This window comes from Boleophthalmus pectinirostris, unplaced genomic scaffold, assembly GCF_026225935.1.
Source record: "Boleophthalmus pectinirostris isolate CB_2022bp ecotype Guang Dong unplaced genomic scaffold, ASM2622593v1 HiC_scaffold_7, whole genome shotgun sequence".
Lineage (NCBI taxonomy): Eukaryota > Metazoa > Chordata > Actinopteri > Gobiiformes > Gobiidae > Boleophthalmus > Boleophthalmus pectinirostris.
The window spans coordinates 2402001-2638787 of NW_026571473.1; the positions used below are offsets into that span (position 1 = coordinate 2402001).

Below are 236787 nucleotides of genomic sequence, written 5' to 3' on the forward strand. Positions count from 1 at the left end.
ATTTAATGCCATATTGTGGAACAGGAAATGCAATAACATGGAGACAAGCAAAAGTTACATAATTTACCTTTAACTTGGCATTGCATTTTTTTGCTGCTTATACTTTATGAAAATCTGTGATTTTCTCCACTTTGAGATCAACATAGTTTGATCATTTCTGATCTTTAAGGTGCACTGAGGAACTAGTGTAGAGTCCAGAGCCTTCTTGTCTCCATGGAGATGTTATTACTTTATCCAGAATGTTCCACAGTATGACAGTAAACACATCGATCAAAATGGAGACAAGCAGGTGATGACACCAAATCACAGATCAGACTTAACTCAGAAGGATCTGTGTTTTCGAGGTATTTTCTTAGCAAACAAACAAACAAACAAACAAACAAAATTACATGTGGACAAATAAGTGGTGGACCTCCCCTGTCAGAAAAGTTACACAGTGTGCCTTTATGTTACAGTTTTTAGATATATGACACAGCATATGTTATGATTAAATGTTTTTTTAATGACTGTTCCAGAAAAGTTTCTAAGTGCGGCAGACCTGACCCAAAAAGTGATCTACAATAACCCAAAAAAAACCAATGGACATCCGGCAAAAATTGAGTTTGAAACCCCATTGCCTAAAATATGTAAACTAACTACTGAATATAACTGTGAGGGTGAGTTATACGCACACACGCACGCACACACACACACACACACACACACACACACACACACACACACACACACACACACACACACACACACAAAGATTTAATTGTTGTTAAGAAACTGTTTTAGTTAAATGAGTATTCTAACCTGCCACATGTATTTTAAATCTGTCATCTGTAAATTATTTTTTTTCACCAGTAGATGGCATATGTGAGACCCTCACTTAGCCCCTCCCTTCACCTGGCCCCCTCCTTTCACCCGGCCCCTCCCCTCACTGGGCCCCTCACCTGACTCCTCCCCTCAACTGGACCCTCACCTGACTCCTCCCCTCATCTGGCCCCTCCCCTCACTTGGCATTCTCCTCACCTGACCCCTCCCCTCACCTGACCCCTCCCCTCAGCTGGCCCCTCCCCTCACCTGACCTTTGTTCAGACTCACCTGTGCTCTCAGGTCTTCTTCTGTCAGACCAAATTATGCACACTATCAGACAGCAGTAACACAGACAGCATCTAGTGGTGATGTAAACAAAACAACACTCTGAGTCTGTTTTTGAGGAGGGAACAACATTCTAACATGGCTTAAAGCTCACAAGACTCCATTTTGTATAATACAGGACCTTTAACTCTTTCTTATTTTCTCCAGATACAAAAAAAAATACCATGTTGTTATCTAAGCTGGAGCCGTTTAAAACATACACATGCATTGGGAATATAAAAAATGAAACAGCTGTGATTAATAAAACTGACCCAGTCAAAGTGAACACCTTCTGTGGTAAGGACTGCATTATATTCATCTTCCTGAATCTTGGAAAAGTGTGAATTAAGGTGATTGAAATATATATGACTTATTTTTCAACAGATATTACTTCATCAGTTAAACCCCAAACTTCAACTAACACCTCCATTACCCTCGAATGGGAAACAAAAACTGAGAACTGCAATCTAACTGTTCTCAAGCCTAAACTCGAATACACGTGCACATGTACTTCTCGTAAGTATGATTTTGATATGAATCATTTCACATTCTGGTGCTTAATTCTGTCTATGTTATTTTTTTTTTTTATTTTATTTTTTTAATTTATTTATTTATTATTACCACTGTCAACTGGATTGGTGCATAGTTTCAGTCATTGCTGATTATTTATTTTTATTTTTTTATAAAACTGATGACTAAATATGGCAAACTATTTTTTTGACAAACTGAATCCTGGACAGTGTGGAAAAGCAGTGTTGTTATTATGACACCTTTATATAATGAATAAAATAAAATCATATATAATAGAGTCATCAGTGAGTCATTTCTATCTGGCCGTTGGTGCAACATCACACTGACATAAGACATTTGATTGGCACATATTCTAGTTGTCCATAGATAAAACCAGGAATACAGAAAAGCCTTTTTAATTGTCCAACAGGTGCCTTTAGAATAAAGCTGTTTTTGTTTTTTATCAGCATTTGATCTGACTCCTGTGAATGTACACGCCTTTACAGAGCCTGAAGCTGCTTTGTGCTTTGTATAAATGTGCCATGTCTTCACAGGTTTCACAGACCGGTGGCCCAGAAAGTCTTTTAAAGAAACGTCTTCTGTAGAAACGTGCATTGTGAATGGACTGGAAGCATTTATCACTTATGACTGTAAGATCCAGACCCTCTATGAGGGCAATGAACTCAAGGAACATAAACAAACTGTCGAAACCAAACCTGGAAGTAAGTGTAACAACTGCAAACATGCAAACATATGTTCATTATTTTAAATTGGGTGTAGTTAGAATTTACTATTTAAAGTGTATGTAGCCTGCTGGTTTAAAAAAGGAAGAAAAGTCTCTACCCCACCAGGGCCTTGACCTGCAGATAGAGGAAACATACAGTTCAGTCCCTGAGCTGCAGAGGCTGCACTAGCACTGATCAATCATGGACGATAGTGTCCAAATAATTTCCCTTGTGGATCAATAAAGTTTGCTTAAGTCTAATGGTATTGGAGTCAGTGTATTATTATCAGTTACTTTGTATTTTTACAACTTTTTTCGGGGGTAGTACCAGTGGTAAATATTTCTAATAGTTTTATGTCAGTCAAGTGACAGTTTGTAAGTTAAAGAAATCAGAAAGTAGCAGTGATTTATTAAAAACAAGAAATCAGAGATAGCAACCTGGTCCCCCATGAGGCGTTATGTGAGTGCCAACTTGTGTGATGATTGGGTGAATATTTTAGGCCGCAGATGGTTCAGAAATTGAAGAAATTGCTGATCCTTTATAATGGCGTGACCTTTCAATTGACCCATGTGACCTCAAATGACCTCAGATCGTCACAAAACTTATTTTTTTGCAACACTGGGCACGGGGGCATGACACCACGTACCAAATTTGATGACAGTCGGTCCATAAATGGTGGAATTATCGAGGGTGGACAGACACACACAAACACACATATACACACACAGACACACACAGACACACACACACACAGACACACACACACACACACACACACACACAGACACACACACAAACACACAGACACACACACACACAGAAACACACAGACACACAGACACACACAAACACACAGGGTGAATACAAAACCTGGACAGCCCTTCAGGGACCAGGTAATAAAATTCAATACAACATGCAGGATGTGCAAGGAACACACACTCCGACTTTTGAAACATTTATTTAAGAAAGATTAAGATTTTTCATATATTTTTATTTGTCAGTAGTAGTTTAATCATGTTTAGTGTTGTTGCTTGGTAACGGTTATGAAATTACCTCTGTGTAAGTGACATCTGCTTCCTGCATCCAAGCAGGAAGTAAAATCAACTAAAATGTTCAAATAATGGAAAGTGAAATCTTGAATTCTGTTACGTGTGTTTTAGTAAAGTGTGTGTTCTGATCTGTGCACTGTAAATGTAAATGTAAATGTAAATGGTTTGGTCTTTTGTTGCAGTTCCCGGCTACCTCGGGAAGTTGATGGTGTATTTGACAGAGAACAATGGCTTCCATGTGAACTGCTCTGGGATAGATCATTTTAGGGGTCCAGAGGGAAAATATGAAGCCATTCTGAAACTTAAAGAAAAAATTATTAATAGATTAGAAAACAAAAAAAAGTGCCATTTTGAATTCAAAAATCTGGACTACTCCACCACCTACCTCGTGGAGGTAAGTACATCTGAGACTACAATTTCACTGTTCATGTTTGTATTCATATTATTACAACTACTACTGCTATTACTACTACTGCTATTACTATTACTACTGCTATTCCTACTACTACTGCTATTACTACTACTACTACTACTACTACTGCTATTACTACTACTACTGCTATTACTACTACTACTACTACTACTACTACTACTACTACTGCTATTACTACTACTACTGCTATTACTACTACTGCTATTACTATTACTACTGCTATTCCTACTACTACTGCTATTACTACTACTACTACTACTACTACTGCTATTACTACTACTACTGCTATTACTACTACTACTACTACTACTACTACTACTACTACTGCTATTACTACTACTACTGCTATTACTACTACTACTACTACTACTACTACTACTACTACTACTACTACTGCTATTACTACTACTACTGCTACTAATACTACTGCTATTACTACTACTACTACTGCTATTACTACTACTGCTACTGCTATTGCCGCTATTGCCACTATTGCTACTACTACTACTACTACTACTACTACTGCTACTAATACTGCAACTACTACTACAACCTCAACTACGTAATACTACTACTACTCCTACTACTCTTACTCCTACTACTGCTACTGTTGCTTCTACTACTACTACTTCTACTACTACTACAACTATTGCTACCTCTGCTAAAGCTATTACTACTACTACTACTTCTGCTACTGCTGCTACTACTACTCCTGCTGCTGCTACTACTGCTGCTGCTACTACTACTACTACTACTACTGCTACTAATACTGCTGCTGCTGCTACTACTTCTACTACTGCTACTACTAGTGCTGCTACTACTACTACTATTACTGCTACTGCTACTGCTAATACTACGGCTACTACTAATACTACGGCTACTACTACTGCTACAACTATTGCTACTTCTATTGCTACTACTAGTGCTGCTACTACTACTACTGCAACTACTGCTACTACTTCTGCTACTTCTGCTACTACTACTACTACTACTACTACTGCAACTACTGCTACTACTTCTGCTACTTCTGCTACTACTACTACTACTACTACTACTGCTACTATTACTGCTACTACTGCTACTACTGCTACTATTACTGCTACTATTACTGCTACTACTGCTATTGCTACTATTACTGCTACTACTGCTATTGCTACTATTATTGCTACTACTACTACTACTACTATTGCTGCTACTACTACTACTACTACTACTACTTCTGCTACTTCTGTCACTGCTGCTACTACTGCTACTACTTCCACTATTTCTTCTACTGCTATTAATACTACTACTGCTACTACTACTACTACTACTGCTACTACTACTTCTGCTATTGCTGCTGCTGCTACTCCTACTACTACCTACTACTACTTACTACTACTACTACTTCTGCTACTACTAGTGCTACTGCTACTATTACTACTACTACTACTACTACTACTACTACTACTACTGCTACTGCTGCTATTACTACTACTACTACTACCTACTACTACTACTACTACTAATAGTGCTGCTACTACTACTGCTACTCTTACTTCAGCTGCATATGCTGTGTATTCCTTAACTAGTTTTCTTTCTCTGAAAAAAAACAAACAAACACATAAAAATTGTAGCACTGTCACAAAAAAAATGACCATGAAATACCACTATGATACTGCACCACCAAATTTAGCATCACCATATAGCGATATTTAGATATTTTAGCAAATCCCTACTGACTTCTACTGTCTATGCTAGTACTACAACTACTAATATTATTGTTTTTGTCTTCAGGTCAAAGCTGTCAATATCAAACATGCCGGCCGCTCAAGTTCCAAAACAGTGCAGACCAGCTGTACGTATGATTCTTGTTTGGTTTGTGATTGGTGCTGGTCTATGAGACGTCTGACTGTTGTCTTTTCTGTCTTCAGTCAATGACAAGGCTCTGATTGGTTTCCTCGTCTTCCTCATTCTCCTCACATCTGTGGCTCTGATGGTGGTTCTGTACAAGATCTATATCCTGAAACAAAGGAACTCAAGGTGAGTACAACCACTGATGCACGTACTTCTACTTTAAAGGTCCTATATTACACTCTCCCCTTTAGTCCTCCAGACCCCTCTTCCCCCTCACTCTCCCCTTTAGTCCCCCAGACAACTCCTTCTCCCCTTACTCTCCCTTTAGTCCAACAGACCCCTCCTCCTCCTTCCCCCTCACTCCCTTTAGTCCTCCAGACCCCTCCTTCCCCTCACTCTGCCCTTTAGTCCCCCAGACCACTCCTCCTCCCCCCTCCCCTTTAGTCCTCCAGACCTCTCCTCTCCCCCCCACTCTCCCCTTTAGTCCAAAAGACCCCTCCTCCTTCTTCCCCCTCACTCTCCCCTTTAGTCCTCCAGACCCCACCCCTCCTCCCCCTCACTCTCCCCTTTAGTCCTTCAGACCCTTCCTTCTGCCTCACTCACCCCTTTAATCCTCCAGACTCCTCCTCTCCTGCCCTCCTCACTCTCCCCTTTAGTCTTTCAGACCTCCCCCCTCCTCCCCCCTCCCTCTTCCCTTTAGTCCTCCAGACCTCGCCCATCATTGTAGGTGTTTAATCCCACCTTAATCTGTTATTTTTATTTAGTTTTTAGTCCTGGTGGAACCAAACAACCAAATATCTTGTGGGAGCATTTGTACCTTTTAGACTGTCACTGGTGTAACCCTTTTTCTCCTTGTCTACACAGAAACAGAACAGATGATTACCCGCTCCTCATCAGTGAGTTCTCCACCTTCTGTCTTTTCAGTACTTTTGTCACGAACATTTCAAACTCGATTATCATACTAACAACACAAATGTAATTTATTGTCATATTCAAGACAATTCTAGTATTTATTTATTTTTATTAAACCATGTTGTCTTACACTAGTTCCGATAAAACTCAAGATGAAATTGCACCGATCCAATACTGGTATCAGATCTCAGTGCCACTACCGAAGAATTTGTTGGATCAGATCGGCCTTCAAATATCGGTTCAGACGATATCTTGTACCTGGGCGTTTAAAGGGCCCATCTCATGCAAAATCAACTTTTCAGAGCTTTCTACCTTCTAAAGGGCCGTTCACACCAAAGCGTCAAAAAACGCCTTGACGCCTCTATTTGGACGCCTTTGCATTTGAGTTTAGACGCCCCCGACGCGCGTATTTGACGCCGTGGACGAACAGGACAAAAATACTTGACGCGCGTCCGTTGCCCTGGAAACAAGAGCCAGGTCCCGGTCTTTTCCCGAAACAATGTCAGACCAGACTGATAGAGTGTTTTTATGACATAAAACATCAGCGGAGATCAGGTCGACAACTGGGGCGTATATATATTTATACTCCGCTAATGACACTGGATCAGTCCCGGTCTAGTCCTGGTCTAATACCGGTCTAGTCCTGGTCTAATCACGGTCTAGTCCCGGTCTAGTCGTGGTTTAATCTCTGTCTATTCAGGGTCTAGTCATTGTTTAGTCTCGGTCTAGTCTCGGTCTAGTCCTTGTTTCGTCCCGGTGTAGTCCTTGTTTAGTCCTGGTCTAGTCCTGGTTTAGTCCTGGTCCGGTCCTGGTTTAGTCCTGGTCCGGTCCTGGTTTAGTCCTGGTCCGGTCCTGGTTTAGTCCTGGTCCGGTCCTGGTTTAGTCCTGGTCCGGTCCTGGTTTAGTCCTGGTCCGGTCATGGTGTAGTTCTCGCGATCGGCTCGGTGATTGTGGTGTATATATTTAATCTCCGCTCATGTTTGTGGTTCTCGTTCTGGTTCTCAGGTCTTGCTTCCTGATAATAACGTCGCTGCGTCATTGGATACTCGTCCCTGATTGGTTGACGCGGCGCGTGTGACGCGAAAAGTTCAGCATTTTCAACTTCTTGACGCTGACGCCTTGGACGCGCGTCTAGACCGCTGACGCCAAAACGCTCAAGACGCGCCGCGTCGACGCCAGATTCGCGCTGCGCTGACGCCAAAAACGCACCGCAAAAACGCAGGACGCTCCAGTCGCGCGTCCACATAGACTTTACATTGAAACTGGACGCTTTGACGCCTTGGTGTGAACGGCCCTTAAGAGTGATGTGTGGGCCTTGTATATGTCACTCAAGTGGTTTTTTGATTGATTCAGCATTTTTTTGTTTTTTTGTAACAAATTGCACAGTATTTCTGCCACCCTCCCACGTGACAACAAACTAAAGCTACTACAACGATGATGCAGAAGCTACACCTATGACGCATTTGACATAGCAGAAGGCGATTTGCACCCGCCCCCTCCCCCGCTCCACCGTCTTCACCTCCACCCCACATCGACTGACAATTTCCACATGAACACCTAAACAAAAGTGACAGTATAAGCTCACTGTTCTGCACTGCATTGAACATGATATAATAAGTTTATCGACTAGTGTTTATTAATACTTTATCAATCAGTAATGTTCATCTGATGCGGTGCTTGAGCTTCGTGCTCCTCAAAGTCCTCGTCCGACTCTGGGTCCAACACATGTGGCTGAACGCGCTGTATCTCCATGATGAATAAAAGTTTATTCCTACCACTATCAGGGTGCACGTCTGTCTCCCCCTCCCTCCCTGAGATGGGCGGAGGAAGGGCGGCTCACTCGTCGCTTACATCACGTTTGGAGGGCGGAGTCTGTGCTTTCTCAGGACGGGCGGGGGGAGGAGCAATAGTCGGACTTTCATAGTTCCTGGTCTGTGACTGTCTCCAAGAAATCAGTAAGATTTCATAACTATTGTGTAATGGATGTTCCAAAAGCCAAATTGTGCTTGTTTATATCCAGAAGATACAATGTGAAAAGAGTGATTTTACATGAGATGGGCCCTTTAAAATGATGTTTAAAGACTATTTACTGGTTGAAGATGCCAACAAACTCTCATAATGTTTGAACTTTTATTTCTTCAAAGTTGTTCTGTGGTCACTTCAGAGATAAACGACATTACACTGTTGGATCAGTTTTGTCTTGTTTAGTTTTTTTTAAAGGTGCACTATGTCATTTTTTGGTTGGGGCTCCAACACCTGCTTGTTTCTATAGAGATGTCATTGTTCTGCCTGGAATGTTCCACAGTATAACATTAAACAACTCTACTTTACATTTACTCAATTACAGTTGGTTTTGTAGCTCAGAAATACCTAGCTTGGTCTGGTTTGGTCTCCATGGAGATAGAAAGGTTTAATTCCATACCGTGCAACATTCCAGACAAAGCAATAACATGGAGAAAAACATTTGACGGAGCTTCCACCAGGAAAGTTACACAATGCACCTTTAAACTGAAGAAGCTGTTTAGGAAAGGGCCATACTTTATCTGGTTATGTAATTTTGTTCAGGACTGATACTTGCTTAAATGAATATCAAGTTTCAATACTAGTTTTAGTTTCGATTAGTATCTTCAATATTTAAAAAAAAACAACTTTTCAAGTTGTTAGCGGGTGAATTTTTCTATTTCTTTCTGTGTTTTTATGTTTTATTTCTTTGTGTTTTCCTTGATTTGGTGCCCATGCAGATGAGGAGGAGCGACTGCAGAATGTGGAGCCCATCCAGGCGGAGGTGCTGTTGGACACGTACAAGAGGAAATTGGCTGATGAGGGACGGCTCTTCCTGGCCGAGTTTCAGGTACAACAAACGATTCTCAAACTGGGGTACAGGAAAAAGTGTGTACTGTAGATCAGGGGTGTTTGATGTTTTTCAGGCCAGGAACCCCCAAACTGATGGAGAGCTGCATACAAGTGTGTTTTATATTAAACTGGGCTTAGTGTCCTGTATAAAGGGCCCATGTCATGTAAAATCAACTTTTCAGAGCTCTCTACCTTCTAAGAGTGATGTGTGGGCCTTGTATTTGTCGCCAAAGTGTTTTTTAGATTGATTCTGCAGGTTTTTTTTTACAAATTGCAACGTATTTCTACCACCCTCCCACGTAACAATGAACAAAAGCTGCTACAACGATGATGCAGCAGCTACACCTATGACACGTTTGACGCAGCAGGAAGTGCTTCGCACCTGCCTCCCTCCCCCGCTCTGTTTCTGTGGGCATCGGCTGACAATTACCACATGAAAACCTAAACAAAAGCGACAGCATAAGCTCATTGTTCTGCAGTGTACACAATTTAATAAGTTGATCTACTAGTGTTTATTAATACTTTACCAATCAGTAATGTTCAGCTGATGTGGACGCGGTGCTTGAGCTTCGTGCTCCTCCAAGTCATCGTCCGATTCCGGGTCCAACACATGGGGCTGAACGTGCTGTATCTCCATGATGAATAAAAGTTTATTCCTGCCACTATCAGGGTCACGCCTGTCTCCCCCTCCCTCCCTGAGATGGGCGGAGGAAGGGCGGCTCACTCAGAGTCTATGTCACGTTTGGAGGGCGGAGCCTGTGCTTTCTCAGGACGGGCGGGGGGATGAGCAATAATCAGCCTTTCATAGTTCCTGGTCTGTGACTGTCTCCAAGAAATCAATAACATTTCAGAACTACTGTGTAATGGATGTTCCAAAAGCCAAATTGTGCTAAGTGTAAGTCATTTAACAAGTGCAGGTTTAGCCTGAAGTTCTGAGCTGAATCTAGCCAGAGCTCCCGTGAGCCCCTCCCCATGCCGGGGCTGGCCACGCCTCGGGTCCCCGCAAGGCGAGACCCGCTCCGTTCAACTACGACCTCAGATCAGACGAGACTACCCGCTGAATTTAAGCATATTACCAAGCGGAGAAAAAGAAACTAACCAGGATTCCCTCAGTTGTTCCATGACAGAAATAAGCCTGCGTCTGACCAAAGCTAATTCAGGCCTGAAGTTTAAACTGTGCTTTATGCGTTTGTGGTGACTCTGAGAAGACCAGAGCAATGGAGCAACGACCCATACAGTACCTCCATGACCCCCCTAGGAGTCGTGAGCCCCCTGCTGAAGACTTCTGCTGTAGATTTGTATGGTGCAGAAAATAATTTAGATAATTTTATTTCATACAATATGTGGAGTTTATATTACTTATTGCCTTTAATCTTTAAGTTTATTTACTTAATTTAGACTTTATTTGTAACTTTTTCTGGTGGAGGGTCTGCCAAATGCTTTTGTTCATGCAGATGTTATTGCTTTGTCTGGAATGTTTCACAGTATGGCATTAAACTTTTCTATCTTCACGGACACCAGACCAAGCGACCCTGCTCACAGTCAGAATGTTTGTTTTTCTAGGTATTTTTGGGCAGTAAAACCATCTGTAATTGAATAAATGTAAAGTAAATCTGTGAAGTGTCACACTGTGGAACATTCCAGGCAGAGCAATGACGTATCCACAGAAATAAGCAGGTGACGGACCCTTTATTTTTGTAATCATAAACTAAAGCAGTGGTGCTCAATTCTTCGATCCCGATCTACCAGTCGATCGCCAAGGTCGTGTGGGTAGATCGCCGTGTCTCGTCTCGGACTCGATCACGTTTGGACTCGGTCTTGTCTCTCACTCAAGGTCCGACACTCAGCAAGTGCGATCATATTTCATTACGGCCGCTGCTGTTGGCAATAAACTTGTACCAGAGTGCAGGAGCGTGTGCAGCCTGTGTGTGCAGCCTGTCTGCTCATTTGAAACCCGCAGAGACTCTACGGCGCATCACAAACACACACGCTCCCTATGCACGGCTCGTCTGCAACAGCGTGTGCCCTCGTGTACCAGCGTGCATCACAGGGCAGGTTCAACTTCCTCAACATCCTACCTGTCCATCTGCCTCACGTCAGCACGCCGCCCCTCGCCTTTTCACGCTCTCGCTCCTTCCTGCGTACAGCGAACACAAGCCCCTCCCACAGTGCGCTGATTAGAAGAGCAAGACCAAACGTGAAGCAAAAACCAGTCTAAATTTGTGTTACAGTTTTGTGTGCGTTTGGTTTGGTAAATGTGCAGAGGCTGGTAAATATCACTGCAAAACCAGAAAAGAATGCAACTCCAGTTTGGAACTTTAAAAAACGGGTTTAAAAATCTTACCTATTTTCATAGTTTTGTGTAAAGTGCCAGAGGAAGTTCTCTTAAAGAAGGGGTTCTCAAACTGTGGGTGAGGGTCCAAAAAAGGGGTACAGAGTGTTTCAGTGCAGTTTGCTTGGCTTTGTATTAGGTAGATCATTTTGATTTGGCCATTTTGTAAGCAGATCACATGCTGAAAAATTGTGAGCAACCCTGAACTAAAGGAACTGTATGCAGCCGGCGTTCTTGCTCTTGTAAAAAACTTAGATAGATAGATGCAGATAGAGCAGATAGACACACGTCCTGTATTTGTCTCATTCTCAAGTTATGTTCAGGTCTCATGTGAAGCTCAGAACCCCCAGAATTCCCTCCCTGAGCTGCAGAGGCTGCACTAGCACTGACTCAGAACTGGTGCAGGTGCTGGGGTTTAGGGAGTGACCATTCAGATCAGAGAGAGACATTTTAGGTTTAAACGCAACGCAAATGAGAGACTCATTTGAGGCTCATTCTGCTTTCTGATTGGAGAATTGTCTTGAACCCAAACACCAAATTATGACATAAAAAACTTTGGTTATCATGTTCAAAATCAGCATTGTGTTGTGTGTGCATTATCTGTGGCCACCCTTAGGTCATTATGGAGTTTAAAATCTAAATCTTAAATACAGTTTCTTTAAAATGTGCCTGTAAAATAACACACTCTCCTTTTTAGAGCGTCCCAAGAATCTTCTCAAAGTTCACGATAAAGGAAGCCAAGAAAAACTGCAACGCCATCAAGAACCGCTACGTGGACATCCTGCCCTGTGAGTCCAACTTTTATTTTTAGATAAAGAATCAAACATGTGTATTTAAGTGTTATAATTCATCTTACTTATAAATATCTTCGAGCGCAGACGACTATAACCGGGTGCAGCTGACCACAGGAAATGGAGAACAGGGCTGTGACTACATCAACGCCAGCTTCATCGATGTGAGTGATTCTGAATTAAATAATTAAAGATGCACTATGGAACTTTTCTGGTCTGCTTGTCTCTATGGCAATGCACGTAATGTTCCACTGTATGGCATTAAACCTGACGATCCTGCATTTATTGAATTGTAGGTTATTTATTATACCTTGAAAAACTTGCACTCTTACTGTGAGCGGGCTTGCCTCTCCACAGATCTGACCTTTAGTTTAGTTTGGCACTGCTTCCTGTTTGTCTCCATAGAGATATGTTTAATGTAGATGTGTTAAATGCCATATTGTGGAACATTCTACTGCAAGTAATAACATTTTCATGAGGCCGGCAGGCAAAGAATCATCCACCAGAAAGGTTCTGTAGTGCCTCTTTAAAACAATTACAATATACATTTTAATATATGTATTTATTTATTTTATCTAACATGTCAAACTTATGTCCTCACCACAGGGATACAAGGAAGCCAAGAAGTACATTGCAGCTCAAGGTGAGGCCATGATAAGAAACTATAACACAAAGAAATGAATCAAAAACATGTTATTTGTCTATTTAGATTAGAAATACTTTATTATCCCGAAAGAAAATTCATTCATTCATTAAGCAGTTTGAGCAATAAAATACAAAAATAATAGCAGTGAATTACAATATCAATCAATCAATCAAACTTTATTTATAGAGTGCTTTTCATACAAAAATGTAACACTTTACAAAGATTAAAAACAATTTCACATTTGAGCCAGCTGCACTCTTTTCACAACAGCTCTGATTTTCTCTTGGTTTTCAAGGTCTACACACCACCCTTTGTAAAGCTTTGTAAGTCTCAGAGATGTTCTCCATACTGCGCTCCAAGGCCAGTAATGACAGAAAAGCTCACACAAAAGTCTCAATGGTAGAGGCATCAGGTCCAGTGTGCAGGAAAAGTAACAGCCCGCAGGACAAAAGTGCTCCCCTTCTGTGTCCTGCAGTATCACAGCAGCCTCCAGGGGGAGTCACTACACTTGTTTCGTTCAGTGATGAGACGGGCCATTCCCTCTGCAACATTTTCTACCCTTTACTGTTGAAAGTCTGTTGCATTGTTTTTAAAAAGTCTGTAGCATTTCAGAGCTCGCTGGTTAGCATAGCTGGCTCCAAGCAGGGTTGCCATAGACACAGGAAAAACAAACTGCTCTGCGCTTCTAAGTTGGTCAAAATCCCCAATTATCAAGTTAAAAATGTAAGAACTGTAAGAAAATGTAAAAATTGCTCAGTGTGCCAGCCAGTCAGCCACAAAAGCAGCTAATCACAGCCCTGGCAACCACAGAAAAGTATTGTATAACTATATATCTAGTTTTTACCATAAAGTTCAAATAAAGTTGTATATAAGCCACATAATTTCACATTAGATAAACTCTTGTGTCGTAGGACCAAAGGAGGAGACCATCACTGATTTCTGGAGAATGGTTTGGGAGCAGAAGTCGTCCGTCATCGTCATGGTAACGCGCTGTGAGGAGGGAAACCGGGTAAGTAAAATTTTTTACTTTTAAAAATAGTATACTTCAATGTGTATGTAAATTATTTCATCTAATGTATTTGTTTTAAAATACTGGTAGAAAACATTTTCAGACAGTTCAGGATTCCTTAAACAGGAATTAATCAAGATAGAAGTTTGAGTAAGATAATAATGAAAGAACACAGTTTTAAGAAGTTATAAAAGTTGATTTTACATAATATGTCCCCTTAAATAAAAATGTTAAAATTCAAATTTGGTTGAATGTACTAAAAATGTTTTCTCAGTTGAAAAGTATATTTTGATAGAAACCTAATAACTGACATTTTGAAAGGAGATTGCACCACTTCATCTGTTCAATTCACTCTCAGTTATTTTAGTTTTAAAATATTTGAGGTTAAAGTACTTGATGAAAACTTGGTCTGAAAACATTATTAAACAAACTTAATTATTGTTATTATCTTTACTTCAATGTGTGCTGTTGTTTCTAGCCCAAGTGTGCGCAGTACTGGCCCAGTCTGGAGCGAGAAGCTGAGATCTTTGAGGAGTTTGTGGTGAAAGTGAACGCTGAAGACCAGTGCCCAGACTACACCATCCGCCACCTCAGCCTGACCAATGTGAGTCCTGCCGCTGACAGACCTGCAGCTTAAAACAGATGAGCCCTCAGCATAGTGCTTCTAATAGTGCTTCTGAGAGTTCTTCTTATAGTGCATAGTTATAACTGGACCTTTGACCCACCTGCGATCAGGTTTACCACAGCCAACCAGAGCAGCCAGCACCTGTTGCCTAGTGACACCTCTTAAACTGTAGAAGTAGCAGAAGAGTCTGACTTGTCATCACTTACCATCATGTCTACAGTGATGACAGGCCATAGTGTCTTGTCAAAGCCTGATCTCAGAAGCTAAACAGAACTGGGCCTGGTTAGAACTTGGATGGGACACCATTGAGACCAGGTGCTACAGGGGTCCACCGGTGGCAAAATCTGTTGTTGTGTCTTTAGGCAACATTCATATTCACATTGCCTGGTATGAAAGTGGTGTGTGCTTGAGTGATGGTGGTGATTGGAACAGATGGACAGCCTCGCGTCCGTCAGTCTGGCCCAGGGCAGCTGTGGCAATAGTACCTTATCACGTCTGAGTGTGGAGTGAATGAACAGTGCACTGTAAAGCACTCTGAGTGTCTTGAGAGGCACTACATAAATTAAATACTTAATGGATGAATTAACAGGCTCCATACCTCTAGATCAGACTGCAGAGTGAGTACAAGGCCCCTGTGGTCTTTACAAGCACGTTTAACCCACACGTGTTTGTTCTTTTTGTTCTTTTTGTGAATAAGAGTGCACGGAAAGAGCAGCTCTTTGACTCATGAGATCAACATATCAGAGACAGACTCTTTAACGTGGTCTTTTGTCTCTGTATTATGTGCAGAAGAGAGAGAAGAACAGTGAGCGGGAGGTGACTCATATCCAGTTCCTGAGTTGGCCTGACCACGGTGTTCCAGGAGAGCCCCACCTGCTGCTCAAACTGAGGCGGCGCGTCAACGCCTTTAAGAACCTGTTCAGTGGACCCATCGTTGTTCACTGCAGGTCTGTCCCTGTGTCCTGTCAACATACGGCTTTATAACACCCACCTGTGTTATACCCCCTGTGTTATACCCCCTGTGTTATACCCCTGTGTTATACTCCTGTGTTATACCCCCTGTGTTATACCCCCTGTGTTATACCCCTCTGTATACCCCCCTATGTTATACCCCCTGTGTTATACCCCTCTGTTATACCCCTATGTTATACCCCCTGTGTTATACCCCTGTGTTATACCCCCTCTGTTATACCCCTATGTTATACCCCCTATGTTATACCCCCTGTGTTATACCCCCTGTGTTATACTCCTGTGTTATACCCCTGTGTTATACCCCCTGTGTTATACCCCTGTGTTATACCCCTGTGTTTATACCCCTGTGTTATACCCCTGTGTTATACCCCTGTGTTTATACCCCTGTGTTATACCCCCTGTGTTATACCCCTGTGTATATACCCCTGTGTATACCCCCTGTGTTATACCCCTGTGTTTATACCCCCTGTGTTATACCCCCTGTGTTATACCCCCTGTGTTATACCCCTGTGTTATACCCCCTGTGTTATACCCCTGTGTTATACCCCTGTGTTATACCCCTGTGTTATACCCCCTGTGTTATACCCCTGTGTTATACCCCCTGTGTTATACCCCCTGTGTTATACCCCTGTGTTATACCCCCTGTGTTATACCCCTGTGTTATACCCCCTGTGTGTATACCCCCTGTGTTATACCCCCTGTGTTATACCCCCTGTGTCCCCTGTTATACCCCTGTTATACCCCTGTGTTATACCCCCTGTGTTATACCCCCTGTGTTATACCCCCTGTGTTATTTATACCCCTCCCCTGTGTTATACCCCTGTGTTATACCCCCTGTGTTATACCCCTATACCCCTGTGTTATACCCCCTCTGTTATACCCCCTATGTTATACCCCCTGTTATACCCCCTGTGTTATACCCCTGTGTTATACCCCTGTGTTATACCCCTGTTATACCCCCTGTGTTATACCCCCTGTGTTATACCCCCTGTGTTATACCCCTGTGTTATACCCCTATGTTATACCCCTGTGTTATACCCCCTGTGTTATACCCCTGTGTTATACCCCTGTGTTATACCCCTGTGTTATACCCCCTGTGTTATACCCCTGTGTTATACCCCCTGTGTTATACCCCTGTGTTATACCCCCTGTGTTATACCCCCTGTGCCACTGTGTATTTGACATGTTATTTAAAGGGCCAGTACTCTATTTGTCGTGAGTATTTACCCAAAATGTATTTCGTGTTGGAGTACAGATAATTGTATGAGCAGCTCTTGAGGTGAAACTATGTCCACTGTGTCCTGTCTGCTGGCTGTTGGCACTTGTACCTCTATTTGAGAAACTGCAAGAATTGGATCATAAACTTTCCATTTAACGGTGCATTGTGTAACTTTTCTGGTGGAGGATCCATCAGATGCTTTTCTTCATGGAGATGTTATTGCTTTGTCTGGAATGTTTCACAATATGGCATTAAACCTTTCTATGTTCATGGAAACCAAACCAGACCAAGTTACAGGTCAGATCTGTGGAGAGGCGACCCGCTCACAGTGAGAATGTCTGTTTTTCGAGCTATTTTTGAGTTATAAAACCACCTGTAACTGAATATAAACTAGTAAAGTTTAATGCTATATTGTGGAACATTGCAGGCGGAGCAATGACATTTCCATACACTGCAAAAAACTTGACCAAAATGTAAGATATAAACACTTAAATCAGAAAATGACTTAAAAGTAATGAAATGATCGCAGCAAAATCACTTCACTTGACAAGTTCTCTTAAAATAAACAACCTCTAGACTAGAATGAAGCATCTCAGAATGAGTAAGTAGATGACAAATCTGAAAACAAGATGAATAACCTGATATAACTTTTAAAACCTCAACCAAATCAGAGAAATTTGCAGTGTAGAAACAAGCGGGTGACGGACACCCAAAAAGTTACATACAGTTACATAAAGTTAAATTAGCACCTTTAACAAAACTATTCAGTACAGCTCCCTGTAGAAATCTGATCACATTTGGATAGTCTGGAGAGTCTGAGGTCTCCAGGGCAGACATTGTTAGTGTGCACTTGTGTCTAAAGCTGCCTCTGTTTTTGTTTCTCTGGCGTTCAGTGCTGGCGTGGGCAGGACGGGCACCTACATTGGCATAGATGCCATGATGGAGGGTCTGGAGGCCGAGGGCAGAGTGGATATCTATGGATACGTGGTCCAGCTGCGCAGACAGAGGTGCCTCATGGTGCAAGTGGAGGTAAGAAACTGAAATAATTTGGTTCTTTGGATTTCAGAATGATGAGAATTGAGCACATATTGAAGTAAAATTGAGTTTGAGCTTTTGACCAGGTTATAATTTATTTATTTATTGTTTATTTGCATCCAGACAGATACACAAACATAATAGGGATGTAAAAATATCCAAATATGTACAATAAATATTGTGAAATTTTCTGGGGGCTAACAAAACTACTTTTTCCTCTTAAAATGCCTTGATAAGTACTTTCCTCATGTCGTCTGCGCTGAAAAAGAGCAAAGGATCATGGTCTATGTAGTTCCCTCTGATGCTTCTGCACCAGACCAACATGTTTCTCAGTTGTAGGGAGTATTATCTTTTCCATAAGAGTGAGCTGTTGTACAGTTGTAGGGAGTATTATCTGCTGCATAAAAGAGAGTTGTTGTACAGTTGTAGGGAGTATTATCTGTTACATAAGGGCGAGTTGTTGTACAGTTGTAGGGAATATTATCTGCTACATAACGGTGAGTTGTACAGTTGTAGGGAGTATTATCTGGTACATAAGGGTGAGTTGTACAGTTGTAGGGAGTATTATCTGCTACATAAGTGTAAAAGTAAAGTAAAAATATGCTTTCAGGACACATGCTTCTTCTCTTTTCTGTGAAGTTCGCTGTTACTGGAAGGAAGCGCCACATCAACACGTTTGTTTCTCTATGTGTGATCGTCACCTTTAGTTTAACAGCTTTACAATACATAATTAGACAGGAATTGTTCATTTTCAATCAATAGCTGTTCCCATTTCCAGTAAAGCACATTATGATGTCGTCGCAAACCCAGCTCCTTTTAACCATGCCATAATGATTTCTTTTTACATTTAACATTTTAACTACATTTTAGTAATACTCTATCTTTAGGTTCTACTCTTGTAAAACTTTAATGATATTTTTGTTTGTTATAACAATGTCACATGTCAAACACCAACATGTGTATTATCTGTTCCATTTGGGTGAGTTGTGGACAGTTGTAGGGAGTATTATCTGTTACATAAGGGTGAATTGTTGTACAGTTGTAGGGAGTATTATCTGTTCCATAAGGATGAGTTGTTGTACAGTTGTAGGGAGTATTATCTGTTCGATAAGGATGAGTTGTTGTACAGTTGTAGGGAGTATTATCTGTTCCATAAGGATGAGTTGTTGTACAGTTGTAGGGAGTATTATCTGTTCCATAAGGATGAGTTGTTGTACAGTTGTAGGGAGTATTATCTGTTCCATAAGGATGAGTTGTTGTACAGTTGTAGGGAGTATTATCTGTTCCATAAGGGTGAGTTGTTGTACAGTTGTAGGGAGTATTATATTATCTGTTCCATAAGGTGTGAGTTGTTGTACAGTTGTAGGGAGTATTATCTGCTGCAAAAAGAGTTGTTTGTGCAGTTGTAGGGAGTATTATCTATTCCATAAGGGTGAGTTGTTGTACAGTTGTAGGGAGTATTATCTGTTCCATAAGGATGAGTTGTTGTACAGTTGTAGGGAGTATTATCTGTTCCATAAGGGTGAGTTATTGTACAGTTGTAGGGAGTATTATCTGCTGCAAAAGAATGAGTTGTTGTGCAGTTGTAGGGAGTATTATCTATTCCATAAGGGTGAGTTGTTGTACAGTTGTAGGGAGTATTATCTGTTCCATAAGGGTGAGTTGTTGTACAGTTGTAGGGAGTATTATCTGTTACATAAGGATGAGTTGTTGTACAGTTGTAGGGAGTATTATCTGTTACATAAGGATGAGTTGTTGTACAGTTGTAGGGAGTATTATTAACAATGCCCCCTTAACATTGGCCTCCTTAAAGGTGATTGTGGGTCCATCATCTGCTTGTTTCTATGGAGATGTTATTGCTCTGTCTGGAATGTTCCACAGTGTGACATTAAACATTTATTCAACAGGTGGTTGTAGAGCTCAAAAATACCTAGAAAAACAGACATTCTGACTGTGAGCAGGGTCACCTCTCCACAGATCTCACCTGTAACTTGGTCTGGTTGGGTCTACATGGAGATAGAAAGTAGATAGTTTAATGCCATACTGTGAAACATTCCAGATAAAGCAATAACATCTCCATGGAAAAAAAAACATTTAAAGGAGCCTCCACTAGAAATGTTACACAATGCACTTTTAATGTTGTATTTATTATTAATACTGTCCTGCATTTGAGTGCTCAAAAAATTCCCGTTTTTACCTACCCCCTATCCCTGCCCACTGGTCTGTACTTGTGATTATTTAAAAGATTCAGACTCTAACACATTGTTTGTTTGTTGTTTTTTTTGTCCAACAGTCAAACATGGAAATGAAAATGATCTATTAGATAATGGCACAGTGAGGGGGGCTTTCAGTTCTGCAGGAAGTGAGGAGACTCGTTTCTATTTTTATGTTGTTTTAGATCAGTATTGCAATTTACAGTGAACAAAATGACTATGACTGAAATTCTTATTCTTCTTATTATTATTATTTTTCATAACTTGATTTAATAACATTTTCCATATATCAGCATTGTCAGGATGAAATACTTCAATAAAAAGGAGTAAAACACACACATCAAACCAAAAACAACAACAGTAACAACAAAAAACACCTACTACCAACTACCAGGTCATCTAGTCACAAGAAACATGTTCCAGAGTTGAAAAGTGAAACTGAGTTAGAGATCAATCGATGACAAGAGTGAAAACATCATTGTGAAAGAGAGAGAAAATGAACTCAAAAAACTCAAGATTCAAGAGTCAAAAATAAAAAAAAAAGATCCTGTGTTTTCTTAAAAGTTTTCTTACTTTTTCCATGTGGAGCAGTGTGAATGGAGCAAGAGGCTTGCATTTAAGAAGAATAAGGCAAATTGAACAAATAATGATGAATGTAGGTGTTAGGTTTATCTAGACATTTAAAACAAGAAGAAAGACAAGAGATTAATTCAGTTTTACTCATGAGGAGAACGGGCAGAGAGTGGGCATCAAAACCAACAGTCTCCACACGTTCTGATGACTCAAGGCTGTTCTCCTCCTTTTATTTCATTAGGAGGCCCTAGTTACAGAATGATAATTCTCAAGGGGAAGGGGGAATCAGCAAAGACATAATAAGAAACTGATGCAGCTATGCATAGTACAAACACATAAAACATGATTAACAATCAGGAGGTGCCTTAGGTCAGACACCATCATAACTCTTGCATGTGTGACAGTGGGAGTTGGCTTCATGTGAGGAATCATCTCGAGGTTCACTACAGCGATAGGACACTGCACACAGTTGTCAAACACAAAGAGGTTATTCATATTCATACAAGTGATTGGTACATTATAAATCAAAGAATTGTAGTACATAAATGGTTAACTCATAGGCCTAGAATATCACACAAGCATTTAGCAAATATGGGATAATAGAATTATTCTGACAGTAGGTCGACTTACGTAATAGTTTTTTGTAAATAGTCCAAAAAAGCAAATGTCTGTACCTGTTTTTTACTGTCTTAAAAACTAGTTCATTTTAAACAGTTTGCAGTGGTCCAAAGTTCTTCTTCACTTTATGTGCATTCAGAGCATCCAAATTATTTACCGTAATAAGTTTATAAGAGACCAGTTCAAAGTTTTGCCATCACTATGAAGTCTACATCAGCTAGCATGCTCTCCGTGCACTTCCTGATTATGAAGAAATGAAATGCTTAAAATAAAATGTTTATATTAGACTTGTTTTGATCTCAAGAGAGGCTTATGCAGTGAAATTGGCTTCTAGTACCTTTAAAGTTGCACTGTGTAACTTTTCTGGTGTAGGGTCAGCTGTTTGCTTGTTTCTATGGAGATGTTCCACAATATCGCATTAAACAGCTCTACCTTGCATTTATTCATTCGTCATTTTATAGCTCAAAAATAGGTAGAAAAAAAGGCATTCTGACTGTGAGCGGGGTCGCCACTCCACAGATCTGACCTGTAACCAGTGTTGGGAAGGTGACTTTTAAAATGTATTCCCCTACAGATTACAGATTACATCCCCCAAAATGTAGTTTGTAACATAATCTATTAAATTACTTAAAGTGAGTAATGTAATCTAAATACTTTGGATTACTTGATATTGTCATGTTTTTTAAAACTACATGAATGTAACAACCACATCCTGAAAATTCATGTTTGCTCAGTCTTTACTTGACCAGATTAAAAAATATATATTGATTAGAAAAAGAGATTTTATAGATTTTATATGAAACAATATTTCCATCCTACTGTTAGTGTCATATTTTATTAGTTTAGGCCTAGTTTAGACCTGGTTTAGTCCTGGTTTAGTCCTGTTTTAGTCCTGGTTTTAGTCCTGGTTTCAGTCCTGGTTTAGTCCTTGTTTAGTCCTGGTTTAGTCCTGGTCTTAGTTCTGGTTTTATTTCTGGTTTTAGTCCTAGTTTAGCCCAAAATGTGAAAATACCACCATGTAATTCACTTATTTCAACTAAGTAACTGTAATCCAATTACCACTCACTGAAACAGTAACTGTAACTGAATACAGTTACTCATAATTTGTACTCTGATTACGTAACTCCGATACATGTAATCTGTTACTCCCCAACACTGCCTGCAACTCGGTTTGGTTTGGTCTCCATGAAGATAGAAAGTAGAGAGTTTAATGCCATACTATGAAACATTCCAGACAAAGTGATAACAACTCTATGGAGAAAAGCATTTGACCAGCCCTCCACCAAAAAAGTGACACAATGCACCTTTAAGTTTTAAAAAATACCAACTCTTTATGTTTGAAAAAGCAAAATTTAACACTGTGTACACCTCCAACGCAAACTCTCTTCACACTGCCTAATGTGTGAAATGTGAAAGTCGGTAAGATCTGGTGACACAAACAGGAACTCTTGAGTTTACTGGACTTACTCACATCTGTATTTGAAGTTCTCAGATGGCGTTTAGAGTGAAACTGGCCCTCCGTGTGGTTGCAGCGTTGCTCTGCGGTCTGTCAGGCACATCAGAGCACTTTTAGTCTCGACCCATCTATATATAAAAGCTGAACATGAATTATCTAGAACGTTTGAAATAGTTGTGTGGAATTACAGGAATAGCTTTAATCCTATGTAAAGAAATGACAACTGTGGTCACTGTAGGGTTTGTAGTTGCAATAAAATATTTAGTATGTAGTAGTAATTAAAGGTGCGTTGTGTAACTAAAGAGGCTGAAGAGCTTTTCTAAACTAGAACAGCAGACAAAAGACAGAAAATGTTCATTATTATGTGTGCGAAATGGTGCCACGAATGTTCTATATTAATCTAACGAGTTGCAGTCTTTTTCTATTATCTGTTACATAAGTTTGAGTTGTTGTACAGTTGTAGGGAGTATTATCTATTACATAAGTTTGAGTTGTTGTACAGTTGTAGGGAGTATTATCTGTTACATAAGGGTGAGTTGTTGTACAGTTGTAGGGAGTATTATCTGTTACATAAGGGTGAGTTGTTGTACAGTTGTAGGGAGTATTATCTGTTACATAAGGGTGAGTTGTTGTACAGTTGTAGGGAGTATTATCTATTACATAAGTTTGAGTTGTTGTACAGTTGTAGGGAGTATTATTTGTTACATAAGTTTGAGTTGTACAGTTGTAGGGAGTATTGTACTTTACATAAGGATGAGTTGTTGTACAGTTGTAGGGAGTATTATCTGTTACATAAAAGTGAGTTGTTGTACAGTTGTAGGGAGTATTATCTGTTACATAAAAGTGAGTTTTTGTACAGTTGTAGGGAGTATTATCTGTTACATAAAAGTGAGTTTTTGTACAGTTGTAGGGAGTATTATCTGTTACATAAAAGTGAGTTTTTGTACAGTTGTAGGGAGTATTATCTTTTTCACAAGGATGAGTTGTTGTGCAGTTGTAGGGAGTATTATCTGTTACATATTGTGAGTTGTTGCACAGTTGTAGGGAGTATTATATTTTACTTAAAGGTGAGTTGTTGTAAATGTTCTATTTTAATCTTACAGGTTACAGTTTTTTCTTCGGGTGAAACGAGATATAATTTCCACGATACAAATCAAGACACGAGATTCCCAATTTTAGCTTTACAGTTTTTCATGCACTTTATTGAATATTTCTGCTGTTGTTGTACTGTGTTTTCAGGGACCACAGATCTTCTCAATAAATGTAATTTGCCAGTATTTAACTCCATTTTTCTTCAATCCAAACATAAGAAAATCTCACAAGATCATTTTCAGAATATGCGCTCAATCTCGCGGCAGTTCTGTCTCGTGAGATCTTGTCCCATCCCTCGTCTTTTCACCTTGTAATGACACCTCTTTTTTTTCCTTCTTCTTTTTTTTTTTTTTTTTTTTTTGACCTTTTTTTTTCTTTCACAGTGGTGCTGTTGATGTCACTGCTTCCTGTCTTCTTGTATTTTTGCAGAGATAAATCAATAAATATTTAAAGCTCAGCCAGACTTTACAAATGAGGTGAACACTTTGACAAAGGAGACGTCTATGTTCAGAAAAGTAGATCTATTTTTTTCTTTTTTTTCCAAATGGCAATACTAATTTTGAGAGTATAAAAATTAAAGTAACACCACAAACAGAACTAATCTCCAAATAAAAACAACCAGATCGTCTGTACTTAAACTTAATTATTTTGTTTATTAGTTAGTACACAGAGCATATTACAGATATTACATATGAACCATAAATCAGGTCAATAAATCTGCAGTCTGACAGTTACATTATAACATTTTACACTCTAACATTATGACCTGTCTCCAGCTTTGTCTAAACTAAACTCTTCTACAAAGACCTCAACTCACCAGAGTGTGAAACTGAGAAAATGTCTTCAAAGTTTTGGTTTTGTCCAGACAAACGTATAATAGGCAGGGCTCTCAAAATCTGACAATTATTTGCTATAAACAAGAAATATTTGTGTGCGAAAAATATTGAGCGCAAAATTGTAAAGTATAAAATAAGATGTTGTACAAAGGCAAAAGGCAGTAACAGTGTCAGTTTCTGCTTTTTGTCTTTGCACGACTCCATATTTTTGGCTTATGATACAGTACAGGAACTGACAAATAGGGGTCAAAGGTCAAATCTGAGCTCAATATTTTTTATGATATTTATTCACATGGTAAAGGAGCTCTCAAATACAAACAAAATGACATGAACTCATTTTTGACCAAACATGATGTTACAATGTTCAGTATAGGGATTGTAGAAGTTGTGTTGCCATTTGCGCCCCGTCCACACTAGTTCGAGTCATTTTCATTGTGGGTGCAGTGTTCGTTCACACTAATCCAACTGAAAACGGCTCCAGAGACGGAACGTTCTGGTGCTGCGTGTGTGGCGTTGTGTGGATGCCTGAAAACGCTGATATGCTGATGTAGGTCTGTATGCCGCAAAGTAATTCAGTGCCAAAACACTAAGAGGCTAGAATATATGTCCATTCATATAAACGGTCTGTGTGTACGACCTGCAGACGTATAAGCTCTGAAAAGTTTCACATGAACCAATGAGGTAGAAGCACAGAACAGACTCACCATAAGCAGAATATCCCCTCTGTCACAGAAAGAACACTCATATTCCACTGAGTCGTGTCCTTTAGTCCGATAGAAGCTGAACCACATCAGCACACAATAGTGAACTTTTTTTTTTTTTTGAGCACTTAGTTTATGCAAATGAGCCATGCAGTTTTAAGTTTTGTTTCTGCAAAATGTAAACAAATCTGCTCAAAGCTGTGTGAATAGGGAAGGCTTGCAGACACAGAAAGGATGATACGCAGATTCATTTCAGTGTAAACATAGTCTTGAACACATCCTATGTTGTTTGTGTGGCCAGACCGGCTTGTCAAAGCCTGATCCCGTCAGATCTCAGAAGCTCAGCAAGGTCGGGCCTGGGTAGTACTTGGATGGGAGACCAGTGGGAAAATCAGGTGCCATTGCCTAGTATGAAAGTGATGTGTGCGTGAGTGATGGTGGTGGTCAGAGGGACCAATGGTGTCAATTGGCTTGGCAGCCGCGCTTCCATTGGTATGCCCCAGGGCAGCTGTGGCTACAATAGTAGCTTACCATCACCGGGTATGGAGAAAAAGAATAATAAATCTATAATTGCTCTGTAAAAGCGTCTTTGTGACATGTGTCTGTGAAAAGCGCATAAATAAAGACTTACTTACTATTTCAGTGATGAAAAATGTGCACTGTTGCCATAGCAATTAACAATTCAAAACAAACTATTATATATTGTTGAATGCTGAAAAGTCTTCACAATGTCTCTTAAATACAGGAGGTTGTAGTGTATAACTTCTCTGTATCTGAGTCTGCTCTGTCTGCTCCGTGTGCAGGCCCAGTACATCCTGATCCACCAGGCCCTGCTCGAGCATAACCAGTTTGGAGAGACAGAGGTCAGCCTGAGCGAGCTCCACAGCACCCTGAGCACCCTGAAGGAGCAGGGCCCCGGGGAGGAGGGCACCCTCCTGGCGGACGAGTTTGAGGTACCGACACTCACTGCCACTCACAACCACGGAAAACAAATATTCTTATAATATTTGGAGAATATATTTGCAAAATCAGGATTCAGTTTCCAGAGTAATTTTCAAATGTTATATTTACACCATAATAATATTTAGTTCTCTGCATTATTTTCCCTAAAACATCTGATTGATCTTTACAGCTGCAGTTGTGGTTTCACAATATACTATGGGGAAAAACTAATTGAATTTATTTACAAGAATAACCGTTGTAAAGTAGCAGAGGGGCTCACACTCACACCAGCAACAATATGTCTGAGTCTGGGCGACTTTCCTCCAGAGAGTCCAGACCAAACCAAGCTCTCTGCAGAAGAATGTGTCAAATGTAGAAACTTAAGTGAATAAATTATTATTATAAATAAAGCATACCTTGACTTGACCAGCTTTTATCCTTGTAGTTATAGTGAATTGAAGTCTATTTAGCTCTAAACTGAGGTCTGCTGTTTCAGAGAATGCCCGTGTATAAGAACTGGAGAACGTACAACGCAGGGATCACCGAGGAGAACAAGAAGAAGAACCGGGTGTCTGCTGTAGTCCCATGTGAGTGAAAGGACAAAAAACACACCAGGAGCAGTAAATAATGCTCTTTCAACTCCATGTACACAGGAACGCAAAAAGTAAATCCACTTTAAATCCAATCCACTTTATTTATGTGGCACATTTTATAAACGTATCCAAAGTGCTGCACAGACAAATTAAGAAGAGAGTAAATCATATATAAAAATGATAGAGATTAAAATATATGTATGAATTATATATAAAAAGTGTTAAACTACATAAAGCTAAAAACTATAAAAATGAATTATGCTTATACAGTAGCTTATCACATTTAAAATCACTGTCTAAATATTTTAGAGCATTGTTTCCCAAAGAGTTGTGATCCTCTGGTGGGTCACAAGAAATTTCTTTGGGTCGCCTTGTCACGATCTGCATGTAGATCTGTGACATATGGTTCTGACACATGTTGAAATGTTAAGACATGTTCTGTATAATTTCTAATAATTTTGTAATTATTTTATTGCCTATTTTGTTCCAGTGTTGCTGGTTTAATTGAATGTTGAAAAGAAAAAAAAAGTGCTACATTTAATGTCCAAACAGGCGACTTCTGGATCCTTTTATTTCTGCTTCACTGACTGTCATTGTTTAAAACTTGAGTAAATCTAATAGTTCAGAGACACGATCACTCAGTCAACAATAAAATATCTTTCATTAATGTTCAATAATGCAAATCCACCTTTATTTTGTGATTTATGAATAATGTTTAATGAATGTTATGTTTTATTATTGAAGGTTTGTGACTTTTAAAATATAGATCCCCAGAAAAATGGTTTGGGAAATACTGTTTTAGAGTGTTTGTCCACTGATCCGAAGGTTGGCGGTTTGAATCCCACTCTCGACATAAACATCAGTGTCTGTGTACTCTAGTGTGTGTGTGTGTGTGTGAGTGTGTGTGTGTGTGTGTGTGTGAGTGGGTGAGAGGTTCCTTGATGTAAAGAGTTTTGTGTTATGTGCCTTGAAGGTGGAAAACTAAAAAATGTGATATTTTGCCATGACCATCTTAAGCTCTAAAACTGTATGTATTAGCCTTGTCTGGCACTTCCTCCCAAACTACCTTCACTTGAGTCCTATTATTAGTTTTTGACAGAATGATCCAAACGGAAGACCACCTTCACACGTGTGCCCTGTTGTCTGTTTCTCATAGACGACTATAACCGTGTGCTGCTGCGTCTGGAGGAGGAGCTCAGTCGGGACAGTCAGCACGATGAAGACGAGGAGGACGAGTCTTCTGATGAGGAAGAGGAGTCATCCAAGTACATCAATGCCACCCATGTCGACGTGAGTGTCTCATTACCTTTTTTTAAATTTTTTTAAATTGTATTTTTGTAGTGATGAGCGAATGGAGCCTCGTGAATCATTGATACCTCAGTCTCATATGGTTGGACGTGTCTGAGGCTTTGGAGAAACACTGACCTCTAGTGGACAAATTTAACCATTGGCACGCAGGTGTCTCAGCATCGATGAAGTATTGTTAGTGTAAGACAATACTTGTGTGCAGAGCGACACCGTACCTAACAACAACAACAATAATAATGATGATTTAAAATAATATGTAAAGAGAAACATATATAGCAGCTGTAAATAAGAAAATAGGTGTTATCTTGTTAGGTGGAATTAGATCAAAGTGATCCCAAACCATGGATCGCTTTTTTCCACTTGTAGACGCCATCGAAAATGAAACAAATGCCAAAAGTCGCCAAAATCACCACCAACGTCACACAATACTCCTCACTACCCAACATGTTTAACAAATATTGGTGCATCTTTTATACTGTAGCAGTTTAGCTTTTGTCAAACCACGGAAGTGCACTGAACACTCTGAAGCACTCTGAACCAATCACAGAGCAGAACATTCGCTGAGCCAATGAAACGCTTCGATACACTGAAGCGATCGACACGCAGAGCGAAGCAGTCGGGGGAGGGGCCGACACTTCCACACTTTGGTCACGTGAGCAGCTGCTGAGAGACGAGCTCCGAGGCAGTGCTTCAGAGTGATTTGTTTCAGAAAGAACGAGACGTGCTCCAGAGCTCCAACTCATTTACTCATCACAATTTTTTTGTACAGCATCTTTGATTCTTCTTCTTATTATTATATGTCATGTTTTTGCCCTGTTTTACGCCTGGTTTAAAATATCATTGTGGTGACCTGGTTTGTGGTGAGCTCAGTCTGTCCCTCTGGCACTGGACCAATTATATAGACTTCTCTGCTGTATTTGACCACAGTCTGACCCTAATGAACTGATTTAGCTGTAAGTTCTGTCGGTAAACAAATCTCTCACACTTATGGTGACCAGATCTTCAAAATTCTAAACTGGGACATATCTGGGTTGGGATGGTTGATATAAATGAAACTGTGAAAAGAGCGTGTAAAGTTGTGCATGCTTGATTCACTGTATAATCTGAGAGAATTTTATTGCATTTTTTCAAGCACAGTTTTCTGTATTTTAGTTACACAAATGACAAGATTCTCTGATTTACATTTACTGGGTTTCAAATTGGTCAAAACAGGGACAACTGGGACATTTCATGCATAAAACCGAGACAAATAAATGTGGAGACAGAGCTCAAAACTGGGACTGTCCCGGGTAAATCTGTTCACCTCACACTTAAAATGATGGTCACAAACTACTTGCATTTGCTATTTAGTTGAAAATCAAAGTCGTAAACAGGACCACGAACGCTCGCACTGATCACAGGCTCCTGAAAATATGCTCTTTAAATTCATTTTTGTATTCAGTTTTCAGATAAACAAATATACGTTGACAGTGTTTACTAATGTGCACTCTGTGTCTCTGTGTTGGAAACTGCTGAACATTCCACCATAGAGATACATGTAGAACCCTCTCAGCGTGATATCAATGCACATTAATAGATGCAGAGAACCAATCAGACACATGCGCTACGTGACATTATTATTTTTATTTTTTTATTTATTTTGGTCACAGGTATATTTTGACATTAATTCATAAACAGTCATATTTAACATATTCAGACCGAAAAGGTGCAGGCTGAAGCTTAAGCTTATCATGCCTGCCCTTTATTCCTTTGTCAGAGCTTCATCTTGACATCAGTTCATCTTCAAAAATACAGCAGAAGGAAACAAACTAATCAGTAACAGAACAACAAAGTTCTACAGCACAAACTAAGTATCATATTGCATGTATCTGTCCAGAGTTAAACATTTAATCTTCTTTATGAAGTGAAAGAAAGTGACATCTTCATTTTCCTTAAAACAAGACAAAGTAGACAGTGTCCCTTTACTCTTGAAGTTGGCTTGTATTATTTTGTATGGGGCTGCCAATCAAAAAAGTTCTATACCAAAGGTGGGCAAACTAAGGCCCGGGGACCACCCTTTAATCTTTTTAGTCCGACGAACTTCAAGAATAATAATAATACAAATTTATAGTGTTGCTTTGTAATGTTTTGTAATGATTTTCAATTATGGGATATTTCAATAAGATGGGATGTGTTTTCTACATATCTCATTATTTTTTTTTCTCTTATGAGGTGGATTACCAAAAAAACTCCATCCATTTGCTCCTGGTCTGGCCCTTCGGTCAAATTTTAGAACCCCTTGCGGCTCACGAATCAAAACGTTTGCTCACTTCTGTACTATATGGAACACAAAGCCAGTGGTGGAGTTTGCGATTTGGGGGCCCTAGGTGAACTTAAGTTTGGGGCCTTTGTTATAATGCACCGTTTTTATGTTTTGTTTTTATTTTTTTATATATTTATTGTCTGTTTTCCCCATTCAATCCACCATAATTCTATTTATTTGAGTTATGGTGGATTGATTGATTGATTGTGTTATTAGTTCGGTAGCCTTCAAGATAACCAGAACTGAGTTTTGAACTAGTTTTATTTTTTTAAATAGTACAATTAAATTTTTGTTGATATTCTTTACATATGATTATTATTATTTTTGTGATGATTCTTGTTAAAAGTAAACCATTCTCATTTAATGTCATATTGAGAGAAAATCAAATTGCTCTGAGTCGGGGTGTAACGATATCCAAGTCTCACGATACGATATTGTCACGGTATGAACTTCACGGTACGATATTTATTGCGATATGGTGGAGAAGCTCACGATTAAGGATGTAACAATATTCAAATGTCTCAGTATGATATTTTCACAATCTACATTTCACAGTATGATATTTTGTGGAGGCTAAACAGCTAAAACTGTTAATATGTGACTTTTTCCTCTTAAAATGCCTTAAAATCCAAAGAATTAAGACTTAAAAGTGTTAGAACTGTTATTTCTTCATGTAGCCTGCACTGAAATGGAGCAAAGGATCATGGTCTATGTAGTTCTCTGTCGTTTTTTAGCTGTTACTGCACCATAACTCTTCATTTAAACAAAGACTCTTGTAATTTGATATATTGTGATGATCCACGATATTATTGTGAGAACTTTGACGATACGATATCATGATATTTCGGTTACTGTTACATCCCAAGCTCTGAGGCCTCAGCCATTAGTGACACTGAGGTTTGGGGGCCCTTGGCAGCTGCCTGCTTTGGCCTAATGATAGCACCGCCTCTGCACAAAGCTACAGTATTTTAAAGCTATTTAAAATATATATTTTTATTTTTATTTATTTATTTCATTCATAAAGTATAAAAAGACACTGACAGTGTCACAACATCAGACACAAAAGAAGCAGAAAGAAGAAAAAAATCTCATGTTCTCTGCCCCCCTTTGCTTTTTCAAGACAAAACATCAACACCAATGGTCAGTAAACATTCCAAATCAGTTCAGGCACAATTACTGATCAACTGCAAACAGAAATCCTCACTTTTATGCACAAGAACTTAGTTTTCTTTTTCATACATACACATTGTATTTGATTTTATGTGTTTTTAAATGTCATCATTGTACTTGATTCTTTGATTTCTTTGTCAAGTCTATTCCATAAGTGAACTTCTTTCACAGCGACGCTTTGCTCCATAATCTTGGTTCTGAATCTGTTCTTTTTAAACATGTAGGTTCCTTTTAAATTTTAGTGGCTTGTTCTAATCTCAAACACTCTTTGAATATTTGCAGGTATTGACTTGTTGGTCACATGAACAGTAACCATTTTACACAAATCAAGCTGCTTTCTGTCAGATTTTAGTGGCAAAACTTTCCTTAAAGAACTGAATAAGGTAAATAGAACATATAGGTAGTACATTTTCTCAGAAGTATGTCAAAAAAGAGAAGTCAGTCAGTGTGGTTCACCAAAACCATTACATTAGAAATGCACTTGCAAAATATGTTTCCTAAAATGGAGGAAGTTTCACCTCTGCTCATCAACACCACACTGAAATTCTTTATATGGAAAACACGAAAGTCTGACTAGGTTATTCAACACCAGGAACGCTCCAGTCTCCTCTCAATATTCTCGTATCATTACTTCAGATACAGTTTTAGTTTTTAGTGCTTCCAAGCTGTTTCTCACTTCTCTGCTTTATCTTTCCCAGTTTCCATAAGCCACCATCACGCCACGTCAGGCCTGTCAATCACTATCTGTGTGTGTTTCTGACTGGCCAGGAGGGTTAATTATTATAAAGCTGCTGTTTTCGACTAAAGCATTGCACTTTCTCCTCACAGGGTTACTGGGGCTCCCGCTGCTTCATCACCGCTCAGACTCCTGTGTCAGACACGACTGCCGACTTTTGGCTCATGGTTCATCAGAAGAAAGTGTCCTCCGTCATCATGCTGTCCGAGGAAGACAAGGTAACACAAACCAAACGCAAGATGAGAATTATACAGCGGCAGATATTTACATGTTTATGTTCATATTTAATTCATTTCACACCCTGAGCCACTGGAGAGAGTGGCAGCAGGGTACAACAGCTCCTGAGGTGTTCCCGAAGTCCATGTTTACTTAATTCATTATGTTTTTGTGTTGTTTAAGCCACATTTCATTTCGAACTCTTCAGAGATCTTGTCCGCAATAATCTTTTTTTTGTGTGTATCAAAGTGTATGACTTTTTGTTGTCTTGTTGTCAATGTAGAGTTCGTAGATTGTGCACTTACTGGTTTAAAAAAGTTTCTACAATCATAATTAAAAATGAGTTGCCAGAGCCTTCACCTGCAGATAGAGACACATGTGAAGCTCAGAACCTCCAGAATTCCCTCCCTGAGCTGCAGAGGCTGCACTACCACTGACTCATGACTGGTGCATGTGCTGGGGTTTAGGGAGAGACCGTTCCGATCAGAGAGAGACATTTTAGGTTTAAACACTCTGGATTTCAGCGGTGAAACTGGCAACGCAAATGAGAGACTCGTGTGAGCTGATTGTGCTTTGTGAATAGAAAATAGTCTCTTTAAATGTTTCTTTTCTTCTCAGGAGTGCGTATACTGGCCCAAAGAGAAAACCACGTACGTAGATGTGGAGGTGGAGGTGACGTCTACAGAAATTACTCCAGTTTTCGTGAGCCGCACCATCAACATCCGCCACGTGAAGGTGAGCGAAACAAACGCCCTCTTACTGTTGGACCCTCTGTCTGATCCAACACATGTTCTAACTCTGAAACATTTACCTGATTTTGACTTCATTTGATGGGTTATAACTGTTGTGAAAATAGTTTTACACCAATTAAGAAGCAATTTGTGAAGAAAAGTTTGACTTAGACTTAGACAAACTTTATTGATCCACAAGGGAAATGATTTGGACACAGTAGCTCACACATCACAATATAATATAATAATAAAGAGAAAAACATATAAATGGTAATAATACATTCTAAATAAGCAAAATAAAAATAAATAAATAAATAAAAAACAGCAAGAGGGACCTGCCTGTCAAATTAGTATTATAATCTATATGTACAATGCAAAATACAGTAGAAAAAAATAAGTAATAAAATATTAAATTCCAAGCTTAAGTTGAAAAATATGTTGAAAATTACAGGAAGTGGAGAGTCCACTGGGAAAATTCTGTCCAAAAGTTTGGCAGCACAGAAAACACAAGAAACATGTTTTTTCTGATACTTTAAACACAATTTAAACAAAATCAAGGTGTTTTCTTATGCTATGTGTCAGATAGTAACTTCTGTGTGCATTAAAGGAGTTTTTCTAGGTAACAGTACATTTGTGAAATTGCCTAGGGTGATGTCATGATTTCCAACCTTAAAGTACAATTTTAAACCTAAAAAATGCCAAATGGAAAAAAAGAATGTGAGTGTTTTTACAAAAATCTTTAATATAATGATTGTATCTGTGTTTTAGACAAATAAGTAGTGTTTTAGAAATAAGTAGAAGTTGTTTCATGTGGATAGACCGAGTAATTACAGAAATATTAAACATAAAGCAGATCAGCACATTTGCATTTTACAGCTTAAAGGCAAATTTTACTATACATTTTGAGTTAGTTTAGATGTTATGATGCCTTATGATGAACCAACCATCATAAATAGAAAGTTTCTGTTCAAAAAAATCACAATCCCTCTCAGCTGAAGTACCTGAAGTGACCACATGATGGCACTGTACACAACTGAAAATCAACAACAATACCAACACATTTACCTTTCAGTTTTCACTTTTCCTCATAATATGAATTATTTAAATGTATAGGGGGGTCCACCACCTGCTTGTCTCCACGGAGATGTTATTTCTTTGCCTGGAATGTTCCACAGTATGGCATTCTTGCATGTATTCCTCAGAGCAGATATTCTCAATGCATGTGAGCAAAGTTCTCCCACCAGATCTGCCTTGTAACTCTCACACTGGAGATATAACAACAACATCACAAACATCTCCATAGAGACAAGCAGCTGGCAGACCATAACCAGAAAAGTGACATAGTGTGCCTTTAACTGTGCCTTTAACTGTGCCTCCCTGGTCCACAGAGGAAAGAAGGCCGAGCGGTCAGACATTTCCAGTTCCTGAAGTGGGGAGAGGGAGAGTTACCGGAGAAGCCCCAGGACCTGATGGACATGCTGAAGGAGGTCAGGAGCAAATGTGGAGACAGCAAAACACTCCGAGTCTCTCCAGCTCTGGTTCACTGCAAGTAAGACATGATTCTGACCATTCTTAAAACGTACTTACTTTTTTTCATTTTGGTGGTGTTTATTGTGCAGAAAAACACAGAAAAACATCTCCATAAACCTGACTCTTATCTGACTCGCTTGGTTCAATGAAAATGTTGATCTTTTAAAGAAAATATTCCATAGTTTGGCATGAAACACATTTATCTCCATGTGAAAATGTTCCAAAGTATAGCTTTAACTTTTTATTTTCACATAATCAGAAATAAAAGTATTAGTAATTAGTAATTGGTAGATTAAACTAATTACTGTGAATTATTTTTTCAGTATAATATTTATTTGGTTTCCACAAACAAACAAACACTATGTGCCAGTGCACATATGTAAATAAATATATCTCGCTGGTCCAAGAGATTGTACCGAATTTTGATAATGATAATGATAAAAAGTTTATTTTGGATGTTTCCATAAATAATAAATTGCATAATCATACAGTAAATGATAAATTACATATGAAATAATCAACAGATACATAAAGACTATTATTTTACATTGCTCATCACAACTATAATATCCACAAATAGAAATAAAAAGAAAAAAAATCAATTGTTCCGAAAAAGGAGTGGGGAGAAGCAATGCTTATCTACCCCCACCCCCTTTTTCTTCAAAACACAAACAAGATATCCTGTCGTTTAACCATTCATGGAAACAGGCAGGTGTTGTGGTCTTCCATTCCCTCAGAACAGTGCTGTTTGTGATAATCATGTCAAACAGAATGGTTTGATCTGAATACAGAAGCACCACAATCAGAACATCAGGCAGGATCATTCTCTTGTATATGATACTGTATAAATGACTATTACTAGTATTTTTTTGAAACTACTCTTAGATAGGTACTAGGTTTTTATTTAAAGAGTATATAACTGAATAAAAGGGACTTATTTTGTGCTGTTTTGTTTTTCAGTGATGGCTCTAGCCGCTCTGGCCTGCTGGTGGCGCTGTGGAACCTGCTGGACAGCGCAAACACAGAGAAGCTGGTGGACGTTTTCCAAGTGGTGAAAACTCTGCGTAAAGAGAGAGGGAACATGATCTCCACTCTGGTGAGGACAGGCTCTGGGGCTGTGGAGGGAGAGGGGTTACTATGGCAAACTGTGGATAAAGGTGCACCGTGGAACTTTTTTTGTGAAGGGTTTGCCACCTGCTCGTTCTCAGAGATGTTACTGCTCTGGAATGTTCCACTGTATTGCTTTAAACTTATACATCTGGCATTTCTTCCTCTGATGGGTTCACCTGCTTGTTTAGTCCAAGCAGCTGGCAGAGCCCTCACCAGAAAAGTTACACAGTGCATCTTTATATGTCATCTATTATGTACATTTTTGTTGAACTTTAAGCCATTTTATAAAGGTTTTCTTCCCTTATAAAAATAAATGAATAAATATTGATTAGACTAGAGTGTAAATATTTAAATATGCTCTTATGTGGTAATAATGTGGCAATGTGGAAATACTGTAGTTTTTGAAATCCTTCACTGCAAAAACTATAAGATGACTTGAATTAAGAAAGTTTTTTTTTTAATTTTTTTAAATTTCACTTGGAACAAGAATTTTTGTACCTAAAATATGAAAATACATCTTTGCTTCACTTAAGATATGAAAAAAACAAAAACAAAAAACTCTTTGCACTTAATTCAAACAACAATAGTTCCTGTTTTTAAGAAAAATCCGTATTCCACTGTTAGATCTATTTTTCTTGAAGGTTAGTGGTTTGAATCCCACTAGGACCAGAGCATGTTGCCTGTCACTGTGTCCTTGAGCAAGACACTTCCCACACCCCTCCCACGTATACTGTATGTCAGGAGACTCCAACCTTTGTTCTGTGAGCTCCTTTACAAAACCAAAATGCCAGAGAGCTGCTAACTTCAGCAGTCGCAAAGAAACTGAGTAAATAAGAGCCACGTCAAAGCTGACACGAGGAACTGTTAGATGCTTATAAAAATATAAACCATTGTTCATTTATCTGTGTACAAAAATTTGACTTATTATCCACAACACATATGATACACAGAATACAGAAATCCTTTGGCGAGCCACTTGGAAGGAGGTGGAGAACTACTGGTAGCTACAGGTTGGAGACCCCTGCTGTACGTGGTGTGGATGTGATTAGTGGTGATTATTAAAAGGCTGATGATGCCGATTCCCAGATCTGGAAATGTCATTGCTCTGCCTGGAAAGTTCCACAGTGTGACATTAAACAGCTCTATGTTACATTTATTCAATTACATGTGGTTTTGTAGCTTGAAAAAACCTCAGAAAACAGACATTCTGACTGTGAGCGGGGTCGCCTCTCCACAGATCTGACCTGTAACTTGGTCTGGTTTGGTCTCCATGATGATAGAAAGGTTTAATACCACACCACACTTTATCATGATGCAACATAGGAAATGACACTTGATTTGTCAATAAATTACAGGAAATGATTCTCGATTTTTTTCAACAGAAAGAGTCAATGTCAATGTCAAAATAACCTTGACAGTAGTTTTACCATCTTTATTATCACAAGTTCATCAAAACAAAACAACTAATTAGGAAGCTTTTGCAGATAATGTTTCTCCACCAACCAGGCAGCATCTTCAGGGCTTTGTGATCTTCGTAAATTCAGTTGTTTTATGAACTTGGTGATAGTGTTTTAGCCCTGGACATCTCAAGATTTGCTTCAGTTAATTTACCATCTTTATTTTTCTGTTAACAGGAGCAGTATCAGTTCCTGTACGACATGCTGGAGGCCACTTTTCCTGTGCAGAACGGGGACCTGAAGGCACCACCGGCCTCTGCAGCCAACTCGGTGGAGATCATCGACGAAACTAAAACCGCGGAGCCCAAAGCCAGCGAGCAGGAGAGCGCCGCTACCGCCACCGACCAGGAGAAGGAGCCACTCACCGACAAACAGGAGCCCACAGAGGAGAAGCCCGGAGAGGACACTAGCACCTCCCCCTTAGTCACAGCAGAAGTGTGAAGGCCCAAAGAAGGAACCAAAAACGATGCTGTAACACTTAGATTAACTACTCTTTTTACAGTCTTAAACAAGTATGAACAAAGACTTAATTTGCAAAACTCAGTAACTACTTAATAACCTAACCCCTTAATTAAAGCTGTATTGTGTAACTTTCTGGTGGAGGGTCTGTCACCTGCCTGTTGTTCTACCTGGAATGTTCCACAGTGTGACATTAAACAGCTCTACTTTACGTTTATTCAATTCCAGGTGGGTAAAGCTCAAAAATACCTAGAAAAACAGACATTCTGACTGTGAGCGGGGTCGCCTTTCCACAGATCTGACCTGCAACTTGGTCTGGTTTGGTTTCCATGACGATAGATAATAGACCCCACCAGAAAAGTTACACAGTGCACCTTTAAGTAGTTAAGCCTGATTGATTGTGATGAGTCTTTGTTGGTGCTTTATTAAGGCTAGTGAAGATGTAATTATGATGAAGTGATACTTTTGCTTGCTTTTTTGATATTTTATTATTGTAAAGACAGTATGGATTATTTTGTTAAAGAGTTTTTCAAAGTGTCCTTAAAAGATATAGGTCATAATTTATACAAGTGTTGTGGTTGCTGTTGTCAAACTTTGTGGTTTGGGTCTCATCGCTTTTTTAAAATGCGCAATTTAACAATATGACAAGAATTCTGTATTTTTGAATCTAATTTCAGTAGTTTTGTACATTAGATTTGTCAAATAATTTAGGTATTAATGTCTAAATGTCAAAGCTGCTCAGATCTAGATAAAATGTAAAATAACATCTATATTCAACTTAAAGGGCATTCTGTAACTTTTCTTTCTGGTTTCCATGGAGACGTTAGGGCTTTGCCTAGAATGGATGACAGTATCTCAGTTGGTCGAGTGTTTGTCCAATGATCCAAACGTTGGCAGTTTGAATCCCTCTCCTCCCACAGATGAATAATGTTGTTGTGTCTTTGGGCAAGACACTTTACCCACCTCACACCTCACCGCTAGTGTGTGTGTGTGTGTGTGTGTGTGTGTGTGTGTGTGTGTGTGTGTGTGTGTGTGAGTGTTTCTTTGATAAGGGTTCCCACGGTCATAGAAATCCTGAAAAAGTCATGGAAATTGAAAATGTCATTTTCAAGGCCTGTAAAGTTATGGAATTTTATAAATTCAATGAAGTTTTGGAAAAGTCATGGAATTTTAGTATCTCTAAGTTTTCATTAGACTCTTCTGATTATTTCTGAACGTCTGCACCTTTTGTTTAAAAGAGGCGACATTAAATGCACTGACAGGATTTTGAATGTTCAAAAACTATAATCCCAAACCATAAAGTGAGTGGAAAGAGTAAATGTTTCATATTTAGATCTAAAAGTCTGATCAATTCTACACATGTAGGTGCTGTAAAGTCATGGAAAATTCACTTGAAAAAGTCATAGAAAAAATGAAATGTGTCAGTGAAAAAGAGTGGGAACCCTGTCTGATGTAAAAGACTTTGAGTGCTTGAAAGTGGAAAAGCGCTGCATAAAAATATGACCATTTACCAATGTTCCATAGTGTGGCATTAAACATATCCGTCTTGTATTTATTTCATTATTGCTAAACAAATACCCTGGACACATGCAGACGTGCTCGCCTCACCTAGAGCTGATCTGTCACCTGAGAAGGTCTCCATGGAGATGCCAGGTTAATGCCATGCTGTGAAACATTCTAGGCAAAGCAATATCATCTCCATGGAAATCAACAGGTGGCCAGTCCTTCACCAGAAAAATTACGCAGTGCATCTTTAATGTTGGTATTTCAGGCCACCTCTGAATTTACTTTTACATTTAAAATTTTGTATTTAAACATACTTTTAGCTATTTTTGAGTAGATTTATTCCTTTTATTTATTATTTTTTTAGCTCAGAATTGGAAATATTTCATTGTCACATGAGTTGGAAGATAAAAGTTGGAAGATATGTTGTTGTTTTTTTAGATGTTTGGAGGAACCTTTCATAAAACATGAACAGCAGGAGTATGATCTTATACCATTTCTCATATGCAGTTTCACTCAATTATTGCGTTGCCATAATTAAAGTTTGAAAAGATTCTATAGCCACTGGTGTAAATATTATTTTTCTGACCTGTCCAGAGCTGTACCATCTTCTTTTGAACCAGAAATAAATGTTTAAAGACGACGCTGGATGGAAATGTGTTTTTATTTGGTTTATTCCTGTTCTGCTCCTATGACACGTTTTAAAGGCAAAAACTGCTTAAGACACAGAACAAACAGACCAGGATGGAGAAGCTACACAGTACACACATCATTAAGTCAATTATGATAAATAAATAAGCAGTGTAATAAAAAAAATATATGTCAAATGTACTTATAGAAAAGTTCCAAATACATTTCAAATATTTATAATCTTTCATCGTGTTGAGACGCTACAGTTTGGGCTGGACAATATGATCATACTGTGACTTTGGATGAACTTAACTGTACACTGTGTAACTTTTTTGTTGAGGGTCCATCACCTGCTTGTTTCTATGGATACGTCAATGCTCTGTCTGGAATGTTCCACAGTGTGACATAAAACAGCTCTACTTTATTTCATTTATTCAGTTACAAATGGTTTTATATCTCAAAAATACCTCAAAAAACAGACATTCTGACTGTGAGCGGGGTCGCCTCTCCACAGATCTGACCTGTAACTTGGTCTGTACCTTGGTCTGGTGAAAATAGAAAGGTTAATGTCATACTGTGAACCATTCCAGACAAAGAAATAACATCTCCATGAAGTAAAGCTGTTGACAGACCCTCCAACAGAAAAGTTACATAATGCACCTTTATACCGGGCGTACACTGAGCAATTTTTGGTACTTTTTGAACCGATTTTTCACTTGTGTGACTGTTTTTGGGATCAGGCCGAGTTTTGTCTTAATAATATGTCGTGCTTCGTGTAGTAAACACAGTATAACGAGAACTGATGAATCCTGATCGAAAATGAGATGGCGAGACATCTCAAGAGGCTTATCCTCCAAATGAATACATTCAAAATGAATCCAGTCGCCTCTCGTGAGGGTTTCACTCCGTTGAATTAGTTTCATATTAGCCTGATTTATCAGCCGGTTTCACTTCGTAGAAACCGTCTGACCTTGCAGTGTTAGAATTTGTTTGCTCAACGGTAGGCGGGTACTTTTTATTTTAACCAGTCGCTGCTATTTTGGTCGTGACGTATGTAATGCGTCGCTAACAGAGCTAAATGACATATTAAGGTTTATCCAAATCCTGTAGGAAGAAGGACAATAACGTCTTTCCCCTTGATAAAATTCAGCAAACATTCTCTTTGTTCCGGTTTTAAATCCTCGATCTCGGGAACTTTTGACAACACAGAATATATGACTCTTCACTGATTGGCTGGTGCCCGAACTCACACTTCCTGTGTTTTTGCAAACCATCTAGTGTATTCTGATTCCTGACCTAGTCACTGGAGAGACATTAAATTGAGCGGAGGCACTAGGTGGCACCAGCCTGGCTAGTTTTGTACAGTGTGTGAACATGAATCCTGAGCTGTGAACTGGTTGTACAGTTTGAGTTGGGGCTCAGTGAAATAACTGATTTAAGTAGAGTCTAACCTGAGGTTAGACTACTCATTTGACTAAAACACACTTAAGATCATTATATTTAAGGTTTTACTAAAATAGAAAAAATATATTATGTCCAGCTTGGCCAGTTTTTAGGTTTTTAATTTTACTTCATGGTTGGAAATCACGTCATCACTCTTGAGTAACTACAGCCACACTGGCCGCGTCTCATTTCTCTTTCCTCGCTTCCTTCTCCAGGATTCCTCTCCTCGATCCTGCATTTCTCAGATGTCAGATGTCTCAAGCGTCATATTAACTGTGCTTTGAGCCTTGAAGGTGGAAAAGTGCTATATAAAAATGTGACCATTTACCATTTAAGTGTTTTCCCAAAGAAAACCACAGGATGAAGGAGTAAACCTGAGGGAAGCTTCAGGAGCACACATCAGAGAAAAGAATCAAACTTTATTGGTCTCAGTGAGGAGTTTAGATCCTCTCTCTCACTTCCTGCAGAATCAAGGAGAAGGAAGCGAGGAAAGAGAAATGAGACGCAGCCTTTGTGCACTGGGCCAAAACTCCTCTAATGTCCACCGAAAATAATATATCATTTATAAAAAAAATAATAAGAAAACACATTTATTTTGTTGAAATCATGTTTGAAGTATCAAAAAATATGTTTCTTGTGTAAATTGTGCTGAACTGCTTCTTGATTGATGTAAAACTATAATTTATATTTTACAATAATTATAATCTCACCAAATTAAGCAGAAATGAAAGAATCATCAAAACCAGATCAGACGCACTTAAAAACTCTGTTCAGATGAGACACATTTTGTAGTTTGAATTGATGTAATAAATTATATTTTGACTCCAGATTAGCTGTTATAGGACACACTGAATTATCTTTTTGGCCCCAAGAGAAATATGACACTCAAATATTTTACATAAGGAACAAGCTTCTATTTTCAACTATATAATCTAATTTCCCATAGAATTTACTGAGCAAATGAAACAATGTGTGTGTCAGTGTTTTATGATGGAATGAAAATACTGATATTTGATATAACAGATCAAATCATTCACTAAAGATGCACTGTCATGAGGTTGGAATTTTTTAAACAGCTCCTGCTGATCTGTTCAAAACCACAAACGTTTGGTTTGAAGCAGAAAATATTTGTTTACCAGAAAGAAAAACATAATAATAGTAATACAAAATAAATAAATAAATAAATAAATAAAAACAGCAGTTGCAAGAAACCAAGTGTTGTGTGTGTGTGATGCTACACATTCATTTAGTGCAAATCTGTAGATTGATTAATAAAGTTTCAGTTTCAGCTGTGATACTGAATGATTGATGAGTTCATATTTGTGGACATAAGACTTTTGGTTTCATATTTACTCACACATTAAACTTAACTTCCAGTATTGGTTTTGGTATCAATAAAAAATAGGTGTTTTATCACCACCAAAGTGTTGTGAGTGTTGAGTGTTTGTTTCTAACCTGAGGCGACACACCTGTGAAGGACTTTAAAATGCCTGAAACAGTTTGTATCTTTACTAATAAGTTTTGTGGAAAGTTGAGGCACTGATGGTTCATTCTTGGTGCAAACTTTCTTTAGTCTTCGCCAACAGGAAAAACAATGGCTGTTTCTCAATTCCCAGGATCCTTCCTCCAAAGACCACTCTGTAACACTCTGTAACACTCTGTAACACTCCTCCAGAGTCTTCTCCACTGAAGCAGAGCCAAGTGTCCTGCTCACAGCTCCTGGAGCGCACGTGGAACAAGCTCCAGAGGGAGCGACTGTGCCCTGTCACATGACCAGATCAAACACCATAAAACTTTGTTTTAATAAACGTCAATGCTTCTGCAAATATGAAATGTTTATAGAGGTGTTTGTATGTGTCACAGACATTAAAACATGTGAATAAAAGGCTGAGTGAATCATGTGTTATTGAGTTGTTTGGGCTGATTAGCCTAAAGAAATATATACACAGGTTGACATATTTTCAGGTGATAGTTTAACTGTGTTCTCAATCCTGTTCTTTAGAGATTTTGCTGCATTTATCCTGATTTGAATTCATTTGATCTGATAATACTGTGATATGCAGCAATTGTTTTTTTTTATTGCAGAATGAGCTTTGTTTTATTTTAAAATTTATATTAAAATGCATTTTACTGCTTAGATAAAGTTTGTACAAAATGAAGTTGCAGTGCATTGTGGGCAATTTCAAATGCTCTGATGTAGTCAAGGACATGAGGGCTTTGGGGAAATTGGAACAGCACTTGGCGTCTAATGACGAGGATCTGTCCGTGGTTCAGAAGCCGAGGATCCTGGCAACTGGGAAACACCCTATATCCATCCAACTTTTCCCCACAGTTTGGTTTGGCTCAAATCTCACCTGAGTCCTTATCAGTGTGTCTTTGGGCAAAACACTTCACCCACATGACCTCCTTCAGTCACAGTACAGGCTGGATGTCACCGGAAGGGCATCTGGCATAAAAATCTGCAGAATCACCATGCGGGCAGTGCGCTGTGGTAACTCCAGGAGCAGCAGATGAGAACCTGAAATGGAGTCTTTCCTTTCAGAAGTGCTATGAGTTGGTGTTGGAGGCGGGTCGTGCGGTGGAGGGACGGTCGTCTGGCACAGGTCTGGCAGAGTCGGGGGCCCTGGCGGTCTCGGGGCGGCCCTTGGTGGTGGATTTGGAGGGTTGAGGAGAGGCTGGCTCCCACAAGAGGAACTCATAGAGCAGAGTGTTCACTGTCTCCGGGCACTCCATCATCACCATGTGACTGCCGTCCTCCAGGACCTTCAGGAACGCCATGAGCAGGATCTGAACACAACAGCAGGACAGGCTCATGAGGACGCTTTGACTTCTGTGGGGTATTAATGTCTAACTCATGATATTTAGATCACCACGTCATTAACTTTTATTGTTGATGAAAACAAAATATGAACATGTTTTATAAGTTTCACTCCCTTTGCTCTCCAGGTCACTCCCCCTTCAGAGCACTATCACAACACAGTCAGCGTGCAACCCTCATGAAAATACTGCACTTTGCATCAGGTTTGTGAAGATGCTGTGTACATGTTTTTATATGTTTATAGAGAACTGTTATGTGGAAAGTGGGGCCCGGCCAATATGGATTTTTTGCAGCAGATAAAATGAGAGTTGGAGGTGCTGATATAAAAAACAATATATTTAGTGATGTAAAAATTCACTATAAATCTTCAACTGAATATAAAACTTAGGTCTGGCTCTACTGGACTGAAATTTAGTTTAGTTTGTTTAGGTGTCATTTATTGTTATTCTGTCTCTTTATGTCATATTTAAAGACAGCAGGTCGGTCTAATGGGATTTTTGCATCACATTCTAACCAGTAAAGAAAGTCAGTAAAAACGACCACTATCAGCCTTTAGTGTTAAATGTGTGTGGCACGGTAATTAATGACACATAAATGTGGATCATTCACACCTCTATTCACAGCTCATTTAAATATCAGTGCAGGTCCAGTCACATGTGCAGACACTATAGACACTTTACTCTAGGCCAGTGTAAGAAAACATGTTTATGTTATGTTTATGCTACAGCAGCTAAGAGCTAGACCAACAGTCGCTTCAAAACTGACACATTTGCGACACTCAGAGCTCACACAGGCTCCTCTCAGATCACAAGTCTGCGCTAATAAGTTTGATAAAAACAAAGAGTAGTTTTGTTTCTGTTCTAGACCACGTTGAAGTTCACTTTTACTTACGGTCAGTATTGTGGATCAGATACAAGAGCATTTAAAGCAGCGCCTCAGTAAATATTGATACGGCACCACATATAAGGACATTTATCTGTCTGTAAATTAGATTAAATAGACAGAATATAGAGAGTCTAAACTTTACTACGAGGTATAACATGCCCATGTGGACTATCGGCCCAGATCGGCAAAATTTAGGCCAATAGCCGATATGTCTCCAAGCGCACATAACGGTCGATAATATCGGTTAACTGATATATCGGTCAGGCCCTAGTGGAAAGCTCCACCTGGTGGAGGTAAATGCACTATAAAACACAAAGGACCTCTCTGGAGTATTTTTGCCCTTTGAGATTTCACCTTTTGGTTTTACATAAGTAAATGACACAAATACTACAGTATGTGTCTGATGGTTTTGTAAATATATGCTGTGTCCGAATGACCACCCTAGTCCCTAACCCTTCATTTACTACATAAACCTGCACTCTTTGACTGATCTCGTGACCACCGATGTCCGCTGCTTTTCAAGGTGCATTGTGGGAAATTTTGAATGCACAACTTTTTTACCAACTGGACATTTAGACACAACTAAAATGGTGTGACTCCTCTATAGTGGCATAAGTAGAGAATAGTGTGGACATCAGACACAGTCATAGTGTGTAATCATTGAGTGAAGTTGTCCATCAGTCTGCTGACCTCTGCCATGCGCTGGTCCTCCTCCACGGGCACAAACTTGTCGTGCATGCCGTGCACGAGCAGAGTGGGCGTGGTGATTTCTGCGTGGTACACCTCGTCTCCCTCAGGCCAGTACTGTCCGCTCATCATGGCCCTCAGCACCAGAGAGGAGATGTTAAAGGCGTTATTGTCACGCAACAGCTGCTTCTCCTTCGACCCCTGACGTGCAAACCCAGCCCTGAGAAGCACAAGTACAGGATTTTAGACAGAAAGAGTGGAACAATAGCTGTAAAAATATGATAGCTCAATAGTAAAACATGGAGCAATTTATTTTTTATTTTTTTCAAATAAAGATGCTAAACTGAGAAGCATCTGAGGATTAAAGAAAAGAGTGAGTGGGCGGGGTCTGGTGATAAGAAACCGTGCGATTGGTCTAACAGGTATCCACACTTTAAACTCCGCTCATGCAGCCAAGTGTTTGTATCAGAAATTCCTGGCTGTAATCAGGGCAGTTCTGTGTGACGTCACGGAGTACTTGGAATTGCAGTGGCCACTGGAGACAACACACTCAGTTTTTTTCTAACACAAAGTTGCAAAAGTTTACCTAATTTGTACAACAATTGCCAAAAAGAGACAAGAACCAGTGGAGAATGTGATTTAAACACTATATACAGATTTAAGAGGAGATTTGGTGATTAGTTCCAGAAGAGCCAGAACCTAGAACCAGAAGTGCCCACCAAAAGCTGAGCGTCAGTGTCACACTCTTATTAAAACCAGAGCGAGTGCTTTGTGGACCTTACTTGAGGAAGCTCCAGGAGAGCAGAGGAGACAGACAGTGCAGCACACAGGAGGGCAGGTTGAAGATGGAGCAGAGGCTGGGCTCCAGAGCTGTGGGACCTCCTCCATTTATCATCACCATTTTATGGATCTGGTCTGGATACTCATGGGCCAGGAACGTACAGAACGAGACTCTGGGGACCATAAATGTCAAATTATTCACAGATAAATACAATTTCTTTCTCTGTGTTTTATTGTTATGAGTCCCAACTGAGGTTATATTTTGAATATGATTGTAAATTATGAACATTTGTATGTGACTCTGAAGAAATGTATTATTTTTGGTCAGAATCTGCTCAAAAATAGCACCTGTAGTGTATTATATCTTCCTGACTTTGATTGATCTAGATTTTCTATTGCATTTTCCAAATGAAAATGGGCCAGAACTTGCCAAAAAATATAAAATGATTCACATTGTGTCATTGTTTGTTAAATCCCTGTGTTTCTGTGGTTTTACCCGTACGAGTGCCCTATGAGCACGTTCCTCTTCTTGGCGTATCTCTTGAAGATGATTCTGATGTCTTCGGCGAGGGCGTAGAACGTGTAGGCGGCGGGGACCTGGGGGGCGGAGCTGGCCCCGTGTCCCGCCAGGTCCGGGGCGATGACCTCGTAGCCCAGGCGTGAGAAGAAGTCCAGCTGAGACCCCCAAATATCCAGAGAGCCCCCCACCCCGTGCACGAAGAACAGAGCCACGTCAGGGTGAGTGCCTTTACACGCAGACACCCTCCGCTCACAGTCGATGATGATGGTGCGTTTAGGTTTCCTCCGGCGATGTTTGGGCTGCAGGCTCTGATCGTTTACCTGTGGAGGTGAAGGTTAAAAGGTTCATTGATAAATCCAGGTCACAGTGTTTAGTGTTTAATGTAATCATCAATACAATTCCTAATTTCCATCTGTATTCACTGGGAGGATGATGTTAAAAATAATAAAATAAAATATCCATTGAAAAGGGCAATGACCTCATTCACATCTAATATAATCATAAAAACTTAAAGATAATTGTTAGAATTTTAGAAGAAAAAAAGGTCATTTCAACTAGGGCTGTTTTTATTGAGTCCGATATTCAGTCATTTCTAATCATCAGTAAGAACTTTTATCACAAATACTGTATGTATGAGATACTGAACTAAAGCCAGTGCAGAGTAGATCATGAAAACACTTGATGTTTTGTCAGTTTATCACAAAGTACACAAAGTAGAGTTCATTCAAAATTAACTTCTAAAAACATTTTCTTTTTCATGTTTGTCTTTGTTAGTTTGCCCTTTTTACATCATTTTCTTGTCAAAACCTGTACAGTGAACTATCAGAGAGAAATCAGATCTCTCTGTTTACACAACACTTCAGTAATCTGATTACTCCAAAAATCAGATTACGATCTAATTTTTGGTAAGCACGTAAACACAGCCAGTGACCAAAAACCACACAGTTTGACAAAACGTCGCACAGACAAGTGGATCTGGTGCTGTGTCCTCAGCAGGGGTGACTTACAGGTGGATTAACCAGTCACAGAGACACTTGCTCCTTCAAAATTTAAAAATAATAATAATAAATAATAATAAAAATGAATAAATGAAAAACTAAACTGAGACTTTTTACAGAATCAACAATCGTAGCACCAAATTTTTATTTAACTGAGATAAAATAAGTTATATATTTAGTTCTGAATGTTACTAGACTTTTGAAGAGGAGATAACTTCTGCATTTGAGAGACACGTGATACAGATACAAGTCTGGACGGAGGATTTTCACGCTCTATGGTCCGGGTCGAACTGAATGTAGAAGAGACTGGCTGGTCAGGGAAGTTTAGTTTGTTCATCAATAATCATGTGTAGGTGTTAAATTGTGACGTTTCTTCTCACAACAGTGTAACATGTGACACCTCTGACAGTGTTACCTGTGCGTCTCCTCCCCCCTCTGCCCCCTCCTTGGCAGAGTCTGTGTGGGCATCGGGGAGGCTCAGAGTGGGGGCGGTTCTCTCGTCCGTCAGCTCCACCTCCACTGAGATGTTTGCTTCTGCGTCTCCGTTACGTTTGAGTTCGGCGCTCGCTCTTTCCCCTGAACACACACAGGACTGACAATGTGTACACGTTTTGAAGTAAAAATCAAGTGCAGCTCCTTTGTCAGTGCAGGAGATGAGGTGGAGTTTTGTGTGTTGGTGATGCCATTAAGATTTCCTCTGGATGTACGTTAACTAGAGGCTTGTCTGTGTTTGAGGCTGATGCATAAGTCTCTCTGTACATGCATAAAAGTACACGCATTAACAGTTTTGATTTAGTCACTTTCACCTTTTTGTTGAAAATCAAACTCCTGAAAAGGACAACAACATCAGTGGTGGAAGAAAAAAGTACAAAGTAAAAGTGCAATACTTGAGTGCAATTTTTAGGTATCTGTACATTTTACAGTGAATACTTTTATCTTTTACTTCACAACCATTTTCTTTATGGTTTGAGACCTGCTGAAATGGCTGAGACAATTTTTTAATTTGATTTATCGTCCCAATTTTGATCAAACCAAACACACAAAATCACACAAACAGCTACAAAAATTAACAAATCAATTGAATCCTTTTAAAATCTGTGAAAATCTTGATCAAAATCACTATATTTGATGCTTTAATTGTTGTAAAAATGTCTACAAAATACTTACTTTTTACTCTTATAGTACAGTTTTAAACAGGTACTTTAATACTTTTACTTATGTAGATGGTTTGATGTGATTCTTTTACTTTTACTTGAGTAATCTTTTGCCCGTGTATACTGTATGTACTTTCTTAAAATGTGCTGTTTAAATCCATTTTCTATTTTTTCTTAAGTTTTCAGACAATCTGTGTTTGCTAATGTGTGAATTGTGTCTCCATGGTAACTGCTGAACACACCACCATAGAGGTACATGTAGAACACCCCCAGTGTGATGTCACTGCAAAGTATCAATAGAAAGAAGCAGCAAGCCTATATAACAATTATGAAATGACCAGAAATGTTCTCTACTGCAACTAAGTATATGTAGAATCAAAAAAAGTGAATATTGAAATTGTTGTTTTGGTGATGTGTAAAAGTAAAATATTGAGTATATTGTCTATAATTAAAATAAGTAGCCAAAAAAATCTCCTCAGTTACAGTACTGTGAGTATTAGTATTTACTGTCCAGTCCTGCTCCCAGGTTCTCGATGAAGAGCTGTCCGTTGCGGTACACAGTGATTTTCCTCTTGCAGCTGACGAGGCCGCCCTGTGTACTCGGCTCCTCCACCAGGGGGCGCTCTGGAATGATATGGCGCACACGCAGCACTCGTCCCGGTTTCACCTCCACAAACTCATACCCGTCAGCAGAGGGCTCCAGCGACTCGACTGGAGCGACCACATTGGAGGAGCTCAGGCAGCAGAACAGGCTTTCTATAAAGCTGGTCAGCATCACTGGCACTCTGAGGAAGACGAGGAAAACACGTTTATAAAGACACTCATTCAAACCAGGGCGCGAGATATGACGGTAAAAACTTGAAAACTGTATTTTCTGTGTATAACAGCAGTATGTCGCCTCCTGGTGGCGGCACAGTGGCTGAGGGGTTGATGTTCTCGCCTCACAATATTATAATAATCATCATCTACTACTACTACTACTAATACTACTACTACTAATACTACTACTACTACTACTACTACTACTACTACTACTACTACTACTACTACTACTAATACTACTACTACTACTACTAATACTACTACTACTACTACTACTACTAATACTACTATACTACTACTACTACTACTACTACTACTACTACTACTACTACTACTAATACTACTACTACTACTACTACTACTACTACTACTGCTAATACTACTACTACTACTACTACTACTAATACTACTACTACTACTGCTAATACTAAATCAGTTTTATTTAGTGCTTTTCTTGCCGCTTCTTCACTATAAAACACTTTACAGTTCCTTCTTCATTCACTTCATACCCGGTGGTGGTAAACTACTATTGTAGCCACAGCTGCCCTGGGACAGACAGAAAGCAGAAGCGAGGCTGTCACTCTGTGCCATCAGCCCCTCCCACCACCACCAACACTCACACACACACCACTTTCATACTCAGTAATGTAGGTGAAGTGCCTTGCCTAAGGACACAATGACAGTTGTTGTGACTGGCGCCCCCCTGTGGCACCTGATTTTCCCAGTGGTCTCCTTTCCGAGTCCTGACCAGGCCCGACCCTGCTGAGCTTCTGAGATCTGACAGGATCAGGCTTTGACAAGCCGGTATGGCCACACATGAAGGTTGCAGGTTCGACTCCCAGGTCTTTCTGCGTGGAGTTTGCATGTTCTCTCTGTGTCTGAGTGGGTTTCCTCTTTGGACTTTTCTCCATCAACCCCAAACATGTCCAGCAGGTCAAATATTGTACCTGTAGTATAATGAACAGTCCTGACCAAGACTTGCTCAAGATCTGGAGATGGGTCCCACACATAGACGTGGACCAAGTGAGTGATGCCTTCACCCACAGCCTTCAGCTCCACTTAAATGAAGCTCACCGAGGCTAGCAGTTATAAGGGCGAATTAGGAGCAAAGTTCCCTATTTTGAATTCTGACTGTGAGTATCAGAGCAACCAAAGAAGCACTGTCCCTTACTGCACTCACCTCTAGTTTAGCAAGGAGTGGGCACTTAGCAAAGCTGTCAATCAACAGGCAGTAGGAGTGACTATGATGAAAGTGAGCAGCTCATCGTTATTAATGTTCATATTTTTTACACCAGAATCACAGAGTGGATTAACACGAACATTTTAAGACCAAAATGACGAGGCTCACAGCAGCAGTTACAGAGCGAGGAGCCACAGTTTTTCAATGTAAAGTCAACTGGAGCCAGAGTCGATGGAGCAGGAAGCACCCCCATGTTCATTTCCTGTTTAGAACGCGGGTGCAAGCAGGTTAGCCATGTCCATTTATATATACAGTGTCTATTAAATGCTCCTGACAGGTTGTCCCAGCGGCTTTGAAGGACGGGTCAAATGCAGAGGTTGAATTCCCTGCAGGGAGGATAAAGTGTACTTCAACTTTAAACCCAGCCACGCCTCCTGCTGGTCGCTCCCTGTAACGACTGAGTGACGGGTCGCCTTAATCACAGGACACGTGAACTCTCCGATACTATATATCCAAATAATACCTACAATCACGTTCATGTCATTGTGTTTTGGTGTCTCCAGTCTGTCGCGTAGTTTGCAGGTCTTAACACACAGGGGCCGCATTATCTCAGTGAGTTAAAGCTCTCAGTCATGTGACCAGTTGCAGGCTCAGCGCACACTTAAAACCTAAAGACTGATATTATTAAGATGCTTCTGAAACTTCTGAAAAATGAGCAGCCATTTCAACCGTTAAACATGATTTGAACTTGTCCTTAGATCACAAAACCTTTGGCACGACACTGCACTTCAACTGTAAGAATATTGTTTTTTGTAATAATATAATTTTGAACAAATCAATAGTAGTATCTTTAATATTAACTTGTGTTCAGTTAATAGTTCAAGACAACTGTAAAAACTATTCAGAAAAAGTTGAATTTTCTACTGTTTATGTAATTTTAAATATGAACACTTCTTGAAATAAGTATCTAATTTTAATCCTAATTTTAGTATTTAAAAGTTACCTGCTTGGGGATGTCACTGCTCTAGTTGGAATGTTCCATAGTATGACAATAAACAACTCTACCTTATATTTATTACATTACAGGTGGATTTATAGCTCAAAAATACCTACAAAAACCTACAAAACCTTCCTACAAAAACAGACACTGGCTGTGAGTCTGGTTTTGATTCCATGAAGACAGAAAGGTTTAATGGCATACCGTGAAATATTCCAGACAAAGCAATAACATCTCCATGGAGAAAATCATGAATTATTCCACCTGAAAAGTGACACAATGCACCTTTAATATTTGGTTATTATTATTATTATTTTATTATTATTATTATTATTTATTTACTTTTTTTACAACCCACCCTAAGTAAAAGTGAAGGTCCACTGTCAGTACGGGAGTGTGGTGTGGGTTATGTTGATCCATTGTTTTAATACATTCTATATGATTCCATTTCAGCTTGTTAGGCCTGAGGGATGCTGGGTAATCGGAGCCACAGCAGCCAATCAGGGCCAGGCGGGGTCACGGATGGGGTCATGTTCGGGGTTGTGGGCAGAGTCATGTACATGTTAGGGGCGGAGTTATGTTCTGGGTTGTGGGTGGAGTCATGGACATGTTAGGGGCGGAGTTATGTTCTGGGATGTGGGTGGAGTCATGGACCTGTTAGGGGCGGGGTCAGAGGTTGAGCTCTGAGCTGGAGGTATAATCTCCTTCAACAAAACGGGATTAAACTCTTAAATCCACAAGACAATCTGCTCCTCTCTCCTCACAGCTCTGACAGTGAGGCACGCTCTGAGACACACTCATTCATGGATATTAATTAATCAATTCATTAATTATCTAATTATTAATAAATTATTATCATTACATCCAGTCACATCTGGCCTAAATCATTTTAGTTCTGTAATAAAACCAGCTGACATCATTTTGAGAACTACAGTGTAATAAATATGAACTTATCTAGAAAATGCTCAGCAACACTTAACACCATATTCATGTCAATTATATTAATCATTGTACAATGTTTTATTGTAGTAGTAGTAGTAGTAGTAGTAGTAGTAGTAACAAACTTATTTGTAAAACTAAAACTTAAACGACTTCTAAAGCGCTTTTCATTCTAAAATGTAACACAAAGTGTAGTATTGTTCTTCTTTTGTTCTTCTACCATTGTAGGCTTTATCTTTTTTGTTTATTTTCTGTGAATAAATTCTGCACCATTCTAATAATCTCCAGTAAAGAAAAACATAGATGAGGAAAGGGGCTGTTGTGGGGCTCAAGGTTTTTCACTGTTAATTAATCCCAAAGCCCTTTACTCTTTTTAATCTCTTTCTTCCAATGATACAAATATGAGTGGAACACATGGCTGAAGTTATTCTCTAGTTTTGAAACTTTTTAAATTATGAAAAATTCTGACTGTTGCCACTGTGTATTCCATCATTTCACTGTTAAAATGTTGCCTATAGGAACCCTAAACTCTAAAGCCATGTGTTTAGACTGTCGCCTGACCTTATGGCTAACTGTTACATGTGGTTGGAGCAGAGTCCCTGTCGTCATGACACCAGACGAGGACGTGTTGTTTTGCGTTTGAATTTGGAACATGGCCCCATCCATTAACAACAGGCTCCTGACACCACAGAGGCCCAGAGAAAGAGCCAGAAAAGCACCGGGGGCATTACAGTGGACACGTGAAGTCCTGGTGTAACAGACTACAGTCTGCATGAATATGAGGACTAAAACAGGACTAAACTTGGACCAGAACTAAATTCAGAGCTGACCCTGGACTGAACCCAGACTTTACATTGTGTAACTTTCTGGAGGTGGCACTTTGCCTGCATCAGTCCATGTCTGGAACTTTCTCCATGGAGATAGACTTTTATAGATTCATATCTATAAACTCTATAGATACGTTTTATGTCATACTGTGAAATATTATAGTTAAAGGAACAGCATTTCCATGGAGACAAACAGGAGGGTCCCCTCCTCCAGGCTAAATAAGAGTCAGGTCTGTGGAGATGCAAGCCACAGTAAGGACGCAATTTCTCTACATTGGGATAAAAACTTTCTAATTTAAAACATGCATTTATTAGACTAGTACTTTATTTTTGGGCTAAAAAGTTACACAGTGGGGCTTTAAAGAGTAGGCCTGAAGACTGGGCCTAAACACCAGGACTTGAAGTGATTCTCCACATGGACTAAACAAAATCTTAACCAGGCCTTAGAGCAGGCTGATGTCAGGACCCTGGAATATAATCTACAAAATCTGATCTAAATCAGTCATCCACAAAGTCAGGACTAAACACTGTCCCCCAGCAATATAGGAATTTAATGGACCAGAGTACTTTTAATTTAAAGTCATTTAATGTAGACTATTATGTCATACAATAGGAAATTAACGGTAGAGAATGTCATATGGTCTCCAGGTCTAATAAAATGTTAGTTTTTTTGTTTAGTTTTTTTGGCCAAAGCCAAAGCACTTATATGTCTCCCTATTGCCACTATATAAAATAATGTACCTTTATAACGCCCAAACTCCGCGTGAAATTGCCCGTACTGAAGTGTGGCTCTTTCTTTCGTGGAAGTTAGAGGCTGCTGGGGTCAATCCAATAATCTGATTTAAAAAGTGAACATCGCGGTTTGGCGGTGCGGCCCTGTTTCCTCCACGGATCGATCATCTTTTATTATCCTGTGCGTAAATATTACGTCTGTATCCGCAAAGGTCCCGTGTCTTCATTTTTCTGACGGGAGTTAATCTGCAGCTCCGCGCGCACGTCCATCCTAATGCTGCTCTACGGAGGAGGGTGATGCTGCCCTCTAGTGGTTTGGCAAAGAAAACGAAACAACACTACAGCAAATAAATTTAATTATTATTATTATTATTATTATTATTATTATTATTATTATTATTATTATTATTATTATTACATAATACATCAAATAAATACATTCAGATTTGTTTTTAGTATGAGGCTATAGTCAATATACTGTAGGCGCAATATTAAATTAAAAGGTCCATTGTGTAACTTTTCTGCTGGAATGTCCGTCACCTACTTGTTTCTATGGACATGCCTGGAATGTTCCACAATGTGACATTAAAAGCTCTACCTTTCATTTATTCAATTACAGGTGGTTTTATAGCTCAAAAACACCTAGAAAAACAGAACATTCTGACTGTGAGCGGGGTCGCCTCTCCGCAGATCTGACCTGTCACTTGGTCTGTTTTGGTCTCCATGAGAGACAGAAAAGTTTAATGCCATACTGTGAAAATTTCCAAAAAAAAGTAGTAACATCTCCATAGAGAAAAGCAAAAAAGTTACAAAGTGCCACTGGTCGTGCAATTAGCAGTCCTTACGCACAGGTACTCAAGCTACATTTACTCAAGTACAGTTAGGCGTACGTTACGAGTAACTTTGAATACAGTTGTTCTTCAAAGTAGTTTTCAGACACCATATTTTTACTCCTACTTCAGTTATATATTTAACAGTGTAACAACAGTACTATTACTTCAGTGAAAGTTAGGTCACTCTCTCCATTGTGAGTAAGTCTATAGTCAGTGTTGGGGAGTAACAGATTAGATCAGAGTACAAATGATGAGTAACTGTATTCAGTTACAGTTACTGTTTCAATGAGTGATAATTGGGTTACAGTTATTTTGTTGAAATAAATGGATTACATGGTGGTATTACACGCCCCCCCAGGACTAAACCAGGACTAAAACCAGGTCTAAACTAGATCTAAACCAGGTCTAAACTAGATCTAAACCAGGTCTAAACCAGGTCTAAAAACAGATCTAAACCAGGACTAAACCAGTTCTAAACTAGATCTAAACCAGGTCTTAACCAGGTTTAAAACCAGGACAAAAACCAGGTCTAAACTAGATCTAAACCAGGTATAAAACCAGGTCTAAACCAGGACTAAATCAGGACTAAACCAATGCTAAAACAGGACTAAAACAGGTCTAAAAACAGATCTAAACCAGGACTAAATCATACTGCGTGGACGTGTCTCCTCGTCTTCTATCAATAATATTTTTTATATGGTTAAGTAAAGTCTGGGCTTTTGATTTTCTTTTAGCAGACAAAACATCTTTTGTTACAATATCCTCGTCTTTCAAGTCAATAATCAAGTAATCCAAAGTATTCAGATTACTCACTTTAAGTAATTTAATGGATTATGTTACAAACTACATTTTGGGGTATGTAATCTGTAATCTGTAGGGGAATACATTTTAAAAGTAACTTGCCCAACACCGTCTATAAGTGACAAAAGCTTTATGTTGACAATGTGAAATGATTTGTGTTATTCCCACCACGCTGCTCCTTCAAATATGGTTTATTTTTTTCTAATTAGTGTGTATATCTTTTGAAACTACGAGACGTTCTGTTGTTCTACATTTGCAGAAAAAAACTATTACACTCTTCATTTTTGGTTTGGTTTGCAGAACTTGAGTGCGGGGTGTAGCCTCGTTTGGACAAGAAATGCAGATAACTTTTTTTTTTTTTTTTTTTTTTTTTTTTTTTTAACAGTTAAATCAAAGTTATACTAATGTAACCTACTTTTACATCAGCAACATGTAATAATAAAAACCTTTTAATTCTGCTATTGTCAAGCGTCATAGCTCGATGCAGACTCCTCCTCCGTTGCCTTAGAAACCAGGTACAGTAGCCAATCAGAGTGCGCAGGGGCGGGTGCTTCCGTGTTATGATTGTCCACTTCCTACTTAGTGCGCGATCGATAAACTGCAAAGAGCGTGTTCATACCGGATTACAATGGGAAAAAGTAGGACATTTAACAGAAATACGACATGCTGTTTAGAATACTTGGGTTTTGTTGAGTTTTGGTGATTTAGAGAGAGTTTAAGCACAAATAAAAGTTAAGAAAAGGGAAAACTCCGAAGGTGAAAGCTGCTCACAAGACTCGGACATGTGATCTGGATTAGAGTTCACGGGACACACACACACACACACACACAGACACAGACACAGACACAGCCCTGATGCTACAGCTGCTCTGAAAGGTGAGGACAGACTTTTATTGACAATCACACCACGCCAAAGGGCAAGATCTCCTGTTATACTGCAGGTTTAGGTAGGAAAAATACTCAATAATACTCAAATACTCAATTTACCTGAGAGCTTTTTTGCAAACGCACGTCAAAGTCTAATTTTTGCACCGTATTTACTTTAAGGTTTGATTAAAATTTGAGTATTATCTTTTAACTGGACATTTAGTGCTATCTGAAGTGAATTGAAGTTGCAAATGTCAAAACCTTTGTTGAAAATGAGTTTCCCTGTACCATGACATTTATTGCACACTTTTTTGAAACAACCTGTTCTTTGTCAACAGATTTGCACAATATTTTATGTTTTTTCTGTTTTAATTATGCACATTCTATAATCATATCATGTATATTCATATCCAAGGTGACAGAGTTTATATTATAATTTGCATAATTTCTTACTATACCAACTATGACAACCTTTTTATGCAAATTCTGGGGATAGTCTGTTTACTATAGGCCTAAGTTAGTCAAAGATAGAGTTTGGTCAATTGACTAGATATTAAGGATTCAAATAGTATACCACATTATGGCAACAGTAGCTCAGTTGGTAGGGCATTTGTCCACTGATCTGAAGGTCGGTGGTTCTCAAAATAAAAAATAAAATAAAAAAAACATCATTGGTTGAACAGTTAGATCCACTGACCCACTGGTTGTGTGATACAAGTTCCCACAGATGATGCTGTCATTGTGTCATCAGGTAAGACAACCCACGTTACCCCCAGTGACACTGGTGTGGAGTGTGTGTGTGAATGGTGAGTGCTTCCTTGTTGTATAGAGCTTTGAGTGACTTGAAGATGGAGTGCTGTATAAAATGTGACCATTACCATTATAGTAAAAGCCTAGAAACACTTTTTTGGGAAAATATCTTATAATCCTTTTTTTGTGACCTCATCTACTTTCAGCTTACAAGAAAAAACAGATGAGCTCTTTAATATCCTAGCCTCTGAACAAATGACTAAGAACTGGACCACTTCAACTGTGTAAGCGACCCCCGTTAAGTGAAAGATGGTGCACGTCTACAACTGTCACCCCTTTTCCTCACAGCAGATTGTCCAGGTACGTGCACAATAACAAGAAGCATGAGATATAAGGCCTTCACTGTTATATTAACATATTTTCTTCATATTTTGTGGATTAGGTGGAGCAGGAGCCTGGACTGGTCTGCTGTGGAAGTGGGGCTCTGTTCGTTGTGGCGACTGGAGGATGCAAGGTGAAATATTTGTCATCTTTGTAACTTGACAACAGTTAATCTGGATTTAAGTAATGAAAATGCAAGACTTTAACCTGGTTGTAAAAATAATAACATTCTGAATTGAAATTGTCTGGTAAAAACACACATTACAAGAATTCTTCTAGTTATAACATGCATTTGGACAATATTTACTCACACTGTGCATGTTTGAAGTATATGTTTTAATATTACAGGTGGATGCGTATAATCTGGAGCTGGAGGGCTGTCCTCTCATCTGTCGTTTCGCTACAATGGGAACGGTGAAGAGCATCCGCCACAGCAGCACAGGTAACAGGGCGTCACTGCTTTTATATTTGTATGTACATGTATATATGCATGTACAATATGAACTTTACTTCTATCACAGGGGACTATCTGGTGACCATAGAAGAAAAGAACGCTGCCACCTACCTCAGAGCCTACACCAACTGGCGCTACCAGGTACTTTTAAAATGGATTAAATTTTTTTTTTTTTTTATATATAGTGAGGAAAATAAATATTTGAACTATTTATTTGTATGATACAGCTGCAAATAAGTATTTGAAGACCTGAGAAAATCAATGTTAATATTTGGTACAGTAGCCTTTGTTTGCAATTACAGAGGTCAAACGTTTCCTGTAGTTTTTTCACCAGGTTTGCACACACTGCTGGAGGGATTTTGGCCCACTCCACACAGATCTTCTCTAGATCAGTCAGGTTTCTAGGATGTCGCTGAGAAACACAGAGTTTGAGCTCCCTCCAAAGATTTTCTATTGGGTTTAGGTCTGGAGACCTGCTAGGCCACGCCAGAACCTTGATGTGCTTCTTACAGAGCCACTCCTTGGTTCTCCTGGCTGTGTCATGTTGGAAGACCCAGCCTCGACCCATCTTCAATGCTCTAACTGAGGGAAAGAGGTTGTTCCATCTCACAATACATGGCCCCGGTCATCCTCTCCTTAATCCAGTGCAGTTGACCTGTCCCATGTGCAGAAAAACACCCCAAAGCCTGATGATTACCACCCCCATGCTTCACAGTAGGGATGGTGTTCTTGGGATGGTCCTCATCATTCTTCTTCCTCCAAACACAGTTAGTGGAATTATGACCAAAAAGTTCTATTTTGGTCTCATATGACCACATGACTTTCTCCCATGACTCCTCTGGATCATCCAAATGGTCATTGGTAAACTTGAGTCGGGCCTTGACATGTGCTGGTTTAAGGAGAGGAACTTTCCATGCCGTGCATGATTTCAAACCATGACGTCTCAGTGTATTACCAACAGTAACCTTGGAAACTGTGGTCCCAGCTTTTTTCAGGTCATTAACCAGCTCCTCCCATGTAGTTCTGGGCTGATTCCTCACCTTTGTCAGTCACAATTCTATCTGTTCAAATACTTATTTGCAGCTGTATCATACAAATAAATAGTTAACAAATCATACATTGTGATTTCTGGATTGTTCTTTTTAGATTATGTCTCTCACAGTGGACATGCACCTACGATGGAAATTTCAGACCCCTCCATGATTTCTAAGTGGGAGAACTTGCAAAATAGCAGGGTGTTCAAATACTTATTTTCCTCACTGTATATATATGTGTTGTTTTTTTATAGTACACAGACAAAACAAAAAAATAATAAAAACTTTGGAGAGTACATTTAAAAAAGAATTAATATAGAAGCACTTACACATTTAGACATTTATGGTTAGGTTAGCATTAGGCTTGTCATGAAAACAACATTTGAAGTGCTTTATATCACTGAAGTAAATATAGACAATAAACAAGACTAAAACCAGGGGTTGGACTTGATTTTTTTAAAAATCTATTAACTAAACGCTTTGTAATTATTTAATCTAAATTAATTACATAACAATATGTGCCTCACTCATTTACTCATTTTCTTCCTGAAGCCCGTCATTTGTTCAAGTTTATACTCTCTTGTTTGTCATCTGACCTGAACTGCTCCCGTCCACAGCTGCAGCAGTTTGTCTTCTCTCTGTCACATGTTTTGCATTTAAATGGTCTCGTAGGGTTGAGGTGCTTCTGTGATTTGCAAACTCTATTCTGCACAATTTGCAATAAATGACACCTTTGTCAGTACTTGCATTGGGTTGGTTTTGAATTGAAATTGAGTCCAGCAGACTCAGAGGCTTTCCTGCTCCACTGTTGTAGTCAGAACTGTGTGTGTCAGTATAATATATAATTGGCGTACCACGACATGCATGACAAACGTCTCGTGTTATTTGGCATGTAAATTGTGATAAAATGCATTCATATTTTTCATGTCTTATTTTCTTTGTAATTAATTAATCATTATGTCCCACCCCATATTAAAATCAAACCAAAAAGCAGAATTATCCCCAAAAAGTATTGTAAATTTCCAATATTATTAAAAAAATATGAATCGATCAGTTAGAAAATGCAACACTTAAGTTAAGTTGTTTGTGTCTATAATGAGTCACAAGTTGATATTTAAACCCTCCACAGCTCAAATCTAATCGTAGTACAACAAAAATAAATTTTAAAAAATGTACAAGGAAAAAATCCCCATGATAAATATTGACTCCCCAAAATTATTGTCTCATCTAGCATGTGTTGAACGATAATTGGATATTGGATAGTTTTTATAATGAGAGGCCTAGTTATTAGCATTTATTGCTCCCAAACACAGAGAGAAACATGCAAACTCCACAGAAAGGCCCAGGCAGATTGGGAATCAAACACAAAATCTCCTTGCTAGACAGTTTGAGTTGGAGTCATGTACAAGCACGTGTCCCATTCATCCAAAAACTTTCATTTTGTCTTCTTATGTGCATTAACGCAGGAAGTACATGTCCCATTACTCAGTCACTGCTTTTACATTCACATTTGCCTTCCCCATCATTTTTTTCACACAACATATGTACACAATCTGTAAGCAAATTTCAGTGCCAATTGTGCCTTGTTCTGGATTCATATCTTTGTTGTTGTTGTTCTTCAGGCAGAGGAGAAGGCCAGAGTGGGCGTGCGTTTGCTTGGGCACCTGTTACGTGGCGCGTCCCAGAGGGGTGGAGTCCAGATGGAGATCATTGAGATCCCGATGTCCGAGCGGCCGGTGGGTGTGGCCTGTTGCTCGGTAACTGGGGACCTGCTCGTCGCCTGTGAGAACACCCTGGTCCTGTTTAATCTGAAAAGACAAAACCAACAAAATGTGGTAAGACTGGATTTATCTTTAATTATTAATTGTTTAGATTTGTCCAGAGTAGGGCTGATTCATTATTGTGATTTTTCTGCCACTGTTTAGATATGATTAGGATTAATAATATAACAGGTTAGGATTCTGTTCAGAGTTTACACAAGACAGAAATATGAACTTACAAACTAATAATAGAATCTCATATCAGAACATGTTTGTGCAGAGTTAGCAGTTTTTATGTGAAATAGAACAGGATTTTTAGTTGTTTGTGCTGGAATCTGCAGTTACCTAAAAAATTGCAGCCTTTGCATTTGCTAATTGTGTCCATTCAAATTGTGATTTTGATTTAATCACGATTAATCTCACACCCCCATACCAGAGGCTATAATGACTTTATAAATGTCGGGATTGTGTCGTCATATTTAACCAACCGCATCATATTTACATGCATGTAAACAGTAGGGCTGGGTATCATTAAGAAGTTGCCGATACGATACATACCTCGATACACAGGCCATGATACGATACACATCTCGATACAGTGAGCTTTTGATTCGATACGATATATTTCAAGTTGATTCGATACGGTTCAATAAAAAATAAAGGTTAAATCATGGCTGTGATACTAAAAGTTTTTGTTAAGCCACTTCTTGTGCAAAGTTCATACGAAACACAAACATTTTAATCATCAAAACAGTGAAAATATCAAATGTGTCACATAAATGAATTTCCTTTCTCTAAACAAGCAACAAAACTGTGGCACTGTAACAAAATAATTTGGTTAAATATACCAAAAAATACTCATGGTGATATATCGATACAGCAGCCCACGGGATCGATACTGTATCATCACATTAATCGATACAATATATCGATATTTCAATATTTTTGCACACCCCTAGTAAACAGCATGTAAAGGTAAATAGTAAAATAGTTTTACTCAAATCTATCTTGACACTACTTTCTGATGTATTTTTAATAAATTAATTAGATATATGACGTTAAATCACATCTCTATTGTTGTGTAGGGTCCAAATCCTCAGAACTCCCAGAGTACAGCTCCGAGCAACCAGCAAACCTCCAGCCAAGGCCAAGGTACGTCTGGGGAACTGTTTTTAATACTTAGTTGTTGAATAAGTTTTTAAAAAGTTTGCAATTTCAGGAAGTGTTGCTGCTCTGGACTTCGACCGCTCTGTGATCCTGCATCTTTCTGCAATCAAACCAAAAAAGGTGATTATGTGAGAATTCTGGAATTGTGACACATTAAATGTCCTATATTACACAAAATGGACTCTTGTGAGCTTTAAGCCATGCTAGAATGCTGTTACCTCCTCAAGAACATACCTGGAGATTAATTTAGTCTCATTCACACATGTCTGAGTAATCCTTTAGTCTGTCTGCATCTCCAAAGCTCAAAATGCTCTGTTCCTCCTTGATGTCATGACGCAGTTTTAGTTAGTTTCGAGTTAGTAGAGTACCTTTTGTTGAGTAAAGATTGGTAATTCCACAGCTGAAATTATCCATCTGATTCTAGTGAAGATGTATGGGGTTTAAAACACAGTGGTTTACTTCATTTATTACCACATGACATCACAAGGTGGAAGAGAGTGTTTTCAGTTTGAGGGAAGAACTAAATGACATGATTTGTGTGTTAAATGTGTGAATGAAACAAAACAGCACTCTGAGTATGTTTCTGGTGAGGAAATCAAATTATAACATAGATTATAAAATAGCGTAACATGGGCCCTTTAAATTGTTACACAAAAACAAAGTGTATGTAATTCATATGTAGTTCATAAATCTGCATATGATAGTCCACATAGCTCACTGTTAGTTTTTTCTTTGTCTTTTGTCCTGCAGGTGGCGCTGTGTGCTGGTTACATCGCTCTGCAGTCTGAGCTGGAGGTGCTGGTGCTTAAACTGGAAGCTTCTAATGAGCCCACACCATCAGAAGAAACTCCAGACCAACTCAGATATGGTACTGGGAAAATCCTCCTCAGAAAAAAACAAAAAACTGTCTTATGTCGATCCTCTGTATGGGATGTCACTGTGGGCACCCTAAGATTTGGTCTTATATTCTCCTAAATGATAAAACTTTTCAGTACAGTTTTGTTTGTGTTTTCCCAGATGACGCTGAGGAGCAGACGGATTTCTTTGTTTTGCCCAGACACCAGGAGCTACTGGGAGACCGAGCTCAGAACTGTGAGATCCCCGTCACTGTGGAGAAGACGGGGCTGGAGGACAGAGGACAGTACACTGTGTCTTATGTCCTCTTTAGGTTTGTACTTTTTATGTGTTTTCACTTATTAAGAGGGACGGGACCAGTCACAATTTCCACAACACGAGACGAGGTACGAGATTGGGTCTGCGAGAACGAGAAGATGGGATTTTAACATTATTCTTAATACAGAAATTTCCCAATTCAGTTTGCAATTTGGCCTCACAATTTTTTATTTACTTGATTTTTTATTTACTTGATATTTTTATTTCCATTCTGGTATTGCTTTTTGAAACTTTAAGAGATGCAACTCACTCGCATGTAACCCTTTTTTGTCCAATCCAAATGTAAATACTTGGGGAAAAAAAGTCATAAGATCATTTTTTCTCATGTGTGGATAATCTTGTGGCAGTTTTGTCCCCGAAATTTTGTTGCACAAGGCCTTACCATTCCTACTTATTAGTGTTTTTGTTGATATATTTTGCATATTGGCATTTGTTTCACTTCACTGACTTCCAGTTTCTTTTAGTAACTGTTTACAACACTTGTTTTTGTTTGTTAAGGCCATTAAAGCTGCACTATGTAACATTGGTTGTGGGGGTTCTGTGACCTACTTGTTTTTGTGGATATGTTATTTCTTTGTTTAGAATGTCCCAAAGTCTAGAATGTAGTAAAGTTACCGGTCATATCTGCGGAGAAGCAAATGCACTCATATTAAGAATGGAAGTTTTTATGTTATTTTTATACACATAATTTAAATCCTATAACATTTTATTTGAATGTTCTATTATTTCACTGTTGATTTGAATGTTTTGTCTTTTGTAAATTGTGTTGATTTTATTGGACAGCTCTTTGGTAACTCTGAGTGTTTGATAACTAAATATAGACTGATATATATTCTATATTTTCTTGTGCAGGCGTTTCACTCCAGAGTTCTTCCAGGGCTGTAATGTGGAGGAGACTCAGATCCACTCACTGCAGCTGCAGCCTCTGTTTATCAGTGAGTCCTGCGTCCTCAACAACAGCTGTCCACATGAAGAAATAACAGAATCATCCTGACAAATTCAACATACTATAGAACTATCATGACAGTTTTGTCTTTTTACTAATAATGGTGTGATTATTTTAGATCAGAATCAGAATTTGAATTGTTGATTGAGTTGATGTGTCAGTTACAGAAGAAAAAGTGGAATATACACACACAATACAACATGCACATTATATTAATTACATGTAGCTCAATTTATGAATTTAGAAAGTATGTTTTAATAAAGATAATGACAATAATAGCTATGACGTTATCCTAATAATAAATGACCCTAATGATATGAAGAGTTGACAAAAAGTATATATAATGTTTGTATTAAAATGTCTGCACTGGTGTTTGTTTAGGAAACCAGGCGTTCCCAGTGGAGAGCCGTCCTGTGTGTTCTGTTTCTTCTCTCTGCCTAATGCTGGATACCTGTACAGTCTGAAGGGAGGCGTGGAGCTGCTGTCGAACTATCAGTATCCAGAGAAGGTCCTGGAAGCCGTCCTCACCGACCACCTGCTACATGTGGTCACCAGGTCCTAAATGAAGTCATGGTTGTATTACATTTGAAATGCAACAACAAAATATTAAGTGTTTGTTTGTTTGTTTTATTGTATATTGTAGGAGCGCTTTGCAGTGTTTTACTGTCCGCTGTGCAGCCCTGGGAGCCCGGGTGGAGGACCCGTACATTGACACCACCATGAAGGTAAAACAGGCTTATGTTAAACACTCACAGCTCATGGTTCTAGACTGTAAAATGTCATGGTGTGATCACACTAGACTTATCGACCAGAGCATGAACCTGAGCTGTACTTTTGTTAATTAATGAATCATGCATTTATATAGCGCTTTTCAAGACACCTGAAAAGCTTTACAGAAAATTGTTCATTCACTTCAAACTCGCAGTTGGTAAACTACTATTGTAGCCACAGCTGCCCTGAGGCAGACTGGTGAAAGCAAGGCTGCCAATCTGTGCCATCAGTCCCTCCGCACACCACCATCACACAGGCACATCACTTTCATACCAGGCAATGTGGTAAACGTCTTGCCTAAGGACACAGTGAGAGGTTTTTGCACTGGCCCCTCACTGTGGTACCTGTTATTCCCCGTAGTCTCCCATTCAAGTCCTGACCAGGCCCGGCCCTGGTAAGCTTCTGAGATCAGGCTTTGACAGGCTGGTACAAGTGTTATAGCACCAGTAACACCAGTGATACTCAGGTGTGTCACATGTCACACTGTGGCACAGAGGAGGGAAGAGCTCGTGTAAACACATTAGTGTTACTCCATTGACCATGTCAGGAGTGTTGATATTCCTCAAGGAAAATGTTGAGTTTATTTGTTTATTTAAATTGGACAGTGTATGATACCAGATTTAACTCAAATCCACTGAATGAACTTGAAACACCACCCCTGATTTGCACTTCTCTTGACAAAGGACTGTGGACGATGACAGACGTTTTGCATTCTCTTCTCATGTTTCTCTCGCTGCTCACAGGCTGGTATTTAATCCTCACATGTACTTTCAACTAACTTCAGCTTTAGCACTTCAGTGTGACATGTAAACAAATGCTTCATGATGATGGCACCTAGTGTGACTGCATTATTAAACCTGTATTGGTTATATAATACCTACATACATAATAACAGTACAAATCACCCTTTTACTTCCTGGGTAATGCAGCTCAGTCTCGATGTAGTGTGTTTGTCCTGTTGTGTGTGCAGGCATGTCCCCCGTGCAGCCTGGAGGTGTGCTCTCAGGATGCAGTCTTTTATCGGCCTCAGATCTGTGTGTGCTTATGGCAGCCAGGTTGTCCTCCTCTCTAGAGCCGACCCGGAAACACAAGAGGAGCCTGAGCGCCCCCCACAGCGCAGAGGCCTGTAAGACTCTCTTTGTTCACTATTTTATAGTGTTTTTTTTTTGTTTTTGTTTTTTTTATAATCAGTTAGTTCAGTTAATCTAAAACTAATTCTTACCTTAACTTGAGAGGATCGTGACTGAAATGTAACTTTTTAAATATTTAACACATTTTCATTTTAAGCTCCATGAAGACAAAAAATATCAAGATTTGAAGACATTGCTGTACTGTAGATTTCTTATCTTGGGATATGGGTATTTCTTCTGACAAAATTCTGATATGTTGTGCAGCCTTTAAAGGGGTATAAGGGTACTGTGTAACTTTTCTGGAGGAGGGTACACCACTTGCTTGTCACCATGGAGATGTAACTGCTTTGACAATCTGGCATTTCGCTATATTTTTTGAGACAAGCAGGTGGCGCCACCAGACCAGTTTTATATATTTTTTATCTACAGAGATGCGTCCTACCCTGAGTAAGACTATCAGGAAATAAACACCATACTGTGATAAATGCTATACTGCCATACAGAACATTCTAGGCTAAGTAATCAGATCTCCATGGAGACAGGCAGGTGGACTAAAGGTTAAGCAGTGGAGCTTTAACATTCATTTGCATCCTTCACTTTGTTGTGGTTTTTAGCGAGTTGAAAGAGAACGCCACGCTGGCTGGTATTTTCATGGCAGTGGGAATTGACCCCACAACCTCCCCAGCTCTGGAGAGCCTCCTGTCACGCCCCCTTTTGTAAGACAGACCCTCGAAGCCCCTCACGCCCCCCACGTCCCCGGTGTCACCTACAAACCAAGCTGCAAACTCAAACCAACAGTTATCAATTCCTTTTACTGAATAAATCCTTTAAACCGCTAAAATTCTGTAATGGAGCCAACTGGAGGCAAAAAGAATTATATCACAAGACATATTCTGTTATATCAGATCTAAATGTTAATAATTTTAAGCTGTTAAAACAAAAAACTAACCAAAACCGCCTTGAATTTTCATACTTTATCATTTATCTGTGGCTCAACCAGTTTGCTCCATTGAAATCACATTATGTTCCACTTCACTTTTACCTCTATTCCAAAACTTTTAATGTTTTTGTTTACAAATTTTCAGAGTATATTCATTTTTGTGCAGCTCAGTTTTAACGGTGACAGCCTTTCCCCATTAGCTCCTAACCGTAGTTTCTCTAACTCATCTTACCGTGTGGTGTGCAGTGTTTTAACTCAGTAACTAACATTTAGACAAAAAACAAAATGGAACATAAACATTGGGCATAACTGTAATAAATTATAACATTTATGAATATTTAAAAACCCACAAAACTCCTGCCATAATATTTTACAGCATCTGTTGTAAGAAAAAAGCTGACAAAAATGTACATGTTTCTATTACAACATTTAATTATTTATTTATTTGAGCAGTGGAAGGGTAAGTCAGACCTGCTTTTACTCCGTTGTTGACAAAACCCAAGCTCCATGTTTGGGCGAAGCGTCATATACACTCTTTATGTTCTCGATATTGATATTTTTTCTCTTGTTCTTCTCTTATTGTTTGACCTTTGACCTCAGGAGCAGGAAGTGGACCTCATCCACACCCAAAGAGCCCAGTGCTGTCGGACATGGCTGGAACATCTATGTGGTCAAATCTGTGCCCCCGATCGCCCTGTACCAGGAGATGGTAACTCACTCACGAATACACACACAATGAAACTGTATTTGTTGCCACAGGTGTGTTTCTTTTCTCAAAACAAGTAATTTTCCATTGTTCTGTTTTCAACTTTTCTACTCATTGCTTCCAATTCAACCCAATCCAGTTTTATTTGTAGAGCACATTTGACCAACGCAAAGTCTCCAAAGAGCTGCACAGAGTAGGCACAATATAAATTAACATATTAAATCAAATAAAACATAAAATAAATAAATAAGCAAGTAAATAAAAAAACAGAAAAAACAGCAAATAAAATAATTAAAAGACAGTCAGAGGAGCACACATTTGTCACGCCGTGTTAAAAGCCGGTGAGTAAAAGTGTGTCTTTAAACGAGACATAAAAGAATCGACTGAAGATGCGCTCTTACTGTGAGGGGGAGAGCGTTCTAAAGTTTGCTGCCACAGAAAAGTCCCGGTCACCCTAGGGTCACCCCGAGTCTCGTTTTTGGCACGACAAGTTGACCCTCAGACCTCAGCGTGCAAAGGAGTGTAGGGAACAATGAGGTCTTGCTTGCCAAGTAAAGGTTAGGGATGGGCCAATCAACTATAATAACATTTATTGTGATAAAAAGAGTAGACAATAATAAACAAAATAGTTTGTGGGACAAAAAAGCTTAACCATACAATTCTCTGCTAGATCAGTGTTTTCAGTTATAACAAAGTACATTATTATACCAGTTGTTTAAATATGGAACTTATTTATTATGATATTAAAATCAGAATTATTCAAATCCATAAACATTTTGAACTTTCAGCAACTTGAATAATTGTTGTGATATTATTATTAATCGCAATTATTTAGATTAGATTAGATTATTTATTTATCGTCCCCTGTCTACTAGAGGTTGACCACATCAATTTAATACAAATCAGATCTTTCACTAAAGCAGTGGACTGCAAACTTTACAACAAAGTACCAGTACCAGAAATGTTTTGTCTTTTGTAGTCCAACTAAATCGAAACCCAGACTATATCAGGTTAAAAGTAAAGCTACCCTAAAATGAGACTAAACCAGGCCCCTGTTAAATAAAACAAAATGAGTAAAAAACCCAAAGGAGGACAAAAAACATGAATCTTTATATCAAATAAATACTCAAACTACTACATGTGCCACCAGTACCTCCACACTTTGAGAGACACTGCTCTGATGCATTCAGACTGAGGATAATGAGTCATGTCTCATGACTGCTCTCTACAAATGCTCTCAGGGTTTGCAACTGTGGAATGACACACAATGTGACACCTTTAATATGACACACCTTTAATATTTACTATCTACTACTACAGCCAAGTACTACTACAGGCTGTTTGACCTGCCAGAACAAAACAAAATGTATTTAAAGAATCAGAACATCAACAAAACATTAGTTCAGTATCATTGGTTTGTTTGAGGAACATGCAGGTTTCTCAGTAAGTTATAATGCAACAGTAACTTTGTGCTCTAAAGAGGAGGAAGCGTTACACTTATACACGCCTTCCCTCAATTCTAGTCTAGATGTAAACCGCTGTTATTAGATTTAGCTGCTTTTGTATGTTCAGCATCATCAAATACAGTAGAGTCTCAAATACTGAAATTAAAAAGAGTAATTTCTATTTCAGCTTGAACTAATTGATAATCATATGCAGGTAACATTAAACTTGTGAACTGAATTATTCAACAAACCATGATAGTGTTTTAGATGCTTTGTTATAAAGGGAGTATTATACAAAAAACACTTGTTGAAGCATTCTACCATGTTACAATGTTGTTCCTTCATTAAAACAGAGCTGAAGAGGTTTTAGATGCCATCCATGCATGTTATTATAATTTAGAGACATTTATAAGTACAGTCTTATCCAAGGCTCAGCCCACGATCCTACAACACGCTCATTCAAGCCAGTTTTCCATAAATATACAAAAACATGATACAAAACAACACACTACAACATCTCAAAGCTGATCATTTGGACAGTTTCACCCCTGGAATTGCCAGTCACTACTAAATAAAACTTTAAGCTTGTTTTGAGCTCTATAGATGTAGACAGACTAATAGATGCATCAAGAATTTTGGACTTCCGGTCATTGCGCAATGCATACTGGGAAGGATTGTCCGAAAAAGTGAGCATCATACCACCATGTTTGTTTTCCGAGTGGGATGCATCTATTGACAAAGCCAGTTTTTTCTAGTCCTTTGAACCATATCACTTTTGTTTCTGATTTTGATATTGTCATATTTTAGTTTTGGGATTCGGACGTTGTAATTGTGATGTTGGATACTAACAGCGGAAAACAGCTTGAGAAATTTGTTTGTGAACTCCATAAATGCAGAAGGGAATCAGATGTGTGTGACTCAAACCTCTGTTTCCCTTCCCAACGGAATTAAAAAATAGTGAACGGTGAAGGCGATGGGAAGGATTGATCCACGGGAAGGACGAAAAAGGAAACATTTGACTGCCTAAATCATCCCGAGTTTGCAGTGAACATTTTGTATGTGGAGCGCCATCAAAGCAAAATCCCATTTGTTAAGCGAGAAGTGCAGAAGACAGAGCTCGCTCTTTCTTGTTCCTGTGACTTTACAGCAACATCATGTCTTGGTCTCTTTGCAGTGGAAGGTGTTTCTTGGTGAACAGCTGGTGCCTTTCGCTTTGGCGTTGACTTTTTAAATTTGTAACCGAGGTTGAGCGAGGGATCAGGATTTTGCTTTGATGGAGCTCCACATACAAAAGAAGGGAAACAGTTTGAACAGAGGTTTGCAGTCACACAGATCTGATTTCCTTTTGCATTTATGGAGTTCGCAAACAAACTTCTCGAGCCGTTTTGCGCTGTTAGAACATCCAACAACCACACAATTACGATGTCCGAATCCCAAAACTAAAATGACAATATCAGAACCAGAAACAAAAGTGATATGGTTCAAAAGACTAGAAAAAACTGGTTATGTCAATAGATACATCCCACTGGGAAAACAAACATGGCGGTTTGAGGCTCACTTTTTTTGAAAATCCTTCCCAGTACGAATTGTGCAATGACCAGAAGTCCGAAATTCTTGATGCATCTATAATAAAGAGTTACTCAAACATGTGTGAATGAAACAAAACACAACTGCAGGTCTGTTTTTGATGTGATACCAACATTATAACAGGACTTAAAGCTCACAAGAGTCAATTTTGGTCAATATAGGAACTTTAAGGTATACTGTATTTATTCATGTTTTGTGAGGGAAATAAATGTGTATTTTCTGCGTGTACCAGGTTGAATACAGCCAAAGCTACTCCGCAGCCAACCCTCAGGCCCAGAGCCTCAGACACCTGCTGAGCGAGGCCCACCTGCTGCTGAGGGCGTCTCTGCTCACCTGCCCTCACCTAGACACGGAGGGGCCAGAGGGAGGGGAGAGGGCGGAGCTAGAGGCCGCACTCCGAGAGAACTGTGCTCATCTGGGAGACTGTTTTAGCAGGTAACAATTACACTCAACAACATGAAACTACATGAAAAACTAGCGAAGGGAAAACATCTCACATCACAAGATCTCTAAAGATGCATGAGAAAAATTATTGTGAGAATTTTTCCTCATATTTTTACATTTGCCTTGGATAAAGAAAGGTTAACTTTGCTCAGTAACTCCTCTTAAGAAGCTGTAATTCTAAAAAGCAGTGCTACAAAGACAACAAAACTATAAAATGAAAGAAAACACAAAATTGTGAAGCCAAATTATGAACTCAATGGTACAATTTATTTATTAAAAATGATATCGATGTTCTCATGGACTGAATCTCATGACCTGTCTTGTCTCTATGAAAAATAGAACTCATTGATTTTTAACAGTTTGCAGTGGCCCTGCGTTGTTATTTACTTTCCTAACACATTTGTAACATTCTATTTATTAACCACAATGAGTTTATAACTCACTTTTCACAAGTAACTTTCAGAGGCCAGTACCTTTTAATACATGCAAAATCGGTTACAGACACTTTAAACTAGCTACTGTGTAAACAAATATGAGCTGAGACTTGAGAAGCTGCATTTGATTGTATTAGTGTGTTTTTTTAATGTCTTAATGTGCAGTTAATGTTTTGTTTTTTACCCCTAAATTATTCAGTGTTGTGTCCAATGATTTTCTCATTTATTTTATTTTTTATTTTTATTTTATTATGTTTTTACAAGAGGGTAGATTTTCATGGAGGTAAACTTGTATTGCTGATACTGTGGGAGGGAGGCAGAGGAGAACAATCCAAAACAGGAAACAAGTGCCTGTTTGTAGAGTAAGCCCCTTTCGACGCCAATATAAATTCTTGCTTCTCAGACCAGTATTTTCAGAACTATAAATGATTTCTGGATGTTAACTAAAATGTCTAAAGCTGAAATAACATTGTCTAAAAACTACACGTGTGTATCCTTGTTTATTTGACTATTATTGAGGAGTAAATGTTTGATTTATTGACTTCATGTACAGAATGTGAAGTTGTTTAAAGTGATAGTATGTAACTCTCTGGAGGTGAGAAGTCAACTTTATGATTCTCATGGAAATAAAAAGTTCAAACCATTCTCTTTTGAAATAGATATGTTTTATGCCATACTGTGGAATATTACAATCAAAAGAACAACATTTCCATGGACACAAGTAGGAGAAGGGCGTCCTCCAGGCCAGAGCCGAATATAAAAGAGTCACGTTTTGATGCAAACACGTTGTATTTAGCTTCATTATTCAGTAATTTGCCTCACAGCCTCAGGTAATCCCAATTTGAATTTTCCAGGAATGTTGCGTCACTGGTCGAAACCCAGCAGTTTTAAATTATTATCATAACATCTAAATTAAAATGAAAACATGTACAATTCAAATGTTAACTGAATCCTGATATCACAAAGTACCAAATGTAAACTTCTGATTGTTTGTAACTTTCCTCTAATCTGTTTCTAATGATACTTCAGGTTGCCCACTATAATGTAATGATATGTTAACTTTTATCTATGTAAAAGAGCCTGATTTGACTGTGTTGTCCTTGGCTCATCCTTTATTCTCTTTATAGATAAACACAATGCAAATCAAATAGACCAGTTTGCATAGTTGACACAGATCTGCAGACAGTGTGGAGCCTGAAGAGGAGAGTCTGATTTTGACTTTGTTGATGATGTTCTCAAAAGAAATCCTCCTTCTTTTTACAGTGTGTGAGGACAAAATGGCTTCAGATCAAACAGTGCCATTATTGTATCTATATACAATAGATATAGATAAACAATAGATAATAGTTGTATCTATACTGAGGCATAGAATTGAGGGATTTGACCCTCAACAGCTCAAATCTTTTCATAGTACAGAACAATGACAACAATGTACCATGATAGATATTGACCCCCCAAATGATGTGTCATGTATTGAACGATAAGTTGACAGTGGTTATCGTGAGTGGATTACTCTTCTTGCTATCCTCTTTGCTCATTTTGTAAGGAGTACATACATTTTGTTTAAAAGGGCACGTGGCTGTGCCTAATGCAGATTTTATTTGTTTGTTTTCAGGGGTAATCAGAAGGACTGTCACCTGGCGCTGCCTTATTACAGAATGTCCGGTTTGTCCATCCCAGAGGTTATGGCCCGAAATCTGCCGCGTCCAGGCAGCTCCTACGGCCCCGGGTTCCTCTTCTACCTCAAGCATCACCTCCTGGAGGAGACACAGCAAACTCTCGAACAGGTGAAAATGATAAATGACAACTGTTTTAATCTTATTATAAATGTGCTCTATGTGACTTTTATAGTGGTGGGTTTGACACGGTGCCTGCAATGATATGTTATGGTTTTGCATTTGTGGTATTTTTTTTATTATTTTTTTTAACTACAAAACACCCATCATTGAATAAAGCCATACAGTGTAACATTTTAGACAAAGAAATAACATCTCCATGGAAACAAGCAGGTGTCTGACATCTGTCAAAAAGTTGTAGACTCAAATAGATCTAAATATTAATTAACCTAAAACTAAACTGGATATAATTCATATAATATTCAGTAAGTAAAATGTTCTTTAAAAAGTCACATAGACTGGATATTTAGTTCACTGGAGAGGACGAGTCCTATCGTCATTTTGACTTTCCAAAATATCATGAAATGTGCAAATAGATTTAAAATGTGTTTTTTTTTTTATTTAATAAAAAATATATATATGTAAATGCAGGATGCTGCAGATGAGGTCATCGACATTTTCAGCCAATCAGAGCCCTCGCAGCTGGTGGGTGTGTGCACCAGCCCCATCATGGTCCACATGAGCCCGGCCCGGACCCTGGCAATTCTCGGGCTTCTGGAGGAAAGCACGGGCGTTTCAGTCACTCTCACCATTGCCATGGCAACATTAGCCCTGAGACTAGGCGACAGGGGGCAGTACAGGACCCTGATGGACAGACACTCTGAGGTGAGGGGAAAAACATTTAATACTATGTCTATTTATTTTACACCATATAAGCATTAAAACATTGAAATCAGGATTCAGTGCTCAGAAAACTTCTATTTTTTACACCTACCCCATATCTCTGCCCCCTCCTCTGTACTGATTATTACACATTTCAGACTGCGGGTCATACATGTAGGGTTAAAAAAAATGAAAATCTTCATAATTTGAAATCTTCTGCTTGTTATTGTTTTTCACTATGAATAGACAGGGTGCTCAGAGCAAGGATGCACATTTTTATATGTTAGTACAATAAACACAACCAAAATGAATGAATAAATAAAAACATGATTTTAGTTTATCTAATTTTTGGTTGAAAAGTTACATACTGTTATGACGTGTTTCTTATTCAAATGGTGTCTGTATGTTATAGCTTAATACTAAATGCACTAAAAATAGCTTAATACAGTATGTCCTCTTAAACTATGTCCAGATATTGTTGCTTTTATATATTGATCGTTGTTTCTTCTAGATGTTGCTGGTGTATGGGTTCATAGAGGAGCCCCGGCTGCTCTTACATGGATCTGGAGGGGCCCATCATGCTCTGGTAGAACCCACAGCTCTGGCTTCGGAGCTGGGTCGCTCTCAGCCCGGGCTCCTGGTGGCAGCTCTGGTGGCTCTGCACGAAAACAACAAACTCAAACTGGAGCAGGCCGACCATGTGTTCAAGGTGTGGAAATATGGTTTAGAGTCACCAGCAGATAGTAAATGGTAGAGTAAATAGATATGGGATATTAAAGGTGCTGTACCAAACCCTTTTAAATTACCTTTTTAAAGGACTTCCATCAATCCATACATATTTCCCACTTTCCTAATGTATCACCAGCATACTAATTGTGATGAGTTTATAAGGCTTTTTTCACAACTCACAGTACAATATTTCTTGCAGTATTTTGAAGAATTGAATTATAGATCGACCTCTGCTGACAGCTGCGTGTGTGTGTGTGTGTGTATGTGTGTGTATGCGTGCTCGTGTCTATATGTTTGTGTGTGTGTGTGTCTGCGTGTGTGTCTGTGTGTAGGAGCTGGGCTGTGAGAGGTGTCTGCAGGTGGACTTCTGGGAGGGGATGCTGATGGCTTCTTCTCAGGAGGCTGTGATCCAGGAGCTTCTGTTCAGAGTGTCCTCCATTTACATCGAGAGACTCACTCACACCAACCCCGACCCCAAACTGCCCCACTCCGGCCTGGGCAAGAGGTCCCTGAAGAGCGCCGATGACCTGGTACTCTGCCTCTATCTCACGTGACAGCTCTTAAACTGATCCAAATGATTTTAAATGTCTAAATATTTATATTAACTTTAGATCGGCTCCTGTTCCCACTATGGGGCGCTGTATCCCTGGCTCACTGTCCTCTGCCCTATTCATATCACCAACTCTCAACACCAGGAGGCGCTGCAAAAACTTCAGGTAATTAGTTTGGAGTTTATTGTACACAATGTTGTATGCATCTCTGTTTTCATAAATCTTAATTATATCTCAAGTAATTAATTACTTAATTAATTAATATAAAATTATTGTAAAGACATTCTAAATTGTAAACACACAAATAATATCAACACTTTAAACCACGGGTGTATATTGAAGCATACTGGGAAGCATACGGGAAGTATATTGAAACCACGGAATACAGGAAATACAGGAAAGTTGAGTGAATCAGTCAAAATGTTGCATTTGACGTAGGTCTGACTGAGACATCACAAAATGAGACACTGTAAAATGTTTGGCATTTTAGTTATTGGCAGCAGAATTTTTCAAAATGGGCAGTTTGGTTCATTTTGTCAATTTTGCAGGAAGCCTGAGGGCTAACACAAATTGTTTTCAGGGCCACATTTGGCCCCTGCACTCTAGTGTTGACACCGCTGCTTTAAACTACTGACCTCCTCTTTTATAGCTTTAAGAAATATGGTATATGTCTCAATATTGATGTATCTATTTTTGTGTTTTTATTTCTTATTTCTTATTTTATTTATTTGTAAAGGGACAGTACATATTAATGAACATTAAAAATGTAAATATGCAAAGATTATAGCCAACGTGGCTAATTTCCATCTTCAGTCCCTCAGCAGGTTGATGCAAAATCTTCTATAGGATGAGGAAAAGTACAGCAACAATCACACAAAAGTACACAACACCAGCACACTCACTATACACACAATTAGTTTCAAACAGTTCATTTGAAGTTCAAAGTCAGAAGTTTAAGAATTAAGTCAAGAGTTAAACCAACAACCCCTCAAAGTAAAAGAAAATATAAATTGGTTAAACATGGTGATATATTTGACCATTGAGTAACCACTGTTTTAAAGCTTTAGAAATGCTGCCAATGTTGAAAGATCTCGTATATGAGCAGGCACTGTGTTCCATGTTTGAGCTGCTCGATAAGCAAAAGAGACTTGTATATATTGCATTATTATATTGCACTTATCCACTAACATCTGCTTTTTTGTATAAAAGTACAAGTACCACAGCATATCTAACTTTACATGATTACATTGCACCTCTTTAACCTTTTACATTATATTTTCTCTGTCCCTCAGTCTCTCCTGTGTGGCCCCTCTCTCTCCATCCCCTCGGTCGTGCCTCTTCTGGAGCAGATCTCAGAGGAGACACTGTGGGGCTTCAGCCTGCACCTGCTCTGTGCCACCAGGAGGGGGCACTACAACAGCAGCATTGAGAAACTGCTGGACCGCTGCCCTCAAGCCATCATCGCCTACGCCAACCACCACCTGCAGGACAGACACATGGTGAGGGGGCATTTTTGTTTCATTTCATCTTATTATTAACTTGGTAATAATAAAGCAAAGTTAAGTCTTCCAGACTGAATTTAAGATGATTCAATTTGTGTTTTAAGGAAATGAATGCTTTTTTCAGTCTCTGCTGGCATTCGTTGATACTGGTGTCAAATACTTTATTATAACTGAAAAAAACTGGATCTGTGCATCTGTACGGCTTTATAGGAAAAGAAATTCTGGGTTAGTTAAAGGTGCACTGTGTAACTTTTCTGAAGGGCCCTTCAAAAATTTTCTCCTTAGAGAAGTTATTGCTTTGTCTGGAATGTTTCACAGTATGGTATTAAACTTTTCTATCTTCATGGAGACCAAACCAGACCAAGTTACAGGTCAGATCTGTGGAGAGGCGACCCTCTCACAGCCAGAAAACAAACAGTATTTTTGAGCTATGAAAATCACCTTAAATATAAGGTAGAGCTGTTTAATGTCACACTGTGGAACATTCCAGACAGAGCAATGACATCTCCATGGAAACAAGCAGGTGACAGACCCCAACCTAAAAAGTTAGTCAGTGCACCTTTAAATATTCAACATGGGTAGCATCACAACATGTCATGTTTAAGACAGATAAGAGCAGCTACACTGAATTTGTTCAAATGAAGCTTTTCTTGTAATAGAAAAAGTGAATGGGTTTAGTCAATAATAGAAATGATCAGATTCAACATTTGTGAATTTACATTTGTCATATTTCATGGTAAAGCACGATGTAATCAATGGGAAGATCTGTCTCTTCCTTCCATCTGGGAGAATGACATCATCACATTCTAGAATTTGAAAACCATCAATTTGGAGCATATTTTTGTACAAAACAGTAATAGAAATAGTAATGCTTCTGTTTAGTGCTGTCATAATATGAACATTTCAAACTCAATTTCAATACTAAGGAATAGACTCAGTACTCAATACTGATTTCTGTACCATGATGATAATGAGAGCCTCTGTCACAAAAGTTGCACAATGCACCTTTAATCTTACACATTAATCTATAAATAGACATAATTTCTCACTTTTTCCATGGAGCATGGATTAGCTAACCATTGCTTTATTGTTTTTGGCGGAAAAAGAAAAGTTAAAGTTACACATTAACCAGTAAATAAAGTAAAACCTTTTTTCCTAGGTAAATTTGATGGAATGTTTTGGTCTTTGTTTATTGTTCATTTGGTATGTCTCACCCTTTTTTCTGTTGGCACACCTTTTACTGGCATCACAAAGATTAATCCAAGGTTTAACCCATATAGTAATGAGGATTATGCATTATGAACACACAGAACTCACACTCAGACACTGAGTCACTGACAATCAATCACTCACTAAAACATTAATTAGAACGTTACATTAATTAGAACATTAATTAGAACGGTATGTTCACACTTGCATTTGTTTGGTCCTACTTTGTTAGGTAGGTAGGTCCTAAGGTAGATTTGATTTAGTCCTGCTCTAGTCCTGTTCTTGTCCTGGTCTGGTCCAGGTTTAGTTCTGGGTTTAGTCCGTGTTTAGACACATTTTTGATAGTGCTAATGTGAATGATCTCTTAATCTTCCAGGACTAAATAAACACAATGGGAATTTTTTTTTTTTTTTTTTTAATTATTATTATTATTTAAAGGTAGACCATGTAACTTTCTGTAGGTGTCACCTGCATGATTCAGTGGGAATATAAAGTTTAAACTCCTTTGGAACAGTCTCCATGGAGATGGGGGAATACTGAGGAATATTATAGTCAAAGGAACATCACTTCCATTGAAGAGAGTCAGGTTTGTGGAGATGCGAGACCCCTCACATTAAGGACACATAATTTTTAATTTAATAAACACAACGGTCTGTGTCTGTAGTCTGTGTTTTGGCTAAAAAGTTACATACTGTAGCTTTTAAAGTGGTTGTTTTACTCAAATACAGTATGTCTATTAACCTCAGATTTGCTTTATGATTGTAACTAGAGCTATTTAAAGAATACACGCACGTCCATGTTGACACTGATACCAACTGGGCATGCTCAGACATGCCCTCTATTGTCTGCACTGAATTTTTCCATTTAAATGTCACATTGTTCTTGACTGTGAGCCACCTGTGACCAACGACGTCGTCTCTGAACCACACAAAGGCATTTCACCTCTGCACAAATATGAGGAAGTGAGTTTCCAGTAATACAACCCACACACGCCAGACAGGTATTAGGATTTAAAGGTGCTGTGCCTGATTTTTACTATCACTTCAACCACTAGCATGTTAACAATGCACTTCCTGATTCCTGGACAATAAAAACTCTTTATAATGAGATGCAGAAGTACACAGCAGACATATTTTGACCTCAAGAGCTGCGTATTGGTAGTTGTCAGATTCTAGAATGTGATGATGTCAGACTCCCAGATGGGGGCAAGAGCCACATTTTCCTGTTGATCACTTTGTACTTTGCCACGAAATATCCAAAAGTTAAATGCACAATTTTCGATCTGAGTGACTAGACCCAAGAACTCACTATGTTACAAAAAAAATCTGAATTAATACAATGAATATACTTCTGAGCTGCCCCATCTGCATTAGTATTATATTATTGGCCTATAGAATGTTGGGATGTCATCTGAAACCACCAATAAAATATATTATAATTATATAATTTTACTCAAATACATGGGGAAAAAAATCTGGTACAGAGTTTGTATGTATGGTCTGTTTATTTATTTCTTATTTGATTGGAATGCCCCTTGAGATGTGCATTTTGTTTTTGAGGGGTCCAAACAACACAAAACATTAGTAATACATAGAAGTGTAATGGTACAAAAGTCACGGTTCAGTATGTACTTCGGTTTTAAGGTCACGGTTTGGTTCATTTTCGGTACAGTATGGGAACAAAATGCAAAACCATTTGCTTGTTGTTTATTTGTGTGCTTATTAAACCAACAATTTGTTTTAACATTATACAAATGGAAAAATAAAATAAATGCAAAGTGCTGCTTGGAAATACTAATAAGTGAAGAAAAATATTCTCAATTAAGCAACAAATGTATGACATATTATACAAAATACATTCCTTATAAACAGTAAACAAAACGTTTCAAAAAGTCAAGTGCAGCACTAACAGTTCCAGCATGAACTTTTTCTCAATCTTCATATTTTTGACCAGAAAAAACAACTTGTCCACACTGTCTGCAGTAAGTGCAGATCTGCTGCTGTTACAACGTCCCCAGCGTTTGAAAATACACTTTCACTTGGGGCAGAAGTCGTGGGCTCAGAGATTCCGTGCCCACGAAAGGCAAAAGTGAGGATAGCAGCGCAACAACCATAGTTTCGAAGGGACGTAGTCAAGACAGGGGACAATTGTTGTCAAAACGGCCGGCCTAACTATAAAGCGCTGTGAGAAACACTGCCCCAGTCATGGACGAGTTTCCTTGTGAATATTAAAGAGCCAAGCCTCCGTGCAGCTGCACATGTTGTGGCCGAATGTAAACACACACAAATTGCGCAAACGCAATTGTTCACAGCCCTGTACCAAACTGAACATCTTGTACTGAAAAGGTTCGGCATGAATACATGAACCATTGCACCCGTTATACACAATACAATGCAGTACAATACAACACAATACAATAAACAGAATACAGATTTACAGGTTCACATTATGAAACTGTTTGTTTACATACTAGTTTAAATAAATTGGTAATTTTTGACTTATTTGTAATATTATGACCAAAACAGAATAACTAATAATTAATTGGGATCAAAACTTTGACTAAATGTAAAGATACTGTCTTCAAATATTCATAAAATAACAGACAAGACAAGTGGAGACAAAACATTTAGGAACTACATTCTGCACTGATACAGGTCTAGAACAATACCAAACCAGGTCTATGATCAGGATTAAACTGGGTTAAACCATGACCAAACTAGGGCAACTGTGAACACACCTTAAACTGTAGGCCTAATAATAGAAACGGTTCAAAACTGGAGCTCAAACAAGTTTATTTTACCCACACTACCAATTAAGAGACACACCCTGTCATTCAGTGTTCCTTTTCTTAATGTTTACTTTATAATGATCTTTTCTTCATGTTTACTCATTTCTACATTCTGTATCCACACAGAAGACATCATATGTATGTAGCAAAGAAAAAAGTGAACTCAACTACATATATATATTTTTAAATATTCAATTCCACCCTGTGCTTTCTGTGGTCACCCTTCGTCTTCCAGGTTGGATCCATAGCAAAAGAAAAATTCTGTTCTGTAACTGCTCACAGCTCATCCAAACAGCTTCTTCAGTTCTGGTCAGACGCTGGTGGACACTTCCTTATATCTGTCTGCAGGGAGGAGCTAACTACACTGACACTACTCTGAAACTAACACATATTTCACTAGCTAGGACCACGCCAACGACAACATAGTGCGAAGTAGTTTATTGATAATGTACAAAGCGAGGCAAAGATGGCTGGGTTGAGACTATGGGTGGGGGCTCCGTCTCAATCTACAATTGGCCCAGCCGGAACGGGACCCCCCTTGTAGGGGTCTTATGACTGAAAGACAAAATAGGGGATGGGAGGGTGGGGTCGAGTTCACCAAGACAAACTGGGATGATGGGAAAGGCTGCTACATATAGGCTTCTGGGAAATTAGAGGCGTGGTCGAGGTGAGTTGTGGTTCGCCGGTGAGAGGAGAGGGCGGCTGAGGCGTGGTCCTGCTCCTGAATCTCAGTTAATCGTATTAACTACATTTGTTTACAGTTTCTGTTTGAGTCATATTAGAATAATCCTTCAGGCAGTGCTCCAAGCAAAGGGTGGATATATATAAAGAAAAAGTAATAATTACATTCATCAGGGTTATTTTGAGTTTATTTTTTTGTACCCTACATTCCAAACATGTCCATTCATACTTTTGATGCCTTCAGTTAGAATCTACAAACTGTAAACAATCCTGGAAATCAAGAAGAAAAACTAATTAAGAAGTGTGTCCAGACTTTTGACTTGTAGTGTAATATGTAATTAAATATTTTTACTTTTACTTTTCATTTTTTTAATTTTCTAATTTTATTTTATTTTTTTTATCATTTATTTTTTGCAGGCATTGTGGTGGCAGAAACTTTTGCCAGAGCTTTGTAACCGAACCAGAGCGGCCATGGACAACAGCATCCTACTGGCTGCTCTACAAGGTACTGTCACATTTAAATGAATGAAGTATAATATGTTCAAGAAATGCAAATCAAAACATTAACAACAGTTTATATTGACCTATGACATTTGTTCTAATCCAACTGTACCGATTCAAGATGGTGATGATAACTGTAGTCCCCCCCCCCCCATTTTTGTAATGAAAACTGAATGAAAATCTGTTTCCGTGACAATAGAGACACTAGTGGTGGTTTCCATGGAGACAAGTCCGACGGAGTTCCTGGAGCTGATCCCAGACGATGGCACGGCGGCGTACTTTGTCCCTCACCTGCTCACCTGCAGCCAGAGGCACCTCACCGCCTGAACTCACCTGCACCCAAAGGACCCTCACCCGAAATACACTTGCACCCAGAGGCCCCTAAACACAACTGCACCCAAAGGCACCTGTACACACCTGTCACTAGAGGCCTCTCACCTGAGCACATCTGCACAGAAAGGCCCCGTGAAATCACCTGCAGCAAGAGGAACCTCACTGCCTGAACTCACCTGCAGCTGGAAGCACATCACCTGAACACAGACAGACAGAGGCCCTTCAAATGCTGGAGCACACCTGCACCTATGGGCCACATGAACACACCTGCAGCTGGAGGAACCTCACCGCTTGAACTCACCTGCACCCAGAGACCTCAGACTCAGAATGCATTTGTCATTTCAGTAAATACACGGAAACGAAACTCTGTCCAAAATATTGTCAGTGTTAAATCAGTGCAGACTAACAACCCCCACCCAGCCCAACCCCAGTCTTGACTTCAACACCTGAACACACCTGCATCCAGAAGCCCCTGTACACATCTGCACTGAACTCACCTGCTCTATACACACATGAACTTTTATTTTGTGTTCATGAACCAAGTCAAATGCATGTGCTGTTGTATTTATTTGCGTTGAAGTCACCAGTGAATGACAGTGTTACATAAAACAATAAAATGCTAAAATTCAGAAACTATGATAGCTGTTGTTATTAGTAATTATACCTGCAAAGTTTTAGTACCAATGTTAAATTACTAGACGCCCCTGAATGTCCCGTAGCTCCCTGTTCGCACCAATTTGGTTCTATGACTTGCTGTAGACAAATCTCGATTTGAACTTTTTTTTTTTTTTTTTATTCAAACTTCTTTGTGTCTGTGTAAACATGTGGTGACACAGAAAGTGTTCAGGAAGTGAGTTTATAAACTTCATACACCTTCACTAGAATCATTTAGATAATTTCATCCCTGGAATTGCCAATCTCTATTGAACAAACGGTAAAAGGAGCTCTTAACTTGAAAACTACAACTTTATGACATCACAAAGTGGAACAAAGCCCTTAGAGCTTTGGCAGTGTTGACAGACTGATGATAAAGAATTACTCAAACATGTGTGAATCAAACAAAACACAACTCCAGCTCTGTTTATGAGGTAACAGCATTAGAACATAAAAGCTCACAGGAGTCCATTTCCTGTTAACAGAACTTCCTTCTATAACTCGGTGTATGGTTTTCATCTTCATTTCATTTCAAAGTAAAAACTTCCCTCCAGTAATTGTGATTACTTTATGATTACATACTTCTACTACTACTGTCTCACAAAACCCCCAGTCTACGTCACAGTCCAGGTAATACGTTATATAAATTTAGCTGCACCTTCCAGTAATATCAATTTAGAATGTGCTTTGTTTGACTGATTCCCTTTTATACTTTCAATTAGGTCAGTTTGAATCTGTATAATTAAAGCTTTTGGGACACTCCTCTTTGTAAGTCCAAACAATGCACCCAGCAGCACAACTTCAGCTTATTATCTTTATATTGGCCTATTAAATACATATTGTCAAAAGCTGTACTTAAAAAAATGATTGTAATTGTTGTGATTTGCCGATAAAACAAATTGAAATGTCTTATATTACTTGAAATTGACTCTTGTGAGATTTTAGCCATGATGGAATCTTGTTATCTCCTCAAAAACAGAGCTGGAGTTGTGTTTTGTTTCATTCACAAGTTTGAGTAACTCTTTATTATGAGTCTGTCTACATCTCCAAAGCTCCAGATGCTCTGTTCCACCTTGTGATGTCATGAACAGAGGAGGAAAAAGTATTGAAAAATTGTAATTAAGTACAAGTATCTTTACTTTGCTTAATTCCTACTCAAGTAAAAATGAAAGTGAAAAATCTACTTGAGTAAAAGTAAAAAGGTACTTCATTTAAAATGTAATTTGAGTAAAAGTGACTTAGTTACTTTCAATTATTTGATGTAAAAAAAAAAGGATGAGTCACAGATCTAATGTAGCACATGTTGTTTTAAAGACACAGTGCAAATTCTGTACATGTTAAAGACAACTGAGCTCACAAACACTAACACTGAGCTCTTCCTTCTTTTTATAGAACTATACAGAACAGAACAGAATAAATTAAACAAATTAACAGTTTAACTAATTCTGAATTATATGGTCCAAGTCACTAGCCTAATTTATCAGTGGGTTTCACTTTGTAGAAACCGTCTGACCTCGCAGTGTCGCTGATATTTGGTCGTGACGTATGTAATGTGCCGCTAACGGGGCTAACTAGTATATTAAGCTTTTTCCAAATCCTGTAGGAAGAAGAGCAATAACGTCTTTCCCCTTGATAAAATTCACCAAACATTCTCTTTGTTCCAGCTTTAAATCCTCGATCTTGGGAATCGTTGACAACACTGAATATATGGCTCTTCACTGATTGGTTGGTGCCTGAACTTGCACTTCCGGGGTTTTTGTGAACTGTCAAGTGTATTCTGATTCCTGATCTAGTCGCTGGAGAGAAATAAAACTGAGCAGAGGCACTAGGTGGCACCAGCCTGACTACCAACTCACAACACTACAATAAAAAAGAAAGAAAATTAAACCAAAATCAAAGTTTGCAAAATTAAAATGTTGCACACATTGGACACTGACGCTGATAGAAGAAATGAAAAAGTGCCCTCCAGAATATTCTGCCCACTGGATCCTATGGCATTAGACTGTAAACCTCTAGTTCAGTTTGACTGATGTTTGTAGCTGTAATCCATGCTCCCTGTGAACAACAAACTTCTTTTTTTTCTCTCTCTCTCTTTCAATCTGATTTTACTCAGTAACGAGGGCGGGTTCCAATGTAATGAAGTAAAATACTTGGGTCAAAAAGCACTCGAGTAAAAGTAAAATTATCTATTTCAAAAATGACATATTACTCATAAAAACTACTCGATCACAGTAATGTGAGTAAATGTAATTAGTTACTTTCCACCCTTGGTCATGAACAGCTCCTTTTACCTGTAGTTCAGGAGAGGTTGGGAATTCCAGAACAGAAATGACCCAAATGATTCTAGTGAAGGTGTTTGGAGTTTTAAAACACAATGGAGCACTTCCTGTATTGCCACATGAAATCACACATAGAGCCTAAATATGCAGGATTTGTGAGTTAAAACATGTGTGAATGAAACAAACACAACTCCAGGTCTGTTTGTGATGAGAAAACAACACTATAACATAGATTAGAAAATAGTGTAGTATTTAAATGAACCTTTAAACTAACTTAAACCAAACAAATCAAAACCACTGTGGGACTGTCCAGGTGAGAAGACCTTGGAAACGGTGAATGATTACTAAATTGCCAGGACAAGTTGGAGGGACCGTGTCTCTGGGCTGGTCTGGGAACACCTCAGGATCCCCCTGAAAGAGCTGGAGGAAGTGTCTGAGGAGAGGACTGGACATCCCTGCTCAAACCTGGAAATGATTAGAAATTGTCTAAAAATAATGTCACAAACTGTATACTTAAAATACAGTATGCATATATTTTTTAACAAATACAAATAATATGCAAAATATTAACTTTAGCAAGAAAGAAATAATGAACTTAAAAAAACAAATAGCTCCAACTATATTTAAACCTCCACTGACACCATAGCTGCTCCATAAGATAAATGTTTGCTATTGTTTGCACGATAATTGCTGCTTTGTCCTCTGAAAGGTACGTGCACATTGTAATTAGAATAATATATTGTTACTGGAACTGTTGACCTGTTTGCCTGTTTACCAAGAAAGTGAATGAAAATCTGTTTCTGTGACAATAGAGACACTGGTGGTGGTTTCCATGGAGACAAGTCCGACGGAGTTCCTGGAGCTGATCCCAGACGATGGCACGGCGGCGTACTTTGTCCCTCACCTGCTCACCTGCAGCCAGAGGCACCTCACCGCCTGAACTCACCTGCACCCAAAGAACCCTCACCCGAAATACACTTGCACCCAGAGGCCCCTAAACACAACTGCACCCAAAGGACCCTCACCTGCAAGACGCCTGCACCCAGAGGCCCCTACTGCATCTAAAGGCACCTGTCTACGCCTGTCACTAGAGGCGTCTCACCTGAGCACACCTGCACTGAGAGGCCCCATAAAATCACCTGCAGCAAGAGGGACCTCACTGCCTGAAATCACCTGCAGCTAGAAGCACATCACCTGCACCCGTGGGCCTCATGAACACACCTGCACCTGGAGGAACCTCACCACCTGAACTCACCTGCACCCAGAGACCTCAGACTCAGAATGCATTTGTCATTTCAGTAAATACACGGAAACGAAACTCTGTCCAAAGTATTGTCAGTGTTAAATCAGTGCAGACTAACAACCCCCACCCAGCCCAACCCCAGTCTTGACTTCAACACCTGAACACACCTGCATCCAGAAGCCCCTGTACACATCTGCACTGAACTCACCTGCTCTATACACACATGAACTTTTTATTTTGTGTTAAAAATGAGAGATTTGTTGTGAGATTGTATTTATTTGTGTTGGCAGTAAATGACAGTGTTACATAAAACAATAAGATGAATACCAAAGTCAGCAATTAGCCACGTACACATTGTAATTAGAATAATATATTGTTACTGGAACTGTTTAACTCTTTACCAAGAAAGTATGCTTCAAACAGCAACCTGCCATCTGCTCGTCTCCATGGAGATGTTATTATTTTGTCATTTTCCATAGTATGGCTTTAAACTAAAATGTTTTATTTATTCAGTGTTTTTGATGCTTAAAAAAATATTTAAAAATCATGCATTCTTGAGTGAGTGGGGTTGCCTCTCCACAGATCTGGCTGTAACTTGGCCTGATGACACTACCAGAAACATATTCATACTTTGCGGTCGCTGTATTGAACCATTGTGGTTGAAGATTTACCGTCAATTTCCGTTCCTCTTCTCACCTCTGGTCATGAGCTCTGGGTAATAACTGAAAGGACAAAATCACAAATACAAGCGGCCAAAATGAGTTTCCTCCATAGGGTGGCTGGGTGCTCCCTTAGAAATAGGGTGAGGAGCTCAGTCATGCGGGAGAAGCTCTGAGTAGAGCCACTGCTCCACAACGTCGAGAGGAGCAGCTGAGGTGGCATCCTGCGCGCTTCCCTCTGGAGATGTTCCAGGCATGTCCCACCGGGAGAAGACCCTGAGGAAGCTCCAGGACACACTGGAGGGACTATGTCTCTGGGCTGGCCTGGGAACACCTTGGGAGCCCCTGGCCTCTGGAGGAGCTGGAGGAAATGTCTGGGGTGAAGGAAGTCTGGGAGTCCCTGCTTAGACTGCTGCCCCTGTGACCTGGCCCTAGGCAGAAGAAAATGGATGGATGGACGTTGTGGTGACATCATGCTGGTGGTGTTCTACAGGTGTGCATTTGCCAGAATGTTGAGCAGTTACCATGGAGATACAATGCACACATTAACAAACACTGTCCAAAAAGTTTTTAAATAGTCTTAAAACTCAAGAAAAAGTAACAACATTGATTTAAAGAGCACATTTTCAAGAGCGTTCACGGTCCTATGTAGGGGTTTGATTTTCAACACAAAGGTCAGAGTAACTCACTGAAAAACTGTTGACTCAATCTTTTGTAAGAGACTTCTTTAACAGCACAAATCATCTCACCTGTTGTAGTTCAACTAAGTCATCTCTTTTTGATCAAATTATTTTAAAACAAAACTCTGATTAAAGTCTAACTAAACTCAGACAGAGCAGTGCCTCAGTTAGCGTCACACCTCCAGGGAATGTTGATGCAAAGTACCAATAAAACATAGTGCACCTCTCAGAAAGTTCTTGATTTTGTAATTTCACTCATGAATCAATTGACAAAATGTGATGTGAAATAAAAACATGTTTTGTGTGCTTCTTTGGGCAGTTGTTGAGGTAAAGGTGCATTGTGTAACTTTTCTGGTGGAGGCACATCAAATGCTTTTCTGCATGGATATTATTGCTTTGTCTAGAATGTTTCACAGTATGATTTTAAACCTTTAAACCTCTGTCTTCAAGGAGATCTGTGGAGAGGTCAGAATGTCTGTTTTTCTAGGTATTTTTGAGCTATAAAACCACCTGTAATTGAATCAATGGGTCTGGTCAAGTGGTAACGGAGGGAAACAGGGCAGATTTTTGACATTCAAATGTCTCTTATTCAGAAACTAGAGGGACTATTGAAATAAGTAAAGTATCAGAATGTAGGAAAGAGTTACACTCCAACAGGGTCAAGTTAAACCTGTGATATTCTTTCAAGTTGTTGACAAAAAAATTTTAAAAACTCATGTCGGTAACGGAGGGAATGAAATATGCAGCACTTTTTGGTCAATAAATCCAAACAGTGATAACTCTTGGTTCTCACTTCCATATCCTTAACAAACTGGTTTGGATATTTGCTTCATATAGTTTTCTACCATATGGTACAAGATTAGGTTGAAAAACCTCTTACTTTTTGACTCATGAGATTTTTTATTAAGAAAGGTCATGGTAACGGAGGGAAAATTGTTCAAACAAGTAGAAGGTGCAGGATTTTACATCATTTGTCGCTTTTTTCTTCTGAATACTTTAATATTACTTCAAAATGAAAGGAAACTATTTCTATAAAATATGTCAGTCCTTCCAAGAACATTTTTATCATTTTAAATACATTTTTTTGAAAAAAATCCTGTCCCTTCATCAACAGTTCAAAGATGGAATAACACAAGATATGATGAAATACATCCATTTATTGACATGATTTGCAGGTCTTTGAAATTTGGGAAATAATTTTTGTTCCATGTTTCATACATGGTCTGTTTAAAACATATGGAACTTTAGAACCAAAAATGGTACAGAAAAAAGGTCAACAGTTTCATAAACTAGAGTACATATGTATCTGTTCAATACAGTTTTATATCAGATGCATTAATTGGAGTTTTTGCCTTGCTGTTTACTTCTGCTTGACCGGGCCCAAATGTAAAGTAGAGCTGTTTAATGTCATACTAGAGCAATGACGTATCCATAAAACCAAGCAGTGATGGAAAAGTTGCATAATGCACCTTTAAATCCTGTGTTGTTTGGAGAGTAAACTGCCCCAGAATGTATCAGTGATCACATTATTGGTCAGTAAAACATGATCTAATCAGCAGTGAACCTTTGGCACTTCAAATCACAGGTCAGCACTTTTACTTTGAAAGACTGTCGAACCCCTTCAACCAATCACAAACCACTACTGTCCTTCCAACCAATCAGAGCTCTGGACCTTTACTCTAACCCAATCAGATTTCAGGTAGTAATGGAGCCCAGCTTGTGGCTTTGTGGGTGCGGGGGTTTGAAGGGAAGGTGGAAGAAACAGAAATGTTGGGAGTCATTTTTTTGTGAAAGTTGAATTTTAAACCAGTTTTGAGAGTTTGCAAACAGGATGAAGTCCGATTTGGAGGTGTCTGTCAAAGAGAGCATTGAGATGGAGCTGTTTTCTTCTGAGGAGTCGTGCGTGCTGATCCAAACGCAGGGACTACACCAGGTTTGTGTTCAGGACAGTTCAGTAAACATGAAATAAAATATGGTATCATTTCTTACCATAGTTTTGAAAAGAATTAAAATGTGTTTGCTTAAAAGAGCGTTTTCAGTTCCAATGGTGTCCACAGTCTTTTATAACTTGTATAACTTTTTGGTTGGGGTTCATCACCTGCTTGTTCGTATGAAGATGTCATTTGTCTTTATGGAATGTTCCACAGTGTGACATTAAACAGCTGTACTTTACATTTATTTAATTGCAGCTGGATTTATAGCTCAAAAATACCTTGAAAAACAGGTATACTGACTGTGAGCAGGGTCACCTCTCCACAGATCTGACCTCTAATTTAACTTGGTCAGGTTTGGTCTCCATGAAGATAGAACGGTTTAATGCCATACTGTGAAACATTCCAGACAAAGTGATAATATCTCCATGGAGAAAAGCATTTTACAGACCCTCCATCAGAAAAGTTACACAATGACATGTCACTACAGGAGATTCAGTTTCATCTATTCTCTTCTATGTTGCACTCAGAGACTCGTGGAGCACCCGCTGGTCCAGGGAGAAAAAGAGCCCAGACGGAGGAGCCTCTCACTGGACAGGAGGCTGAGCAGAGAGGCCCTCACTGGAGCAGAGAACCAGGAGAACCAGGAGAGGACAGGAGTGGAGAACGACATGCTCATAGAGATGGAGGTGAGCAGCGGGCACTTTTGTTATGTCACTGCGGTTTCAAATGCATTAGAAGTTGTTTCATTACATTTAAACATCTGAATTTAGTTTTAAAGTTGGTCAAACCTTGCTTTAGAATCATGTTAGTACTACTGTTTATTTAGTCCATATTTAAGTTAATCCCTCTTAATACCTTAATTAATAAGCATCAGCCTTCAAATCATGATTTTATTTTGTTATTTTGCAGGTTCTCCATTCTCTTAAGGTGTCCAAATATAAGGTACATTTTACATTTCGACGCTTGTGTTAATAATAATAAAGTTTGTGATTTTATACAATACAATTTCTTTTTCAAAATGAGGGGGAAAAAAGGTTTATATTCTTTTTTTTCCCCTTTGTTCCTCAGTCTTCTTGTGAGCACAGAGCGGGGCGTCTGAAGTGGAAGAAGCTGCCTCTGCAGAATAGTCGTTTTGTGGTCAAAGATCTGGTGTTTCTGCCCAGAGACCAGTACCTGGCCCAGATCGAGAGGTGAGTCACACACATTTAAAGTGCATTTAATCTTTATACACTTTATACTAAATACACTACTAGTAACCAGGAAGAGCTTCTGTGTGTATCATGACCAAGTTTTGTATTCCTTGCCTGTTCTCGTCTTAGTCTCTTAAGTTAATCAGGTCTGGGGCATCTTAGAATGTTGATGGGAAACCACTGGGAATAGCAGATGAAACACCGACTCTCGTGGAAACTACTGAGGTGTCCTTAGTTACACACTTAGTCCCAAACCTTGCCTAGTGTAAATGTGTTTGTGTGAGTGAGTGGTGGTTGGAGGGGCCGATTGCACAGATTGGCAGTCTTTCTTTGATCACTCTACCCCAGGGCAGCTGTAGCTACCACCGAGTATGAACTGAGTGAATACTGTGCAAAATTGTGCAGAAGAGTGCCTCGAAAAGCACGATATGTGACTAATGCTGTTTCTTTTTATTAGAAGTAAATGAAATGAACTGAACTGAACTGAACTGAGTATCTATGTTATTATGTTCTTTTTTCAGACCAAGAGTTTGTTTTCATACCTGACAGTTTGGACTGCTTCCTGCGCTCTTCCTCATAGTCGTCACGTGATGTTACTGTAGCGTGTCCGGTCAGGTTTTCAGGTAGGAAGACGGCGCCAAAACTTGTTTAAATCAGCTGACCGGACACATCACAACAACATCACGTGACGACTCTGAAAAAGAGCACAGGGAGTAGTCCAAACTGACAGGTCTGAAAAAAAGAATCTGATTACATAACTTATCAGAAGACCAAATGAACCTCATTGGACTATGAATGAGTATCTGATATATTTCATTTTGATCTTGCAATATAATTATTTCAATAAAATGTGTGTCACTGCAGAAGCTACCACAAACACCTGGAGAAGTAAGAGGCTCTGCAGGGTCAGAACTAATAACTAAAAGCATCTAAAGCATGTAATGTAACCCTCGTCTGTTTTCAGCCATGTTTTCTCCCAGAGACGAGAGGTGTCTCCGGTCACTGCTCGTATGACGGTGGACCAGGGCTGGTCGGCTGCAGAGATGGACGCCAGACTAAGACTCGTGCTGCAGAGACAGTTTGGGAAAGCAGCGGCGAAAAGCATGGACTTCACATATCTACAGGTGAGATGTGAGGTGCACTCAGGATTGCTACATGTTAGAAGTGTGAGTTTTAGAAGGACATTTGTTAAAATCAGAACAAATGTTGCAGGGATGGTTTGATAGATACAACAGTGATCTGATGACTCGGCTTCAGAGTAACTGCTGGACTCCTTTTTATTTTCAGTCTCTGCATCAGTTATCAGTAAAAACTTAGCAGTGTCTGAACTGAAACCGCTGGATCAGGTTTATGCAACAAGTTGTAAATTCCTTGCTTACAGAATCCATGTAGCATTCATTTATTTGTTTTTCAAAATAAAACCAAAAATAAGAAAAGGAAAGAACAACTATTTTTGTCATTATTTGTCTCTAAAACGAAAAGGAAAAAATGGATAGGACTGAATCAGGAGTAAAACGGGACTAAGCCAAGTCTAAACCAGGACTAAACCAGGACTAAACCAGGACTAAACCAGGACTAAACCAGGACTAAACCAGGACTAAACTGGTCTCAGTCCTAGTCTCAGTCCTGGGGCTCCAGGAGCACAAGCACAGATAAAAGGCCTCATAGGACTATAGGCAATAATCAATTTCTTTATTTAATGTTTTTATTATTATTATTATTATTATTATTAGTATAGTAGTTAGTAGTAGTAGTAGTAGTAGTAGTAGTAGTAGTAGTAGTAGTAGTAGTAGGGATGTGTCGATATTTATTTGTACTGCTACAGATGTGCTCTATCAAAGTTTCATTATATTTTGTACAGTGACAATAAATCTAATCTAAGGTTTGAAGTAAATAAAAACCCATGTCATTGAGTAAATGCAAGATGGATACGTTTAATGCCACACTGGGACATTCCAGACAAATCAACAACATCTCCATGGAGACAAGCAGATGACGGATCCTCTACCAGAAAAGTTACACAGAGCACTTTTTAACCGCATATTAACGGTGTGTTTGTGTTGTTTTTAGTGTGTGCAGAGCTCCAGATGTCTGTTCGTCCCCGTGGCCCCCGATGAGGGCTGGAGCGGGGCCCGTGTGCTCCAGGTCTCTACTCTGGGGCCTCTGTATCTGCTCATTCACCAAAACACCTCCCCCTCACAGGTATTTAAAGTTTAATATTACGCAAAATTACCTCTGAACTTGAAGTCATGTTATAATGTTTTTACTTCCTCAAAAACAGAGCTGGAGTTGTGTTTTGTTTCATTCACATGTTTGACTAACTCTTTATTATTAGTCTGTCTACATCTTCAAAGATCCAAATGTTCTGATCCACCTTGTGATTTTATTTAGCTACATTTTTACATTTACTTCAGCAGAGATTGGCATTTCTAGAGCTAAAATTATCCAAATACTTCTAGTGAGTTTAAAACCCAGTGGAGCACTTCCTGTACTACCACATGACATCACAAGGTGGAACAGAGCGTTTTCTGTTTGAGCTAATAACTCAGCCTAAATTTTCAGGATTTGTGTGTTAAACATGTGTGAATGAAACAAAACACAACTACAGATCTGTTTGTGATAAGGAAACTACATTTAAACAGGGATTAGAAAATAATAAATTCTCTTTCAAGTTTTTGGCGGGATAGGACAGTATTTTTCGGACTATAAGGCGCACTTAAAATCCTTTAAATTTTCAAAAAAATTGACAGTGTGCCTTATAATCCAGTGCATTTTATGTATTAATTCTGGTTGTGTTTACTGACCTCGAACTGATTTTATGTGGTACACAGCGCTCAAAAATCTGTCAAAATGTTTTAGAGCGACTTTGCTAAACTATGAAGTCGCAGCGCTTGATGGATTGTCGGAGCATTACAGCTACTGTAGTCAGGAGCCTCGCAGAGTCCGACAGAAGCTGAGGACACCAGCACACAAGGAGAGAGCGTTTTTTTTTCAGCACTCGTAGTTTACGCAAATGAGTCATGTGGTTTTAAGTTTTCTGTAAAACGTAAACAAATGTGCACAAAGCTGCATTAAACACATTATTACTTAATGTATATTTGAGTCGTCCTTATAGGAAAAAAAACAAACAAACAAACAAAAAAAAAAACTTAGACTACGTTCACACTGCAGCCTGAAGTGACACAGATCAGATTTTTTCAAATGTGACCCAGGACACTTGGATATGTGCTCCTAAAACCGATACATACCCGATCTTTTGACATGTGACTTCAGTCTGAACGGCCAAAGTGCATTCATCCACCTACAGGTTATCACACGGTGGACTTGGCTATGCCAAACAGGTTGACTATTGTGCAGTAACAAGCACCTGTTGCAAGCCAATACAGCCCGACACCGATGCGTTTGCTCATGGAAATAGGCCACCGAATATGTTTCCTGCCGCGAGAGTGGCACAAGTAGGTGCTCACAAATGTACACAAACGTTCTTCTCGCCATACGAAAATTGTTAATGAACTCCATGTCACTGAAGCGAAGCACATCACTATCCCACCACTCTTGGATGTGGAGACGTAGCCAAAAGTTCCTTTCAACGGATTGCCCCAAGAAACACCATGACCAAAAACCTCGTCCTTCTCCTTTTCAATCTCCTCCTTAAAACAAGTAAGTTGTTCATGTTTTGGCTCTGGTACAAGAGGAACTTTAAAATCTCCAGGTGCTCGATGCTGCGTCCATGTTTGGACAACTTCTGTAAACACAGAGACGCTCACTGCGGTTGACGTTGTCGTGTCTCCAATGCTCATGTGGGACACACTGGAGATCACATACAAGTCACGTTTAATTGGAAATGTGAATGACCTAGCAAAAACATCTGATTTCACAAAAAAAAATCCAAATTGAGCATTAAGGCCTGCAGTCTGAATGTAACCTTAAAAGATCCACCCACATTCACATTCATAATCCACATTCACCAAGACAGGGAGGTAACAGCGGGCGAGTTACACCACAATCGTGGACATCTGGGCTAAGGATCAGTCTCAAGTGTCGTCTGTTTGTTTCACTTAATTCGCCTTATAATTTAGTACACCTTATGTATGAAAATATGCGAGAGAATTCAACATTATTGATATTGCGCCTTATAATCCGGTGCACCTTTATAGTCCGAAAAATATGGTACACTGCTACATAATTCATATATCTTACACCATATTTTCAATATCTTCTGTATGTATCTAAAATCTAGAAAGTAATATTTATGTTTATTTTAGGCAAGTAGAGATTTACATTCTTATACAATGGAACATATAACATAAGTGAAATAATAGAAATGAAAATAACCACAAAAAAAAAAAAAAAAAAAAAAAAAAAAGGAGTGGGAAGAAGAAAACTTAGAGTTAAAGTAGTTAAAAACAAAAACAAAACAAAACAAATTAAAATACATTAAATGAGAGGGTGTGTCTAAACTTGTCACTTGTAGCCAACATCCTTCTCTGTGCCCATAATGTCCTGCCAAACTATTTCGTAATGCTGTCTGCTCTCTGCTGAATTATTGTTGAATCGAGGCCAGAGTTTAGCTGATAGACCTGTCTGTGATGCTGTTTTAAATTCTTCATTCACTGAAACTTCCCCAGCAATTATTAGGTAATTCTGTCTGATAATTTTGCTCCCCGAAGGTTAAGAGTGAGACGCCTTTGTATCGATCAGAGAACAACAGGTGAGAGAAGAGTTACAGTACGCTTTGACCAAAAAGGAAATATGTTGTGAATTTTATTTTATTTATTTTTTCCAGAAAGGATGCTGGCCCAGAAGTCAACAAAGATAATGATACTAGCAACAAGAGGTCAGAGGAGGTAAGCTTCTGAACCAACCAGGAAAAACGTGTCAACTATTTCTTTTTAAAACAAGATAGTGTCAGAATACCACCTGGTGATTTGTTCAGAGCCCCAGTGACTGAGATGTGACAGAGATTTAAAAAAAAAAAAAAAAAAATCACACCTGGGGAAGTTGTGTAAATTGCAGAAAGTACAGACGTGGACATCTTAATGACAGACTGACAGCTGGAGTTTCTCAGTTACGTGATTTTACTGTAAGGAAGAAACGGAGCACTTCAGTGAACCGTGAGAACGTGACGTAACGTAGACTTAGACAAACTTTATTGATCCACAAGGGACATTTTTTTGGGCACATTCACTCACACATCACAATATAATCTAATAACAAAGAGAAAAATATAAATGGTAATAATACATTCTAAATAAGTAGCAAAAAAGAGCAAGAGGCAAGAGTCAAATAAGACATAATGATATAAATACAAGTCAAAATAGAAAAATAAGTAATAAAATATAAAAATCACAGCTTCATACAAGAAGTGCAACAATGAAATGATGATTGACAGGACATAGGCTATCCATTACATCAGGGTGAGTAGTTGTACAGTTGTAGGGAGTATTATCTGTTACATAAGGGTGAGTTGTAGTACAGTTGTAGGGAGTATTATCTGTTACATAAGGGTGACTTGTTGTAGGGAGTATCATCTATTATATAAGGGTGAGTTATGTACAGTTGTAGGGAGTATTATCTGGAAGGTTTTTCTTTTTTTCCTCCAGTTTATGGTTGTACAAACTAAGAGTCTGACTTTCTGTTCTATACAAACACATGCACTCTGGGTCCTAATCTATTTTAGATCTTCTGATAAGAATGATTGACAGGTGGATTGGCCAATCAGAGAAATGCATGGTCCATTACTGAAAACAAAATGACATGGAGGAATTGAAAACATTGCAGACTTGTGAAGTGAAGCACTAAACACTGGCACGATCTGTGGGAGGAGTTTGATTTAGTTTTAAAAGATGGATGAGTGAGGGAAATAAATTAACCTGATTGGACGGCTCTGTTTGAGTTTGGAAGAGGAGGTGAGGGACTCTGTCCATCCGCTGTCCATCATCTGTCCATCTGTTTTCCATCTGCTGTCCATCCTCTGTCCATCCTCTGTCCATCCTCAGGCTACCTTTGATATTTTGCGGTGACATCACACTGGGGGTGGTCTATGTGCATCTTAAGGGTGAAATGTTCAGCAGTTTCCATGGTAACATAATGCACACTTTTGCAAGCATTGTCAAAAAAAAAGTTTTAAGTTTGTCTAAATACTCAAAGAATAAAACAAACAAAATTGATCAAACAACACATTTTCTCTCGCACATAAAACTACGGTCACAAGTTAGAGAGCAAAAGGTGAGAGTGACTAGTTTTTCAGTGAGTGAGGCTACTGAAAATGTGTTCTTTAAATCAATTTAGTATTTTTATGAGTTTAGACTATTTTTAATACATTTTTGTGTTTGCTAATATGTGCTTTGTGTAACCATGACAACTGCTGGACATTACGCCATAGAGATACACATAGAAATGGTACTGGCATCATGGTGTTCTATCTGTCAGCTCAGGGAGGAGTTGCAGAGCGTCCTTACTTCTTTCACACGTGATGCCGCCGGGGTGGAGCTCCCCCTGCAGGTGAGGAGAGGCGAGGTGCTGCCCTGGGCCCTGAAGGCTGTGAGGAGGTCTGGCTTCTGCTTCAGAGACGTCCCCATCGTGTCCTTCAGTGGAGAGGAGACAGAGGGCCACCACGGGGTGCAGCGGGAGTTCTTCAGGTGAACTATAACCGCACGGCATTTTGGCTGCACTGGCTCCAACCTAAAGCATGTTACTGAAAATAGAAGCCTTTATTTTTAAGTTTATGAACAACAATACTCTTCTGAGGCAAAAGTGAAGTGGACCATACTGCGATCTGCTGCGAAGTATCAGTAGTGTTCCAGCTTTCTGTTTTGTTTGGATCCAGGCTGATGCTGCAGGAGCTCCAGAAAACGTCGTTGTTTGAAGGCCAACCTGGTCGCCGCCTCTTCACCTCCGACCTCTCGGCGCTGGAGGAGTGGGGCTACTATGAGGCGGGCGTTCTGATTGGCTGGTCCCTGGCTCACGGTGGGGCGGGGCCACGTTGTCTGCACCCTGATCTGTTCAAGGTAGTGTCACAATCATAGACTGTATAAAAATGTGGAAGAGTGTGATGCAGAGTCATGCACCAGGTCGGGTACCGGCAAATAATTGCTGAAACAGGCAGGTTTTAACTTTCTGGTATTTTACAGGCGGGTAGTTATTACACAGTGGTTGGTCAGCACTACACCAGGACTACACCAGGACTACACCAGGACTACACCAGGACTACACCAGGACTACACCAGGACTACACCAGGACTAAACTAGGACTAAACTAGGACTAAACTAGGACTAAACTAGGACTAAACTAGGACTAATCTTGAGAGAGAGAGAACCCTGAGTCCGCGGTGTCTCAAAGTGCAGTAGTTAGGGTTAGTCCTGGTTCGGTCTGTGGCATGTGTGGCTCAAAAGTCCCGCATCTCGATCAGTGTTTGTTCTGCTCAGTAAATAATCCCTGTGAAGTGATGACAGCCGAGTCGCGTCTGTGAATTTGTTTTCGTACTGAAGAAAGTGTAACTGTATCATTTCATTTTGTGATTGTAATTCCTGAAGATGTAACTTTTCAGTTCATATTCTAATGGTGCTTCATTTAGAATGCTTTCAAATTGTGTGTGATTTATTACAGGCACGGATGGGTAACGGGTGAAATGTTAACGAGTCCGGGTGGGTGCGGGTTTAACTTTAGTAAAATCACGGGTTATCGGCGGGTGCGGTGCTGAACTGGGCAGGTGCGGGTCTCCAAAAATGTAAAAAAAAAAACTCAAAAAAACCCCCCAAAAAAACAGGACTCTGGCGTGACGTCATCCATAGAGCTCAGCACCGCTCAAATGATGCTCACGATGCTCACAGTTACAGGGGTAAATTTGAAGCCAGGCTCTATGTTATGAATAGGATTACTTTGACAGACGAAATAAAAAAATAAATAAATCCTGGAACGAGTGGGTTAATACGAACATTTTAAGACCAAATGACGAGACTCACAGCAGCAGTTGCACAGAGGGGACACGATATTCTAATGTAAGTCAACGGGAGCCAGAGTCAGAAAGAGCTGGAAGTGCTGCATGTGACCCTCCGATTTGGAATGCAGCATCTACAGTAGTGCGTTGGCTATATCCATTTCATATCCATATCGCCCGATCTAAAACAACTCCACATACAAAGTCGTCCTCAACCCTTAACCAGGTCCCTTCATACCCCACTGACCTCCTCCAGCCCCACTCTCCACTTGTTTCACAGCACAGACAATCTCCAATAATCTTATTTTTACTTTATTTTGCAGTAATCTAGTCTCTTGTGCCTGTAAAAAACTTGCTTATTATTATTCTGGATACACACTGAAGTTCTTCTTGTTTAATTTCTGGACACAGGGGCTACTGTACAAAAACAACAAAAGGTGTCAAATCAAAGGTGTCACGCCATAATATCCTCCAACTGAAGAAAAAAAAAGTGTATTGCAATATATACTTTTTTGTGATTTTCTTTCTATTTGGAAGTACCGGTAAATAAACACCTTTAGGATTTAGGATTTAGGATTTACATTTTATTCATTTTATTTTTATTTCAAATTTTGTAACATGTCCTCTGTAATGGACGCCAGGGACATGTTGGTGAATGTGAAGTTAACGACCTAACAAAAACTAACGAGCTTCCTCAGTCATCTCAAAAAGTTGCACTTTTAATTTCTTCTTTTTTTTTTTTTTTTTTTTTAATCATAGTGCAGCCACAAACTAACTACTCTCCCCATTAAGAGTATACTTCAAAACACTTAAATAGACAAAAATAGATAGACTCAATGTCCACTATAAAGGACACAAATGAATAGGCCGTGCCTCAGGAGGTTCAGTCAGATCATTACATCATTATTAGTTATTTTTCTGGTAAAAATCAAAAATCTTCAGGTCCAGTTTTGTTCTATTTATTTAATTATTAATTTTGGAGTTGATAAATGTCTGCCTAGTTTTGATAGTAGTGTTAGTGTTGTTTTGTATCTGGCAAACCCTACTTCCAGGTGGTAGACTTCTACTTTAGCCACAGCTGCCCTGGGACATGTTGACAGTGTGAAGTGTGGCTGCCAGTCTACAGTTAAAGGTGCCGTGTGTAACTGTAGGAGTGCATGTTTCTCATAGTATTTTTGAGCAGCAAATCATCATCAAAGTTACACAGTTCACCTTTAACCAGTCACAGAACTACCACGGCACTATCACAAAGTCTTTTCCAGAACTATATTTTCAAGTTTGTGCCATTCCTTTCCCTTTTTTAAACTGAATACATAAGGTCAAACTAAGGTAGTATGAACTGAATGACACTTAGAAGAAAAAACGCCTACACTTCTCGTATTTGTGTTTCTGCTGATTGATGTGATAGACTGTTACACAAACTGTGAGCTCACTGTTCTCACGTCATGTGGGTCAGGTCCATTGTTACTTAACCTCATAACCAGTGTTAAAGGATTCATTTAAAGATGAATAACATGTACAATTTACTTGATTAGCTTTTAACCATAATGGCATTCCCTCAAAATCAAAGGTGCAACGTGGAACTTTTTGGCTGCGGGTCCATCACCTGCTTCTTTCTATGGAGATGTCACGGTTCTGTCTGGAATGTTCCACAGTGTGACATTAAACACCTCTTCTTTACATTTATTCACTTACAGGTGGTTTTATAGCTCAAAAACACCTAAAGAAACACTGTGACTGTGACTGCAGTGAGGTCGCCTCCCCACAGATCTGACCTGTAACTTCTGTCGTTTCATCTCCATGAAGCTAGAAAGGTTCAATACCAGACTGCCAAACATTCCAGTCAAGTTATACAGTGGTCTAAAACCCCTTTATTTAGAAATTAGAAATTTAGAAATTTATATTTTTAACAAATACAGTAGAAAACACCTTTATTTTGTGTAAACTGTGCTTAACATTTAGTTTGACATCATACTAGGGAGAATTCATCAATCTGTTTCAAAAATATGTAAAAAATTACAGGAAGTTCTAGGAGTTCAAATTCTCTCCCCAAATTGTTTGTTGATTGGTGTAAAACTATAATTTAGATTTACAATAGTTATAATCTCATCAGGTCAAAATTAGAGAATCATAAAAATCATTCGTACTTTAAGAACTGTGACACTGATACGATAATTATTACATCATCTTATCATTTAATGTATGAAAGCTGGAATAATACTTTTTGGGGATCCGTATTTATTGTGTGTATACAGTTTTTTTGCAACAGTGAGAAATTTGTGGTTATTTTTTAGCTATCCGATAAGAGTTAAGCCATAAGGTTGAATAAATAAATAAATAAATACCATCCATGACTCTTTACAGATACAAACTAAGTAAAGTGTTTCATTCTGTTTATTTATTGCAGATCATATTTTAGTGACGATATTGAACATTTGGGTCTGGTCAAGTGGTAACGGAGGGAAACAGGGGCAGATTTTTGACATTCAAATGTCTCTTATTCAGAAACTAGAGGGACTATTGAAATAAGTAAAGTATCAGAATGTAGGAAAGAGTTACACTCCAACAGGGTCAAGTTAAACCTGTGATATTCTTTCAAGTTGTTGACAAAAAATGTAAAAACTCATGTTGGTAACGGAGGGAATGAAATATGCAGCACTTTTTGGTCAATAAATCCAAACAGTGATAACTCTTGGTTCTCACTTCCATATCCTTAACAAACTGGTTTGAATATTTGCTTCATATAGTTTTCTACCATATGGTACAAGATTAGGTTGAAAAACCTCTTACTTTTTGACTCATGAGATTTTTTATTAAGAAAGGTCATGGTAACGGAGGGAAAAGTAACGGAGGGAAAACTGTACAAACAAGTAGAAGGTGCAGGATTTTACATCATTTGTCAACTTTATTTTTCCGAATACTTTAATATTACTTCAAAATGAAAGGAAAATATTTCTATTTACAACTCCATCCTCAAACCTAATTCAAAACAAACAAGAGAACAACAGGTGTAGTCAGGTCAGGTCCAGAGGTGTGGAAGCTCCATTATGGTCATGAATTGTTCTGCTAATTAGACCCAACACCCTGTACAGGTCAATAGGTCGAACTAACAAACACAAACTGTAAACAAGTGTGTGTGTTAGTTTCAGAGTAGTTAGCTCCTCCCTGCAGATATAAGGAAGTGTCCACCAGCGTCTGACCAGAACTGAAGAAGCAGCTTGGATGAGCTGAGAAACATCTTCAACCAAACTAACTTTTGTCCAGTCGACAAACTGAATTTTCTCCTCATATTTCTATAAAATATGTCAGTCCTTCCAAGCAAATTTTTATCATTTTAAATTTTTTTTTTTTTGAAAAATCCTGTACCTTCATCAACAGTTCAAAGATGGAATAACACAAGATATGATGAAATACATCCATTTATTGACATGATTTGCAGGTCTTTGAAATTTGGGAAATAATTTTTGTTCCATGTTTCATACATGGTCTGTTTAAAACATATGGAACTTTAGAACCAAAAATGGTACAGAAAAAAGGTCAACAGTTTCATAAACTAGAGTACATATGTATCTGTTCAATACATTTTTATATCAGATGAATTAACTTGATTTTTTGGCCTTGCTGTTTACTTCTGCTTGACCGGGCCCATTTAGAATAGTTTTTGTGGTTTAAATCTGTTCTTGGGTTATTACGTCAGTGGCATAAATTACTTTCAGTATTATTGTTTATTTATATTTACTTCAGAAATACATTGTACTTCAAAACATTATCGTGACAGGCCTAGTCAAAACCACATGTAGATAAGAAGGTGCATGACGTGACGTAACTGTATCAAAATAGTGATCAACATATGAATAAAACAGAATCTAATAAAAACTGAATCTAATAAAATCTCAACATTTCATACTGTGTCAAAGGCCAAAGTGAACAAGTGCGTTTTATGACGAGAGTTACAAACAGGTACAGAAGAGGCTTGTCTAATGTGATGTAAAAGCTCTGTCCCCTCTGAGCTTCTGTCCGCTCTTTGACACGCTCAGGAATAAGAATGTGTATTTGCTCTGGTGAAATGCCACTATAAAATGCTGGGAAATGTTTGTTACTGATAATAAATGTATATAATTGAAATAGTGATCTACAAAAGTTATAGTTTAATTGTAAATACCAGAAAAAGCATAATATGTCTGGTCTAATATTGAATGAAAATCCCAAAGAGATTCACTTTCATTTGCGTTGTGTAACTTCCCGTCAAATGTTTTTCTCCATGGAGATGTTATTGCTTTGTCTGGAATGTTTCACAGTGTGGCATTAAACCTTTCTATCTTCATGGAGACCAAACCAGACCAAGTTACAGGTCAGATCTGTGGAGGGGCGACCCCGCTCACAGTCAGAATGTCTGTTTTTCAAGGTGTTTCTGAGCAATAAAACCACCTGTAATTGAATAACTGTAAAGTAGAGGTCTTTAATGTCATACTGTGGAACATTTCGGGCAGAGCAATGACATCTCCACAGAAACAAGCAGGTGACGGATCCCCCAACCAAAAAGTTACATAATACACCTTTTAATGTCAGTCCATTCTTTTCAGTTGATGTGTGGCCACCGCTCCTCTTTGGACGACTTCAGCTGGAGAGATGTGGCAGACTTTGAAATACAGAGTCATCTCCAGCAGGTTAGTCCCAGGAATCATTCTGACTGTATGGGTGTGTGTGGGTGTGTGTGTGTGTACTATTTTGAATAATTCAGAATAAATGTGACTAATCTTCTTTGAACTGGGGCTGGTCCTGTTCTAGTCCAGGCACTTCTGATCTGGTCCAGTTTATCTTGACACTAAAGGAGAGGCCAAAATCAAACATTTTTTTAGACAGTTTTAAGACATGAGCATTTGCACCAAAATGACAAAAATGAATTAACACTTAATGCTTTTTTTTTTTTTTAATATAACACTTTATAAACAGTCCATAATCAGAAGATAATGTAGATCAGGGGTCTCCAACCTTTTTCCTGCGGTGAGCTCCTTTACAAAACTAAAATACCAAAGAGTTACTCATTTTTGCAGCCACAAGAAATTGAGACGATTTAAGAGAAATAGGATGAGCCTTTGGGTACAGTTAGATGCCTATAAAACATAAACCACTGTCCATTTATTAGTGCACCAACTTGGACTTCAAAATGACATTTACAACACAAGGCAACTAATTAACCATTTTTTATTTTATTTTTTATTTTTTTGTTATTCAGCACAATGGTGAAATTCTGAAATCTTTTGGTGAGCTACTTTTAAGGCGGTGGAGATCTACTGGTAGTTCCGGAGCTACAGGTTGATGTAGGTGATGTAGATGCTACGATAAGTTCTTAAAGTGCCTATGACAGATTAGATGACTCATTTTAATAAAAACACACCCAGAATTTACACCAGGAGCGTCAGTGGCATGTAACATAGGCAGAGCTGCAGATGAGCCTACTTTTAAAAGGTTAAATTTACACCAGAGACAACAGAGCTGCTCCTGTGACGCCGACTTCTGTGGATTCTCACATTTAAACACTAAACTTTTTACATTGCTTATGTATTCACTGTTTTTTGGATGAATTATGTTTTAAATCTCAAAACAAAAGTTAACAGCGATAATGAGCCGTATCTGCGGTGCTGCATTAATGAAGCTACTCACCATTTCACTTTGGTCGTTGCTCCTCGCGCCTTTTCCTTCAGAAGTTGTTCTTATAACGTTTCTGTCTGATGTCATAAAGTGTTTAATTTATCCTCCACGGCTGTAAACGTTCCATAGTCCATCACGAGTCATTCCTTGAGCTCCTGGATGCGTCGCACGGTGTTTATACGACTGTAGTGGTTTTAGAGAGTGTGCTGTTACCACTTTGGTGTAAACTGGGGGTTAAGGTCATTATATTTAAGATTTGGCTAAAAAAGGAATCATTCTTTTCACACTCTGACCATTTTTTAGGTTTAAAATTGTACTTCCTGGTTGGAAATCATGACATCAGGCTAAAGGGAGTTCCATAATTGTTACCTAAAAAACATATTATACAGTGGTGTAAAATCTCTTTATTTCTGGAGAAATGATTTTTAACAAATATAGAAGAAAACACCTTTATTTTGTGTAAACTGTGCTTAACTTTTTGATAGAATTCTCTCTAGTATGATGTCATCAATCTGTTTTAAAAAATATGTTCAAAAGAGGAAGTTCTAAGAGCTCAAATTCTCTCCCAAAATAGTTTGTTGATTGGTGTAAAACTATAATTTATATTTACAATGTTATAATCCCATTAAATTAAGTCAAAATTAGAGAATCATAAAAATCTGTCATTCGTACTTTAAGAACTGTGACACTGATACGATAATTATTACATCATCTTATCATTTAATATATGAAAGCTGGAATAATACTTTTTGGGGATCCGTATTTATCGTGTGTACTTTTTCTTTGCAACAGTGAGAAATTTGTGGTTATTTTTTAGCTATCCGATAAGAGTTAAACCCTAAGAGGTTGAATAAATAAATAAATGCCTTCTATGGCTCTTTACAGATGCAAACTAAAGTATTTTGTTCTGTTTATTTATTACAGCTCATCGTTTTTTGACAATATTGAACATTTAGAATAGTTTTTGTGGTTTAAATCTGTTCTTGGGTTATTACGTCAGTGGCATAAATTAGTTTCAGTATTATTAGTTATTTATATTTACTTCAGAAATGCATTGCACTTCAAAACATTATCGTGACAGGCCTAGTCAAAGCCACATGTAAATAAGAAGGTGCGTGACGTGGCATGACGGTATCAATAGTGATCTCTGCTGTGACAAAATGGTGCTTTTAATTCTGTCAAATCACTCACAGCCATGCTCCTGTCCAACCCAACTCCAACTTTTATTCTTGTTTTTTGTTTGTTTTTAGTTTTTATTAAAGGCACACTAGGCAACTTTTCAGGTAGAGGGTCCGATGCTACCTTATTGCCTCCATGGAGATGTTACTGGTTTGCCTTGAATGTTCCATAGTATGCCATAAAACTGTTATTATCTATTTTATGTTAAGTGAATTTCAGATATTTTTATTGCTTAAATTACGTTAAAAACATGCCGTCTCATTGTCAGTGTAGTCGCCTCTCCAAAGATCTGACTAGTAACTTGGCCTTGCAGCATTGCTTCTTTTGAAATTGATGGTGTAGAAAATTCCAGGTAAACCAAGGACATCTCCATGGAAACAAGAAGTTGGTGCACCCTCCACCAGGAAAGTTATAGGCGAGTTTCAGCTGACGTCATTGTTATTAAAAGCCTGCGTTGCATGCTGGGAAATATTTTGGTCGGAGGCAAGAAACACAGTGCATAACCTCGTGTATTTCTCCCCGATAATGGTAAATTCCTGCTGCATTATCGGATGCACAAATAGAAGCACGGAAAAAGGAAAATGTCTTTTTCGTATTCTGAGTGAAAAGAACCACTAACGGTGAATTAAACGGCTTTCAAAGTTTCACAGAGCAAACGTAGAAGATCCTAACAAACCGTGGACTCCAACAAGTTCAACAACACATCCAGACTCTTGGAGGTTTTCATCTTTTCTGCTGTGAATGACCCAGGAGTTTCCACCAAGTCATTGTGGATATCACCCAAGTGAATATTTGTCCAGGTAGTTGGCGATTCCGACCAGAAATTTGGTTTGGTCCACCTTTTGTCGGGGTTGAAAAGGGTGATTTGTCGTCCATCGATGCTTATGACCAATTTCTGGTCAAATGGTCTTGGGTCCTCTGCCGTTAGAGTGGATAAATAACCGGGATCAATACCCTGTACGTGCTTTCTCACTCCGTCCGTCATGTTGAATTAGTGTTTATTGCCGCCGACCAAAATAATTCCCAGCATGCAACGCGCGCTTTTGTCAACAATGAAACTCACCTATACAATGCACCTTTATAAGTAGCTATATTTTTATTTATTTATTTTTTTCTTATAGAGAGTCCACCACTTGCATTGCCTTTGCTTAGAACGTTCCACTTAAGGAGTTAAACTTGAAAATATCTCCATCAGGGGTGTAGTGGGTGTGGTTATGCAGGGGTACGCCGTCTACCCATTTTGAATATTTCATAGCAAAGTACAATCAATTGTCAATTATCAGTTATCAATAGAGAAATCTGGCTTTCATCACATTCTAGAATCTGAAAACTATCAAATGTTTTCCAACTGTCCGTCTTGTTTGGCTCCAGGTTGATGTCTGAGGAGCTGCAGAAAACGGCATGAGTCCTGAGAAATTTGTGCTTTGTTTATTTTATTTATTTATTTATTTCAGTCGCAGGTATATTTTGACATTAATTCACAGACAGTCATATTTAAAATACACAGACTGAAAAGGTGCAGGCTGAAGCTTAAGCTTATTATGCCCTTTACCCTTTGTTCCTTTATCAGAGCTTCATCTTGACACCAGTTCATCTTCATAAATACAGCAAGAAGAAACAAACAAATCAGAAACAGAACAACAAAGTTCTACGGCACAAACTCAGTATCATAATTCATGTGTCTGTCCAGAGTTAAACATTTAAACTTCTTTATAAAGTGAAAGAGACTGGTGCACAGTTTTAGGTTTTCTGTACATTTGTTCCAGAGCTCCAGCCCTTTAACAGATTTACAAAATTTCATCATGTTTTCTTTTTGATAAACATGCCCGTGCCTCTGAGCTCAGATTGGCTCTTTCGGATTTTGAACATGTTCTGTAAAGATTTTGACAGGAGATTGTTGTTTACTTTGAACATGATTTTCAGAGTGTAAAGGTCGACTAAATCATAAAATTTCAGAGTTTGAAGGTTTATTAATAACGCATTGGTTGATTAAAAGTTGATAATGTGATTGCTCTTATTGTCTTTTTTTTGCAAGATAAAGACTGGATTTGTATGAGTCTTATATGTATTTCCACAGTTTCTTTTGTTATTATTACCTCGTTGTACTTTTATTTCCACAGCTACAAACCTGTTCAGATGTGAGGCTGTTCAGTCCCAGTCTGCGTGAGTGGCTGTCTCATTGTGGTGTGCCTGAGATCTCCTCTGCAACCACTGAGGACATTTCAAACATCTACAAAAGAGCTGTTAAGCACTACATCCATGACAGGTAAGAGAGTATCAAAACACCACCAATTTTTAAAGGGTCCATACTGCCTTATTTTCTGATCTATGTTATTATAATGTAGATTCCTCATCACAAACAGACCTGGAGTTGGGTTTTGTTTCATGATTTCTTCTCTCAAACAGAAAACACTTTGTAACGCCTTGTGATGTCATACAGGAAGTGCTCCACTGTGTTTTTAAACTCCATACACCTTCACCAGAATCATTTGGATAATTTCAGCCCTGTAATTGCCAATCTGTACTGAACAAAAATCAAAAGGTAGATGTTAACTTGAAAACAACCACTTGTTTTGGCTAGTTCCGGTTCTTCCAAAGAGTGCAGAGTCATGGGAAAATAAATCTGTATATAAATATTATACAGAGGACAGCAGGTTACACTTGGATAATCAGACAGTGTGTTCAGACCTTTACGACGATGTAAATTCTTCACTGGAGGAAGCTTCTGTGTGTATAAAAGTAGGTGTCTAAAAGCTAATGCGTCAACTTAATCTAAATCTCAAGATAGAATGCAAAACAACTTCATAAAATTACATCTAATGACAAGTCAGTTGTTTTTCTGTGCAAAATCCTTCAGATAGATATTTTAACATCAGTTCATTTTAATTTCAGTTAGTAGTGTTAATTTTGAGACTCAAGGACCTACTTTTCTAAGCACAGAAGCTTCCTCCAGCGGAGTATATACATCGTAACAAAGGTGACTGAAAAACACACTGACTGTAAATCTGTATCTGTAACCTGCATCGCACGACTCGGGTAAATCCCAATTAGAGTGTGGATCGGGCTGAATTTTTCTGTCTGAGCCCAGCCTGCATCTGACAGAGTAGTGATCAAATCCAACCCGAGCCCTGACCTGAGGCATTAACATATTTGTGTCCTAACCCGACCGAACCTGGCACAATTAAAATCACACAATTTTCACCAGCTGACTCATGACACATGTAGGATATTGTTTGTGATCCTCTAACGGACACAGAGATGTAAAATACAAACTTGGGATATACTGAAAATAATGATTAGATTTTATTCCTCACCTCTCATAGAAATTGTCCTTTGCAAATAATTACACCAGTCCACAAAACTGCAATGTTAATTCAATTTGAGTCATTCTTTAAAAGTAAAAAGGTGGGAGTAGTTCCTCACGTGTGTTTGTTTACATCCACACAGCGCACAGATCGAGATGAAGCTGCAGATTCACGATAGTAACTCTACTTCCTGTGGACTTTATCTCCAATCTTTTATGCTTTATAAATCATGTATCTGAAGATTTGCACCACATTTCCCAAAAAATAATAACACAGTTTTGAAGTTTTTAGGTTCTTTTTTTCAGACCTAGAGTATTATTTTATACCTGACAGTTTCGACTGCTCACTCACGTCTTCCTCAGAGTGGTCACGTGATGTTGCTGTGACGTGTCTGGTCAGCTGATTCCAGTCTGAGGAAGACGCTAGTGAGCAGTCGAAACTGTCAGGTATGAAATAACACTCTAGGTCTGAAAAAAGAACCTAATAACATAGAATATCGGAAGACCAAATGAATCTCATTGGACTAACACAGTTTTGATTTGTATCTAAACCAGAAGTGCAGAGTCTGATCTTTGAACACTTTTCTCAGAGCGACTGGTTTTACAGTAGACAGGAAACAGCTGACACACTGATGTGTCTGAGTCTGATCCGAGCCCCAACATAAGTTTTAAATATTTGTCCGAACCCGTCCGAACTTCAGTCGGTTTTCCATGCTCTATTCCCAATACACAATGAATGGTGCAGCTCCACAGTCTTTGAGAGAAGCCGAAGTAGCCAGGCAGCTCCATGAATAGGGCCGATGCTTTTCTCTTCAGGGTGTCCAGGATGATTGACCAGTTTACCCAGGGCCTGAACAGCTGTGACGGGCTGTGGGATGTGATGAGGTCCCACTGGGAGGCCTTCGCTCCAGTGATGACTTCCGTAGGCTCTAGACCTCTGACGCTGTCAAACTTCAGAGCACTTTTTAGCATCTGCTTCAGCTCAGACTGTGAGGAGCTGAAAGAGGAAGAGGAGGAGACGGCGGCGCACTGGGAGACAGCTCTGGGTCTGATCAGTGGTGAGTGCACAGAAAATCTTCCTGCCAATTAGGGAGGGGACTAGATCTCATGATGCAAGATTAAGGCTACGTTTATATGAAGAGGGTCTGAACAGAAGACGCAAAAGTGGTGTCGCGTCTTTACTTTTTATTTCGCGTGTAGAAGAACGTTTTCGGGAGGAAATCTGCGTGCATACCACCGTATGCAAAAGTGGAATTTGATTGGGTATGCATGTCAGGCAGCTCGATGGTGACACTAGGTGGTGATGTATGTGACGTCAACACATATGTGACATGAGCAGCTCTGACCAGAGTTTGACGGAGTGTAGAAGGAAACGCTACAGCGGAGCATATTCAACTTTTATTCCACTCTGGAGGATGATATCAGGTTTTTGTGTTTTTAAGCCCCAAAAGGCTGTCACCGTCTAAAGGAAAGGCACTTCTAATAAGATATTTTGTCATTTTTACCACAAGCGGGGCCTAACTCTGGACCTAACCAATATGAGAAATGGGTGGAGAAAGTGTCTGTGTTTGATCATAAAATAGTGTTGCATTAAATAGAGAAATATTGATTCACGTTAGGAGCATATGAGCAAAAAGGTCATTCCTTGAGTTAAGATAAGTCCTATACTTTTAAATTCAAGTTCTTATATCAAATCACCGAATACAGCTTTCATTATTGTAACTTTAAATTTTCATTTTTGGGCTCCAAATCCTAATCGAGTCCCAAGTCTTCCTCCTTTTTATCAGATCAATTTATGAACTCCTCTACATAATGACAATGTCATGACGTGCAAGTTCACACCTTCCTTATAACATATATAATATTCGCTACTTGTTTGTCAGATGGTGGAGCTGCTCTGTCCTTTGAAGACCTCCTGACATTTGTCTCAGGAGTGGACCAGGTACCTCCTCTGGGCTTCTCCAGCTCCATCACCCTGCGCTTCTACTCACAGGTCTGTCAAACTGAAATTATGTTTTAGCCTTGTATTTATACTCTGTGGTACTCACACATTGCCTTTGTTCATCTGAGGTGATATGTTTGATTTAGTTAAAAAATGATGTGTGACCAATGAGCTTCTTCGTTTCAAATACATCACTGAAAAAAAAAACACATCTGATCATATGGTTCTGTGAATCTGGCTTGAGGCAGGATAGAGGGAGAAGTGACGAGACTTATACTGTATAAAAAATAGAGATATATCATTCTGGACCTCGTGTGCTGTTTTGAACTTTGCGTTACAACACTGGAACCTCCCCACTATGGGACAAATAAAGATTATCTTTTTAGAGGCTGTTTCACTGACCAAAATATTAGTACTGTTGTCTATATTACCAACTATTCTATGATCTGATACTATTACTGTGATATCAGCAAGTTGAACACTCTGAATTAGAGCAAGAGGCTGGGGTTATATTTATCCTTGTGATTTTCAAGTAACTTGTCTTCTGGATTTTTTGTCAGGATTCTGTTTCATCAGTTGTGCGTCTGCCATTTGCCTCCCTTTGTACTCTGGAGCTGTTTCTACCAAGACGGACAGGTGGCGCTGTGGAGCTGTTGGGGTTGCTGAACAGAGCTGTACATGAGTCTGAGGGCTTCACATATTTGAGTCCAGAGGAACACTGCTTTAAGGCCAGTGGGCGGATCAGGAGGACCTCACAGGATGTGGGATGTGGATGACAACTCAATTTTCGTTGTTGTTCCTTGGGCCTAGACACTTCACCTACCTTGATACCACTGCTTGTGTTTTACTGCTACTTTAATATTTTATTCATCTTTAGACACACTTGAATCACAGATTTATTTATTATAGAATTTTAAAACTGAAAAAGTGCACTAATACTATTTTTGTTTTAATTCCATGACAATAAAGTTTTACTGTGATTTTAAACTTTGTATTGCTATATGATTTACTGTGTATTTAAAAAAAAAACATACATAGAACTATATATTGCATTAGCTTTCAGTTCGTCTATACTTGAACCATTGAATCCATTGGTCATTGTAAATATTTAGCTTAAACCAGTTCATCAACAAACCCAGAACATGCCACTGCCTGACATTCCACTTGCAGTCACCTGTGCTGGACTAATGCAGTGTCAGGCTTACATCATCTACTGTGTGTGAGACCTAACATTGATCTCACTGTGTAACTGTCAAAGGTAATTTTATTTGGTTAAATTTAGTTTTTTGTCTCATTTATTTTCCAGGCCTTCTGAGCCCTGATAGATTTATTTACATGTAGTTAGATCAATATGGTGCTCTGGTTTGCTCCTCAATGTAAATATCACTTTTGATTGGCTAAATGGGTTTTTACAATACCTCACACTGTCGTGCCTTGACTTGTACTTCACTGTCTGATATGGGTATTACATATAATCAGTCTTATTATTAACATGGCAGCTTTTTTGTATTTTCATGAAAATCTTTAAAATGACTGGTAAATCAAGCTACAAGGCTAGTATAAACTTAAATGAATTCCAAATGAATTGAATTGAATGACTGACTATTAAAACTTATGACTAAAACTTTGACAGAAAAGAAAACTGGAATATGGCTTTTTTTTTTTTTTTTTTTTTTTTTTTAACCACCCATCTTACCTGCAGTATATCTTGAGGGCACTGTAGGTTCCTTCCTAAGAATATTAGGACTTTAACTTGGTCCAGATGTTGAGCATTTGCATTCTTATGATTTTTGGCCTGCAAGATTTTAAATTATTCACAACTTGTTATGAATAGTACTTTTGCTCTGTATATTAAATGAGTATGTCAATAATATAGTCCTTAGCAAATAACTTATTATTTTTATTAATTCAAGTATTATAATAATTATCAATGCGTTAATTTTAATAAATCACCATTACTGTATATAGACCTGTACAAAGTGATAAGTGTAACAAACTAGTACATTATTTTACATATACTATGAATTGAACATGCATTCACATATAGACACTGTAAAGTTAAAAGTAAACATCCTATGTAGAAAATGTATGGGTAAATGTCAATATTTTTTATCAATGTCAAAAATTAGACATTTTCTCAATATTTATAACCCTGACAGCAAGATCCAAGCCAATCAAATTATCTTTCAAGAACTGGAAGAGAGAGAGAAAAAAAAAGTTTAATTCCTACAATGTTCATTAAAATACATGACATTAAAATCACAAAAAAAAAAAAAAAAAATTTACCTTTGTGATGAGTTCCTTGATTGTTACTTCACTGATGTTTTCAGAAGATCTAATCCGCATTCGTACATGTGCCAGTAAATTATCGTCTGATAAAAGAACATCATAAGATTAACAATCAGATTAAAGATAGAATTAACGATTTTTTTGAAGTAACAAAATGTGTTTTCCTCAGGACAGTTATTATATGGGTGTCAATAAAAATGGGATAAACATAATACACAAACATAAATATGTGATTTACGTTTGTGTAATTTTGAGTGGTTTAAATACAAATATTTAGAATTGTGAGAAAGACTGTTTGTATTTTACAGAATTTAATAGGTTAATTATATAAATTACTTGTGGGAGTGGTTGGCGGAGTCGTGATTCTTGTTGGAAGTGATGTTGAGGTTGTTGGAAGTGTGGTTGGTAAGGTGGTAACTACAATAGCAGTTGTAGTTGTTGGAGCGGTTGTTGTGGTTGTTGGAGCTGTTGTTGTGGTTGTTGGAGGCAATGTTGTGGTTGTTGGAGGTAATGTTGTGGTTGTTGCAACAGCAGTTGTAGTTGTTGAAGTGGTTGTTGTGGTTGTTGGAGCGGTTGTTGTAGTTGTTGGAGTCATTGTTGTAGTTGTTGGAGCTGTTGTTGTGGTTGTAGGAGGCAATGTTGTGGTAGTTGCAACAGCAGTTGTAGTTGTTGGAGTGGTTGTTGTGGTTGTTGGAGCTGTTGTGGTTGTTGAAACAGCAGTTGTAGTTGTTGGAGCAGTTGTTGTGGTTGTTGGAGCTGTTGTTGTGGTTGTTGCAACTGCAGCTGTAGTTGTTGGAGTGGTTGTGGTTGTTGGAGCTGTTGTTGTGGTTGTTGGAGCTGTTGTGGTTGTTGGAACAGCAGTTGTAGTTGTTGGAGGTAATGTTGTGGTTGTTGCAACAGCAGTTGTAGTTTTTAGAGCGGTTGTTGTGGTTGTTGGAGCGGTTGTTGTGGTTGTTGGAGAGGTTGTTGTGGTTGTAGGAGGCAATGTTGTGGTAGTTGCAACAGCAGTTGTAGTTGTTGGAGAGGTTGTTGTAGTTGTTGAAGTCGTTGTTGTAGTTGTTGGAGCAGTTGTTGTAGTTGTTGGAACGGCAGTTGTTGTAGTTGTTGGGACAGCAGTTGTAGTTGTTGGAGGCAATGTTGTGGTTGTTGCAACAGCAGTTGTAGTTGTTGGAGTGGTTGTTGTAGTTGTTGGAGCAGTTGTTGTAGTTGTTGGAGTGGTTGGTGTGGTTGTTGGAGCTGTTGTTGTGGTTGTTGGAGCTGTTGTTGTGGTTGTTGGAGCTGCTGTTGTGGTTGTAGGAGGCACTGTTGTGGTTGTTTGAACAGCCGTTGTAGTTGTTGGAGCTGTTGTTGTGGTTGTTGGAACAGCAGTTGTAGTTGTTGGAGCTGTTGTTGTGATCGTAGGAGGCAATGATGTGGTTGTTGCAACAGCAGTTGTAGTTGTTGGAGTGGTTGTTGTAGTTGTTGGAGTGGTTGCTGTGGTTGTTGGAGCTGTTGTTGTGGTTGTTGGAGCTGTTGTTGTGGTTGTAGGAGGCACTGTTGTGGTTGTTTGAACAGCAGTTGTAGTTGTTGGAGCTGTTGTTGTGGTTGTTGCAACAGCAGTTGTAGTTGTTGGAGTGGTTGTTGTGGTTGTTGGAGCTGTTGTTGTGGTTGTTGGAGCTGTTGTTGTGGTTGTAGGAGGCAATGTTGTGGTAGTAGCAACAGCAGTTGTAGTTGTTGGAGTGGTTGTTGTGGTTGTTGGAACAGCAGTTGTAGTTGTTGGAGCTGTTGTTGTGATTGTAGGAGGCAATGTTGTGGTTGTTGCAACAGCAGTTGTAGTTGTTGGAGCTTTTGTTGTGGTTGTTGCAACAGCAGTTGTAGTTGTTGGAGTCATTGTTGTGGTTGTTGGAGCTGTTGTTGTGGTTGTTGGAACAGCAGTTGTAGTTGTTGGAGGCAATGTTGTGGTTGTTGCAACAGCAGTTGTAGTTGTTGGAGTGATTGTTGTAGTTGTTGGAGCAGTTGTTGTAGTTGTTGGAGTGGTTGTTGTGGTTGTTGGAGCTGTTGTTGTGGTTGTTGGAGCTGTTGTTGTGGTTGTTGGAGGCACTGTTGTGGTTGTTTGAACAGCAGTTGTAGTTGTTGGAGTGGTTGTTGGAGCTGTTGTTGTGGTTGTTGGAGTCATTGTTGTGGTTGTAGGAGGCAATGTTGTGGTAGTAGCAACAGCAGTTGTAGTTGTTGGAGTGGTTGTTGTGGTTGTTGGAACAGCAGTTGTAGTTGTTGGAGCTGTTGTGATTGTAGGAGGCAATTTTGTGGTTGTTGCAACAGCAGTTGTAGTTGTTGGAGTGGTTGTGGTTGTTGGAGCTGTTGTTGTGGTTGTTGGGGGCAATGTTGTGGTTGTTGCAACAGCAGTTGTAGTTGTTGGAGCTTTTGTTGTGGTTGTTGCAACAGCAGTTGTAGTTGTTGGAGTCATTGTTGTGGTTGTTGGAGCTGTTGTTGTGGTTGTTGAAACAGCAGTTGTAGTTGTTGGAGGCAATGTTGTGGTTGTTGCAACAGCAGTTGTAGTTGTTGGAGTGGTTGTTGTAGTTGTTGGAGTGGTTGTTGTAGTTGTTGGAGTGGTTGTTGTGGTTGTTGGAGCAGTTGTTGTGGTTGTTGGAGCTGTTGTTGTGGTTGTTGGAGCAGTTGTTGTGGTTGTTGGAGCTGTTGTTGTGGTTGTTGGAGCTGTTGTTGTGGTTGTAGGAGGCACTGTTGTGGTTGTTTGAACAGCAGTTGTAGTTGTTGGAGCTGTTGTTGTGGTTGTTGCAACAGCAGTTGTAGTTGTTGGAGTGGTTGTTGTGGTTGTTGGAGCTGTTGTTGTGGTTGTTGGAGCTGTTGTTGTGGTTGTAGGAGGCAATGTTGTGGTAGTAGCAACAGCAGTTGTAGTTGTTGGAGTGGTTGTTGGAGCTGTTGTTGTGATTGTAGGAGGCAATGTTGTGGTTGTTGCAACAGCAGTTGTAGTTGTTGGAGTGGTTGTGGTTGTTGGAGCTGTTGTTGTAGTTGTTGGAGCTGTTGTTGTGGTTGTTGCAACAGCAGTTGTAGTTGTTGGAGCTTTTGTTGTGGTTGTTGCAACAGCAGTTGTAGTTGTTGGAGTCATTGTTGTGGTTGTTGGAGCTGTTGTTGTGGTTGTTGGAACAGCAGTTGTAGTTGTTGGAGGCAATGTTGTGGTTGTTGCAACAGCAGTTGTAGTTGTTGGAGTGATTGTTGTAGTTGTTGGAGCAGTTGTTGGAGTGGTTGTTGTGGTTGTTGGAGCTGTTGTTGTGGTTGTTGGAGCTGTTGTTGTGGTTGTAGGAGGCACTGTTGTGGTTGTTTGAACAGCAGTTGTAGTTGTTGGAGTGGTTGTTGGAGCTGTTGTTGTGGTTGTTGGAGTCATTGTTGTGGTTGTAGGAGGCAATGTTGTGGTAGTAGCAACAGCAGTTGGAGTGGTTGTTGTAGTTGTTGGAGTCGTCGTTGTAGTTGTTGGAGCAGTTGTTGTAGTTGTTGGAGTGGTTGTTGTGGTTGTTGGAACAGCAGTTGTAGTTGTTGGAGCTGTTGTTGTGATTGTAGGAGGCAGTGTTGTGGTTGTTGCAACAGCAGTTGTAGTTGTTGGAGTCATTGTTGTGGTTGTTGGAGCTGTTGTTGTGGTTGTTGAAACAGCAGTTGTAGTTGTTGGAGGCAATGTTGTGGTTGTTGCAACAGCAGTTGTCGTTGTTGGAGTGATTGTTGTAGTTGTTGGAGCTGTTGTTGTGGTTGTTGGAACAGCAGTTGTAGTTGTTGGAGGCAATGTTGTGGTTGTTGCAACAGCAGTTGTAGTTGTTGGAGTGGTTGTTGTAGTTGTTGGAGCAGTTGTTGTAGTTGTTGGAGGCACTGTTGTGGTTGTTTGAACAGCAGTTGTAGTTGTTGGAGCTGTTGTTGTGGTTGTAGGAGGCAATGTTGTGGTAGTAGCAACAGCAGTTGTAGGTTTTGGAGTGGTTGTTGTAGTTGTTGGAGTCGTTGTTGTAGTTGTTGGAGTCGTCGTTGTAGTTGTTGGAGCAGTTGTTGGAGTGGTTGTTGTGGTTGTTGGAACAGCAGTTGTAGTTGTTGGAGCTGTTGTTGTGATTGTAGGAGGCAATGTTGTGGTTGTTGCAACAGCAGTTGTAGTTGTTGGAGTGGTTGTGGTTGTTGGGGGCAATGTTGTGGTTGTTGCAACAGCAGTTGTAGTTGTTGGAGGTAATGTTGTGGTTGTTGCAACTGCAGTTGTTGGAGTCATTGTTGTGGTTGTTGGAGCAGTTGTTGTGGTTGTTGGAGCTGTTGTTGTGGTTGTGGCAACAGCAGTTGTAGTTGTTGGAGTGATTGTGGTTGTTGGAGCTGTTATGGTTGTTGGAGCTGCTGTTGGGGATGTTGATTGTGCTGCAGGTAAAAAAAAATAAAAAATCATCATTTAGTTAACTTCTATGTGCAGTCTTTTTATAGTGTGTTTCTTAAAGATTTACTATAAATTAACATGAATTAACAGGCCTGAATCATACATATTTTATTTATATAATAGAATCTATACAAATTCACTGATATCAACCATTAATATTGCTTCAGTATAACTTTGCTAGGGTGTAATAACAAACAAGCATTGAAATAATGGAAGTATTTACCTTTCCCAGGAGTCACCAGTGATAATCCAAATAATATTATCAAACACAAATCCGTTTTGTCCATTGCAGCAGATTTTCTGTATGGCTATGTTGCCAGTCCAAGTACAATCATCTATTTTTCAAAGACAGCCGGCTGCACTGACCTAAAAGGCACATGCTCCACATTCCACTGTGATGAAACTATCCCTGTCAAACTGGTTTTATTTATGCCTGCTTAAATGATCAGCTCTTTGATAGTAAAAACATAAATAGCATGCTTACAATTCCAGCCACTCAAAAGTGTAAATAGTTAAATGCAGAGAAAAAAAATACATTTAGGTGACATCTAGTGGAGAATATAGTGGAGAATCAATAAAACATGTAATTTCATATATGTTCCTCCATCACCAACTGCCCAGATCAACATTAAAATATGGAAGTTATGGTTTTGTGAAGCTCAAACCTTTCACATATAAATGTATTGGGTTAATTGGGGTTAAACAAAATGGCACATAATAGTAATTTTGAAATTTGCATTTTGTTTGGTTATAAATAATTTTATATTAACACTTATCCAAAAATGTACGTGATTCCCATTTCAAAAATTGCCAGTAATTCCAATTGATTTTGAGAGCACTGAATATGGAGTAAGAAAGCTTTCAGAAATATTCATGAGCATAGGATAGAAATCCACGAATGTTTGGGAAATCTGTGCATATTTGGCTGTAGTTGAGCATAAGACAAATATTTGTAAATTCTTAAATGAGTCCAGTTGTACATTAAATGTACTGTGTGTATTTTATCCATCAGAATACAAATTGAAAAGTTACAACAGCAAGATTTACAATCGCCAAATAAAAATGTACAATTACGCTTTCTTCAGTGCAAATACAAATTCACAGACATGACTCAGCTGTCAAAAATACGTCGTCACTTCACAGACATTATTTATTGAGCAGAAGAAACATTGATTGAGATGCCAGAATTTTGCACTGCATATGGACTAAGCCAGGACTGAACCAGGAGGACTAAACCAGGACTAAACCAGGACTAAACTAGGTCTAAACCAGGACCAAACCAGGACTAATATTGGACTTGAGAGAGGGAGCGGGAGAGCCCCCAGCCAGTGGAGCAGGGTGTCCGCAAAGCAAGATCAGGCGACTGCTGTGCTAAGGCCCATTGTGTGCGAAGCTCTGCACTGGTCCTTTCTCCTGCATTCACCCTATGGCATATGCAGGCGCACCTCCGGACCTGTCCCAACACTCGGTCCTGGTTCAGTTCCGGTTTAGTCCGTATGCAGTGCAAAATTCTGGCACCTCGATCGATGTTTCTTCTACTCAATAAATAAAGCCTGTGAAGTGATGATGTGTTTTTGATAGTAAAGTCGCATCTGTAAATTGGTATTCGTACTGAAGAAAGTGTAATTGTAAACTTTCATTCCGATATTGTAATTCTTGATGTCATAATTTTTCAGTTCGTATTCTGATGGATAAAATACACACAATATATTTTCTGTATGACTGGACTCATTTGAGAGTTTATGGATATTTATATTATGGTCAACTACAACCAAATATGCACAGATTTCCCAAATATGCACAGATTTCTATCCTATGCACATGAATATTTCTGAAAGGTTTCTTACTCCATAATTGAAACCTGGATTGGGTAAACTGTTTAGTATCTGCATAATTAGTTGTAAATAGTCTTTCAGGTCTATGAATTAAATGAGCATGTCAAGTTACATTTGAAAGGCTGTATTATTCCATTATTAAACTATTTCACTGAAATGATAATCCATTGATTAACTGTCAGTAATTAATAAAAGACAATGTAAACAGATTAGTGTATTATAATAATTAACCATATTTACTTAAATAAGTCACCTGTATATAGGCATACATAAAGTGGCAAAAGTATGTGTATTATTTTACATGTACATGTATTACTTTAAATGTACATTTACATGTACTATACACACTGAACATGCATTGACAGATACTATACAGATTTCTTAGAGAAAGTTCATGGGTTTTTACGAGACTATTTGATCCACAACAAAATGCAGACGAAGTACATAATGTCTAAAATTAGACATTGTTTTTTTTAAATTTTTATAACAAAGACCTCAGGATCCAGGGGCCTCATTTACAAAAAAAAACTGCGCAGGAGTTGTTGTAAGTTAGTGCGTACGCCTGTAGCCACTCCATATTTAGAAAACCCACCGCACACACTAAACCACGCTACCTTTGCTTTATAAATCCCACCTGCAACTAGAATTTGTGCACATAAATCCATATCATGTCATGCCCTCTCACACCTCCACCTCACCATAAAAGGAGCATGTAAAGTGACTGGTGAATGAGATTTCCCTAAACATGAGCCGATAATCAGTGGGTTTGACCGAGACACGCGGGACAGAGGGAGGAGGACGCTCCACGCAGCACCACGTGATCACGACAAAGACTTAAACAAGGTTTTACAAATAAATACAAAACTAAAAGTGACAACAACAAGTCATCTGTTCATTTAATAATATTTCATAATATTTAGGCAGCACATCTTTGCAGTAAAGCCCATGTGTTTTTTCGCTGTTTCAAGAGTTTTATCGCTATATTTTTAAGTCTATCTATGATGTATGTGTGGACTGGCCCTGTATATTTATGTATATACACGTAGATACGTGCACGCGCTGATCTGAATGGCGAAATTATGAACGCGTGTGAGAGGTTCAGATGCCCTCCCCTGGAGAGGGAAAGGAGCAAGGGAGGGACATGAGGATACGTGGACACAGATTTAGCATGAAACACATTAGATACAGATCAGGCGCTGTTATTCTGCCAATTAAAGTCCACACGAAACATCCAAACTGCTGAACCTGTGAGTGTGGGTCTAACCTCTGTGAGTGTGGGTCTGGGTCGGGACGGGCACGGGCATTATTCTGTTCATCATATTGTCAGAGAGTAGTTCTCATTTGCAAGAGTTCCCCATTACACAAAAATGTAGGGAAGATTTAGGGTTCGGACAGTAGGCTTCATGTCGAGTGCAGACTCAGGTCACTCTGGCGCTCGGTGCGTGAAGACTAAAGTAAAAGTGATAAAGTTGCATTAATTAAATCAAAGCCTGGCTTCTACTGCGTCTGAGGGAAGAGTTTTTCTCTCAGGTTGGGTCATTATTTTGTCCTCTGTGTTGGTCACAGTCTGTGTTCTATAGGAGTCTGTGGTCATGGTGTGGACTGTGGGAGACCCTACGCTACACCGGGAATGTGGCCACGCTCGTGCACAAGTTTTAAATGTATAATATTGTGGAGAACAATGAGTGGAATAAACAGCCCTCCTCCCTGTTTTGGTGAACCAAACACTTCAATGCTCAAATCTGAAGGTAATTCTTCTGTATATGTGGATTTTTTGATCAAACACTTCCTCAAACTCTGTTCACTTCTGCTTTTCTCCACAAGTGTCACTTTTTCCCCGTGTCTCCAGACTTTGCATAGAGCTTACAGAAGGTCCCGAGTTGGCGTAGAGTTACGCTTTAGTCGAGGTTCATAAATACCGCGGTTGGCGTAGAGAGCACGTACGCAAGGATTTTTGCGTAAGCAAGCTTTATAAATGAGGCCCCTGGTCATACAGTTGATCTTTTAGTTAAGCTTTCAAGACCTTGAAGAGAGAATGATGTTTAATGCTTGCAATATTGGTTTAAATGATATATTAAATCTTATTTTACCTGCTTGATATGTCCAATGATTGTAACTTCATTGATGTTTCCAGCAGATCTAATCCGCATTTGTGCTTGTGCCAGTAAATTTGGTGTTGAAGACGGCAGTGATGTTGGAGGCAGTGTAGTGGTGGGTGAAGGTGTGGTGGTGGTGGTTGTTATACCGGTGATTGTTGGAGGCGGGGTAGTGGCAGGTGGAGGTAGTTGTTCCACCAGAGTTTGTGGTTGCTGGAGATGGTGTTGTGATGGGTAGAAGTGTGGTGGTTGTTGTTGGGAGCATGGTGGTTGTTAGAGATGTGGTGGTGCTGGTTGTTGGGAGCTGTGGTTGTTAGAGGTGCGTGGAGGTGTGGTGGTGATTGTTACATCGGTGATAGTTGGAGGTTGGGTAGTGGCAGGTAGTGGTGTGGTTGTTACACTGGTGATTCTTGGAGGTGGGCTAGTGATGGGTGGAGCTGTGGTGGTTGTTGTTGGGGGCATGTTGGTGGTTGTTGTTACAGGTGTGGGGATGATTTCTGCTGAAGCTCTGATGTTTGTTTTTGGAGGAGTGATAGTGGTTGTTTGAGGTGTGGTTGTTTGAGGTGGGGTGGTGGTTATGATTGTTCTGCTGGGATTTGTGGTTGTTGGAGGCGGGGTAGTAGTGGGTGGAGGCAGTGTGTTTGTGATAGTTACACCGATAATTGTTGGAGGTGGAGTAGTGGTGGGTGGAGGTGTGGTGGTTGTTGTTGAGGGCATAGTGGTGGTGGTGGTTGTTGTTGGACGAGTGACAGTGGGTGGAGGTGTAGTTTTTGGAGGTGTGGTTGTGGTTGTTGTTGGAGGCACGGTTGTTGATGTTGGACTGACTTTTGTGGTTGTTGGAGGAGCATTTGTGGATGTTGAATTGGCAGTTGTGGTTGTTGTTACAAGTGGAAGTTGAGGTTGTTGGAAGAGCGGCTGTTGTCGTTGTTGTTGGAGGTGTGGTCGTGGATGTTGGAGTTGCTGTCATGGTTGTTGTTGGAGCTGCTGTTGTGATTAATGTTGGAGCATAGTTGTGGTTGTGGATGTTGGAACAGTTGTTGGAGCAGTTATAGTTGTTGCTGGAGGAGCAGTTGTGGAAAATCATATAGGTAACTTCTATATGCGGTCATTTTATAGTATGTTTCTTAAAGGTTTACTATGAATTAACATAAGCATACCTAAATAATACTTGTATAATATGTCTTATACAATTGTAACAAATTCACATGAATAAGTCAGTTAAATTGCTGGGTTTCAGATGACATCACAGCACTTTATAGGCCTATATTATTTAAAACAGATGCTGGACAGCTAAAATGTGTCTTGTCTAAATGCAGTTTTGGTTGTAAACTAGTGAGATCTCAAGTCTAGTCAAAAATAAAAATTATCAATTTAAAAATGTATGCATTTACCTTTTGTTTATTCATGGAAAAGTACAATGTAACCAAAAGGGAAAACTGGCTCTCTCCCCCCCATCTGGAAGTATGACATCACATTTTAAAATCTGAAAACCGTCAATGTAAATCAACTGTTAATATTGCTTCAAAATGACTTTGATAGGGTCTAAAAACAAACAAGTAATTGAATAAAGGAAATGTTTACCTTTCCCAGGAGTCACCAAGGATAATCCAAATAATATTATCAAAGAGACATATTGTTAACTGCTGCAGATTTTGTAACAATCAGTTTTCATAGACAGCAGGCTGCGTTGACATAAATGTGATATGCTCCTGCATTCACTGTGGTGAAACTATGCCTGCTTAAATGATCAGCTTTTGGATTGTAAAAACATAAAAATAATATATTTCAGCCACTTAACAATCTAAACAACAATCACATCAGTAATCACATGAACAAAAATGTCAGAAATACAGTTTATTTTGTATTATTTGGTTAATAGTAATTTTGCATTATAACACATCAAAACACGATTCCTATTTCAAATATTGCCACTGGTGCCAATTTATTTTGAGAGCATTGAAAGTTTCTCTGTAAACTTGGACTGGTCCAACCGTTGAGCATCTGCAAAATTTCTTGTAAATAGTCACTTAGTTGTGTGAATTAAATGCGCATATCAAGCTACTTTTCAAAGGCTGTATTATTGCATTATTAAACTATTAAACTGAAATGATAATGACTTTATTAATGGATGATAATTCATAAAAAAGTAATTAATTAATTAAAAAAGTCACATGTATACGGGCATATATAAAGTTGCAAAAGTATTATGTGCATCATTTTACATGTACTGTACACACTGAACATGTATTAACATATAAATACTAGACATACTTCCTATAGAGAGTTTATGGGTAGATTTGATCCACAACAAAATGCAGACCAAGCACATGGTGTCTAAACTTAAACATTTACTTTCTCAGTTTTTATAATAAAGACCTCAGGATCCTGGCCACTCAGTTGATCTTTTAGTTGATCTCTCAAGAACTGGAAAAGAGAATGATGTTTGATTCTTGCAATGTTGGTATAAACTACATATTAAAAAAAATTTTACCTGCTTGATGTGTTCAATTATTGTAACATCATTGATGTTTCCAGAAGATCTAATCCGTATCTGTGCATGTGCCAGTACATTTGGTTTCACAGACAGCGGTGATGTTGGAGGGGATGTGGTGTCTGTGATTGGTCCACCAGGGTTTGTAGTGGTGGGTGGAGGGGTGGTTGTTGTTGGAGGCGGTGTGGTGGTGGTGGAGGTTGGAGGTGTGGTTGTTGTTGGAGGCGGTGAGGTGATGGTGGGTGTAGGGGTAGTTGTTGTTGGAGGCGGTGTGGTGGTGGTGGAGGTTGGAGGTGTGGTTGTTGTTGGAGGCGGTGTGGTGGTGGTGGAGGTTGGAGGTGTGGTTGTTGTTGGAGGCGGTGTGGTGGTGGTGGAGGTTGGAGGCGTGGTTGTTGTTGGAGGCGGTGTGGTGGTGGTGGAGGTTGGAGGGGTAGTTGTTGTTGGAGGCGGTGTGGTGGTGGGTGGGTGGAGGTGTGGGTTGTGTGTTGGAGGCGGTGTGGTGGTGGTGGAGGTTGGAGGTGTGGTTGTTGTTGGAGGCGGTGTGGTGGTGGTGGAGGTGGAGGTGTGTTGTTGTTGGAGGCGGTGTGGTGGTGGTGGGTGGAGGGGTAGTTGTTGTGTTGGAGGCGGTGTGGTGGTGGTGGGTTGGAGGCGGTAGTTGTTGTTGGAGGCGGTGTGGTGGTGGTGGGTGGAGGGGTAGTTGTTGGAGGTGGTGTGGTGGTGGTGGTGGAGGGAGGGCTAGTTGTTGCAGGCAGTGTGATGGTGGTGGGTGAAGGGGTGGTTGTTGTTGGAGGCGGTGTGGTGGTGGTGGTGGAGGTTGGAGGGGTGGTTGTTGTTGGAGGAGGTGTGGTGGTGGTGGAGGTTGGAGGTGTGGTTGTTGTTGGAGGCGGTGTGGTGGTGGTGGGTGGAGGTGTGGTTGTTGTTGGAGGGTGTGGTTGGTTGGTGGAGGTTGGAGGTGTGGTTGTTGTTGGAGGCGGTGTGGTGGTGGTGGAGGTTGGAGGTGTGGTTGTTGTTGGAGGCGGTGTGGTGGTGGTGGGTGGAGGGGTAGTTGTTGTTGGAGGCGGTGTGGTGGTGGTGGGTGGAGGGGTAGTTGTTGTTGGAGGCGTGTGGTGGTGGTGGTGGAGGTGGTGGTTGTTGTTGGAGGAGGTGTGGTGGTGGTGGAGGTTGGAGGTGTGGTGGTGGTGGGTGGAGGGGTAGTTGTTGTTGGAGGCGGTGTGGTGGTGGTGGGTGGAGGTGTGGTTGTTGGAGGTGGTGGTGTGGTGGTGGTGGGTGGAGGGGTAGTTGTTGTTGGAGGCGGTGTGGTGGTGGTGGAGGTTGGAGGTGTGGTTGTTGTTGGGAGGGTGTGGTGGTGGTGGAGGTTGGAGGTGTGGTGGTGGTGGGTGGGTGGAGGGTAATTGTTGTTAGAGGCGATGTGGTGGTGGTGGGTGGAGGGGTGGTTGTTGGAGGCGGTGTGGTGGTGGTGGTGGTTGGAGGGGTAGTTGTTGTTGGAGGCGGTGTGGTGGTGGTGGAGGTTGGAGGTGTGGTTGTTGTTGGAGGCGGTGTGGTGGTGGGTGGAGGTGTGGTTGTTGTTGGAGGCGGTGTGGTGTGGTGGTGGAGGTTGGAGGTGTGGTTGTTGTTGGAGGCGGTGTGGTGGTGGTGGAGGTTGGAGGTGTGGTTGTTGTTGGAGGCGGTGTGGTGGTGGTGGGAGGTTGGAGGTGTGGTTGTTGTTGGAGGCGGTGTGGTGGTGGTGGGTGGAGGGTAGTTGTTGTTGGAGGGGTGTGGTGGTGGTGGGTGGAGGGTAGTTGTTGTTGGAGGTGGTGTGGTGGTGGTGGTGGAGGGAGGGCTAGTTGTTGCAGGCAGTGTGATGGTGGTGGGTGAGGGGTGGTTGTTGTTGGAGGCGGTGTGGTGGTGGTGGTGGAGGGTGTTGTTGTTGGAGGCGGTGTGGTGGTGGTGGGTGGAGGGGTAGTTGTTGTTGGAGGTGGTGTGGTGGTGGTGGTGGAGGGAGGGCTAGTTGTTGCAGGCAGTGTGATGGTGGTGGGTGAAGGGGTGGTTGTTGTTGGAGGCGGTGTGGTGGTGGTGGTGGAGGTTGGAGGGGTGGTTGTTGTTGGAGGAGGTGTGGTGGTGGTGGAGGTTGGAGGTGTCGTTGTTGTTGGAGGCGGTGTGGTGGTGGTGGGTGGAGGTGTGGTTGTTGTTGGAGGAGGTGTGGTGGTGGTGGAGGTTGGAGGTGTGGTTGTTGTTGGAGGCGGTGTGGTGGTGGTGTGGAGGGGTAGTTGTTGTTGGGAGGCGGTGTGGTGGTGGTGGGTGGAGGGGTAGTTGTTGTTGGAGGCGGTGTGGTGGTGGTGGAGGTTGGAGGTGTGGTTGTTGTTGGAGGAGGTGTGGTGGTGGTGGAGGTTGGAGGTGTGGTGGTGGTGGGTGGAGGGGTAGTTGTTGTTGGAGGCGGTGTGGTGGTGGTGGGTGGAGGGGTGGTTGTTGGAGGCGGTGTGGTGGTGGTGGTGGTTGGAGGGGTAGTTGTTATTGGAGGCGGTGTGGTGGTGGTGGAGGTTGGAGGTGTGGTTGTTGTTGGAGGCGGTGTGGTGGTGGTGGGGTGGAGGTGTGGTTGTTGTTGGAGGTGGTGTGGTGGTGGTGGAGGTTGGAGGTGTGGTTGTTGTTGGAGGCGGTGTGGTGGTGGTGGAGGTTGGAGGTGTGGTTGTTGTTGGAGGCGGTGTGGTGGTGGTGGAGGTTGGAGGTGTGGTTGTTGTTGGAGGCGGTGTGGTGGTGGTGGGTGGAGGGGTAGTTGTTGTTGGAGGCGGTGTGGTGGTGGAGGTTGGAGGTGTGGTTGTTGTTGGAGGCGGTGTGGTGGTGGTGGGTGGAGGGGTAGTTGTTGTTGGAGGCGGTGTGGTGGTGGTGGGTGGAGGGGTAGTTGTTGTTGGAGGCGGTGTGGTGGTGGTGGAGGTTGGAGGTGTGGTTGTTGTTGGAGGCGGTGTGGTGGTGGTGGAGGTTGGAGGTGTGGTTGTTGTTGGAGGCGGTGTGGTGGTGGTGGGTGGAGGGGTAGTTGTTGTTGGAGGCGGTGTGGTGGTGGTGGGTGGAGGGGTAGTTGTTGGAGGAGGCGGTGTGGTGGTGGTGGGTGGAGGGGTAGTTGTTGTTGGAGGCAGTGTGGTGGTGGTGGGTGGAGGGGTAGTTGTTGTTGGAGGCGGTGTGGTGGTGGTGGGTGGAGGGGTGGTTGTTGTTGGAGGCGGTGTGGTGGTGGTGGAGGTTGGAGGTGTGGTTGTTGTTGGAGGCGGTGTGGTGGTGGTGGAGGTTGGAGGTGTGGTTGTTGTTGGAGGCGGTGTGGTGGTGGAGGTTGGAGGGGTAGTTGTTGGAGGCGGTGTGGTGGTGGTGGGTGGAGGGGTAGTTGTTGGAGGCGGTGTGGTGGTGGTGGAGGTTGGAGAAGTGGTTGTTGTTGGAGGCGGTGTGGTGGTGGGTGGAGGGGTAGTTGTTGGAGGCGGTGTGGTGGTGGTGGTGGAGGTTGGAGGTGTGGTTGTTGTTGGAGGCAGTGTGGTGGTGGTGGGTGGAGGTGTGGTTGTTGTTGGAGGCGGTGTGGTGGTGGGTGGAGGGGTGGTTGTTGTAGGAGGTGTGGTGGTGGTGGGTGGAAGTGTGGTTGTTGGATCTACCGTCGTGGTTGTTGTTGGAGCGGCTGTCGTAGATGTTTGGGCAGATGTGGTTGTTGTTGGTGTGGTTGTCGTGGTTGTTGTTGGAGGTGCTGACGTGGTTGTTGTTGCAGTGGCTATCGTGGTTTTTGTCGCAGCGGCTGTCGTGGTTGTTGTTGGAGGGACTGTCGTGGTTGTTGTTGGAGGGGCTGTCGTGATTGTTGTTGCAGCGGCTGTCATGGTTGTTGTTGTAGCGGCTGTCGTGGTTGTTGTTGTAGCGGCTGTCGTGGTTGTTGTTGCAGCGGCTGTAGTGGTTGTTGTTGGAGGGGCTGTCGTGGTTGTTGTTGCAGCGGCTGTCGTGGTTGTTGTTGCAGCGGCTGTCGTGGTTGTTGTTGCAGCGGGTGTCGTGGTTGTTGTTGGAGGGGCTGTCGTGGTTGTTGTTGGAGTGGCTGTCGTGGTTGTTGTTGCAGCGGCTGTAGTGGTTGTTGTTGGAGGGGCTGTCGTGGTTGTTGTTGGAGGGGCTGTCGTGGTTGTTGTTGCAGCGGCTGTCGTGGTTGTTGTTGCAGCGGGTGTCGTGGTTGTTGTTGGAGTGGTTGTTGTGGTTTGTTGTTGGAGGGGCTGTGTCGTGGTTGTTGTTGGCAGCGGGCTGTCGTGGTTGTTGTTGTGTGTGAGGGGCTGTCGTGGTTGTTGTTGGAAGGGCTGTCGTGGTTGTTGTTGGAGGGGCTGTCGTGGTTGTTGTTGCAGCGGCTGTCGTGGTTGTTGTGTTGGAAGGGCTGTCGTGGTTGTTGTTGCAGCGCGTGGTTGTTCGTGGTTGTTGTTGGAGGGGCTGTCGTGGTTGTTGTTGCAGCGGCTGTCGTGGTTGTTGTTGCAGTGGCTGTTGTGGTTGTTGTTGCAGCGGCTTGTCTGTCGTGGTTGTTGTTGGAGGGGCTGTCAGTGGTTGTTGTTGGAGGGGCTGTCGTGGTTGTTGTTGCAGCGGCTGTCGTGGTTGTTGTTGCAGCGGGTTGTCGTGGTTGTTGTTGTTGGAGGGCTGTTGTGGTTGTTGTTGGAGGGGCTGTCGTGGTTGTTGTTGCAGCGGCTGTCGTGGTTGTTGTTGTTGTAGGGGCTGTCGTGGTGTTGTTGTTGTTGTTGCAGGGCTGTCGTGGTTGTTGTTGGAGGGGCTGTCGTGGTTGTTGTTGCAGCGGCTGTCGTGGTTGTTGTTGCAGCGGCTGTAGTGGTTGTTGTTGGCAGCGGCTGTCGTGGTTGTTTGTTGCAGCGGCTGTAGTGGTTGTTGTTGGAGGGGCTGTCGTGGTTGTTGTTGGAGCGGCTGTAGTGGTTGTTGTTGGGGGGTGTCGTGGTTGGTTGTTGCAGCGGCTGTCGTGGTTGTTGTTGGAGGGGTGTGTTGGTTGTTGTTGGAGGGGTGGTGTTGTTGGGGGTGTTGTGGTTGTTGTTGCAGCGGCTGTTGTGGTTGTTGTTGTAGGGGCTGTCGTGGTTGTTGTTGCAGCGGCTGTCGTGGGTTGTTGTTGGAAGGGCTGTCAGTGGTTGTTGTTGCGGGGGTGTCGTGGTTGTTGTTGGAGGGGCTGTCGTGGTTTTTGTTGCAGCGGCTGTCGTCGTGGTTGTTGTTGGAGGGGCTGTCGTGGTTGTTGTTGGTTTGGTGTGTGTTGTTGTTGGAGTGGTTGTCGTGGGTTGTTGTTGGAGGGGCTGTCGTGGTTGTTGTTGCAGCGGCTGTCGTGGTTGTTGTTGCAGCGGTGTCGTGTAGTGGTTGTTGTTGGAGGGGCTGTCGTGGTTGTTGTTGGAAGGGCTGTAGTGGTTGTTGTTGCAGCGGGTGTCGTGGTTGTTGTTGGAGGGGCTGTCGTGGTTGTTGTTGCAGCGGCTGTCGTGGTTGTTGTTGGAGTGGTTGTCGTGGTTGTTGTTGCAGCGGCTGTCGTGGTTGTTGTTGCAGCGGCTGTGTCGTGGTTGTTGTTGCAGGGGCTGTCGTGGTTGTTGTTGCAGCGGGTGTCGTGGTTGTTGTTGGAGGGGCTGTCGTGGTTGTTGTTGCAGCGGGTGTCGTGGTTGTTTGTTTGGAGGCTGTCGTGGTTGTTGTTGCAGCGGCTGTGTGGTTGTTGTTGGAGGGCTGTCGTGGTTGTTGTTGGAGTGGTTGTTGTGGTTGTTGTTGGAGGGGTGTCGTGGTTTGTTGTTGGAGTGGTGGTGTTGTTGGTGTTGTTGTTGCAGCGGCTGTGTCGTGGTTGTTGTTGCAGCGGCTGTCGTGGTTGTTGTTGCAGCGGCTGTCGTGGTTTGTTGTTGGAGGGTTGTCGTGGTTGTTGTTGGAGGGACTGTCGTGGTTGTTGTTGCAGCGGCTGTCGTGGTTGTTGTTGCAGCGGGTGTCGTGGTTGTTGTTGGAGTGGTTGTCGTGGTTGTTGTTGGAGGGACTGTCGTGGTTGTTGTTGCAGCGGCTGTCGTGGTTGTTGTTGGAGGGGCTGTCGTGGTTGTTGTTGGAGTGGTTGTTGTGGTTGTTGTTGCAGCGGGTGTCGTGGTTGTTGTTGGAGTGGTTGTTGTGGTTGGCGCAGCTGTTGTAGTTGTTGTTGGCGTGGTTGTTGTTGCATTTTGACCTAAAGATTGCAAAAGTTATATCTTTGTATCAAAATGGTAACTGAACATCTTTCTCCAATTATCACACTAAATTAGATTTCAGAACAAATCGTACATAAAAGACTTATTTTACAGCTTTTCCATACTGTTAATCATGCTCGTGTGTTGTTGCATCCAATTACAAAACCTAAAGGAGATATTGGAGGACATCTAACCTTACAGAGCATTATGCCAAAAACAAAATAGATTGCTCACTTGTTACATTTATTATTATTATTATTATTATTATTATTATTATTTATTTATTATATTTATTATTATTATTATGATTATATATATATATAATTAGGGGTGTCAAATTATCGCGTTAATTGCGATTAATTAATTACAGTCATATTTAGTGCGTTATGTTTTTTAATCGCGTTAATCTCATTTTTAATCTCTAACTTTACTGTTTCTGTATGTGAGTTTCGTTATTATAAAACCTGTTTTTATGTGTTGCTGGGACAACAACACACACACACACAAAAAACACATTTATACATTTTTTTATTTCGGTAATTCCAATCATTGCCGGAAACCCACACAAAACGCACGCAGTAAGAGCGATGTGAACGTCACGTTAACGTTGGCGGCGTCAGGCACAATGGACGAGGTCGTAGAGCCAGTAGAACAGAGTCAGCAGTGCACAGGTAAAAACGCATTCGTGTCTTGGAAATTCTTCTCCCAACGTGAAATATAAAAGAAAATAACAAATATAAAATCGCCTGAAAACAACCTGCATAGGCTCATGATGTCTGCACTACTGTCCTATAGTGACCTGCCACATGAGGGGACACGCACACAAACACACACAAACACACACAAACACAAACACACACAAACACACACAAACACACACAAACACAAATACACCCCTTCATCATTGTCATTAACCTGAAAACGCGCGGACCACGTTTCCGGATCGTGTTTTCTCGCGTACGCTGCGTAAACCACGCTTCCTCGTGTGCACCTCTAAACCAGAACTAATCCAGTCCAGGACTAAACCAGGACTAAACCAGGACTAAACCAGAACTAAAACCAGAACTAAAACCAGAATTAAAACCAGGTCTAAACCAGGACTAAACCAGGACTAAACCAGAACTAAAACCAGAACTAAAACCAGGTCTAAACCAGGTCTAAACCAGGACTAAACCAGGACTAAACCAGAACTAAAACCAGAACTAAAACCAGGTCTAAACCAGGTGTAAACCAGGTCTAAACCAGGACTAAACCAGGTCTAAACCAGGTCTAAACCAGGACTAGACCAGGACTAGACCAGGACTAAACCAGAACTAACACCAGGACTAAAACCAGGATTAATCCATTCCAGGACTAAACTAGGACTAAAGTAGGACTAAAGCAGGTCTAAACCAGGTCTAAACCAGGACTAAAACCAGTGATGTCATATATAAAGCATTTCTCTATCAATAATATTTTTAATATGGTTAAGGAAAGACTGGACTTTTTATCATCTTTAAGTAGACAAAAGTTATTATGTTCAGATTTCCTCATCTTTCCTACTTTACAGCAAACAGTTTCTTATTCATGGAGACTTCGGCTCAACAGCCAAATTTGGAGAGATTTGTTAAACAATAAATGACTTTATAAAGTCACTTTTTTAAATCTATATCAGTCTTTTGATCTGCCACAATAATGTAATAATGAATTTAAATGAAAATACCTAAAATTGAAGGCTTTTCTCAGCAATTTTTAGGTGAGATTAAAATTAGATTCATTAGATTAATTAATTACAGATCATAATTAATTAATCTCTCAATTTGTATATATATATTTATTTATTTATTTTTATTATATTTACTTTTGTCAAAATTTTTGTTTTCCTCAACATTTAACCTTGGCAAAATGCAGTTTTGCTTTCAAAACTCATTAATCATCTTCCAGAACCGAGTTTTACAATCAAAACTCTGGTCATACGTTCGTCTGTGCTCTTTCATTTATTTGCGAGGGCAGCTCAGAAGTTTTAGTTTTAGTCCTTCTCTTTAGTTTCTTGCAGTCCGATCACAACCTGCAATAGACTGATTTGCATGGTACCTGAGGGAGAGAGCAACATGTGAGTGCAAACCACATATTATCCTTTCTCCAAAGCTTCACATTAGGGGTACTGCAGGGCTTGATCTTCGGGTGTGGTGGTGGTGCCTTTGCTTTTTAGTTTATACATAAATGAACTCCTCTCAGTGTGTGATGTCAGGATAATTATGTATGCTGATGAGACTGGTGTATTCACCCCTGGAAAAAATGCAAGAGAGACTGCCAAGAGACTGATGACTAAAATGAGAAAGGCAGCAACCTGGCTTCAGAGTTCAGAGAGCCTTGTGTTTATTGTTGATAAAACTATTGCCATGTATTTTACCAAGAAGCACAACTTGAGAAACTGTGTACAAAACGGAGCTGTTTAAAAGACCTTTTTGGGAGCTGTTGTTTTGCCTTTGTATATAAACTATAAAGTGAAATGTGTAACACTCCATTTTAAATTATTGGCATGGACTGAACAATCTTTAAGTGAACAAAATGATTGACTATGCTAGGAAGAGAAGTATGGAATTAACTTAACTGAAGATGTGAACGTAAAACAGAACTCATTATTTAAAACCACATGCTACATGAATAAATATGAACTTATGTAAAACTAGAACTTCCTCTTTATTTTCAGTTTATTTAATTTGGCTGTGTTTTAGTTGGTCACCCCTTTTTAGAGTTTTCTCTATTTAATGTGTGAGGAAGTACCTTCACTACAAAACAACAACATTTAAGAATAGCGACAATGTCCAAACTACTAATGCGCTATCTATCTATCTATCTATCTATCTATCTATCTATCTATCTATCTATCTATCTATCTATCTATCTATCTATCTATCTATCTATCTATCTATCTATCTATCTATCTATCTATCTATCTATCTATCTATCTATCTATCTATCTATCTATCTATCTATCTATCTATCTATCTATCTATCTATATCTATATATATATATATATATATATATCTGTGGCTACAATAGTAGCTTATCACCACTGGGTATGGAGTGAATGAATAATGCTGAATAATGCTTTGTAAAACGTCTTTGTGACATGTCTAGGAAAAGCACTATAAAAATAAAGACTTACTTCATTTTATACATGCGTTTTTTTCATTGTTTCGCTGTCATAGTTGTTGTTGTTAAATAAATGAAGCATTTGAGCAGGAGAAGGAAGTATTTACCTTTCCCAGGAGTCACCAAGGATAATCCAAATAATATTATTAAATAGAAATCCATTTTGTCCATTGCAGCAGATTTTCTATGGCTTTGTGACCGGTCCAAACACAACCATCCATTTCTCAAATACGACAGGCTACATTCATTTAAAAGTCATATGCTCCACCTTCAATTGCGGTTAAACTAGTTTCACATATTCTTGTTTAAAAGATCAGCTCTTGAATATTCAATCAATCAATTCAAACAACAATCTGTTCTCTCCACCATGTGGCCATGATTTTACTTGCACCTTGTTTTTAATAAATATCTGTTATTGTAAATCCTTTTAAAAATACAGACTGTATCTTCTCCAAACCCTGAGCCAGTTTGTGACATATATATATATATATATATATATATATATATATATATATATACTGCTCAAAAAATGTAAAAGGAACAATTCAAAAACATACCAGATCTATCTATCTTTCCTCTCTCTCTTTCTGTGTATATACAGACGTGGACAAAATTGTTGGTATCCCTCTTGGTAATGAAAGAAAAAGAAAAATCAACAATGGTCACTGAAATAATAAGCAATAATAAATTTAAAAAATCCTGACAAATAACCAATGAAAAACAGACACTGTTTTTGAATTGCTGTTCAGCAGAATTAAAAAAACAAAACAAAAACTAATGAATCTGGCCTGGACAAAAATGATGGTACTTCTAGAAAAGATTGTAAATAACTGAACAATAGGGACATGTTAAACTTGGGTGTGTCTCTAATCTGCATCACAGGTTCTTCAAACTTGTCCTCAGTCATTCTGTCTGTTTAAAGGGCGACATGTGTCATTGTGCTGTTTGGAGACATGATGGACACAACACTGAACATGAACCAGAGAAAGAGAAGAAGAGAACTGTGTTAGGAGACTAGAAAGAAAAAGATAGGCAAGCAGGTTAAAGATACAGACAATAAGACCATCTCCAAGCAGCTTGATGTCCCTGTGATTACAGTTGTACATGTTCTTCAGAAGTTTAAGGTCCACAGGACTGTAGCCAACCTCCCTGGACACGGCTGCAAGAGGAAAATTTATAACAAATTGAAGAGATGGATCATAAAAATGGTAACCAAAGAGCCCAGAACAACCTCCAAACAAATTAAATGTTAACTTGAAGGGCGAGGTACATCAGTGTCAGATCACACCATTGGTCACTTTTTGAGCCAAAGTGGACTTCATGTGAGGACACCACTGTTGAAAGTAAATCATAAAAATGTGAGACTGGAATTTGCTACAATGCATATTGACAAGAGACAAAGCTTCTGGGAGAATGTCCTTTGGACAAATGAGACAAAACTAGAGCTCTTTGGCTAGAACTAGAGCCCTCAACCTCCTTCCTTACGGCTCATGTACAGTCTCAGGGTGCTGGATTTGGGATGGAACCCTCCATGCATGGTCAGGAGCTTTCGTGTCTTAACATCTGTGGTCTGTATTTCCTCCTTTCGCCAGCTTATGATTCCTGCTGGGTATCTGATCACTGGCAGGGTGTAGCTGTTTACTGCCTGTGCCTTGTTCTTGCCATTGATCTTGCTTCTTAGGACTTGTCTCACTCTTTGCAGGTATTTGGCCATAGCCGCTTCGAGGTTGCCATTTGCTTGTAGGATACCAAGGTACTTGTAACTGTCCTCAATGTCTGCTATAGAGCTCTGGGAGCTGACGTCATACCGGCTCATCACGCACTAGGTGTCGCAATTTTGGCAGTAATCGGCAGATCGGCTGACTCGCGCTGTTCAACTCCAGCGCAATAACAGATTGTTTTCCAAATGAAGCCGTGATTCATTTCCGAATTATTTTGCCAACAATGGCCAATACAGAAATTGTAATACACGAAGATAAGAGCAAGAACCAATGTGCGAACGTGTGGCTCCAGAGTGAGTCAAAATTGGGGCACAGAGAGGTTCCGGTGTTCCCCGTGTTCATGTAGGGTCCGGTCAAGTGGTAACGGAGGGAAACAGGGGCAGATTTTTGACATTCAAATGTCTCTTATTCAGAAACTAGAGGGACTATTGAAATAAGTAAAGTATCAGAATGTAGGAAAGAGTTACACTCCAACAGGGTCAAGTTAAACCTGTGATATTCTTTCAAGTTGTTGACAAAAAATTTAAAAACTCATGTCGGTAACAGAGGGAATGAAATATGCAGCACTTTTTGAGCAATAAACACAAACAGTGATAACTCTTGGTTCTCACTTCCATATCCTTAACAAACTGGTTTGAATATTTGCTTCATATAGTTTTCTACCATATGGTACAAGATTAGGTTAAAAAATCTCTTACTTTTTGACTCATGAGATTTTTTATTAAGAAAGGTCATGGTAACAGAGGGAAAAGTAATGGAGGGAAATTGTACAAACAAGTAGAAGGTGCAGGATTTTACATCATTTATCAGCTTTTTTCTTCCGAATACTTTAATATACTTCAAAATGAAAGGAAACTATTTCTATAAAATATGTCAGTCCTTCCAAGCAAATTTTTATCATTTGAAATACATTTTTTTGAAAAATCCTGTACCTTCATCAACAGTTCAAAGATGGAATAACACAAGATATGATGAAATACATCCATTTATTTACATAATTTGCAGGTCTTTGAAATTTGGGAAATAATTTTTGTTCCATGTTTCATACATGGTCTGTTTAAAACATATGGAACTTTAGAACCAAAAATGGTACAGAAAAAAGGTAAACCGTTTCATAAACTAGAGTACATATGCTATCTGTTCAATACATTTTTATATCAGATGCATTAAGTTGAATTTTTGGCCTTGCTGTTTACTTCTGCTTGACCGGGCCCTATAACAAAATGCTCTGCTTTTAGCCTAGTGTGAGAAATACAGTCGGATTAGATCCAAACCAGATTCCTGACCCAGCGGGAGCAGCTCTAGTTCAGTCCGGGTTCAGAGGAGCTGAAGTGGGGAGTGGTGTTAGGAGCCTCGGCCTGAGAAGAACTTTCCCCGGGAAGAGCCAAGAGCATGGAGTACGGATGCTCAGAACAACAAATAACCAACCAAACTGGACTCACGCTTCTATCCGGATGCTGCACCACCTTGGAACCAGCCACAGTTCTTGAGCGGACCTGTAGTCTACAGCACATTCTCGCTTTTGCTGCACGCTCAGACAACGGCACGTACCCGCTCGGACCCAGACCATCAAGCACTGGCCTTGCTCGCCCCTGTCTGGAACCAGCACATGGAGGATGGAATCTCTGGACCAGGGGTGCTCACACTTTTTCAACATGTGAGCTACTTACAAAATGACCAAGTCATAAAGATCTACCTAAAACAAAGCCAAGCAAACTGCACTGAAACACTCTGTGCTCTTTTTTGGACCCTCACCCACAGTTTGAGAACCCCTTCTTTAAGAGAACTTCCTCTGGCACTTTACACAAAACTGTGAAAAAAGTGAAGGAAGATTTTTAAACCTGTTTTTTAAAGTTCCAAACTGGAGTTACATTCTTTTCTGGTTTTGCAGTGATATTTACCAGCCTCTGCACATTTACCAAACCAAACACACATCGTGACAAACACAGATGCATTTGTGCACTTTAATTAGGCAAACTTCAGCCAAATGTGGCAGTAGGTTTGTTCTGTAGATCCGCTCTATGCTGTAGACCTGCTTTGTGCCAACACTGGAACAAAAATTTAGACTGATTTTTGCTTCACATTTCATCTTGCTCTTCTAATCAGCCACACTGTGGGAGGGGCTTGTGTTCACTGTACGCAAGAAGGAGCGAGAGCGTGAAAAGGCGAGGGGCGGCGTGCTGACGTGAGGCAGATGGACAGGTAGGATGTTTAGGAAGTTGAACCTGCCCTGTGATGCACGCTGGTACACGAGGGCACACGCTGTTGCAGACGAGCCGTGCATAGGGAGCGTGTGTGTTTGTGATGCGCCGTAGAGTCTCCGCGGGTTTCAAATGAGCGCACAGGCTGCACTGAGACGCCCCACACGCTCCTGCACCCGCTACAAGTTTATTACCAACAGCAGTGGCCGTAATGAAATATGATCACACTTGTTGAGTGTCACACCTCGAGTGAGACACAAGACCGAGTCCAAACGCGAATCCGAGACGAGACACGGCGATCTACCTACACGACCTTGGCGATCGACTGGTAGATCGCGATCGATGTATTGAGCACCCCTGCTCTGGACCAACAGACCAACGCGCTCGGAGGACAAGACCAAGGACCCGACCCCAGCCCCGTCCAGAGGAGCTGCGCGGTATGGTGACTGCTCCTCTTTATCACTGTTGGCTGCTGCTGTTTCCCAAGCTCAGAGCTTCTGCTCTGGGCTGATGTGGTGAGTTTGTACAAAGTTCTACATGCTGCTGTTTTATGAGTTCATGGTGACACTTGAGATGAGGATGGCACGTGGTCTTAACAGGGAACATCGGTATTGATAATTGGAGGTATCGCTGTTCTACCGGGAAACAGAGGCACGTCAATCGGACCAGTTTTGGTTTGTTTGGCGATGTACTGCAGATCTGGGATGTCTTCTTCAGCGGAAATATTTTTAAAAAGCACCCAGGGGGCATTATACTGGTCGGTAATGTTTAATCGGTTTAATTTTTTGATATAAAGCTCAACGTCTTGTGATTTAAAGTGAGCTGAGTACTCCGATGGCTTGAAAGCTTCGGCGGTGGCGCTATCAATTTTTACTGCCAAAATGGCGGCCCGCCCACTGTGAGTCACGTGGGGTTCGGAACTCTATTGTTCCCTCTGGGAGTGTGACCCCCTCTTTGTGGATTACCTTCCCTCTCTTTGTCACCATCCTACTACATTTCTCAAGCCCGAATGACATTCCAGTCTCGCTCACACTTAGCGTACAGCTTGATGTCATCCATGTAGAGGAGGTGACTGATGGTGGCCCCGTTTCTGAGTCGGTATCCGTAGCCAGTGCATTCAATGATTTAGTTGAGGGGGGTCAGGCCTATGCAGAACAGCTGTGGGGACAGTGCATCTCCTTCATATATGCCACATTTGATTTGACATTTGTGCAAGTGGCTTCCCATCGACTTCAAGGGTGGTTTTCCACAACCGCATTGAGTTTGCAATGAAAGCCCTTAGAGTCCTGTTGATACTGTACAACTCCAGACACTCAGTGATCCATGTGTCTGGCATTAAATCAGAGGCTTTCTTGTAATCAATCCAGGCAGTACACAGGTTGGTCTGACAGGTTCTGCAGTAGTCACAGACGACTGGTCGGTCAGTCAGCAGTTGTGTTGGTGAGAAAGAGAGAGAGAGAGAGAGCGGGAGAGACAGATAGAGACAGATAGAGACAGATAGATAGATATTCACACTGAGATCTGATGTGTTCGAAAAGTGTTCCTTTTATTATTATTATTATTTTTTTTGACCAGTACATATCAAAATGAATTTCATGCATGTTTGCATGTTCCTCCATCAACACATCCAACTTCAACTACATTTTAAAAGTGGAAGAGGTCTTTAAGCATGTTATAACGAAAACATACAGATACAAATGAAATAAGTAATTTGCTGTCAAAAGTAAATTGATGTTACAACGACCTAAGTTTTACCCCTGATTATGATAATACATCATCCAAAGCACATGAGTATTAACACCACAACATATTAACAAAATACTTAAAACAACATTATTAGTTCAACTGGATTTTTTTTGGTTTTTGTGAGTTCTGTTATCAGTGTAGATTTTTTTGTTTAGTATATGGGAAGTATTGTATTGCATTGTATTGTATTGTGAAGGAAGTATTTACCTTTCCTAGGAGTCACCAAGAATAATCCAAATATCAGATTTTTTTTTTTTTTTTTGAGTGTTTAAGGTTACTTTATTATCACCTGTTATTTTTGTCACTTTGATTAAGCTAGTAGTTTTAGTTAATTGTGCTCAGTTTTAGTTGGCCCTCATATCTTTAAACACCCCTGTTCTTTGTCTGGTCTGGTTAGTATGATTTACCTAATTTGAACCTTTGTTAAATTACATCTTTTTTGACTATGTTAAATTTAAACTTATTTTATACCTTGTCTTCGCCTTTCTGTTTGATCCACTACAGTTGGTGGCAGTGGTGGGATCATTCAATTCCATTTTTTTTTTGCACTACCAACCTCCTGAAGAAAAAAAATGGGGATGCCTTTTGGAGGAGGGAGAGGTTGGATAAGGGCTGTAATCAGGAGGGTGCCAAGTGAGCCAGAAGGTGAATTGCAAAATGGCAGTGACGAGGAGGGTGGAGGTGTTGGTGGAGAGTTTAACACAGAGGATCCACTTATTTGCCTTCTGTTCTTTGTCTGGTTGGGTTAGGTTTGTTCTGTTCAATTTGCTTTAAGCTACGTTTAATGATTGACCTAATTTGAGCCTTTGTTAAATTACATCTTCTTTTTTTTTACTGTATTAAATTTAAACTTATACCTTGTCTTTGTCTTTCTATTTGGTCCATTACAGCTGTTATTAATACTTTTATATTAACACTCATCAAAACTTTTGCATGATTCCTATTTTAAAAATTTAAGTGATGCCAATTTATTTAGAGGGCAATGAAAGTTTTTTGGATTGATCCAACTGTAGTGCATCAGCAAAATTTGCAACTAGTCCTTCAGTTCTGTTAATTAAATGGGCATTTCAAGTTACTTTTCAAAGGCTGTATTATTCCATTATTAAACTATTAAACTGAAATGGCAATGGGTTGATTAACTGATGAAAATTAATTTAAAAAGACAATGTAAGCAGATTAATGTATTATAAATAGCAATATTTACTTAAATAAGTCACCTGCATATAGGCATATAAAAAGTAGCATTAGATAGATAAATAAATAATTTATTGATCCTTCAAAGGGGAAATCCAGGTCTTGCAGCTTTCTCAGGCACATCTTCAAAAAAAAAAAAATAAAATACAGACTATGCTCCTGTGGGGAGCATAATGTGGGACCAGGACAAAAAAGAAAAAAAAACAACTGCTTGACATAAGCACATAATCAAAAACAGTACAACATGAAGACTCAACTTGTAACAGGGGAGGGGAGTGGTTACAGCCAAAACCAACACAATACAAAAACACAATACAACAACGGAGGCATGGGATGTGGAGAGGGCCTGGAGACTCCGCTTACCATCGTCCCACACAGGGTCAACATCCGCAGTTGCCAGTTCGAGTGGAGAAGGAATGCAAGAGCATCTCATTGTCATGTCCTCTGAGGGGAGTTGTTGTTCCAGCAGTGGCCTTGTTTGAGGGAAATGAGGGAGGCCAAAAGCAGATAAGATTCATGGTTTTGGGTTTCGAGCGAGTAGCCCCATTTCAATTCCCACAACTTCTCTCTTTGACCATATTGATCTCCGTGTCTATCCATTTGTCTTTGGAGGGCTGCAAGCTTCTCTCTGATGTTATCCGTATTGCGGTTTGAGGTTTATAGCAGTCTGAGTGTTGACAGCTAAAATTAGGCATTTACTTTCTCAATTTTTAAAATAAAGACATCAGGATCCTGGCCACTCAGTTGATCTTTTAGTTGATCTTTCAAGAACTGGAAGAGAGAATGATGTTTAATGCTTGCATTGTTGGTTTAAATGACATATTAAAACATATTTTACCTTCTTGATGTGTTCAGTGATTGTAACTTTACTGACATTTCCAGAAGATCTAATCCGCATTTGTACATGTGCCAGTAAATTCGGTGATGCTGGAGGAAGAGGTGTAGTGGTGATGGTTGTTGGAGGTGTAGTGGTGGTAGTTGTTGGAGGTGTTGGAGGTGTAGTGGTGGTGTTTGTTGAAGGTGTAATGTGGTGGTTGTTGGAGGTGTAGTGGTGGTGGTTGTTGGAGATGTTGGAGGTGTAGTGGTGGTGGTTGTTGGAGGTGTAGTGGTGGTAGTTGTTGGAGGTGTTGGAGGTGTAATGGTGGTGGTTGTTGGAGGTGTAGTGGTGGTGGTTGTTGGAGGTGTAGTGGTGGTGGTTGTTGAAGGTGTAGTGGTGGCAGTTGTAGGAGGTGTAGTGGTAGTGGTTGTTGGAGGTGTTGGAGGTTTAGTGGTGGTGGTTGTTGGAGGTGTAGTGGTGGTGGTTGTTGGAGGTGTAGTGGTGGTGGTTGTTGGAGGTGTAGTGGTGGTGGTTGTTGAAGGTGTAGTGGTGGCAGTTGTAGGAGGTGTAGTGGTGATTGTAGGAGGTGTAGTGTGGTGTTGAAGGTGTAGTGGTGGTGGTTGTTGAAGGTGTAGTGGTGGCAGTTGTAGGAGGTGTAGTGGTGGTGGTTGTTGGAGGTGTAGTGGTGGCAGTTGTAGGAGGTGTAGTGGTAGTGGTTGTTGGAGGTCTTGGACGTTTAGTGGGGGTGGTGGTTGTTGGAGGTGTAGTGGTGGTGGGTTTGTTGAAGGTGTAGTGGTGGTGGTTGTTGGAGGTGTAGTGGTGGTGGTTGTTTGGAGGTGTAGTGGTGGCGGTTGTAGGAGGTGTAGTGGTAGTGTGGTTGTTGGAGGTTAGTGGTGGTGGTGGTTGTTGGAGGTGTAGTGGTGGTGGTTGTTGGAGGTGTAGTGGTGGTGGTTGTAGGAGGTGTAGTGGTGGTAGGTGTTGGAGGTGTAGTGGTGGTGGTGTTGGAGGTGTAGTGGTAGTGGTTGTTGGAGTGTAGTGGTGGCAGTTGTAGGAGGTGTAGTGGTGGTGGTGGTTGTTGAGGTGTAGTGGTGGCAGTTGTAGGAGGTGTAGTGGTGGTGGTTGTTGAAGGTGTAGTGGTGGCAGTTGTAGGAGGTGTAGTGGTGGTGGTTGTTGAAGGTGTAGTGGTGGCAGTTGTAGGAGGTGTAGTGGTAGTGGTTGTTGGAGGTGTTGGAGGTTTAGTGGTGGTGGTGGTGGTTGTTGGAGGTGTAGTGTGGTGGTGGTGTTGGAGGTGTAGTGGTGGTGGTTGAGGTGGTTTGTTGGAGGGTGTAGTGGTGGCGGTTGTAGGAGGTGTAGTGGTAGTGGTTGTTGGAGGTTTAGTGGTGGTTGTTGGAGGTGTAGTGGTGGTGGTTGTTGGAGGTGTGTGTGGTAGGTGTTGTTGGAGGTTTAGTGGTGGTGGTGGTTGTTGGAGGTGTAGTGGTGGTGGTTGTTGGAGGTGTAGTGGTGGTGGTTGTAGGAGGTGTAGTGGTGGTTGTTGGAGGTGTAGTGGTGGTGGTTGTTGGAGGTGTAGTGGTAGTGGTTGTTGGAGGTGTTGGAGGTTTAGTGGTGGTGGTGGTTGTTGGAGGTGTAGTGGTGGTTGGTTGTTGGAGGTGTAGTGGTGGTGGGTGGTGGTTGTTGAAGGTGTAGTGGTGTTGGTTGTAGGAGGTGTAGTGGTGGTGGTTGTTGGAGGTGTAGTGGTGGTGGTTGTTGGAGGTGTAGTGGTGGTGTTGTTGAGGTGTAGTGGTGGTTGTAGGAGGTGTAGTGGTAGTGGTTGTTGGAGGTGTTGGAGGTTTAGTGGTGGTGGTGGTTGTTGGAGGTGTAGTGGTGGTGGTTGTTGGAGGTGTAGTGGTAGTGGTTGTTGGAGGTGTTGGAGGTTTAGTGGTGGTGGTGGTTGTTGGAGGTGTAGTGGTGGTGGTTGTTGGAGATGTAGTGGTGGTGGTTGTTGGAGGTGTAGTGGTGGCGGTTGTAGGAGGTGTAGTGGTAGTGGTTGTTGGAGGTTTAGTGGTGGTTGTTGGAGGTGTAGTGGTGGTGGTTGTTGGAGGTGTAGTGGTAGTGGTTGTTGGAGGTGTTAGTGGTGGTGGTGGTGGTTGTTGGAGGTGTAGTGGTGGTGGTTGTTGGAGGTGTAGTGGTGGTGGTGGTGGTTGTTGGAGGTGTAGTGGTGGTTGTTGTGGGGTGTAGTGGTGTGGTTGTTGGAGGTGTAGTGGTAGTGGTGGTTGTTGAGGTGTTGGAGGTTTAGTGGTGGTGGTGGTTGTTGGAGGTGTAGTGGTGGTGGTTGTTGGAGGTGTAGTGGTGGTGGTTGTTGAAGGTGTAGTGGTGGCAGTTGTAGGAGGTGTAGTGGTGGTGGTTGTTGGAGATGTAGTGGTGGTGGTTGTTGGAAGTGTAGTGGTGGTGGTTGTTGAAGGTGTAGTGGTGGTGGTTGTAGGAGGTGTAGTGGTAGTGGTTGTTGGAGGTGTTGGAGGTTTAGTGGTGGTGGTGGTGGTTGTGGAGGTGTAGTGGTGGTGGTTTGTTGGAGGGTGTAGTGGTGGTGGTTGTTGGAGGTGTAGTGGTGGAGTTGTTGGAGGTGTAGTTGGTGGTGGTTGTTGGTTGTTGGTGGGTGTAGTGTAGTGGTGGTGGTTGTTGGAGGTGTAGGTGGTTTAGTGGTGGTGGTGTTGTTGGAGGTGTGTGGTTGGTGTTGTTGGAGGTGTAGTGGTGGTGGTTGTTGGAGGTGTTGGAGGTGTTTAGTGGTGGTGGTGGTTGTTGGAGGTGTAGTGGTGGTGGTTGTTGGAGATGTAGTGGTGGTGGTTGTTGGAGATGTAGTGGTGGTGGTTGTTGGAAGTGTAGTGGTGGTGGTTGTTGAAGGTGTAGTGGTGGTGGTTGTAGGAGGTGTAGTGGTAGTGGTTGTTGGAGGTGTTGGAGGTTTAGTGGTGGTGGTGGTTGTTGGAGGTGTAGTGGTGGTGTTGGAGGTGTGTTGGTGGTTGGTTGGTTGGTAGTGTTGTTGGAGGTGTTGGACGTTTAGTGGTGGTGGTGGTTGTTGGAGGTGTAGTGGTGGTGGTTGTTGGAGGTGTAGTGGTGGTGGTTGTTGGAGTTGTAGTGGTGGTGGTTGTTGGAGGTGTAGTGGTGGTGGTTGTAGGGGGTGTAGTGGTGGTTGTTGGAGGTGTAATGGTGGTGGTTGTTGGAAGTGTAGTGGTGGTGGTTGTTGAAGGTGTAGTGGTGGTGGTTGTTGGAGATGTAGTGGTGGTGGTTGTTGGAAGTGTAGTGGTGGTGGTTGTTGAAGGTGTAGTGGTGGTGGTTGTTGGAGGTGTAGTGGTAGTGGTTGTTGGAGGTGTTGGAGGTTTAGTGGTGGTGGTGGTTGTTGGAGGTGTAGTGGTGGAGGTGTTAGTGGTGGTGGTTGTTGGAGTTGTAGTGGGTGGTGGTTGTTGGAGGTTGTAGGGTGGGGTGGTAGTGGGGTGTAGTGGTGGTTGTTGGAGGTGTAATGGTGGTGGTTGTTGGAGCACTAGTTGTGGTGGTTGTTGGAGGAGGCAAGGCAGTTGTTGAAGCAGTAGTTGTTGGTGTGGAGGTGGCTGAAGCAGTTGTTCTTGGAGCGGTGGTTGTTGAAGCAGTTGTTGGAGCGGTGGTTGTTGGGACGGTGATTGTTGGAGCAGGCGAGGTGGTTGTTAGAGCAGTAGTTGTGGTTATTATTGGAACAGTTGTTGTTGCTGCAGGTAAAAACAGAGAGAGAGAGAGCATATGTTTAACTTCTTTTCCACTAGCAAGGACTATGCCACAACAATGAAATATGATAAAGGTATTTATTGATGACAGATAGATGTGGTGGCTGGGAGGACACTCAGGATGGGGGCTCTGTCTCAGGTTGTCAGCCCAGTCTATTCAGGACCCCCAATAGATGAATTAAGATAAGTAAAATAAGGAATGAGACAGAAAGAGTTGGTTGAGGTACTGATGGGAAGAGGACATGAGAGGACTGACGGCGAGGGTCAGAATGATGTTTCGAAATGGCTATTGGGCAGTGGCGGTGGTTGTAGTATAACCCCTTAATGTCGAAAATCACAAATATGCAACAAACCATTTGGATTAAGATATAAGTCAAGATAGCTGCTGCATTCCCCCAGTCCTGGTTCGTGCATATGCAGTACTTTCCTAGGAACCTTTAGCAAGCACTTGTTTCTAGTTGTCATAAATTTGCAACATACCCAAAATTCTAAAACACAACTGACCCCAGGCACTCCAAAGAAGTAAAAAAAAAAAAGTAAAAAAATCGCACAAGGAAAAAAATATAGTCAAAAGGTCTTTATTTAAATGACCACTGGTCTTCATCAGGGCTTAGTTGCTGAAGACCAGTTAAGGTCGCAACATGTTGACTTTGGCCATTTATATAAAGGCCTTTTAACTAGGGGTGTCACATTATCGTGTTAATTGTGATTAATTAATTACAGTCATATTTAGCGCGTTATGTTTTTTTATCGCGTTTATCTCATTTTTAATCTCTAACTTTACTGTTTCTGTATGCGAGTTGCTTTATTATAAAATCAGTTTTTATGTGTTGTTGGGACAACAACACACAAAAAAACACATTTATAATTTTTTTTATTTCGGTAATTCCACTCATTGCCGGAAACCCACACAAAATGCGCACAGTAAGAGCGATATAAACGTCATGTTAACGTTGGCGGTGTCAGTCGCACAATGGATGAGGTGGAAGAGCCAGTAGAACAGAGTCAGCAGTGCACAGGTAAAAACACATTCATGTCTTGGAAATTATTCTCCCGACGTGAAATATAAAAGAAAATAACAAATATAAAATCACCTACAACTTAAATGTCACTAGTGAAAACAACCTGCATAGGCTCATGATGTCTGCACTACTGTCCTACACACAAACACACACATAAACACAAACACACACAAATACACACACACAAACACACACCTTCATCATCGTCATTAACCTGAGAACACACGGACCACGTTTCCTTCCGTAGTTACTGCGTGGACACCGACGTGCTCCCGTGCGCCGCGTACGTTTTCTCGCGTACGCTGCGTAAACCAAGACTAAAACTGGGACTGACCCAGTCCAGGTCTAAACCAGGTCTAAACCAGGACTAACACCAGAACTAAAACCAGGACTAACTCATTCCAGGACTAAACTAGGACTAAAGTAGGACTAAAGCAGGTCTAAACCAGGACTAAAACAAGGATTAAAACCAGTGATCTCATATATAAAACATTTCTCTATCAATAATATTTTTAATATGGTGAAGGAAAGACTGGACTTTTTATTGTCTTTAAGTAGACAAAAGTTATTATGTTCAGATTTCCTAGTCTTTGCTACTTTACAGCAAACAGTTTCTTATTCATGGAGACTTGGGCTCAACAGACAATTTGGAGAGATTTGTTAAACAATAAATGACTTTATAAAGTCACTTTTTACCTCCGCCAAGGAGGTTATGTTTTTGCCGGCGTTTGTCTGTTTGTTTGTCTGTTAGCAACATAACTCAAAAAGTTATGGACCGATTTTGATGAACTTTTCAGGATTTGTTGGAAATGTGAAAAGGAAGAACTGATTTCATTTTGGGGGTGATCCGGAAGAAATCTTGGATTCTGGATCACTTTGAAATTTTAGTTAACCTTGTGGTAAATGGGGCCAAAAATTTTGTTTCTCAATATCTCAGTTAATTATTGACCAAACCCCATGAAATTTGACTCAGGGATGGACAATGGGATCCTCTTTCATATTCCAAATTGAAAGATACGAGACAAATATTTATGGAAAACACAATTAATATGAGGGGGACTGTAGTCCTTGGTGGAGGTCTGCGCTCTCTGACTGCTTTTCTAGTTTTGTTCTATATCAGTCTTTTGATCTGCCACAATAATGTAATAATGAATTTAAATGAAAATACCTCAAATTGAAGCTTTTCTCAGCAAGTTTTAGGTGAGATTAAAAAGAGATTAATTAGATTAATTAATTACAGATCATAATTAATTAATCTCTCAATTTTTTTAATCGCATGACAGCACTACTTTTAACAATATTTTTCCTCATGCGATTTTTCACTTTTTTTTTTTTTTTTTTTTACTTCTTTGGAGTGCCTGGAGTCTGTTGTCTTTTAGTTTTGATTTGTTTTCCAAGAGCACCCTCTACCTGCTCCCACTGATTGGAACACCTGCAGCAAACAGCCACATTTTTGTCCATTCCATACCCAAATTTCTATTTATCTTTTTACTATGGTCAAATGAATAATCTCAACTTAATTTACCATCTACTTAAAGGCAAAAACACACACAATTTTTATATACATCTATATAATTTCAGGCATTAAGTGGATAATTTGGGGGGGGGCATCTAGGCCAGAATTATACATATATTTGTGTATGATTTGTTGTCCTTGGTATATGCCACATTTGACTGACACTTGTGTTTGGCTTGCCATTGGTTTCAAGGGCAGTGGTGAGCGCACACACGGAGCACGGTCTCACAGTCTTGCGGTCAGTCACTGCCTTTTGCTTTTGCACAACTCCTTATTTTTGGCACATGATACAAAGGTAGAGTACAGATGCTGCCAAATAAGGGTCAAAGGTCCATTTTGAGCTCAATATTTTTCACATACAAACATTTCTTCATTATAGCAACTAGTTGTCAAGTTTTGGGAGCCCTACCTATTATACTTTTGTCTGGACAAAACAGAAATTTTGAAGTCATTTTTCTCAGTTTCACACTCTGGTGAGTTAAGCTCTTTTGCCTCTGTAGAGCAGCATATGTAAACATTATTTAATACAGATGGGTGCAACTAAAATGTGTCTTGTTAAAATGCAGATTTTTGTTGTAAACTAGTGAGATCTCAAGTCTAGTCAATTAAAAAAAAAAGAAGAAAGGATCAGTTTAAACATGTATGCATTTTCCTTTTGATTATTTCATGGAAACATATGTAGCAACCAATAGGGAAAACTGGCTCTCGCCCCCCATCTGCAAATATAACATCATCACATTCTAGAATCTGAAAACCAATGTAAATCAACCATTAAAGGTTTGCTTCAGTATAACGTTGGGTGTAGTAACAAACAAGTATTTGAATAAAATAAGTATTTACCTTTCCCAGGAGTCACCAAGGATAATCCAAATAATATTATCAAACAGACCATTGCAGCAGATTTTGTGTGGCTATGTTGCCAGTTCAAGTTCAACCATCTATTTCTCATAGACAGCAGGCTGCATTGACCTAAATGTGATATGCTCCACCTTCCGCTGTGGTAAAACTAACCCTGTCAGACTGGTTTCACATATGCCTGCTTACCATGATCACCTCTTTGTTTGTAAAAACGTATCATCATATTCCAGCCACTCAAAATTATAAATAATTACAGGTAATCACATCCGGGAAAATCCAAAGGAAAAAAAAAAGATTAAGATGACATCTAGTGGAGAGTATAATTTTTTTTTTTTTTTTTTTTTTTTTTCCATATATATTCCACAATCACCAACTGCCCTGCCGGCCAACACTAAAATACTAAAGTTACGGTTTTGTGAAGCTCAAGACTAACGTACACCAAAAAATTGGGCACATAATAATATATATATATATTTTTTTTTAATTGGTGTTTGTTATTAATAATTTTATATTAATAGTCATCAAAACATTCACATTATTCTTTCTTAAAAAATTGCCAGTGATACCAATTTATTTTGAGGGCACTGACAGTTTCTTTGCACAACTGGACTGGTTCAACCGTTGAGCATCTGCCAAACTTGCTGTAAATAGTCCTTCAGTTCTGTGAATTAAATGGGCGTGAATTAAAAGTGACTTTTAAAAGGCCGTAATATCCCATTATTAACCTATTAAAATGAAATGGTACTGCACTCATTAATTGATGATGATTAATAAAAAAGACAATGTAAACTGTTTAGTGTGTTATAATAATTAACAATATTTACTTAAATAAGTCATCTGTATGTACACATATATAAAGTGGCAAAAGTATTATGTGCATCATTTTACATGTATTGTACACATCAATCAATCAATCAATCAAACTTTATTTGTATAGCACTTTTCATACATTTGAAATGTAGCACAAAGTGCTTCATATGCAACAGAAAAATTACAATACAATAATTAAAAACAAGAGCAACCCCCCCACCCCATCCCATTGTTTCATCCATAAATACAACAATTTAAACATAAACATAAAAACAAAAACATAAAACTCCTAAAGGTTATCATAAAAATCAAAATGGAGAGCTAAAATCAAATGGAGACAAAGTAAAACAGTACATCGAACATGTATTAACATAAAGATACTATACATACTTGCTATAGAAAGCTTATGGGTAGAACATTTGATCCACAACAAAATGGAGAATAATGATGTCTAAAATTAAACATTTACTTTCTCAATTTTTTATAACAAAGACATCAGGATCCTGGTCACACAGTTGATCTTTAGTTAAACTTTCAAGACCTGGAAGAGAGAATGATGTTTAATGCTTAGAATGTTGGTTTAAATTACATATTAAAACATATTTTACCTGCTTGATGTGTTCAATAATTGTAAATTCACTGATGTTTCCAGAAGCTCTAATCCACATTTGTACATGTGCCAGTAAATTCAGTGTTGGAGACAGCAGTGATGTTGAAGGGGGTGTGGTAGTTGTGATTGCTCCATCAGGGTTTGTGTTGGTGGGTGGAGGGGTGGTTGTTGTTGGCAGAGGTGTGCTGGTGGTGGATTGAGGAGTGGTTCTTGTTGATTGTGGGGTGAAGGGTTGTTGATTGTTGGAGACAGGATGGTGGTGGGTGGAGGTGGCATGGTAGTGGTGGATGGTGGGGTGGTTGTTGTTGGCGCTCGTGGTGCCTAAAACAAGACTTAAAACTAGGGCCTTCTCTGTAGCTTCTTTTAAGAGTGAGTTGTGTGGTCCACTGTGTCTCCTATTTATTTATTTGATTTATTTTTTCTTATTTACTGTTATTTTATGATTTTATGATTCTTGATTTTATTTTAATTATAATGGTTTTATTGTTTTAGGACTGGTATGACCAAATTTTAGCAATTTTCCTTTTTGTTCTCTTCTTGACTTATGGTTAGCACTTTGGAAACTGCTTTGTTTGTAAAATGTACAATAGAAGTAAAATGGATTTGGATTTAGGATTTGGGATGGTGGTGGATAGAGGTGTAGTTGCTGTTGGAAGTGGGGGGCGGTGGGTAGAGGAGTGGTTGTTGTTTGATGAGTAGTGGTGGTAGTTGGAGGACATGTTATATTGGTGGTGGGTGGAGGGGTGTTTTTTGTTGGTTATGGGGTGGTGTTAGGTGGAGGAATGGTTGTAGTGGTTGTTGAAGGACTGGTGGTGGGTGACGGACTGGTGGTGGTGGCTGTTGGGAGTGTGGTGGTTGGAGGACTTGTGGTGGTTGTCGGAGGACTGGTGGTGGTTGTCGGAGGACTGGTGGTGTTTGTTGGAGGACTGGTGGTGGTTGTCGGAGAACTGGTGGTGGTTGTTGGAGGTGTGATGGTGGTTGGTGGAGGCTGGGTGGTGCTGGGTAGAAGTACAATGGTTGTTAGATGTGGTGTGGTGGTGGGTGAAGGTGTGGTTGTTATTGTAGGCGGTGTGGTGGTAGTGGTTGGTGGAAGGGTGGGAGTGCTGGGTTGGGGAGTGGTTGTTGTTGGTTGCAGAGTGGTGATGGTGTATAGAAGTGCGGTGGTTGTTGGAGGGTTGGTGGTGGTAATTGTCGAAGGTGTGGTGGTGGTTGTCGGAGTACTAGTGGTGGTGGTTGTTAAAGGTGTGGTGGTTGATGGAGGTATGGTGGTTGGAGGACTGGTGGTGGTGGTTGGCGGAGGACTGGTGGTGGTAGTTGTTGGAGGACTGGTTGTGGTGGATGCTGGAGGTGTGGTGGTTGTTGGAAAACTGGTTGTGGTGGTTGAAGGACTTGTAGTGGTTGTCGGATGCTTGGTGGTGGTGGTTGGAGGACTGGTAGTGGTGGTTGTCAGAGAACTGGTTGTCGGAGGACTAGTAGTGGTGGTTGTTGGAAGACTGGTGGTGGTTGTCGGAGGAACAGTGGTGGTGGTTGTTGGAGGTGTGGTGGTTGTCGGAGGACTGGTGGTTGTTGTCGGAGAACCAATGGTGGTGGTTGTCGGAGGTATTGTGGTGGACATCAGAGGTTTGGTGATAGTTGTTGGAGGACTGGTGGTTGTTGTCGGAGGACCAGTGGTGGTGGTTGTTGGAGGACTGGTAGTGGTTGTTGAAGGACTGGTGGTGGTGGTTGTCGGAGGACCGGTGGTGGTGGTTGTTGGAGGACTGGTGGTGGTGGTTATTGGAGGTGTGGTGGTTGTTGTAGGTATGGTGGTGGTTGTTGGAGGACTGGTGGTTGTTGTCGGAGGACCAGTGGTGGTGGTTGTCAGAGGACTGGTGGTGGTTATTGGAGGACTGGTGGTGGTGGTTGTCGGAGGACTGGTGGTGCTGGATGTTGGAGGTGCGGTGGTTGTTGGAGGACTGGTGGTGGTGATTGTCGGAGGACTGGTGGTGGTTGACGGACGAATGGTGATGGTGGTTGTGGGAGATGTGGTGGTTGATGGAGGTATGGTGGTGGTTGTTGGAGGACTGGTTGGGGTGGTTGAAGGACTTGTAGTGGTTGTCAGAGGCTTGGTGGTGGTGGTTTGATTACTGGTAGTGATGGTTGTCAGAGAACTGGTTGTCGGAGGACTTGTAGTGGTGGTTGTTAGAGGACTGGTGCTGGTTGTTGGAGGACTGGTGGTGGTTGTCAGAGGTGTGGTGGTTGTCGGAGGAATGGTGGTGGTGATGGTTGTTGGAGGTGTGGTGGTTGTTGGAGGACTGGTGGTCGTTGTTGTCGGAGGACTAGTGGTGGTGGTTGTCGGAGGCTTGGTGGTGGACGTCAGAGGTTTGATGGTGGTTGTCGGAGGACTGGTGCTGGTGGTTGGTGGAAGACTGGTGCTGGTGGTTGGAGGAGGACTGGTGGTGGTAGTTGTCGGAGGACTGGTTGTGGTGTTTGTTGGAGGACTGGTGGTGGTTGTCGGAGGTGTGGTGGTTGTCGGAGGAACGGTGGTGGTGGTTCTTGGAGGTGTGGTGGTTGGAGGAGGACTGGTGGTCGTTGCTGTCTGAGGACTATTGGTGGTGGTTGTCGGAGGTATGGTGGTGAACGTCAGAGGTTTGGTTGTCGTTGTCGGAGGACTGGTGCTGGTGGTTGGTGGAGGACTGGTGGTGGTAGTTGTTGGAGGACTGGTTGTGGTGGATGTTGGAGGTGTGGTGGTTGTTGGAGAACTGGTTGTGGTGGTTAAAAGACTTGTAGTGGTTGTCGGAGGCTTGGTGGTAGTGGTGGTTGGAGGACTGGTAGTGGTGGTTGTCAGAGAACTGGTTGTCGGAGGACTAGTAGTGATGGTTGTAGGAGGACTGGTGGTGGTTGTTGGAGGTGTGGTGGTTGTCGGGGGACTGGTGGTTGTTGTTGTCGGAGGACTAGTGGTGGTGGTTGTCGGAGGACTGGTGCTGGTGGTTGGCGGAAGACTGGTGATGGTGGTTGGAGGAGGACTGGTGGTGGTAGTTGTTGGAGGACTAGTTGTGGTGTTTGTTGGAGGTATGGTGGTGGTTGTTGGAGGACTGTTTGTAGTGGTTGAAGGACTTGTAGTGGTTGTCGGAGGCTTGGTGGTGGTGGTGGTGGTCAGAGAACTGGTTGTCGGAGGACTAGTAGTGGTGGTTGTTGGAGGTATGGTGGTGGTTGTCAGAGGACTGGTACTGGTGGTTGGCAGAGAACTGGTGCTTGTCGGAGGAATGGTGGTGGTGGTTGTTGGAGGTGTGGTGGTTGTCGGAGGACTTGTGCTGGTGGTTGGTGGAGGACTGGTGGTGGTCATTGTTGGAGGACTGATTGTGGTGAATGTTGGAAGTGTGGTGGTTGTTGGAGAACTGGTTGTGGTGGTTAAAAGACTTGTAGTGGTTGTCGGAGGCTTGGGGGTGGTGGTGGTTGGAGGACTGGTAGTGGTGGTTGTCAGAGAACTGGTTATCGGAGGACTAGTCGTGGTGGTTGTTGGAGGACTGGTGGTGGTTGTTGGAGGTGTGGTGGTTGTTGTCGGGGGACTCGTGGTGGTGGTTGTCGAAGGTATGGTGTTGGAGGTCGCAGGGTTGGTGGTGGTTGTCGGAGGACTAGTGCTAGTGGTTGGCGGAGGATTGGTTGTGGTGGTTGTTGAAGGTGTGGTGGTTGTTGGAGGTGGGGTGGTTGTTGGAGGACTAGTGGTTGTTGTCGGAGGACCAGTGGTGGTGGTTGTTGGAGGACTGGTAGTGGTTGTTGGGGGACTGGTGGTGGTGGTTGTCGGAGGACCGGTGGTGGTGGTTGTTGGAGGACTGGTGGTGGTGGTTATTTTAGGTGTGGTGGTTGTTGGAGGTATGGTGGTCGTCGTTGGAGGACTGGTGGTTGTTGTCGGCGGACCAGTGGTGGTGGTTGTCGGAGGACTGGTGCTGGTTGTTGGAGGACTGGTGGTGGTTGTCGGAGAACTGGTGGTGGTTGACGGATGAATGGTGATGGTGGTTGTGGGAGATGTGGTGGTTGATGGAGGTATGGTGGTGGTTGTTGGAGGACTGTTGGCGGTTGTTGGAGGACTGGTGGTTGTGGTTATTGGAGGGCTGGTTGTTGTGGTTGAAAGACTTGTAGTGGTTGTCGGAGGACTGGTGGTGGTTGTTGGCGGAGGATTGGTTGTGGTAGTTGTTGGAAGAGAGGGTGTGGTGGTTGTTGGAGGTGGGGTGGTTGTTGGAGGACTAGTGGTTGTTGTCTGAGGACCAGCGGTGGTAGTTGTTGGAGGACTGGTTTTGGTGGTTGTTGAAGGTGTGGTGGTTGTTGGAGGTGTGGTGGTTGTTGGAGGACTAGTGGTTGTTGTCGGAGGACTGGTGGTGTTGGTTGTTGGATGACTGGTGGTGGTAGTCGGAGGTGTTTTTGTTGTCGGAGGACTAGTGGTGGTGGTTGTCGGAGGTGTGGTGGTTGTAGTTGTAGACTTTTGAATTTGGGTGTTTGGTCTTGGTTGAAGTGTATTTAACTTTGTAATTGATTTCACTGTTATCACAATGCCTGTACTCTTAAGCTTGTCTAGGAAAAACTGTAAAATAAGAGACATCACAGAAATGTTACTTTTATTACCAAAACATTTTGCTCAGCTGGTAAGTCACTGAACTTTCACATGGGGGACTTAGGTTCGAATTAGCCCCTGACAGCGCAATGAGCTAACCAGTGTTGGTATTTGGGCAAGACCGTTTGTGCTACTGCCCACCTCATACAATGATGAGAGACAATGAGACAATGAAACTTATCAGATGCCGGCTCAGACATCGCACAGCCACACAAGGTCTGTGTCAGGTGCTGGGGAACCAGGGCAACTTGATGAAAAATGGGTGACCGGAACAAAGAGGAAATGGGCGAGATGCCAGAATAAAGGCTCTGCTGGAAGGCTACCACTACAGTAACCCTAGTCAATAGACAGTGTTCCAACATCCACAAACGGCAACTGCTATCACAACACACAGTGGCTTGTGGATCTGAGAGAAGACCACAGCAACCTCTTTGAACAGATTTCAGTCACTATCACAGTTGGCAGACATCCAGGACAGAATCTCAGGTATGAAAAACTGGACTGCACAGGCCCTGACATGATTCACGCATACTGGCGAAAGAAGCTCACTACTTGGGCTTGGGCAAACCTGGGTGCCCACCCAGAACTTTCTGTGCAAGTTACATGATGGACAGCTGGGAGAAGTGGCACGTCATGTCTGGCGGCTCTTTCCGTGGAGGACATTGAAGATATTTTCCTATTCGGAACCATGATTACAGGAGTTTTGCTGACTGGATTGGGCATGGCCCTGATTTTTCAAAAAATTCAGATTACCAAGGTGGGTGTTCAATGCCCCATTTGGCTGCCCGGAGTGATTGAAATGGAAGGTAAAGTTGCAAACTCCCAAACTGTGACAATGAGACATTTTAAAGATGGTTCAGCTGCTCCGTACCGCATCGCAGAAAAGTTAGCTGCCATTTACTGCAGGTTAGATGGGACTTTGGCCTTGGAGAGCATTATTAATAACATCTCAGAGAGACTGGAAGCTTTACAAAGAGGGATGAGCAGACCTTGAGACCAAGAGAGACGATCAGAGCTGTTGTGGAAATAGGCACAGCTGCTCGTCCCAAAATCCAAACAACTCGAATCTTATTTTATTGGCTTCCCCCAGCCAGCACCGGTCTTGGGCAAGGCCGACTAGTATCAGCTCACCTGGGAGAGACTGGAGCTCTCCCTACACTTCCTCTACGCCTTCACAGCTTTGCACCCTCTGGATGGTGGGCGGGCCTGCTGTATCCAGCGCCACTGGCTGCAGGATCCAGATGGCTGCTTGTCTATGTTGGGTCAACTCAACCCCCCTACCCTCCCCAATTGCAAGTCTGGTCGTTATGTCTGTACCTTGTTTTGACTATGTGCTGATGTTGTGATGCTGGTGTTTTTTTTGTGTGTGTGTTTGTGTTGGTTCCATACTATATCCCCATCAGGGACATGGTCTGGGGGCTATTCATTTTTTTTCTTCTCCCCCTCTCCTCATGTTATGCTGCATTTTTTCTTCCTCTGTTACCTGTCTTCTGGTCCGGTCCATGTCTAGTACCCCCATGTTATGTATTATGTGTTTGTAAATGTACGGATGGGGTGACAGGTCCAATTTCAATTCCTTTGTATGTCTTGTACATGTGAAGAAATTGACAGATAAAGGCATTCATTCATATATTTACCTTTTTAATAGTTTCAGTGAGCACTTCATTGCTGATCTCACCAAAGGATCTTATGTTTATATTGACATGAGCAAGAGCTGAGGACAACCCTTTGAAAAACAAACATTTTGGAAAGAATAAACAAAATTAGTTTTGGATTGAATCCTTGGTCTACACAATTGCATACAATAATAGCACAAAATATACATAATTACAATTAAAGCCTAACCCTGGTTTGGATATCAATTCACCTATAACATGTAACAATATAGTGCAAAGTTTCATATAGGGCTTAAAAAATTAGCATGTTAGCACATAGCATCCATTTTTTTCTTTTAAAGATGCACTATGAAAGTTTTTTTGTTGACTTTTCCTGGTGTTAGGCGTGTTCTATAAAAAATTACTAGACTCAATCAATTTAAGTTACAAAAATTTATTCCCCTGACAATTCAATTCTAATACAGAACTCTGGGTCAGATCATTGCCCCTAACTGCCTACAAAGTTACATAGGGCTTATATCAGGCATCTGACCCCTTCTGAATACTTCAATCCAGTTTTTATAAACATCCATATGAATATGCAAATAATATGTTGAGCAGGTTCCCGCCTTGAATCGTTGCCTTGAAGTGTCAGCATTTCTTTTTTGGGGGAAGTGACAACCCCCTCCAAACCATTGTAAATCACACCAAGTCTGTTTAGATAAGCCAGTTGGTTATCTCCACAGTCCCAGTTCTGCAAAGGAATTTGTGACAACCCCCTCCAACAGTTATCTCCACAGTCCCAGTTCTGCAAAGGAAATTGCTTAGAAGCACATAGGTTACACATTATATAGGAAACACAATGGTACTGTTCAACAGATAAGATTTCAGTGTTTAAGCTTCAACTCAATGTGTAACTTCATTAAACAATATTCAAACCACCACTTGATACAGCCTTCACTGGTATGCTTCACAGCCTGACATTAAACTTCATGAGGCAAACATAGGAGCTAATAAAAGCAATTGTAAATTAATACATGTAAAACCGTGTTAACCAGTTAATACCGTGTTGTGGAACATTCCAGGTCATTTAGGCAGATTCACATACATCCAAACAGTTATGTATGCTGCTGGGTTCAAAAAACAAAACTATAGAAATAAAGCAGATCCACATAACATTTGAAGATGACCAAAAACATCACACGGTGTTGAGAAAAACCCAAACAAATAGGAGCTGTACAGATGTAGTTTCTTTCTACATTCCAAACAAAGGAATAAATGTGGATGCTGATTAAAGGGGGCATTCTGTAAGTCTGTTAGATACAGGAACTATGAGCTCCACTGAGAATGGTCTGCTGTGACTTTTATGATTCACAGAGCAGCAAGGAAAGATTAATTTGAATATGGGTTATATTTTTAAAGGTTAAATAAAAATAAATAAATACAAAATAATAATAATAATAATAATAATAATAATAATAATAATAATCATGTATATATATCGATAGATAGACAGACAGACAGACAGACAGATAGATAGATACTAAGTTTTGGTTGCAGTAACAGACATTTGAGACAACAAGCATTTGAGTAAAGGAAGTATCTACCTTTTGCAGGAGTCACCCAGGTTAATCCAATCAATATTATCAAACAGACATCCATTTTGTCCATTTCTGCAGATATTTTGCGGGGCTATGTGTCCAATCCAATTACAATCATGTATTTCTCGTAAACAGCAGGCGATGTTAAAAGGCATGTATTGCACCTTCAACTGTGTTGAAACTAACCCTGATAAACTGGTTCCACACAGGATTAAATAATCAGGTCTAGAATAGTAATTAACTGGGACGGTACGATTTTATTTGTGCAGGAACAGTGCACAGTGTTAGACCTGTAGTCCCTGGGCAGGTGAATGTTACAATCTCAAGAATTCAGTCTCAGTGTAGATGACATTTGATCTGCATATTATACTAACATATTTTACTAAATAAAGACAAATAATTCCACCCTTAGATTATGCACAAAAACGGCCAATACATTACAATAAAAATACACCTACATACACATGCATTACTCATGAGTATGGACCTGCCATTCCAGAAACCATTTTTTGGTCAGGCGAGCAAGAGTTTTAAATTCAGTACAAATAATAATTTCTACTTGCATTGTCTTCCATTGACTCATTGAGACAAATGAAAATGCAGATCTTGCATAAGAGCATTTTGGAATGCTGCATTCTCCTCTTGAGGTAGATCGTCACATTTTAGAGGGGGTGCTGTTAGTCCATTAATAATTTTTAGAAGTAAGCAAACATTTGTATAAAATATTAGATTTTAGATTTTGTATATTTAGCAAAAAATGGACAAAAATGATACTGCCTTATATTCTGATCATGTATTTTTTGGGCACATTTATATATTGATCCAAGAGGCCTCAGGACTGTTTTAGAACCATTTGACCAGCTTCATATACAATACATTGTGTGACAAGATCATTGAATTTAGATAAAAATGTGATGACTCAGAGATGAGGGACACTATTTTATTTTATTGATTTTTAAAGGTTGGTTTTGGGTCTAGGTTAATGCCTAAACAATGCATGAACATTTCTAATCTGTTAAATAAAATAAATAAATAAATAAAAATTATGGATTTACCTCTTTATAAAATGCATTGCATCAGTTGTTTCTGTACTTAATGTAAGGCAGTTTTGACAGTCAGTAATCATTTTCTATAGGGCTGCTAGTGCCCTTGTCACATTGTTTTCACTTTTTCCATGAACAAACAACACTGTCTACACTTGATCAGTAAGAAGTTCCCTGAGACACACTAAAACCATAAAGAAAACTTCGCTACCAAAGCTCACTACATGAGAATACCATGTAAATATTACTTTACTGTACACTTTATTAAGATCATCGTTATAGATACGAGACATTCAAGAGGAAGTATTTCTTGGAGCAATTGTAATGGTTCTTAAACCGGATGTTGTGGATGTTAGAACAATTGTTGTGGTTGGTGAAGCGGCTGCTGTGGCTGTTGGAACAGCTGTGGTCAGTGTTGGAGTCACTGTTGTGGTCCTGCAAGCAGTTATCATGGTTGTCTAGCCAGCTGTTGTGGTTGTTTCAGAAACTATCATGGTTGTGGTAGCTGCTTGGTGGTTCTTGTAATTGCTGTTGTGGGTGTTGGAGTCACAATTGTGATTGTTAGAGCAGCTGTGGTGGTTGTTGGAGTGGCTGCTGTAATTGTTTCAGTTACTTTTGTGGTTGTTGGCGCTGCTGTCATTGATGTTGGAGTCGCCGTTGTGGTTTTTATGCCAGCTGTTGTAGTTGTTGGAATAGCTGTTGTGGTAGTTGGGGTGGCGGTTGTAGTTGTTGGAGTGACTGTTGTTGAAGTCAGAACAGTTGCTGTTGTAGTTGCAGTTGTGGTTGTCCGAAAAACTGTGGTGGTGCTTGGAGCGACTGTTGTGGTTGTCTGAACCACTTTGCTAGTTGTGGGCATCACAGTGGGGGTTGTCGGAATCGCTGATGTAGTTGGAGTAACTGTTGTGGTTGTTGGAATGATTACTGTGGTAGTTGGGGGAGCAGTTGTAGTTGCTGGACCAACTGTTATTGTTGGAGCTGCTCCTGTAGTTGTTGGACTGCCTGTCTTTGTCAGAGCTGCTGTTGTTGTTGGAGCAGCTATTGTAGTAGTTGAAGCTGCTGTTGTACTTGGAGTGATTATTGTGGTAGCTGGAGCAGCAGTTGTAGTTGCTGGAGCTTCTGTTATAGTCGTTGGAGGGGCAAATGTGGTAGATGGGGCAGCGGTTGTTGTTGGAGCTGATGTTGTATTTGGAAAGACTGTTATGGTTGATGGAGCAGCTGTTTTGGTGGTGGTTGTAGTTGTTGGAGTGGCTGTTGTTTTTGGAGCTGCTGTTGTAATTGAGGGAATGGCTGTTGTGGTTGTTGGAGTGGCTGTTGTGGTGGATGGGGAAGTGATTATAATTGTTGGACCAGCTGTTGTTGTTGGACCAGTTGTTGTAGTAGTTGAAGCTGCTGCTGTACTTCAAGTGATTGTTGTGGTTGTTGAAGAAACTATTGTGGTAGTTGAAGCTGCTGTTGCAGTTGCTGGAGTGCCTATTGTTATTGGAGCTACTGTTGTAGATGTCAGAGCAGCTGTTGTAGTTGTTGTTGTTGCAGTTGTGGTTGTTAGAGCCACTGTGGAGGTGACAGGAGCAACTGCTGTTGATCACCCTCTGCGGTGGTTGTCAGAGCCAATGTGGTGGTTGTCAGAATCGATGTTGCACTTGGAGTGACTGTTTTTGTGGTTGTTGGAGCAGGTGTTGTGGTAGTTGGGGTGGTGGATGTAGTTGTTGGAGTGGCTGTTGTAGTTTATGGAATGGCTGGTGTGGTTGATGTAGAGGCTGTTGTAGTAGTTGGGGCAGCTGTTGTAGTTGGAGCTGCTGTTGTAGTTCGAGCGGCTGTTGTTGTTGTCGGAGTTGCTGTTGTTGTTTGACCAGCTGTTGTTGTTGGAGCACCTGTTGTAGTGGTTGGAGCTGCTGTTGTAGATTGAGCAGCTGTCGTTGTTGTCGGAAGTTCTGTTGTGGTTGTTGGAGCAGCTGTTGTGGTAGTCGGGGCAGCGGTTGGACTTGTTGGAGCAGCTGTTGTAGTTGGAGCAGCTGTCGTTGTTTTCGGAACTACTGTTGTAGTGGTTGGAGCCGCTGTTGTAGTTAGAGTGACTGTTGCGGTTGTTGGAGCAGCTGTTGTGGTAGTCGGGGCAGCGGTTGTACTTGTTGGACCAGCTGTTGTTGTTGGAGCTACTGTTGTTGGAGTGACTGTTGTGGTTGTTGAAGAAGCTGTTGTAGTTGATGGACCAGCTGTTGTAGTGGTTGGAGCTGCTGTTGTAGTTGGAGCGGCTGTCGTTGTTGTCGGAATAGCTGTTGTTGTTGGAGCTGCTGTTGTAGTTGGAGTGACTGTTGTGGTTTTTGGAGCAGCTGTTGTGGTAGTCGGGGCAGCGGTTGTACTTGTTGGAGCAGCTGTTGTTGTTGGAGCTACTGTTGTTGGAGTGACTGTTGTGGTTGTTGAAGAAGCTGTTGTAGTTGATGGAGCTGCTGTTGTTGTTGGAGCTGCTGTTGTAGTTGGAGTGACTGTTGTGGTAGTTGGAGCAGCTGTTGTTGGAGATGCTGTTGTAGTTGTTGAAAATGCTGTTGCAGTTGGAGTGACTGTTGTAGTGGTTGGAGCTGCTGTTATAGTTTGAGCAGCTGTCATTGTTTTTGTAACTACTGTTGTAGTGGTTGGAACAGCTGTTGTTGTTGGAGCTGCTGTTGTTGGAGTGACTGTTGTGGTTGTTGGAGCAGCTGTTGTGGTAGATGGGGCAGCGGTTGTAGTTGGTGGACTAGTTGTTGTTGTTGTTGTTGGAACTGCTGTTGTAGTTGGAGTGACTATTGTGGTAGTTGGACCAGCTGTTGTAGTGGTGGGAGCTACTGTTGTAGTTGGAGCGGCTGTCGTTGTTGTCGGAGAAGCTGTTGTTGTTGGAGCTGCTGTTGTAGTTGGAGTGACTGTTGTGGTTTTTGGAGCAGCTGTTGTGGTAGTCGGGGCAGCGGTTGTACTTGTTGGACCAGCTGTTGTTGTTGGAGCTGCTGTTGTTGGAGTGACTGTTTTGGTAGTTGGAGCAGCTGTTGTTGTTGGAGATGCTGTTGTAGTTGTTGAAACTGCTGTTGTAGTTGGAGTACCTGTTGTAGTGGTTGGAGCTGCTGTTGTAGTTGGAGTGACTGTTGTGGTTATTGGAGCAGCTGTTGTAGTGGTTGGAGCTGCTGTTGTAGTAGGAGTGGCTGTTGTGGTTGTTGGTGCAGCAGTTGTAGTTGGTGGACCAGCTGTTGTTGTTGGAGATGCTGTTGTAGTTAAAATGACTGTTTGTGGTTGTTGGAGTTGGAGTGACAGCTGTTGTAGTGGTTTGAGCTGCTGTTGTAGTTGGAGCAGTGGTTGTAGTTTGAGTGGCTGTTGTGGTTGTTGGAGCAGCTGTTGTGGTAGATGGGGCAGCGGTTGTAGTAGTTGGAGCTGCTATTGTAGTTGGAATCAATGGTGTGGTAGTTGGAGCAGCTGTTGTAGTCAGGGCAGCAGTTGTAGTTGCTGGACCAGTTGTTGTTGTTGGAGCAGCTGTTGTAGTTGTTGGAACTACTGTTGTTGTTGAGCTGCTGTTGTAATAGGAGTCGCTGTTGTGGTAGATGGGGCAGCAGTTGTAGTTGGTGGACCAGTTCTTGTTGTTGTTGTTGTTGTTGGAACTGCTGTTGTAGTTGGACTGTTGTGTGTACTGTTGTGGTAGTTGGAGCAGCTGTTGTAGTGGTTGGAGCTGCTGTTGTAGTTGGAGGAGCGGTTGTAGTTTGAGTGGCTGTTGTGGATGTTGGAGCAGCTGTTGTGGTAGATGGGGCAGCGGTTGCAGTAGTTGCAGCTGCTGTTGTAGTTGGAGTCAATGGTGTGGTAGTTGGAGCAGCTGTTGTGGTAGTCGGGGCAGCAGTTGTAGTTGCTGGACCAGTGGTTGTTGTCGGAGCAGCTGATGTAGTTGTTGGAACTACTGTTGTTGTTGGAGCACCTGTTGTAGTGGTTGGAGCTGCTGTTGTAGTTGGAGTGACTGTTGTGGTTGTTGGAGCAGCTGTTGTGGTAGATGGGGTAGCAGTTGTAATTGGTGGACTAGTTGTTGTTGTTGTTGGAACTGCTGTTGTAGTTGGAGTGACTATTGTGGTAGTTGGACCAGCTGTTGTAGTGGTTGGAGCTGCTGTTGTTGTTGGAGCACCTGTTGTAGTGGTTGGAGCTGCTGTTGTAGATTGAGCAGCTGTCGTTGTTGTCGGAAGTTCTGTTGTGGTTGTTGGAGCAGCTGTTGTGGTAGTCGGGGCAGGGGTTGGACTTGTTGGAGCAGCTGTCGTTGTTTTCGGAACTACTGTTGTAGTGGTTGGAGCCGCTGTTGTAGTTAGAGTGACTGTTGCGGTTGTTGGAGCAGCTGTTGTGGTAGTCGGGGCAGTGGTTGTACTTGTTGGACCAGCTGTTGTTGTTGGAGCTACTGTTGTTGGAGTGACTGTTGTGGTTGTTGAAGAAGCTGTTGTAGTTGATGGAGCTGCTGTTGTTGTTGGAGCTGCTGTTGTAGTTGGAGTGACTGTTGTGGTAGTTGGAGCAGCTGTTGTTGGAGATGCTGTTGTAGTTGTTGAAAATGCTGTTGCAGTTGGAGTGACTGTTGTAGTGGTTGGAGCTGCTGTTGTAGTTTGAGCAGCTGTCATTGTTTTTGTAACTACTGTTGTAGTGGTTGGAACAGCTGTTGTTGTTGGAGCTGCTGTTGTTGGAGTGACTGTTGTGGTTGTTGGAGCAGCTGTTGTGGTAGATGGGGCAGCGGTTGTAGTTGGTGGACTAGTTGTTGTTGTTGTTGTTGTTGGAACTGCTGTTGTAGTTGGAGTGACTGTTGTGGTTATTGGAGCAGCTGTTGTAGTGGTTGGAGCTGCTGTTGTAGTAGGAGTGGCTGTTGTGGTTGTTGGTGCAGCAGTTGTAGTTGGTGGACCAGCTGTTGTTGTTGGAGATGCTGTTGTAGTTAAAGTGACTGTTGTGGTTGTTGGAGCAGCTGTTGTAGTGGTTTGAGCTGCTGTTGTAGTTGGAGCAGTGGTTGTAGTTTGAGTGGCTGTTGTGGTTGTTGGAGCAGCTGTTGTGGTAGATGGGGCAGCGGTTGTAGTAGTTGGAGCTGCTATTGTAGTTGGAGTCAATGGTGTGGTAGTTGGAGCAGCTGTTGTAGTCAGGGCAGCAGTTGTAGTTGCTGGACCAGTTGTTGTTGTCGGAGCAGCTGTTGTAGTTGTTGGAACTACTGTTGTTGTTGGAGCACCTGTTGTAGTGGTTGGAGCTGCTGTTGTAATAGGAGTCGCTGTTGTGGTAGATGGGGCAGCAGTTGTAGTTGGTGGACCAGTTCTTGTTGTTGTTGTTGTTGTTGGAACTGCTGTTGTAGTTGGAGTGACTGTTGTGGTAGTTGGAGCAGCTGTTGTAGTGGTTGGAGCTGCTGTTGTAGTTGGAGCAACTGTTGTAGTGGTTGGAGCTGCTGTTGTAGTTGGAGGAGCGGTTGTAGTTTGAGTGCCTGTTGTGGATGTTGGAGCGGCTGTTGTGGTAGATGGGGCAGCGGTTGCAGTAGTTGCAGCTGCTGTTGTAGTTGGAGTCAATGGTGTGGTAGTTGGAGCAGCTGTTGTGGTAGTCGGGGCAGCAGTTGTAGTTGCTGGACCAGTGGTTGTTGTCGGAGCAGCTGATGTAGTTGTTGGAACTACTGTTGTTGTTGGAGCACCTGTTGTAGTGGTTGGAGCTGCTGTTGTAGTTGGAGTGACTGTTGTGGTTGTTGGAGCAGCTGTTGTGGTAGATGGGGTAGCAGTTGTAATTGGTGGGCTAGTTGTTGTTGTTGTTGTTGTTGGAACTGCTGTTGTAGTTGGAGTGACTATTGTGGTAGTTGGACCAGCTGTTGTAGTGGTTGGAGCTGCTGTTGTTGTTGGAGCACCTGTTGTAGTGGTTGGAGCTGCTGTTGTAGATTGAGCAGCTGTCGTTGTTGTCGGAAGTTCTGTTGTGGTTGTTGGAGCAGCTGTTGTGGTAGTCGGGCACGTTGTTGGTACTGTTGACAGTTGTTGTTGTTTGGAGTTTGTTGTTGGAGCTGACTGTTGTGGTTGTTGAAGAACGTTTGTAGTTGATGGAGCCAGCTGTTGTAGTGGTTGGAGCTGCTGTTGTAGTGGAGCGGCTGTCGTTGTTGTCGAAAGCTGTTGTTGTTGGAGCTGCTGTTGTAGTTGGAGTGACTGTTGGGGAGGCTGTTGTTGTTGGAGTCTGGTAGTTGTTGAAACTGCTGTTGTAGTGGTTGGAACAGCTGTTGTTGTTGGAGCTGCTGTTGTTGGAGTGAATGTTGTGGTTGTTGGAGCAGCTGTTGTGGTAGTCGGGGCAGCGGTTGTACTTGTTGGAGCAGCTGTTGTAGTTGTTGGAGCGGCTGTAGTTGTTGTCGGAGCTACTGTTGTTGTTGGAGCACCTGTTGTAGTGGTTGGAGCTGGTGTTGTAGTAGGAGTGGCTGTTGTGGTTGTTGGTGCAGCAGTTGTAGTTGGTGGTCCAGTTGTTGTTGTTGGAGATGCTGTTGTAGTTAAAGTGACTGTTGTGGTTGTTGGAGCAGCTGTTGTAGTTGTTGGAGCTGCTGTTGTAGTTGGAGCAGCTGTTGTAGTTTGAGTGGCTGTTGTGGTTGTTGTAGCAGCTGTTGTGGTAGATGGGGCAGCGGTTGTAGTAGTTGGAGCTGCTGTTGTAGTTGGAGTCAATGGTGTGGTAGTTGGAGCAGCTGTTGTGGTAGTCGGAGCAGCAGTTGTAGTTGGTGGACCAGTTTTTGTTGTTGGAGGTGCTGTTGTAGTTGGAGTGACTGTTGTGGTAGTTGGAGCGGCTGTTGTGGTAGATGGGGCAGCAGGTGTAGATGGTGGACTAGTTGTTGTTGTTGTTGTTGGAACTGCTGTTGTAGTTGGAGTGACTATTGTGGTAGTTGGACCAGCTGTTGTAGTGGTTGGAGCTGCTGTTCTAGTTGGAGCACCTGTTGTAGTGGTTGGAGCTGCTGTTGTAGTTGGAGTGACTGTTGTGGTTGTTGGAGCAGCTGTTGTAGTGGTTGGGGCAGCAGTTGTAGTTGGTGGACCAGTTATTGTTGTTGTTGAAGCTGCTGTTGTAGTTGGAGTGACTGCTGTGGTAGTTGGAGCAGCTGTTGTAGTGGTTGGAGCTGCTGTTGTAGTAGGAGTGGCTGTTGTGGTCGATGGGGCAGCAGTTGTAGTTGGTAGACCAGTTGTTGTTGTTGTTGAAGCTGCTGTTGTAGTTGGAGTGACTGTTGTGGTTGTTGGAGCAGCTGTTGTAGTAGTTGGAGCTGCTGTTGTAGTTGGAGCAGCTGTTGTAGTGGTTGGAGCTGCTGTTGTAGTTGGAGCAGTGGTTGTAGTTTGAGTGGCTGTTGTGATTGTTGTAGCAGCTGTTGTGGTAGATAGGGCAGTGGTTGTTGTAGTTGGAGCTGCTGTTGTAGTTGGAGTTAATGGTGTGGTAGTTGGAGCAGCTGTTGTGGTAGTCGGGGCAACAGTTTTAGTTGCTGGACCAGTTGTTGTTGTTGGAGCAGCTGTTGTAGTTGTTGGAACTACTGTTGTTGTTGGAGCACCTGTTGTACTGGTTGGAGCTGCTGTTATTGTTGGAGCACCTGTTGTAGTGGTTGGAGCTGCTGTTGTAGTTGGAGTGACTGTTGTAGTCGTTGGGGCAGCAGTTGTAGTTGGTGGACCAGTTGTTGTTGTTGTTGTTGGAGCTGCTGTTGTTGTAGTTGGAGCAGCTGTTGTAGTTTGAGTGGGTGTTGTGGTTGCTGGAGCAGCTGTTGTGGTAGATGGGGCAGCGGTTGTAGTAGCTGGAGCTGCTGTTGTAGTTGGAGTCAATGGTGTGGTAGTTGGAGCAGCTGTTGTGGTAGTCGGGGCAGCAGTTGTAGTTGGTGGACCAGTTGTTGTTGTTGGATTTGCTGTTGTAGTTGGAGTGACTGTTGTGGTAGTTGGAGCGGTTGTTGTGGTAGATGGGGCAGCAGGTGTAGATGGTGGACTAGTTGTTGTTGTTGGAACTGCTGTGGTAGTTGAAGTGACTATTGTGGTAGTTGGACCAGCTGTTGTAGTGGTTGGAGTTGTTGTTGTAGTTGGAGCACCTGTTGTAGTGGTTGGAGCTGCTGTTGTAGTTGGAGTGACTGTTGTGGTTGTTGGAGCAGCTGTTGTAGTGGTTGGAGCAGCAGTTGTAGTTGGTGGACCAGTTGTTGTTGTTGTTGAAACTGCTGTGGTAGTTGGAACAGCTGTTGTTGGAGATGCTGTTGTAGTTGTTGGAACTACTGTTGTTGTTGGAGCACCTGTTGTAGTGGTTGGAGCTGCTGTTGTAGTAGGAGTCGCTGTTGTGGTAGATGGGGCAGCAGTTGTAGTTGGTGGACCAGTTCTTGTTGTTGTTGTTGTTGTTGGAACTGCTGTTGTAGTTGGAGTGACTGTTGTGGTTATTGGGCAGCAGTTGTAGTTGGTGGCCAGTTGTTGTTGTTGTTGGAGCTGCTGTTGTAGTTGGAGCAGCTGTTGTAGTTTGAGTGGGTGTTGTGGTTACTGGAGCAGCTGTTGTGGTAGATGGGGCAGCGGTTGTAGTAGTTGGAGCTGCTGTTGTAGTTGGAAACAATGGTGTGGTAGTCGGAGCAGCAGTTGTCGTTGGTGGAGCAGTTGTTGTTGTTGGAGCTGCTGCTGTAGTTAGAGTGACGGTTGTGGTAGTTGGACCAGCTATTGTTGTTGGAGCTGCTGTTGTTGGAGTGACTGTTGTGGTAGCTGGAGCAGCTGTTGTTGTTGGAGATGCTGTTGTAGTTGTTGAAACTGCTGTTGTAGTTGGAGCACCTGTTGTAGTGGTTGGAGCTGCTGTTGTAATAGGAGTCGCTGTTGTGGTAGATGGGGCAGCAGTTGTAGTTGGTGGACCAGTTCTTGTTGTTGTTGTTGTTGTTGTTGTTGGAACTGCTGTTGTAGTTGGAGTGACTGTTGTGGTAGTTGGACCAGCTGTTGTAGTGGTTGGAGCTGCTGTTGTAGTTGGAGCAGCTGTTGTAGTGGTTGGAGCTGCTGTTGTAGTTGGAGCAGTGGTTGTAGTTTGAGTGGCTGTTGTGGTTGTTGGAGCGGCTGTAGTTGTTGTCGGAGCTACTGTTGTTGTTGGAGCACCTGTTGTAGTGGTTGGAGCTGCTGTTGTAGTAGGAGTGGCTGTTGTGGTTGTTGGTGCAGCAGTTGTAGTTGGTGGTCCAGTTGTTGTTGTTGGAGATGCTGTTGTAGTTAAAGTGACTGTTGTGGTTGTTGGAGCAGCTGTTGTAGTTGTTGGAGCTGCTGTTGTAGTTGGAGCAGCTGTTGTAGTTTGAGTGGCTGTTGTGGTAGTTGGACAGCTGTTGTTGTTGGAGGTGCTTTGTAGTTAAAGTGACTGTTGTGGTTTGTTGGAAGCAGTGTTTATGTGCTGTTTGTAGTGGAGTGAGATGCTGTTGTAGTTGGAGCAGNGGTGTGGTAGTTGGAGCAGCTGTGTGGTAGTCGGGGAGCATTGTAATTGGTGGACCAGTTTGTTGTTGTTGGAGGTCTGTTGTAGTTGGATGACTGTTGTGGTGTTGGAGCGGCTGTTGTGGTGATGGGGCAGCAGTTGTATTGGTGGACTAGTTGTTGTTGTTGTTGTTGGAACTGCTGTTGTAGTTGATGACTATGTGTAGTTGGCCAGCTGTTTAGTGGTTGAGCTGCTGTTAGCACCTGTTGTATGGTTGGAGCTGCTGTTGTAAGGTTGTTGTTGGAGCTGCTGTTGTTGGAGTGACTGTTGTGGTTGTTGGAGCAGCTGTTGTAGTGGTTGGAGCGTTGTAGTTGGAGCGGCTGTCATTGTTGTTTGTAACTACTGTTGTAGTGTTGGAAAGTTGTTGTTGTTGGAGCTGCTGTTGTTGGAGTGACTGTTGTGGTTGTTGGCAGCTGTTGTGGCTGTTGTTGTTGTTGTTGTTGGAGCTGTTGTAGTTGGAGCTGTTGTGGTAGTTGGACCAGCTGTTGTTGGTTGGAGCTGCTGTTGTCCGTTGGAGTTTTGTAGTTGGAGCTGCTGTAGTGGCTGTTGTGGTTGTTGGAGCTTTTGTAGTGGTTGGAGCTGTTGTATGTAGTGCTTTGTGTTGTGGTTGTAGTTTGAGTGGCTGTTGTGGTTGTTGGAGCAGCTGTTGTGGTAGATGGGCAGCTGGTTGTAGTATTGGAGCTGCTGTTGTAGTTGGAGTCAATGGTGTGGTAGTTGGAGCAACTGTTGTGGTAGTCGGGGAGCAGTTGTAGTTGCTGGACCAGTTGTTGTTGTTGGAGCAGCTGTTGCAGTTGTTGGAACTACTGTAGTTGGTGGAGCAGTTGTTGTTGTTTGGAGCTGCTGTTGTATTGGAGTGACGGTTGTGTAGTTGGAAGCTGTTGTGTGGAGCTGCTGTTGTAGTTGGAAGTGACTGTTGTGGTTGTTGGAGCAGTTGTTGTGGTAGTCGGGGCAGCAGTTGTACTTGTTGGAGCAAGCTGTTGTTGTTGGAGCGGCTGTAGTTGTTGTCAGAGCTACTGTTGTTGTTGGAGCACCTGTTGTAGTGGTTGGAGCTGCTGTTGTAGTCGGAGTGGCTGTTGTGGTTGTTGGGGCAGCAGTTGTAGTTGGTGACCAGCTGTTGTTGTTGGAGGTGCTGTTTGTAGTTAAAGTGACTGTTGTGGTTGTTGGAGCAGCTGTTGTAGTTTTTGGAGCTACTGTTGTAGTTGGAGCGCTGTTGTAAATTGAGTGGCTGTTGTGGTTGTTGTAGCAGCTTTGTGGTAGATGGGGCAGCGGTTGTAGTAGTTGGAGCTGCTATTGTAGTTGGAGTTAAAGGTGTGGTAGTTGGAGCAGCTGTTGTGGTAGTCAGGGCAACAGTTTATTGGTGGACCAGTTTGTTGTTGTTGGAGGTGCTGTTGTAGTTGGAGTGACTGTTGTGGTAGTTTGAGCGGCTGTTGTGTAGATGGGCAGCAGTTGTAGTTGGTGGACAAGTTGTTGTTGTTGTTGAAACTGCTGTGGTAGTTGGAACAGCTGTTGTTGGAGATGCTGTTGTAGTTGTTGGAACTACTGTTGTTGTTGGAGCACCTGTTGTAGTGGTTGGAGCTGCTGTTGTAGTAGGAGTCGCTGTTGTGGTAGATGGGGCAGCAGTTGTAGTTGGTGGACCAGTTCTTGTTGTTGTTGTTGTTGTTGGAACTGCTGTTGTAGTTGGAGTGACTGTTGTGGTTATTGGGGCAGCAGTTGTAGTTGGTGGACCAGTTGTTGTTGTTGTTGTTGGAGCTGCTGTTGTAGTTGGAGCAGCTGTTGTAGTTTGAGTGGGTGTTGTGGTTACTGGAGCAGCTGTTGTGGTAGATGGGGCAGCGGTTGTAGTAGTTGGAGCTGCTGTTGTAGTTGGAAACAATGGTGTGGTAGTCGGAGCAGCAGTTGTCGTTGGTGGAGCAGTTGTTGTTGTTGGAGCTGCTGCTGTAGTTAGAGTGACGGTTGTGGTAGTTGGACCAGCTATTGTTGTTGGAGCTGCTGTTGTTGGAGTGACTGTTGTGGTAGCTGGAGCAGCTGTTGTTGTTGGAGATGCTGTTGTAGTTGTTGAAACTGCTGTTGTAGTTGGAGCACCTGTTGTAGTGGTTGGAGCTGCTGTTGTAATAGGAGTCGCTGTTGTGGTAGATGGGGCAGCAGTTGTAGTTGGTGGACCAGTTCTTGTTGTTGTTGTTGTTGTTGTTGTTGGTTGTAGTTGGAGTGCTGTTGTGTAGTTGGAATGGCTGTTGTAGTCTGGTTGGAGCTGCTGTTGTAGTTGGAGCAGCTGTTGTAGTGGTTGGAGCTGCTGTTGTAGTTGGAGCAGTGGTTGTAGTTTGAGTGGCTGTTGTGGTTGTTGGAGCGGCTGTAGTTGTTGTCGGAGCTACTGTTGTTGTTGGAGCACCTGTTGTAGTGGTTGGAGCTGCTGTTGTAGTAGGAGTGGCTGTTGTGGTTGTTGGTGCAGCAGTTGTAGTTGGTGGTCCAGTTGTTGTTGTTGGAGATGCTGTTGTAGTTAAAGTGACTGTTGTGGTTGTTGGAGCAGCTGTTGTAGTTGTTGGAGCTGCTGTTGTAGTTGGAGCAGCTGTTGTAGTTTGAGTGGCTGTTGTGGTAGTTGGACCAGCTGTTGTTGTTGGAGGTGCTGTTGTAGTTAAAGTGACTGTTGTGGTTGTTGGAGCAGCTGTTGTAGTTGTTGAAGCTGCTGTTGTAGTTGGAGTGACTGCTGTGGTAGTTGGAGCAGCGGTTGTTGGAGATGCTGTTGTAGTTGGAGCAGCTGTTGTAGTGGTTTGAGCTGCTGTTGTAGTTGGAGCAGTGGTTGTAGTTTGAGTGGCTGTTTGTGTTGTTGGAGCATGTCTGTGGTAGATGGGCAGCGGTTGTAGTAGTTGGAGCTGCTGTTGTAGTTGGAGTCAATGGTGTGGTTGGAGCTGCTGTTGTGGTAGTCGGGGCAGCAGTTGTAGTTGCTGGACCAGTTGTTGTCGGAGCAGCTGTTGTAGTTGTTGGAACTACTGTTGTTGTTGGACCACCTGTTGCAGTGGTTGGAGCTGCTGTTGTAGTAGGAGTCGCTGTTGTGGTAGATGGGGCAGCAGTTGTAGTTGCTGGACCAGTTCTTGTTGTTGTTGTTGTTTTTGGAACTGCTGTTGTAGTTGGAGTGACTGTTGTGGTAGTTGGACCAGCTGTTGTAGTGGTTGGAGCTGCTGTTGTAGTTGGAGTGACTGTTGTGGTTGTTGGAGCAGCTGTTGTAGTCGTTGGGGCAGCAGTTGTAGTTGGTGGACCAGTTGTTGTTGTTGTTGGAGCTGCTTTTGTAGTTGGAGCTGCTGTTGTAGTTGGAGTAGCTGTTGTAGTGGTTGGAGCTGCTGTTGTGGTAGATGGGGCAGCTGTTGTAGTAGTTCGAGCTGCTGTTGTAGTTGGAGTCAATGGTGTGGTAGTTGGAGCAGCTGTTGTGGTAGTCGGGGCAGCAGTTGTAGTTGCTGGACCAGTTGTTGTTGTTGGAGCAGCTGTTGTAGTTGTTGGAACTACTGTAGTTGGTGGAGCAGTTGTTGTTGTTGGAGCTGCTGTTGTAGTTGGAGTGACGGTTGTGGTAGTTGGACCAGCTGTTGTTGTTGGAGCTGCTGTTGTAGTTGGAGTGACTGTTGTGGTTGTTGGAGCAGTTGTTGTGGTAGTCGGGGCAGCAGTTGTACTTGTTGGAGTAGCTGTTGTAGTTGTTGGAGCGGCTGTAGTTGTTGTCAGAGCTACTGTTGTTGTTGGAGCACCTGTTGTAGTGGTTGGAGCTGCTGTTGTAGTCGGAGTGGCTGTTGTGGTTGTTGGGGCAGCAGTTGTAGTTGGTGGACCAGCTGTTGTTGTTGGAGGTGCTGTTGTAGTTAAAGTGACTGTTGTGGTTGTTGGAGCAGCTGTTGTAGTTTTTGGAGCTACTGTTGTAGTTGGAGCGGCTGTTGTAAATTGAGTGGCTGTTGTGGTTGTTGTAGCAGCTGTTGTGGTAGATGGGGCAGCGGTTGTAGTAGTTGGAGCTGCTGTTGTAGTTGGAGTCAAAGGTGTGGTAGTTGGAGCAGCTGTTGTGGTAGTCGGGGCAGCAGTTGTAATTGGTGGACCAGTTGTTGTTGTTGGAGGTGCTGTTGTAGTTGGAGTGACTGTTGTGGTAGTTGGAGCGGCTGTTGTGGTAGATGGGGCAGCAGTTGTAGTTGGTGGACTAGTTGTTGTTGTTGTTGTTGGAACTGCTGTTGTAGTTGGAGTGACTATTGTTGTAGTTGGACCAGCTGTTGTAGTGGTTGGAGCTGCTGTTGTAGTAGGAGCACCTGTTGTAGTGGTTGGAGCTGCTGTTGTAGTTTGAGCAGCTGTCATTGTTTTTGTAACTACTGTTGTAGTGGTTGGAACATCTGTTGTTGTTGGAGCTGCTGTTGTTGGAGTGACTGTTGTGGTTGTTGGAGCAGCTGTTGTAGTGGTTGGAGCTGCTGTTGTAGTTGGAGCGGCTGTCATTGTTTTTGTAACTACTGTTGTAGTGGTTGGAACAGTTGTTGTTGTTGGAGCTGCTGTTGTTGGAGTGACTGTTGTGGTTGTTGTAGCAGCTGTTGTGGTAGTCGGGGCAGCAGTTGTAGTTGGTGGACTAGTTGTTGTTGTTGTTGTTGTTGGAACTGCTGTTGTAGTTGGAGTGACTATTGTGGTAGTTGGACCAGCTGTTGTAGTGGTTGGAGCTGCTGTTGTCGTTGGAGCACCTTTTGTAGTGGTTGGAGCTGCTGTTGTAGTTGGAGTGACTGTTGTGGTTGTTGGAGCAGCTGTTGTAGTGGTTGGAGCTGCTGTTGTAGTTGGAGTAGCTGTTGTAGTGGTTGGAGCTGCTGTTGTAGTTGGAGCAGTGGTTGTAGTTTGAGTGGCTGTTGTGGTTGTTGGAGCAGCTGTTGTGGTAGATGGGGCAGCTGTTGTAGTAGTTGGAGCTGCTGTTGTAGTTGGAGTCAATGGTGTGGTAGTTGGAGCAACTGTTGTGGTAGTCGGGGCAGCAGTTGTAGTTGCTGGACCAGTTGTTGTTGTTGGAGCAGCTGTTGCAGTTGTTGGAACTACTGTAGTTGGTGGAGCAGTTGTTGTTGTTGGAGCTGCTGTTGTAGTTGGAGTGACGGTTGTGGTAGTTGGACCAGCTGTTGTTGTTGGAGCTGCTGTTGTAGTTGGAGTGACTGTTGTGGTTGTTGGAGCAGTTGTTGTGGTAGTCGGGGCAGCAGTTGTACTTGTTGGAGCAGCTGTTGTAGTTGTTGGAGCGGCTGTAGTTGTTGTCAGAGCTACTGTTGTTGTTGGAGCACCTGTTGTAGTGGTTGGAGCTGCTGTTGTAGTCGGAGTGGCTGTTGTGGTTGTTGGGGCAGCAGTTGTAGTTGGTGGACCAGCTGTTGTTGTTGGAGGTGCTGTTGTAGTTAAAGTGACTGTTGTGGTTGTTGGAGCAGCTGTTGTAGTTTTTGGAGCTACTGTTGTAGTTGGAGCGGCTGTTGTAAATTGAGTGGCTGTTGTGGTTGTTGTAGCAGCTTTTGTGGTAGATGGGGCAGCGGTTGTAGTAGTTGGAGCTGCTATTGTAGTTGGAGTTAAAGGTGTGGTAGTTGGAGCAGCTGTTGTGGTAGTCAGGGCAACAGTTGTAATTGGTGGACCAGTTGTTGTTGTTGGAGGTGCTGTTGTAGTTGGAGTGACTGTTGTGGTAGTTTGAGCGGCTGTTGTGGTAGATGGGGCAGCAGTTGTAGTTGGTGGACTAGTTGTTGTTGTTGTTGTTGGAACTGCTGTTGTAGTTGGAGTGACTTTTGTTGTAGTTGGAGCAGCTGTTGTAGTGGTTGGAGCTGCTGTTGTAGTTGGAGCACCTGTTGTAGTGGTTGGAGCTGCTGTTGTAGTTTGAGCAGCTGTCATTGTTTTTGTAACTACTTTTGTAGTGGTTGGAACAGCTGATGTTGTTGGAGCTGCTGTTGTTGGAGTGACTGTTGTGGTTGTTGGAGCAGCTGTTGTGGTAGTCGGGGCAGCAGTTGTAGTTGATGGACTAGTTGTTGTTGTTGTTGTTGTTGGAACTACTGTTGTAGTTGGAGTGACTATTGTGGTAGTTGGACCAGCTGTTGTAGTGGTTGGAGCTGCTGTTGTAGTTGGAGTGACTGTTGTGGTTGTTGGAACAGCTGTTGTGGTAGATGGGGCAGCGGTTGTAGTAGTTGGAGCTGCTGTTGTAGTTGGAGTCAATGGTGTGGTAGTTGGAGCAGCTGTTGTGGTAGTCGGGGCAGCAGTTGTAGTTGCTGGACCAGTTGTTGTTGTTGGAGCAGCTGTTGTAGTTGTTGGAACTACTGTTGTTGTTGGAGCACCTGTTGTAGTGGTTGGAGCTGCTGTTGTAGTAGGAGTCGCTGTTGTGGTGGATGGGGCAGCAGTTGTTGTTGGTGGACCAGTTGTTGTTGTTGTTGTTGGAGCTGCTGTTGTAGTTGGAGTGACTGTTGTGGTAGTTGGACCAGCTGTTGTTGTGGTTGGGGCAGCAGTTGTAGTTGGTGGACTAGTTGTTGTTGTTGTCGGAGCTGCTGTTGTAGTTGGAGTGACTGTTGTGGTTGTTGGAGTAGCTGTTGTGGTAGATGGGGTAGCAGTTGTAATTGGTGGACTAGTTGTTGTTGTTGTTGTTGTTGTTGGAACTGCTGTTGTAGTTGGAGTGACTATTGTGGTAGTTGGACCAGCTGTTGTAGTGGTTGGAGCTGCTGTTGTAGTTGGAGCGGCTGTCGTTGTTGTCGGAGTAGCTGTTGTTGTTGGAGCTGCTGTTGTAGTTGGAGTGACTGTTGTGGTTTTTGGAGCAGCTGTTGTGGTAGCCGGGGCAGCCGTTGTAGTTGTTGGACCAGCTGTTGTTGTTGGAGCTGCTGTTGTTGGAGTGACTGTTGTGGTAGTTGGAGCAGCTGTTGTTGTTGGAGATGCTGGTGTAGTCGTTGAAACTGCTGTTGTAGTTGAAGCACCTGTTGTAGTGGTTGGAGCTGCTGTTGTAGTTTGAGCAGCTGTCATTGTTTTTGTAACTACTGTTGTAGTGGTTGGAACAGCTGTTGTTGTTGGAGCTTCTGTTGTTGGAGTGACTGTTGTGGTTGTTGGAGCAGCGGTTGTACTTGTGGGAGCAGCTGTTGTACTTGTTGGAGCAGCTGTTGTAATTGTTGGAGCGGCTGTAGTTGTTGTCAGAGCTACTGTTGTTGTTGGAGCACCTGTTGTAGTGGTTAGAGCTGCTGTTGTAGTCGGAGTTGCTGTTGTGGTTGTTGGGGCAGCAGTTGTAGTTGGTGGTCCAGTTGTTGTTGTTGGAGGTGCTGTTGTAGTTAAAGTGACTGTTGTAGTGGTTGGAGCTGCTGTTGTAGTTGGAGCAGCTGTTGTGGTAGATGGGGCAGCGGTTGTAGTAGTTGGAGCTGCTGTTGTAGTTGGAAACAATGGTGTGGTAGTCGGAGCAGCAGTTGTAGTTGGTGGAGCAGTTGTTGTTGTTGGAGCTTCTGTTGTAGTTAGAGTGACTGTTGTGGTTGTTGGAGCAGCTGTTGTGGTAGTCGGGGCAGCAGTTGTACTTGTTGGAGCTGCTGTTGTAGTTGGAGTGACTGTTGTAGTGGTTGGAGCTGCTGTTGTAGTTGGAGTGACTGTTGTAGTGGTTGGAGCTGCTGTTGTAGTTGGAGTAGCTGTTGTAGTAGTTGGAGCTGCTGTTGTAGTTGGAAACAATGGTGTGGTAGTCGGAGCAGCAGTTGTAGTTGGTGGAGCAGTTGTTGTTGTTGGAGCTGCTGTTGTAGTTGGAGCAGCTGTTGTAGTGGTTGGAGCTGCTGTTGTAGTTGGAGCAGTGGTTGTAGTTTGAGTGGCTGTTGTGGTTGTTGGAGCAGCTGTTGTGGTAGATGGGGCAGCGGTTGTAGTAGTTGGAGCTGCTGTTGTAGTTGGAGTCAATGGTGTGGTAGTTGGAGCAGCTGTTGTGGTAGTCGGGGCAGCAGTTGTAGTTGCTGGACCAGTTGTTGTTGTTGGAGCAGCTGTTGTAGTTGTTGGAACTACTGTTGTTGTTGGAGCACCTGTTGTAGTGGTTGGAGCTGCTGTTGTAGTAGGAGTCGCTGTTGTGGTAGTTGGACCAGCTGTTGTTGTGGTTGGGGCAGCAGTTGTAGTTGGAGTGACTGTTGTGGTTGTTGGAGTAGCTGTTGTGGTAGATGGGGCAGCAGTTGTTGTTGGTGGATCAGCTGTTGTTTTTGTTGTTGGAACTGCTGTTGTAGTTGGAGTGACTGTTGTGGTAGTTGGACCAGCTGTTGTTGTGGTTGGAGCTGCTGTTGTAGTTGGAGCAGCGGTTGTAGTTTGAATGGCTGTTGTGGTTGTTGGAGCAGCTGTTGTTGGAGTAGCTGTTGTAGTGGTTGGAGCTGCTGTTGTAGTTGGAGCAGCGGTTGTAGTTTGAGTGGCTGTTGTGGTTGTTGGAGCAGCTGTTGTGGTTGTTGGAGCAGCTGTTGTTGGAGTGACTGTTGTAGTTGTTGGAGCGGCTGTTTTAGTGCTTGTTGATTTGAATGTAATTGTTTTTACTGTTGCTGTATTGCTAAGCTTGTCTTTGAAAAACTGCAAGAGGAAACAACAGTAATAAACTTAAGTATAAATAAACACATAAATTAACACAAATTAACACATAAATAAATAATATATTCTATAATTAAATACATTTTAATAGTATTATTATAAAGTGTATGTACCTGTTTAATATTTTCAGTGAGCATTTCATTGCTGACCTCACCCAAGGATCTTATCTTTAATTTCACATGAGCAAGAGAAGAGGACAAACCTTTCAAAGACAAAGTTTTTGGTAAAAAACAAAACATTAGTTTTAGTTTGTATTCAAGATATATTGGTAACATAATCAAATATAATAATAGTACAAAATATGCATAGTAAAATAAACATTTACTTTGCCATTTTCTAGATATAAATTAACTTTAATTAAACATTTTATTGAAACATCTAATACTATAGTAACGTTTAAGGTCATATCAAAGTAATGTAATCTATGTGTTAATAACCCATATATGCAAGCAATCAGTCTTTTATATTGGCCATTATAAAACTGTAATGTCATACATTCAAAACCAGTGTACGATATGTTTTAAGAATAAGTTTCTGTTGTTATATAGTACTGTCAAGAGCTTCTTGTTGCTCTTAACATTGGTGCATTATATTTTCCTCTGTGTTAGTTGGTGTACATTAGCAAGCACATTACAAATGGATTACTTTTAAGTAATATAAAAGATGAAAATGTTTGCTACTGTATATATATTATTCATTAAAGTGCTCTGCATTTTTAAGAGAGGAACAAATAAAATGAATAAAATATTTGATCTAATTTAATAATTATGAAAGCTATATGCAGTATCCAGTACACTGTTATTGTGGCACACAATTTAGACCCACTGCACCGTAGCACTAATACTGATATTATTATACTTAATGTTCAAAACTTCATTAAGAAACACCTTTAACTCACAGTTATGAAAGACAAAGTAAGGGAAATGAAATGTGTAAAGAAAATGAAGCATTTTAAACTTTACCTTGTATGGGTGTCCCTTGAAAAAATGCCAGTATCATTAGACAGAGAATAATTTTGTCTATCATGATGGTCTGGTAGAATTTCAGTGAGATTTCAAATTGCCTTATTGTTTTGAAATCTGTTGATCAAGATTGCAAAGGTCTAGTCTGTAGAACAGCAGAACAGTTAATAAAGCACTGGTAAAATATTCAGAGTTGATTCATCTTGGGACGCATCCATAAATCATATCATTTATATCAGCAGTTTCTCGTACCTACCTTTCACACCTATTAAATCCTTTGCACTCAAAAATCAATACGGAGACAAACCCTCATCTTTGTCACATACCACCGTGTGTACAAAACACTGTTGCTAAGGTTGGATTCATTGTTCACTGCCTACCAGGTCAGACACAAAAAAGTAAAAGCAAAAATTTCCCTTTATTGTTGTAAGTCAACAGTAGAGTTGACTTATATCACCAGATGCCCTTTTAATAATTGTCCTTAGTGTTTCTAAACAGAATATGCAGAATATGAACTTTTATGTTCCTTTATTTGCATTTTCATTGTTAAGTTTTAACCACATGGGACGATGAGAAATGACCAGCTTCTCTACATTCGATCTCATCTGATTTCAAAATTTAAGCAGAGTTGAGGCTGGTTAGTATTTTAATATGAGACAGTTACAGGTGTAGTGCATAGACTACTGTTATTGTGTCTTTAGGTAAGATGCTTCACCCACGTTTGTTAGAATGTTTGTGGTGTGTGGATGAGTGATTGGTGGTGGTCTGAGAGGCTGATGATCCAGGAAAACTGTAGCTACAATACTGTGTTACCATCACCCAGTTTACAGGGGCACCAGGCTCCTAGTCATTCCTATGACACAAAAATCAGAAAGATGAAATCATATCTGAAGGAGCGGTGAAAAGAAACACCAATGTTTGAATCATTTTATGTTGTCATCATAAAGCTTTTGTCACTTGCAGACTTACTCACAGTGGATAGAGTAATCAAAACATTTACTCAAGTTTGAGTAAAAGTATGATGTCAAAAATCTATTCTGCAAATTACAAGTACTCAAGTAAATATAACTGAGAACTACTCACCTTTAAACACACACTCACAGCCTTCCAGTCCTACGTCCTAAAACTAACATTTCTGTCTTAGCTTTTGGTTAATATTTATTATTTATTTTATATTTAACTAGATAGGATTTCACTTATTTTGATTTAATACATTTTTGAATTGGATTTTTTAGTGCTGTGAAATCTGATCCAAACACATATTGACTGAGAAAAGATCTCTAGAGCCCTCTACTGGACACAAACCACATAACATTCTGAAAGTCAGGCCTTTATCAAGTGCACAGCTCTTTGACCAGGTTATTAATGTCATCTCTTCTTTTGGGAGATAATATTGTCTTGTTTTGCTCATGTGAGAGTAAACAAGCATCACTCCGTTGGATTGTCATAAAACGTATGACTAAAATAACCCCCAATTTAAAGGGAAGTGGTTTCTGATTCTTGAAGTACAGACAAATTTCTGGGTTGTCTGTAAAGCAGAGACTCTAATTAATAGTAATAACATGCCACAGATTAAAATCTGATTTAGTTTTGGTAAATATAAAGAGAAGTAAAGCTGCTGCTGATTGCTGTTGAGATATTGTCTAATAAACAGTAAATACGACATTCAGTTGGTCCTGTTATTCCCATTTCAAAGCTGAATAGGGCACCAAGTCCTGGCAGAATGCCTATGAAGGGCCTGTTGAAAATGGGTGAAGATTATTATCATTTGTTGGATTGGTATATAGTGGTTGATTTAACTTAAGATTATAGCTTTTTATATTTTACATGGCCAGGGGTCTGATAGAATTCTTTTTTATCAGATGTTGGGAATAAATGTGGAGAAATTCAAATATACCTACTCTCTTCAGTATCTAATGGGGATTATCTGATTATTACCTTGTCACTTTTATTCACCCATATGAATCCTCGTTTAAACATCAATATGTTTTTTTAATGGAGTTTTTCATATTTTTTTCCATTTATAACAAAGATCAGATCAGCTTCAGAATAGCCACTCTTGTTGTCCTTCAAGTCCCGTCCACTCAGTTGCTGGTATTTGATATCATGTTGGTGTAATTCATAAGATATGGTTATTGCTGTTTCACTTTTTCCACATTTTTTGTACGTCAGAAGAGCGTGCAGCGCGGTAGTATGCTTGGTACAACCAATGCCCAGAATGATGGCTATGTTTACATATTCAGATTTATTGAGTTGCGCTACATCGAATACACACAAATGTACAAATACATTTGACTGAGATTTGAATTACATTTTGAATGCCCTCTCTTATACCACAATATTTTTTTCAACTTTTCCTTGTACTTGAAGAATATAATTTAATGTAACAATATTTTTACTTAATGCTGGTGTGGGCTCTACTCTTACCACTGTGAGTTTAACCTTTGACCTTGTGCCTTCAGATTTTCAGTTAAATAAACATACATGTTTATTACTGTATAGCAGATATTGTGCATTTTAATGTTTAGTCTGTCAGAATACATTTAGTTGAAATGATTTTTATGTCCATAAAGTAAACTTGAGAGGTACAATGCACGAATCAAAACTACTCTACTTTCAAAAGGAAAAAAGAAAAAGAAAAATGTCAAGAAATTATACATATTTTTCAGTGTCTTATGTTTTTGTACAGGGGCCTCCAACATTTTTCTTCCGGTGAGCTGCTTTACAAAACGAAAACACCATAGAGCTTTACTTTTAGCAGTTGAACGAAATTGAGGAAAAATAAAATAAAATCCACGGCCTTAGATGAGAACAGTTAGACGTGTATAAAACATACAACTTTTTCCATTTATCCATGCACAGAGTTAGGTATCACAATGAAATATTTACAGTGGTAATAGGTATTTGATTAATCACATTTTAAATATGCAGCACAATATGAAATCCCTTGGCGAGCTGCTTGGAAGGAGGTGGAGACCTACAGGTTGGAGACCCCTGAGTAGCGTCTATGTATAATATGGGAAAGTACTATTTACTTTAAAATCTGTTTGTAACTGTAATATATCAAACCAAACCTTCCAGTCTATATGATTTCTGAAAATGTTTACTAAAAGATCATCAAAAAATATACACATATCATATCTCATGATTGTTTTCATTTAATCAGATTTAGTTTGTCCTGTGGAGCAGTGAGCGCAGTGCTCCAGCTCTGGAAGTAAGTTTTCAAAGACATCGTGGAGACTATTACGCAGTTGTTTTAAGTCCAAAAAGGACATTTAAAGGTCCACTGTGTAACTTTCAGGTTCTGGGTCCACTACCTTCTTGCCTTCATAGAAATTGCATAGTTTTGCTTTGGAATTTTCCACAGTATGTCATTAAGCTTATCTAAACTGTCTTGCATTTATTTAATTATAGGCAATGTTATTTCTCCAAAACACTTAGAAAAACTTCTTCAAATTTGGTCCAAAACATGGCTCGCTGGCATTACATTTTTGTCTCCATGGAGATAGAAAAGCTTAATGCCATACTGTGGAACATTCCAGCCAAACAATAAGATTCCACAGAGGCAAGCAAGTGGCCAGCCTTGCACTAGCAAAGTTACACAAAGCACATTTAAAACACAAGGTTCTGCAAAATGTTTTGTTAATTTGATTTTAAATCAAATTGTAGGTCTTGTGGCCATTAGTCACCACAAAATCAATTAGCCTTGAACAAGACTGTCCCTTTTTTTTTTTCCCCCAGACCTAGGGGGTGGGTGGTCACGGCTGAGCTCCTTTTGTGTACTCTTAAATAGCGATGGTAAATTCCCCTGTATTCCATTGCAGTTATAGCTGGTCATTTTGAATTTGGTTCCTATTGTGTTTGTGCAAATACTGCGTAATATGATACTCAAAGCAGAGGAACTTGGACGTAATCACAACAAAGCTAAATGCTGAGTCATAGTCCACTCATTGAGTTATTTTCACAAAATTACAATTGAGAAATAATCAGTGCACTGCAAAGTTTGTCCAAATCCTCTATGGAGTCCCACTCACTTTCCGAATGCTTTTCACTGTAACAATAGGATCAGTACCCACCAGTCTGTTTCTGACAAACTGTAAATAAAAACAAGAACATTTTATATGATTGTCAGGTGTTGTAACATTGTAGTCAAATGAATATGTTCAGATTTGTTACCTGTGTGATGGCTTTGATCAGTGTTTCATTGCTGACAGTACTAGATGACGCCATTGTCATTTGTAGAAATGCGAATGAAGGCTCCACTATTGGAAACAAAAACAAATAAAGCATTAGAACAGCAATATGTAAACATGCTAGTACCAGGAATTAAAAAACAAATAAATAAATAATAATGATATTTAAAAGAAAAAAAATCATTACCTTTTTTATTATTAATGAATGTAGGCACAAGAGAAATCTAATCTAATTGCACTTGTAGCCTGGTAATAGTAGCAAAGGTATTTTTTTATTACAATAGTTAATTATTAAAGTTAATAACTTGCCTCCTTGGACATGTTACTGGGTTGCATGGAATTTTCTACAATATGGCATTAAAATTAAACTTATTTATCTCCATGTAAACAAGCATTGATGCCACCAGGCCATGTTACAGGTCAGTTCTGTGCAGAGACACACCACTTACAGCAAGAGGTGTTTTCTCTTCTCTCAATAAAAGAATAAAAAAAATAAAATAAATACATTTAATGCCCTAATATGGAACATCCAAGTCAAAAATTGTCCATCATCTCCATGGAGACAAGCAGGTTTTCAGACCTCCTTCCCACCAGAATTGTTAACTCAGAAGAAACTTTATCTTTTTCTTGCTTATTGCTGTAACAGAATATGGCTGCATGTGACCACAATGTAAAAATAAACAAATGCTTGGGTGAGGCTCTATACAACACATGTGACTCTATACAACACCTGCACTATGTGACACACGTTCTCTTAAAAATAAAAAAAAAAAAAAAAATAAAACTGATGTGATAATTTTTTTTTTTTTTTTAAATGAAGCTGTATAAACAAGTCCATAAAAAATGTAAACATACCCGGTGGTTCAGTTGGCATTAGAGTGGTTAAAATTCCTGGGCCTGAAGTGGTCATGTTTCCAAATGGTGCTTCTGTAGATGATGTATTGCTGAGTGTGGTTGTATTTGTTGATACAGTTCCATTGGGCGCTGTTGTAGGTGCTGAAGACAGATTTGTTGTAGTCACGTTTGAATTAACAATAGTAGTTGCACTTGGATTAACAATAGTAGTTGCATTTGGATTAACAGTAGTAGTTGCATTTGGATTAACAGTAGTAGTTGCATTTGGATTAACAGTAGTAGTTGCATTTGGATTAACAATAGTAGTTGCATTTGGATTAACAGTAGTAGTTGCATTTGGATTAACAGTAGTAGTTGCATTTGGATTAACAGTAGTAGTTGCATTTGGATTAACAGTAGTAGTTGCATTTGGATTAACAGTAGTAGTTGCATTTGGATTAACAGTAGTAGTTGCATTTGGATTAACAGTAGTAGTTGCATTTGGATTAACAGTAGTAGTTGCATTTGGATTAACAGTAGTAGTTGCATTTGGATTAACAGTAGTAGTTGCATTTGGATTAACAATAGTAGTTGCATTTGCTGGCATTGTCGTAGCCAAGGGGAGTGTGGTTGTGATATTAGAATCAACATTTGGGGGAACTGTAGTTATATTATTTAAAGTTGTGTTAGCTGGTTCCACTGTTGTTGCATTGGTCAAAATACCAGTAGTTGTTGCATTGTCCGTAGATACACCAATAGTAGTCGTTGAATTTGTAGTTTCACCTGTGGTACTTGATATATTAGCGGTAGTTGTTGTAATGGTTGTAGTTTCATTTGTAGTTATATTAGGTGTAGTTGTTGTAATCATAGAGAGTGTAGTGGTTAAAGCTGATGTTGCATTGGGTTCGGCTGTAGTGATTGCCGAGGCGTTGTTAGTGGTGGTATTTTCAAAACTTGCAATGGTAGTAGTTAGATTTGATGGATTCATGGTTGTGGCTTGAGAAACATTAGTTGAAGCTGTGGTTGTAACCGCGGACGTGTTTGGAGCTGTAGTTGTAACAGGAGGGGCCAGAGTTGTATTTTGAAAAACAGCTGAAGTTGTTATATTTGACAAAGTAGTTGTATTTGACTGTTGTGTTGTGGTAAGTTGAGAAGCTGTAGTTGTTGTCAGAATGGCTGTAGTTACGGCCCCTGCAGTAGATGTATTTGTATCAGTCGTTGTATTTGATGAAGTTATGGTTGTGGCTTGAGAAACACTAGTTGTAGATTGTACAGCTGTAGTTGTAACTGAAGAAACTGTAGTTGAGGTTGGAGTAGCTGTAGTAGTAGTTGGAGGAGCTGTAGTTGCGGTTGGAGCAGCTGTAGTTGCGGCTGGAGCAGCCGTAGTTGCGGCTGGAGCAGCCGTAGTTGCGGCTGGAGCAGCCGTAGTAGCGGCTGGAGCAGCCGTAGTTGCGGCTGGAGCAGCCGTAGTAGCGGCTGGAGCAGCCGTAGTTGCGGCTGGAGCAGCCGTAGTAGCGGCTGGAGCAGCCGTAGTAGCGGCTGGAGCAGCCGTAGTTGCGGCTGGAGCAGCCGTAGTTGCGGCTGGAGCAGCCGTAGTTGCGGCTGGAGCAGCCGTAGTTGCGGTTGGAGCAGTTGTAGTTGTAGGCTGAGCGACTGTGGTGATTGTTGTTGGAATTCCAGTTGTTTGAGCTGAGAAAGATTTGAAAATACATTATAAGATGCATTAACCTGAACCAAAACTACATTAAAATTAAATAAAATAATACCTATTTTATATATGTGTTTAATATGTTTAAGAGTAATTTCTATTCTGTTAAGACCGAAAGTCTCAATAAATGCATAATTATTTGTATAGTGCAAAATAAAATATAAAATAATAATAATAATATTCAAATTCAATTCTGTGAACTGGACTTTTTTTTTGTCTGTTTTATGGATTGTAATTTGATATATTTGAATATAATTTTCTTAGCCTTACATTATGATATTCTACTGAATAATACTTGAAATAACCTCATGCAAAGACATGAACTCTAAACCTGTCATTAAATGTTATTACTAGACACAAATGAGCTCCAATAAATCTGTATTGTAAATTTACCTTGAGCGAGTGAAGCTGTAAAGACGATAGATAATAAAATAAAAATCCCCTTTTGGTCCATAGCTGCTGATTATCCGCGCTCCACTGAGTTTATTTGTGCGCCTCCGCTGGCTGTGTCCTGTTACCTCTGAGTCGCTCCTCCTGCTGCTGCTCAACTCCAGAGCAGTCAAGCTGGTTATAACTTCCGCTGAGAAATGCCCTGTGGCTGTGCATTTTATTAAAGGTGCACTATGCAACTTTTTGGTTGGGGGTCCATCACCTTCTATGGATATGATTGCTCTGCCTGGAATGTTCCATTAAACGGCTGTGCTTTACATTTATTCACTTACAGGTAGCTCAAAAATATGTGGTCTGACCTGTCTCCATGAAGACAGAAATGTACCATACTGTGAAGCAATAACATTTTCCATGGAGAAAAGCAACACTATTATATAATGCACCTTTAAATTACACCCTCATCATGTACATAAGTTTTCTAGAAAAAAGTTAATTCAAATACATGATTTTTTGTGTATATTGTATTGTACTATGCTTTTGTAGTTGAGATATGTTTAGTGAAATTTGAAAGAGAAGTGAAGAAAAGTTTGCAACAAACTACACCAACTAAGACGATAGAGAACTGTTCTTTGAGATATAGTCCTTCAGTCTTTAAGCAGGCGTCCATAGCAACAAAAGTTCAAATTAAACAAAGTGGACTAAAGTGATATGTCTTAAAATTAAGTCCAGCTGACTTCATTTTAACATTTCTTTGCTATAGATACTGAGAATACTTTAAACTAACTGCTCTTTTTGTGCAGTGATGTCAGGATTTACTGCAGAGATAGAACCTTGTCACCATTCAATTTATCAAATGTTCATTTTCTTTATTGATTTCCAGAGAAGGCTATGACGATACATACCAGCCACTTCCTCCAAGATCTCACATTTAGTCATTTATTCTTTTCGTTCAAAGAAACAAACGTACATACAGTAGTAGTACACATGAAAATCATACAGACATTTTCAATATATTATCTTAGACAAACTTTATTAATCCACAAGAGAAACAATGTTGATGAAAAAATAAAAACAGCAAAGCAATACCAGCCTATTTAAGCTTAAATATCTTGAAACATGGACACATTTTCTCCTCTCATATGGACTTTTATTTTGTTGTACTTACAGGATGCATGGACACAATCTGCAGCCTGGACCTGCATCCTTATTTGTGTACATGTAAATCAAGTCTAGACAAAGCACAGACAATTGCACTACTAATGCTGCAGTAGTGACCACTATTGTTTCAGAACAATAATTTTATATTGCCTTTGTGTCACATTTATACGGGAAAACAATATTCCTATAAAACGTTCAGTCAGATTACTCAGTTGACTTTCTCTTCACATTTTAAAGGGAACAATGATCTTTAGTGATTGAAATATGCTTCAAAATACGACTGTTTGTTGAAGAATTTGATGATGAAAATGTCCATATTATAGATGGAACTAGAGATGCGTACCAATTCTGATACCGATACCGATACTGCTTTTGAATATCAGTGCCAATCCAGGGAATCGGTTCCATGATATCGGTTCAGCCAATATCCTGGTTGGGGTTTTTACTGGATGTTATAAAATGATTTGCTGGTAAATGTTGACCTAGAACATTTTATAATGTTTGAACATAAGAAATAAATAAGAAAAGTTGGATTAGTTTTGTAGCAAGTGAATAGTGTTTTGATAGAAATAAAATCCCTTTTTCAGTATCAACAGTTACCAAAAGCCAAAGTATTGATATCGGTATCAGAACTGAAAAAGCTGGATTGGTGCATCCCCAAGTGGAACTGAAGCTGGAGTTTAGGGGACATTCTCTGTTGTTGTTCCCGCGGTGCTCTGATTTGTCACTGTACCGTTTTTCGTGGACAAAGTGAGTGGAACAGTTGTGGTTGGAGTGACTTCTGTTGTAAATGGAATAACTGTTGTTATAATTTGCTTTATTACAACATCATAATCGGCGTCACCCAGTTTATCTTGGAAAAACTGAAAGAGAACAAATAAAATCATTACATTACATACACATATTTTTATAGTGTTAAAAGACAATTGTTATAAGTCCTTCTGCATAGAGAGCGTTTGAAACACATGGGGGAAAATGGTATTGCATTCATGTGGTTAGTGGCTTGTGTTGTGTCGTATTTCTTATTTTAAGTGCTCTAATTTAACAGGTTCAGTTCAGTTTATTTGCCATTTGCACTATTGATCTCTTTTCTTTCTTTAGTGCTATTTAAGTACTGACAGTGACGATACAATATTACGATATTCTCAGATGCTTGTGTCTTAAAACAGAACTGGAGAACAGATTAGAATTCTATGGTGGAATTTATATAATGTCAGATTGCATATATGTTCTGCCCTTCTTTAATTATGAATATCTCATAGTAACACGGCCTTTCCACATGAAACAAAAACTTGGAACAAGAGTTGACACCTAAATAAGTAAAAGTTTTTTTTTTCCACAATAGCTTTAGAAAGTACAATTATTCAAGATAAGATAAAAAATTGCAAGTTTGTGGAGCCTATCCTAAACAAATAGTGAAAAGTAACTCTGTCATAGAGTTAAAGTTATGTTCTGATCTATCTTATAATGAGTGTGTTTACATGCACATCAGTAACCTGGTTATGATCAGGTTTTTTGAGTATTCCAGTTTCTTCATGGTGCATGTGTTAACACAGTATCCCAGTTTCAGTGTCCTGGTTATGAGAAACCGGTTTACTGTAGCTGGTATATTCTGATAGTAACCGGGATACTGTGGCATGTAAACGCAGTATCCTGGTTACTGCAACATAAAGTTGAGTGCGCGTGTGTCCAAAAGACAAACACTTTTCAGTCTTTTCACTGCAACAGTAGCGACATAAATAAAGTGACCAACATAAATAAAATGACCAACATAAATAAAGTGACCAACATAAATAAAGTGACCACACATGAGCGAAATAACTGTAAAATAAAGAGCTGTGCTAAACCTGCACACGTACAATCTGCACTCGTATAACCTGCACTCGTATGATTAATGAAAAGCTAAAACATGAACCATCTCCTATACGATACACACAGAACAGACTCACCATCATCAGCACCTCCTCTGTCACGAAAATAACACACTGAGTCGTGTCCTTTAGTCCAAAAGAACCTGATCATATCAGCGGCACAAGGAGCGATCTGATTTTATCGTCGCTAACTGTTTATGCTAATTTGCGATGCGGTCTTAAATTTCGTTTTGGTAAAACTTAAACAAATGTGATGAAAGCTGAATTATATTATCAAATGGGCTGATGTGGATCTATAGTGGTTATGGTTTGTTGGTTATGTTGTAAAGTTGAGTTTATTTATGCAGAAGATTTTAATGTGGGATTTAATTGTGGGAGATCTCACAGCTCCTCACGCTGGTTAAACCTCCCGAGCTTCCGACGCTAAAGGAGCTTACAGTTTGTATTTTTCTTGGTTTATTAAATTGATTTAAGTTAATTTTTGCGCTTGTGCATTTGTAAGATTATGTCAAGAAACTGGGATACTCCATTTGATCATGTACACGGGGATATGAGTGTCCTGGTTTCTCAGCGCACATGTAAACACAGTAACCTGAATACTGACAGAACCGGGATACTGATGTGCATGTAAACACACTCACTGTTTCCTCAAACATACCTGGAATTGTGTTTTGTTTCATTCATACACAAACCCTTGAGTGTTCTTCTCTTAAATAGAAAACATTTGTGATGTCATGTGGCAGTACAGGAAATACTCCACTGTGTTTTTAAACTCCATGCATCTTCCCTAGAATTATTTGAAAAAGTTCATGACTGGAATTGCCAATCTCTAGGAAACAAAATGTAAAAGGTATCTGTTATGAAAAAATACAACTACATGACATCACAAGGTGGAACAGAGCATTTTGAACTTTGGAGATGTAGATAGACTAATAATAAAAGATGTGCGAATGAAACAATATTCTAAAATGGTTTAAAGCTCCAACCTTTCTTTTCCTGTCTTTTTTTTTTGGTAATGTATTACCTTTAAATAAACTCTGGCCCTCCACCTGAAAATATGTAATCTGTCCAAACACGTCATAAGAAGGTTAAATTATTATTAACCAACTTCCTGATTGAACAATAACAGTTTAATCATTCTACAAACCGCATGTCATTTGAGATCATTTCCTGGTGAGTGAGTTATATTTGTTTAACTAAAAGTTTAACCTATGTGATCTCTGATGAGTTCTTAAAGCTATCTACACATTGATCTTCCTCTGTAAAAACAATGAAATGAAGCACTGTTACAGCCCCAGGCCTTTTGTTCTAATTTGTTTTGAGTATTCTAAATGACTTTGCTGAGTTCTCCTGATTCCTGCTGTGGGAGCCCTGGCCCGTGATTGGTGGGGCATGTCTACACCCACCTCACCTGCAGCCAGCGCCCCCTACTTAAGGAGATTACCAGCACCTGTTCGAGGCTGCTGGCCTTGGTGGTCAGTCTGCCATTTAGTGTTTGTGTATGTAGTTTAGTTCTGTTTTCTGCCTTTTTTTGATTTGGTCACTCGATTCTGTTTGTGGGCTTATGTGGTTTAATTTGGGGAACTTGTGTTTTGGTTTTGTGTTTGTCCCTTAATTTTACCACTCGTTTTGTGTAAGCCTGTGTGACCCCTTTTGTGGTATGTTACGTACTGGCGCCCCTTTGTGCATCCCATTGCGTGGATTAATTGTCTGTTTTGGGGCGTGGTTGGTCCGCGTATAAATAGGCCGCCTATCAGTGGCGCGTTCTCTTGCTCTTGCTCCTGCGCGCTCACTACGCACCACCTCGCCCTCCCCACACCTGGGCACACGATGGTCACTATGTGCTCTCCCTGGTCTTGGCTGCTCGCCACAGGCTGCACCAAGCCTGTTAGCTGTTAGCCTTTTGTGTTTGACCTGGTGGGACCAGCTGTCCTGTTTTCGCCTTTTGTTTGGTCAGGTTAGTTTGGTGACGTCTTTTTTTCCTTTAGCGACGTGGGCACCAGCTTCTACGGCCCTGTACGGGGTTGGCCTGGCGCCGCATTATTTTGTTCTGTTTGGTCGGTTCACCAGGTCCACCTTTCAGTTGTTACTTTGTTCTGGGCACGGGAGGGGTTTTAGCGTTTTTAAAGTAAATTAAAATTAACTTAAAAATAAAAACATCTTTTACTTTTGTAACCTTTTCGCCTCCTGTGTCCTCATCAGTGTTGAGGAGTAACAGATTACATGTACTGGAGTTATGTAATCAGAGTACAAATGATGAGTAACTGTATTCAGTTACAGTTACTGTTTCAGTGAGTGGTAATTGGATTACAGTTACTTTGTTGAAATAAATGGATTACACTGCGGTATTTTCCTGTTTTCACATTTTGGGCTAAACCAGGACTAAAACCAGGACTAAACCAGGTCTAAACCAGGTCTAAACTAGATCTAAAGCAGGACTAAAACCAGGTCTAAACTAGATCCAAACTAGATCTAAACCAGGTCTAAACCAGGACTAAAACCAGGTCTAAACCAGGTCTAAACCAGGTCTAAACCAGGACTAAACCAGGTCTAAACCAGGACTAAAACCAGGACTAAAATCAGGTCTAAACTAGATCTAAACCAGATCTAAAACAGGTCTAAAACCAGGTCTAAAACCAGGACTAAACCATCCTAGTCTTTGCTTCCCTACAGCAAACCAAGTAATCCAAAGTATTCAGATTACGTTACTCTAAATAACTTCATGGATTATGTTACAAACTACATTTTGGGGTATGTAATCTGTAAACTGTAGGGGATTACATTTTAAAAGTAAACTTCCCAACACTGGTCCTCATTAATATGTTTGATCCACCCGGGTCGTAACATGGTACAAAACTCAGTTTATTCTGTTGTTCTGTTTCTTAGTTTAGGTTATTTTCTGTATATTTTAGTCTTTTTGTTAATTTACCTTTACATTCCTGTTAGTTAAACATTATTTAATTTATTCAATTTTTCCATCTTGGCTATTTTTGTTACTTCCCTCACCCCCAAATGAGCTGGGTCATAACAAGCACCACATTTCCATTTAGCACTACAAAGGTTTCAGCTTTAACTTTTCTCACAACCTCAAGATGTTAAAAGGTATACTTCAAATTGGAGGTGTGCAGTACATTTATATTTGAGTAACTTAAATAAAGAAATTGCACTTTTCAGAGTACTTTTCTAGTACAGTTACATTTACTTGAGTAACTTAAATTAATAAATTGCACTTTTCTAGCAGAACACTTTTACGCCTACTTGAGTAAATGTTTTTTTTTTTTGGAAGTAACAGTACTCTTACTTGACTAAAGGATTGGGTTATTCTTCAAACTGTAAATTTACAAGTGATGTTTTACGCTTGATGTGATGAAATGATTCACACTTGTGTTTCGGAGAGTGCTTCAGATATGACTGAGTTGTTTTCATTTGTGTATCTACCCTTTGAAAGTAGCATGCCTCTCTCTCTGTGCAGGGTGTGTCTGTGGCTGCACACTAAAGAAATATTAACTATACATTTAAACCATGCAGTGTCAAATTTCACTGTGTGTTTTTTCCAAAGAAATAATGACTAAACACATTAATCTAGGCTAGACAGTAGCCTCTTCTAAAACTCAACCTAGTCTTACAATAGCCTACTGCTCACAAATCATAATGAGGAGGATTTATCTAGTCCCGTCAAGCAATTAAAAAAAATTGAGAGATTAATTAATTATGATCTGTAATTAAATAATCTAATTAATCTCTTTTTTTAATCTCACCTAAAAATTGCTGAGAAGAGCCTCAACTTGAGGTATTTTCATTTGAATTCATTATTACATTATTTTCATACTATCATTAACATTTTTATATAAGTAGAACCATTATTACTATTACTAATCTGTATAAATAAACTCAACTTTACAACATTTAAACCATCACCACTCTAGAGCCACATCAGCCTGTTTGACATTATAATGTGTTTAATGCAGATTTGCGCAACTCTCACAGAAACAAAACTTAAAAACGCATGACTAATTTGCATAAACTAAGCGGAGAAAAGGAAAAAAAAAAAAACTCTCTTGTGCGCTGATGCGGTTCAGCTTCTACTAAAGGACACGACTCAGTGGAATATGAGTGTTCTTTCTGACAGAGGGATGTTGATGCTGAAGGTGAGTCTGTTCTGTGTTTGTGTCGCGATGTTTTCAGAGATCAGACGACTGCAGGTTTATCGCAAATGCGGTGGGAACGGGAATTAAAATTAGTCTACAATTGTTTGCGGGAGCGAGCGGAGCAGGACTGCACAGTGAGACTGTTTCCTAACAACACATAAAAACTGATTTTCTAATAAGGCAACTCACGCACAGAAACAGTAAAGTTAGAGATTAAAAATATGATTAACACGATTAAAAAACATAACGAGCTAAATATGACTGTAATTAATTCATCGCAATTAACGCGATAATTTGACACCCCTAGATTTAACCAACTGAGACCTTGAGGAATATTATGTATCACAGCTCACCATCTACAGCATGGAAGACCAAATACTGTGTGCAAACTTGTTATGCCAGGCAAGATTAGAGTGCTGATGAAATACTTTTCTTTAAGACATAGTAAAGTACCAAAAAAATATATATATATATCTTCCTCGGAGGCTAGTTGTGTCGCTCGGGTTGGGGTTTGGGACATTTCTTCTCGTCGTTTGCGCGCTCGCTGCATTTGACGCACGTGGCCGTTGAGACGTGTCCCGCTCACTTGTGTTAATTCGGCATCGTGACTTGTTTTGGCGCTCGGCGATGAACTGTTTTGTCACTGACAGCAGCGCTTGTGTTGCGGCTTCATGTTCACCGCACAGACAGCGGCGTTTTCTGCACTCAGGCTGCACGCGCATCCACTGCGTCGATAAACACAGCGCACGTTGGTTCAAGCGTCATTACACTTGTTAAACGAGAAGAGTCAGAGGGCGACAGAAGCCTCTAACATTCACCCTCTTTGCACAGAAAACAAGCATGCAAATAGAATTTATCGCTGCCAGAAAAGTTATCAAGCTCCTTAAAAGTTATTGTACGGTTAATTGATTTATTGATTATTCTTATCCCTATGTAGAGTGGGTAAGACTGTTTTTATTGGCAGGAGATCTATGACCATTGACAGGCACTAGTCTAACACCAGCGACCTCTGCAAATACAAGGACTGGATGGAAGATTTTTAAAAAGTGTCTCCACACGTCTCCAACACTCAGGTTTAATAGGAAATGAGCTCCTATGTCCAAAATTCTGGACTGTCCCTTTTAAGCTTTAAGACTAGCAGTTAATATTTCACACCTCATTTAAACTGATCCAGCTCGGGGCAAGTTCTTGGTGGTGTTTTGTATACACAGAATGTTTTACCTGTTCGATGACTTTAGTCAGTGTTTCCCTGCTGAGCTCGACTTGTGAGTCTACTGATATCTGAAGATAAGCCAGTGAGGTCAAACCTTCATAAAATAAAGAATACACATATAAAATTAAAACAAACAAAACCCTTTAAAACACTTATACTTAGGAGCACTGTACCCAATTTTCTTTAAAAAATTTGAAAAACTGTTTGCCGTGGTTTAAAGTTATTGCTCACTAACCTCATGCATTCCAAGCATCCTTATTAAATAACTATGAATTTATAAGGATTTTGCTTGACTTTCAGAGGCTGGAACAGAATTTTGCCATCACAGTAACTAGCATGCTAACTATGCACTTTTCTGATACTTGGACATTAAACGCTTTGTAATTAGATGCAGACAGTTACAACAGACTTATTTTGATCCCAAGAGCTGCTTATAGACTGTATCTGTACAGGGACACGGCAAACTTTGTTCTAAAATGTGGAAGAAAATAGAATACAGGCCTTTTAAGAATATCATCTACAAAAGAACTACATTTTAATGTTTGTACCTGGAGTTGCTGAGGTCATTTCTGGAGTGGTAGCTGCGCTTGTACTTGTAGCAACTGTAGTTGTTGAGAAGGTTGTAGTTTTTGGAGTTGTAGTAGCTGTAGTACTTGTAGCAGTTGCGGTGGTAGGTAAAGGAGTTGTAGTAGTTGTAGTACTTGTAGCAGTTGTGTTGGTAGGTGGAGGAGTTGTAGTAGTTGTAGTACTTGTAGCAGTTGTGTTGGTAGGTGGAGGAGTTGTAGTAGTTGTAGTACTTGTAGCAGTTGTGTTGATAGGTGGAGGAGTTGTAGTAGTTGTAGTACTTGTAGCAGTTGTGTTGATAGGTGGAGGAGTTGTAGTAGTTGTAGTACTTGTAGCAGTTGTGTTGGTAGGTGGAGGAGTTGTAGTAGTTGTAGTACTTGTAGCAGTTGTGTTGGTAGGTGGAGGAGTTGTAGTAGTTGTAGTACTTGTAGCAGTTGTGTTGGTAGGTGGAGGAGTTGTAGTAGATGTAGTACTTGTAGCAGTTGTGTTGGTAGGTAAAGGAGTTGTAGTAGTTGTAGTACTTGTAGCAGTTGTATTGGTAGGTAAAGGAGTTGTAGTAGTTGTAGTACTTGTAGCAGTTGTGTTGGTAGGTGGAGGAGTTGTAGTAGTTGTAGTACTTGTAGCAGTTGTGTTGGTAGGTGGAGGAGTTGTAGTAGTTGTAGTACTTGTAGCAGTTGTGTTGGTAGGTGGAGGAGTTGTAGTAGATGTAGTACTTGTAGCAGTTGTGTTGGTAGGTAAAGGAGTTGTAGTAGTTGTAGTACTTGTAGCAGTTGTATTGGTAGGTAAAGGAGTTGTAGTAGTTGTAGTACTTGTAGCAGTTGTGTTGGTAGGTGGAGGAGTTGTAGTACTTGTAGCAGTTGTGTTGGTAGGTGGAGGAGTTGTAGTAGTTGTAGTACTTGTAGCAGTTGTGTTGGTAGGTGGAGGAGTTGCAGTAGTTGTAGTACTTGGAGCAGTTGTGTTGGTAGGTGGAGGAGTTGTAGTAGTTGTAGTACTTGTAGCAGTTGTGTTGGTAGGTGGAGGAGTTGTAGTAGTTGTAGTACTTGTAGCAGTTGTGTTGGTAGGTGGAGGAGTTGTAGTAGTTGTAGTACTTGTAGCAGTTGTGTTGGTAGGTGGAGGAGTTGTAGTAGTTGTAGTACTTGTAGCAGTTGTGTTGGTAGGTGGAGGAGTTGTAGTAGTTGTAGTACTTGGAGCAGTTGTGTTGGTAGGTGGAGGAGTTGTAGTAGTTGTAGTACTTGGAGCAGTTGTGTTGGTAGGTGGAGGAGTTGTAGTAGTTGTAGTACTTGTAGCAGTTGTGTTGGTAGGTGGAGGAGTTGTAGTAGTTGTAGTACTTGGAGCAGTTGTGTTGGTAGGTGGAGGAGTTGTAGTAGTTGTAGTACTTGTAGCAGTTGTGTTGGTAGGTGGAGGAGTTGTAGTAGTTGTAGTACTTGTAGCAGTTGTGTTGGTAGGTGGAGGAGTTGTAGTAGTTGTAGTACTTGTAGCAGTTGTGTTGGTAGGTGGAGGAGTTGTAGTAGTTGTAGTACTTGGAGCAGTTGTGTTGGTAGGTGGAGGAGATGAAGCTGCAGTTGTAGTTATAGGCACTGTGTTTGTAGCCATGGTAGGACCAATTGTAGTAGTTGTAGTATTTGTAGTTTGAGGGGGTGTAGTTGAAGTGATCGGAGTGCTGGTTGTAGTATTTGTAACTGTAGGAGATGAGGAAAAAGAGGATCAGACCAATTTGAAACACACAACTTCATGGATCAACTCTAATTTACTCCTTAGTTTGTATTAACCGACTCGACATGATCCTGGTGTTTTTATTTTGTGATTTTGTCCATAAATCAATTCCTATTTGTAATTTGGACCCTGCTAGCCTCATGAGCTTCACTTGACTGGAGCATTGGACACTCCCTTAGTCACTTCTTTATACAGTCTATGGTTGGAACACAATGAAACTTTTAAATTTCTGTCAGCCTAATGTCTAGTGCCTCTCTCCTCACTTTTTGTTTGTATTTACTCAGTTTTTATGATTTATTTATTACTCATTGTTTTATGTTGCACCATAACGCTGAAGTTCCTAGAGTTTGTGGAGTCTGTTCATCGACAATGGGAATGAAATATATTTGAATTCTAGAGATTTGACACCAGCTGTTGTCAGTAATGTCAGACTTTGACGTATGTCTCTGAGTTCAGTTTTGGGTCTGTTACTGTAATGTGGATGAACTGGAAAACTTCCTATTTCACAACAAGGGAGCATGTGTGTTACCAGAAGTGGAGCAGACTTACGGAATAGCTTAAACGATCTAACTTGGTGCACTTCGAAAAACAATATAAAAATCGAATCTTACAGAAATGCCTAGAAGATTAGATCCATTGTCTTCACAAGTAAACCGCAAATATTAACTAAACACAAGCTTTTCTTTAACATTTTCTTTAACATGACCTTTTATTTTGATATGATCATAAATGAGACATTTTGTGCTTCTTTATCATTATTATTAAATTGTACGATCATAAATGATTGGTTAACATTATTATTAGTTTGTACGACCATAAACAGAAATCAATCTTTACATTCTTCATTCTCATTTTGCTTATTTTAACATGATCATAAACAATAAACTTTTGTGCATTCTTGATCATTATTATTAGGTTCCGTTTACACGTACACGGGTATTTTTTAAAAACAGAGACATTTCCCTTCGTTTGTGTCCATCTTTTACAAATTGCAAATTCTCCTCTGAAAACAAATCTAAAAACTCCGGCTGGAGTGGAGATTCTGCAAAACTCCAGTTTGGCGTTTGCGTGTAAAGTGAGATAAATAGAGTTTTAGGAGCTGACGCGGCAAAAGTGTGACGAGTGTTTCCCTTTTGCTCTGATGATGATGATGATGATGATGATGAAGATGAAGATGGTGAAGCATCAGAGCAGCAGTGGCATTTGTTCTACTGCAAACACTTTTCATGTGTTTCATTTGCACACACAGCTGATGTGTCATATCCATGACCAGAGACCAATGAGTCTCGGAGGTCACCACTTCTCTAACAGATCTGTGGAGAGGCGAGCCCGCTCACTAATGCACATTTTTCAACATATTTGTGAGTTATATTTACAACTGTAATGAAATAAATGTTTGAATCTAATCCAGGTGCCGCCCAGAGGCTTGGCGTAGTCATGATGGAGCTCGGTGGTGTATTTATGCGGGTCCATGTAAACGATGCTGATTTGTTTTATGTAAGTAAAAACAGTAAATTCACACTCTCAGCCTGGTCTGCCATTGTTCCTGGAAAAGACCAGGGCTGGGCACTTGTTTCCAGGACAACGGACGTCCTGGACGCATGTCAAGTATTTTTCTCCGGTTCGTCCTTCAATTGATTCACCTGACCTGCTCGTGTTTCACTACCCGCCTGCATACTCGCCTGTAAAATTTCAGGGCGTTAAAACCTGCCTGTTTCAGCAACTATTTGTGGATACTCGACCCCGTGCATTGAGTGTCAAGATGCATTATATATGCTGAAGACACATGTTCAAAATAAATACATAAACATGAATTAAGAAAAGCACACACTTGTTTCACTGGTAGAGCATTTTACTTCAAGTTGAATCTACTCAAATAAAGTGGAATATTCTTAATTTGAGTAATTTTAACTCACCTAGATCATGTTTTTTGCAGTGTATTGTGTTAACTTTATACATAAACATCCCCAGTTCCTCACTATAATTAGACATGTTAACAATTGCACCTTTTATGGGGTTTATCGGAAGAGCTGCAGTGTCCATGCTACGAGCTTGTGGAAATTATGGTGGAAAATTCACTAGAAAAAGAGTCTATGTCCAGTGAAACATGCATTTAATGATGCTACAGCATCATTAAAATTATTGTATAAGTTAGAAAGCAGCGTTTGGGTCCATTCAGCGTTCACCTGTATTTAAAGGACCCATTTTGCACAATTATTATTATTTTAAAAATCTATGTTATAATCTTGTTTTCCTCCTCAAAAACAGACCTGAAATTGCATTTTCTTTCATCCACTGTGTTTTTAAACTCCGTACACCTTCACTAGAATCATTTGAACATTTTCAGCCGTGGAATTGTTGATCTCTAACCAAAATGTAAAACGTAGCCATTAACATCCACTACATGACATCATGAGGTGGAACAGAGCATTTGGAGCTTTGGAGATGTAGACAGACTAAAAATAAAAAGTTATTCAAACATGTTGAATGAAACAAAACACAACTCCAGGTCTGTTTTTGAGGAGGCAGGAGTGTTCTAACACGGCTCAAAGCTCACAAGAGTCAGAGTAATACACGACCTTTAACATTAAATCCACAAAAATGTAAAAAATAATAATTAAAGCTGAATAGTGTTTACCTTGTGTCAGTGCCAAGAGAAATATCAAGCGAGTTGTTATTTCCATTGTGCTAAACGTGCGGTCGACTCTCAGTCCCTCTTCACCTGTTTCAGTTGATTACAGTTAATGTACAGCAGAGTCTGGGGGAGGTTCCAAGTCACATTCCAAGTGTCAAATAACCTGAAAAACCAGCCACTGTTTCCAGTGTTGCCAAAATATGACATGTGTACATATTTGTTATCATGTTTGTATGGTTTCATAATGATTTACAAGAAAATATAATTACCTATGAAAGCCCTGAGCAGCAAGAGAAAAAAAAGAGGCATGTCATTTAGGCTCGATTTTCTAAGTGTTCTTTTTTTTTTTTTTTTTTTTTCATTTTGCACCAACAACTCAAAACTTTCTCTTGTGTGTGTGTTTTCCCAACAGCAAAAAAAAAAAAAAAGAAAACACTTTGAAAATTAACCCAAGTAACGTGCATCTTTTTTGTTTTCCTCTTGTCGTTCAGGGCTTCCTTAATAATCAGTAACCAAAAGTGTTCCTGATCTGTTCAAAGGTCTCCAATGAATTGTTAATGTCAGTGTCATTTCTAGCATTAAATGACTGGCAGAAAAGCCAAATTGTGTACTTTTTTATGGTAAGAGCAACACATTTGAACTCAGGACTAAAAAGTAGTGACCTGAATAATCTATTATGTGGTAGAAAAACATATTTAAAGAAACTACTACATGGAGTTTATATGACTGACTGCGGTTTCGAAGCAAGACCACGGCTCAACCTCACCCGCCTCACGTAGCTCAGCTCAACCAAACCTTCACTGATACCTTCAGTTACTCAGAAGCCCTATTTCTACATCTCAACAACACCATGTCCACAGTTCAAAAGAAAAAATAAAATAAAATAAATAAACAGAGTGTCTATTTGCACCCTGGGTGTTAATAGTTCAATGGACACGATTCTTCTATTTACACCCGTCTTAAGAAAAAAGGGAATGGTGACGTGTCCGCTTACGTCATTTCCGGTGAAAAGTGCAGGAAGCTGGATTTGACAATCCAAAGAAATACAATTTAAAACGAAGGTAGGGTAAGGTAAGGTAAAAAGTAAGTCAGTGTTGCTACAAAATATATTTGCAATGTCTGTCCGACCATTACGATTTGGGTAATTAAGTTGAAGCATCACAGCATCATGGACAGTTTATTTAGCTTGTGCGATGTATAGCTAGCGGTTATGATAGTTGATCTGTTTATTCAGCAGTTCAAGTTCAGCCTCCAGTAAGAGAATGGTAACATTAAAAGTAGTTCAAATGTAAGAATTTAGCCCTCGTAAGCACCATAATTACTACAGAACGATGTATTTAATGCAGCTTTGCGCACAAAAACGAAACCTAAAGCCACAAGACTAATCTGTATAAAATACCCGCCGAAAGAAACTGTTCGCTCTGTGCCTGATGTGGAGCTTCTATCAGACAGTGGTGAGTCTGTTCTGGAGATGGTTCATGATAAACTTTACAGAGGTCATTCATGTGCAGATCGTACATGTGCAGATTCAGCGCATCTCACTCATTTCACTCATGTACAATCATTTTATTTACGTCGGCTCCTGTGTCACTTTCGTCTCCAGGCAAATGCCCCCTTGCTCGTGTGCTGTCCTCTTCATCACGCAGCAGTCCAGCCTTTCCAAACCACTTGGTTATTACCTCCGCCAAGGAGGTTATGTTTTTACTGGCGTTTGTCTGTTTGTTTGTTTGTTTGTTTGTTTGTTAGCAACATAACTCAAAAAGTTTTGGACCGATTTTGATGAAATTTTCAGGATTTGTTGGAAATGTGAAAAGGAAGAAGTGATTTCATTTTGGGGGTGATCTGGAAGAAATCCTGGATTCTGGATCACTTTGAAATTTTTGTTAACATTGTGGTAAATGGGGCCAAAAATTTTGTTTCTCAATATCTCGGTTAATTATTGACCAAACCCCATGAAATTCTCAGGGATGGACAATGGGATCCTCTTTCATATTCCAAAGGCTGATCCGGATCTGATCCAGAAGACTGATTTTATCGCAATTTATATAAAAAATGGGGGTAGTCCTTGGCGGAGGTCTGCGCTCTCTGACTGCTTTTCTAGTTGTGGATTTTTTCACATGGCCCCACGCTGTCACACTGCATGACATAGTGTCAGTACCGGTTCACCCAATACGCACAGTACGCATATTGAGTAGGGCCCCGTGAACCAATAGAGGCCCCTTACCTTGGCGTTACCACTTCTAGCGTACGCTACGTGGATCCATAGACCGTATGCGTCTCCTCCCGCTCCCGTGCTCCACATTTCCTCCCGTACACCGCGTGTTCTCCTGTACAGTGCATCGACCAGAACTAAAACCAGAACTAAGACCAGGACTAAACCAGAAGTTAAACCAGGACTAAATCAGAACTAAACCAGAACTAAAACCAGTTTTAAACCAGGACTAAAATCAGGACTAAAACCAAGTCTAAACCAGGATTAAAACAGGACTAAAACAAGATTTAACCAGGACTAAACCATTAGGTGCAGACTGTGAATGATTGATCGATGATTCTGCATAATTTTGAGTAAAAAAAACATCAAATATTACTGTCAGCGATTTATTTTATTTATTTATTGTTAATAAATACCCTGGGTGTAAATAGCATTTTTGTCTAGGAACACCCGGGTGCCCATCTCTGTGCCACTCTAAATACACCCGGGTGTAAATAGCATCTGTCATAAATAAAACATGGCATGACCTTGATTATTCACTGGGGACCTTGGACCGGATCAGGAACACTGGAGGTTACTGGCGACTGATTAATTTTTATATCAATAAAGCGTGATTATAAATACCCGGGTGTCTGCTTTTGACAGGACATATTTTGGCAACATTGACATTGGACCACTGACCGGTTTTTCAGGTTATATCCTCCTGACTCTGCCGTCCATTTACTACAATCTGCATGAAACAGGTGAAGAGGGACTGAGAATCCACCGCACGTTTAGCACAATGGAAATAACAACTCGCTTGATATTTCTCTTGGCACTGACACAAGGTAAACACTATTCAGCTTTAATTATTATTTTGTACATTTTTGTGGATTTAATGTTAAAGGTCGTGTATTACGCCAAAAGTGCCACTTGTGAGCTTTGAGCTGTGGTAGAACGCTGTTACCTCATCAAAAACAGACCTGGATTTGTGTTTTGTTTCATTCAAAATGTCCGAGTAACCTTTTAATTTTTAGTCTGTCTACATCTCCAAAGCTTAAAAGGCTCTCTTCCACCTCATGATGTCATGGAGTGGAAGTGAACAGCTACTTTTACATTTAGTTTAGTCGAGATCGGCAATTCCAGTGCCTGAAATTGTCCAAATGATTCTAGTGAAGGTGTACAGAGTTTAAAAACACAGTGGAGCACTTCATGTATCACCACATGACATCACAAGGTAAAATGTTTTCAGTGTGAGAGAAGAGCTCAGCCTAAATGCGCAGGGTTTGTGTGTTAAACATGTGAGAATGAAAAAAAAAACACAACTCCAGGTCTGTTTTTAATGAGGAAACAACAACAGAGATGAAAAAAATTGCTCGATATAATATTTAAATACAGGTGAACGCTGAATGGACCCAAACGCTGCTTTCTAACTTATACAATCAATTTTAATGATGCTAAAGCTTTTCACTGGACATAGACTCTTTTTCTAGTGAATTTTCTACCATAATTTTGTCAAGCTCGTAGCATGGACACTGCAGCTCTTCCAGTAAACCCCATAAAACATGTAATTATTAACATGTCTAATTATAATGAGGAACTGGGGATGTTTATGTATAACGTGAACACAATACACTGCAAATTATAATATGTAGGTAAGTTAAAATGACTTAAGTAAAGTCAAATAATCTTAATTTAAGTAGATTCAAGTTGAAGTAAATTGATCTACCAATGGAACAAGTGTGTGTTTTTCTTAATTCAAGCAACAACAGATATAGTTTCTTTTTTTAAGTGCAAATAGTTGTTGTTGTTGTTGTTGTTTTTTTTTTCATATCTTAAGTGTAGCAAGATGTATTTTCAGATGTTAAGTAGAAAAAGTCTTGTTCCATTGGCAGATTATTTTACTTGTCAAGTGAAATTTACTGAAATCATGATGAAACTTTCTTTATTTAAGTCATCTTAGAATTTGTAGAGAATTTTTGCAGTGTGGAATAAGTCATACATGGCAAAAAGTAATATCTAGGTCAAATAAAAAGATTTAAATTAAGAACATTTGACTTTATTGGAGTAGATTCAACATTGACAAGTAAAATTTTCTACCAATGGAATAATTGTGTTTTTCTTAATTCAAGCAACATTTGATTTTGTTTCTTATTTTAAGTGCAAAAATTTGTTGTTTTCCTTATTTTAAGTGCAGCCAGATGTATTTTCATATTTTAAGTACAAAAAATGTATTACATTAGCAGATAATTTTACTTGTCAAGTGAAATTTAGTCAAATCATGATACAACTTACTTAATTCAAGTCATCTTTACTTGACTAGAGTTTGTTTTTTGCAGTGCAATACAAAAATAACAGGTTCATTTTGAAAGCAGTCAGTCTCCACTCTTGCATCGTAGTTAAAGTTACGAAACGGGAAACGGCCGTTATTTGTTTTTGGGTTTTTTTTTCCATTTTTCATTTAAACACAAAATCGAAAAGTGAAAAAACAAATCGTTATCTGTTTTTTTGTTTTGTTTTGTTTTTTTTTTTTCATTTTCTTATTTTTTGGTTTTATTTTGAAAAACGAATGATACATGGATTGTCCAGCGCTCCAGCCAAATGAAGCTCATGAGGTTGGCAGTTATGGGTCCATATTACGAATAGGAAATGATTTAAGGACAAAATCGCGAAATAAAAACACCAGGATCATGCAGAACGGGTTAATACAAACTTTGTAAGACCAAAATGAGGAGCCTGACAGAGAGGGCGACATTTTCTCAATACAAAGTGAATTGGAGCTGGTGTGGATGGAGCAGGAAGCGCACACATGCTCACTTCCTGTTTGGAACACGGCAGTTTGCAGGTTAACTATGTCCATTTACAGTCTATGAGGACAACACAAACCACTGTAGCAAGTTTTCTGCAATGTGTGGTTTCATTTTTGTTCAGCTATATAAAAAAAATATTTATTTGAAATGTAACTGAATTGAAACAGACTCCAAAAATGTAATAGTCTGTGATATAGGCGAGTTTCAGCTGACGTCATTGTTATTAAAAGCCCGCGTTGCATGTTGGGAAATATTTTGGTCGGAGGCAAGAAACGATAGTGGTTAAACACAGTGCTTAAACCTCGCATATTTATCCCCGGTAATGGTAAATTCCTGCTGCATTATCGGATGCACAAATAGAAGCACGGAAGAAGAAAAATGTCTTTTTCATATTCCGAGTGAAAAGAACCACTAACGGTGAAATAAACGTCTTTCAAACATTCACAGAGCAAACGTAGAAAATCCTAGCAAACTATGGACTCCAACAAGTTCAACAACACATCGAGACTCTTGGAGGTTTTCATCTTTTCTGCTGTGAATGGCCCAGGAGTTTCCACCAAGTCATTGTGGATATCACCAAAGTGAATATTTGTCCAGGTAGCTGGCGATTCCGACCAGAAATTTGGTTTGGTCCAGGCTTTGTAGGGGTTAAAAAGGGTGATTTGTCGTCCGTCGATGCTTATGACCAATTTCTGGTCAAATGGTCTTGGGTCCTCTGCCGTTAGAGTGGATAAATAACCGGGATCAATACCCTTTACGTGCTTTCTCGCTCCGTCCGTCATGTTGAATTAGTGTTTATTGCCGCCGACCAAAATAATTCCCAGCATGCAACGCGCGCTTTTGTCAACAATGAAACTCACCTATATACAAGTGGTAACCGACTGCTTTACATAAATAGTTAATGAAAGAATTCTACTACAAACCCTTTGACAGTGAAATATGTGAAGGGAATTATAAATAGATAACACGATGAGGACTACATTAAAGATTACGAGTAAATTAGAGTTGATCCATGGAGTTACGTGTTTCAAATTGGTCTGATCCTCTTTTTGCAGTGCCAACTCCACTTCCTACAGTGACTAACACCACAGCTGCTGCAACACCTACAACCGGGGCTAAAACTGGTGCTCCCATAACTACAACCACACTGCCTCCAACTACAACTGTACAATCCCCAACAACTACAGCTGCCACAAGTACTACAACGACTACAAGTACTACAACTGGTGCTCCCGAAACTACAACCACACTGCCTCCAACTACAACTGTACAATCCCCAACAACTACAGCTGCCACAAGTACTACAACGACTACAAGTACTACAACTGGTGCTCCCGAAAATACAACCACACAGCCTCCAACTACAACTGTACAATCCCCAACAACTACAGCTGCCACAAGTACTACAACGACTACAAGTACTACAACCGGTGTTCCCGTTACTATAACCACACCAACTACAGAGAGATCATCCTCAACAACTACAGCTGCCACAAGTACTACAACAACTGCAAGTACTACCACCAGTGCTCCGACCACTTCAACTACACCCCCTCAAACTACAAGTACCACAACTACTATTATTGGTGCTCCCATAACAACAACCACACAGCCTCCGACTACAACTACTACAACTACTACTACAAATAAAGCTGTCGCAAGTACTTCAAGTAACTACCTCCTGCTTCTGAAGAGTACGGACGCTATCCTTGCTTACTCCTGCTGTTTCCTTCTTCACTTTGCTTTTTAATTGTTTTTTTCTCCTCCAGCACTAGAAAATGTTTCTTCTTATGATTTTCTTTCCAAGACTTTTAAATAATTTTTAAATGTTTTAACAAATCATTACAAATCATGAGCCAGCGACATGTTGGGGGGAAGAAACCAAGGAATCCACACTGCTTAAATATGTCTTTTTTAAGATCGGAAGACAAAATTTAGTCTGATTATTGTTCTAGAATTGTCTGGTATGAGTTTTCATTCACTGGGAGCAGAAGGGGAGACAAAACCACTTCTAGTTGAGACACTGGTGAACACCGGAAACCTTTTAACGGCTCAAATTTCAAATCAAATCTAGTCCTAGAAAAAACGGAATTGAGAAATAGGAGTGTAATGATATCCAAGTACGATATTTATTGCGATATCATGGGGAAGTTCATGATATGGCAGGGAGGCTCACGAGTAGGGATGTAACAATATCCAAATCTCTCGGTGCGACAATTCACGATATACATCTCACAATACGATATTTATTGCGATACTTTGTGGAGATAACAAAATTGTGAATATGCTACTTTTTCCTCTTAAAATGCCTTGATAAGACTTAACCCAAAGAACTAAGACTTAAAAGTGTTAGAACTGTTATTTCTTCTTGTAGTCTGCACTGAACTGAAGCAAAGGATCATGGTCTATGTAGTTCTCTGTATTTTTTTTTTTTTTAGCAGTTGCTGCATCATTAACTCTTAATTTAAGCAAAGACACTTGTAATTCGAATATATTTTGATGGTCCACGATATTACTGTGAGAACTTTCACGATATGATATCACGATATTTTGGTTATTGTTACATTCCTATTGAGAAATAATAAAACATTTGTGAATATCAATATTAAATTTCAATATATCCAGTATTAAAGACACAGATATGTAAGCTGAGCAGCTGAACATGGTACAGTTTTTTCTGGGTTTTTTTGTTTTGTTTTTACATTTTACCAATCCAAGCATCCTTGTATAGTTTCAATTTTATTTCCTCAACTCTTTGACCGCACATATAGTTTTGGCTAATATTCTCCAACTCCAACTAAAGCCTTTGACATATTCCAAATGTAGTCACTGATGAGTTTCAATTTCACATGTTTGTACGTAGAATGCCCAAAGTTTCCACTTGGGCCTCTTCAGAAATTTCTCAGTATGTCTTCAAGAGTCAATGTTTCCATTAAAGATGTTGATTTGTTCACATTTTTGGGTGCAGATTTATGAATTGTTTTGTAGTCATCACATTATAATTACATGTTAACTTTTAATAAATTAATAACAAGGGATGAAAAACGGCTTTCTTTTCTTACTTGTTTCCTCCATCGGGATTCTTACGTAACAGTTTGACAGGCTATGATGTGTGTTTTGGTTTAGAATTGACATTAACATTCATATTATTACTTTTCACTATAGTCACACTCAAATGTAAAAAATAAACAAATAGATTAGATTAGAGCGCTAAACCGTGGTCACTATGGCAACACACGGACTAACTGCAGCTAATAGAGGCTTTGCACGGTCACGTATCCCCCATGGCAACGGTACCTACGCCGCCATGACACCGGGCAACACTATGTCATTGACTTCAGCAGCATTTGAGAAACATGGGCAGGTTTTGTTGTGTATTTGGTTGTTCTAGATGCTCTGAAAAGGATAAAATGATTAGTTTCTTCACTGTTCCTCTGGAAATGACTCATCAAGAGCTCAAACAAGGGAATTATAAAAAATTTTTTAAAAAGACGAGAATTGTGGCTAGAGAACATAAACGGTGAAGAGATTTCCTATGGTACCATCAAGACACACTCACGTCACTTTCATCAAGGTATTTGCTATTTAAATTGTTTCATAGTTTATTTAATGAAGAGAAGCACATTTACTGAACTAAAATGTAAAAAGAAAACATTTGCAGTGTGAGTGGCAGTAGAAACTGGATCTTCCAGCGCACATATAAACATGTCACTCGTCGTAGCACCATGTTTTCTTTACTGTCTTGCTTATCCACAACTATGTCGTCTAGAATTAATCACTTTTTGCGAGTGGATCTTTCTAAATGTTCGTGAGGATCTTTTCATGGCCGATTCTTTCGAGGTTCGGCTCACAGACTCTTCGACTCGTGCGCCATCATAGGAGCCCAGTGTGGGTTCGTTGAATCGTAAACTAGTGCGGGTTTTCCTGGATAAATTAATGAAATTTTAGTTCAATAAATGTGCTTCTCTCATTAAATAAACTATGAAACAATTTAAATAGCAAATACCTTGATGAAAGTGATGTGAGTGTGTCTTGATGGTACCATAGGAAATCTCTTCTTGGTTTATGTTCTCTAGCCATAATCCGCGTCTTTTTTCAATAATTCCCTTGTTTGATCCTGATGAGTCATTTCCAGAGGAACAGTGAAGAGATTAATCGTTTTATCCCTTTTCAGAGCGTCTAGAACAACCAAATACACAACAAAACCTGCCCATGTTTCTTCAATGCTGCTGAAGTCAATGACAGTGTGTGCCCGGTGTCATGGCGGCGTAGGTACCTTTGCCATGGGGGATACGTGACGGTGCAAAGCCTCTATATGGTTTTTTACTCTTGTTTATATGAGTGTCCCTCACCTGCTTGTTTCTATGGAAATGTCATTGCTCTGCCTGAAATGTTCCACAGTATGACATTACACAGCTCTACATTTATTCAGTTACAGATGGTTTTATGGCTCAAAAATACCTAGAAAAACAAACATTCTGACTCTGGCGGAGTCGCCTCTCCATAGATGTGACCTGCAACTTGGTCTGGTTTGTTCTCGGTGGAAAAACAAAGGACTCTACACCAAAATAGTTACATAATGTACCTTCAACTTTATTATAAGCCCAACATTTATATAAATAATCCAAGTGTTCCATGTGAGCGCCATTGTCAGTTCTTAACTAAAGCATGTGTCATTTTTGTTATTGTGCTAAACTGTTACATAAGATTACTGTTAAAAGTACACGCAGTACTTCCTTCAGTGCACTTCTGGTAAAGCGCTGAGCTGCATTTTATTGCATTGTATTTGTACAGTGTGTGTAAGTAATCTAAATTGAAAAGTAAAACCCCGGCCTTTCTTCCTTCACAAAAATCTAAATTAAGGTGTTTGGGGGTTTTTTGAGCCGCAGGCAGTAATGACAAATCTGAGGTATGAGGAAACACTGCTTCTGTCTGGAAGTCATATACTCTGTTCCTTAGGCCATAACACGTTCATAATCTTTCTCCACCCTTTTCAATCACAGGATACCAAAGAATACACCTATTTTGACATACTTTTATGAGTTTTTAATAGATAGATAAAAGGTATGAAGGTACAATTTGTTCCAAAACATTTGAATGTGTAAATGTTGATTTATATACACATACATTTTTTTACACTTACAAATTTCATTGACACGTACAGGTACAACTTAGTACAAACCTGGTAATTATACTTTCACAAGTTTTGAGACAATTTGTAAGTGCAACGGCTGATTTGAACCTAAAATTTGTAAATTGTACCTGTAAGTGTAAAAAATATAGATGTATTTTAAGTGTACAAATCTAAATTTACACATTCATATGTTTTGTAACAATTATATCTCCAAAAAGGAAGTGTTACCAAACAAAGTGCTGACAATTTTTTTTTTAGGATCCATATTGGCCATTGCTTTGACACTGCCTATAGTTTGCATTCATGTTATATTATAAATAAATAAATATATAAATATAGACTCAGATGGACTTATAGAGCTCTGTTTGAGATTTAAATCTTTGTCCAAAATAGAAATACACAAACACTGAACCATATCATTATTTGTTAGGGATTGGATCCAAAAAACTTACAATATCAGTCTTATTGGTTAAAGTAGTTTCAGCTGACACACTCACGTCTTTGCAGTTCAATACTGACTCCACCTTCTGAAGAGATTGTGGAAAAATGATCTCACATTTGTTTATTTATTCTGACAGTGTCACGGGTTGAGGTTATGGAAAATCCTAAAACCAGTCCCACTTGTGACAAGAGAAGATGCTGAACTGTTATTTGACCTAGAGAAGGGACTCTTCCTGCTTGTTTCCACAGAATTGTTGCTTCTATTGACTAATATCACTATATATCATGTATATATAACACATATAACACTTCTATCTCCATAAAGAATGTTCTGAAGTGTGGGTGTAACTTTCTGTTTCCATAGAATCGTGCAGGTGACATGTCACCCCCAGACAATTACAAACTGTATCTTTAAAAAATATGTCTTAACTGTCCCACAATATGTAAAAAATGACTCTTTAAGCCATGCTATAACACTAGCTCCTCAAAAATATCAAGTATATTTTTGAGGAGCTAGTGAAGGTATAAAAATACAGTCAAGCAATTTGTGTATTACCACGTGACATCACAAGGAGTGTTTTCTTTTCGAGAGAAGAACTAAATATGCAGGGCTTGTGTGTTAAACATGTGTGAATGAAACAAAACACAACTCCAGGTCTGTATTTGTAAGTATTTTAATGAGGAAACCACATTATAACATATAGTAGATCAGAGAATATTGTAGTATGGGGGCGTTAAAGAATGGACACAGCATGAGTCACATCATTGAAACATGATTGTTATGGATGCGACATGGCAGTTAAACAGTAAATTGTATGTGGTTCCAGCTGCATTCATCAATTCAGACACTGTCTTTTTTCCCTTGAAATCCTTGGTGCATAATGTCTGAAATGAAAAATATACAGACATTATTACTGCGTTACTGCTGAGATACATGGGCTGTGTTTTCATTGTTCTGTGTCTCTTACCTTCCACCTGTCAGACATGTGTGTGGCACTGGTCACTACTGTTTCAGAGTCTTTGCCATAACCAGGCCCTTTGTGAATGAGCCACTGTGAGCCGTCACACAACGTCACCCTAAAACAAATGTGAACACTTTATCCTGAAAATAATGATTCAGTGGCAATGACAACAAAAACACCTCAAGTAGAGAAAATAATAAATGGATAAGAGGCACTAGAATGTTCCACAATATGGCATTAAACATGTCCATTTTATATATTTTTAAAGATATTTTTATTAACAGAGCAAAACATTCATTCATGTAAGCGAGGATTCCCTCTCCACAGATCTGGCCTGTAACTTCGCCAGCTGCTCTTTATGAATATATTATGATTTAATGCCATACTGTGGAACAGCTGTACAATATATTTTAAATGCACTGTGGTGTGTGGTTCAGTGTTTCCAGTTGCAGGTGGTGCTCACCTGACTCCAGTGTGGGAGATGGGTCCTATGATGACTGGCAGGTCGTCCAGGGGCCTCACCATCCACTCAGCTTTGTACACAGGTGAGTTAAAGAGCCTTGTAAGTTCCTCCCCCGCCAGCTCAGTGCTGGTGAACGGTTTACATGCTGCAACAGACAGAGACATGTGTGTGAATCAAACTGTGGATTTTAAACCCACTGGTGCAGTTTCAATTTGTCACAACTCTGTAACCAGCTAGTACAGCCACAAGAGGGCAACCTAATGTTGTCTTTAGGTTTTGTTGACATAAGTGAGCATGTTTCCTTTTCAGTGCTGTAGCAAAAGCAAATTCTACCAAAATCAAATGTTTGTGTGGTCATTCATTAAAGATTCTGAAGACCATGACAAGTACAATGGACGAGACACAGTCACAATTGTAAAAGGAACTGGACTTGGTTTAAAGGCTTTTGGTGTATCCAGTACAGCACAGCTTCTCAGAGGACACTGGACTGTTGAGGCTGGTGGTTTCAGGTTGGTTTCTGTGATTACCAAATCTAGTTTTACTCATGTCAACTTTGAAGAACAGAGAAGAGAGAAGAGCTATTTATATTGTCAATACAAAGATTTTCAGCTTATTTTAATTAAGGGTTAAAAAAAACCTATAAGTGCAAAGAGCTGACAGATAAATTAAAAAAAATAAATATTAAAGTATGTTTTGATAGTAAAATGCAATATTTTTTGTCAATAACTAAGCATAATATATTAATGCTATCCCAAAGTCAAAAGCACAGCAGTAGTGTGGGTGAAGGACTCACGTGTGGTTGATGGTGGAGCTGTTGTTGTGTAGTTTCAGGTGTAGTTGTAGTAGGGACAGGTGTAGTTGTAGTAGGGACAGGTGTAGTTGTAGTAGTTTCAGGTGTAGTTGTAGTAGTTTCAGGTGTAGTTGTAGTAGTTTCAGGTGTAGTTGTAGTAGTTTCAGGTGTAGTTGTAGTAGTTTCAGGTGTAGTTGTAGTAGTTTCAGGTGTAGTTGTAGTAGTTTCAGGTGTAGTTGTAGTAGGGACAGGTGTAGTTAGTACAGGTGTAGTAGTAGTTTCAGGTGTAGTTGTAGTAGTTTCAGGTGTAGTTGTAGTAGTTTCAGGTGTAGTTGTAGTAGGGACAGGTGTAGTTGTAGTAGTTTCAGGTGTAGTTGTAGTAGTTTCAGGTGTAGTTGTAGTAGTTTCAGGTGTAGTTGTAGTAGGGACAGGTGTAGTTGTAGTAGGGACAGGTGTAGTTGTAGTAGTTTCAGGTGTAGTTGTAGTAGTTTCAGGTGTAGTTGTAGTAGTTTCAGGTGTAGTTGTAGTAGTAGTTCAGGTGTAGTTGTAGTAGTACAGGTGTAGTTGTAGTAGTTTCAGGTGTAGTTGTAGTAGGGACAGGTGTAGTTGTAGTAGTTTCAGGTGTAGTTGTAGTAGTTTTCAGGTGTAGTTGTAGTAGTTTCAGGTGTAGTTGTAGTAGTTTCAGGTAGTTGTAGTTCAGGTAGTAGTAGGGACAGGTGAGGTTGTAGTTGGAGCAGTGGTAGTCATGGTACAATTACCAGCTACATTTAAGAAAGAAAAGGTAATCAGCTACACACAAAAAAATATATATATTTTATTAATATTTATGAAAGAACATTCTTCATCAATTGTGCTAAATATTTACAATAATCACCTATTAAATAAACTACTACCACTACTACTACTAACTGCTAACTATAATAATAATAATAATAATAATAATAATAACAACAATAATTATTCAATTGTAAATATAATTATACTGGGCTCTGATATCACTCACATGTAACTTGATGTTTCATACATTGTAATGTTATTTTTTTAATCCCAATTTCTACATTGTGTTCCACTTTTGACTCCAACTGAATCTGCTCCAGGATTTGAAATATAATTCTTTACAAACTTTGAAAGGTTTAGGATAAGTAACTTCCCTTGTGGATCAATAAAGTTTGTCTAAATCTAGATCTAATAAAAATAGACTTTTTTGTTTGTTTGTTTAGTTTTTACCTTGTACAGCTGTTCCTCCATACAGTCCCAGCAGAAGCATCAAACAGATAATCTTGCTGTCCATTTTGGGTTGATTGTTGGCAGTTCAGGCTCTGAAGTTGAGGATATTTTGGATTGTCTCTGAGGAAGCACTTATATTGAATCACTCCACCCTTATTTTAGGACAAACAACACCCTTGACAATAAAGGAATTAACATTTGGCATTTCCCCAGATAATGATCTATAATTGTAGTCTTGATTTATTCTTTTGTTCATATTCATGTCTAAAAATAGATGCTGTTCCAATTTCAACAGGACTTTCCAGGTTTAGTAAAGGTTGGACTTTTTTAATAGAATCTATTAGACTGAGTTGTGTCCTTCTGTTTTGAGGAAGTTTGTAACTGACATCATAAAAATAAAAGCACTCACAGAGATCTAGTATTTTCCTTTATCCATTTATTTTAAAGGTGCACTATGTAACTTTTTGGTTAGGAGTCTGTCACCTGTTTGTTTCTATGGAGATGTCATTGCTCTGCTTGGAATGTTCCACAGTATGAAATTAAACCCTTCTACCTTACATTTATTAAATTACAGATGGTTTTACAGCTCAAAAATACTTGACTTGTTGTTCAGTCTGGTTTGGTCTCCATGAAGATAGAAAGATTTTAATACACTGTAAACCTGAACACTCAAATGAATCAAAAATAATGATTTCCGTCTAATTAAAAGAATATTAGAGTGAGGGTTTCTTCCTGCTCCTCCTACCCCACCTTTCCCTGCTCCCTCTTCCCTTCTCTCCTCTCCTTATTTGGCATTTCCTGGGCGGGTCCCCAAATACACACCTGCTGAGCTCCACTCCTGGTCCTCATCAAGTAATCATCTCCTGCAATAAAAGACCCGCTGACCTGCTCCCCACTGCCAGATTGTTCTGTCATTCCAGTGTTTTTCCCATTTGGAGCCAGCCTCATCCCGTTGACACCTGTTCCGCAAGCCTCTGGTCAGCCTCCTTCACCACATCCCTCACATTTGTAGCCAACCTGGACCCGTCCTGCCTCCCCTGGAACCCATCCCCCTTCCAAGGCTATTTTGTTAATAAATCCCTTTTTTTCTGCACATTTGGGTCCAACCAGTAATTCCTAACAGTTAGATGCTCATTTATATATATATATATATATATATATATATAAACCTAAATGTTCTGATTAAGTATTAATATTTTTTATACATAACTGTAGCCTCATATTAAAAGTTTATTGAAATATTTAATCTGTTAGTAGGGAACAGTGAGCAGAAGCTGTTTCACATGAGCTGGAAAGCACTGATTCAACATTTATCTTGATCCAAATGCCTGTTGTAAACCACACTATTCACCTGAAACTACCAACAATGACAGACATAAGTACACAAATTATGATTTTTAAAATGGCTGCTAGGAGATGGTTAAAGTTATGCTATGCTTCAATCACCCTCCAGTAGACCTCTAATGAAATTACATTTCCACATTTCCAGTATGTATTTGATGAAATTCTGATTTGATGCCCCTAGCTCCTGGAGAGGATCCTTTGCAGCCGCTGTGTCAGGTTGCTGCAGACAATGCCTCACAGGAGCAGTGTATGTGTGGGGGATACTTTCAGAGCGTACTTCACAGCAGAGGGAGCAGTACTGTGACAGCCCACTGAGTAAAAGTCCTTGTCAGGACTACAACGGCTCTATTAAGAGCCACCCACAAACCAGTGAAGAGCTTTATATATATATATATATATATATATATATATATATATATATATATATATCTATTTAATTTATACTTTACCTAAATATGTTTTAATATAGTATTGTGCTTTTCTTCTCTCCTTGCACCTCCCAGCAACAGCTTTGCAGAACATCATTGCATTGTTTACTTTCAGGGTTTATGCAGATTTCAACAAAACAAATGTAAAGATTTTTAATGCCTTTTGAATGTCACAATTCATGCAATTAACAGATGTGGAAAAAGAAAAAAAATATTTAAGCTTTCATCTTGTGAAAGCCACCAAAGAATGAGGAGAAGGTAGTAGTTACTGTAATGCCAAATTCACATGCATAATCACTGAATACTTTTTAAGCCCTGTGGAAAGCCTGACTTTACATTGCAGGGAGATTTCCCAGAGCAATGTTGTCACTGCATCTGCTTGTTTGATGTTGCCTTTGTTCAATTCTCTGATCAGCCTGATCCATAAACACTGCACCACATAAATCTGTTCCAACACTGACACTGTAACTGCTTTATATGTACTTTACTAACTCCTCTTGATTTTTATAAAAAAAATAAGTATTTAAAAGATCCTTGAGTGTGTTATATTTTCTATTTAATCATTTGTAAGTTGTTGTCACAATCGTGTTTGTTGGTGTATACCAGCATTATTTTCTAGTGTCAACTATGATGAAACATTAATAGTTACAAATGGTTTATACATAACCAGTAACAAATATGATGATATGATATTAATGATGTGCATAAGAAGATCATAAATTGCATTTTTTGGCATCTCCCAGGATGTACAAAATACAAAAGGTACAATTTAACATATTTATTTATATTTACATATTGCAGAGAGCAGAATACAAAGGACCTTGCTTGGAGAAGGGAAGAGCTGAGGGACAGAATAAAGGAGAGGATGAAAGAGACTGGTGTCGGTCCTTGCTGTTGAGCTTTCCTCTTTTTTACATTCTGTGAGTCGGGGTCAAATTTTCTGAAGGTTGCAAATTCATTAATACTGTGTGGCACTCAAAAATGAGTTTTGTTATTTAAAAATTAAAAAAAAATATTTTTCCTAAGGCAGAATGTCCAACAGAGCAGGAGCTAGACCGAGGAGGAAAAACTTGTCTGAGCTGAACTCTCTCGGAGGTGGTCTATTCCTCAGGGTGTCGAGTAGAGCCTGCTCCACCTCTGAAACAGGCTCCTGGGGATGTTTTCCTCCTCTTCTTGGTGTCATTATAAAATGTACACAATGTACAATGAGGTGCCTGATAGTTAAGCCACAGTTTCAAGGTTCAGTGGTTACATGTGATGTACACAAGCACTGCACACACAGAACTGCTTACCCACCTGTGGGTGCAGCAGGAGGTGGGGATGGACCAGGGGCTGGGGAGGGAGAGGAAGCAGCGAGGGACAGAGAAGACCTGTCACTCCCCTCACGAGAAACTGACTCTGTCACAATATTGTTTAATATTAATGTTAATTACTCTAATAACAGATAACTGCTCACACAAAAACAATATTAATGTACATACCTTCCATCTCTGACTCCTCAGGATCCTGGTCCTTAGAGTACTCCAAGTTCTCCTCAACACTCATATTGCCGGTGGTCTGGCGAGGTTTAGTAAGAGGGTCGAGGAAGACCATGAACCTGGAGTATTTCCACTCTTTCTTTATTCCTCCTGCTGACCCACTCCTCTTGTCTTCTTTATGTAAATGTCCCTCAGGCCCTTCCATTTTTCCGGCACACATCCTCTGAAAAACAAACAAAAATATCAGTATAGTTTACAATATTAAAATATGATCAACATTCAACGGTACTTCTTCAATGGAATAATTACACAGAAATTTTGTGCACATTCATTATTAACATTAAAATAAGCAACTTGTGATCAAAAGCAATTGTAACTTGATTTGAAACACAATAAATGCTGTATGCTAATCCAGAAAAGTCCATACAGAAGCAGACTAGTTACTAGTTACAACATTGCTACATGCTATAGAGCTATATAACATTTTATAACAACTTACCTGCTTCTCCAGCAACCTCGCTCACTCTTCTCTAAGCAAGGTCCTTTTTATTCCAGTCTCTGTACTGGTTCATGCCGGTATCGTATTAGATCAGCTCGTTTTGTAACAATTATATCTCCAAAAAGGAAGTGTTACCAAACAAAGTGCTGACAATTTTTTTGTTAGGATCCATATTGGCCATTGCTTTGACATTGCCTATGGTTTGCATTCATGGTATATTATAAATCATATAGACTCAGATGGACTTATAGAGCTCTGTTTGAGATTTAAAGCTTTATCCAAAATAGAAATACACAAACACTGAACCATATCATTATTTGTTAGGGATTGGATCCAAAAAACTTACAATATCAGTCTTATTGGTTAAAGTAGTTTCAGCTGACACACTCACGTCTTTGCAGTTCAATACTGACTCCACCTTCTGAAGAGATTGTGGAAAAATGATCTCACATTTGTTTATTTATTCTGACAGTGTCACAGGTTGAGGTTATGGAAAATCCCACTTGTGACAAGAGAAGATGCTGAACTGTTATTTGACCTAGAGAAGGGACTCTTCCTGCTTGTTTCCACAGAATTGTTGCTTCTATTGACTAATATCACTATATATCATGTATATATAACACATATAACACTTCTATCTCCATAAAGAATGTTCTGAAGTGTGGGTGTAACTTTCTGTTTCCATAGAATCGTGCAGGTGACATGTCATCCCCAGACAATTACAAACTGTATCTTTAAAAAATATGTCTTAACTGTCCCACAATATGTAAAAAATGACTCTTTAAGCCATGCTATAACACTAGCTCCTCAAAAATATACTTGGAGTTCCACTTTGTGATGTCATGAGTAATTTCAAGTTAATGGCTGCTTTTTACCTTTAGTTTGGATTGGCAAGTCCAGGGCTGAAATGATCCAGATGATTCTAGTGAAGGTATAAAAATACAGTCAAGCAATTTGTGTATTACCACGTGACATCACAAGGAGTGTTTTCTTTTCGAGAGAAGAACTAAATATGCAGGGCTTGTGTGTTAAACATGTGTGAATGAAACAAAACACAACTCCAGGTCTGTATTTGTAAGTATTTTAATGAGGAAACCACATTATAACATATAGTAGATCAGAGAATATTGTAGTATGGGGGCGTTAAAGAATGGACACAGCATGAGTCACATCATTGAAACATGATTGTTATGGATGCGACATGGCAGTTAAACAGTAAATTGTATGTGGTTCCAGCTGCATTCATCAATTCAGACACTGTCTTTTTTCCCTTGAAATCCTTGGTGCATAATGTCTGAAATGAAAAATATACAGACATTATTACTGCGTTACTGCTGCTGAGATACATGGGCTGTGTTTTCATTGTTCTGTGTCTCTTACCTTCCACCTGTCAGACATGTGTGTGGCACTGGTCACTACTGTTTCAGAGTCTTTGCCATAACCAGGCCCTTTGTGAATGAGCCACTGTGAGCCGTCACACAACGTCACCCTAAAACAAATGTGAACACTTTATCCTGAAAATAATGATTCAGTGGCAATGACAACAAAAACACCTCAAGTAGAGAAAATAATAAATAGATAAGAGGCACTAGAATGTTCCACAATATGGCATTAAACATGTCCATTTTATATATTTTTAAAGATATTTTTATTAACAGAGCAAAACATTCATTCATGTAAGCGAGGATTCCCTCTCCACAGATCTGGCCTGTAGCTTCGCCAGCTGCTCTTTATGAATATATTATGATTTAATGCCATACTGTGGAACAGCTGTACAATATATTTTAAATGCACTGTGGTGTGTGGTTCAGTGTTTCCAGTTGCAGGTGGTGCTCACCTGACTCCAGTGTGGGAGATGGGTCCTATGATGACTGGCAGGTCGTCCAGGGGCCTCACCATCCACTCAGCTTTGTACACAGGTGAGTTAAAGAGCCTTGTAAGTTCCTCCCCCGCCAGCTCAGTGCTGGTGAACGGTTTACATGCTGCAACAGACAGAGACATGTGTGAATCAAACTGTGGATTTTAAACCCACTGGTGCAGTTTCAATTTGTCACAACTCTGTAACCAGCTAGTACAGCCACAAGAGGGCAACCTAATGTTGTCTTTAGGTTTTGTTGACATAAGTGAGCATGTTTCCTTTTCAGTGCTGTAGCAAAAGCAAATTCTACCAAAATCAAATGTTTGTGTGGTCATTCATTAAAGATTCTGAAGACCATGACAAGTACAATGGACGAGACACAGTCACAATTGTAAAAGGAACTGGACTTGGTTTAAAGGCTTTTGGTGTATCCAGTACAGCACAGCTTCTCAGAGGACACTGGACTGTTGAGGCTGGTGGTTTCAGGTTGGTTTCTGTGATTACCAAATCTAGTTTTACTCATGTCAACTTTGAAGAACAGAGAAGAGAGAAGAGCTATTTATATTGTCAATACAAAGATTTTCAGCTTATTTTAATTAATGGTTAAAAAAACTATAAGAGCAAAGAGCTGAGAGGTGAAAGATGTCACATTCTGCTGCAACTTGAACAATGAAAAAAAAAAGAGAGAAGACACATTCGCCCAAGTATGTGAATTAAACAAAATAAATATTAAAGTATGTTTTGATAGTAAAATGCAATATTTTTGGTCAATAACTAAGCACAATATATTAATGCTATCCCAAAGTCAAGAGCACAGCAGTAGTGTGGGTGAAGGACTCACGTGTGGTTGATGGTGGAGCTGTCATTGTAGTTTCAATTGTTGTAGTAGAGACAGTTGTAAATGTATCAGTGTCAGGTATAGTTGTAGTAGGGGGAGGTGTAGTTGTATCAGGGTTAGGTGATATAAGTACACCTAAGGTTGTAGTTGAGGTAGGAGTAGTTGTAGGTGGAGCAGTAGTAGTTATGTTACAATTACGAGCTACATTTAGGAAAGAAAAGATAATTTTATTAATATTATACAAAAGAACATTCTTCATTAATTGTGCTAAACGTTTACAATAATCACATATTAAATAAAGTAATAATAATAATAATAATAATAATAATTATTATTATTATTATTATTATTATTCAATTGTAAATGTCGTTATACTGAGCTCAAATATCACTCACATGTATCTTGTATCATGTATCATTGTAATATAATTTTTTAAATCCCAATTTCTACATTGTGTTCCAATTTTCAGGATTTGAAATATATTTCTTTACAAACTTTGAAAAGTTTAGGATAAGTAACTTCCCTTGTGGATCAATAAAGTGTGTCTAAATCTAGATCTAATAAAAATAGAAGTTTTTTTTTTACCTTGTACAGCTGTTCCTCCATACAATCCCAGCAGAAGCATCAAACAGATAATCTTGCTGTCCATTTTGGGTTGATTGTTGGCAGTCCAGGCTCTGAAGTTGAGGATATTTTGGATTGTCTCTGAGGAAGCACTTATATTGAATCACTCCACCCTTATCTTAGGACAAACAACACCCTTGACAATAAAGGAATTAACATTTGGCATTTCCACAAACAATAATCTATAGTTGTTGTCTTGACTTGTTCTTTTGTTCATATTCATGGCTAAAAATAGGCAAGGCAAGTTTATTTGTACAGCACAATTCGTACACAAAGTAATTCAAAGTGCTTTACAGAATAAGAAATACATTAAAATCATAATAAAAACAAATAAAAACATAAATAATCATGAAGATTAAAATTAAAAAAGAGAGACATAAATTGGAGAGAAGAGTGCGGAATGAAAACCTTTCAGTTATTTGCACAGTTAAACAGAAATGTTTTGAGTCTGGATTTAAACAGCGTCACAGAAGAGTCTGTCTCACATGTTCAGACTGTTCCAGGTTTTAGCTGCATGAACCTGAAACTCTGACTCCCCTTGTTTAGTCGTGACTCTGGGCACCAGCAGGAGGTCGGTCCCTGAGCTCCTCAGAGTGTGAGATGGTTCATATGACACTAACATGTCACAGATGTACTTTGGTGCTCGGCCATGGAGAGACTTGTACAAGCAGAGCTGCTTTAAAGTCTCACTGAGCCACAGGAGCCAGTGCAGAGACCTGAGCACAGGACTTATGTGCTCGTACTTCCTAGTTCGAGTCAGGACCCGAGCTGCAGCGTTCTGGATGTTCTGGATGTTCTGGATGTTCTGGATGTTCTGCAGCGTCTCACAGCTCGTTTGGAGAGACCAGTGAGCAGACCATTACAGTATCTAACCTACTGGAGACAAACACATGGATAAGTCTCTCCAAGTCTGATTTAGACAGTAAACCTTTGATTTTTGCTATGTTTTTTTAGATGGTAAAAGGCTGCAGATGTTATTGATTTTATGTGACTGTTAAAGTTCAAGTCTGAGTCCATTATTACCCCTAGATTTCTTGCCTGATTTGAAGGTTTTAGAGAGAGAGACTGGAGGTGATGCTGACACTGTCCCTTTGTTTCTGTGGACCAAACACTATGACTTCAGTCTTGTCAGAGTTTAGCTGGAGAAAGTTGTTTTGCATCCACACACTGATCTGTTGGATGCAGTGACCAAAGTGACTCCACTGGCCCATAGTCTCCTGCTGCCAGAGAGACGTAGATCTGAGTGTCGTCTGCATAATTGTTGTAGACGGTTTAGTAAAAGTTGGACTTTTTTAATAGAATATATTAGACTGAGTTGTGTCCTTCTATTTTGAGGAAGTTTGTAACTGACATCATAAAAATAAAAGCACTCACAGAGATCTAGTATTTTCCTTTATCCATTTATTTTAAAGGTGCCCTGGGTCTGTCACCTGTTTGTTTCTATGGAGATGTCATTGCTCTGCTTGGAATGTTCCACAGTATGAAATTAAACCCTTCTACCTTACATTTATTATTATTATTATTACAGATGGTTTTACAGCTCAAAAATACTTGACTTGTTGTTCAGTCTGGTTTGGTCTCCATGAAGATAGAAAGATTTTAATACACTGTAAACCTGAACACTCAAATGAATCAAAAACTTCAGTCTAATTAAAAGAATGTTAGATGCTCTTCTTAATTCTATTTTTTTATTTTTAGATGCATCTATCAGATTTTCTTATTTTTAATCTAAATGTTTTAATTAAGTACTTAAAAAAAAAAACATAACTGTAGCCTAATATTATTAACATTTAACTGAAATATTTAATTATTTATTATTTTAGCAGGGAACAGTGAGCAGAAGCTGTTTCAGCTGGAAAGCACTCAGATTCAACATTTATCTTCATCAAAATGCATTTTCTTTTCTTTACTCTTCAGCATTAAAAGCCTCACATTAAGCTTCTTGGGTTAACAGAGCAGAAAAAAACACAGATACATCTTAGAAAATGAACAGAAAATAGGTCATACAATCAACATTAGATACTAAATTATCTTATCAATCAACTTTAGATACTAGATGTTCTAATTAATCAGCATTAGATACTAGATTATCTAATGTATGTGTGGTTGTATGCCCTATCTTCTGTTAAAACTTTACTTTTGAAACTGTAAAATGTTGGTATCCTTGCACTTCCCCTTGTGTTATTTTGAAACATCCACTTGTTTGTCACATGTCAACACATATGTGACCGAATCACAGTTGCCCTTCACAGTTCACAATATCACGTGACGGTGCCCTACACTTCCAGTTTGCCGCTGGGCATTTAAGGTCCATAGCTGAAGCTAGAGGTAAGCTGCTCTCTCACCCCCAAACTACCTGCTCGCTGTTTTCCTCCGTTTCCTTCACATTATGCTGTAGGCCTGGTGGGTGTCCCTCTGTTACTAAGTATGTTTTTATCTCACTGGTTATTTGGGTGCCTGTTTGTTTTTTTTAGACTCTGACCACCTGATGCATCTGCCTGGGAGGGCACCTTTTTAACCCACTCATTTGACCTTTTCATTAGGTAATTTAAGTTCTTTTTGACTGTATTTTTCATTCTTTGTTTCTGTGGGCTTTTAATATTTGTTTGTGTTTCATAGATGCCGCTGGCCATTTGTCGTTTTATTTGGGTCTTTTGCGTTGGTTATTTTGGGTTTAATTTGTCCGTATATTGAGTTCATATTCATTTGTTTTGTTAACCTCTTAGTTGTATCTTTTTGGTTTGTGTTGGCTTTTGTTTTTCTTGCTTCAGGGCTGGTTGGACGTGGGCGGACCCGTCTGCTGGAGGGTTGGTGCGCAGGTCTCTCACTTGGGCTTCATCAGTCCTCACGTGCTGTTCCTTCACGTATTTGTGTGTTTTAGTTGTCCTAGCAAGTTGTGTTTATTTGTGTGTGTGTGTGTGTGTGTGTGTGTGTGTGTGTGTGTGTGTGTGTGTGTGTGTCTCTGTGTGTCTCTGTGTGTGTGTGTCTCTGTGTGTGTGTGTGTGTGTGTGTGTGTGTGTGTGTGTGTGTGTGTGTGTCTCTGTGTGTGTCTCTGTGTGTGTCTCTGTGTGTCTCTGTGTGTGTGTGTGTGTGTGTGTGTGTGTGTGTGTGTTGCACGGAGAGTGACGAGTGCTCGATCTCCTCAAGTTTGGGCCTTTGCCACATGCGCCTGCAGCCTTCAGTATTTAAAAAAAATGTTATAATAAATGATAAATTTTTCCTAAACTGGTGGTTTATAAATAAATTATTCTTAAATTTTATCTTTGACTCTGTCTCTCTTTGACCATCCACTGCATCCTTTATACATCATACGTATAAACTAACCCTCGGTTACACATGCCTGGACTTGGACTTGGACTTTAGTTTGCTTCAACTGACGACAGAGGCCATGAAGGGAGCCTCGATTGTAAGTTTTAATCAGAGAGCATCATACATACACTTTCCTCGAGATATATACTTGTTAAGTGATGATATAGTATATTGTCTTTTTCTTTCACGTTTTGATTAGCTAAATCCTGTATCACGTGCTAACGTTAGCTATAGGGCTTGGGATCGTGATGTCATCACTTGACATGGCCGCCATGTTGGAGGCCTCCTTACCTGTTACTTGGATCACTGTGCGCTGTTTACAGATGTACTCCCTCTCGGCCATGCAGCTTCATTTGATCAGTTACTATAGGCGAGTTTCATTACTGACAAAAGTGCGCGTTGCATGCTGGGAATTATTTTGGTCAGAGGCAAGAAACACTAATTCATCATGACGGATGGAGCGAGAAAGCACGTAAAGGGTATTGATCCCGGTTATTTATCCAGTCTAATGACAGAGAACCGAAGACGAAATTGGTCATAAGCATCGATGGAGCCAAATCACCCTTTTCAACCCCTACAAAATGTGGACGAAACCAAATTTCTGGTCAGAATCCCCAACTACCTGGACAAATATTCACTTTGGCGATATCCACAATGACTTGGTGGAAACTCCTGGGCCATTCACAGCAGAAAAGATGAAAACCTCCAAGAGTCTCGATGTGTTGTTGAACTTGTTGGAGTCCACGGTTTGTTAGGATCTTCTGCGTTTGCTCTGCGGATGTTTGAAAGCCGTTTATTTCACCGTTAGTGGTTCTTTTCACTCGGAATACGAAAAAGACATTTTCCTTCTTCCGTGCTTCTATTTGTGCGTCCGATAATGCAGCAGAAATTTACCATTATCGGGGATAAATACGCGAGGTTATGCACTGTGTTTGACGCTATCATGTTTCTTGCCTCCGACCAAAATATTTCCCAGCATGCAACGCGGGCTTTTAATAACAATGACGTCAGCTGAAACTTGCCTATTATCACTATGTCAAATATGGTAAACCGTTGCTGTGTTGTGGGGTGTAACAGCGTAACACATGATCGCCAGGGAAAAAAGCACAAAAGTGGACTAACTTTTCACTGTTTTCCCGCTTGGAGGCGCAACCACAGAGACCAAGTACCTGAGATACCCAAGAGTCGTCAACTCGCTTGGATCACGGCTATAAAACGACCAAACATAACTTTCCACAGTATCCTGCATTTTCAGTCTGGTAAGTTAAAGATGGTGTACGATTTTGCGGTTTCTTTCCTTCTCTCCTTCACCACATACACAACTTCTTCTGCTACACTTCTGATATGGGATGATCATTTTGATTGTGTTACTAGGAAAACCAGCAAATGAAATGTACAACTCGCATTTGGACTGGGCACCATCACTGCATTTGGGCCACACTGAGAAGAAGGCCACAGAGACTGCAGACTATGAGAGACAGGAAATGAAAAAATGGCGAAAGATTGACAGTACACCTGCGTTGGATGAGACAGTTACTGATGACCTTGTTCCACCAGGTAAGCCTTACAGAACCAGCAGATGCAAGACCTTATATTGTTTTCTGTTGTAGTTGCATGTGGCACATTGAGCTAAAAAAAATTCCTTATCTGATCAACAGTGGGAACACCTGCACCAGTAAGTCTAGAGGATGGAGCTGACCAGAGACTGATGACAGAATGTGATTTCTGTCAACAACGCTGTGATTTCACCACACTGGACAGGGCCCTGAAATGTGAGCTAGGCCAGAGAAAAATGGACGAGCATTTCCTGAAGGATGACAACATCAAAGTGAAGTACTGCACTGGACTGCCACACTTTAAAGTTTTCAGGGTTGTTTTAACCCGTGTTGAACCACACATGACACAGAGCAGTAAAGTCCTGTCCCCTTTTCAGATGCTTTTCATGACTCTCATGCGCCTTAGACTAAATTTACCAGTACAACACATTGCCCACCTCTTTTGTGTAGACTGTTTCCAAAACCTTCAGTAATGTCATAAATGTTTTGCATGTGCACATCAGCCCTTTGATTAACTGGCCAGGGATGAGATACGTTGTATGCAGCTATGCCCCATCAGTTTGTGGAGGCCTTTGTGAAGCGTGTTGCTGTTATTTTGGACTGCTTTGAAATACTCACACAGAGACCATCAAATCTTAAAGCTCAAGCTCCGTCATATTCCCACTACAAACACAGTACAACTTTGAAGTACATTATTGGTGTTACACCACAGGGCATCAGTGATAAGCATGTAACTGATAAGGGTGGTACTGTGGATAAATTATTACGTAGAGATTTGGTGTTAGCTGATCGTGGCTTTGATATACAGGACAGTGAGGGACTTATGTGTGCTGAGGTAAAGATCGCTGCCTTCACAAAAGGACACTGTCAGCTTAGATGCAAGAAATGTGGACTACACTATTTTGTCATCTAAAGTACCAATTCACATGGTGTTGCTGTGCAAGGATGAAGACATGACATTCCTTGATAAGACTGTGTCTGTGTGTTGTGCTCTGACAAACATGAGCCCTAGTGTTGAGCTGAAATAAATGTGTATTAAATACAGCCAGTGTCTGTTGCATCCATACCCACGATCTTCACAATAAACATACTTAAATACATGTCTTATAAACAAGAAGCGATAACAGTATGATCTGCAAAGCAAGAAGTGTCACAGATTTGTTTCAGTGTTTATTTCCAAGGCAATGATGACCCGTGGCTTCAGAGGAGTCACATTGATGTCCTGGGAGTGCAAGACCTGAGGAGACATAAATAAATATACATGAAGCATTTGTTCATTTTTCTTAAAACTGGGGGAAAAAACAGCAGTAATAATAAAGTAATACACATACAAAATAAACACTTTACATTTTAAAAATGACAGATAATGTCAACACTTCATTATGTTTCATACTATGCAGGAAACCAAACACTGACCTCAACCTCTCAGTAATATGTATATACATGGCATATAAATGGCATTTATATATACAACAGTAACTTATAACATGTGAATATTAATGTATATAGCTTAACTACACTTTTGAAACACATATTTAAAAGCACATGTGTGAATTTTGTTTGTACTTAGCGTTACAAACTAGGTGGAGCGCAGCTGTGTCCGGATTACTGTGTTCTCGCCGTTTGCCGGATTTAAGATCTGCAGCTCCTGAACCCATCCGTTTGTAAACTGCATATGAGATTTCAACAGCTTGTAGCTTCGGAACTGTTCTGAAGTGCAGGCGCTCACAGCACAAACAAGGTAGCCAAACTGTTTAAAATGCAGATTTTATCCTTATACTGTCCCTGGTTTCCCTATTTATCATATCCTAGTCTATTCTGCATCCTTTTTGGGATGTTAACATATTTTTCTTACTTTCTTTCTCCTAATTCTGCTTCTTCTCGTGCGACTTACTGTTCGTTTCTATAGTGAATTACACTTGTGTGGCCATCAATATGGCCGCCATGTCCCAGAATGCAACGCGTGATCCCAAGCCCTATTCTACTTTGCTGCCTGCCCAAGATAAGGAACATAGGCTAATAGATGGTGACAATAGGTTTATGGTTTGAGTGATATTTTATGTGCATTACTTAATCTACATGGGGAAATTTTACTTAAGCACAAACCGGTAAATGTGTGTTCACAGAGCACACTGCTAGTTCACAGTGCACTTGTCTTCTTCAACAGCACAAGTTGCAGCCCTTAAGTTAAAATGGGTTCTATGTTCCCATGTTTGTTGGGTTGAAAGATAATGGTTAAGGTTATGGAGCGGTTGAGATTATGGGTAGGCTACAGACAGTCTGTCGTCGTAGTGAAAGGAGTCCAGAAAATGTGTGCGCACCCACAAGTATCTGTCTCCTTGCTCATATCAATCCTCTCACCTCACTTCTCTCTATTTGTATTTTAACCTTGGCAGTTAAGTGACATCGCAGTATAATGCAGAAATATTCTGCACTTGTTTGCATCTTCTAGTAAATCTGCATCTACAGAGTGTGCCGACACATGAACTGTCTGCTCTTTTTCAGTACCGCAGCTGTACACCTCTCTGTTCATGTTTCTATAATCTAAACATGCTTTCTTTTGCCTACGATGTGGGAGCAGAATCAGTCAGCCTAGCACTAGAAGGGTGAAAGTAAGTGAGAAAGGAAAAGTTGAATGCATGCGCTAGTGAAGGAGGCGGGGGCAAGGCGCTCTTAACCTCACGCTCTCCTCGGGGTCACATTGACCCAAAGAATGTTTCTTCGGGTCAATGTGACCCGAGGAGAGCGTGAGTTATTAAAGTCAGTTTTACCAGATCAACATGTCCAAACAGAAGAACATAATAGTCGTGATTTTAGCATAGTAGTCATGAATTTAGCATAGTATTATTTTACTTTTACCACAGGCAGACCTTGACCAATATGGACATGCTATACCTCTCTTGAAAGCTTAAATACTGCTCTAGTCAGTTGGTAGATAGTTTTTTTTTTTTTATTATAAAGGCCTGGTTCACACAGCAAGCATCTGGCGCGAACAAATAGCATGAACCCCCCCCACAGTTTGCTGCTTGCCTTTTCTGAGTTATTCATGCATCCAGGACGCTCAAGTTTGGGAATTTGGTCGCGTGAGTAAATCTGCTCTATTCGCTGTGTTTGCTCCAGAAGGATCAACTGCAGCTGCGCTCTGTCCTCTGTGTCTGCTGTTTTCATTTTGAAACTGCATCGAGTGGGTTACGGTGCTTTATTCAGTGTGGAGGAGACGTGAACCAAGGTGTGTTCGGTGTCATTTTTGGGTTCACCCAATCCTCCAGTGTTTCTCTGAGTTTGGAGAGTTCCACCATCTCCTCCAAGAGCTGCATCTGGATGACAGCTGTTTTCAGCAGTACTTTCGACTGTCCCGGACCCAGTTTGAGGATCTGCTGTAACGTGTTGGAGTCAGGATCACCCTCCAGGCCACCAACTACAGGTGCCCTATGTGCTGCAGAGCACCTGTCCATATGTCTTCAGTTAGTGAATGCTTTGGTATCCATGAGCATGTCTTGGGTTAATAAATGCTTTGATATCCAGAGACCTAAATTAACTATTAACTTTGGAATGACTGTTGGTGATGTAGTAGAAACAACTCTGCACATTTATCATTGTTCCCATCTAATGTATAGATATATATTTATAAATATAAATTTCCAGTGTACTTAAATAGAATCAATCACTACCGGAGTCATATGGTGCCATCTAGTGGGTTAAGTTGGCTATGTCATCTTCTTTTACTTTGTGGGTTGTGCTGATTCACAAGGGCTGGTTTGACAAAATTTGATAAAGATTAATGGCATTTGAGGGATTTTTGTACACTCCAACTAAAAGAAGAAATTACAATTTCAAAAAAAGGTAAATGATGAGATATGATTGCAAACCATACTATTCATATGAAAATACTAACAACAACAGACATAAGTACACAAATTATGATTTTGAAAATGGCTGCAAGGAGATGGTTGAAGCTATGCTATGCTTCAATCACCCTCTAGTAGACCTATAATGAAATTAAATACATTTCCAGTGTGTACAGTCCCTGATAAAAGTCTTGTCGCTTATCCATTTTATAGAAACAAAAGCTTATAACCTGAATATTTTAGCGAGGCACGAGGAGAAAAGAAAAGCACAATACTAGATTAAAACATATTTAGGTAAAATATAAATTAAATAAATAAAAAATTATAAAAAAAAGCTCTTCATTGGTTTGTGGGTGGCTCTTAATAGAGCCGTTGTAGTCCTGACAAGGACTTTTACTCAGTGGGCTGTCACAGTACTGCTCCCTCTGCAGTGAAGTACGCTCTGAAAGTATCCCCCACACATACACTGCTCCTGTGAGGCATTGTCTGCAGCAACCTGACACAGCGGCTGCAAAGGATCCTCTCCAGGAGCTAGGGGCATCAAATCAGAATTTCATCAAAACAGTATTTGATGAAATTCTGATTTGAGCCACCCACAAACCAATGAAGAGCTTTTTTTTAATATATTTTTTTATTTATTTAATTTATATTTTACCTAAATATGTTTTAATGTAGTTCCTCGTGCCTCGCTAAAATATTCACCCAATCATCACACAAGCCCCCACCGATGGCTCATGGGGACCAGTTTGCTATCTCTGATTGCGCTTGATTGATATTAATGATAATTACTCTAATAACAGATAACTGCTAACACAAAAACAATAATGTACATACCTTCCATCTCTCACTCCTCAGTATCCTGGTCCTTAGAGTACTCCAAGTTCTCGTCGACACTCATATTGCCGGTGGTCTCAAGAGGTGTAGTAAAAGGGTTGAGGAAGACCATGAACCTGGAGTACTCCCATTCTCTCTTTATTCCTCCTGCTGACCCACTCCTCTTTTGTGTCTTCTTTAAGTAGATGTCCCTCAGGCCCTTCCATTTTTCTGGCACACATCCTCTGACAAACAAAAAAAAAATATATATATATATTAGAATAGTTTACACTATTAAAATATTATCAAATGAAATGTTCATTCAACGGTACTTCTTCAATGGAATAACTGCACAGAAATTTGGGCGCAATTTAGCGCACATTATTAAAAACATTAAAATTGGCAACTCCTGATCAATAGTATTTGCTAAACTTTTGATCTGAAACAAAATAAACGCTGTATGCCAAGCCAGAGAAGTCCATTCAGGAGTGGCTAGTCTCCTTTGCCTTAACGTAGTTTCAAAGGTGGGAAATTTTGGTGCAGTTTAGTACTTGTCATTGTTAACATTAAAATAGGCAACTTGTGATCCATAGCAATTTCTTAACTTGATTTGAAACACAATAAATGTTGTATGCTAAGTCAGAAAAGTCTATTCAGAAGCAGACTAGTTACTAGTGTAGTAGTGTATCATTGCTACATGCTAGAGCTATATAACATTTTATAACAACTTACCTGGTCCTCCAACAACCTCGCTCACTCTTCTCCAAGCAAGGTCCTTTTTATTCCGGTCTCTGTACTGGCTCATGGTGGTATCGTACAAGATTGGCTCGTTTCCTATGACAACAATGGGCGTATCCTCCATACTGAATGAAAGCTCACGTTTGTCTCAGCATTATATAGACCTTACGTCACTATCAGAACACAGCCCCTGATTGGCTGACTGCAAATAGACACAGAAAGTTCAAAATTGTCAACTTAACCAAATTTTTCACTTCATTCGCAAGCCCCTCCCTTTTGGGCCTTCGCACATTAATGCCTGAGTCGCAAATTTGCACCGCTCAATTGACCTATTCATGCCATTCAAAATGTGCCACCCAGTTTGCTTCATTCACATCGCAGAACTTTATTCGCACATCAACGCGCCTTTACATAGGTTAATATGTAAATAATTTACCTTGTTCGTGGCAGACACTTACAGTGTGAACATACATAAGTCGCAAGACGAGCATAAGCACAGAATCGCCAGCGCTCCTTAGCTAGAGCCTAGTTAGCTTGCTTCTAACACAAGCTTTGGCAGAGAGACTAGCCATGAGCGTTCTTGGTATTGCTTCCACATTGAGTACAAGCACAAGCACCTGGAATTTGTGCATCTCTATTAACTGTAAAGGTTAGATACACGGACCGACTTGTTCATCCGTGCACTCAAAATCTGATTATCAGATTTCTGGTTTTAAAGAATTTATAAAATGACTTGCAAACAGCAAAATCATATTTTTTTCCTGATCACACACATGTTGATTGATTTTTTTTTAAGGTTTGCATGTCATATAAAGGTTCTTTAAGATGAAAAAAGGGGTGTCTGTGAACAAGGCCAGTGACTTAAATAGAATCCTTCTGTCATCTGTTCCATCCAAAATGAAAAATAAATGAGGTCATCTTTTATTTTTAGTTGACAGATTATAATTATAATCTGTCTGTAATTATATTGTGTAATTTAGACAAGTAAAAGTAAGGAAGTAAAATATTACCACCAAAATTACAAATTTAGAAAAGACTTTGCAAGTTTTTAGTCATCTTAAATGTAATGTTGACTGTTTTACAGAAATGATTCTTACTGTCCTGCTATTTAAATGTGGTTATTAGCATAGCCTAATTAACATAGCCTAATCAAATCAATTTTTGATTAACTGTTTCAGATTTCTAATGGATTTACTGTAAATAACCTGAGAGCTAAAATTAAAGCATTTCCTCACTCTTCCAGATGGCTTGGCATTGTAATCTATGCTCTGCAACATATTTTACCACAAGGGGACAACTACACACACATTATAGATTACAACACAGACACTTTTCTGAAATTAGCCCTTTACCATGTCTCTGTGTGGAGTGCATTTGTTCTTTTCTGTTCCTGAATTCCCTTGGGTTTCACCTATCAAGGATTCATGGTTTTGAAAAGATTAGTCCAGATCAAAGGCACGAGCTTGACTTTTAAGTGTCTACTGTGTACTTCTGAGCAAGCGTTTTCTGAATCTGTTGTAGTTGGTCACATGAGAGTACACTTAAAAAAACATGACAGTGGATTGTCCATATAAACATCATGACTATTGTACAAATGTGTATTCTACCTTTAATTCGCACCTAAGTAGAGTGCACAGTATTGGCATTTCACCAGACACACTGGTGGTGAGCTTACCGAAACCTTTGAAGCCACTTGCTCTTATGCAACCTTAGATAGTGGGTGCCAAGGACATTAGAACAACCTGACAACATATGTGATTCTGTGGAACTGAAACATCAGATCAAAGGAAATCTGGCTTCTTTATTTTTTAAGATGCAAGCAAGTCTGCACATCTCTAATTCAGCAACTGAATCAGATATTTGAACTTTCTCAACCACTAATTAGAGAAGCAACTGAAAGTACTCTAATCAAATATGCCACAATCTTACAAGTTCTGCACTGAATGAAGTGGTCAATGCTTTCCTGGTCTCTAATATTATCTTTAGTGAAGCAACAAGGGAATGTAATATGTAATTTCTCATCACAAATACAAAGAAAACAATACACTGAATAAAACTACCACTTTATTACGCATGGCTTGTATGTATGTACCACTGCTTCAGACATGGCAAAAATTGTTAAAGAATACAGATATTCTTGCCCATGTAAAGGTGACAAACACAGAAACTGACTAGTCATCCTATCACAATGGTTTTAGCATTAGCTCTACAGCTATATATAAATGACCTCGAAATAGCGAATCCTCTAGACATATCATGCAAAGTGCACAAACTTTGCGCAGTGCTATGCACACTATACAGTGGGCTGTTACCGATGTGCAAAAATAGGGTATGCTTCTGTTCTTGGTCCATTGATTTGTGAAGTCAAAATTCTTGAAGATGATGGTGTGTTCATTTAGCCAGACTGGTGCCACCTAGTGCCTCCGCCCAATTTCATTTCTCTCCAGCAACTAGGTCAGGAATCAAAATATAATAGACAGACAAACCCCGGAAGTGCCAATCAGCAAAGAGCCATATATTCTGTGTTGTCAACGATTCCCGAGATTGAGGATTTAAAGCAGGAACAAAGAGAATGTTTGCTGAATTTTATCAGGGGGAAAGACGTTATTGCCCTTCTTTCTACAGGATTTGGGAAAAGCTTAATATACCAGTTAGCCCCATTAGCGGCGCATTACATACGTGACTACCAAATAGCAGCGATTGGTTAATTGATAAAAAGAACCCACCTACCATCTAGCAAACAAATTCTAACACTGTGAGGTCAGACAGGCTGCTCATGACTGAGTCATTTTGTCTGCAGATTTTGTTTGGGAATAAGTGAGCAGTTTCAGGAAAACTAAGTTGAAAAATGGCCATATATGGATTCAAGGCTTACCAGTGCAAGAAAGAGATGGAAAAGGCTGCTGCAGCCTTTGTGAAGAAGCACCCATGTTTAAGGGAAAAAGGATCTGGAACAGGCTATGATGGCTGGGCAAACAGCTTAAATTTTTTCAGCCAAATTTGAGATGGCTTATAGGGGAGGGTGGCTGATTTCATATGGACTGACTCAAATGGCAAACATGAGAAACAAAATGTGAAAAGCTGGATGTCAAGAAATCACAGTGAATCAAAGTAATCCAGATGATGAATGTTCACATTCAAATATTAAGAGACCGAAGCGTGCTGAGGTGAACTTCTTGCCAAACCTTCCTTGGGGAGAAGATGTCAAGAGTCTTGAACACCATAGAGAAAAAATAGTGTGTGATCTGAGAAAAGTTGACAGGAATATGACGATTATAAGTAAACTGATGCACATAGCCTTGCTTAGACAGAACATTGTTGTATCAGCAGCACCTGTGAAAGACATTTTTGAGTTGTGGCCTGTGCTTCAACTGCTGTCTGAGGTAATTAAAAGTTTTTATGTATGTATTTATGTATGTGTGTTTGTACCGCAATTGTAACAAACATGTTCCACTTTTGCAGGTGTATGCTGAATTCCAGCGCATAACAAACAAAAATCTCCAGAATACTTTCTACACCGAGCTCAAGAGCTACACCCCCCGCCTGATGACTCTCATCAGACAGAAGGCATCAAGAAAGAACAAGACTCTTTCTTTTTCTCCCCCTCACTGACTTTCTTGTCCCTCATATATTTCCTTCCCTCCTATCTCACTCCTGCCTAATCTGCCCCCCCCCATTCTTTCTGACTAATGAAAAAATATATATTATATCAAATTCATATTTTCTTTAATAAGTATAAACTGGCTCCAACAGATAGATATGCAGTAGATAATATTTCTGTCATATGCATGTAAACTAAATTAATCCAAGAAGAATTTATATCAAGTCTGCAGTCAAACACAAACACAGAGAATTGCTTTAATATATTTACTGTATTTTATTATGTAAATGTTACTCACATTGACCAAAATTTTACTTTATTATTATTATTTTATTTTTATTTTCACAAAATTCTCACAGTTTGAATAGCATTTTGAAAAATGTCATCAAAAATAGTTTAATATTAGTTATAGCAGAATTTCTTTAATAAGTTGATCGACCCCCAGACCCAGATGCGGAATCTCTGTCAGATGAAAATCCAGAAGTGTCAGTAGTAGCTGAGGTTTTTACAGCTACAATTATCTTCAGAGTGGTTCTTTTTAGATGAGTTGTTCTTGTTTGTGTTGGTACAGTGGAAAAAACTACAGATGTGGAGAGAAAAAAAAGTATAAACACAGTATTTATATAAATTAGGGAGGATAATTGTATTAGTTATTTCAAGTAAAGCCACTTGCCCAATTACCTTCATTAGATCGAGAACCTGAAGAAGTCTCAAAAATATACTCAGGAGACTTTTGAGTTATTTGTAGAGTTGTGGAGTCTGTTGAACAGAAAGAAATGTTCAAAATTAACCATAAAATGGTGAAAGCAAAATACAATTTTTTTTTTCCAGATAATTAAAAAGAGACATAAAATAAGGTGGGTTTGTGATAACTTAAATACAGTATTAAGCATATTTGATTTACATTCACATTAACTCTCTACTCTAATATTTTTTTCTCTAATCTTTAATCTAAGCAATTTTCAATATGCTTTTGTTTCTTGCATTGTCTTGTTCAGTCAGTTGTTTTTTATTTGAAAAGTGGACATGCTAATACATTATATTAGATTAGATTCAACTGTTTATTGTCAATTAACTGATAAATTTATGATGGTTTAAAAAAAATAAATAAAAAAATAAACATTTTAAAATTGTGTCCTAAAATGGTGCAGTCAGATTGAAGAATGAAAAAAAATATGGGAACCACTGGAAAATATAAAACACTGGTGGAATTACCTTTTTTAGAGCCAACAGAACTGGAAATTCCAACGCCTTTGGTTGTCATTCTGGCTTTAGGAGTGGTAGTCATTGAACTAGTTAAAGTAACTTGCTGTGATCCAGAATTCTCATGTCCAGTGGAGGTATCTTCTTGAGAAGAAGATCCAGGACTTCCCATCACCGTGGTTGTCGTTTTGGCTTTAGCTGTGGTAGTTTTTGGTAATGCACTAGTGTAAGTACTTTCCTGTGATCCAGAATGCTTATATCTGGAAGATATATCTTCTTCAGAGTAAGATCCAGAACTTTCCATCACTGTGGTTTTTCTTGTGGTTTTAGCAGTGGTAGTTTTTGGAGATGCACTAGTGAAATTAACTTGCTGTGATTCAGAACTCTCAGATCTGGAAGATGTATCTTCTTGAGAGGATGATCCTGACATTTCAAATGAATGTTCACTGGTGGAGTTACTCTCTTGGGATCCACCAGAAATGTTTTCTTCAGAGGAAGATCCAGAACTTTCCATCACTGTGGTTTTTTCTTGTGGTTTTAGCAGTGGTAGTTTTTGGAGATGCACTAGTGAAAGTAACTTGCTGTGATTCAGAACTCTCAGATCTGGAAGATGTATCTTCTTGAGACGATGATCCTGACATTTCAAATGAATGTTCACTGGTGGAGTTACTCTCTTGGGATCCACCAGAAATGTTTTCTTCAGAGGAAGATCCAGAACTTTCCATCACTGTGGTTTTTCTTGTGGTTTTAGCAGTGGTAGTTTTTGGAGATGCACTAGTGAAATTAACTTGCTGTGATTCAGAACTCTCAGATCTGGAAGATGTATCTTCTTGAGACGATGATCCTGACATTTCAAATGAATGTTCACTGGTGGAGTTACTCTCTTGGGATCCACCAGAAATGTTTTCTTCAGAGGAAGATCCAGAACTTTCCATCACTGTGGTTTTTCTTGTGGTTTTAGCAGTGGTAGTTTTTGGAGATGCACTAGTGAAAGTAACTTGCTGTGATTCAGAACTCTCAGATCTGGAAGATGTATCTTCTTGAGACGATGATCCTGACATTTCAAATGAATGTTCACTGGTGGAGTTACTCTCTTGGGATCCACCAGAAATGTTTTCTTCAGAGGAAGATCCAGAACTTTCCATCACTGTGGTTTTTCTTGTGGTTTTAGCAGTGGTAGTTTTTGGAGATGCACTAGTGAAAGTAACTTGCTGTGATTCAGAACTCTCAGATCTGGAAGATGTATCTTCTTGAGAGGATGATCCTGACATTTCAAATGAATGTTCACTGGTGGAGTTACTCTCTTGGGATCCACCAGAAATGTTTTCTTCAGAGGAAGATCCAGAACTTTCCATCACTGTGGTTTTTCTTGTGGTTTTAGCAGTGGTAGTTTTTGGAGATGCACTAGTGAAATTAACTTGCTGTGATTCAGAACTCTCAGATCTGGAAGATGTATCTCTTCTTGAGAGGATGATCCTGACATTTCAAATGAATGTTCACTGGTGGAGTTACTCTCTTGGGATCCACCAGAAATGTTTTCTTCAGAGGAAGATCCAGAACTTTCCATCACTGTGGTTTTTCTTGTGGTTTTAGCAGTGGTAGTTTTTGGAGATGCACTAGTGAAAGTAACTTGCTGTGATTCAGAACTCTCAGATCTGGAAGATGTATCTTCTTGAGAAGGATGATCCTGACATTTCAAATGAATGTTCACTGGTGGAGTTACTCTCTTGGGATCCACCAGAAATGTTTTCTTCCAGAGGAAGATCCAGAACTTTCCATCACTGTGGTTTTTT

The 236787-nt window shown here is 40.1% G+C and overlaps 15 protein-coding genes, 1 long non-coding RNA gene and 2 pseudogenes across 17 annotated transcripts in view; 6 read left to right on the plus strand and 12 right to left on the minus strand.

Annotated features, from left to right (window-relative positions):
• Window positions 1–40261, plus strand: part of ptprc (protein tyrosine phosphatase receptor type C) — a 63280-nt gene extending 23019 nt beyond the window's left edge. Inside the window, exons 9-32 of the mRNA XM_020927747.2 lie at window positions 516–656; window positions 1294–1422; window positions 1510–1641; window positions 2190–2357; window positions 3592–3803; window positions 5619–5679; window positions 5756–5864; window positions 6543–6574; window positions 9320–9441; window positions 12473–12563; window positions 12654–12730; window positions 13173–13209; window positions 14124–14221; window positions 14700–14825; window positions 15636–15793; window positions 17931–18066; window positions 26365–26514; window positions 27000–27090; window positions 28253–28386; window positions 32705–32830; window positions 33447–33563; window positions 34948–35108; window positions 36050–36185; window positions 37834–40261. Coding sequence (XP_020783406.2) covers window positions 516–656; window positions 1294–1422; window positions 1510–1641; window positions 2190–2357; window positions 3592–3803; window positions 5619–5679; window positions 5756–5864; window positions 6543–6574; window positions 9320–9441; window positions 12473–12563; window positions 12654–12730; window positions 13173–13209; window positions 14124–14221; window positions 14700–14825; window positions 15636–15793; window positions 17931–18066; window positions 26365–26514; window positions 27000–27090; window positions 28253–28386; window positions 32705–32830; window positions 33447–33563; window positions 34948–35108; window positions 36050–36185; window positions 37834–38097 — 3008 coding nt within the window. The 3' untranslated portion in view covers window positions 38098–40261. The remainder of the gene's footprint in view (window positions 1–515; window positions 657–1293; window positions 1423–1509; window positions 1642–2189; window positions 2358–3591; window positions 3804–5618; window positions 5680–5755; window positions 5865–6542; window positions 6575–9319; window positions 9442–12472; window positions 12564–12653; window positions 12731–13172; window positions 13210–14123; window positions 14222–14699; window positions 14826–15635; window positions 15794–17930; window positions 18067–26364; window positions 26515–26999; window positions 27091–28252; window positions 28387–32704; window positions 32831–33446; window positions 33564–34947; window positions 35109–36049; window positions 36186–37833) is intronic.
• Window positions 25851–25968, plus strand: LOC129412224 (5S ribosomal RNA; annotated as a pseudogene).
• A 3977-nt stretch (window positions 40262–44238) lies between the features above and the next one.
• abhd8b (abhydrolase domain containing 8b) lies at window positions 44239–55116 on the minus strand. The gene is made up of 7 exons (XM_055164734.1): window positions 55040–55116; window positions 50041–50318; window positions 48795–48955; window positions 47358–47701; window positions 46864–47034; window positions 46085–46301; window positions 44239–44478 (listed from the first exon to the last, which is right to left on the minus strand). Exons 2-7 carry the CDS (start codon window positions 50306–50308, stop codon window positions 44239–44241), a joined length of 1401 nt encoding a protein of 466 aa, XP_055020709.1. The 5' UTR covers window positions 50309–50318; window positions 55040–55116.
• A 2101-nt stretch (window positions 55117–57217) lies between these two features.
• Window positions 57218–84078, plus strand: hps3 (HPS3 biogenesis of lysosomal organelles complex 2 subunit 1). The gene is given in 26 exon segments (XM_055164922.1): window positions 57218–57540; window positions 58488–58641; window positions 58724–58795; window positions 59011–59104; window positions 59184–59257; window positions 61773–61985; window positions 62996–63062; window positions 63130–63197; window positions 63828–63945; window positions 64095–64245; window positions 65103–65194; window positions 65586–65751; window positions 65840–65921; window positions 66938–66960; window positions 66962–67093; window positions 67712–67813; window positions 68638–68746; window positions 72008–72210; window positions 74269–74440; window positions 74921–75154; window positions 75663–75860; window positions 76213–76410; window positions 76492–76596; window positions 77724–77930; window positions 83029–83116; window positions 83312–84078. Coding segments are annotated over 25 exon segments (3147 nt in total). The 5' UTR covers window positions 57218–57540; window positions 58488–58590; the 3' UTR covers window positions 83440–84078.
• A 6621-nt stretch (window positions 84079–90699) lies between these two features.
• Window positions 90700–113022, plus strand: LOC129412073 (uncharacterized). The gene is made up of 15 exons (XM_055164974.1): window positions 90700–90893; window positions 91422–91580; window positions 91804–91836; window positions 91963–92084; window positions 93049–93208; window positions 94155–94286; window positions 96755–96795; window positions 96871–96931; window positions 98517–98725; window positions 98914–99094; window positions 104608–104691; window positions 108976–109121; window positions 110976–111217; window positions 112043–112152; window positions 112662–113022. The coding sequence occupies exons 1-15, from the start codon at window positions 90792–90794 to the stop codon at window positions 112875–112877; spliced, it is 1998 nt and encodes a 665-aa protein (XP_055020949.1). The 5' UTR covers window positions 90700–90791; the 3' UTR covers window positions 112878–113022.
• Window positions 113023–114241: 1219 nt separating this feature from the next.
• On the minus strand, window positions 114242–116750 carry LOC110162839 (probable cyclin-dependent serine/threonine-protein kinase DDB_G0292550; the record flags this gene model as incomplete). The annotated part of the gene is made up of 3 exons (XM_055164459.1): window positions 114242–114294; window positions 114388–114473; window positions 114727–116750. Coding segments are annotated over 2 exons (2031 nt in total), but the record flags the coding sequence as incomplete, so codon positions are not given.
• Window positions 116751–116753: 3 nt separating this feature from the next.
• On the minus strand, window positions 116754–122976 carry LOC129412031 (GATA zinc finger domain-containing protein 14-like; the record flags this gene model as incomplete). Its single annotated transcript, XM_055164735.1, has 3 exons — window positions 122778–122976; window positions 119004–119115; window positions 116754–118764 (listed from the first exon to the last, which is right to left on the minus strand). Coding segments are annotated over exons 1-3 (2322 nt in total), but the record flags the coding sequence as incomplete, so codon positions are not given.
• An 8-nt stretch (window positions 122977–122984) lies between these two features.
• On the minus strand, window positions 122985–129380 carry LOC129412032 (mucin-2-like; the record flags this gene model as incomplete). The annotated part of the gene is given in 4 exon segments (XM_055164736.1): window positions 122985–123219; window positions 123597–123695; window positions 127482–127766; window positions 127768–129380. Coding segments are annotated over 4 exon segments (2232 nt in total), but the record flags the coding sequence as incomplete, so codon positions are not given.
• Window positions 129381–141677: 12297 nt separating this feature from the next.
• On the plus strand, window positions 141678–144768 carry LOC129412033 (uncharacterized). The gene is made up of 7 exons (XM_055164744.1): window positions 141678–141748; window positions 142370–142731; window positions 142772–142927; window positions 143271–143366; window positions 144103–144150; window positions 144424–144668; window positions 144715–144768. Exons 1-7 carry the CDS (start codon window positions 141678–141680, stop codon window positions 144766–144768), a joined length of 1032 nt encoding a protein of 343 aa, XP_055020719.1.
• A 192-nt stretch (window positions 144769–144960) lies between these two features.
• LOC110162780 (mucin-2-like) lies at window positions 144961–156811 on the minus strand (the record flags this gene model as incomplete). Its single annotated transcript, XM_055164745.1, has 6 exons — window positions 156776–156811; window positions 153363–155262; window positions 152922–153278; window positions 151899–152543; window positions 145204–145500; window positions 144961–145097 (listed from the first exon to the last, which is right to left on the minus strand). Coding segments are annotated over exons 1-6 (3372 nt in total), but the record flags the coding sequence as incomplete, so codon positions are not given.
• Window positions 156812–160021: 3210 nt separating this feature from the next.
• Window positions 160022–161104, minus strand: LOC110162779 (mucin-2-like; annotated as a pseudogene).
• Window positions 161083–162259, minus strand: LOC129412034 (probable serine/threonine-protein kinase clkA; the record flags this gene model as incomplete). The annotated part of the gene is made up of 1 exon (XM_055164746.1): window positions 161083–162259. A coding segment is annotated over one exon (1146 nt), but the record flags the coding sequence as incomplete, so codon positions are not given.
• A 1231-nt stretch (window positions 162260–163490) lies between these two features.
• Window positions 163491–177210, minus strand: LOC129412035 (probable cyclin-dependent serine/threonine-protein kinase DDB_G0292550; the record flags this gene model as incomplete). Its single annotated transcript, XM_055164747.1, has 11 exons — window positions 163491–164259; window positions 165532–165816; window positions 167924–168756; window positions 170738–170976; window positions 171762–172007; window positions 172740–173018; window positions 174270–174625; window positions 174793–175784; window positions 175921–176117; window positions 176294–176765; window positions 176847–177210. Coding segments are annotated over 11 exons (4971 nt in total), but the record flags the coding sequence as incomplete, so codon positions are not given.
• A 4289-nt stretch (window positions 177211–181499) lies between these two features.
• Window positions 181500–184826, minus strand: LOC129412036 (mucin-2-like; the record flags this gene model as incomplete). The annotated part of the gene is made up of 3 exons (XM_055164748.1): window positions 181500–182506; window positions 182589–182674; window positions 183461–184826. Coding segments are annotated over 3 exons (1530 nt in total), but the record flags the coding sequence as incomplete, so codon positions are not given.
• Window positions 184827–186449: 1623 nt separating this feature from the next.
• On the minus strand, window positions 186450–199838 carry LOC129412037 (mucin-2-like). The gene is made up of 5 exons (XM_055164749.1): window positions 199834–199838; window positions 195436–196170; window positions 194476–195386; window positions 193936–194021; window positions 186450–187558 (listed from the first exon to the last, which is right to left on the minus strand). Exons 1-5 carry the CDS (start codon window positions 199836–199838, stop codon window positions 187376–187378), a joined length of 1920 nt encoding a protein of 639 aa, XP_055020724.1. The 3' UTR covers window positions 186450–187375.
• Window positions 199839–201727: 1889 nt separating this feature from the next.
• On the plus strand, window positions 201728–206872 carry LOC110162849 (uncharacterized). Of its 2 annotated transcripts, none has more exons than XR_002318848.2 (2): window positions 201728–201878; window positions 204917–206872. XR_002318848.2 is itself a non-coding variant. In XM_055164460.1 (2 exons), exons 1-2 carry the CDS (start codon window positions 201833–201835, stop codon window positions 205588–205590), a joined length of 741 nt encoding a protein of 246 aa, XP_055020435.1. In that variant the 5' UTR covers window positions 201728–201832; the 3' UTR covers window positions 205591–206872. The 2 variants fall into 2 exon arrangements, 1 of the variants encoding a protein (XP_055020435.1); XM_055164460.1 differs by having other exon boundaries at window positions 204896–206872.
• A 5458-nt stretch (window positions 206873–212330) lies between these two features.
• LOC129412003 (uncharacterized) lies at window positions 212331–213356 on the minus strand. Its single transcript, XR_008633526.1, has 3 exons — window positions 213341–213356; window positions 212858–212977; window positions 212331–212391 (listed from the first exon to the last, which is right to left on the minus strand). It is a non-coding gene; the product is annotated as an uncharacterized LOC129412003 (long non-coding RNA).
• A 4314-nt stretch (window positions 213357–217670) lies between these two features.
• Window positions 217671–219993, minus strand: LOC110162840 (mucin-2-like). The gene is made up of 5 exons (XM_055164461.1): window positions 219888–219993; window positions 219306–219503; window positions 218444–218588; window positions 217987–218095; window positions 217671–217900 (listed from the first exon to the last, which is right to left on the minus strand). The coding sequence occupies exons 1-5, from the start codon at window positions 219949–219951 to the stop codon at window positions 217778–217780; spliced, it is 639 nt and encodes a 212-aa protein (XP_055020436.1). The 5' UTR covers window positions 219952–219993; the 3' UTR covers window positions 217671–217777.
• Window positions 219994–236787: the final 16794 nt, after the last annotated feature.

Coding starts and splice junctions, on each gene's coding strand:
- abhd8b (XM_055164734.1), bottom strand. CDS start 50,308: ATGCTGACCAGCTTTATAGAAAGCCTGTTCTGCTGCCTGAGCTCCTCC. Junction 47,035..47,357: donor CTCATAGGGCACTCGTACGG/GTAAAACCACAG, acceptor TATGGTCCCCAG/AGTCTCGTTCTGTACGTTCC. Junction 44,479..46,084: donor AGGACCAGCGCATGGCAGAG/GTCAGCAGACTG, acceptor TGTTGTGTTCAG/ATCCTGCTCATGGCGTTCCT.
- LOC129412073 (XM_055164974.1), top strand. CDS start 90,792: ATGAAGTCCGATTTGGAGGTGTCTGTCAAAGAGAGCATTGAGATGGAG. Junction 92,085..93,048: donor TACCTGGCCCAGATCGAGAG/GTGAGTCACACA, acceptor GTCTGTTTTCAG/CCATGTTTTCTCCCAGAGAC. Junction 104,692..108,975: donor TACAGAGTCATCTCCAGCAG/GTTAGTCCCAGG, acceptor TTATTTCCACAG/CTACAAACCTGTTCAGATGT.
- LOC129412033 (XM_055164744.1), top strand. CDS start 141,678: ATGGGATGTGGAGAGGGCCTGGAGACTCCGCTTACCATCGTCCCACAC. Junction 142,732..142,771: donor AGTGGTGGCAGTTGTAGGAG/GTGTAGTGGTGA, acceptor GTGGTGTTGAAG/GTGTAGTGGTGGTGGTTGTT. Junction 142,928..143,270: donor GGGGGTGGTGGTTGTTGGAG/GTGTAGTGGTGG, acceptor CAGTTGTAGGAG/GTGTAGTGGTGGTGGTTGTT.
- LOC129412037 (XM_055164749.1), bottom strand. Junction 194,022..194,475: donor AATGACCTCAGCAACTCCAG/GTACAAACATTA, acceptor TATTTTATGAAG/GTTTGACCTCACTGGCTTAT. Junction 187,559..193,935: donor TGACTAAAGTCATCGAACAG/GTAAAACATTCT, acceptor GTTCTCTTTCAG/TTTTTCCAAGATAAACTGGG.
- LOC110162849 (XM_055164460.1), top strand. CDS start 201,833: ATGGAAATAACAACTCGCTTGATATTTCTCTTGGCACTGACACAAG. Junction 201,879..204,895: donor TCTCTTGGCACTGACACAAG/GTAAACACTATT, acceptor CTCTTTTTGCAG/TGCCAACTCCACTTCCTACA.
- LOC110162840 (XM_055164461.1), bottom strand. CDS start 219,951: ATGGACAGCAAGATTATCTGTTTGATGCTTCTGCTGGGATTGTATGGA. Junction 218,589..219,305: donor AGCTCCACCATCAACCACAC/GTGAGTCCTTCA, acceptor TGTCTGTTGCAG/CATGTAAACCGTTCACCAGC. Junction 217,901..217,986: donor ACATGTCTGACAGGTGGAAG/GTAAGAGACACA, acceptor TTTTCATTTCAG/ACATTATGCACCAAGGATTT.